The sequence below is a fragment of the Gambusia affinis genome, linkage group LG09 (assembly GCF_019740435.1).
Source record: "Gambusia affinis linkage group LG09, SWU_Gaff_1.0, whole genome shotgun sequence".
Classification (NCBI taxonomy): Eukaryota; Metazoa; Chordata; class Actinopteri; order Cyprinodontiformes; family Poeciliidae; genus Gambusia; species Gambusia affinis.
The window spans coordinates 19,650,524-19,888,897 of record NC_057876.1 but is presented as its reverse complement, the minus strand read 5'-3'; the positions used below and the strand labels follow the sequence as shown (position 1 = coordinate 19,888,897).

The window sequence follows — 238,374 nt, the reverse complement described above, 5'->3', positions numbered from 1 at the left end:
CATTTGTCACAAATGAGTGAAACTTTAATGATGTTGAATGTTTAAACATGTCCCAGATGAACATTATAGGGGTATTAGAATTGATGAAGCAGACTTGCATTCAACTTCTAGAATGGTTTTTACCCCGGCCCTGTTGATAGTTCCTGAACTACAGCTAAAAAAACTAAATGTATTGAAAGTATATTATTATAGTTAGTAAAAGAGGTCAAACAACCAGGTAAATTATTCCACAACCTTTGTTAGAAATAATTAAACTCCAATGAGCTTCTTTTCAAATTTCTAAAGGACTTTCATTTGAATATTTGAATATCAATGGGGGAATTAAAATTTTTACACTGTTTTTTTTTCTTTAAACTGTTTGTGGGTTTGAGAAAATCCAATGTAAATTTAAACTTGTGCACCTGATATTTCTTGTTAAAATGCAATAAAGATGTGTGTCATTAAAAGCCCATAATTAATCACACTTTGGTGCCGATGATGAGTCTATTAAGCTTCTGACTGGAGCTATATATATATCTGCACAAGCTAAAAGCAAAGGTTCCTTTTCACATTATCAGCAGTGAATAAGATGTAGAAAAACTCTGAACAGTCTAACATGAATGACTGTAAAATCTGAGGGATGTACTGATAGCCTTTACTCACCTCACAGGCTTCGTGTTTATTAAAAACTCCAGAGAAACGTGAGTGCTGATTTCAGTCAGCATGTTGTACAGAACATTTATTACTGGATCCCATGAAAAAATGGACTCCTGTTAGACAATGAGCTGTGTCCTAACACTGACCTGACCTGGACACTGTTACATTGATGTTGTCCACACAGGTCATATGTGTCCCCAGAGACAAAATAACCACAATTTGACTAATTAGAAGGCACAGTCTGGCAAGGACAAAGATCAAAATACAAACTGATGCTTTTCACAATGTTTCTTGTAAAATAAACAGCTGACCAGTAGTGTTATTTGTAGTAGTTTAGAATGAAAACACAATTACTTTGGCAGCACAGGTTTATCGTTTTTAATTCTTTCTTTAAAAAAAAGCCAGCACTCCTGGAACAAAGCTGAGGAGAGTTTCAGCACAGGCAGGTTTCTCATATAGATTTTTTTTATTTTTTGTTCATTCTGTCCCAGATCTTGTACTGCCATCACTGTCATTGCTACTGAAACAAGCTGAAGTAGTAATTTGCTTTGTGTCTTTATTTAATAGGCTTCAAAGTGAGCGACTGATCTCTAGAGTCAGTTTTGAGCAGAAAAATGAATTAATATTTTTAGAAAATTAGCCTCCTTTGGCAGTGCAGATGGGTGCAACGCTGAAAGTACACAAAGTCATTTTCAAGCTGTCCAAGTCCTTGTTGATGTGACAATGCTGTTTGTTGATACATGTCTAACGGGAATTAAGCAGCATTCCTGTTGAAGCCATAGGCACCTTATGAAAATGCATATGCCCTTGTTGCTATAATTTGTCATTAAATCAGCGCTATTACAATAACCAACATTTTTTTTATTTATCAGAATAATAATACTTTATAGATCTCTTTTTTTCTTCTTAAAACTCAGAAATGTACAACAAATATCTTTAATATTTGGTTAAATTGCTTTGCACAATGTATGAATTGGGGAAAACATTTCAGGAATCTTTACGTTTGGGAGACCCATTTGGGCCTAAATGACTTGGATAATCCATTGAGATGTTGCACCAATATTTGCACATAAATGTTTTGTTAATGTTTCCATTTATTTTATGTTGTACACTGTCCCTCCTGCAGCAAAATACCCACATAAAATGATGCTCCCACCTCAGTACTTCACAGTTGACACGGTGTTCTTACGATTTCTTGCTTTTCCTCTAAATGTCATGTTGGTTTTTATGAGCAAACATCTATTGAGTTTCATCAGACCATAGGGCATGTCTCAAAAATGCAGACCTTTGTCTCTAGGTGCATTGACAAGAAAAGATATAGATTGTGTGCTTTTGACAAAACCAAGAATGAATCAAACTAATGGAGACTGTCAATTGCCTGATTACTTTTGGTTTTCCCAAGAGGGACCATAGGAGTGTTTGATGAGCCATTTTAAGATACATCCATGGGATTGCCTCCATTTAACTGATTTATAAATCAGAAGCTTGTAAAGCCATGACATCATCATCTGAGCTTCCCCATTTCTTAAAAAATACGCAGTAACAGAAAAGTCTCTAACCCTGTAAGACCTAATACCAAACCAACTTAAACAGTTAGTTTAGTTTAATTAAATGCTGATAATGTGAGAACATTTTTCATTCAAAGCATTATAAGTTTTAACTATATATACCAATTAAATAACTGTATTTTTCTTACATATCAAATAATGTTGACCATGAGGTGGCCCCTTCAGATCGCCTGTGGATTTTGTCCTTCAGAGCCACAGCACAGATATTGGCCTTAAACCTTAGCAGTATATAGCTTTTTTTCATACAGTCTTGCATTTCTTATCCTTGCCTGAGGTCTTCATGAATATTGTACTACACTACGCTCTATAGTAAACTGAATGTTGTGAGGAATGTATCCAATTACTTTATGAATAATAGATAAGGATTGTGGAGGAGGAGTAACATTCATTCAGTGAGATTTTCTTGAACTAATTCAAGATTAAACTTTATATGTATTTGTAAAAATCAAAAAGCAATATTAATTCTTTGTTAAATAGAAATATGTCAATATTTATTTTCTTCCTTAGCATTGAACAAACCACAAATCTTTCAGGGTGAAGCTTCCTTTCAGCATAAAATTTGTACCAGATGTTGATGACAGCCCAGTGATTACATACAAAAAAATCAAAGCAAAGTAATCCACAAATTAAGTTACAGATAAAATATTGTAGCCACAAAGGAAAAAGTGACTGAACACACTTGTAAATGTGACAAATCCCTTTTTGTAATAACAACTTTAATATGTCTCCAGTAGGGAGAAAGTAGTCACATGAATTTCTCAGTGTAACTCTTACCCTTTCTTTCACATAAACCATCTTTAAAACTTGAAAGTTTTCCTGTTTCTTTTTACACAACCTGACCTTCAGTTCTTTTGGTTAATTTTCAATTCAATGCAAGGTGATCAACTGATCATTCAAGTGGTTTTACTCTATTGTTCTGAAATGAAATGTGCTTAGGACTATTGCCTTTGTTGGAAATTCTCATTCAATTCATGTTTAGATTCTTATCAAAAGTGTCCCAGTAATTTTATTCATTTTTTTCCTAATTGAAACACAATAGCAGTGCCAATAGCAGATGCTATTAGACAGATTAGGAAAAATGTGAGCTCAGGACCAAAAGTTGGTCAAGTAAGAGCAGCACTACTTCAACACACGTTTACATAAACTGTAGTTGTGCATTTGTGTCTTTTACATTTTTTGAAAAATATTTTTTTCCTTCATTCATTAAAGCTACTTGATTTGAATAGCATCTAGAAATTAGCTCAGTAGGAAACTTTTATTAAAATTCTCACTATGTCCTGCTTGCAACACTCATGTAAACATAAAAGCATAAGTAAAAAGTGAATCTTCTGCAGCTTTTTTATTTTTAAAGTTACTCTTGTAAGTAAGTCGATGTAAAAAAAAACTCCCGCCACCCGAAGGTGGGTCTCTACAAGACAATCCTCCAATCCTGAAGAAAGCTGCTGTTTTATTTGGTTTACCTGGATCCTGTTTGGTGAAAAAACACACAGTAAGACTCAAATCAAGGCTGAATGTAATGTAAAATTGCTAATCACTACAGGACCGTTTAGTCCTTAAAGAAAACCAATGAATCAATGAAGAACATAATTACAACAGCTAATGTTGTTTAGCAAAACCTCGACCCAAATGAAGGATAAACACTTGGCAGTGGGAAATTGGGATTAATTAATTTGTTTTCTTGAGGGCTCTTCAGCCTCGTTAAGTTTCAATCCAGACATTTTCCACAATGTAGAGCTGGCCAAACACAACATGTGGTTGCCTCATGTTAAATATTATCTTAACTTGGTTCTCTCTGGGTACATGAGTGCCTCAATATCTTATAAGGAAAAGCACAAATCCATTAAGAAATTACAGCATTATATGTATACGCATTTTTATTTGTTTTTGTCATAAGACAAACAAGACCAACTTTATAAATTCCCTGTCAATTTGTCTCAAACTACCACAAAACAAGTTTTCCCTTGACTTCAGCCGTCAGTCTTTTTTCTAAAATAATAGCATCACATAACACAAAATGCAGTAACATGTTACCTATGTAAAAATTATCTCTTTAAAAGGGATACACTGATCCACTGATAATGATACAGATTTCTGCAGTTTAGTATCGGCTGATACCGATACATAAAAAAAAACAGCAGCACAGAATTGATTTAAATTGATTGACAGAATTGATTGATTCTTTTATTAAAACACAGACTTAAATGTATTGAATAACAAATTTATCTGATAACTCTGCACCTGTGCAGCACATTTCAATAATAATAGCTATTAGCAATAAGCTTGGTCAAACATGTTAATTTGTTCAGTCAGGGGAATTAGGAGTATAAAAGTAAAATAAATTTAAAAAATGAAACTGACAAAAACTAACTGCAACAAGCATTATTTCAAATAGTTCATAAAGTTCATTTAGGAATTCTAAATATAATATGAAGTAAATAGTGAAGCAAGACGTCGCTCAGAGCATAATGCATAGAATTAGAATAAATAGATCTGCCCTAATGGATCGGCACATTGTTACCTGAGCTTCAAGCTTGGAAACAATTTAGATATTAATATTGCAGCACCTGCTACTGACAAAACGAACAAAACTCCCTCAGAAATACTTAAAAAAGTAATTTCAGAAAGATCATATTTCCCATTCATATCCCTTCTGTGCAAATTGAAAAAGCAAATTTCAATGCAGAAAGATTCCTTTATTCTAAACACAGTGAGTCACTGAGTTAAGTATTCAGTGTAAATACCATAAATCACTTGGAGAATCCTAAATAAATGACTTTTCAGTTAACAGCACATGAAAAGTCATGTCATGATTTCAACCCAGCTCTGCTTACAGCAGCGCCTCTCATAAGCTGCCATTGTAAAATGACTCACATAACTCGCAGCAAGCATTATAAATAATAAGGCAATTTGCTGTGGGTGCCATCCCGTCTCACTTTAATAAATAACCGCTTCAGCTCTGCAGTCTCAGTTCTTTTACTTTCATTCTTGCATTTCATTGGTATGTTGGAAATCATGACTATAGCAAACTGTTCCATTTGCATTTTTAAAGACATGAGAAAATGTTTGTTAGGACTTGTATAGAAGTATTTAATATGCAGTACAAACAATTCTTATTCATCTCTAGTCCAACTAAATAAAACTGTCTCCTTTGCTTAAAAAAGGAAGCTTTTTTTTAACAAATAAACTTAAACTTGTGGTGAACATTTGTATTGCCATCAAGTTTCACGAGGAGGAGGAAGATTTTTGGCCAAAAGCTCCATTTTAGATTCATCTGACAGGAGGTGTGGAAAGTTAGAAACATTTTTAAACATTTGCACGGCCTTCTGATAAACAAACAACCAAACATACAAGTAAATTGTATTTTTCAGCCACTTATGACGTTAATATGTTAGTTTGTCTCTGATAGAAAGATGTAAAATCTGTAAAACATCTTGAATGAGCAGAGTAAAAGTTTTGCATGGGTCTATTATTTTCAATAGCAGCATTTATTGTTTTGTGTGGAAGAACAACAAATGGAACCTGTTGTGAAATATTAAAAGTTCAAAGGATCCTCTTGCATTACACACTGCTCTTAGGATGGTTATGGGTTAAATTGACTGTTTCAATGAGCTCCTCTTTAATTGGAAATATTACCAGCAAAGCAAGACAAAGAAGATGGGAATGATTAAAGAAGACCCACTAAGCGAGACAAGTGGTGAAAAATGTGGGTTGTACTTGCTTTTCCGTCTGTTTGTTTTTATTTAAATTAATTACACAAGAATACCAATATAAAGCTGTAGGCACTGAATGTTTCATTAATCATTTAAAACACTAAACTCAAACTCTAAAAAGTCACCAGCTTTAATTGGCTATAATAATGTTACATTTACAAACCTCACACGGAGACACAATTGTCTATTACAATGTGTGCTTTTAAAGGGTTTTTGTGAAGTGGTTAGCTAGATTTCAGCAGAATAAAGCTTTTAAAAATTGTACAAAGAAAAAATTACGCATAATTTGAAGGTCTAATTTTTTCACTGAGCGGCTTGATAGTGGGCTTTTAAGTGATCAAAGCGATGTCTGTTAGCTTCAGGTCTAATTATTGTCATTATCTTGTTGAAAATTAAAACTAAACTGGTTTCCTCAAAGGGTGCTTGCTTGTGTGAATAATTAAAATGACAAAATCAAACTTAACCTTTCATTTACTTAAAAATGTTCAATATTTCTAAAAAATCTGCTTAGTTTATTTACTCTTAAATCAAGTGAAACATATCATCCATGTTGTGGTTTCATTGAGGGATATTTGACTAACGTCTTAGTTAATCTCAAGAAAACCACTACACTATGTTTGATCTGAGCATCGATCCAGATTCCCTCCATGCATAACTCAAGTGTAAATCTTCAAACAAAGGTGTAATGCTGTGGTCACATTCATATTCAAACAGGCAGTCACCATCTATCATGAGACAATGATAGAAGCATTAGAGGATTTCAGCGATACGAACATCAGACCGCATTTTACAGTGCGTGCACAGTTACTTAGATCCAGGAGGAACGTGCCCGGTCTCCTGGGGAGTGAGAGTGAATGGGAAGATTCAGGATCCGCTCAGCTAAAGAAGGATTACATCCCACAGAGTCTCATGGGGAGACAGACACAGATGCTTCATTGATCCTGCTGATAAACACTGAATGGCTGGAAGCTCCAGTAAGTGTCAGGTTCCCTGAACGGAAACACTGAGACAGTCAGGGATGAAGTTCACAACCCTGTATGTGGGATTTACAGATAAGCCTGTAGGATTTGGAATTAGCAGAACTAATTTTCACAATTTGTCTATAATTCACTTAACTTTGTCAATGGAATGTAATTCATGGAAACATGAACTTAATGAGTGACAGACCTGGATTGTATGTCCTTTTCTGTCCCTGTGTGGTCTGGTGTTTTTCAACAACAACATTTTGAGTTTTGAGCGTTTCTCCTTTTTTAAGTTAAAGTTACCAAAATATACTTTGAATTATGAATCAAAGATATTTTCAAAAAAAAATCTTTATTATGTATTTTTTACATGTTTACATAATATCACTGCTTATATAATCAAAACCTCACTTTATACTTTCACTTTTCAATCCGCATGCAGGTTTTAGGCTCTGCACACAATTTAGTATTGTTTCTATCAAATGTTGGAGAAAGAGCAAAGTTTGCTAAGACTATATGGATTCTTATTAAAGACTACCAAATTTTTTATCCTGATGAAAAGGTTTTTTGGTTGTTTTTTTTTTAAAGAACATATATTTCCAATAATATCCTGAGGCTCATTTAAACTGTGAAATCTCTGTTTTCCATTGTATATTTCTGTATTGCATCAAAGCAACTATATTATTGCCTTTTAAGTTGTATTTCAGTCATCACCAGTGTCAGTCAAGAGAAAATAAAATGTGAAAAGAAAGCTCCAAAAGTTAGATAGGGAGACAAACTTGTCTTATTTTTGAGTTTCACTTTTGTCACCAGGCATACCTTGGAATCCAACATCGCTGTCTTATACACTAAAAAATGATTTTCTGACTTTTAACTAGAACCTAGTAAAATGTCTGTGACTTTTTGGTATCTAAATTACACATGAGAGGCGATGAAGACTATATATACACCCTGTGCAGGTGATTACTGGGTGTTACAAATACGGCTAAGAATTTATATAAGATATAGGCATATTTTCCCCTACTTTAGTATTTAATTTGTAGGAGTAAATGATTTATTTCTTTTTATTTATAGCTAATGTGGCAAAGTAAAAACTCAAGTATTTCCAATTTTTGATAACTTAAAGTGTAGATTGGTAATCAAATTGTCCATTATATGTGAGAAGTCCAATGATAGTAATACATTTTGAACGTTTATTTAAAAATCACACTTAGATAATTGTGACATGAATATTTTCTGGGAGAAAAAAAACTTTAACATCTAAGGACATTTTATCACTTTATTACTTGTTTAAAAAGTTTAGAAAAGGTGAAGAGATCATACATTTGTCGCTAATGACACATTTCTTTTTTACTGTGGCACAGTTGTATATTTTCTTGTTTTCTTGTTGTAGGTAATAATTTATTAGTGATGCATTTACATTTAAAAGAGTAATAAAATCCTTCATTTTTAGGAACCTGTTAATATTTTCCAAACTTCAATAATGCTCATCCAAATAGTGAGGTGGTTTCATAACTCACCTCAAAGAAATAATAAAGTACCTGATTTATGACAATGGAGGAACATTTAGAAAGATCATCCAGTGAAACTGGACCCTCCTAACCACACACAATAGATTCTTCTATTTATCAGACAGGATCCTGAAGAGAAAAACACAGCAATCTCACCCTTACTGCTCTAATTTGCACAGTATGACACGACCGTAGAGTTTTCATGAAGCATAGCTGGGGCCACCCATCAGGTAAGGACTGTGGAGAGAGGTCTAACCGGACCTGATGAATTAAGGGTACATTTATTGGGCCTCCAGGGAGGTCTGCTGATTGCCCACAGCACTACTAATTGATTTAGTGCAAGGTCACAGTCTGAGTGACAGAGGGTGAAGAAAGGAATTTCCTGTTTCTACATCTATAATTCATTTGCTTCCTGTGTGTGTGTAATAGAGAGACTGTTTGTCCTTGTGTAGAAATACATTTCTTCATCAAAACGCACTATATATACACATCAGTATATACTGTTTACATGGAGAAATGTGAAAAAAGTCTTGAGTGATAAATTTTGCTCAAAAGAATCACACCATATTACCACATCTATATTCGTTGACACAAGGAATATTTATTAAGCCTTTCAAATATTTTTTTTTTAACTCTCCTATTTCTCCTATTGATTAAAGCAGTCATCAATATTCAGCACTTTATCATGGACAGTTTAGAGTATTTGTTTTTATGTGTGGGTCCAGAAGGAACCTTTTTTTTATGTGTTTATGAAAACTGTTTAACTGTCTTTATTCTTGTGTTTTTCATTTGTTGGAAAACTGTGTACTGACAAATTATTTTTCTCCGTAAATCACTTTTATCAATAAGCCACTTTATTGCTGCTTCTCATTAAAAAAGCCCTGGTCTAAACAAAAAGTCCAATCACATCAACAAGAATGCATTTTTCTTGTAATGAATCCTTGTCTAGGGTAGTACTGGATTAATGGGAGGATGATGCTATTGGGTCAGGTCAGAGTAAATCTGGCCACACACTAGATTATTATTTTTTTTTTTCTTTTTTTTTTTTTGCATGATTTCACCCCCTGTTCCCAGTTGGGAGAAGTCTCTGCCGGTCTTATGGTCAGTCAGTATAGTGGTCAGACAAAAATCTGTTAGTCTGAGAAAAGGTGATGATCCAAGTCTGCAAGTGTGAGAGGTGAAATGATCCGACCCAATTTCAGACTCTCAAACAAATCCTGCCATTTGTTGTACAGTTTTAAGCCATTCTGCCTGTGACAAATGAACACAACTCAAATGTGCCAGATGACATTTAGTCTTTAACAAATTGAACAATTGTCTCAATTTTTTAACATAGATACATGAAAACAGACATGTGTATAAACAAAAGAAATTGAAACATTTTGGACTTTTTTGTCATATTGCAACATGGTGTCTATAGAGCTAGGTAGTTATTCTGCTTTTGGAAAAGTGATTATGGGCCCCAAATTCAGTTGTACAGGAGCCAAATTCAGGTGCAAATCTGCACTCTTTAATGCTCTAAATTAAGCCAAAATGGTGGAAAACAGTGAAGAACAGCTGAACATGCAGGAAGCAGAAAGATCTGCCAAAGAACTGCGAAGTCTGTGGGGTATAAGCAGTGTTGGGTAGTAACGGATTACATGTAACGACGTTACGTAATTTAATTACAAAAAAAGAGTAACTGTAATTCGTTACAGTTACATTGAGAAAATATGTAATCCAGTTACAGTTACTTCCGAAAATATTAAAAATTACAAATTTAGTTACATTTTTAAAAAAATATAAACAAAAACCTTTGCGAAATATGTAATGATATTTTTATTGCTTTGCGCCCTTTATCGCCGTTTCCCGCTACGGCTCCTTGTCTCTATCATAGCCGCAATGCCACTCTGATGTTCCATCCTGTGCTGGCGGACCCTCCTGGAGGAACAGCAAGCGAGCGGACGGTTCCATTTCAGCTCAAGAAGCGCTTCAAAAATGACAACCTTCCAGCACTGGAAATATAAGGAGCATTTTATTTATGTAACCCAGGCTCTCCCTCTTCAGACCTGCAGCTGGTGGAAGACACCTTATGGGCTCTGCGTTGTGTTTCTTTTCGTGAAAGTGGGGTGTGTTCGGTGCAAAACAAGATGCAATCTGCAGCCAACTGGCACACTGAACAAACAGAAAAAAAGATCGGCATACCAACGCAACTATATATACACATCAGTATATACTGTTTACATGGAGAAACACACTGTGAACAAACATCTCGGAATTGATAAATTTTGCTCAATTACAGAAAACAATAGTACCCTCTTCTGTAACATTTATGCACTGCTTTACATTTACATCTGTGAAAATGGCTCAAATTTAACCGTGCAGTGCAATAAGTGTTTGCCAGCTATCAAGAACTTGTCCACGTCAAAGCAATCTATGTCAAACCTGAGGAAACATTTAGAGGTAATTGCAGCTCACTGATAAACGAAGCGTATTGTTTTACGAATATTTGACTGTTTGGTGTTGATGCATGACAAACGTAGGAATGTATTCTTTCCCATGAGACATTGTATGCAATGTGCTAGTGTTATGGTTTTCATGAACATAAAGTAAACTAGAAAATTCCTGAAGAAATTTAACTGGGCCCTGCCAAAGTGTGCTCGTTGGTTTGGACCCAGGGTTCTGATGCTAAAATTAGCATCAATGCTAAGCTTAGCTGAATAGTAGTCATTAGCTTGTGGAAAGTCACAAGTATGTTAAGTAAGCTGGACGTGCACCATTCAGTCTGTTAAAATGAGTCTATAAACTGAAATTAGCCAAAATGCTAATGTAAGCCTAAATACTTTCAGCAGCATGTGGGGTATCATCAGAATGTTCTCTATAATTTACTTAGTCCATTCAGTATACTAAACATGGCTATTAAGTCAGAAAAATAGGTAATATCTTATTTAAGCTAAAAGGCTAATGCTAATAAACTGCCTTGCTATGCAGTTCCCTAACCTGAGAGAACCAGATAATGCAGAATCATTTGCAGTGCACTAAGAAAAATAAAATGTTGAACATGGGTCAATACTCATTAAAATCTTAAAGTAATCAAAAAGTAATCAAAAGTAATTAGTTACATTACTTTTTAAAAGTAATCGAAAAAGTTACACTACAATTACATTTTAAACAAGGTAACTTGTAACTGTAACGGATTACATTTTTAAAGTAACTTACCCAACACTGGGTATAAGTACTGTCTGAGTGCAGTTTGACTGATTGCAAATAAACACTGCTTGTGGTAATTAGGATCCAAAACAACCTAGACAATGACTGAGAAAGACAAGATGTGATAAAAACAAAAATCCAGAAAAACTGATAAAAAAACACATATTTGAAATCTATTGATGTAGATGTACAAATCTGAACACAACTATCTGGTGGAGTACACACATTTGAGCCAGAGAATCAAACATTTGATTATGTGCAGAATTTAGGAAATATTTTTGCCCTTGCGAATGTGTAGGTCTACACTGCTACGATTCATGGAAAATGTACAGCTTGCTCATCCATACAAGCAAATGGGGATGTGTTATACAAATGCAAGCTGTCCAAATCAGTTGTCTGCCAAAACCCTCCACTGCACTGCTCCTTTGACGGTCTGATGGATTTCCCTCTGGTGTCTAAAGTATTTTCAACCAGCCACACAAACAGACCACCAGCTTCATGAGAGAAGTCTTTGTTTTGGCTCTCATCCACATTGCTGGAGCTCATTACAACATGGTTGCATAGGAAAATTTGCAACACAAATCAAATTAGCGAGTTAACTACGTATTCAATTAACTATTTTCCAGTCCCGGTATTCTAACAGTTTTAAAGTATCTTCTCAAATGTCAGAGGCAGAGAAAACTTAAAAGTCCATTTTAAAAAGCCCAAAGAAAATTGTAGATTTATTTCCTTTATATGTCAAATTCTATCATGTTTAAATCTCCAAAGGTAGGTAAAACAACAACCCTCATAACAACGACTTTTAACTGACAACTTGAGGAAAGCAGAGACTGTCTAGCACATTACTGGGTTTCACAGGGGCGTATTACAGTATGCAAGCTTCAACCAGAAAAAAAAAAGTCCAGATTCATCCCAAGACTTCAAACACCCCCAAAGCAACCGGAGTGTCTCAACCACACAATATCCTCTCCACCCACAAAAAAAGCAATTTCCCATCATATTTAAGAGAAACATCTGTCACTTCAGGGTCCTTCATTCCATGTCGCACTAAACAGGTTTATGCTAACAAAACGCCAAATGTCTTCAGAGGATCCACTGCTGAAATATGGCGCTGCTTATGGGATTTGTTGAGTGGCTTCGTTCCACTGAGGTTCAGGCCTTAATCACATTTCCAGCTTCTGCTTTAGATCTTGCTTCTTGTCCTGGTGGATTTAACTCTCAAAAAACTTTTGGAGTAAAGCTCAGAGCCAGAAAACACAGACTTTCAGAGGCACATCTGGCTAGAGAAGAAGACATTGACTGCATCGTGCTAAATAAAAGTTCATCTGATTCAGCAGTCGATTGACTCATTTATGGAAAATAGTGATTAAGATTCCTCATTCCTTTGGGGAAATTTTGTTATACTTAACTCCCATTGCAAGCCTTGAATGTGGTGAAAACATTTTGGGAAGGTATAAATGTGATGCACACCAGTGGTAAACATGATCTTTTCTCAACCGCATTAAAACACAGTGCTGGTATCAAAATAAATGAAGGCATATATAAAACATTTTCTACATTATAAAATAATGAGGCTACTTTAATTCTAAATAAATCATATAATGTATTAGCACTCTTGTTTTGTTTGCATTTACTGTTTGTAGTGCAATTAATTGTTGTTAACCTTGCAGAAAAGTGAGGAAAAAGTATTTTGTAAGGGATTCCCTGGCAAAAGAAACGGTAGCTGCTGAAGAAACTTGTTTTGGTGGAAGGTACACACCAGGTATAACGTGGCATCATTAAGAAAACCAAATATATACTCTTTAGAGTCTGCACAACTGTTGCCTGATCGATGCATGTATACATAGTCTTCTGTTTATCCAAGATTAGGTTGCAGAGGTAACAAGTCCAGGAGGGAAGCTATACATATTCCAATCGCAATTCTATCCAGGTTTTTCTGGGGGGTCTAGTGGCATTCTCAGTTGGAAATGGAAATAAGGGCCCCCCAGCAAGATCTTAGTTTGCCCAAGGGTGTCTTCCAATAGGGTGTGCCTAGAAACATTCATCAGGCATCTTAAACCAGTGTTTTCCGATTCTGTCTTGCACGGCGCACTGCCCTGCATGTTTTAGGTGTTTTCTTGAGTCAACACACAAATTTCAATTGATGGTAGATTACTGAGCTGTTGCTGAACTGTTATCTTGAATCAGGTGTGTTAAAGCAGAAAAACATCAAATGCATGCAGGGCAGTGTGCCTTTATTACCAGGATGGTGGAACACTGACCTAAACAGATGTTCAAACCAGCTCAGCTGACTCCAAATGATTCATACGAGCAGAAGTTCTACCTCAGGATATCCGTGCTGCAAGACAACAAGTGAGCAACTGTGCATCAATTTATTTATCCCTAATCCAAATAGTTTGACCAGGTAATGGTAGGAATGTGTTGAACAGGTATATGGAGAAAGTTGCTTTTTGGGTCGGCTTTCTCTCCAGCACAACAGACACGTCTTTGCCTCTCAAGTGTCCATCCCACCATAACTCAGTCTCTCCTGGCCACTTTGCAGTGGGCTGCAAAACACTGGAGTCCACGTTAAACATCATGGTGTCAATACGCCAGAAAACCCCCATCGTCTGCAGAAGCAATAGAGTGGCCAGGAGACTTCCCAGCTAGGCAGCATCATCTCTATGGCTACAGCCTGACAGCCTCTATTACCACAACAGAACCAGTGACAAAATCGTTTTAATCAAATTTTATTATAATCATCTGTAAAAGTAATATGCTTTTGATGCTGCACAATTGTTTGAGTGTAAAGATATATACCCATGGCAGTCCCAATGCTCATATATTAAAAGATATACTGGAAGTTACTTCAATACAATAAAAAGTGATACAAAAACAAAGATAAAAAATATATACATATTAAAAAAAATCTGTGATTTAACCCTGGTTCTCAGTATTTTTAAGTTTAAAAAAACACTGAGATACAATACGCTCAGTGTTTGTATCTCAGCCATGCTGTTAAAATCTTTAACATGGTTTTGCATGTTGTTTTCTTCATTTACAATGCCACATACATGAAGCAAATATTGATGTCCACCAACTATTACTCCTGTGAATTAGACTATTTGGCATGGTGCAATAAGTTTAACAAAAGATTAATTTACCCGTAATATTTAATAGGAAACCACCCTGAGGGAGCAAAACCCAAGCTCACCTTTACCTACCTTTTCTTACTAATTTGTTGTTTAGGTTCAAAATTAGTAGATATTTGTGGATGTAGCACTTTTATGAACAAAACAGTAACTGGGATTTGTCACGGTTAAATTATAAGGAAGGGGCCTTCTGAAACCGAGGCGCCTCTGTGGCCTTTTTATGTGTAATCAATGGAAATGGCAAGGTCCTCAAATAACCCCACACCCCTATACAAAGTCCCCTCCTCCCCCCAGTGGTAGTGTCCCCAGGCTTTATGGTGATGTGGGAGGAAGGGAACGTTGGCTCATTTTCACACGGAGGCCAATTCATTTGAGACTGACCAGAAAAATTTAGAAATGAAGGATTATTTTCTTTCAATTCAAATACAAAGATCATGAATCTTTAGAGGATTAGAGTAGATTCACAGTGGCTCCATTCTTATCAGAAACTGGGGGAAAGACAAATAATCTTAGAAACCTAGGGTTAATTTAATGACTGGTGTATAAAAGTCTAAAGAATGTGTTACTAGCATTACAACATAATTATCATAGTGCATTTTTCACAGTTTTCTTGAATGTTTTATTTGTATAATGTTTTAACATCCTAGAAAAGCTGCAAAGCTAAGATTGCAGCTTTTTACACACACGCGCGCACACGGGCACCCACTTATATATTTGCTGAATCAGAAAAGCTAAATGGCTCACTTTTATCACCAAAAATTCAATTTGATGTCTAAAAAAGCCTTTCAGTCAATACGGGAGCAATCTATATTATATATCTGTATGCTGTTTTATTAGGAAATGCTGTTGATCACAAACCTAAAAGTAGTTTGTGTCCACTTGTGAAGGCAGCACTTTTATCAGTCTGCTTTCACAGACCTAATTGAAGGAACTGGCCAAATAACAGAAATATCTTAGCACATTTACTTCTATCTTTGAACAGATAGACTCCTGTTGTAATTGGTTCACAGATGTGACCTTTTGTGTGATGAACAGTCCATTACGCAGCTGCCCACAAGATGTGAAAGAAGCCCTTGATATTGAAAAGTGTCTTATCTGGTTCAGCTATCTCGCCTGCATGCTCATGATTCTGACTGGTGAGAATAAGCTGCACATAATTGGACACTGTTGTTCCTTCTTGCATCTCAGATTTTGAAAGGCCATGATCCAAAAAAAGCATCAGTCTCATTCAGCAAAGATGTGTTGAATGTCCAGCAAGAGATATGAGAAAGAGATAGCAAGAGATAAAGCTGAATAGGGAGAGTGTTTCAAATGCCTCATTTGCACCACATGAGTCAGACCACGTTTGGTCTCAGTGGGAATATCTGCCATGACCTTAAAAAAAAAATCATACAGGCATTCACAGTTGATCACAGATGACCTCTTTCACATATCACACAGTGGTCTTATTTTAATTTTTAAGGCATCAAACTCAGAAAGTTAAAAGCGTTAACATCTCAAAACCCTTCAATTCTCGCTGAGCAAGAAAGAGAATAGGACATTTTCAAAATGTCAAAAACAATATTGAAAAAGTGATGCTGATTTGCAGTCAGGTTAAAAAAATATTCTACATGCGGCCAAATTTGAATAGCAGAACTCGTGAACCTGTGTTCAAATATGTTTGTACTTTAATTTGAAGTAATGTTTGTACAACCTTTTTATTGGTTGATTCATTGTTTCCTTAATTTATTTTACAATCCAAACAGTATAACTAGAATTTTAATTCATGTAGCACTGCATGTCCTACATAAAAAAAAAAATGCCAACCACAATGCAGGTGGAGAAAGCGCTACGTTCATGGTAACTGTGGAGGAACCGAAGAATCACAACTCAGTGGAGATAATTTGTTTGTAACATTCCATAATTATGGTGAGAAGGATTTTTTTTTTTTTAAAGCCTTAAGAAGCAACATTAAGGGGATTCAATAAGCATATGAAAGGTCAGATGAGACTAAATGACTCTTTTAGCCTACAGGTAACATGAGGAAAACTATCATTCATCACAATCCTAATTCTAAAACATATAGGTGGTTGTATCATGCTGAGGGAACATTTTTACTCAGCAGGGATAAGGAAGCTTATCTGAGATGAACAGAACCTGAGGGGTTTTTGCATCTGTGAACAGTAAAACCTGGTTGTTCATAATAGCAACTTCACTTATCATTTTTCTTTCTTGTCGCAATTTTGATCTCATTTGTGCTGGCTAACCAAATAACATCCCAATAACATTCAGGGCAAAATCAAGGTGTATGAATACTTTTCTGAGACACTGTCACTCTGTTTGAAAACTACTTGAGACAACCTGAATATTTCATCTAGAGTGCTGTATCTTTTGAGTTAAGAGTGTTGGCTGGTGGTTTATTTGAACATTTTTCTGTATGTAAAACAAAGTTGCCTAATGGGGAAAATCTGTCCAAGAGTGAAAGAACTGCTGAAACGTTCCTTCATCTTTCACCTCCTTGTTAGGTTGTTTTTACTCAAAATAAGGAATCTACCCACAAAGCCTCACTGTAGCAGCCTCAGTATGAATGATTAACGGCTCAATTCTTCATTTTTCATTCTTTAATCCCAGGCAGCCCAGCAAGATTTATACGATGCCAATGAGGCTTAAGCATTTTGTACTAAAGATGAATGTGAAATTACTGAGCTGCCCACAAACTTTTAAAAACTTTCCAGAGAACCACACAGCAGAAGCACTGCTGACAAGTTGTGATATTCTGAACTAAGAAAATGGCTTCAGCAGAAATAAACCGCAGACGTTTCAGCCATCAATCAACGCCATCAGGTCACTCAGTTGCCATGTTTGTGTTCCTGAAACTGTACTTCTTCTGTGTTTATTTAAATTCAGGGTGAGCTAAAGTGCAATAACTTCTCTGCAGGTCGGCTGATTTTACGTGAAGCAGTCATTTATCAGTTAATTCTGGAGCGTCGCTGCAAGGCAGCAGTGGTGTCTGTTGGGGTAACTGATGTGGACAGAGTTAATGTAGTCTGGAGATTGTTTCCATATGGGGCTTGTTTCATGCAGAGCTGCTTTGCTTGTGTCTTTAAAAAGAAAATCAGCTGTTATTTCACAGTTTGCTCCCTTCAAGCATCCAAAGAGACAACTTTTGCAGGAGCAGCAGCATCAGCCATAAACAAACAGTTCCCTTCTGACCTTGGTGGATAAATCAGCAGCGAGACACTGTGTGCTCTTAAGAAAGAATAACATCTATCCCGTGGGATTCAATTACCGTACCTGGCCTGTTATTTTTATTAGTGGTACATTATCAGGAATAATATGGAAAAAAATATCATGGGAAGTTAATTTGAGGATTACAAATACACTGCCAAGTGTGGAGCACATTTAGACATTAAGTTGTAAAAACACTTTGAAATTACAATAAGTCAAATATATATATATATATATAAACACAATATTAATATTGCAGTCTCTCTAGAGCATGTTTTGTTTCAAAGAGGCACATTATGAAGGGATTTCCAAGCACAAAACTAGCATGGTCTCTGTGAGTATGTAGCTAATACTCATCGCTATCTGCCGTCAGGTCGGCCTGGGGTTGCTAGGGACATCATAAAAGCAGTTCTGTGGGGTAAAGTTCACATCTGAAGGGTATATGCTTTGCTTCAAAGAGCAACCACTGCTTCCTCTAGGTCAGAGATCAGACTCTGCCTCAAGCAGCAGAGATGAAGTATCTTTCTGTCTTGTTCTGAGTAGATACTAGGATGTATTAAGAGAGGGGGGCCTGGTATGAAATAATACAGACACTGCTCAGGTCTGTAATGGTAAAAAAGAAAGAACTGAGTCAAAAAGAAAAGTAGTTAATTTGCCTCTTTGTCAATTATCCTATTGTGATATTTGGTTAAGAAATGTAGGTTTGTGATTAAAAGACACAGATCTTGGATAAAAGTGGCTCAACAGAGCTAAATGTTAGTGACGGGATTAAGCTGGTGATTGTTGGTGGGAAGAATTATGTGATTTGGCAAATAGGAGACCAGACTATTATGGAAGAATCGCCACATTAACTGTGCATTCAACAATCTTTTATTACATTTCAGATAAAAAAAAAAAAGTTTTTAGTTATTATTTTAGTTAATCAATGTTCCCTATCTGGGTATTTCAAAAATATACCAAATTTGATAAATATATCCTTGGTTATGTTATATTATGTTAGAAACATAAGATAAGATAGTTAATGTGCATCTTCTAGTTATAGGCTCAGCTGAAGACTTTAGAGGAAATAAAGAACATCAAGTTTTCCATCCTAGTTCCATCTTCTACATAATAGATATTACATGTTTCCTGATCCCACCATTAACTGTAACAGTTTGTAAATGCCGTCTTCTCTTTTGTGTAAAAAGTCAAGTACTCTTCTATCTTCCATCAGCATATTATGGTGATGACAGTAATGTGCCACTTCTAGTCTCTGAAATACATTTGAAGTGTTTGGTGCTTGATTTGCAAGAATAAAAGGCCCTTTCTTTTCATATTCATAATGGTTCTTCACAAAAGCCCACTCCCTCCTTCCGGTCTTCTTCCCCTCGCATGCGTCCCTCGCTTCTTACTCCTTCAATTTTTAACCAAACTTCTACATTTCAGAGAGAAAGGGAAAAACTCATTGACCTCTCAGCGTTTGCTACTTTAAGCAGATGGGCTGTGTTGTGTGGAGGTCTACTGGGTGTGGACGAATCTTACGGGCTCAACCCCGTAACCCCTGCAGAGTTCTGCTGTGGCAACGCTGCTGTTGAGCTCCTACAGAAAGTCTGGCAAAGCTTAAGTGCAAGATGAATAAGTGAGGGAACTTGAAGAGAAGGATCAGTCCAGAGGGTCCAAACTTCTGACACTCCAAGGTGGGCTTTATTTTATGTACATTGGATATTTTTTATCTGACAGTGATGTGATTGCAGAAAAAAAGGAAATCAATGAAAATGTAAGGAGCATTTTGAAAGAACAGTCATATGGATGCCTTTATTAAATGGTCCATACCTTTTAAAAAATATATTTTCCTATTTTTCCCATTCATCTATAAAAACATGTGCATTAAGTCTAATAAAAAAAATAAAAAAAAACATTTTTCAATTTTCTCCAATACTAATACTAAGATTGTTATTAAGTAAGCTAGTTAAGGTTTACTTAAGTAACTGCATATTTTTTTTTATTTTTAGGTTGAAAACAGAATACTTCAGCTGATGTATATGAAAGGATTTAAAGCCACAATTTTGAATATTGCCATTAACAAATATTATACTTTTGCTTTTTTTAATTGTGTGCATCCTTTGTGCCGATATAAACAAACTTAAGCTGTGGCAACAACTTTCAAGTGTTGGATATGGATCAATATAAATTGTAATGGTTTTTTAAAGACGATATCCCAACAGTTTTGGTCAAATACAGACTGTGGCAAATTCTTTTTTATTTCAGTGCTTCTATTGATAAAATGCCTATGCAGTTTGATAAATCATAACAGATGTCACAGATGACTGTGAAAGTGACGACACTGAAAATCCTACATGTTAGTGATCTTTGTGGCCGCAGGCTGCACTTTCTGAAGCGAACTCAACATAATCCGATCGCCTTCAGTCTCCAGATGTGCACAGCTGCAGCAGACATCGCCCTAAAGACCTACAGATGTAATTAGAAGGTTCTACAAAGTGTTGACTCAGATTGACTGGATACACATTTTCATTCACACTAATAATAGGTATGCAATATTTTATGCTGGTGTATCACAAAACCCCCAATAAATTGAAGTTTTCAGTTAAGTGGCAAAATGTGAAATGCTTTGCCACTTTTGCAATGCGCTGCACAAATTAGCATATTACTTCATTACTCAGAGCTTCCTGTTTCTCAGTTACTTTTTACAGCTCTTAGGTTTTAATTATTGACATTTAGACAGAAAACTCCAGGAGTGCGTTTAACTTTCACCTAATAAATGAAAATCACTTCAGTCTTTCAGTCAATATGACATTTAACTTGCTGACTTGTGTATGTGGGGAAAAAAAGCCAATTTGGAAACTGAACTGAATATGAACTTCTCAGCATCACATTTATACCCTCAATTTTTTCTAATAATCTATCAAAAAGAAACTCGACTCCCTCCAGACCTCGATTAAATCGGCACCCTGCACTGGTGGTAATTTGCAAGTAGCCTGTAGTGGAACTGGGTGAGCAACAGGTGCGTTAGTGAAATGAAACGCTGCAAATTAGTGAAATAGGTTTTTTAAAGCAGAAAAGCAGTTTTAAGCCTTTAGTCTCCCAACTCCCCACAGGGACTCTCAAAAACTCTTACGCATGTTATGTTTATCTACTTGTTCCTTTTGCCAAGTCTTAATCTGAAATTTGTAGTCAAAGTTTTACTGTCTGTTTGGGCCTACTCATGGATAAATTTCTAAGTAATGTAATAATATGCATCTTATGAGAAAGCTATTTTTTAAAGGGACATTTTAGAGATATGATTTATAGTTTAATTCAGGTTTCTGTTTCCTTTTATTCTAAATAAATGTTTCATTTCCTTTGCTTTATTTAATTTTTACTCTGTTATGAAACAGGATCAATACAAGCCTCCATTGGGAAAAAACAATTTCACTAAAGATTTAGATTTAATACGGATGGAGTTAAATATTTGCCTCTCGGTGTTCGGTGTAATGAAGGCAGATAAATGACTCAACAAACATCCAATTTCAGCGGCCTATGAAAGAGCAATAAAAACGACAACTGCTGGTTTGGTGCTGCAACACATTTTACATGGAACGCACACAACCAGCTGGAAGTGATAAATGCACATTGAGAAGAAGGGTTTAGTTATACATTTCAGATCTTTCCTCAGCAGCTGAAAATGTTGAGATTTGTGATTACAGTTGTTGAGATATTGCTTGATGTGAGGCGATAGCAGCCGTTTCGCTCATGTGCGACCGAGATATGCAGCTCTCAATAAAAGGCCAAACAGTAACTGACAAAGCAATTTTCCACTCAAGGTCTCCATAATACATTACATGAGCATTAACTGGAACCCATAGATCGTGGTATGAAAACCAAACCGCATTTCATTGTATGTCTTTTCAACTCACAAGGTTGTCATTGTGAAATAAAAACCATACTCTAAAGTCAGGTATGAAATGAGTTTAAAAGGGCAAAAGCTAAACATTCCTTGCTTTCCGTCAAGGTTGGATCAGGAGAAAAGTTTCTTTGGTAGAGCCTGCAGTTCTAATGGCACAGTCACACGTGTGGTAGGTTTTGGTTTTGGTTTTCTGTCCTGCTGATGAAGCGCTTTGAATCAGAAATAAATTCAGAAACAGACAACTCTGCTCTTCACAAAAGAGAATTAGAGTCACTGAAAAAAGAAAGAATTTTGACTTTAATCAGCCATGTAAAAATTCATATAAATCCAAAATGTTTCCCAAGATAATTTGTTCTTGTGTGTATCTCTGTCATCGAAGCTGCTTGCTCCCAGTTGGCCACCTGCCTTAAAGCCAGAAGTCTGAGATTAAACTAATATAAAAAAGTCTGAATTATTTTGGTTTTCAGTGGCCCTAATCCTCTTCCATAGCTTTCACCTGCTAGAATCTCTAGAAAAAATAACAGATGTGCTTTGCTCAGACAAGAAAACATAAAAACCTTGTAACAGTAACATCCACCTGTTCTCTTATGCACAGATGAAACCAGCAACCAGTTATAAACAACTAAACTATCAGGGTTCACTTATCCAACTTTTAACTGTGTTAGGTCTGTATAACATGAAGGCTTTTGCAGAATCAAAGCAGAACATGATGGGGAAAACAAACAATTGTTTCAAGCTGCAGGAGAACTGTGAGTTTTGACAATATAGCCATAATGAAGGTTTCAGATGAGCTTAATAATAACCGAGTAACGCATGCATGGACTGTAGTGAATAGAGCATCTGTCAAAATTTATGGAACATTATTTAGTATAAGGAAGTTCTAATACTGATTCTGTCACATAGTGAAAAAGAAGCAACACAAACCGTTTATCTCAAAGCACTTAATTATTAATGCTCAACCACTGCAGTTGGAAGGACATCTATCAACACTGACCACATGGCGTCTGCTGCTACACTGACCGTATTGTGATTTATACTGAAAGCAAAAGAGTTAAATAACTCTGAAGATGCAAATCTGTCAGATCTGCTGAAAAAAGGTTTACATTTCTCTTTGTTCTGATTTTTCCAACTGATAATTAAAACCCATAAGAAACTAATTGCTAATGTTGAGCATTTCTAAATATCAATTTAAAAATCACGGAAAACCAAATACGAATATATAGAGTGCAACCATTGATCTTATTGTTTTATTTCTCTTACAAAGACAACTAAAATATGAATTTTAGGTGAGATTTTCCTTCAAAAGCCGCAAAAATACTTGAGTAAAGCATGAAGCAGGAGAGCTTAATGAAGACTTTTGAACCCTACAACTTTTTATGCCCACCTGCTGACTGTGAGAAATTCATCTAGAATACTGATTTTGTTCACTGTTTGCTGGATTTATAAGCATGTCAATGTTTGATCAAATCATCCGCAGAAGATTTAACCAAACAAAGAAAAAAAAATTATAAATGCAGCATCAAGAGGTAAATTTCCAGCTATTTAAAAAATTTAATTTGGGTTAAAGCATCCAAGTGAAACCGTTTCCACTGCTCTCTTGTAGTTCTGTATAATCTGACAACGGATCTCTAAAATACAGAGTGAAATGTGTCACTTCACGCTTCTGGACATGCAGATCACAGTCTGAACTGGTCTTTATTCTTTCTGGCCTCGTGTTTCAGAGGGACGGGAAAAGCTGAGAACAATATGGCAGAGTCTTTCATCAAACATCTGTCATCTCATCTTCCATCTCGTCCCCTTCTGTTTCGCCCTCTGCTTCGCCCTCTTCCTCCTCAGATGTGACGTCCAGTTCGTCCATCTGGGACGTGCACTTTGAACACGAGCAGACAAACAGGTAGTTTTCCCTGCGAAGAAAACGGTCAAGATATTGCACCCACAGAAACAGCTGAGGATACTAACAGACAGACACCACAGCAAATGAATTCAACTATTTTAGTGAATACTTCCAGTAACTTAATCAACTAGCATGATATAAAAACTCACCAAGGGTAGAAATGCACTTTATTAAAACTGAAATAAGCAGGTTGCATTAAAACTTCAGGGGTTATTGAGACTGAACGTAATTTGAAGATGGATTGACATCATGCTGATCAATGAGCAGCAGCTATGCCATTTCTGCCTCAGCACTGCCCATCAGTGCCTGCTGGGGTTTTTTTTTTATTGATCCACATTTAATCCATAAGAGTGTGACCCGCCTTTAAATGATTTATCCTAAAGATTACGTGTGTTTACCTCAGAATCTTGTGCCTGCTGTGTCGGCTTCTGTCCCGCTGACAGAAATCCAAATAACTGATGCAGATCTCCTGAAAACAGAAGACGAAATTGAACTGAGGACCCCAGACCAGAAACCGCGCACTTGGAAAAAACACAAGATTCAAGTTTCACGCAGATTTTTTCCATGTAAAAATTTCAACTGCATGAATGGAAAGGAATAAATAGATGATGAGCAAACCGATGGATGTAAGGAAAATCCAACGTATTGATAGATGTAGAAAACAGATGAACAGATGGACGCATGGATAATTGGATGAACAGATATATGAACAGACTGATGCTTAGATGGAGGACTAAACAGAGAAAATGGACAGAGCAAATTGAATTATGAACAGATGACATCTACAACATCCTATAATTAAAGTGATTTATTTTGACACAGTCAGATGTTCTTTCAAATCTACACTTTCCTAAATGTTCCCAGATTGCATGGGAACCCCTGAAAAGTTGGGCTATTTTTCACCAAGAAGAAAAGGAAAATAATATGTTCCTCGCCTGTCTGTGCACAATGTAGCAGTAAGTTAAATCCCTGTTTCTTTGTATTTTCCCCCAACATCCACAGGAGAGATTTGCTGTGAAACTAGCACAGCTTCTGTGACATTATTGTGCCATGCAGATGCAAGCCTTCTCAATCTTTCTGACAGCTTGACAAACCCACTCCGATTCTGGATGTCTCAGCCTTCTAATACCGTCTGACAGGGGAGAACACCAAGCTAGACTACAGAGGGATGTTCTGTCCCCTCTTTGCCAAACTAAAATACATCACTGTGAATCCAGCAGTGTCAGCTGACCTCTCCTGGGCTGATGTCACTCAGGGCATTGAGGTGAAGCAGGAAATTGTTGTCGGGGAAGGACGCTTCTGCGTTTGGGATGCAGCTGTGGTTACCTGCAAGAATCAAACGTGGAAATCTTTCTGGTTTAACCTACTCTTACAACTACAACCTTTTAGTTGGAGATAAACAAAGAACATCGCCGGCGCTTACAGGAGCTTTGCAGCAGGTAAAGTCCAGATCCCTCGCAGTTCAGAAACTCTCCAGTCTCTGTACAGAAACACACAAGTTATGTTCATTTGACGTTCTGCTGGTATCTGCACACATATTTCATGAATGCACTGCTGTTCCTGCTGAAAACTGCAATACAGACTAGAACAAGCTCTCATTCAGACAGTATGACAACTGCAAATCTCCTCAGCAGAGAATAAATCTATTTACTTCAGAAATTACTGCAGTACTGAGATAAAACGGTGACCTTTGTCGATGTCCTTGTATAACTGGTCAATAAAAGAGTCGAGTTGCTCCCTCTGCTGGTCGGGAAGCTCCAGTGCATCACAGGCATGAACCCACTGACTCAGAGAGCTGCGTTGGACACAAAATGACATTTAAACAGAGATCCGGAAGAAAGCATATGGATAGTTAAAGGAAGGAGCAGAGGAAGGGCTCACCTAGTGCCGATGCCCTGGCCATTTGTTCCCACCAACGCAAACAGAGAGCGGAAACCCTCAGGAACAAACCACTGCAACACAGATACACAGCTACTACTTTCATTCAATTACAAATAACTGCTTGGTTGTATAAGAGTCGCATTGTGAGCTATTTTGCAATTTTTTATATAAGAGAAACAACATTTAGAAAGGCATACTGACTCCAACACCCAGACTAAAATGCACAGAAAAAAAAACTGGAAAAGTAATCCAATCTTCATTTTTTAGTAACAATAAAATCTACAATTGTTAACAAATCAGGAAAAAACAGCAACTTAAGGTCTTTAGAAACACACATACTTAAACACCAGCCTCCTTAAAATGCTGCATGCATGAGCTAACAGCAGTGAACTTAAAACATGTTGAACTATACATGTAGCACTAATAAAAATTTATTCAAATAAATAAATCTATTCATTTGAATCAGTCTTTCTTTAATGATGAAAGTTTCATACAAACAACTTCACAACCAAGTTGTGGATTTTTGTTTCACAGTTATAAAACAATGCATTAACCGTCACAGTTAGACAAATATCCCTTACCAGTTACACCTATTTAGTAAATTTGAAGATCCTGCCTTTAATTTGTTTTCAGCATACAAATATTTATATAAATAAATGTATGAAAGATAAATGAAAGACAAAATCTGTACCGTTTGTCACTGAGTTGCTGAGCTCTGAATGTTAAGCGTTTGAAGTGACAGATAGTAGAAGAAGAAACCTGTGATTGTTTTCTGTTCTGAAACTTCTCAGGTCCAGAGAAAATGTGGATCTTCATAATCTGAAGGGATCCACAGGAAGTGGAAAGTGAGGAAAGAGGGTTTTTGTGACACTCTGCCAAAGTCCACCTCCATCTCCACATTCTTACGCAAATTCAGGTCTGAGTGGTTTTAAATACTTCCTGCCCTGGATCAACCAAGTGATGGCAACGTTGTTGGCAGAATGAAGTAGTTTCACAAGTGTTTGTTTCAAGAGGGAAGAAAACACATCTCTGCTGTTTGCTAGCTGTGTGAAAAGATACTTCCCCGTTTCACCAGCTGCTGGTAATCCACTGAGTTTATTATACTGACTGGTTTCCTGGCTCAGCTTTAAAGTGTAGCTCATTAATTTTCAATGGTCTTAAGGTCCTGGCTTTGGTAATCCTGTTCACAAATCATATGTCAGCCCACTTAATCCTTCCCAGAAGCAGTTTTAATGCGTGAATAAGATCATTGTTTACAGGGACTCCCAATTCCCTTCAAGTTAAAACCATCCATGAGAGGCCTTCAAATCCAGTCCTCAAGGGCCGGCAACCTGCAACATTTACATGCGTCTCTGCTTCAACACACCTCAGTCAAATAATGAGATAATTAGCAGGACTATGGAGAGTATGACTGCAAACTGAGGAGGTAATTCAGAAAACAGATTCAGGTGGATTTGAAAACCTTTGATCTAAGTGTTGATTTAAGGTTGTCACACTTTTTTGTCATTCCATATAGTTTGTGCAATGACAGCAAAGCAATGATGCTGCCACCACCTTGAACTCTTGTACAGTGCTGTGAGGGTTGAAATCCCAAACTGCTCAATCTTTGTCTCATCTGATCACAAAACATTTCTCCAGACAGAATTCAGCTCATCCACATGGCAGCTGCGCATTTCATTTGAGTATTATGGTGACCATTTTATAGAAAGCATTTGTTAAAGGATATGAAAAATTGCCAAGGGATACTTAACTGAATATTACTGGAGGTTTAATGAACATATTTGATGATGTATGGTTTGAAAAAAATCCCCAACAAACATTTTTATTTAATGGTTCCATGTTGAAGAAAAAAAATGCTAATGCTTAATGCTAATTATTAGTGTATGTAAACTTCTGACCAGCACTGAAAAAGCCAAACAAATTCTTGCTTTTTTGTTGTTTTTTGCAGATTTTTTTTTGCTTATAAGAAATGAATGATTGCCAGACTGAAAAGATAAGGATGTGAGGAATACTTACCCGACTGAGATGCTCATCATAAAGTGCTTCCTTAAAAAGGCTGTGCAACAAGCCCAGCTGCCCCTACAAACACAACGAGACAGAAAAATTGGATCCCACTCAACAAACACCTTACATAAAGTAAACACAGCCACAGTGGGGGGGTCAAGTCAAAGAGCTCTGCTGCTTTGTCCGCTGAGCTGTGGACTGCTGTGATATTCTTTTTGAACTGACAGATTTTAAATAATTCTCGCCACCCTCCCCCCCCACGCCACAAACACACACACACACGCACACACACATTGTGACCTGAGGTCTCCAACAGGAAGCTAACTCACCCTGAACTGCTCTCCCAGGAGCTTATGGGCGATCTCCTCCTCCTCGTTCGCCGCCCGGCTGCAGAAGTGAGAAAACAGCTTCTGCCAGTGTGCTTTATCTTTGGCCTGAATAATATTCACATCATGGGGTCTATTAGTCATAATGGCAAACAACAGCGTAATTCATGTCTAATAAAAAAAAAAAAAAAAAAAAAGCTCAAACTGAAAATTAATTTTGCTTAAGTTAATATGTTGATTAAACTTTAATTCTGTAACCTGCCTGGCTGATTTCAAACATTTCATAAAGCAACTTTCTCATTAAGGCCATCTGTATCAATCTTAAAACTCATTTCATGGCTGATTTAACAATAAGGTTTGAATTATGAAACAATGCAGGGTGAAAATCTAATTACATCCATAGAAGGTACATTTTGTATTGCCATGTCTGATACTTGTCAAGTTAATTTTAACAGATTTTTGCAAGATTTCGGTTTCAGATCAACATGTCTGAGTCATTAGAGACTCACCTGTTTGACCACAGCGACCATTTTGGCCATCAGCATGATGCTGGACGTCTCTGGGGGATAATGCACGCTCCTAAAAGCAAACAATACCTTTTAATTACTAGCGAGCAAACATGTCTGAATGTAATCAGGACCCAAGAGGAGATAAAACGGTGAGTTAAACTCTGCGTCACCTCCATGCATCTTTAAGCTTGTTGATGGGGTGGTCTGGATCTTCCTCAGAGGGACCCAGACACAGAACCCGATGGTACTGATCTGCAGCTGCTTGCCGACACTCGCTGCTGCAGTACATCACCTGCAGAGCATCAGTAAAAAAAAAAAAAAAAAAAAAAAAAACGTGATAAAAACAGTTTTGCATCACCTGGCAACAATGTAATCAAGAAAGCGATTGTAAAGTTTATTGGTCTCGTCTTCTCCCAGGCTGAAAATACAAGTACAAGATATTCAAGCATGCAAAGGAAAGTGAGTTTTAAGTCCATCTAATAAATTCTTAGGTAACCAAATTCTATTATTTAAAATATTTGCAAATATTTGTAAAAGGTCAAATGAATCTAATACTAAAAAATACTGAAACATTTCTGGAACATCAGCTATTCCACAACCTGTGTAAAAAGATACGTGGAGTTTTTCTTGTTTAAATACAAAAGAAAAAAATGTGGAAATGAGAAATGTATAATCTAGCAACTGACCAGCAGGGGGCAAGCAATTTGGTTGCAACAAAAAAGTAGCTTTTACTGAATATTTAAAAGATGTTGTGTTTATGTTGAAATTGCATTGTGTTACACTCCACATTTAAATTATCAAGATGATGATGTTAAAATATTTAACTCCAGGCTTTAGATCCAGAGAAATTAATAAAACAGACAATAGCTCTATGTCTCAGTTAGGTGCATGTTTATTTTTTGTTGTTTTATTTACTGTGACACCCATGTAATACCCATGTATTTAAAACTGCTATAAAGGAAATCTGCAAATCTAACTGTAAATCTGCAGCTGGAGAAATGTTTCAGTTTATTATCATTAGAAAAACCAATCAATTGTCCAGAGATCAGATTTGCCCAATTTTAGCTTCATGGCCTCTAATCTGATTTACTAAATGCATCAAAACTGGAAAATCCCACCACTGTTAGTGCATAAATTATTAATTACATTTATAAAATAATTAAATTATGAAATTGTAGTACATACTTTTCAAATAAACAGTTCCATCCATTCAACTGATGAAGATGCTTAACCTCATCAATTTGGTACCATATTTTATACCGACATGTCAGCATTTTTTCCCTCCTGCTTTTATTTTGTAGTAATTTACTAAAACCATGCTATATCAGTTAATTTTTTTAGTAGTGGAGCATTTTCATGAATTAAGGCACTAAACTGACACAAAAAATTATCATTTAATTTGATTTTGAATGTTATTTGAATTAACTTTATATTAATCCCTGTTTCTACTTCTATCTTTTAGAGTTCCAATTTCCATTTTGAGATGGCTGATTCTTGTGAAATACAACACATTGTGTGCTGTATTACAAATTAAATAACTTGAGGTGCTGATATGTAATATGTTACTGTGGAAGATAAAACCGCATCTCACTTCAGTCTTTCAGCACACCAAGAGTAGAAAATAATTAATTTAAATCATCAGTTATCAAAACGGGAACAAAATATGCTTCTTAACAAAGAAAACAAAATAACTAACTATTTCTAAAGTTGATGCATTTTAGATTAGAATGATTAAAACATACAGTGTACGTAACTAGCAGGTAGCTTGTTTTTATTTACCGATAAAAAACTAAAAATGCAATATTGCAAAATAGCAAAACACTAAGGCTTGTGATGTGGAGCAGCAGAGGGACAGTGAGTGGACCTACCTGGCACTGAGGGCAGGCCTGATGGAGCTCAGGCCGGACGTGGCAGAGCTCGGGATGGGGAAGGCTGAGAGCGGGATTGCAACAAAGTCTTCGGGCATTTTCTTCTGCAGTCTCCAGAGCGCGTAAGCAGTACTCACAGGCTGGGAAAAGGCAAAAAACAGAGGGGAAACTATGAGGCTTTTAAAATATTTAAGTACAATTTTATGCACAACTTCCACAAAAATTTCAGACCTACTTTAGTTCTGAAGAGTATGCATCTTGATGTTTTTTTTGGTTTGTTTTTAGTTTTTATGTTTGAGAACTTCACTACAATGAACAGCACTTTATACCTTTATATTTATACAAGAAATTCCACAGGAACTGCGAAGAAACCAGAGGCCGCTCAATCAAAATGGTTTCTCCCTTCTTGATGCTTCTTTTCGCAAAGAGACCTTTACCCTGCAAACATTTAAACAAGTAGCTTGAGAAAAAAAGGAATGTAGCAATACTGAATAAAGCAAAATACACTGCAGCCCTTACTCTAATGATTTATTAGGATAGATAAAAAATGGCAATAAAAATAAAACTAATTAGACTAACATGCCACAAGTTATGCCTGCAATGTTTAATAAGCTGTAATTATTATCAAATTCATTAAATAACTCAACAGTTTGAACTTCATGACATCATACCTATTCCAATTTAATTAAAAGACAATATGTTGATGACTTGACTAGAAACAAAGATGTTTTAATACTCCAGTTGTTCACCTCTGTACTGCTACACTAAAGGGTCTTAGTGAATCGTAGAAGGAAAAACAAATAAAAACCAATGAGTTTGCATTGCATGCAACAATATCCAACATTATAGATAACATTTAAGCTAAAATGTGATCTCGCCGCATTCTTACTTTATTTTCTGTTCTGTGTATAATGTCATGTCATGCAGCAGTGAGCTGCAGTGAGCTGCAGCCGACATGCGGCTAGCAGCACCGCTCCTCTGAGGCGCCACTAAACCACAGAACAACTTCAGTCTGTTTAAATGTGACACAGCAAGAACGTCTCACCTTTATGTTGTCTATAAACTGGACCTCCACGCTGCTGGTGACTTTACACGGGTCCACACAGAAAGAAAACATGTCATCCACGGGAGCAGCCATGTTTGACAACACATTTGCCCTTTCAACCCTTTAAGATAAACATAAAGAAAAATAGGCAGCTCCCCCTAGTGGTGGGATGATGAATAGCACCTTTTCTTTCTTTTTCTTCCTTCTTTATTGGATTATTCCTTCCTTCTTTCCTTTTTTCTTTCCTTTACTTATAAATCTAAACTGAAATGATAAAACTTCTATAAGCAATCAAACATGTTATATGAGTCCTTCAGATATAAAATAGCCCCAAAATTCAAAGGATGTAAGAAGAATGTCTGTGAACTCCTTTGAAATTCAGATCCAATGAAATTCTAAAGAAATTAAGAAACGGGATAACTTTAATACAATTTTTGAGTATGTTAAACAAAAAAGTAAAACGAAAACATAGAAGCTGCTGCCCAAGAGCACACGCCTTACCAACCCACTCAGAGATATATAATGTAAAATAATACAAACAGATATTACATTTTTGACAAGCAAACATTTAATAAGAATGAATTTATAAACAATACATTTTATCTCCTGTATGTTATACATACATTTAAAATAATGTACAGAAAAGAAATCTAATGTAACTGCAGTTAAAATTGAATAACAGTCAGTAGTGTAAAAATATTAAAACGAAAACTTCATACAGTGTCTGTAATTATGAATGCTAATTCACATTACGTGGGTTAAAAAAAAGGTGCTCTGTTAATATTTATCAGCTTATATATCAGTATATATCTGCAGCAGAGGTTCATTAAGCACCAGTAAACAGAGACCAATGTAACAGCTAAAACAAATCCAAACTGGTCTAGTAATATGTGACCATTTTAAATTTTTATAGACCACTCCAACATATAGATGTACAACACAAAGTCTGATTCATTTCAATGGTTTCAGATAGTACCCTTCAGAAACTACTATTTTATATCACAACCTTACCTTATGTTACAACAAAACAGTCTTGTGACTTGTGACTGAATAAAGGTACTCATGGTACCATTCACCTTTATTAGCACAAATAGTTTAGACAAAATATTTTATTTCAACATATCCACAATTAGTAAAGATCAATTAATTGGAATTGTGTGCTTTGGACAAACAAGCCAAACACTACATCTGATTTTGCATGTTTGTGACAGTAAAATATTTTAAGTTAAGAAATATTTTATGACCTTTTTGTATTTTTAACTAATTAGAAATAACTGATATATTTCTGTACGTTCCAAATAACATAAACTAAATTTCTTTGTACGTTTTTATGTCCCTTTGCTCCAAGTATGCCTCTGAAAAAGAAATATGTTTTAATTTCTCTACCTTCCTCTCACACCACAGAAATAATGACAAAGTATGAGGGTCAAGGGATGAAATGAAATCAGCATAAAACGGTGTTATTGGCAACAAACCCTAATGTAGGACTAGTAAAAAAACACTGGAGGACAAATCTCTAAGTCATGTCTACAAGTAGCAATGATGGAGGATCTTCAATGCTGTGATCCTGTTTTAAATAAATACCTGTAGGACTTTACTACTGAACATAAAATGGGTCACCAATGAGGTCTTCCTGCCCTATTTGCCATAACAGGTTGTTCAAAGTATCGACAGCAGGGAAGAAGAAGAAGGAGAAAAAAAATTTACTGAAAGAATGACTAGCAAATTAAAAGGTTGGAACATTTCTTAGTGTTTACGTATGCTGCTGCAATAAAAGAGATTTAATCTGAGGCATTTATACATTTCTACTAGGGTGCCTATAAATGTGCAGGGCACTGTTCAGAAAGTGTATTTTGAGAGGTGCCTTCAGTAATATTAATGCACAGGGAAGAATCCCCACACTGTGCAGCTGCCCTCTGCTCTACAAAAACTCAATAACCTCTTTCATCCTGCTGTTTCCATCCCAATTCACAGACTTTCCTTCTGTTGCTTCACAGGCAGCTGTTCGCAGTGAAAATCTGATAGAAAAACAAACATAACACCAGCTGCCAGAGCTCAACACTTGGGGACAAACAAATATGAAGAAACGTGAGGAAAAACGCAATACATATCAGACTCAAAAGCAGTCCAGGAAAGATGTATTTAAACGATCTCATAATCAGAATTTAATGGATCACCATTTAGGTTGATTGTGCTACAGAAAGTCCAGAAAACAATATTCTGTAAATATCAGAAACACATTATTGATAAAAACTGATGTTCTAGTAAAAATTGAGAGTTTCCTGGACAGGTGTAGTAAAGGCAACAATCTCTGGGCTGTCCAGAGGATTCACCGTGGCTCAGTGAATGCAGCATGTTCTGTATGAGAACAGGTCTAGGAATGTTGGGTAAATACAACTCTAATAATAGTTATGTGTCAGATACCCAGAAAACCCTGCAGGAGGGTTGCAGTTACAGTCATTCATAAAGCAGCCTCAGTTTGTGTCCCATCTTCATCATAAACCTTTGTTGTAGGTCAACACTTTGCAATCCGTTGCCATGGCAATCTCCGGCTCAAGGCGAGATACCTCAATCTGACAAAAAAAAAGACAAGAAAAAAAATTATACTGAATTGATTAAGCTGTGTACCTCTGGGTTTCACCTTGAAAGTCATTTTTAGAGAGCTGAGTGGAGAACAAAAGCCTGCAGGGGCTTGTGGGAGTTAAGTGGAGTATGTTTAATGTGAATATCTTCCCAGCTGCTCCATGAGCCATCTGGCCTTGAGAGCAGCTGAACATGCCGTACCTGAGACATCTGAGGGAAGAGGCTGATGGCCACGGGCAGCGAGAGGCCGAACGTAACCAGGCATACAACGCTGTGGATGGGCAGCAGAAGTCTGCGGTTTCTCTGCAGGAATCGCAGCCTGTGTGAGTCAGGACAAGGATAAAAGGGAACGTGAGCCTGCAGCGTGGATTGATCCAGGCTGACTACTGCAACGCCTGGAGTTATTTTAGGATTGTTTGCAGATCTGGGGGAGCTGTTTCACACAATTAGAGGGTGGGAAATTCAGAAGGATGGAACTTAATTAACCAGATGGCACATTTCTTCTGTTATTCAAATTTTAAATAAAAACCTTAGGTTTATTTTTCCCCCTTTTTGTATTTCTGTCTTCTTCTGTTAAATTTCCCCCCACTCTAGCGACCTCAGGGCACAACATATGCTGGCTCTCATTCGGTACATGCACAATTATATGGACTAGATTCAAACCTTCTGATAAGAGTGTCTAACAATAAGATATCTGTTACATAACATAAATATAAAAGTAAAATTAAAACAATTCACTGAGTTTTTAAATGGTGTTGAACTAAAGCTGATGAATGTTTTTCATAAATTACAAGAGGTTCATTTGATTCAGCAGGTCTAAAAAGTGTAGCTGCAGATCCTGTTAAAATGTCAGGCGTGATGTGAAAAGTCAGACAATAATAAATTATAGCAAATATCCAAGGTCAAATATTCAAATCATTGAGGATATTCTTACCTGGAGTCCTCTTCCGATGTCACCCCACAATTTTTCTTTCAAATTTAGCACCAGTCTTTAGCCAGACTATTTCAAAACTCTGAATATCTTCTCCCTAGGTCATTTTTCTGTTGGCTTTGATGTATTCTGTGATTCAATTATTAAAATCTAATGAATAAAAATAGAGCAATAAAATATTCAATAGAAGGAAAATCTTGCATTAATGTTAAATGAACATAAATCCTCCTATATATGGGATATTTAAAAAGTAAACCTTTGATGCCGGTGAATTATTTTTTTCTGTTCTTAACTTTTAAATGGATGGACAGTGAGTTACTTTTTTTCTTTTTATAGCAGCATCTGCTACAGGTTTATACAGCGCCCTCCACATTTATCAGCAGACGGAGTAAAAATGTGAATGGTGGCTTTAAAATAAATTTTAAAAAGCATTTTTCTTGAAAACCTCCCAGAAAAAATTGTATATTATTGTATTTATTAAAGTGGTTGTTATAGAGAATTGACGAGCAAAGATTATACTCCTTGACAAGAATACAACATATTTGTTGTTTTATTTGATTTCTCAAATGCAGTGATTGTTGTTTTTTTCTCATCTCTTTTCTAGAATATTAAAAACAAAAAAGATCAGTAGTTCTATAGATAGGAGTGTGCTGGAAGAGTATAACGTAGCTCCTCAGCATCTTATTTCTACAGGTAAACACTTTTTGTATTATGTTAACTATATGGATTTTAAGCGTGATGTTTTTGGTTATTTAAAAAAATAATTACAGGGTCAAACGTTTTTCCATAAGCAAAAACCAGCAATGTGTTTCTGCACAAACCTTTCGAGATAGGACATGATGATGGGTGGCAGCACGAATATTGGCATAGGAAGGACCACACGTGTGAAGGCGGTCTCCATTATTGCCTGGGAATATACAACAAAGATCATGGACAGGTGATTACATCTGAGAGAGTCGAGCGAAGCAGGAAATGAAAAGTCACCAGTTAGTCACCATGAAATTAAACATAAAAAAGAAGCTTACATGTCGAGCAGCGATTTTGGAGGATCCCACCACGCTGCCGTTGTTGTCCAGAACATCAATACCTTCAGACAGCTCGTTGTGTCTCATCAGGGCTACGTTACAGATGTTTGCACTTGCTAAAAAGGAGCAAAGGAGGCATTATAAAACATAAAACACCGACAAGAAAACAAGAAAATTTTGCTAAAAATAAACAGCAGGATTTTAAATTAGGCATACTATGACCTTCCTACTTATTTGGATAATACAAAGAATGTATCTTCTATGAGTTTGCAGCTCTAACTGGCAGAGGGATACATAATAAAAGTCTCATTATGATAGAGGGTCTTTTGAAAACCCACCTACAGCTGGGAAGGGGACAAATCTCTGGATGATCATTCTGGTGCCAGGGCTCAGCTTGTTGGCCTTCTGAATCAGCACATTCAGTCCCACCTTTAAAGAAAAAAATCCAAATTAGAAAAAGTAAAAATCTGCAACTGATGCAGTTGTATTAAACTAAATCTTGTATTTTTTTAGTGTACTGAATTTAATTAATTTTAACTTACAAACTGCAACTAGTAATACACCAAGATTTCTGAGAATTACAGAATATTACAAGTAATGACATCAACTTCAGTGAAGAAGAAAGCTAAATTACTGCAATAGAGACAGCACTGGTCACAGCTCCAACATAACCTTCAAGAAACTTAGATGTAGGAGTAGGCTGCAGACAAAAATAAAAAATGAAAGCTCTCAGTATTATTTATTCAATTTCTACAAAAAAAAAAAAACAGGAATATGAAGTTGTTTTTACCTTTGTGGCATTCCGGTTGGCATAGTTCACGCAGGCATTGTGACTCTGGTTCAGCCACTGAAAGAAAACACAAAATACAAAACACAAAATGATCCATAATCTATGAGGAAGGAGCGAGAAAAGAGGTAAGTCTCTCAGAGTGGCAAAGCTGACCAGATGATCAAAATGGATAATAGATGCTGTGATATGATGGTGCTAAAAAGTATGGCTTTTCTGCCTTTAAGTATTTCCTATAAATATGCATCAATATGATGCAACCGATGTAATATTGTGACTCAGATTTTAACAAGCAGACTATATAAATTTTTAGCAATGCAACAAGGATTGCAATGTCTTATCTTGTGATAATTGCCTTCACTGGATGAGTTCTGTTTGAATTTAAAAGTTACAAACTTGATTGTTTTTACAGTGGCCTGGTGGAAATATATTTTATTTTTAACATGTTACCTGAACACAAACTGAATTAAATTGTATTTTTGTTGTAATTGTTATTATTGTTTATTTCACTCTACAGACCCTTGCAAAGGAAATTCTACTTTTAGAACTTTCTATTTCTTCACCGTTGCAACTCTTCATACAAACTTTACTGTATTTTACTGGGATTTTATATGATGGATCAAAATAAGGCAGTGCATTATTGCAGACCAGAAAAAAATATATATTCATGGTTTTCACTCTTTTACAAATAAAAATCTGAAAATATCAATTTACATTGAGCCCTCTTTCATTAACGTTTTGTAAAAAAAAAATAAAAATAAAAAATACAATTACAGTTGCAAGTATTTAAAAATATGTCTCTACCTCAGTTTCAATAGGGATGTTCACTATTAGTTTTCTGGCTCAAAGATTTGCATGCAGGACAAGAAGTTTGGTTTTGATCAGGGCACCGTTTCTCACTACTTCACCAAATTGTAAAAATACTTATTCATACACAAATATAAATGACTGTAAAGGTTTTGGATACTTTAAAGCACCACAGTGGTTAGTTATTTCCAGTACCTGCCAGATAATGGTAGACATCACAGTCTGATTTGGGAGGAGAAGGCCAATGACCTAAATGAAACCAGGAAATAAGAGCTTATTTTTGAACAAAATAAGTCTTAAGTTTCATTTTTATTTTGTCTCCAAACATGTTTACATTCAAAATGTATGGGTTGTATGTTTGACTTACAATTGGTGTTCCAAATGGCACATAACCTGCATAGTGGAAATATGATTTTCAGCATAAAAGCAATGGGAAAAATGATTTGGTTAGAGGAAATCTGGACAAAGATCTTCATCTGAGGACATACCTGACATTCGAAATGGCATGAAGATCTTCTCTCCTGTATCAGGGTGAATGATGGCCTGTGACACAAAGCATGAGAGCTTCCTCATGCTGCCACCAACTCAGGGATGAATGGATGAAAGTGGGGTAAAGATGAAGAAACATAGTCTTACCTGTTTAATCTTCTGGGCTTCCCACAACTACACAGCAAAACCAGAATGTCATTAAAGGAGGAATGTCATCTTTGTCTTCCATTTTCACATTTTGCACTGTAAATTGCATCATATTTCATGATGCAATTGACTTTATAAATTAATTATTCAAGAAAATGCTTTAAAAAACTCTCACAGACTTCCAAAGACAAATGCACCTAATTTTTAGTTTTGAAATAAAGGAACCAAATGCGTAATTTTGCATGTGTTTCATTTAATTCATCAGCTCTGAATCTTTCAGAAAAGGGGAATGACTCATTGCATTACTTATACTTTTCCAAGTTTTCTGAACAAATTTTGAAACACAGTTTGCATCAACTCTGGCAAACGCTCACCTGATCTGCAGACACTCCAGGAGGAAGTGTGTTGTGTTTGTAGTCATCAAGGAGTTTGATGCATTCTTTTAACTTTTTCTGAAAAAATAAAATAAGTCATAAACACACTAACCTACGGTTAAGGGTGTACAGAAAATGGATGGATGGACATGCTAACCTATTACTTGATTAGGTACACTGGTATAATTGTTTGTTAGCATGAATAGTGAATCAACCTGAATGTGATGAAGATTCAAGCATCAGAATGGGGATGCAAAAAGACCTTTAAGTTTTGGTGCCAGATGGGCTGATTTATCTGGAAGTGAAGATACCTTGGGTTTACAGAGCATGGGGTAAAAAGAAAAACAAATGTGTAGCAGCGGTGTGGGTAAAAATATTGAGAAGTTAACCAAAACTGTGCAGTAACAGATTAGAAAAGTGTCTGCTATGATGAGTCTTGATTTCAGATGCAAAATCCAGATAGCAGGTTTAGAATTTTATGAAGAATCTTCATCTTGTCTTCAGTCAACTTTTCAGGCTAGTGTTTTTTATATAATGGTAAAAGAAATATTTTCTTGGCATATTTTGGGCCTTTTGGTACCAATTGGGATTAATATAAACCAAGACATGAATGTTCTTGCCCACCGTGTTCATCCCCTTATGACCACCTTGAACAAGTTTCTTGATGCCTATTTCCAGCAAAAAAAGACATCCCATCAGAAAGCTTAAGTTATCCCAGACTGGTTACAGGACAACTGGCTGATTGTATTCTAAAGATCACCGCAGTCTTTTTCTGGTAGAGCATCTATGGGATATGTTGGCAGAAATTATTTCATTGGATATGCAGCTGAGAAATCAATTTCAACTATGAGATGTTTTTATGACAAAATGGGCCAAATACAGGAGCAATGTTTCTCACTTCTGACTCTGAGAAGTGAGAATGGTTAGAAATGACTAAAAACTCTAAAATTACAGTTTACATTTCTAAAAATGCATCATGCTGACTAAAGCTTCATATGTTTCCTTTATTATCCAAGAGTAAGATGTGCTATTATTCAGTTATGAAAAGAGAACACAAATGTTTAAAATTAGTGGAGACCAAATCTGTCATTTGAATCAGATAACAGATTGTTTCAATAAAAGAGAATAACATAGAACTTTGCACACAAAAGACAAGCCAAACATACAAAATACTTGCAAAACAAGCATTTTAACAGGAAGCTTTACCTCTGAGACAAACAGGGTGCTGGGATCAATGATGTCAACAAAGTGTCTCAGACGTCCAAGGAATGAAGTCTGAGAAAACATCATATCATAGGTGAATTTTACTCTCTTTTAAAAGAAGACATTAATGAATATCTTTAGGAGATTTTATGTTTGGAAATATTTGTCTGAACTAAAAGTGTAAAAGTCAAAACAATGACACTAATGTTAAATTATTACACAGCTTTTTGTGCAAATGTTTCTGCAATTTCCTACAGGAAACATCATACAGTTGTGAGATTAAAGTTATTTCGATGAAAAGCTCAAGGTTCAAGCTTTTTAATTAAAATCAATATGTGAAATGTCTGGAAGATTAACAATATTTTCAAAAGACTTGAAAAACAATCTGTGATGGAGAACTGAAGACACTATTGTCTCAAAACGCCCCCATCCAAGTAAACACATTACAGTATAAATTGTCTTTTGTTGACAATTATTGCACTAATGATTAAGTAAAAAAAACTCCACATTATTCAGTATCAAAAAATACATTTAATAAATCTGAAACTGGTAAAAATGTTCTTCATGGAAATGATATACACACACACACTTCATAAATTAGATACTCTCGATGCCCAGTGGCTACATACTGAAACTCATCCTAATAATTATTAGTATCAATCTTTGGGGAAAGCAGGAACAAAATATAACAGCACACTTCAGTGGAAGACTCTAAACTGCTGTGGTCAAGCATTCTGTTTTTCTCCATTTGCATCAACACGCCAATTGCTGAGTGTGTGTGCCAGCTCTTTGAAAAGACCCACTAACAGTTTGTGCCAGGAGCCTCTTTGGCAACCTCATTGGACAAAAACAAGGCACAAGACTCAGTCAGATTCCCTCTGAGATATTTATTAGTTATGAAGAGCAGAAAACACAGCGGAAACAGAGTGTCTTTTTATAATTAACTCCTTAGGAGCATATCCAAATTGAAATGACTGGAACATTATTTCAGTCTTCACTATAAACCATCATTCCCTGCTCTGGGTTTTCTATCACTGCCTTTCTGTCACTGCACATCTCCTGTTCTGACAGGCCATATGTGCTGCAGTGCTGTTTTGTAAGAGAGGTGGAGAGAGCGCGGAGCCATGTGAGGAGCTGGCTTTAATTATGCATGAGCTTCAGCTCCCATGAGAGAACACAACTAGGCTAGCAAAGATGGAATCCGGCTCGAAGCGCAGACAAAACAGCAAGCAAGATTTATGCTGATTCAAGAGCTGGCCTGATTTCCTGCCCTTTGATGTGAGACCCAAGAAGTGTTACAACTTTATCAAGGCGTTATAAACTGAAGGTGGATGATTAAAGCAGTTTTGTATTGATGCTCTTCAACTGGTTTTGAACAAAGAAATGCACACAGGAGCAGAAAGAAGCACAAAAGCAGTGAACCATGAAAGAAATAACATTATTGTGACCCATAGATAAATTTGTGATCAATGAACTAACTGTAGATAAGTGAACAGAGACCAGTTCTTATAAATATGATATAAACATCCTGAATAAAACAGGATAATTAGTGAATTGTTTTTACTTAACTTTGAGCTTGATTTTGACTTCTCTTTATGAAAGAATTGAAGCATGGAACCTTAAATCTACTACGCAACCAAATGCTGCATCTACACAAGCCTTAGCAATTATGATATGGAAAGAATTTATATATTGATCAATATTACTGATATACAACTGCAAATTGATATGTTGTTCAGTTACAAAAAAAAAAAAAAGAACTGATCTCAAGAATGAGCCAAGAGGAATGCCTCTGTAATATATTCACCTGTAAAGGTATAAGCCTGTAGTTATGAAACAAACAATGTTTTCACATTAATCAATTGTGGACACTGAGTTTTGTTTAATTAAGCCTTAAATAAGTACAATTGTAAATGCCACTTTAAACTTTCACAGAGGTAAGATCTTTACCAAAATTGCATTGCAGAAGTTTTGTGGATAAACATACTAGTTAGTTATATAATCTAAACATAACTTTAGATATCCATTTACTCAATTTTGCATTATGCATTCCCATGTGTTAAATGATTTGCTTAAAGTTGCTGTTTTACGAATTGCTCTGACGCTTCTAAGGTTAATAAGCAACCTGAGTTGACGTGCAGGTTGCACTATTAGTGATGACCAACATAAGATAATTTCATAACAGTAAATTATCACGAAGCTTCAGATCACCAGGTGCAGGCTGACCTGAAGCATGCACTGTGTAAAACTTTCGGTTTACACAGAAACTTCAGTTTGAACTGGTCTGGGCTTATTTTTTTAAAAACTTGCAGAAATGAGGAGAAAATCACCAATTTGTGCGTTTTCAAATAAAACACAAGCACACCCCCTGCATTGTGATACCTGATCGAATAAACAGTAGATGTAGACAATAGAGCAATATTTCGCTTTAGTGCAACAAACTCCTAACTAATCTGATCGCATTCAGAAGTTTCAGAGTTTTTGCATGAATACAATCACTAATGCACGTCGGCGGCAACTTTTGCAGCAAAGAGTCAACATCCAGAGCGAAGCGATGAGGGCGGAGGAACAGGATGTTTTTTCTCTCAACCGAAAGCCTTAAAAAACAAAATGTCAAGAAACCGGGTGGTTACCGGAGGACACGGAGCTCCTACCTGATCATAGCGGGGTCTCCCGAGCTGGAAAGCGGGACACGCTGCAGATTCCGCCATAACACCCAACTCTTTTTATTTATTCACGAACTGAATCATTAGAAGGGATTTTTACAGTCGAGCGAACTACAGTCAGATTGAGCAACTCGGGCGAAGCGACGCGCCCCTACACCAGCCGGGAGTTGTAGTTTTTTCCTTTGCCGTAACACTGGCAAAGTTGATGCGCATGACTACACATCCCAAATAATCGATAAGCTGAAAGTCATTGCATAACTGTTCGGATTGATCTTGGAAGAGATAACGACTGATGCGCCCATATAGGTGTCAGGTTGGTCCCATCATTACTGTGTGAGGAGGATTGGTGTCACGGAGAAGCGATAATTAGACCTGGACTCCATTCAGTGAAATGAATCACCAGGATTTTCATTTTCATTTAGTTTAATGTCAGCCCAATCGCAAAGTTGATTGAATTCTGTTGGAGTGATACAAATATAATACCACTTGAATGGTGTCATGTTACAAAAACCAACCTAACTGTAGTAGTGAAATGGGGAAAAAAACGAAACATGATTTTAAAGGTTTAATACAAATAAAATCTGAAAAGTGTGTTGTGCCTTTGTGTCTGGTTTCCTTTTGTTTTACAACCCTAAATAAGATGCAGTGCAACCAATAAGTCAACTAATAGTTTTGTTAAAGTCTATGAAGTTTATTGGAGCGAATTAGTGAAAAATGTTATGTTAAAATAGTATCACAAACTCTGAACATGTAGCCTAATAAAGCACTGTTCTAACCATCATCCAAAAGCAGAGTGGGTGTGGCCCAAATACAAACCCACAAATACACAAATATCCTCCTAATGATTCCAGGAGCAACTTCTGAGATTTATACTGATTAGTTAAACTTTAAACATTAAGTTTAAAGTTTTACATTAAGTTTAATGCAAAGATTATTGCAAAACATGCTTTTAAAAAAAGTTTTGCATTAAGACAGGATCGCCTGTGTAGTCTATTCTGTCTGTGTAGAATAGTCTACATTTTTACTACAATTACACAGATATTTTTATTTTTGAGAGCACCCTTTCTTAATTATTATTTGAATGTAGTGATGTACATTCACAATCCATTGAAATCTGTATGATTGTAGTCTAATTAAATATGTGGTATCTTAAAAATTCTCATGGAAAAGGCAGTGCTCAAATGGAAATTTGAGTAATGGGAATTTCAGTGTCTCAAATCTCACGTCAAAGAAGTCATGACCTTCTGTTGACCCAGTGTAGAGCATGAGCAGATATGTAAATATGATGCCATTTAAATTAAACAAAAATCCATATGCCCAGCACCAGCATCTGCATGATAGTTTTATGACAATCACATAAAGCAATTATTTAATTCTTTCTCTGTTTTTTCAGGACCATTCAATTCATTGAAGCTACATTCCAAAGCCTGTGAAGGTCTTCCATTAGATTATGTAACCTGTGTTGGAAGTGCTACACGGGATCTTTGCAGTCCAAGTTATTTTTCAATCAATTACATAACCAGGTTTCAAAACAGAGGCGCTGATCGAGCAGGTCCTTGATTAAAACAGTCAGGGGCGCCCCCTGGTGGACAAAATTGACCACGTAAGCTGCAAAGTACACCCAGTCAAACAGTGTGGTCTCTGCACCAGCGTTGATGTCATGTACTGTTCATTTTTTAGATAACCTATTAAAAAACAGTACCCCTGTGGGATGATCATACTCTTTTGCTGAATAGAATGTAAGACACACATTTGAATTAAAAGGTAATTTTCTCTAGTCTACATAGACTCACATATAAATACATTTAGCTTCATTTAAACATCCCATTGGCTTACACATTGTCCATAGTTATCAGAAAGGTTCTGGCATAATTCTGGTAATACATCTAACCACATTTTATTAGTGATGGCAAAGCTCAGTAAAATTGGTTTGGCCCCTGACATAGAGACTTATTTTAATCAAAGTTCATACAGTAGTAAGATTAAAGTCAGTGATTTGGGAAGACCATAAATAAAAACTTTCCAAATTTTGTTTGGCATAATTTAGAACAAACAAACAAAAAACTACAACCATCTGCCCCAAAATGTTGATTAGATGAAAGGAAATCAGTTGTAATTTTCAGAAGCAACATTGGGATAAACAAGTCTCAAACTGGAGGATGCTGGAAAAAAGATACTGTCCACAAGTTGTGCATCAAGTTGTCTGAGGGAGGGCTTAACAAGAAAGAAAGAAGCCATAACTAAAAATTATAGTTGGATGCTCTGAAGAGAAATGTTATAGTCTATAAAGTTAGACTATAAGAAGCAAGTTTAGTTTGGATGAGTACATTTGTTTTCAAACTCAAGCATGGTGATGGAAGAATCATTCTAAGGATCTGTTTTTCTTTATTTCAAGCTTGTTGTGAATTTGTTATGTTTAAATGTTAGATTCATGCCCAGAAACCAAATAATGTAAAGCCAAAGAGACCTGTGTGGTAGCTCTGCTGCCTGTAGAAAGACAGAAAAGGCAGGTGGTAACCTAACTCTTGCTTCTGAAATTGCTGTTGTGTGTTGAATAAGCAGAATTAAAAAATGTATAATTAAAAATACCACAAAACAAATGAATATGCATGATGAAACACTGCATATGGGACTTCATCAGGGACAAAAAACTAACTATATAAACTTCTGATCATGTGCACTTTATTTTCTTACAGTTTTGCGGTCATATAAAGCATTGCAGCTAGCTACAGTGGTGCTTCAGAGTGGCATCAGAATACATTATCATGAAAAAAGAAAAGTAACTTACAATACCATTATATAGTTGTTTACAGTAAAATATTACTGTTTCTATATGTACATAATGCGATAAAAACTTAAACATTGTCATTAGTTCAGTTCAAGTGTGAAAAACAAGTTCAGGGAAAACTTGAACAAAACATTTTTAAGAGTTTTCAACTCTTAAAAATGCATAAACTAAGGCTTTGTCCTCAACAGTCTTAAGATGTACTAAGTGTTGTTTGGACATTTGTGAGATTGCAAAGCAGTTTTTCCTCCTTTTTGTTGTTTTAATTTTTCTTTCAGAAGAAGTAATAAGCTTCAATTGACTCTTTAATTTACTCTTTATGGCATGAAATAATCTGAAATTAGATTGTTTTGCCAGAAATCAAACTTTTTATTTCAAAGACAAATTGAGTCAAATTGTAAATTCTATAAGAGCTAATTCAAAGCACTAGAAAAATACATTTTTTCAGTCTGCATTTATTTTAAACACATGCAAAAGCCCCCATTTTTAAGATAAAGTGGCAAAAGCTGACTACTTTAAGTTATTCTACTACAGAGAGCTGTGTGAAATAATCATCTGCGTCAGCTTTTATGGAAGCTTTAATTATGGCATATCTTCAGTTTTTTGTTTGTGCCAAACTGGGAAAAAGTAACCAGCATGCATGAAAGTTAATATTACGTCTACATCAACAAGGCAGTAGTATTAGCAGTGAGACCATCTGGATGGTTGTGAGTCCAAATTAATGGAGCTTTTCTCCAGAATAATACCTCCTATCTGAATGAAAGAATCCTTGCACACTTTGCTAATCTCCAAAACAACACTGACTCAGTCGTTACTTGTGCCTTGAGCGTACTTGAAGCAGTGTGGGAGTCTGCTCCATGATCCGCAGTAACAGATTATCAATGTAGTCCTCCAGGTCTCGAACCTGCGCCTTCACTTTCTTCAGCTCTGCCTCAACCTTCTGCAGGTGCGCCCCCTGCTGGTCAGATGCTGCCTGCTGCTTCTCCATGTCCATTTCCTGCTGCAGTAGCAGGGAGATCAGTTCCATGTTGGTAAGGTGCTGATACTGAGCCACTCTGTCTGCGGTAACCTCCTGCAGAGAGAGAAGATTCATGTAATTATGTTTACTCGCCAACTTTTTGCATTTTATTCTAAGCAAAAGATTTTCTTCTGTAAACCCCTCTGTTCTGTAAATGCGACATTTTTCTGTCTTTTTAGATTCTTTTTAGATAAGTGACTGAAAATTAACATTTGTCAACTATTTATGTAAATTATAATATAAAAAAAAATACCAAGCAGTGATTTAAAAATAAAATAAAATATTTATGGTTATAATAACAGTGTTTTTGACCTGCTAATTATACATTATCCATGCGACTTTTTACTAACCTAACTTGGCAACTTGCAGGTTTTATTGTATTGCACTTTAAAATGCTTGAAGGTTTTGAACATATACAAAAAGGTGCTTCTTTTATTCTTGTTTCAGTGGAAATGTAAATTAAGGTCTTAACAGCAATATGTTAGAAATGTCTCTGTTTCTTGACTGACACACTGAAAAAGTGAGTGGGGTTGTCTGGCCAAATTGTAAACTTGTTCAGATTTTATTTGGTGAAACAAGACCACTTTGTGTCATTGGGCAGTTATAAATCTGAGCAAATGAAGTGGAGTCCCTCAGGGCTCCAATCCTGCACCAGTTGTTTTTTACATCTACATAATCCCCTTAACTCAGACATGGCATTTGTATCGTATTAGCGTGCCACCATCTGGCCATAGTTCACCATAGTCACTGAGGCAGTGTTTCCAAGATAGCCATGGACACACTGCCATCTTACATGGGCAGAATTTGAGCTTAAGGCATAAATCAATGTTTTCGGTCACAAAATTGAAGCTCTGAAATCAGAACTCAACTGTTTCTTTAAAAATCTGAAAGACTTTAAAACTTTTGTATGAAAGCTAAAAACAAATGTATCTTTTTATCTGTACCGGACTCTTCTCAGGTTCAGGTGTGGCCTGATGGATGGATCGTCCTGGATTTATGGTAGATTTTAGCTTCTCAAGAACTGAGCGACCCTCTTTCTTCTCAGGCTGGCTGGATGTCAACGGTTTCACTGGATGAGACCTGAAAAGGGAAGAATTTGGGACCAGCATTCCAACACTCACATGCTGCAAATTCTACAAAAACGCAAAATGTATTTTGACAGTATGTGGTTTCTGAGTGACTCAGTTTTGAAATTTAAACTTAAGGAACAACAGAGAATGTTTTAATAAGTACATATTAAGTAAAAGCAGAATGTATAAAGGCCATCAGTAAATAAAGCACTTCTCTTTATGAAAGAATTGAAGTCAAAAATGAGGAAAATTATATACACTTCATCCATTTAGTCAATAACAATGAGTAATTATTTACAAAACTAAATACTGAATTTGAACATAGAGGCGTACAGAAGTCACAATGTTTTTAGCTTGATGGTAAATAATATGCTCCCACTGTGAAGTCATTGCCCTTTCCATTTTCACTTGTTGGAACTGAGCCTTAGAATAAGAAAAATAAATCAAGTCTTCAATGTTTAAATAAATTACCTATGGAGAATAACCACCTGTCTAGTATCTCCTTGCTATAAACAAATGTGCATTAAGAAAAAAAAAAACAGCAATCGCCAGTGGCCAGCTAGTGAGAAACACAAACATCAGATGATTTACCAATTTGTGAAACCACATAATTAACCACTATCAGGCTCCACTGACAACTACTCTTTTCAGTGTGGATGTTTTTACTGAGGGAAAGACTCAAAGTTATTATTTTTCAGTATTAGTGAAGTGCTTAAAATGTCACAGGAAGCATTAAGATATAAAAAGTTTTTAAAAATAAACTGTTTTCAACAGATGCCAAAACACATTCGTCTGGAAAAAAAACAAAACATTTGTTTTTGTAAAGCCAGCAGTGCTAACAGCTCTCATATCTAATAATGGATTATACATTTTATATATATAATATTATTCTTTTAAATCCTCAGCCCAAATATTTACCCTGAATTGTATCATCCTTATTAATTTGTACACATTAGTGTACAAATTAATTACAAATTGTCATTTCTTTCTTTTGTATGTATAGAAAACTTGAATCTGGAACAGCAGTGGTTCTACTATGGTGTCATTAGTCTTTTAGGAAAACACTCATTTGTTCTCTATAGTAGCTTCTAGCCAGCATAAGTAGCAGCAAAACAAGCAAAATAAATGCAGTGCAATGTTTTAAGCAAGCAACAGAATATCTTTTAGCCAAAAAAAAATCAAAACATGAGATGATTTACATAAATGTAAAGCAAAACACAGAAGCAATGCAGCTGCTGCCATCCAATCAAATTGGATGTGAATGCAAACCTTAACATGAATGTGATCAAATCAAACAAACCATCACAGCAGAAAACAATATTAACAACGATTTAAGCAAAAAAAGACATCCCATTTTTATGTCTTGTCTAGATTTTACAAAAGGTCATGTCCTAGTGTGAGGAGTCTCACCTGCTCTCCTGAAGGGGCAGGCTGCCAGCAGGCTGTGTCTCCTCAGGTAAAAGTGAGTGCCGTGCATCAGTCAGGGGCTGGTCAGTGGTGAAGGTGGCAGACAGCGAGGGGGTGGAGGAGGCCACAGCCAGAGAAGTGCTGACTTTAGCAATAGGGCCTGTGCTTGACGCTTGTATGGGGGTGCAAAAGACCAGGGTGTCAGCTGACAGGGGAAGTGTAGAAGGGATGGAGGGAGAACAGGGTTCATGTTCTTCCAAAGATTTCCTAATCTTTGTATTGGAAGGGGTTCTGCAGTATGGTGCAACTTTTGCATGAAGATCTTCAAAGCTGATTGGAGTCGTTTTTTCTTTGTCCAATGAAGGTATTGGGGATATTGTTTTAGACATAAATTGGTGTGTTTGGTCACTGACAGAGGTCAATTTAGACTTGTTGGGGTGTTCAAGAACTTGTAAAGAAGACAGCACTGATTTAGTTGGTTGATAAGACAATGGTCCTTCACTAACTTCTGAAATGTTCTGGACGAGGGATAGAAACTGCACAAACTCCCTGTCTCCATATTTACTTTGGCTGCTTGGGCTGTCACTGCTGTTCTGTCTAGAAACTCCTTTTGGTCTGATTCGTGCACTAACAACTCCTGAAAATGACTCGGTCTGCTTACGTTTGTCCAAGTTGTCTTCTGGGTTCCCATTATCATCACAGTCTTTCTTTATCTTTTCAAAATCGTCATCACATCTTATTTGTTCACCTCTATGTTCAGCTTCAACATCTGGTGAGTTAGATGCAGGATTTTGTTGCAATGGAGCAACAATCCCTTGGCTCTTTGACATACAGGGACCACACAATGTTTCACTTGCTAGTTCGCATAGACAGTCATGGCAGTTGTCTTGGCAAACTGGTGGTACTTTGCAAAGTTTTTTAGAAGATGCAGATACTTCAAAAGAAGAGTTCAAAGTGGTTATATAGGTGTCCTTTAATGTGAATATGTCCCCAGATGTGGTCTCCTTCTGGTAAATGTCTAATTGTGAACCTTGGGGTAGAAAGTTCTCTCCTAGATTGCTTTTGGAGTTATCGTCTGCTTCAGATTGAGAAGATCCATCTGAGTCAATGAAACCAAAATCTGAATTGGTCACATTCATGTTAAGGTCTCCTAGTGTTAGTGAAAAAGATATGTTATTGTTGAGGCATGTAGATTCACATGGGTTGGGTTCTTCTGTCTCCTCTGCTGTAGTATATGATATATTTGGTACATCAGGGGGAACACTGGACAATATGCTGAAATGGTCACTATCAACAAGCCCTTCAGACCCTGAGTTCTTGAATGAGATTTTATCCCCTGCATTTTCCTCAGTGCTCATTGATAAATGATGACTGTTTAGTCTTTGTTGTCCATAATTTCCCCTGCAAGCACGTCTGTACAAGTCTTGCTCAAACAATGTTCCACCCCAACAGTCAGCTACATCTTCCAAAGGTTCATATTTGAACCTTTTGGAGTTCTCTTCAGATATACGTCCAAATGAGGTGTTGTTTGTATATAGTTGGGTGTGGACGCCTACAGACTCTGACGTTCCGCTGCTTGAACTTGTGTTGGGAGAAGGGATCTCTTTTTTGGATTCACCCTCCCTGCCATGCTGCAAAGATGCCACACCAGTCTGAGAGAGGAGATAGGCTTCTTTATGGACAGCTAATTCCTGGCCTCTGTGTAGCCAGCCATCTGAGAAAATTTCATTCACCGAAGTCCTTATAAGTCTCCTTGGAGGTAAAGGTGGAGGCTCGTCATTGCATCTTTGCAGTTCTTGTATGTAGTTACAGCCAATGTTTTCCACTGGAGAAAAGCTACGTTTACAAGATAAGGTTGGACTGGTTCTGGGCTGTTCTGGAGGGAGTCTACCTTTAGGGGAGTTGAGTCTACTACAGGCAAAGGCATCAAAGGACTTCTCCCATTCTCCTGGATGCTCAGACATGGAGGAAGGAGGGGAGTGGATAGGGGAGCCAGGCGTGGTTCCTTTGGGCACTAAAGCAGGTAGTGATATCTGCTTAGCAACTGGCCGGGGGCGCTCACGTTTTATTGAAACCCTATTTTTACAGCTGACTTCAAGATTAGAGTCTGCTGGCAAAGTGTTGTAATGAAAGGGAGGTGAGTCTGATAAGGAGCACGGTGCAACAGAAGGCAACTTCTCTAGCTCTTCTGCCACAAGCTCCTCAAAAAAGGGGTTGCGCTGCATACATGGCAGAAAAGGGTTGGAAGGGGAGAGAGGATTTGAGGAAGGAGAAGAGGAAGGGGTGAAGAGGTTGATGTGACTGTGATTGTCAGGTGAAACATGACCAGAGGGGGAAGCAGAAGGAGAGGAGCACGGAGGAGGTACTGGGGAGCAAGGAGAGAGGGAAGGGGGTACATCTGAGCTGCTTTCTACCATAGTAGAAACTTCCAGCCTGTAGAGGAAAATAGGGCACAATATTCCTCTTGGTTAATGATGTGCCAGATTACCAGCTGGGGAAAATCAGTTTACAAAAACAGAATACTAGCTCATTGACTAGGATAAACCTTCTCAGCTAAGTTCAGTTTGACGATATCAGATCATAAAAGCAGAATTGTGGAAACATAAATAAGAAAAAGCAAAGCCCATTTGCAAAATAATCAAGCAAAGAAAAAAACAAGTGATGTACAGTAGCAATTCAAGCTCTGCCTACACTTTCAGGTACAGTGTTGGTGAGTGCTGGGTGAGCAACTGTGTGCATGTGATGCAGTTTGGAGAGAAAAACACACTGAAAAAAAAATGGCAATGCTGAAGTGCCAAATATGAAAATACGGATAGGGATGATGATACCATGTAATTCTCAAAAGGCCAAAAATAAGTAATTCTGTTTTCAAATGAGCACATAGCAGAACAAATACTTACTTTTGACACCCATTTTATTCAGTATGGCCCAAATGGAAACCAAATATATTCAAAACTGTGGAAAACCTATGATGATTCCTGACTCACCTTGGTTTGTTCTGGGAGTCTCCGGAGCCAAACCAGCCTCTGAGCCTTCCCTCCGATGAAGCACCAGCCTGGTTTAGGTCTGACTTAGCAGGCAGAGAATCGCTCCTCCCTGCAGAGAACAATGTCTTTCTCAGTTTCCTTCCTTTTTCAGGTGAACAACCTGCTGAAGATACAATTGGCATTGCTGCCTGAACAGGGCGATCTCCAGTCTGAGCCTCTTGAGCTAATGATTCTTTCTCTTCCTCCTTTTCCTCTTTCTTCAGCTTATCGAAGGACCAGCGCCGTCCCTCGGTAAAGGAACTTTTCTCCTCTCCTCTTTTTGTGAGATTCTGTAGAGACCGAGACAGTGGTGAACATTTCTCCAGCAGAACCAGTTTGGACGGGAGTGCTCCAGAGATTTTTGGAGACAATGGCTCTGAATCGTAGACATGGCTTCCATTTATACAGAGAGATGATTTGGATTGAGTCATGGTCTGACCCTTGAGAGACTCCACTGCGACATTTGATCGAGGGAGTGCTGTGGTGATCTTACTAGCTTCATCGCTGAAGGCTCGCTTGTGTGTAAGAATCTTGGTGGTGTGCTGGGTGGTGAGCACTGTCAGAAAGAAATAAAAAGAGATATAATCACTTTTTAAATTGTAAAATATGAAGGATTATGTTAACAGCAGCTGAAAAGAATATTCAAGTTTACTCTTGGAGTTTCCAGGCAGGTCTGCTTCTCTCTTGCAGGGAAAGTTGTGCAGATTTGACCTTTTCTCTACTGTAGGATGTTTTTCCTGGTCATCTCAAAGTTTCTTTACCAAACCTTTAGGTGTCGTCTACATGTATTGCTAAAAGTATTAGGTCTTTCCTTAAAAATAAAAAAAACATTTGTGGTGTTTCGGCCATATGTGTAGCCAGCACCTAGGCATGCAGACTGCTCCTACAGGCATTTCTGAAAGAATGGATCACTTTGAAGAGTTCACTGAATTTCAATGAACAACAGTAAAAGAATGCCACCTGTGCATTATCTGATCTACACAGAGTCCAAATCTCAGCCTAATAAAGTACATTTTATATTAATTGGAGCAGACTTTGCCTTTAATCCCACATCAGTGTCTGGCCTCTCAAACATACTTCTGAAAGAATTGTTATATGCTCCTCTAAATTCACGCCTCGCTTGCTTTAAAAAAAGATTTGAAACTGATACAGGTGCAAATGTAAGACTAACATCTTATTACATCCTATGCTGTGGGTTAGGATGGAAATGTCTGTTAGATTCAGAAAGGCAAGTGACTCAGTAGTATTGACAATACAGTATATTCTGACTTTTTTAATTACCTAAACAGCCGTAAACTTGGAAGAATCATTTTCTGTGTGCCTGTTAATATATGTCAAAATATTTCTTTCATAAATTGAGAAAACGTCTTGATTCTTAATTTTTGCTTAATTATAATACTAATTCATTAAAGAACATTAATGTTGATTGCAGAAGCTTACTCAGGCTACAGTTGTGTAACTTTTTTACAGAAGTGGAGCTTTGTTGGGTGTAGTTTCTTTGCCTTAAGCATGGAAACATAACCAACCATCCAAAATAACATGTTTCCAAAAGCAATTACCAAGGAATGTATTTACTTTTCAAAAACAGGGAAACTGTTGAATTCCTTGTACCAACCAATGAACCTGAATAGACAATATTCAAAGCAGCAAGCAAAGACAGAAGCCTTATTCTACAGAACAATGAGTACAATTTATATTTGTCTATTTATTTTGAAATGTATTTATGTGATCAGGTTCACCACAACTTTTCAAACTATAAAGATACTTTCAGAAACTTCTGTATCTATGAGTTTGGTAGCTTTATACATAGCTATATAGCTACCACATAAAGAAGATCTAAATAAATTTATTTTATTTAACATTATTGTAAAATTTATATCATTTTGTTGCTTTTCAGCCTAACTTATCTTTGAGAAGTGGCAAACATCTGCAGTTTAACTAAAAACATTGATTAATAATTTCAGACCTACCTTTTTTTGCGAGGTCTGTTTCTCCATAGTGTGCATCAATTCTCACTTTGCTTGTGTAAATGGGGGAGCTGGGAGGGTCTGACAGCAGATCCAGGCTGGGCGGAGGGCCAAGGTTATCACTGGCCATGGAAGACAAGCTGCTCTCTGAGGCCAGAGATGAGCACGACCTCGTGTCAGATGACTTTCGCAGTCTTCCCTTGAAGAAATCTTTCATCTTGCTCCTCTTCTCCTCTGTTATCTCCACCTCTTTTGACTCTACCCCAAGCCCTCCCTCCTCTCCAAATGGTTGCCCCAGGGACCCTGACAACGCAGCGTAGCGGCCCGGCACAATGGCTGAGGAAGACTCCACATCACCCCTTTTCCTCCCAGTGACGCGATCCTTGAGCTTGCCGAATGCAGACCGGGGCTTGTCCTTCATGGTGAGGTCGAACATGCTGGCTGTCATGTTGTTGCGGGTGAACTGGACCGTCACCTGAAGTTCACCACGTTCCTTCTCTTTTCTACCCGCCTTGGAGTTCAGCTTGAACCATCTACAGAAAAAAAGAGATAATGTCCAATGCATATTTGTTTAAAATGGGTATTATTTTGTATTTTCCAACCACATAGCACCATTTTAGTTACTCAATAAAGTAACGGTATGTTAACTTTAGTTGTCATAAAAAAGCTGAACATATCACTGACAACTTAAAAGAAGTGAGACTTTGTAATCTGACCACTTTTAAATGGACCTCTGTCTCTTTAAAAGGTTTCTACTCTTTCCAACCCTCCGCCTTCAGCAGGTCATAATAACAATGCTCCTCAATTATGACAGTTCTACCAGCTGTTTTCTAACTGCTGCTGCCACTAGTCTGGAGGAGTTTTGTGGGGAATGCATGAGGGAATTGGTGCTCTGTGGCGCGGAAGCTCAATTGGAGTCTGCAGCTCCGAGGAGGAGCTTTGGGTAAGTAGGTTTTGTTTGGGCAAGCTTTTAGGCACCCCTAAATGACTGCTATGTGAGAGTCAGTGATTCCTCAAAGATCTATGATAGAAAACAATACTCCAAGTACGTTTTTGATGAGGGAATGAAATTATAATATAAAGCTCAAAAAAGTGAATTTTACGTAATACTCCCCTTTGAGAGCTTAAATAAGAACTTGTGCAATAAAAATAATAGTTTCTCTGAGTAAAAATGTCCCAGTTATTACAAAACGTTTAGATAAAGCTCAGCGGTGTGTGCTTTAGTTCTACATTTGGCAAAATTATTTGAAGGTGTCACAGCTACAAAGGAAAACTCACATTTCTCAAAGTGCACAGAAAAGGTCAGCAGAAAAAAAAGCATTAGCAGATAAACTGGGTCAACCAATGAATTCAGTCCTTGCTCTGTTCCTCCCTCTCAGGTCCACTGAGCGTACCCCAGAAAATGCTACAAACCCAGAAGGAATTCAGTGAGCATAAAGGGAGCAGGATCCTCAATTAAAGCCAGATGTTTCTGTTTTACTCTATTCCAGTGTTTCAAATAACAGAAAGGCCAGTTACGTCACCTGTTGTTGTATTAAACATGGGTAATTCACTATCATTCACAGTTAATCATTTAGACTGATAATAACCAAAAACTGACATTATTTTTATTGACATTCCATTGAAAGTGATCATTTTCATGTTGTCCGATCTCCTGTTTCTAAATATGACACTTTAATTTTCTTCACTGAATGTAAACGATGGAGACATCACAGAAGACCTGCATGATAGGAAAAAGGTTTCTTGACCCAGAAAAGTGGATACTTACTTCTGCCTAACTGTACCTCTTGACTTGTGAGCCAAGAAGGTAATGAGTGAAGACATGAGTTTGGAGGGAAAACAACCACTAGTGGTGTGTAGACTGAACTGGTGACTCAGCCACATTTAATACTCTGCAAAAACCATTACAAAGGAACAATGTTGAATCTTTCCAAGACTTGACAGCCAATAAGTAATCTAAAGCAGAACTCCAATAAAAAGAAACTGACCGTATCCACAGGCTTTTATATAATCTGTCAGTTGGGTAATGTTCATCATCGATTTTCCAGAAATATTTTTATTTTTTCATTCAGTGTGTTTGTAGGTAGTAAATAGATGCAAAGAGGAAGAAAAGTATCAATAATAATAAAAAAATTCTTTTTAAAAGAAAAATAGGAAATTGTGGCATACGTTTGTTTTCATCCCCCTTTACCCTGATGGCCTTTAATAAAATCCAATGTAACCACAACCAGTTTATCAAAGGACCAAGCAGACAAAGTTGTGGAGTATGTAGAAGGGTTAGTTCATAAACAATATCACAAGCTTTTGACATTTCACAGAGCACTGTTTAATCCTTTTTACATAAACAGAAATATTTTGGCACAGCAGTAAACATATCAATACATGACTGTCGGCCTAAACTAAAACAGCCAGGAACTGTTGACAGCATAAATGTTATACACCTCACAATTATAGTTTCAATGGAGGAGTGAAGCAGGAAAGACATTTTTGAAATAAAGCAACAAAAAATAAGTTACATTACCAGTCTAACACAATGTGTTAAACTGTTTAATCAGCAAGGCGGTGTTCAGGTCATGTGAGATCAAACCATCCCCAGAGTAAAACATGTTGTTGGTGGAATCAAAGTTGAACAGGGATGGACAGTGAAATTCTGTAAGAAAACATGTTGGAGGCTACAGAGCCTTGAGGTTCACCTTCTATTAAGACTGTAAACTCATGTTCATTCACAGAAATATTTGTTTTTATGTCCTAATCTTCAGCTGATGCTCAGTTCAATCACAGGGCTTAAGGGCCATTTAATGCAAAATGTTCTCTAAAGCCATCTGACTCACATAATCAGCTATCAAAATCTATTCCCAACTACTAACTGTATTTTTTCTGTCACAGCCTTGGACTATTTATATAACAGCATCATAAGAAAGTTAGATGTGTTTCAATCTCAGCAGCCACATGCAAAATGATTACCATTTTATGTGATGGCTATTAATAGAAAATTACAGACACAATGGCTGCTGTTGTCAGACATGTTTTCTCTGAAATTGTACAAGATTGTCGGGAAATGTTACTTTTGCATGAAGACTGACTTTATGGTCACAATGAAGACTTGTGCAACAGTGAAAAGTGCAACTCATCTTGTTTACTTGCGGTGCATTATGGGAACCTCTGCTACATCAGTCCATAGGTCAGGTCTTTCTGAGGATGTTGCTTCTGCAGCTTGCATCCCTGTCCTCTCTGCAGAACAGTTCTGGTTCCTTCTTAAACTAACTCATTGAGGATAACCGGTTAGCTCAGCTGATGCACATGACTGATCATCACAAACTAAAAATACCAGAGTGTTCCTTGACTATATAAAACACTGTCTAAAAGTGAGAGGATAGTTAACTAAAATGAAAATGTGAACTTACTCATCTCTCGGACACATTCCGTCCTGGAATATCTTATCCAGAGGGATGATAGTTTGACCCAGAAACACGTCCAGCCCGATGAGGACCCGGTGCATGACGGTGAGAACCAGGTCTCCGCTCCCTGGGGGGAACGCGCTGCGGCCGCCCTCCTCCAGGATCCCGGGGAGCAGCTCGAAGCAGCACTCCTCGTTCCACACGGGTACCTCCGCCTTCTCCACCAGCCCGGTGGTGTACTTCTCCTTCCCCACCTGGATGATGGTGTAGAGGTAGCGGCTGCCGTGCTTGCCCTTGGTTCGCAGCCCCCTGGCGCGGAGCACGGTGACATTAACATGAGTAGGCACCCACCGCTGATCATCGTCCAGATCTATCAAGGACATCATCTTGTACCGCTTTCCCCCCTTAACTCGACACACGCAGTTTCACTCACTGATGTGTCTGATCAGCTGATCGAGAGGTCATACCCCCCCCCCCCCCCTTTTTTTTTCTCAGTGCTGCGCAAAAAATACTGCTGCAGAGGGGGGAAAAATCTCCCAAAATTCCGACGAGCCTCAGTTTTCAATCTTCAGTTTCAGCCGCTTCTTGCTGCTTAAACTCAGTCAATGCAAATCACGTTATAGTGGAGCAGAAATCATCTGCTCCCGTTCATGTTGCATCATCAACGAGTTGACGGTCCGGAATCTGCTCATTGTGTCCACGGCCCGCCCTCCTCCACCACAGCAGACCCGCATTGAGAGGAGAGAGATGCCGCAGAATTAAAGAGAAACACCCAAAGCTCCAGCGAGACACAGAAAAGCTATGTGAAGGTACAAAGGAAGCAGCCTGCCTGCGCTGCGTTTTGATAGGTGATAAGTGCAATATTCAGTTTAATAACTGTTAATTCATTTCTTGCAACTACACTGCAAATCTTACAAAGTATTTTTGGACTACTTTCCAGGGAAAATATGTTAGAATACTTGAAAAAAGACAAGACTGACTGTAAGTAAATGTTCAGCAAGATATATGAGCTTGTTTTTTAAGTAAATAATTTCTTAATATTGTCATAATCTGCCAATTGAACTAATACTTTTTCATCAATATTGTTATTAATGACTTAAAACAATGTCATATATCTTACTGAACATTTACTTGTAAGTTAGTTTCGTCTTGTTTCAAGTTTACCAAGATGGTAGCATTAGAAACTAGACCTAAAAACACAAAATTCTACCAAGAAGATGTTCTTGTTAATGTTAATCATCTTGAAAAGACAGTAATCTTTATGGTTAAATGACATTATTGTCTTGCACCAATGAGGTCTTGCGTTCAAATCCCTGACATATGTCCTTCTTTTTATGTTGCAGCTTCCTCCAACAAGCCAATAACATCACTGTGAGGTAAATTGGTTACATAGGCAATGAATGGATGCAAAATGTCTCTCAAAAGTTCCATGTTTTTGAAAAGTAAACAAAATAAATACCTGAACAACAAGCAAATCTATTTGTGGGAAATGCACACGCTTAGAGTAATACTATTTTGAGGCAAGTGCTGATTTATTTTCAGCAATCAGCCTTTTGGAGTTCATACCTAACTGCATTAATTATGCAGGAACCCCGTGTTCACCTGGACAACAGACTGAACTGCACTGTACAGCAAAACTATGTAAAAGACACAGCAAACTTTACTCTTAAAGGAAAGCTCACTGTTTGGAGAAAACGCTGCAGACTTTCCATAAGTCTGTTGTGGAGAGTGCAATCTTTCCAATAACCATCTGCACAGATGCCATCATGACAATATTTTTACTAGTAAGTTACATCTTTCTTGAAACTGCAGAGCCACCTTGTGGATTTTTTTTAGCTCGGACTATAAAAACGTCACAATCACCTCCTGAAAACCTCCAGATGGAGGAGCTGCTGTCCCATCTTGACTCTAACACCAACATGAACTCATTTCAGGGAATTTCTACAAATTATTTAGGAGTTTTGACTGAGTTATGGATAAAATGAAGCAGCAACATTTCTCCACTGTACAACTATGGAAAAATATTCAACTAAAACTCGTCACTGATATTCTCACATTTAAAAAAAAACCCTTGATACTATGCATCAAATATACGGTAAGTGAAATGAGATGAGGGAAACAGTGACAGTTCAAGGTTAGGATTAATGATCTGTTTATAAAGACATTTTGAACAGAGAAGACTTTTCAACTTCATCTTTCATTTTATTCACTGGAAATAAAAAAAAAAAACCTTTTACTGAATATTTGTAAAAATCGAATGTTTCACAGTGTTGATTACAGCCACTTTGAGTAAAGAAGTACATGGGAACAAACGCACACATTCAGAACAGCAACACAACAACACAGTCCAACAGTTTTAAGGTTTCTCTGGCACTTATCTACTTGGCTTTTTATAGAGGGGGACATTGTATTTTCTGAAAGAAAAAAAAACTTTAACAATAACCATACTTTATTTTACACAATTTACACAGCACGTTTTATGGGTGACTTGGCCTCTTGATCAGCTACATTCAGATGAAGAAAACAATGTGACATATTAACGCAAAGAAAGTTGTTCAGCATGAAATCTTTTTTGAGGTGAGTATTCAGCTCTTTACATCTGTTTGTCCCCAGTGAGACCATGAAAAGTGCAAATAACAGCTTCAGAAATAAACAAGTGCTTCATGCTTTCTCTCTCAGAGGAAGTAGATACTTTCAGTCATTGTCAGGGAACAACACACATCACATGATGACACAAAGCTTTAACATTTTACTATGTGAATGTCTTCTTACTCATTTAAGGCTTCATAAAGTGGCAACTGCCTTAAACTAAAGATCTTTACTGTTGCCTGTGTTTTGCTCCTAATTTAGGTTTTAAATACAAGTATTTATTGCACACTGTTGCCCATGAAGTTGGATAAATTACAGTATACAACAAGGTTTCATTTGTCTGACTTAATCAATAGTATTTAGTAGGATGTTGGCTCTTCTGTTGCAGGTATGACAGGTAGAAATCTTCTGGTCAAACCTTCCACCAGGTTAAGAAGTGTGTTTATGTGCATTTTTGTTTCCTATTCTTCTAATAGTGCATTTGTAAGGTCAGATACTGATGTTGGACGAGAAGGAATATTTATAAGAGAGGAAACAGTCTGCAGCCGTAGGTTCTAAATTGTATACACCTGTAAATATAGAGGAAATTGGAGCACCTGAATTTAATCATTTCCATGGGTGATCCAATAAATTTGGCAAAATAGTGTATTTTCTACCAATTTTAATACAATTATTGTGACAATGTGGTCTATTCATGACATGCTGTGCATATCTTCTGAAAACTGCTTTGATCAACCTTTGTCAAAAATAGCACGGTAAAAATTAAACTAACAACAAAACAAGGAAAAGTGTGTAAAAAGAGAATTATTCAAACCTGGTAGGCAACAGTGTGTTTGAGCAAAAAGTAGCGGTATTGTTGCAAATTCAGACAAACTAAAGTCATATTTCTAATAATAATATTTCTAATTACTGGACTGTAAACAGGTTAAAGACGCAGAAAACTTTGGTTAAAGTTGTGCTGTAAGGTTGCCCTGAAGTCCAAAACAATTGAACAAAAATGTTTTTGATATTTAATTTAACTATTTCTTTTCAATGTTTTTGAAATTTATGTTTGTCTTAATTGCAGAGTTTTCTAAAAACAAATTTCAAGAATGAAATTTCTGTTTTGTTGCTTTACGTTGAAATGTTTTTAGTAATCTTGACTTTGATGTTTTATATCTAGCACCTACTGTGAAACTTAGAAGCAGTCCACTGAATTAAAAGAGACGTCTCCTTTAAAACTGCCAAAAGTCGAATTTTGACCGAAAAAATTCAAGTATGAAACAACCGTTTTTGCTAATGCGCTCATGGAAAAACATTTGTGTCTCTCCTGTCTGAGGATGCTAAAATTGAACCATGATCACCATTGTTATTTTTGGAGGGAAAATGTGAAGCTTGCAAATTCGTGAACAGCGATCCCAACTATAAAGTACGGCGGTGGCTGCAGCATCGTGTTTTGTGTGTGGTTTGTTGCAGAAAGGACTGGAGGCTTTTTAAAAAATAAATATGTGATTTCAACTGCATGAAACTACCTCCAAAATATAACAAGATAACTTTTACATTTGGTTGTGACTTGGAATAAATGTCTAGTGTTGGCCTACATATTTCTGTTTAAATTAAATGAAGATTAAATCAAAGTCAAAGCGCAGCAGAGCGAACAAGCGGATGTGACGATGTCAGAGGCACTCCTGTTAAAATTTTCAGGTAAAGGTGCTTTCTCTACATACAGATGCAAACAGATTAAATGCTACTTTTAGCTATGAATATTATGAAGGTGCAGCTTCTAACACAACTATGCTATAAATTTAACACAAAATATTCTCTGAAACTGACTTAGCCCTAAACATAACCCACTGACAGTTAAATAAACTCAAGTCATATTTAAAGTAGCAAAAAGGAAGACTCAAATTCTTTTAAAATTGAAAACTGGCAAAAGTCAAATTTTGACTCACAAAATGCAAGTATAAAACAACCAAAAAGGTTATAAAATTATTTAAAGCAAGGGCTGGAGTTGTATCCTGTATATCACGCTTTCTCTGGAATGTTTTTAGATAAAGGTTAGTGTTTCTGGATATGTTGTTGTACAGCTACATATTAAGGTTCATCATTTTTGTATAGCCTCAGTCCAACTGGCCGTTCTGGCAACCTTTCAGAAACAGCTCATCCTGCGACAGATGTCCGTCAAAGCCGTCCATGTAGAGGCTGCTGGTGCTGCTGCCGCTGCTACCCAGGAACGTACCCACCGCCCGGCCCTGGCGGGCGTGGCCAACGGCGTCACTGAACACTTTGTTGATCTGCTCCTCTGAGGGCATCCACCAGTCTGGGTTTGAGGCACAGTGCATCCGGATAAACTCTGAAAGGTAAATAAAAGTTATTCTCTTCACTGGAAAAATCAAAGCACAGTTAAGATTTGAGTCAGGATTTGAAAGTGAGATGGCTAAGATTCATGTCTGGTGGAGGAAGACGAGAACAGAATGACCAAAAACACAAGAGTCCAACGTAAAAACGTTTATTTTACTATAGTCGAGTTACAAAAATATATAGCAGCTTGACAAAGTTTTAGTTTTGTTTTTCAATTTCTGATTGCTTGGCATTTTTATCTCTCACTCTGAAAGCTTGATGTTAAAAAGAAATCTGAGAAGTACTTCTGTTTAATAATCATAATGATTACATTACTATGGTATTGTTTAATCCTAAAAATACTATTTGTTGTAATTTACAAAAAAGGATTTAAATGATGTGAAAAGCATTAAATACTCTCAACTGACATTAAATACTTTTAAAAATGAAATGCCATAATTAAAAAGTGCTTTTAAATATGTTGAGAATAATGTTGAATTAAAACAATTGCTCTTAGGCTTTGCTGGGTATACTCTGAAGCTTTCTTTTTGCATCTTTCATTTGAGAACTTAAAAATGTCCCAATAACAAACTGCCTAATACACAGTTTCTTGTTGTGTGTGCTTCTCTGCAGCTGGGAGCACGATAATCAGGTGCATAGAGTGTGGATTGCTTATTTTATCTGCTTGTTGCCATGCATAAAAGTCACCAAAAGATTTACAATTATTTACTGCAAGACCGTTAATTTTAGTTCAAAGATGGTATATTTGTAAGAAATCAAGATCACTATTATCACTGGCAAATAAAAGTTTAAAAATTCTGACATGTTACTCCTTAAGACAAAAGTAGTCTCTTAAACCTTAATGGTGAACCATTGAATAAAACATTGATGTAAAAGCAGATAAACTTGCTTGATTAACAATCTAAAATCACACGGCTTTAAAACAAAGTTGTCACACTTCAGTGCTTTAAATCTGATGGTGAGTGCATACTCTCCCAAATCAGAGGAGACTGAGGTGACGCACCTCTGAGGCAGCTGACTTTGACTGGGTTGAGTGGGCGTCTCTCCAGGCCAGGGTCTCCCGAGTGCACCGAACGCTTCCTCTTCCCCAAACCGCAGGAGAACTTGAGCTCATCCGTGGTGAAAACGTAGCGGATCAGGTATCGCAGGAGCCGTCGGCCATCTTTCTTGGAGGAGTTGACGGCTTCGTCCCACTGCTTGTTGGTGATGAAGAGCGGGTAGTTCTCCAGCAGCTGTTTGCTCCCCTGAAGGGAAGAGGAGCTAAACTTAGGAGTTTGGGTGAAACAAAGAAAACACACTTGTATGTATGATCCAATGATTAAACGACAAACCTCAAAGACTGTTTGTTCTTCCTCCTGCAGAGATACATCTTTTAATTCCATATTGTCACACTGCTTGAAGATGGATAGGATGTTATATTTTTCTCTTTATCAAATTGATAATCCTTTATAAAGCAAAACACAAGCCTGTTTCTCACCTCGGTGAGCTGCTCCTCTGGCATTTGCTGGGCCAGCTGGTTGTGAAATTCAAGAACAGCCTTGAAGTAGTCCAGAGTATTTTGGCAGGGAACTGGGGGGGAAAAAACAGGTGTTAAAGTGAATAGTAGTAGAAAAAAATCCCTGAAGCAAAAAAATTTATTTTGTAAACCTACAACCATATCCTTAGATTACTTTCTTTACTTTTCCTATAAATCTGAGAAAGAGCTTTCAACATATATTTATTTTATTCTTAACTTACTCACAATTGCAATATATTACTATTTAAAGCAACTTAGCAGAATTATATTTTATGTGAGAATGTGTAAACATTTTTCTTGTTGCTACAATTCCTGTTTGTAGAGGTGAATTTTAATTTATTTTCAATGTAATTTAAAAATAAATTTCTTTCAAGTAATAGAAACTCAATCGCAGAGTCAAATATACTACAGTGAAAAAAATAAATAAATTTCATACCTCATAGATTTTTTTTGTCACAACTAAATGTCTGCTTTACTATGATTGTGAAGGTCATAACATGGAAATCACAGAACATATCTGTGTTAGAAATATTTTGGGGAATTTTATTAGATGTACATTATGAGAATCAAATTACATCCCTCTGCCTGCAATGAATTTATAAGACACTTCTCTTTTTAAATTGTATTACTCAATTAAATTAACTTTATGATGACATTTCTGCCCGTCGTGTAAAGTTCAATGCTGTATCATGATCTATAATCCGATTCACATGTGACTTTCCCCAAGGTTTACTAGAAGAATGGGTAGTGACTTTCATATCAATGGTCCATCTGCCTGGACCCTCAGGCTCAATCTGGTCCCATAAAGGTCATTCTTACTTAAACATACTTTTACTTACCAACGCTTTAAATGTGAGAGCTTACAACTGTCTAATATTTAACTAAATATTTTAAACCAGGTCTTATTTTCATGCTTTGTCTTAAATGAAAATGCGTGGACGGACAGATAGAAAGAAGAAAAAGAAAAGATTCTCATTAATGATCCATAGAGACAATCAACTCAAACTTATTTATAAAGTTCTAAATTATTTAAAACAAACATAGTACCTCTGATACCAGATAATCTGAAAAACATCCAGCTCATTCATTTGGAAATAATATTTAATTCTTACTCTAACCATACTCTTAAAAAGCTTAGCAAAATCAGTATTTTATCCATTATTAGTCTTACATTTTATGTTCAAATAAATTGCCAACTTTGCCTGAGGAAGGCAGAATTTCAACAATCGTACTATTTCCTTCTCTCTTTTGTCATATAAAATCCAAAAATAAAAAACCGTTCTGTGAAACTTTCTCCAAATTAATCCAAAATATCACAAAGAAAACAAACGCAAACGAGCGCAAGCAAGACGCAAACCAACACAGAGAAAGAAATAGGATTTAACAACAAACTGAGGTTGTGGTTTTTGGATTACTGCACCTGGAATGTTCTCCAGTTTGTTACGCAGCTCCTCGTTCTCCTGCTGCAGACACAGCACCTCCTGCTCCAGCTCCAGGCAGCGGGGGCAGCAGCTCTCCTCCTCTTCCTCCTCCTCCGGCAGAGTGGACGACGGGTGTCCGTACGACTCTGACGGAGTCGGGGACCCCCATCCTCCCAGGTTGTGTCTCGACGGAGACATGTCTGAACCACGCTCGGCGGGAGCACACTGCTCCCCTTCGAGACCTGGAGCCAGGTGCTGCTGAGGCCCAGAGAGCAGGTAGCTCTGCAGGGAGTCCGTGAAGATGCGGAGGACCGCAGAGGTCTGGTGCTGGTTGGAATGGCTTTGCTGGGCCTCATCCTCGGGGTCAGTGGTGGAGGAGCTCTCTGGGGGTTTCAGCTTCCCCTGAGAGGAGCAGTGGAGACCCTGAGCGTCCCCTCGCCCGTCTTCCAGCTTGATGTTAGAGCTGAGGGAGGAAGACGGAGGCTCTAGGAGACGGCCATTGTTGAGAAGGTTGAGGACTCGGCTGCATTGCTGGGCGAAGGCATCTAGGATGAGACGGTTCTCTGTGGCACAGGAGGAGGACAGGAAGTCAGAGAACTGGTGTTTGTTTTTTTTGGTCAGTTCTTATCTGCTTATCTGAAGGATCAAATTATAAATTTCATCTCAAAAGATGCAAAACAAGTGACTTCTGGATGGATTTCAACATGTTCAGTACAACTGGATTTGCAGGTCAATTGAGTAACACAGTAGAGCAGTAAAAAATAAAGTTTTGGAGACACTTAATGCAGGGATAGATAACAGAACTGTAGTCCAGACTTTGGACGTGTCACACTGCATTTTTTAATCTGTTATTTTAAAAGAGAAAGAGTATTGTATATACTTTTTCTCTTAGGATTAGAAATCTTAGGTCAAAAGTCCTTTGGAGGAGGTGCAGTGTCCCACAACTCAGGTGGGAGAATCTGGATAGAACTATAATTAGTTGTGAGCTCAGCAAATCTGGCCTTAGAGAAAGACCAGAAAGAAAAGAAGCCATTAGGAGTTTGGTTTTCCTAGTTTGGAAAATGAGTGTTCTGGTAACATAAAAAAGAAATGAAAATTTTAATTTCTGGCTATGTTTAAACCACTGTGTGTGGAGGAAAAGACTGTGCATCAATCCTAAGCACAACATCCACAGTAAAATGTAATAATGGAGGTATAATGCTGAGGGAATGATTTTTCCTCAGTGATTTTCCAAACCATAGAGTTTATGGTAAGATGAATAAAGCTGAATAAAAGTTGGTCCCGACAGAAATCCTTTTGAAATCTGAAAAACCAACTTCAAACTGTGATGGAGATTTGCCTTCCTACAAAACAACAACCACAGGCATAACAACATAATATTATGCTATAATAACACAATGAATACTTCAGATCAAAGCACAAACATCTGTCAGAATGTCTCAAAGTCCAGCTCTAAATCCAAAAGAAAATCAGTGGCAAGGCCTGAAAACTGCTGTTCAGAGATTTTCCCCATCCACTCTGACGTACAAAGGCTCGCCACGCTTTGAAAATAACTCAGAACGGTGTAAAATGTTCCTTCCTTTTAACTACATGCACTGTTTTGAGTTGATTTATGACATAAAACTCCAATCAAGGAATTGGACGTTTGAGACTATAACATAGCCTTGAGTGTAAATATTTTTGCAGAGCAGTTGGTATTACAAATTTAGATGAGTTGTAAGCATTTTTATTTTCTTACAATTCATTGTGCTGATGTTCTTAGACTGTAAGTACTCATTTGAAAACTTAACAGTTACTCAAGCTGACAATTATTTGATCTTCAAATAAAGGCTACAGAAAGAAACAACCTGCTCACATACTAAATAAGATGCTGACTATTTTCACTTCTCTTTTTGAGCTAAAGTGGTCCACAAAAAGCCTTGTGTGAGCTGCTTTGTTCATAGAAATGTCAGCTTTATTATGGTGATTTATTCAGATGTCAATAAACTCTAAGGTCGTCGTATCTGCTGTGACCAAGACAATCAGCACATAGTTATAAACCAGATTCAGGCCTCAGTGCGCATATTTCCCCCGTAGTCTGGACACGTCTCGGTGAAACGATCCCACACACCTCCACGTAATGATTATGAGTCTACTGTAGCTGCAAACAAAACACACAAACAGACCCGATGAGTTCTGGGCTGCCGCTGCGGCGACGGTGCCACTCGCTCGGACGTGTCTATCAGCCTGGCGCAGATGTGTCGCATTTATTAATATGCGCGCTGTCTCTGTTTACCCGTGGAGATGTGTCTGATATCATTCACCCTCACCCCTGCTCCCACCTCCCTCTGCTCTCCCGGTCTGTGGCACTGAGAGCTGAGAGCCTCATAAAATTTCATTAAAAACAACACGGTCGGCAGAAGCAAATTTATGAGGCCCATTTGTTTTAATCATGACTCTTTGGGAAAGGCTTTTCAATGCAATTTGGGTTATTGTGTGTTGAACTGATTGCAGGTTCCAGGTTCTCTGCTGCTGCGCTTCACAGAAAAAGGGACACCCAGTTTCTCCCCTACAGGAAGGAGAAAGACAATAACCTGTCTCATTTGTGCAGATAAAACCACTTTGATGTACTATTATCACCTGAGGAGAGGCGCATCCTGCATGGCGTGTGTAGATTCAATTTGGCATGAAAAGTGCTTGTCGAAACATATGCAAACAATAGAGCCGGGTTAAACTGATCTTTCGACATGCTATCACGCATTTGCAATAAAACAATTTAATATGCAGCAGTTTATGTCACCAAGTCTGTCTAAAAACTTGACTGTGAAGCTGCAAAAAAAAAAAAAAAAAACGCAACAGCACGAAGAGCCTCTGCTGCCTGCAGAGATAACCAGATTAAAATCTGATTAAAGGATGCTGTGTCTAATATTTAATTTTGAAACTGCCAGGATAAGGTTCATCGCTTTCATCTAAATGTTGGCTCCCACGGACCAGCCCTCCACATGGGGAACACATTTCTTGCCTGTATGCAGCCTGCTAATGAACAGCAGCTGAGGGGGAAACAAAAAAAAAAAGAAAACATGAGGAGGGAACAATGTGTTTCAACAGGATGACGGCAAGGACCCGTAATGGTCCACAGAGAAAAAGGGAGAGATGCAAAGAGTGTAATTTTGTGCACATGAAGAGGAGATTCGATCACGATTGCTCCCACTACACAAGTAAATCAATCACTGCTGATAGGAGGAACAAAGGAAGAAATGGAAAATATGAGGATTTGGAAATGCTGTTTTTTTTTTCTATCAGCTTATTGACTCTGCTTACAGTTTAGGAGTGTATATCTAGGAAGTAAATGCAAAACATACACAATGAATCAACCCCTCAAGGCCGTTAGTTGTCTTGTAGCAAGCAGGTCCTGGGTTCAAATCCCTGGAGTCTTTCTGTTTGTTCTCCTACAAACAGAGAACAACATGCATCCTACATGCATCCAAATGTTATATTAATGAACATCCTCCCAGAGTTTAAAGACATGTTAAGTTCAGACTGACTTATGTGCTTAAAGGGCCGGTATTATTTATTTTCTAGCCATATAATGCCATTTTATAGCATAAGCTTTTTTTGTTAGAAAAATGCTGCATACATCAAACACAATTGAAAACAGATTTGACTTTGTATTTTAACATCTGAAAATTGGCCTTTGTCTCTTTAAGAAGCTCCTGTTTTTTCCGACGCTGAGCCTGGAGAACGTCGTCACAACAACACTCCTTTATTTCACTGTTTAAAATTGTTCTCAGGAATGTTGCACTGACAAGTAGTTTGTCTGACAAGCTCAGCAAATTCATAGTCCTACCAGGTGTTTATTTACTTCTGCCGCTAGTCTGGAGGAGCAGAATAGCGAAAAAGTGGGAAAGAGGTGCTCTGTGAGGTAGAAGCTCAGCTTGCAGACTGTAGCTCCAAGAAGGAGCTTTGAGTAAACAGGAAATGGCTGCCAGAAGAGATTTAAAGAATCAAGGTGACACTCCAGGTATGTGTTTGCTGAGGGAATTAAATTATAACATGATATAAAGCTATAAAAAAACCACTCCTTTTAATATTTTATGGATAAATTTAGGACAGGTGAAGACACATTTTATGAGTTTCAACATTTACTGACTTATGTGTTTCATGTACCTTCATTTTATGTCTTTATTAGAACTACTTTGTGAATTTATGTCACTTTGCCATGGTCCCGGATTGAAAATAGTACCAGGATCTTATTGTTTAGGTGAATGAATTTGGATAGTTACAGAATTGTAGAATTATAGGGCAATTTTATGAAAAAAACAACAACACACATTTCAACAAGTATAGCTTCTATAGTTATTTCAATGCACAAACTAAAAGATCCTCAGATTGTTTTAAGAAAGGAATCTTTTTCTTTGGTGTGATCTACACGTTGGGTTCCCACATGACAACACGCTTCTGGCAGCCGCAGCTCTTGATTGGTGTGAGATGCTCTTTCACACATCCAAACACACTTCCCTAATGGAGACCATTTGACCAAAAAGCTTATTATTAGATTACTTAATAGAAACATTAAGAACTAATTTAAAAAATATATAAATATCATGCTAACTGAAATACATAACAATCAAGAGAAATTGATTGGACAGATTAAAATAATATTTTTGAGAAAACTGAGAACCCAATGTTTTTCACGTACGGTGTTGAAAAACACTATCAGTTGTAAAGCATATGTAATCACTGCAAAATAACTTAGTCTATAGCAATCTAACAGTCAAAGAGGTGCAAAATATAAAAGTACACTAAAAAGGCTCTTTCATGTGTTCACACTCAGATTTATAAACCTTAAATTTAGTTTTAAACAACCTCTGTTGAGAGAGCAACTATTCAACTTTAAATGTAGTCCTGATTTCTTATAAAAAGACCGTTAAGTTAAATGCTAAATCACAATTGCCAACATTGTGTGCACCACAGGGAGGAGTTCACTCCCATCAAATGGACATAAATAAGCAATAAGAAAATAACAGGAAAACAGGCAGATGTTTGTTGTCCTCATGGTGTCCCCATTTCTTATCGCCCTGGGCTGAAAGCCATATTGTCATAACCAAAACCTCCACTGGCTTCTGGTTTTTATGTGCAACCCCAAAATTACTACCATCTGGCTACCGATTTTACCACCTTCTGGAGGTGCCTTTTGGTAGAGCATAAGGCATAAACACTTGAATATGGTTGATACAAAGGGAATATTTCACGCTCCCATAAGAATATTTAGTTTAAGGAAAACACGAAGACTGGTGAAGTATCATTATTTAAATTAAAGACACTATTGCATGTAAGAAGGAGGGGAACTAACAGACCTCACTCCGGACAAGTTTCACACCCACCTGTGCTGATTCCGTAGGTGCAGTCCGGGGAGAACCGGGGCTCCGAACCGCTGCCGGAGCGCCGCTGGGAGCCAAGGGATGCCGTGGCCGCTGAGGTGGATGTCGGGACCCTGCTGCTGGGCCTGGCCTCACATGGGAGACGGTGGTGCTGCTGCTGAGGCAGCGTGTGATGCTGCTGGCTGCTGCTGATAGCGACGCTGCTTTGGTGGAGGTGCTGCAGGCGCTGCTGCTGCTGCTGCTGGAAAGGATGAGGCTGCTCGGGATGGAAAGTGAAGGGATGCCCGTCGCCAAACACAGGCAGCTCCAAAGCAGCGGACCGGTCAAAGCGCGACTTCCCCGCGGAGCGCTTGCTCTGGAAGGGCTTCAGGGTGCTGTACGGAGCCCGCTGCTGTCGGCACATCTTCGGGGCGCAGGGCCCTTCATCCGCGGGCTGCATCTCTCCCTCCATACCGGCCGGGTGTCAAGCTGCTCTTTGTGGCGTGCTGGCCTGACAGACAGCTGATGAGTGAGCGATCCGACCGTCACTGTCTGGCTCGGTTTCCCTCCACACACACACACACACACACACACACATGCACGGCGTGAAGCTGGCTTACTGACAAGTGGCCGCTCCAATCCCCAGTCGGGAGCGGAGGCTGAGACTCCCTCCAGTGGGAAATACAGGCGGGACTTCTGTGTAGTCAACATCCCCACCGAGAACAGCGGGGCGCTGTAGCAGCTGTAGCTGCGACGTGAAATTATACTGAATAAATAAATAAATAAAAATCCTGCAAAAAAAAGAAAAAAAAAAAGGGGGGAAGCAGAGGCCATTTTGGTTTAAGAATCGACATAAATTAGGTCAAATATTTTATATATACTAAAAAAGCTAAAAAGTTGCTGCTACAATAGAAATGAAAAAAAAAGATTTAAAAAGAATAAGGGAAAATTTGTCTAATGAACAAATGAAATAATCTTAAAAATATACTGCAGCTTCGTGGTCTGATTTATTTCATCTTAAGTAACAGCCTACAGACGAGCGCCTAAAACACACGTGTTTACATCTTTAGTCTGTTGTAAGTTTATGTTTGACATCAGCTGTTAGAAACACCTAACAGCTGCCCAAAACACCCCTGGCTTAAAAGTTTTTGCGGCCACGAGGGGGCGCCGCCTCAATAGGTTTCAAACAAGAGGTTAGATTCAGTACCACAGTCTTTTCCGTTCAATAAGACCAAACAAATCAGCGGGCTTTACGGCTTTTTTAATATAGATTATAGGTTTTATAGGCATTTTTACAGCATTTATAGGTTATTGGTTAAATTAAAATTCAGACAGAATTAAGCAGAAAATCTAAACTTTCATATAAATTAAATGTAAATTGCATTTTTGTAACTGTGAAGGAGCCAACAAGATGTACATTTTAAAAGCAAAATGAATCTCAGAAATTTTACAACATAGTAAAAAAATCTAAAATTAATGTAAAACTACCAATAAATATTGAAAAGTGACACCAGAAACATCTCCAAACATAGCTTGACCTCAAGTGAATAGCATCAATCATCACAGAGACAACAAAATCACTACCTGTCAGACTTTGTGCCTTGCAAATTTATTCATACCGCTTGAGATTTTCATATTTGATAACATTAGAGCCACAAATGTTGGTGTATTTTTATTTGGTTAACATGACACCTCAACCAAGACTTTTGCATAAAGTCTTACGCTTTCTTCCAGCACATCACGGTGAACAAACCATCCATCCCTGAGGAGAAAAGTTATAATGGCAGCATCATGCTGTAGGGGAGCTCTTTTTTAGAGGGGGTGAAGAAAGTGGACAGAGTTAATGGGAAAATGGACTGAGCTATGCTGCAAGAAAACCATCTGAAGGCTGCAAAATACATGCAACTGGACAATAAAATGCACTGAAGGTTGCAGTTGACCAAAAAACAATGAAAACATTTAAGAAGCATGAAGACTTAAATACTGTAGGTAGAGTAACATTTAAAGTCCCACAAAATCTGGAAAGAAAGAGAATTTACAATTCAAAAATGGGTAAATATATGACCGCAGAAAAATGGCCTAAACCAGGGGTGCCCAAAATTGGTCCTCGAGGGCCGGCAACCTACATGTTTTATTTCTCTCCCTGGTGGTAGTAACAACCTTTTCAGCAAGTCAATGTGCTTCTTAGGCCTCTAATGAGCCATCATTTGATCCAGGTGCGTTAAACCAGGGAGAGAACTAAAACGTGCAGGATGCCGGCCCTCAAGGACCGACTTTGGGCACCCCTGGCCTAAACAAAGCAAAATAAAAAACACAAAGGATGAGCAGTAAAAACTACCACAAAAACATAATTTCCCAAATTAGAAAGGAAAATAAAGGTATGATTCTTGTTTAGACACAATGGACTGATGTTTATCCTCTAATTTTTAACAAATTCACACAAACCAGGTCAGAAATTGTAGTCAGGTTTTGTTTTACCTACTTATAGTTGCTGAAGTGAAGCCCATCTCATCTTTATAACAAGTTAAAATAAGAACTTTAGTGTCAGTCTTTAGGCATCAATATTTTTTGTTGTTGAACAACGTGAACGCGCACGTCCGGATGAAGTGGGGTGCCGTGCGCGCGCCCCAAAGCCCAGATTCACAAAAGCAGCAGATCTGCAGAGAGGTGAACATACACACAGCCCCTTCTCAGCCTGCTGCACCAAAGCGGAGAAGAAACCGGAGCAATTTGGTTCAGCTGGGTCTGGTTCCGTCTGGACCAGAACTCGCCACGGAGATGAGACTTTTAAAAGTAACTTAAAGCCATCATTTGGATCCTGTTCACTTCAAACGCCGCTGATGTCCCACCGCGCTTCGGATGTAGCAAGAATGGCATAACTTTACATGCATTGGGTCCAGTTTCGCGTGGGGACATTCATCCCAGCTCGGACCCCGTGTCCAGGCAGCTGAAGCCGAACAAGAGGCGAGGCGGCGGGAGAACCGTGAACCCGGAGCGGCCGGGCGGGATGGTGCGCCTCTGGAACTGCCTGCTGCTGGGATATCTGACCTGGAACCTGCGCATATCGGACGCTCAAGGGGAGTACTGCCACGGCTGGTTGGACTCTAACGGGAATTACCATGAGGGCTTTCAGTGTCCGGAAGACTTTGACACCACGGACGCGACCGTGTGCTGCGGCTCCTGCGCGCTGCGCTACTGCTGCGCGGCCGCGGACGCACGCCTGGACCAGGGGGTCTGCACCAACGACCGGGAGGTGGACAACACGGAGTTTGCCCCGCGTAAGTTTAGAGAGTTTTTATTGTTTTAAAACTGAAAGCAAATTCAGCAGCAATAACTATATATCACTAATATGTAACTAGTTTTTAAAATTTACAAAGTTTGCTTAGATGCTTGAACTGTTTACAATTAGTTGTGGCAGATCTTTCAGTAGAGGTCAGAGGTCAGCTGGAGAATCTGGACGAGGAAGAACAGGTTAAGTTTCAGAGACTTGGTCAGAAATACCTCATGTCTTTAAGAGGAGGGGGGAGTCTCCAACAAAAAGACCACAATGCAATCTTTTTAAATCATGGCCAAAATAGAAATATTGCAAAATAATATTAAAAAATGTAGCTGCAGAATCTCAGCCCAAGCTTTGCTTTCAGCTTTGAACTTTTAGAGAGCTGCTTAGATTCAATAAAATCATGCTGTTTCAAAGTTGTATTCTCAGCATTATTTTGGCAAACGAGTCTAGTTTCCAAACCACCTGCTTTCATCTTAGCTCCAGATGCTTCCTTTTACCTCCGCACCCTTCAGTTTATTTGTGGAAAAACTGGATAAGTTATGATGCAGCATATCTCTGCCTCTCTCCCGATGTTCATAAAACACACAGTTTTAATATATTTTTCCTAAGAAATGGAGATGAAACCTGAAGAAGTCGAGGTTGAAGGTTTTCCAGAATCAAAACCAGTTTTTGCACAAGTTGGCAATGTACTGCTGCCAAACATAACTTGTTTTAAACTGAGCTAATCACATCATTATTGCTTGGAAATGCGTTTTTACAGCTTGTACAAACCATGCAAAGTAAGCTGTGTAGGTTTTAATCTTCTGCTGCCTAAATTTAGAGGTTTTATCAGTTTTCTTTCAATTTCCAGAAGGGAAACGGGGTAAATCTTGAACTGATTTCGCTGTGTCTCATAAAATAAATAAATGCTCACAGATTTCCTTCCTGAGCGCAACCAGGCTTCATGAAGAGCAACTTGAGATGTTTGTGTGTTCAGCAGGAATGTGTCCCTGTTTAGATCAGAACATTTCATGGGTTTTAAAAGAAAAGCATGATTTAAAGTGTTTGATAATGATCCGTTTGTCTGGAAAAAAGTTTGTTTTTTTTGAGCACATCCTTGGAAAAGCATTCATATTCTTTGGACATTTTTCATGTCAAAACCACAAATCTTAATGCATGTTTCCCAGATTGAATGCAATAGATCTCATAGTAGCATATTATTTGAAATAGATGCAATGCATTGCACAGTTTTAAGAATTTTTAACATAAAAATCTGAAAAGTAAAGCTGGCGTTCATATTCAGTCTTCTGTAGTCTCAAGTCCATGTGTGAAATCCAATGCTGTGGTGTGTTATTTTTTGTTTTTTTTTGATAGGGGCATTTGCTCAGGGTGTCATTAGATAAGGGGATGAATGATATAATGGCCAGGATATAAATAAAGGGTAAAATCTGGAGAATTCGTTAGAGGCTCAAAAAGGCATGTTTCTCTTTCCAGCAGGAAAACAAACCCAAGACTACAGAACTAGAGATCTAACTGAATGGTTTGACTCAAATCCGTTTTTAGAATTTAAAATGGATCAGATAATTGAGAATCTCAGACATTGCTGATCTATTCGGAGAGGTTAAAGCTACAGAAATATATATTTTTTTTGCTGTGTGAAGCTGGTGGAGATGTATGCAAAAAATAAACAAATACAACATGCAGCTCTAATCACAACAACCAGAGGTCCTAAAAAGTACTGTAGATTGGTTGTACTGGACTTTATTTAGGAGAATCAGAGTAAGGGGTGGACAGCAGAATATGAATAGTAATATTCAGATTTTTATTAGTAAAATATTGAAGATGATTTTTTTGTGAAATACAGTACATTGAAGTTTGTGGAAAAGTATATGAGTAGTTGTGCTAAGGTCTGTTTTTATGAAGTGCATGTCACTAAAGTCTAAATTCTGGTGGTGAATTCACTTCTAAAACTTGATAATGAACTTTAGATCCAGAACATTTTCACTAGAGGTTCACCAATAAATTGACCACGACCTCTTTCATTTTTGGAGATCAGGGATCGGCCGATACTTATCCTCTGATCTTATCTACCTCCACAAAGGTCTAAAAAGTATCCACGGTCCTATTTTTGCTCTGCTGTGACAGGTTTGACTGGCAGACCCGCTCAGCAGGTCAGGTCTGCAAGTTCGGAGTCAACAATAGTCACCACACTATTACCTACTCAGCGACTTTCTTTCTATATTTAGAAAGATTTCAGATAAAAAAAAATCAGTATCGGCCAAACTCTGAATTGGCGTTCAGCCAGAAAAATGCAATCAGTGTACCTCTAATTTTCACAAAGTTTCAAGTGACAGAAGAATTTTTTTCATATATATAATATTTTCCAGATATGTAGCTTTACTATCATGGCTGTGGATCTTATTTGCATCTACTCCTCCTCTCCCTCAGAGCCCATCTATGTTCCCTTCCTCATGGTGGGAAGCATCTTCATAGCCTTCGTCATCGTCGGCTCCCTGGTGGCGGTCTACTGTTGCACCTGCCTGCGGCCCAAGCAGCCCACCCAGCAGCCCATCCGCTTCTCTCTGCGCAGCTGCCAAGGAGAGACCATCCCCATGATCCTGACCACAGCCCCGCCCAGCCTGCGCGCCCCGTCTCGGCAGTCCAGCACGGCCACCACCAGCTCCAGCTCAGCGGGCGGGGGCAGCTCCACGCGGAGGTTTTCTCTGGGGGCTCCGGCCCAGCAGCAGCAAGGCTGCCTTGTGACTGCCACTGTCTCCTCCTCAGCCTCCACTCCAACTCAGACCCCACAGACTCTACTACCTCCTCCACCGCCTCCGCCCTACACATCGCCGCCCATAACAGGAGCGCTCCAGCACCCACAGCTGCAGCTCCACCAACCCTCTCACCCCGTTCAGAGCACCAGCTTCCTGCTTCCCCAGCAGTACTTCTTCCCCCTGCAGCCCGACGCCTTCACAGCAACCAAGGGCTTTGCTGACTTTGGACAGAGCTGACAGGGGTCACCAGAGGCTTACAGGAACTCCTGGATGGCGGAGCATGAGTCAGTGAGAACAAACATGGCTGCCCAGGTTGTGATGTTAAGGACTGATTGAGTGAACTGGACACAACAATAGGCCTGTTTGGGGACCATTTCTACATTTTATGCACTTTTATAAAGTCAGCAGATCCCTGTGGTCTAACTAAACTCCTGTCCAACTTCCTCCAAACACATCTAAATGTCTCAAAATGTTGATTTTTTTCTTTCTTTTTTTTTTTTATAGAAGTATATTATACAGAGAATGTAGGAAGTTTAAAATGTAAAAATTGACACCTGGAAGTGAAGAGACGCTTTCTTTGTGTGGAAATGTGGGCTTTTATGAAATGATTTCCTAATGTACGCTAATTAAAAGTTGTTTTATTGCCAGTTCTGTGAAGCATATCTGAGATCTACACAAAAACAACTCCAGTCCCCTTGGGTCAGACATATGGTCATGGGAAATAATGAAAAAAATCCTTCAGCAGCTTGTGTAATTTTGTGACATATTGATATATGGATATTTAAAACAATCTAACAATACCTAAAAATGCAAATATTATATAGAAATACTAAAAATGAAGAAAATACATTTCTAGCTTTTTTTTGTAAACTGTTAAAAAAAACACTGCAGCTTCCTTATGGGTAATAGAAAAAGGGCACCTGCATGCTTACATCAACTAAAATTAAACATTATCTCATCAGATAAAGGTAAGAACGTCTTTGCTCTGTATTATGATGGAAGTTTAGACCTCAGATATCCAGCTTGGTGTCCCAATAACCTTTGAGAGTAAACACCATGAAGAGATCCAAAAAGCTCACAGAAGAAGATTGATGCGGTTTGCGAGTCTGTTAAAGGATTTATGAAGGTCTTAAAACAATTTTAAATCATTATCGTGTACAAGAGGATAACAGAGGGAGCAACTGGATCTTGCTCCCTCATAAAACACCAGAAAATGAGCAGGAAGTGGCCAAGAATAAAGAAATTAAATGTTATTGGAGAGAGTCGAAGCCCAAACATTCATATTGTTTTGAGAGCAATACAGACTAGAAAAACACCCCAAACATCTCAGTGACTGAATGATGGCTACAAAATGTGCAGTTAGCTTTTAGAGTTCATATTTTCTTCCTTTCCTGAGTGTCTAACCCTGATCTATTAGACATGAATGTGTGAGGGTGTCCTATTAAAGCAGCTAGATAAGTGAGTACTTAATGGGGGGCGGCTGGTGGACTGGTCGGACCAACACAGTAGCTCCCTACCTGTAGCTTCTTCTTGCGGCAGACTTCACGGCAGGAATGCAGAGCTGAGATCCGTCATTGTCAGTGCTCAATGAGCATGGCATGGTCGCAGTGTTAAAAACAACTCCTTCCAGAAACAGGTTTATGTTGCAGCAGGAGCTATAAGGGAGCCTCCACAAAGACCTTTCTGTTCCCCGGTTACCTGACTGTGAAACTGATCTGGTGATCAGCATCTCCTGAAACCTGCCGCGGATGTTTGCTGCTGCGTGGAGAGGATACACAAAATTACAGCTTTTATCACAAGAATGCATCTTACAGGATGAGTTTCAGGGTGAACATCTGCAACACATTCAACGTCTGTCCTCTCAAAGGAAAGTACAAGTTGGCAACAGATTTAGAACATAATTTGGAGAGATACTTTAATGCATTTGGAAAGTTAAATAAAGCTACACTCCTTACAGGAGCACTCAGACTATTTTTTGCCAAAAGTGTTTTATGAACTTTGCCTTTTTTCTCAGTTGTGAGCTCATGAAAACATTTCAGAAAAACCACACAACCTCTGTTTGCCACAATAACAAGAACGCATTAGTTAGAATTCTTTAGATTTTCATATAATCAAGCCCTGTTGTTGGGATTTGTGGTCATTTTTCCGAGCGAAACAATGTATTCACCACCATGATTAACAGCAGCCACAATCATTCATCTAAATTATGTCAAATAAAAAAAGAACCAGCTTAATGTCGCTTTGTTTGGGTCAACTTTAAACATCAGATACAATCAGAAACATTAGGAGATCTTTTATTCCTTTCTGAAAATCTGGCTGTTTTCAAAACAAGTTTCTTGTGGATGTAAATCTGTCTCCCTTACCAAATAAAAATAAAATCTACAAAAATGGATTAGTGCCTCTGAAAAAACCCCAAATAAAAATCTGACTTTAATCCGAGAGTTTTGATTGTGGGTTAATTAGAGAACCTCACTCCTGGATGAAGATCCATTTTTCTCTTACAGTGAGCAGGACAGTCTATAAGAACCACTAGATGTCGGCTGGTTGTTTTTGGGGGCTTGGCAGAAATAAACATCTCTTCTGTTCTATAGTCACAAACATTAGGTGGATTTTTAACTGGAACCATGCACTTCAGGTCTCACAAAGTGGAGCACTAGAAGAGGAACTGTGACACTTTGGGCTTGTTTTTCTTTCAAACACCCTGAAAAACATTTTGGGGTGAATGGCATCAGGAATTATTTTTTAAACACTATTAAGGTCTTAAGAATCGTATTTTTCGGACTATAAGCCCCTACTTTTTTCCTACACTTTGAACCATGCGGCTTATATCCCGGTGCGGTTTCTCTGAAGATTTTTCTTGAACCGCCAGGGGGCTCTTTAGCAGAAAGTGAATCATTGGAAGTCAACATTGGAAATCAAAGAAAGCGCTAATTTTCATTTAGAACATGCACATGATAGCAGCAGGCACAACAGAGAAATTTATTCAAACTCATACCCCCTCATCATAGAAACAACACGAAGAAAAAGATGCCGCTTTAAAGTTGAACACTATTGATCTGGCAGTACACATCGCCAGCTGTGAACAAGTTCATGGTTCGGCGTTGGAGACGCAGGGGTGCGCCTTAATAAATCCAGCGCATTTATTAAGGACACAACCCTCTGCTGCGTCGTTGTGGAAAACCGAGCGGCGGAGATACCAGCCCCTTATATGTACGTTTCCAGTTTTTTTTTTTTTTTTTGTGTGTGTTTTTTTTCTTAAATTGTTCGTGCGGCTTATTGCGAGTCCGGAAAATACGGTAAGTATCCTTCTGGAAAGTAAAATACTGAAAATACAGTGGTTCATCAGGATAATGATGCACAACATAAGAGAAATGATTCCTCAACACAGAGAAGTCAACCTTCTTTCACAGCAGTCTGCAGTCCTAAGGAATGGTAAAGATCTGTCACGGTATGCTCCCACTTTGTAAAATGTTTAGAAAGTTTAAATGCCGTCATTTTAGCAAACAGGTTTGACAAGTCACTAGTGATTTAGTTCATAAACTCAAATTAAGGGTTGCATTCTTTCAAAGTTTTAATGTCAAACTGAAGGCCTGCAGAAAAAATCCAGCTAAATCTAAAGGACCAGAGAAACAGATGTTCAAGATCACTTAAATATTATTTAAATCAGTTTTATTTGTATGGTGCAAAATTTCTTCAGTGTGAAAGGATGATATTTATTTTTAAAAGTACTAATTAAATGCAAAGAAATACTTTAACAATTTGTTAATAGGTAGTTTAATCAATATATTCTACTTCTGGCAGTCCTCTGAGGTCATTTATTATTCACTCATTTAAGGTTTTTCACACAGAGGCGCAAATAAATCCAGACAGCATAAACCACAACCAAATTTATGGCGCACAGAACCAATTTAAAAATTCTGATGATGGTTCTAGGGGTTCAAAAAGCAGTGAAATTACCCTTTTCATAACTTAAACACCAAAATGTTCAATGAGTAAGAATAACTTAACTGTGATGTTGACACAAAGATATAAATCACAATTTTTCAAAGTATTCATTTTAGAGTAAAAAATTAAGTTTCATACTGCAGACATTTTTCCATTCTTAGTTTGATCCTTTTCCACACCCGTTCACAATTTGAGAAGGATCAGTGTACTAAACTCTATTCTCCTCCACACTTTTCATTTCCAGGAACATAAATATAACTTGATGAATGCTACATCCATTTTAGTCAGTGCATTACCCCGCAGCCTCTCCTGTTAATTTGCTATCCTTGGATTACTTCAAAAGATGGCGTCCGTTTTGTTTTTACAGTGAATTCTGCAGAGGCCAACACAGGGGCCCCTAGTGTGAAACAAGAAAATTAGTCTGGAGGTTTGTCTGTTACAGTCAGACAATTAAGACTACAGCAAAAACCACACACTGATTAATCAAAAATCTGTATTTGGCTCATATTTCCTGGTGATGTTTTTGTCATTTCTTTCCCCGTTTCCCTGATGCTGTTGCTTTTAGAAACACAGAATCAATCAAAAATCTGAGTCAGCCACTTTTCACTTGATTTTGCTCAAATCCTGCAAAATATGATTAGTTTCTATATTAATTAAATGCATTAAAATTGAACTTAATTAAGTTTAATGAAAATGAGATAAAGGCTAGGGACATTTCTATAAACACAATTTTTTTTCCTCTTATGTGCTACAGTGGCAGAAAAAAATTTATTGGCAGATTGTGCCTAAAAAAAAAAAAGCCCCACAAATTGGGAATAGACTAGGAAGATCCTAATCTGAGCATCACTGGTTGTTGTCTATACATGCACAAAAATCAGCCAGTGTGTTTACACTGTTCTTTCATGGTTGTAAAGTTTATTTCAGTAGTCCTTCATGGCAGTAAAAGACGACATTTATTAGGTTTGCAGTCCCAACATGCAGAACAATCATTGAACAAAAGAAGAGAACAGAATCGGACATTAAAAAGAAATTGTTGAAAGGTGCATTTTTTCCAACTTTTGCAAAGTGATCAACACTCCAGGGAGATTCAGAGTAGTACAGTTAACACGTCGGAGAACAGTTTGTGTTATTCATTCATGCAGCCCACGACATTCACAGACGACAAAGTTTTATGTTCTCTGCAGAAAAGAAAAAGCGACAGTCCAAGCCTTCCACGACGACGGCGGCGACGACATCCACATTCAGCAGCTTGGAAATTTCCGACAACCAATTAAGTTTTTTTTATGCTATTAACGAGCAAAAAACAAGAAAAGTATCTGAAACTTAAAACACAAAAAGAAAACATTCCTGTAGAGCAGAGGTACATCGTATGAAGTAAAACAAGTTACAAACATATACACTCTTTAGAAATTAAAAACTATATCATACCAGATATTAACAACTGGAAAGGTACATTGAGTGCATTGTGCAACACTTTGTGTAAAAGCAAGCTGAACACACACGCATACACGCCCACGCACGCAGTCATCCTGCACACACACACCCTCCCTTGTATGGGCCATGCAGCAGCACACACAGATAAATTAGAACTATACCTGAAGTCGTGCAGACGGACAACTGGAGCAAGCACCAACACACACACACACACGCACACACACACACATAGATAATAAAAGAGACACACCAGGACTCCCAGTCACACACATGCAGTCCATCCACCCACACATACATACAGCACATGCACATGCAGGCTATGAAGTGACACACACAGTCAGAAATCTGATCTCCCATAGGGAGAAAAAAAGCAATCACACAAAACACTGACCAGTCAAATATAAATAAAACAAGCCGGAATAATAATATTCATATTAATCGTTACGAGACATTTAAGAAAGCTCAGTTTCCACGTCGGATCTATTCTATCTTGCCAAAAATGAAAAGCTATAGACAATTCATTACAAAGCCAATCAATGCAAAAGTCATAGATCTCCAATATAAAAATACAAATTCACAAAGAACTACAGAGAGAAAGTGGTTTTGATACTGTCATGGAGTTTCCTGGCTAATATTTCTCTCCCTTAAGCTAATGGCACTTATGTTTGAAGGGATAAAATCTCCATTTTTAGGGGAAACACTACCGCTACTGTGAGCTTGCCTTCAGCTCAGCTCTGCAGGAGCAGATCTGTAGTTTTAAACACTGCAGGAGTGCAATACTCTGGAGTTCAGACAGTGCTGTTGTCTTCAGGTGTGTGCATGTGAGAGAGAGAAAGGGAGAGAGCTTCCAAGTAGCACTAAATTATTCTTGGCAATCTTTTTCTTCTGAGAGGGAAAAGTTTCAGGTAGGCACCGCTGTGATTGTTGAGAGAGGAGTGATGTGTGGAATGCGATTTTAGGTCGAGAGCTGAGCTCCGGCTGTTAAAAACAAGAGGAAACGGGACTACTGTCAGCTCTAAAAGAAAAAAGAATAAAGCTACAAAAAGGATTAACCAGGCACGGCATCTACATGTTTAAAAGCAGCAACTAAAAACCTAAATGAACACAAGGTAAAAGAACAAACGGGGACGAAGGCATGAGCAGATGTAAGGCGTCACACAAGAGATGCTCACTTAAGTGCAAAAACAAACTAAACCGTTACAAACATTTGCTCTGAAGTGGTCTGGAGAACATTTACCTGCATTTGGTAGAAAATTGTCCGAATTCACTAGTACTTGGACGATTGTATACACGACTGCTCTTTGGCAATCTTTAACAAGTTCGATTCCTCTGAACTAGCTCCTCTCCAGTGGCGTTTACCTCGGTACTAACAGTGTTTAGGAGTGGTTTAATAGAATGATTTTAGGCTTTGTGGCTAAGTGCTAAAAAGCTGTCATTCAACAGGAAGGAGAGGTTCGCTTGGACAAAACTGAGCGCGAACAGTGAAGAACTTCAGACCACAGAATGCCAAAAAATGCACAGTGCTCATCAATTCTGCTGGACACACAAACACAGCCGGTAGTGAACACGGTTTGTTTCCGTCCTGGTGTTTTTTGTTGTCTTTTTTTCTTTTCTTTTTTTTTTATGTCCACAATTTTCAAAGACTTTTCATTGTTCCTCAGTCCGTCTATCTGTCCGTAGCTTCCTTTGTGTGCTGGAAGTTTACGCTCCCACCAACGCTTTTCTGTCCATTAAATAACCTCGGCGGAGGCAGCAGCAATGGCTCCAGGCAGTCCGACCGGGAACAAGAAGGACGACGGCGCACCTCTAGTTGCTTCTCTGTTTGGTGGTGTCGTACGCTCTGATGACCTCGGACTGAGACACCACTCCGTTCTCATCTTGAGAAAAGGCATAGCCGTCTGAAAACAAAGCGACACCGTTAAAATTAACCCCAAACAGAACGTAAAACATAGAGGACACGAAATAAACAAACATCCAAAGTAAATACTAGAGCTGGCGTGATATTGTGACATTGCTGTTGAATATTTCAACAACATTCATTGTGAGGTTTAGCATCTTGATCACCAAATTGAAACCACATTCACTTACTATCGGACATTAAATCAGACTACAGGTAGGCCTTTTCTGTTTTAGGCCACTCAGACTTGCCAAAATTATTATTCTTCACTAAATACCAGATTCTTTCCATGCAGTTTAAACTATTTGACTTTAAACTGCATAAGTTTGATGAAATTGAATCACTAGCAACCCTCAGTAGTTTGCTGGAGTTTTGGTCCATTCCTCCTGACAGATCACGTATAAATGAGTCTGAATGATAGTACGCCATTTTTTTTAGCTCTGCACACACATTCGCCATAAAACATTTAAAATGGCTGCTCCAAAAACAACATTTCTTCCTTTAAGTTACTCTGTAATGAACTTGGGATCGTTCCTCATTTAGAAGTCCCACCTGTGCTCAAGTTTAAAGTTTTTAGTTGATGTCTTGAGCTGTTGCTTTAATATTAACATATAATATTATCTTTTGATGAAATCTATTTTCAAGAGCACAAATTGATATTGAAATGATGATTTTGATATATGTTGTGCAGCTTCAGCAAATATGACTATAACAGATCCAAATGGATCCATTTTTTAAATAAAAAACTGAAAAAAAATAACTTTTCAATGATTTTCTAGATTAGCAAGTACCTGTACGTTTTCAAATTTTTTTTAGCTCGATGCAAATAATGACCTAAAGGAGATTTTCAAAGGACAGGGTAGAATGAACACAACAGTTGCTCTCAGTTATTTCTTTCTAACTCTTAATACAATTCTATAACTAGAGGAGAAACAAACATTTCTGGCAGTGACAAATGCTCAGTTTTGTTTGTTTTCTTATCAGGACTACAACAATAATGCTAGATGAAAGTAATATTGGTTTTCTTAACATACAAATGAATAAATGAATAAATATTTCAAACAAACATTTCTGTTAAATGAAATAATGCGACGAGTCTGAAAAACACACAATCCCCCCACCCACACGGTATATCTGTATTGTAAAGATACACTATAATCTACACCTTCACTCTCCTAACAGGGTCTCACTTGACCTTTGGCCCCTGACTCACCTTCAGGTGTCAAATGACTCGCTCAGTGCCTGGCGGCCAGCAGGGCAGTTCAAAGGAGCCCGCTGAGTCGAGTGCAATGTGAGGGAATAACAGCGCAACATTTCATCATTATCTGGCTCTACTGAGCTTATCTCAGGACACACTGAGGCACACGGCAAGGAAGGAGCGAGAAATAAAGCTACAAGGAGAGATAGAGGCGTCTATCTGGGAGCTACAGAGGGCTGAGACTTAAATAGGGATGAGGTGTAAATAATGAATCAAAAATGAATCACACAACAACGATTTCATCCCCACCTAAAGGACAAACAAAAAACAAGCTGATCAGACAAAAGACACAAAAGAACCAAGAAACACACAAAACAGAAAATAAACCCCATGCCTGAGAGGATATTGGATGTTGGATAGTTGTGTGAACTTTTAAATATTAAACATAGACGTTCATTCTGATTGATTTCAGGCTCAACTGGGATCAGATTTCTGCCTGGTTTGAGAGAAGAAATGTTTCAACAACATCTGAGATTATTATTAAAAACAAAGAAAAAGGAACATTGGCTTTTCTTTTGGCAAACTCATTAAGCCTGCTGGGAATTGAACACAGTTTGAGCTGATTACTATATATATCAGCAGTTAGCAGTGTGACAAGACAGGGCTGAGAAAGCCTTGTAAGATAATACACAGCATTAATGATGCTGTTTGACATCGCCAACATGAATATATATATCAATCATTTAGATCTTCTGTCTGAGTGAAGATGGATTCTTTTCACACAGACCAAATGATGAATAGTAAAACTATTCATCAGGTAGAATCAGTCCAGAAATTATAAGTTTAAGTTTTCCACTTTGTTTTCCAAAATCTGGTGGTGCTGATGAAAACATTGTTTGGTGTGAAGGTTGTTACTGAGCGAAGAAAACTCAAAAGTTAGCTGTTGCTTAGATTTGGTGAAATGTTTCAAAGTTTCACAATTATCAAATTAAATTATCTCTTTTGTATTCTTTAGAAGAGTCCAATCTCGGCGTTACAGATCACAGGTGTAAAAAATGTTGGCAGGCTCGCTGAGACTGATTTTTACAGTTAGCAATGCTGACCGTTTACAGCTTGAATGAATTTTGTAAAATAAAATGAATAACTTGTATTGAAGCAAACATCTACATTATTACTTGTCCACAAAATAAGTTGGTTAATCTGTCTTACAGAAGACCAAAGGACATACCCTGGTAACATGGAGGATTTTATGTAATTTTAGGCCATTTTACTCCAAATTAGTTATGGATAAAATGAGCTATGTATAGATACCCAATCTATACATAGCTGCTTCAAGAATATATCTGTCTTGAACAAGTAAATAAAAAGGAAAACATGATGAGAAAAAAATAAAGAAAAAGAAAAAGTTGGTAAATGGTGAAAAACTCTGATCCAGAGGTTTCTAGCAGTTTTTTTTCCACTCCATGCTTCTCATTGCAGTTTTAATAACCATTTCAAATTCATTGAGCTACGCTGTCTATTTTTACCCAAACAATTACGGACACTACCTGAACAAAAAACAAAGAAACCAGAGAGAGAAGACGGATGTGTGAGCAACTTACGGAGCAGGTTATGCTGCATGGACTCGGAGCGGTACAGACTGACCGTGCTCTTCTTGAAGACGTTCTTCAGGAGCTGGGCCCTCTCCGTCAAACTGCACACACAGAAACATTGAGAGTGTTGGCTGTCTGCAGAGCATCACGGCCAGACTTAATGACCCATACATCAACCTCCAGAGTGCCTCGACCTGCCAGCCGCTCTACCTGGTGGTTCAAACAACGAGCATGGAGACTAAACTGTGGAGAGGCTAGAGGAAGGGCCAAACGAGAGCGTGGGGAAGGATGGGAAACAGCGGGGCGGCCAGGAGGAATTCATGTACATGTGTGGGACAGGATGTATCTGCATGTGCGTGCAGGTGTGTCTGAAGATAGTCATTCGTGTGTTTGTATGTGTATTTGTTGCGTGTGTGTGCTCTTGCTGGCTCTTGGACAGCAGCCAGTCAGGAGGATCACTTTCAGCCTGCAGGAGATCTCACACTGATGTGCTGCATGTTGATGTGTGCAGCAGACCTCAGACCCCAAACAGCAGAGGAGACCTGCCTCGGCTAAAACACTACAGCACTGTATGGCTTTAATTAGCCGAAGAGCTTTTGCTCAAAAATCCGACGTTTCGTATTTTTATGGGGAAAAAAAGGGAGAAAACCACCATTATGGCATGATTACTGATATTACAGTCAGACTCCTGCAATTTAGCAACAATTTTGAGATTTCTTTCCTCCACACAGGGCTGGTTGCTGGCAGAGTAGCTGTGAGTGTTCGTGACATGTTCGTGACAAAAAGATGATTCTTCCTCCTAATTGACGTTGAAAAAAAAAGATTCATATTTTATCAAAAAAGGCGAGAACAACAGCTAAACTTTAAATCATGTGGTCGTGAAAAGGTCAGGAGAGAAAACACACCCTCAGACGACACAAATGAAATTCAACAAATGATGAGGAAAAAACATTTTTAGATGTAGCTTTTTATGAGTGAAGATTTAAGTACTTTAAAATTTTTATATTCCTTACTTTTAAGATATTTTAGGCTAAACAAGGTAGGATAACTCTTTTGCCCAAATATTGTTCATTTAAAATATGGTTGTTGAAGAACCACTGCAACTCAAATTATGTGAAAATTTCAGATTTTTAACTGTAAGTTTATCTAATAAAGTAAAAGGAAGCTCAACATTTATTCCTTTTTGCTATTGTACCACTGAAACATGTTTTGAACTTTGACATGTATGTAGAGTTACATCTCGAGAAAACGGGTGCAAAACAGTGCCTTTTTTTTAACACTTGAAACAACCTGACAGTATAAGAGCACAGGAGGTGTTCTGAAAATGAAAAACCAGGCTCATTTTCAAACATGTTCAGTAATCTTCTGTAGTCACCTGGTGATGTCACTAAAACCTCGCAGGTCGAGATTAAACAGTGAACACACAGGAATAGTGGACTGGTGTGTACCTGTACCTCTTTCCTTGCACTACTGCTCCAGGGTCTTTAGATAAAGCCTCCAGTTCCTGCACCTCATCCACCAGGGTCTTGAAGCACACTTTCTTCACACTGTAAATCAAACATGCAGTAAACAGCGTGTTGAACATAGTTTACCATGACGAGGTGTTTGGAGACTGATGATATAAAATGCAGAAAAGGAAAATGAAGCTTTTAAGTTGGCAAATTGCTCCAGACGCAGCGAATCTGCTGATGGATGATGCCGACCCGACATTTCCTGCTGAGAATTCACAAAGCGGAAACACCAGAGTTTCTTGGGAGTTTGTTGAAAAAGCAAACTTCCAAATTTAAACTTAAATTTCTGCTGGCGATAGGAGAGATACTGGAGAAAATTCCTGAACTGCGAGCACGTGAGAGAGAGAGCGGAGAGAAAACTCACACTTTGTAGGTTACATCAAAGATCAGCGACGTGACCGGGATGAAGAACAGGCCCATCCAGAAGACCCCTGAGCTGAACATCATTCTCGCCTGCAGGGAACAAACACACACAGGCACACACACGCCCACGCACATTTAATCTCAGGTCACTGTGGATAATGCAGAGTTCAACAGCTGGGAGATGTTAAAGAGGAGAAACACCTGAAAAACCAGAACAATCCCTATCCTCTGCAGTATCACACAACAAACAGCCCAAAACAAACTGTTTTTGTGCTGAAATGGAGAATATAGGTTCAGATAACTTGCTCTAGGCAGGTTGATCAACCATGACTGAAGGATCCCATTATTTTGTTTTTGTTTGGAGCCCCTTCACCTCTGTGGCCCTGTGGGAGGAGGAAGTACCTGTGGCATATTAAGATAGTTGAATCATTTTCAAAGAAAAACAACTATGTAATCCGTTGTGTGGAGAGTTTCTGTCAAAGCAGCATAAATACACTAATTTAGTCAAAGATAACTCAGCTTCTAAATGTTTATTTTCCATTTACAGGTGTCAATTTGCCTTCTCCCGCCCCCATCAAAAACATTTTAATAGTCATTTATTAAACATTTTCTGGCATAAACAATTATAGAGCCTTCTAAAGATATTTAAACCATTTATTTTTATATTTGTCAGTTTGTCTCAAACTTCAGTGCATGTTATTGGGCTTTAAATGTAAAGCATAATTGTGAAGTAAAAGGAAAATAATACATTGACAATCAATGTCTATTGATTTTTTAAATTAATGGGTAATAATTTAGATATACAAACCTGGTTGGGGGTTGTACAAGGTTTGTACATCCTTGTACAGTTTAAGTCAAGACTTAAACTGGAACTGATGCCAAAAGAAAGTTCTACAAAGTATTAACTCTGTGAACGAAATATAAATGCACATCACAGTTTACACTCTTATCTGTTCTAAAACAATGAAAACAATGTGCCATTTTCCCTCTACTTCTCTGCTTTGTGTTGGTTTAGCACAAAGTCCCAATAAAATACATCAACAATTGTGGTTATAAAGTGAAAAAAAATACAGAAAAGGTCGGCAGGTAGAACTTTTGAAAAACGCCATAATGGAATTTCCCACCCTTGTTTCCAGATCTAATCGCCTCTCAAACAGCTCCCTAGGGTTGCCCAAGTCTTTAGTAATAAAAGTAGTTTATCATTTAAGTACTCCAAGTAACATATATTTACTTTATGACTTATTAGTTTTAGCTTCAGTGAGGTTGTGAACCACTATGGTGGGGTTACAAAACTTCAAGATTGCCCTGTTTTCTTTGGCCCACTGTACTGAAACTATCCGTCATTACACGCCTGAGTTACGACTCGTGTTCCTTGCATTGTAATATGCCACTTATTTAAAGTGCCATAACCCCTTGACAGTACTTTTCCTGAAACGTGACAGCGTGACCCGTGGGATGGACGCACACATGGATCGGTGTCAAAACTACCAAGGCACTCAGGTTGACCTAAATTACCTAATCTGTTTGCAAACTGACTTTGATATCTGACATAAAACCAAAGGAGGAAGCCCCCCGAAATAGCAAGAAATAACAAAAAATACTTTCTCCAACAGGAATGAATAAAGGTTTTTCTGTGACACCCAGAGGCTAAAAACGTGAGGGAAAATTGCGATGTAGCACAAGATATTTTCGCAGCGGTTTTGAAATTGTGCAGTCCCAATGGGGACATTTACCAATGCGTTTCTTATTACTATTTTTACAGCTTGAGTGAGTTTAATTATTACAATTTTTATTAAGGTTATTAAACATTTTCAAGGGGGTGTTTAAACTGTCTACAGAGCCCTTTTCAAAATAAACCAGAGTGTACACTCAGCAAATCATAGCAAAGCAGAATGAAAAATAAATTATATTGTTCACGAGTTCAATCTACGACCCCTATTTATTTATGCAACTGTGTGATTCAGCTACAAATTATGTATACATAAGCTTTACACATCAGACATAAAGCTACTTAGGTAACCAAGTCTAATTCATAAATGTATACAACTCAGAAAGCTAAACTGTAAGTAAGAAAGTTGAGCTAATAGAGGGTTATTTTTCATTTTGACGTCAGTTTCAAAATCCAAACAAATCGGAGCAGTTACAAACAACAAATGTTTGTCCGCAGGCATCTGGAAAGGCTCCCTGACTTTGAGCGGGCCAAGCAGTGGCGATGCATGCAAGTATGTCTCATATCATGGAGGCCCCTGGGTGCTGGAGGGGCAGGAGGTCCTTGGAACTGAGCTGTATTTTTAGGACAAACTAATAAACTTGTCTGGCCGGACAGACGGTAGTGTCCTCTAGCAGGGAGGGGGCGGGGGGGTGTTTTGACAACCTCCTCCGTCCCACCCTCTCATGGCTGTAGAAAGTCACAGACACACTGAGTTCAAAGCTCCCCCTCACACACACTCCCACTCACACACTGGACACATGTTGGAGGCTCATTGTCTAAAACAGAGAACCCCAACAGATGGATTGGATGCATAACAATAAAAATTTGGATCAGTGGCCAAAAAACAGTATCATTGGTCCAATGCAGTCTTTACAAGTTTAACACAAGTTTTTGATTGAAAAAATAAAACACAACAATTCAGAATTAATCACTATTTAACATTACTTTCTTTAGTAGGTAATGAAAGGGTATATTCAACTAATCACAGCTATGTTTAATTGGTTATCAATGTCTTAAAATTAAATTGAGAGCATTTGTGAACTTGGACTAATCTGAAAATTGACTCTGCAGGTGTATTTAAGAAAGGACAAACTAAGTAAACAAAGCAGGGATCTAATTTTCACCATCACTGATTTTGATACAACTGAAACAGGCCGATTTAGAAAGTAGCTAATTAGAGCGAGTGGACAAGCAACGTCCAATAAGAATGTCATAGGACACCTAGAGATTTTAGGGTTTTAGGAAACATCTTGTGATCTGCTTACTGTGTGAATTTGTCAGAAAGGCAAAATGATAGCAATAGTTTTGAATGTCCTTAAATTGCAGAAAATAGACTCTTTGTTACAGAAGAACGGCTGATTTCAAATTCTTTTAAGACCTCTTTAAGTCTCTTCGTAAACTCATTAGCTACTACCACCTTCTTTCTAGTCGCCTCAGGCATCTCTTTTCATCTCATCACGGTGTGCACTATCACATCAACAATCAGGAAACCACCCAACTAACTTTGAGGTTTAAACATGGCAGAATTCTTTCAAAATGCTGAGTATTGATGTTCTAATTATGTGCACCTGATGGGGTACGCCTGTGGGTAATTTTAGCCGTTTTAGGCAGGAATGTTTTTCCTCATCTGAAATTGCTTTTGTCTTTTTGGTTTTACAAAAGCGGTCATAAAAAACTCAATTTAAACATTCTGTGACTGAGTATAAATATGTGGTATTTACTTCACCCAGATTGTTCCACTAACTTTGTGTCGTGGTGTTTATCAATCATTAGTTAGAGAAGAGAAAATGTAAAATAAACAGCTAAAAAGTCACGTAACCAGGAGCATTCAGGGAGAAGATAAAACCTTTAAATACAGCATGAGGGGAAAGTCCACTGGTGATGAAAGGATTTAAATGGGGCCATTTTAGTCTGAACAAATAAGAAAGAGATTTCTCAACGTCTAACATTACACACAAAAACATGCCACCAGTCTTTGAACAGCCTTTGCAAAGAGAGTCCGCGATTAATCAAACATGTCATCGCTCCTCGTCTGTCGGCTGGTTAGAAATTGTATTTGTGAAGAATTGCTCAGCCTGCTCCAAGAAAAATTGACAAAAAGGGGAAATTTATCGCGTTTGCATTCATGACTTTTATACATGACAGACAACTGCATTCATCACTGTGAAGGCTGTTTCGCTGATCTGGGAAATGTTGGCAGCTTTCTCTCAAGCTTTCCTCAAATGGCCTTCCAGTTATCTTGCACACACCAATAAACACTTAACAGAAAACCCAAAAGATGGATAATTTGTCTAAAGCAAGATTCAACCTTCTCCAAGTAAACTTAAATAAAAGGATAAATATGGAGAAAGGAGAAGGAAATGTAAATAAAACCATAAATGTTGATGCACTTTGAAAAACAATTAACTAAATAAATCAAATATGCAAATTCCTAGCATCTTTCTTTATGAAAAATGCATGCCAAAGCTGTGCTTTTAGAAGCAGCTTCAGATTGTTGAAAAACACACTGAATGGTTAACTTTACTTCACTATAGTTGATACTACGGATCATAACTGAAACTATAGCGAGGAGAGGCGTGGCTTGCAACTCGAAGAATTCAACATTCACCTGAGGGAGATTTCTTAGCGTCATGGTCCTCATGCTATTGTACAAATGCATTCAAGTCTTTATATACAAAGTTCCATGCACCACCTTTGGCATGTTATCTTCGGTCGACTCATCAACGTATTTCTTTGATTAGACAGACTGGAGGATGGTACATCTTTAGTCTGTGTGAACCCAAAGACTGGAAAGCTGTTGTCTTTGCTTTCTACCTTTTCAAATTTGTACCATAACCCCTAATAGCCTTTTACAATTCATAGTGGCTATGGGTTTGTGACCACATAAAGCACATTGTAAATTGTTCAAAGTTTGGGAAACTGTTTTAAAACCTGAATTTTCTTTAAATTTCACCACTTTATCTCTGACCTATTTGCGGTGTTTCTTGATTTCTATGATGCAGTTTGTTCACCAAAACTCAAACAAACCTCAGAGCTTCTCAGAACATTCATATGATTTTTTTTTTTAGGTGTTTCAGAGGAAGTTACGCTGAATACAGATCCATGACACACTTCTGGAACTATTATTAGAAAGAAAATGACAAATTCTGTCCTCTCCACTTCACAATTATATATTTTATGGTCTATAACAAAATTTAAATGAAAATTATTTAAGACATATAAATAGTAAATACTTCTGCAACACACTGAAAACAACATTAAAATTGCATAATGTAATTTTGCTTGTCTGAGCTCATTCAGAGATTAGCTTTAGGTCTTTATTATTGTCAATTTGCAGAAGAATGTGCATATATAAATCAATTCTGAGTAACATGATTGCTTCCAAAGAAAATCCTTCTCCTACTAACGGACGGTATAATTCATCAGCTAAAGAAAAACTTTAGTCTAGTGTGAGAGGTACTTTGCTACAGCATTGATAAATGGCAAAATTATGTGCAAGACGAAAGACGGAAGACTTGTATTAGAAACAGATGTATCAATATCCGTCATTGTAGCACAGAGCAGGTCAGTGTAACAGACGTCTCTAGACTCCAAGCCTCTCGGTGAAGCATTTTGCCCTGCCTGGACAAAATGATCAGAGATGTTTTTCCCTTCATCCCTCTGTCATATGCTTGTCAGGAGAAGACACGGTGAGATGGAGCCAATACAGTAGCCCAAGTGGCGCGCTTCATGGATGGATCCTGCACCTGTCCTGCTCGCTATCCAGAGTATGTATGTTTTGACTAAAGCTGATTAATGCGACTGCGAGGATCAGAGCGCTGCTTAGCATCTCTTGTTGAGGGCAGTGTGAGGAAGAAAAAACAGGAGGAGAATGAGTTCGCCCTGAGGTCCTAGTTCAATCAGCAGAGGTGAAGAGGAGCAAATAAGAGAAAGAGAAAGAAGTTTCAGGGGGAAAAAGGAAAACAGAACGAACAGAGGGCAAAGAAGATTCATGTAAACACTGTGGAGGTTCTGGTGAAGTATGCGGTCGGTGTGTTTCTGCTCCTCAGAGGCTAAAAGGAAACTAAAGCTCACGTCTCTGATGTCCTCTCAATTTTCACAGGGATGTGTCATTGTTTGATGATATAGTGGTATCCCCCAGTTAGTTCTGGGCATAGAGTTACCATCTGCCCACAGGACACCATTACAATCTTCAGTCAACTGCTGTGGGGCATGGATGAAAGCATCTGGATTCGCAGACAGAAGATGGGGTGAAGTTTACATGCCTAATGTTAGTGTAGGCGTGTGTGTGGGTGTGTGTGTGAGGGGTGTGACAGGTTGAAATAAAAAAACAAAAACTAACGAAGTTATACTCTTCGAAGACTGTATCTGTCCGTCAATCTTTCTACTAACAAAGGAACGTATCTGATATGAAACTGGAGTTCTTCACAGAATTACCTCACATTTTTCCATGAACACTCCTACAGACTTAAATTTCAAAATTTCTTAGTTCTTCTCTGCCAACTCTTTAAGTATAAATGTCAGACTTCATTATCGATTGTTAACCTTCAAATTGCAGCTAAAAAAAAAAAGAAAGGAACAAGCAAACAAAAAGAACAGATTAATGTGTTAACTGACAGATCACTGAATAACAAAAGGAAGGATGGACACTGGCCCAGTGTTTCTTGGATACACTGGGCCAGACATCCAGTGTATCCAAGAAAAACCTATTTTCTTACACCCAAAATTAATAACAAAAATATTATAAACTGTTATCTGTTTTTACACGTCTTTGTTTTCCCTATGTTTTTTTTTCTTTTTTGCTTGTTTAATTTACCTTCTAATCATGTAAAACACTTTTAATTGCCTTGTATAAAACTCATTGTAAAACTGTTTTCTCTAATACATTTTCTTCAAAAACCTTCTCTTTGCCTCCTAAACAAATGAGGTGGCACAAAACCAAGTAATGAAAAAGTATGAATGATTAAAAGTAAGCTTGTGCCTTCTTGACCTAGGAATATCAAGGCAAAAATCGTCAGAAAAAAATGCTAAGGGTTTATTCCCACAGGGAAACTTACTGAAACCATGATATATTTTCACGGCAGGCGGTTGTTTTCCTCTGCTACAGACTGTGGAATACCAGCCTTTTTTTCCTAAAATAACCTCCTCCTGAGTTCTTGTTCTCTGATGAAAGGACGCCCCAGCACCCCTCTCCCAGAATGCACTGGGAAATGTCAAATGTTTATTAGCTTCCCATTAAACACCAGGGGTGATTCAGAGAATTAGCTACATTCACATGTAAATCAAAGCCTGCAAGGAAAAACTAAATTTTTAACGATTATTGTGTTGGGTGAACTCAAAAGATCAACTTGAACTTTTTTGTTGTGGCGATTGTAGATTTTTGTTTTTAGGACGTCAGTTTCTTAGCTTAGCTGGCACACAATTTCACTACTCCAGCATCACCTATGGCTACTCTGAGCTGAAGGAAAGAAATGTAACACAAACAGTCTGCTAATTGGCTCAATTAAGTCATTATGCAACATAAGCCAGAAGTCTGACAGTTTGCACCCCTCTGGCTCTGTTTCTAAAGATCAGGGCTCGGTTTTACTCAGAACTTTCCCACCAACGTTCTTCTATGGGAAATGAAGCAGAAGGTGCTCAGCATCTGCACAGCTCAGACGAACACAGCGTGTGGATTTGCACGTTTACCTGTCCTGACATGTCGGGTGCCAGGGTAATGATGGGCCACAGGGAGGCGTAGATGATGAAAAACACAACCCACAGGCCGATGCTTCCCCAGATGGCAATGTGACTGAACTGTGAGAAAACGGGAACACGGCCAAATAATTAGACTTACTTACTGAGGTTGAGTTTCTCTGACTTGCTTATAAAAATGTACAGTAAAATTTTTGGGTTTTTTCTTCAGTGTGTAAGAGTTCGTAGAAAGTGCACTCAGAGTGAATTTCCAGTCATTTCGATAAGAGGTGCATGTAAAATGTGTCACAGGTACCTGAGGTAATATAAACAGCCAGAGAGCCTTTGACCTACCATAGTCCAGGATGAAGTCTCCAGACCAGCTTTAAGACAGACTGTGATGACGACAAACTGTTAATGAAGAGAAAAAAACAAACAAAACAAAAAACATATTGAACATTTTAACTTATTTTGACCAAATCCACATTTTTATTCTTCCACAATAAATGGAAATACTGAATAGTGTGATGGTGTGACTGTGACACAGTACTTTCAGGAGAAAATATACATGTAAATGGATACTAGAAATACTCAACTACAAAAAAAATAAATAAATAAACTGATATGAACTGGTTTAAGTATAAATCAAATTGAAAGGAGGATGAAATGTACAGAAATAATGTAGGTTGACTAAATGGGGTCTAATCAACTCGGAACTAATCAACAACAGTTTTAGTATTATACTAATATTAAAAAAAAAAACAAAAAAAAAACAAAGACCACAAAATGTATGTGATGTTTATTATCATCACAGGACAGAAAACTTTGAGTCAAAAAGACTGATGCACTTACTGTGTAGACCATATTTCCTAAGAGGAGATAGTCTGGAGTTTTTCCACTACCAAGCACCGTATCTGTGAAAGACGTAGAGACAAGAGAAGCTTTCAGGAACATCACATTTCTCCTCAGGGTTTCAAACTCCACATAGACTACATGTCCTTTTAAAAGCCCCAGCTGCTGCTGGAGTCAGTTAACTGGTTCTAAAAAACAAACTAATTTGGTTTTCCACAACCACAGAGCCATCTTGGTTCTGTCATTACCTCACTTAACATCTCATCCAGTAAATCCTCACCTGAATATTTATTGCCTCCAGGTCAGGGAGACATTTTAACTACAATGTTAGTAATATTCAACTCTATCTCTGCAAACTGATATCTTGATATCATCAGCTTAATTTATATATGCCCATTTCAAACAGGGGGGATTTAATGAATGCTTAACTATTCTGATCATCCGATTCCTGATCTGACCAGTACAGGAAGCACTCGTATCAAAAGAGTCAGATAGGCCATTTGTGGATTCTGTGGAAAATTTAGCAAATGCAGTTCCTGATTCATATAAACTGCACAATAGGAAACATAAAAAAAGAAAGCAGATGAAAGACAGTGAGCTGGTGTTTTCCAGTGGTAATCCAACATTTCTACAGTTAAATAGATAAATAAAGTTAACTAACTTAGGAGAAAAAGGCATTGTTCTTACTACATGTTTAGTTATTAGAGACAAATGTTACAGCAGACGGCAAAACAAAGACAGGTGCCAAGAAGAGCAACACAATATATTTAACTGCAATCATCATTGCAATTAAATGTGTCTAATTTTGTGACCATAAAAAACTGCAGTTTTTTTTATTTCAACTGCAAGGAATGAAAATTCTGCACACCCATAACATATTTGGTCGGTATGATGGATTTTCCTGCCGTTTATGTTGACACTGGATGTATATTTAGTGGTGGGGACATTGTGCAGACATAGTTCTTAGTAAACACTACCTGGAAACTGTGTGGTGGAGCCCTAAGCTAATTTCCTCAAACTTTGAGGCTTAAATAATAATTCTGTACGTTCAGCTTTGTGGAAATGCGATTGACATTACAGTCCATTAGGGTGAACTATAGCCTACATGCCTTCCTAGTGGTGAAACATCCAACTTTCCTGGTAACTCATTACTACATCAGATTTAAAAGGCTGGTTTCTAAGGCAAGATAGTCATTTAGTTATTATATGTGACCTGAATTTCAAAATAAGATTAGAACAAACAGAGTCGCACTGATAAGACTGCTTCAAAACACAAGTGAGTTTGGGATGTAGCCAAAGTTAAAATATCAATGCTATGTGACTGCCAGTGGAAAAAGCAGCAGAGGTTCTCTTTACTTCCGGCTGGTAACATGCCTTGTGCTGACAGCCTGTCAGTCAGAGTGAGGCTTTGTGTGGAAAGCAGGCCCAAGCTTGTGTGGTCCTCAGCTCTGGTCAGCCAAGACTTAAAGGCTTAAGGATTGCCATTTTCTTTGTACACGGAAAAAAATTCAGTTTTAAAATGCACACTTTTAAAGTTTTATACAAAATCCAACTAAAGATATTTGCTCAAGCGACATAAAATGTTAGTTTCCTACTAAATTGATCAGTGTGATAGGTTTTTGTCAACGACTGCACATCAGATTTCGCTTAGTGATGCAAATATGAACACATGTTTGTTGCTGCATGTCCCTCAGACCAAAGATGCCACATGTTTGCAATTCATGACTGGAACAGCTAGAGAGAGAAGTAATTAAGACAAAGTATGTGAGCTTGACTGTTTTCTCTTTTCATCCAGTCCATTGAGAGCCAAGGAGGAGTCGCTGGGAGCCACTAACCATGCTGGAAGGCTTTCAGGGGGAACCAGAAGAGGATGACGGAGTGGAAGAGGCCGTTCAGACAATGGGCCCAGAAGACCTGCAAAACAGAGGCAAGAGGAGTGGAGGAGGAGGAGGAAAGAGGGAGGGTGAAGGGTGGAGGGGATGTTGAGTGAGAAACAGAAAGAGTGAGAGAAAAGAGAAAAAAAGCATGTGAAAAGGGTGTGGGGAGCTCCAGGTGACCCCTGACCTGAGCCCTTTGTGCCATCCCAGCACTGGGCTAAGTGGCGGTTTTGTCGGGGCCTCCTCAGTGAATGGCCACCCCGCTGACAGACATGTTGTATATCCTCCAAATGTTATGGGGGGAGAGCGAGGCTACGCGGGATATGTATTAGCAGTGAAAAGCAAGTGGATGACATCAATGTTCGGGTTTTAATCATTTTCTCCCATTACAACCAATTAGCACAAAGGAATTGACCTGAAAAATAGTCAAATCAAAATACTTGCACTGGCTCTATGAACATTAAACATTATACAAAGAGGTGCAGAGGAAAGGTTTCCACTCATTTAATGTTGTTAGACCTGAGCTCATTCATGAGAGAATTTAAACCGGAGTAGCAATACATCACAGAAGAGTTTAAATAAGTAAAACAAATCAGTCTAGAAACACACACAGAGTCCGACAGGCTGGACAGAGATTAAACTGTTTTCTGGGTAATTATCAAGAGCCTGGAAAATCTAGGTATGGAACACCGTCTGCGCAGACGTATACACCTTGGAAGAGTTGGCTAAACCAATACACCCACTCCAAAACCACCTTGTTTTAAAATTTATATTAATGCAGCCACTCGGCCAAACAAAACACTAATGGGCCATGTAGCATGAAACAGCCGTGAAATCTGTGAGGCCAAAAAGAAGAAGAAAAAAAAACATCTCCTCACTTGTGCCCTCTTTCTCCCTCCTCACCCAGACGCTGGTGTTTGTTCTGAGACATGAAAATTGCTCCAGCTTAGAAATTAGAGAAACTGTTTAGGATTTTTCAATTGAGGTTCTGGTAAACGTTTCTAAGCAGTTACTGTCACACCTGTCAGAAAACGTTCTTGGCACCTTAATTTATCGTTTTCTATCATTTTATAACAACTCCAATATCAAAACAGACATTTGGATGATACTCTATGGGTACAAACAAAAACGATTTTGTTTTAGTAGGTTCACACAAGACATAAAGACAGGGGGTCATGTGCCAAACTTAAATTTCCTGCGTTAAACACGTACCAAGAACAAAAAAGGTGAAACGCCTTTAGTTAATCTGGTATAAGTACAGCGATTTCTAAAACCAAACATAATAGCAATTTCAGAAAATACCATGTCGTTGATTTATCCAAATAAGGTGCAGTGCCTGTATTTATCCCCTTTAAAATTTCCACTTTTACCGCCATATGTTAAAGGATTTTATGACACAGGACAAATCAGGATAACACATAACAGTAAATAAAATTTGAAAGGTTTTGCACACCCATGTATTTAGATAAAAGTAGTTGCCTAACTAGTAAACAGAGTCCACCTATGTGTAATTTATTCTCAGTGCAACTACAGGAGCTCTGTCGAGTTCCCTTGTTTTGTATGAGAAAATAAAAGAACATAGATGTTCATGAACACCAAGGAACACAAAGCCAGAGCTACAATGGAACGGTTTAAAAATCAAAGCATAGTTAGATGTTTTAATGCCATATGTTGGAATGGCTTTGAGTTAAATATAGATAATAGTTTTTGGTAAGACTTGAAATTCTACATCCAAACTGAGTTGGAATTATTTTTTGAAGAAACAACAGGGAACCATTTTAGCTTTAAGATGCACAAAGCTAAGAGAAACACTGGCATTCTGCAAGTCACAAAGGTTTACAGCAATGACTGAGTGAAATTTGAGTGAAAGGTGATTCTATTACACATGCATGTACACATGCATGCCACACTTCTCCGATTTTCATTCTTTTCAATTTAACCATTTCTCGATGTCCTTCCAAGTCAGAATTCTGCATTATGGTACCTTATGATGTTGTAATACAAAAAGACAAACGAAAACAAAAGCAACTTAAGCTCGACAGCTATTATTCTTGCAAGGTGAAAAAAGGCATACATTTATGACCTGACTATTTAATCAATTATCTCATACTAAAAGAACAGTTGAAAGCATAAAAAAAAATAAAAATCGCAACTATGTCTTGAAAACTTAACATGACATTTTTATTTCATGAAAAGTGAATATTTTATGGTTTTCTAGAAATATTTAATGTTCTAACACTTAATATGATCTTTGTTAATATACTGTGACCTCAGTGGCACAACCTCATCACCTTCCCGCCAGCCAAACAAAGTCTCATGACAGCTACCCCCACCCTGGATTAGCTCGCACTCCCACTGTGTACACAAAACCCAATCCACAGAGCGAGGGTGGCCAAAAGCAAACCCCCCCCGTTCCTCTGGCTCCTCGCTGAAATGCGTATGAAATTATCACTAATGTTACAATCACATGTTTTACTCAATTAGTAAACACTGACAGGCTCAGCTCTCCATCAGTTTCCCCCTCTGTTATCCCATCATAGTCACTGCAGGAGGGAGGACAAGCCTCCAGGTTTCCGTCTACAATAATGAATGCTAATGAAATCAATAAATTCTCATAATCATTTGTCACAGTGGGATCCTTTCCTTTAAGCCATCAATCCACCTGGGTATCTCTTTGCTCTTGTTTTCTCTTTGAGTTGGTTAGGATCCACTCTGAATGAATGGCTGCTCTGTCTTGGGAAAATTTGGCCCTTTGTAGAAGCCTTAATGGCCAAAAAAAGCAAAACACATGAAAGGCAGTAATTAATATGGAGCCAAATATTTGCAGAGTAGCCTTCTCTTTTCCGTTTCTTTATGAACAAATGAGGTAAGGAGGCAAGAGAGAAAGAAAAGCTCTGTAAACGAGGTAGTAGTTGTTGTTAAACTGCAGTGGTTATTAGGGCTGCAAAGTGATTTAATAGTTTGCATGGGAACCTACTACGTCCTTAAAAGTAAATGAGTGACAAAGTTGAAACCCCCAGCGTGAACCTCTCCCTGCTCACACCTCAACACAAACAACTTTAATTCACAGAGACAGTATCTGTTGTGTACAAAAGAGCCGGGGCCCGCAGAAAGACAGGTTTCGGAGGGGCCAAATTCCTGATGGATTTTCTCGCCGCAGGCCAGCTGCAAGGAAAATATCTCTGGAAGAGAATGGACAAGCCAGCAAAAACAACTTGCTGACCTGACCGAGTCATCATTTATGGGTCTTGGAAAATGTGGCCCAAACAAAATGTAGGTTCGTTTGCCTCAATGTATCAAGATGAATACTTCTGGGATTCTTTTCTGGCATAAGAAAACTTCATGAAACATCCCAAAAGGTTTAATCAAGGGAAAATCCATCTGAGAGCAGGATTCATATGAAAAACCCTTTAACTGTGTGGCAACGTAGCTCTGCCCAGTGTTGTATTAAGCATGTGTGCTTTCATTCAAGATGGTCACAAACTGATTATTTTAAGGGGGCTTTATTGACCCATGTCATTTTTTACTGTGACATTTTATATTGTTAACAGTTTAGGTTTATTTAAATGCAACAAAACAAAAAAACAAAACAAAAATCCATACATAGAATTTAATATTTAGAAAAAATTATAATAAAATTTAATTTAAAAAAAACTAATTAGAATAAAATTTTATGAAAACTTAAATGGTAAATGCATTAAAAACATCAGAATAGGCAAAATCTAAAACAATATATATAATGTGATACCTCAAAAAATGAATTCAATTAACTAAAATGCAATACTTTTTATTAATGGATAACAAATAAGCAGATTAACAAATATCAATGTTAGTAACATATTTATATAACAATTCCTGGCCATTAAGAAAGGGTCAAATAAACAAATTTGACACGGAAGCAGGTGAAATATGATTAAAATGTTTATAAACAACTAATTAAATTATTTACTTTAGTCCTTCCAATGAAAGAGAAGTTTTGTACTGAAACTGATGCATATTGTTCACTCCTGTCTGGTTTAAATGTGATTTGATAGGCCTGGCCTCCAAACATACGACTCTTTTCCTTAAGCAAATTGCTTAATTTTCCGCAACAAATCCTTGTAATATAATGACAACATGCTCCCAATTTTCTTCCTTGCTCTCCCTTTCAGTTCCATCCCAAAACTCATCTGACCTTCCCTGCCCCAGACCACCATGGCCAATCCTCCTTTTAATCTACCTCCATGTGCAGCTAACCAGGTCACCACGCCTGTGAGGAAGGTCCAGCGGTCTGTTGCTGGGCATGAAGAAAAGAGGAGACAACTTTATTACCCAGCAGGGGAAAGCTAACGGACAGGCCCCCCCATACCGCCCACAACCAGACAGAATAGGTCAAGCCTCGCCAAACCAGACACTGAGTGGAGATCCACGAGCTACAGCTGCCAGGTCACTGAGAGAGGCGATAAATCCTTCAGAGCAACAACAGAAACATCGCCTTTCATTAATGTGATGACAGCTGGTTTTAAGATCAGGGACGTTTGGCTTTTGCATGTGTGTAACAGAACATTTGTTTTCAACCTTGGCAAATTAAATGTGTATTTTTTTCTCAGCATAGGTTTGGTTTCAAAGAATATTACAAATAAACATCCTCCAATATCTGGGGAGATCTGGTCATTTCCTATCAAGTAGGCAGGTTGTGAAAAAGAATGATGGACATAAGAGATAATGCAAATTCTATAAACATTCACAACCAAATAATTTGTTCGAGTTTTGACTTACCTTGGTGTTGAATCCCATTGCATTCTGGGAGGTTTTGTAGAGCTCTGGGTATTTTAGCATATTCTCTTTCCTGCAGGAGCGCTCAAATATTCCCAAAGTAAGAGGGGGTAAGGCAGTAAAGAGCTACATAAAGAAAAAAGCAACACACACAGAAAAATATCAAGTTTCAGCTACACCAGCGTAGAACATTAACCAAAGTGATGAAACATCTGATATAAAATGTTAAAAAGACAAAAACAACAAATTAATAATTTTGTGTTTGATGTACCGTGATTGCTCTCACACATGTGGTACAAAACTGCCTCTGCTCCTAAAGTCAAAATTTTATTTAAAAAATATCCTCAGTGCTGGGGGTTTTTTAATAACATTTTGCAGTTCAGGTGACTGCACAAAGTTCTGATTGGTGCATTTCTGTTGTAAATCTCATGTCTGTTTTTAACTAATCACAGATGCCTATTCTGATCATTCGCAATACCTCCATATGCTTTAATTTGCTGGAAATTTGTTTCAGTCTGTTCTCCAATTGCGCTACACTTAAGTCTGATTATTGAGGACCACTGACCTTGAACCCTTTCGGGGTTGGTTTTGATTGGTCACACTTTCAGTCCGTTCATATGCAAAACCCATCTCCCAATAAACATCTGCCAGGTTCTGGACCAGGAGGCAGGTATTTAAGTCTGGCTTAAGTGTAATTTCTTAGAGATGTTGTAATGTTGCATGTAGCAGCTGCTGAGAGAGAAGCACTGGTATTGTGTGTAGCCGAGAGGGCTCAGTGGCCAGTTGGTGTGCACTCCCTGCAGGCCCATCTGGAGTGGGAGTTAGCTGGACTGGCAGGACACAAGACATGCTCCATTGGGTTCTCTTTCTTATTCACAGCCAAGCCCTAAAGGACTTCTCTATTGAAGGGTGGATTCAGACCACTGCCTCCAACAGACTCCCACACAGCCAAAAGAATTCCCCAAGTCTTTAAGAATGAAAAACTTTCCATATTACACCACTGGTAATATGGAATGGTGGTTTATTATATAACTGATTAAAGAGGCAGCACTGCTGAGCTGTCCTCGTCAACTGACAGTTCATACTGCAAATTGTTTCCATATTTGAGGAATATTTCTAATTTTGAATGGAGCTAAGTTGGAGTTTTATTGTAGTTAATAAGCACACTCTTTTCCCTCCGCTTAATTTATGACAGATATGATATATGAGCTCATTAGGAGTGGTCCTGTTATTGTGCCCTGTGGGATTCCCAAAATCAGCTCACTTGCCGTTCCACTCTTCCTATTCTTTTTATCATTCAAACGTGGCCACTCTAAATAACTACCCTCTGTGGCGCAAGCAAAGCTGTTATTCTTTCACATTCAGTGCATAGCTTGGGGCACAGAGGGAGTATAGGCTTGACATCTGGTCATAAATAACAAAGAAATTTTTCAGGAAGTAAATGCCACATTCTGGCAAAAAAAGAATCACTTGTGGGGTACCAGAGCTAAACTGTTTGGTGTCAAAGAGGGGATCGGGTGGAGGTGCAAAGTGGTCTCTTCAGAGAATAAATATTCCCAACACTCACCACGTTATACAAGCCGATACACCAGCGTTCAAAGAGAATCTGTCCAGAGAAGCCATTGACGAATGCAAACCAGATCTGTAATTAAAAAGAATAGATAATATAAAAAAAGATTTGCATCAAAAGGCAGGAAAGTTAAACAACAATAGGTGAAATGTATGTTCTGCTCTCCAAAAACATCCACAAAACTCTCTACTGGTGCTGTCCTTTAAAGCCATAAAACTAATAATTTATGAACAAGATTATAAATGAATGTTTTCCATTAGTAACAGAATAAACCCCAATTTATACCTTTAAGTCGGGTCTACTGTCTGCTCAACTGTGAAGCCTGCCTATGTGATGTAATGTGATTTTCTGACTGTGCTCACTGTCGGCACCAACAGGGAAATAACACTCTAAAAGGTGGTGTCAAGCATTCAGGAGTTAATAAAAATGAGTTAGATCACAAGCAAAAAAAATAAAATAAAATAAAAAAAATAAAAATAAAAAAAACCCAAAAAGACAAAACAAAAACAAATCTACAAGAAAATACGGTATGGAGAAATTGACTGTTGTGCGCTAAAAAATGTATAAAAAAGAGTGTGTGCCAAACTTCTTCTGACTTTCGCTTTAGGAATTAAACCTAGCAAAAGCTCAATAAATAAGTAAGTTAAGGTGGGGTAGTTTGAACTGCTGACCTGGAATCAGCATATCATTGGTTGGACTTGCCAAATTTCTTAATTAGGTAAAATGGGGTCAATGAGAGGAAAAAAACCCTTCATCCCTTCAATGGAAATGGTTCGCTATATTCACCGCAGGTTTACCTCTAAACCCACTGCTCTACCTGACAACATGTGGGTGACAGATGAGGTTTGCTGCGCTGCTTAAGCCACTTAGGTAATCTGAATGAAGTAGACAAATGCAATGCAAACCATCTGTTTTGCAAAAATAAAACTCGTAACCTCTGAAAAAGTTAAAAAATAAGGTGTAGAAAACTAGGACAAAAATTATGTATTCTGAATATAAATCTATTGGTACAAAGCTGATGTATCAGAAACACCGTGAAGTGAAACTGACAACCCATGGAAGCTATGATCAGAAACTGCACCTCAGTGTTGAAGTTTGACAATTGGTGATCCAGGACAGGCTTTAGCTGCTGCCAAAACTGTCAAGAGAACATAAGGGAAGCTGTGTTTTGGCCATGGCCTACCAGGAATTTCCTCGCTTCATTTAACGTCATTATGAAGGCATGAACTGCTACAAATTCTCACATCGGGACAAAGCTTGCTTGACGGCTCCACCCGCCGCTGCTGCCAGTGTCTACATGACCAATACCAGTCTGCCTGCTGGTTTTTCCCATTACATCGGGTTAGCATATGCATGACAACAAATAGTGGGGGGCCAGCCGATAAATCCCAACTTTCCCTGTGTGCCCACATCCTGCCCCTCACCTTTCAGCTTCAGTCACACCCACCAATGACCGATCCACTGTCAAGTCCACTCTATCATGATGATTATAATTTTTTTTTTTTTTACATGAGCGGCCGGTTAAATCTCGTGGGATGTTCAGATGAAAATGGAACCAGATGGCTTTGAATGCAAAGACAATAGGACCACAGCCTCAGATGTTTTGGATCTCGGCTTGTTTAGAATTGCATTCAGATGCCATTGCTAGGAGTTATGCAGTGTATGGATGAAGCTCAAGACATGAGGCAGGTTCAGCTATTAGGAAGGCTCAAGGGTTGGTACGGAGCGGCTTGTGGGTAGGTCAAACTGCTGAATTAATTACAGATCTGCTCAATAAGAGCCTCTGGGCCGATACATTGTTGTGCTAAGTTAAAAAAGCCTCCTATTCACATGGTGGGGTTACTGCTTCTGTGTGAGTGTTTCGGCCTCGTCCTCCAACGTTCCAATGGCTTCGCTCTCTTTCTCATTCTCCCCATCTCTTGAGGGACAGATGCATTGATTTGCTCATTAGGGGAAGTACCAGGCAGGATTTTACTTCCCTTTTTTCTTCCCCTCATTGAGTACCACTCAGTGAAGGGGTGTGGTTGGCTTCTCTCCCTCACTGCACATCATGAAAACATTGTTGGGGCAAAGCAGGAGCTGGAGGAGGAACAAAAAAAGGGGTAGACGAGAGACTAAAGAGACTTGCATATTCATCAGCAAATGAAAAATCACTGATTCCAAGGTTGCTCCACAGCATTGCAGAGTTGTATAAGAGCCTCAGTCAGGAAAAGGCTGGGTGGGAGTGACATTTGTCCCCAATAGTCCGAGTCTGGATACTCTTAAGTTTGGCTCTGCGGGATTGCTAATTGAATTCATTCACAAAGCAAGCAAAGTATAAAGCAGATGACAAAAAGGGAGCTGATTAATATGCTGGAAATATGTGAAGCTTCAAACAGAGGCTGTATTACAATGCCAAGCTCGGCCTTTAAGTATTAATTCAGTCCAAATGGTGGGTAAGATTTTACTCTTTTACTTTGAGCATTCCTGAACCACAGTGAGCATGATCTAATGAGAGTTTTATAATTGCCTCATATGTATCACTCCTCCATCATGTCCCCAAGTAGCGCCCAACGTTATGTCAATCAAACACGAGAAGCTACAAAGATTGCGCATTTCAATAGAGTTGCTATGGATTCTTTCACAAAGGATTCCCTGCCTTAAAGTGAATAAATTCAAGTCTTTTTATTGCTGTTCTTTATCCAATTGTAACTTGTTCCAAAGTCAAACTTGGGAATTAAACTAAAGGTTTCTTGAAACCATTTTGTTTAAGAAAAGCAAGGCCTTGCAAAAAGATATTCAGATTCACTGAACTTTTTTTTGGTCATCCTACAACTATAGACTTTAATGTGATCTCTCAGGATTTTATGTGCAAGAACAACCAAGTAATGCATAATTATGAAATGGAAAGAAAATGTGTTTTTAAAGATTATTTCACAAACAAAAATCTAATAACCGAGGTTTGCATTTTTATTCTACCCATTTTACTTTGACACACCAAATAAAAAACAGCGTAACCAATTGTCCCAGTAAATAGAATTTACTTCTGTTTATTTTAATCTCATTACAGATGATCTGTGAGGTTTGTTAGAGGACATTAGTGGAGAAATGGCATCAAGGAGACTAAGGAACATACCAGACAGGTCAGGGAGAATGTGGTACAGATGTTTAACAAAACAATAAAATACAAAGCTATTTACCTAAGACTGAATAAGCAGTCTTGGGTAAATAGACTGAAGAAGCTTAAGCCATTAAGCAAGAAAAGAATGGGGAAATATTTCAGTGTTCAGATCAGCAAAGCCAGGAGACCTAACCACAAAGACTTGTAAGTGTATTGAATGGTGCTTCTACATATAGGCTCAGTTGAGGAAGTAAAAATGCCCTTCATAGATTAAAAAAAAATTACAAAGTTGATTTGTAAAAAAAACCCCAAAACAAACAAACAAAAAAAAGAGAACAAAAACAACAGAATCATTGAAACCAAAAGAAACTTTGAGGTAGTTGCACTGGTCAACCAAATAGTTAAGAGACAGTCTTATGCACTTATAACAAACCCCATAATGACTGACAAAATCATTAACTGCTCCAAGCGTTTGCACCCATAGTCAAATCTCTCACAACAGCCCATGAGGCAACAGAAGGGCTTTTCTAAAGAATCAAAGCGTTTGGGGATGGAGAGGCAGATGAAAGAGACCTAACCATTGGGTCTCTAGTATTCATATTGTACTAATTGGTGTATAGGACAATGATGTGGAGAACAGAATTTCTATTAACAGCCAATTCTCTTCTTGCAAACCAGCCTTAAAGTTGAACAGGAAAAAGATGAGTACTCAAACGCAAACCCACTAGTGCAACAAACGTAGCTTTTAATCATACCCTGGAGCTGAAGGTGGGTTTTATGTTTGGATACTACAAATACTGAACCAGTGAAAGACTGGATAAATTATCTGCTTCAGACCCCTAAACACATGAGTGGGGGGAAGGAACTAGAGGGCCACAAAAGGTACGCTCAAATTCTAGATGGTATAGTCAAGTTTTGGTAAAATCACTGACATGCAGCCTGATGAATTAAAAACAGCAAACACAAAAAAAGAACAATGATATTGTCTTGCTTATACATCCTTCATCAATGGAAAGCATCCTACTTTTAGTCCCTTACAATAGAATGTGAAACACTTCATGATAAAAAGCAACAGATGAAAGTAATTCAATTTTTAGGAAAGAATGAAATGTAAGGGTTCGCTGTCATATAATCAAGTTAGTCTAAAATTTAATTTTCCCTTGGATTTGTGTGTACAACTTCAACTTAACCTGATCTTGAAAAGGGCAGTGTGGTTGAGCAGATGTAATGGAAACAAAAATGCACTAACAGTCTCTTTCTTCATGTCACATTGACTATGAAGAACACACATATTGAAATATCTAAGGTAGCTGACTGATTTTTCATGGCAGATAAACTTGAAAGTCATCCGAGGTCAAACTGTCTCAGAAAATGTCAACGAAAGAAAAACAGTGCTCATATTTTAAACACTGTTTGATGTCTGCTTTTCATCCACGACAGCAGAAAATGTTGCAACACACTATGTTTAAATGTTTTCCACTGACTATATTTCAAATGGAGAAGAATCATTTTTTGGCTCCAAACTAGAAGTTAAATATATTTTTTTATATATGGGATCTTATTTTTCAGGTGTCAGCCAGCCGGTTTAAAGGGAATAGACGTGCAGTTGGATAGATTGTTATTTTGTGAGTCACACTGAAACACAGATTAGAGAAAGCCAAGGCAAGAGATATCTGAGGAGCACAAATAGAATGAAAACTGTTTCCACTATTATCCAAAAACAATATGTTTTATAGGAATGTGCACAACATAACATGATGTAGATACAAGAGAAAATGCAACCTGAGGTTGGTAGAAAAAGAGCCCAGATGACCAGCCCAACCATTCAAGCTGAACCCCAAAGTCATCAATGTGCATAATTCTCTGGTTGTACTTTTGTGGAAGTGTGAAGCATCATGAAGTCCATCAGACAAGACCTAGGGGGTTCCAATATAGACAACTGCCTTTCCATAAAAGGGCCAAACTCTCTCATAAAATGAATGCTGACAGAAAATCTCTTGGACTGATTTATTTTGGCCAGCTACATCAACGCTGCAGTGTGTTTATAGAAACTGAAATTAAGCTTTCAAAGACCCTCAAATGTGGAATCATGGAGGCGGCTCAGGTTTTGTTTTGGGGCTGATTTTCTGCATCTGGTAAAAGTAAGTTATTTTTTTATATGGAAAATAAAAAAATAAGGTATGTCATAACTGTCGCATTTTAAATTGCGTCAAGGATAGTTATGTTTATATCTATCTATTTTGGAAGGTTATCAAAACATTTGTAATGAGTGTAGTGCTCCAATAAGAACAGTAAAAGATAGAATTAACATTGGTAACCATTTGGCTAAACCTGTAAGTAACAAGCAATAAATCAATTAATTACATGATAAATTAAAATAAGCCAGATGATTTCCATTTGGACAACAGTGATTAAGAGATGTTCTCATTTAATATTGCTGGAAAACTGCCATTTGGAGAAACGCTGCAAACATTTGACACACAGTACAAAGTAGTTAGTTTGAACTACCTGCCAATTTTGCCTGTTTTCTCAGTCTAAGCTCAAAGACTGTTTTTTATGACATTTTGTTTACAGAGACCTCATAATCCATTTTAATTATAGTTGTGTTGGCTTTTTTTTTCATATTAAAATGTTTTTAAGTTTCAGAGTTACACATTCTTCAGAAAATGTTTTTTGCTCTTTAAAAGCATGTACTTGCATTAATATGGAATTTATATTCTTATATTAGTTGAAAATAGTCTCAGGATAATATTGTAACAATTTCTGGGACAATTTACCGTCCTGCAGAGTTCTTTAATGTAACTGACCTACATTGGGTATTAATAAGCAATGTAAGTGTAAAAATAGAAGAATTCAGTCGACCTCTAACTGTTATGTAGGATAAAGGATCATTGAGACTGTGATGAAACTCTCAGTAGTGTCCAGGTTTGAATCTCTGAAAAGACGCAATGAATTAAAAAATGGATAAGAACATCTGAACACTGGTGGCAATAAGGACTGCTACTGCTGATAGCAGCTACTTAGCCAGTCTGGTAACCGTTAGTGATAGCTCTGAAGCAGCTATCTGCACTGAGTCTGGTTTCTGTCAAATGCAATCAAACCCATCATGCACAGAATAACAGAGGCAGGGACTAACATGAAAATCTATCTAAAGCCCATCTACTGACAACATGGTGGTCAGCCTGTGGTAACTACTGATGAAGTGAGCAGGTTCACAAACTGGTCGCTGATTGTAGTAACTCAGATCTAGCTTGAACACCAGATAAAACTACAGTAGGTGCCATCAGTGATATCTTGAAGAGTTTATGCATTCTCTTAGCTCAAGATATTAATTTATCACTGAAAATAACAGGGAACATTTTCTTTTATGTTATTTGGTCAATATTTCTTTTATATCCATCTGATTCTTTGCATTATTTTTAGTATGGAGAGACTTTGTTCGGCTTACCTCAATAATGTAGAGTACAATGTTCTTGTAGAAGCAGTACAGGATGCATTTGGCTACACGGTTGTAATTCCAGGCTCCATGGACGAGCAGCAGATTCTTCAAGTATTTGAACTGTGTGGGAGGGAGTAAATGGAGGGCAACGACATGATGAATGAAGAGCGGAAGCCTGAGTGCAGCACAGCTTTAATCGTTCTTCATAATTAGAGATCATAGCTGGAACACTAAAGCAGCTAAATGTACTTTAAGATTAAAGCAAGTGTTTAGTCTTTTTTTCCCTGCAGAAATCTGAAGGACCAGTATAAGATTTTGGCCAAATCCCTAACTAACACATTCCAGAAATGACCAGTCACAGGCTGCAGGGCCAAGCTTTAAATTGCAGCAATTAGCGAGGTTCGTATAGGGGTATTGGTCTCCAAAAGCTGTGCATTATACTTCAGTGGCTTTTGTGGTTATGCTATTATTTAGAGCTTATGTTAAATTTTCAAATTATGGATTTATCTTCACAATAAAACAAGTAAATAATGGAAGGCAAATATTTATTAAAACCCAGTGAAAACTGGACTGAAGGTAAATTAAGATTATTAGATAGAGAGTAGGCCTTAATCCAGATATAAAGTAGCACTGATTTACAAAGCAACTGCATCAACAACAGAAACTGTAAGGAAAGTAGAACTTTAAATTGTGGTTGCTGTGGACTTTCCATTTAAGAATTTTATTCGTTACGAGAATAAACTTTTGATTTTTTTAAAAAGATTTTTTCTTAACATTTGAGACAATTTACAATTCAACAAAAAATAAATAAAAAAAATTTAAAATTCCCTGAAAGTGCTTGTGCAGTTGACAGGTTTTATTCTATGCATCTTTTACAAATTGGGCAATAATAGCTTTGAAGTTGACTGCATCATACCCTTTTAGGCATTTAAACTAAATTACATCAGTCCCAATAACATATATATATATATATATATATATATATATATATATGAAGCTTAGATTTCCTAAGATCAGGACAAATTCTTAAGTTTGTGAACTTTGCACCATCTCCCTGGCCATTCCAATACTTTGTTCTGTATCCGAACCATCTTAGAACTTGCTTATTGTCAGGACCACAGGGTCCAGTAAACCCTGATTAAAGTGGACAAGAAGTTAAAAGGGCTTGGAAACGTTCCTTTTTTCTGGGTTTTTCTGTAAGTCATCAGGCAGAAACCAAAAAAACAAAATACTGGTGGCCAAAATGCCAGTGTTTAACTTCACAAAATTGTAAAGTTAGATTGTGATGTGGCAAATCAAAGATAAAGAATAGTCTAAATAAAAAAATACAATGCAAATAAAGTTAATGTGGCACCAGATCTATTTGTCTTTGCCATATTTATGTATCCTAAGGCAATAGAAAATTTTTCTCTGAAAAAAAAAATAGTGAATCACTTCCTTCCTTACCTGTTGCTGCCCAGTGTTGGTAAGCTAGCTGAAAGAAGGCTACTTGAGGATATAACCTGATTGATTTACCGACTTCTACTTACTTATTGTAATTTAGTTACTCTATAAAGAGCAGAACAACATAAAAATGTAATATTCTGCTGCATTAGCACCTCAAAAGCACTACTAAATTTATTGTTTCATGTGTAAATGATTACTATAAGAATCCATATGTGCATCTTTTACCATAAGGAAGGAATTACTCTTTTCTGTTTAAAATGAAAGCAATTATGTCATGTTATGTCTTTGATTAAAGTTTTTTTTCATATGGAAAATTTGTGGTACTTTTACTCAAGGTTCCCAAACATATTTCTCTGGGGGTCTGCTGACCTCTTTTTTAGCATCAAAGAACTATCTTTAAAATAGCAGTGGGCTCCAGCTACCATGACCAACCCTCATGTTGGTCATATTCATAAAAAAAAAAAAAAAGAAAAAAAGTTGAATCCACAATAGATGGACAGCAGAAGTGCCATGACCCTAATATTTTTAATCCTGAAACTAACTCAGAATGCAAACCTGACTTCTATGGGAGCAAGAAACTGAATCTCCAGCAAAAATGAGCTCATCCAATTCCCTTCATGATCATTTAATTCATGTAGAGGGACATATAAAAAAACAAAAAAACAAGCTGTGTAATTTTCTAAGACTGATTCTGGTTTGAACTCAGCAAATTACAGTTAATGTGCTGTAGCGGTAAAATACCAGTTGAGATCTGGATGTGCAATTTAATTTAAAGCGGCAGCAAAACCTAAATGGATTATTAGACCACTGGGTTTTGAAGGACACAAACTCTCCACATGTCATGTGGATCAAAGGCCTTCAAGTCTCTTGAAATGTAATTGCATGCTGAAGTACAGAGGATGTACTGTTGGTTTCTCATCCTCAAAAGCCTCTTAGAGTTAATAGAAACACGATGCTCCGTACATCGAGGCGGTGAATCAGGAGCTCCCCGGCTTTTGTCGCTTACACATATCGCATATCGACAAAGTGTTCCTGACGAGCTGGTTACCAGGATGCAAGCAGGTATTTACACAACATTTTGCCAGAATCCATTTTTGTGGAGCTTTGTTGGGAATTAGATGTCATCAAGCGCCTGTTTTACAGGTGTTTCTACTTCAATTTTAAGCCCCAGCTCATTCAGATAGATCACCTATTGTCATTCAGAACAATGTGCAATCCTATCACTTACACAAAACACATGAGAAGGCAGTGACAGGAACGACAGAAATGTATCACTATAACCTGATGATAAACTAACAAAACAAAGTAGATGTTTATGTTTATTTTGTATTCCTAGGTGTTTGCCATTCAGGCACAAAAACATTTTAAAGATTCAGCATCACTGTTTGCGTCACACTATTCAGGTCTTAAACGCGTCTTATCCTTCAGTTTATACACTTTTTATATGAAGAAAACTTGAAAACACTTCCTCTTTCCTCATGAAAGTCCATGCTATTGCGCTCACCTGGGCAATAGAGTAGTCAGAGGAGTTTGCTGCCTGCAAACCTTCGTTGCCAGAGATTCCCACTCCGACATGAGCTGTCTGGATCATTCCTACATCGTTAGCTCCGTCCCCGATGGCCAATGTGATCACCTTCACTTGTTTCTTCACCATTTCAACCACCTCCGACTTCTGAAGAGGAGAAACTCTGAAAGAAACCAGCGAAGCTTGTGTTACGCAATACATGATTTAGCAAGTTTAAAAGAAGTAATGTTTTTATTATACAACATTCACCTTAAGTACATAAAGTGTTTGCTGTATTTTTATTAAATTAATTAATCATTTATCATGTCAATAACAATTTTACATAAATGAATAAAAATAGCTCAATAAGTTGTAGTTTTTAAAGATTCTACCCGACTTCTTGATGTCCTTCTAAAACCGTTGCAGTAAACAACAAGCATCAAATATAGTACTGGTATGAAGAATCTGGACGCACTGTACTTATATAATATTCATTGCAGCCCAAGAAAAGATCTTTAATATTCCTTTATAGTTACAATAAATTATTGAGTTCAGGAATCAGATTTTTCAATTTCAAGGTGTACATAGTTGCTTTTTATTTTGAGGTGGACACTTTGAGCAGTGCAAAAAAATAAAAAAAAGGACAACCATATATGTTTGGGTAAAAGACTAACTGGCATTATGTGTTTAATCAGGAAGTAATTAAGAGAAACACACTCGTAGCTATTCATAGCTTTTGCGGAGGAACTGGAATTAGCTAAAATTTGTCTTGGTTGGATGCAGCATTGCAAATTCTGTGATATTTTCAGCTTATATCCAATCAGCTTGATACATTTCCATCAGCAAAGAACTTAAAAACCAAACTCGGGCAATAAATCTCTTCTCCAGACACAGAAAAGGATAAAGAGCACACGTTAAGTGGTAAAGCAAATTTCTGCAAAGGGAAATGTGCAAGTTCAAAGAATTCACATTGTAACAAGAAATCAAATAGCACATGCCTTTCTAGCAGTTAAAGTCAGCGGAGAACGTTATTTATTGACTTGGTGCTCAGACAGTTATTACCTGTTGCATGTTTAGTGTGAAGAACGTGAGGACGTCAGGGAGCAAACCTGCAAGCGTATTTTTCCATTTGCGCTCCACCGTGCCAGGCGAGCTGGCTGCTGACACTTCATGCACCGAGGGAAGCAAAGATCTGTCCACAGCTCCATATGAAGTAATATACTCCACCCAGTAGAGATTTTTATGTTATTTGACTGGAGTCCAAGTAGAAGGAGTCAGAGTATATTTACTGTTGCTGTGTTGACACCTGACCTCTAGTAAAAATCTATCCAATACAAGAGTGTGCAGTTTCCTTCAACCCGTTAAAAGCATAATCAGCACAGCCAACTTTGATTTTGACATATTTCACACATATTTTGTATTTACCTTCAACTCGGATCATTCTCTAGATGTAATTTCCTATTTTATTTTTCAATTAATAACTAGGTCATAAAAGCAAACTAAATTAAAACAAAGATATAAACTGCTCACATCTGAAAAATTTTCCATTTGCCTGCCTAAAATGGTAAAACACGGAAGATCCCTCTTTGTGAACAAATCGCAGAGCAAATAAACGTTATATCTGTCTTTAAAGGGTTAAGCTGTGAAAGCTTATTTTTTGAGGTTTATGAAGAATTTTTCTTTCCCTGGTGTATCTTTGTGTGTACCCAAGGCAAACACAGTTGGAGGGGGAAGAAAAATAAAAATCTGAGATCATGTGCACAGTGCAAAGGTAATAAGGTACTCTGAGAACATGCTGCTGATTTCTGGCCTGGTAGCCCGTCACAGGCGCTTAAGCACATAAGTACTTCCTACAGTTTATGTGGCAAAGGAGGTCACTGGAGTATCTTCTCATTGCCAATTTTATTTATTAGTGCTATAGAGTTTTGATAATAATAGAGAAGAAGAATTATTAGTACTTCAAGTTTAATTTGTCTTTATGTTTGCTGGTTCTGCTGTCATCAATTTGGAAATTGTGATTTCATTTAGACAAATACTTTAGTATCCTGTGTCTGACTCAATCAAAACTGATTGCTTGTTGGAATGTTTCAAATGTTCACTTGGATTTCAGGTTTATTTTATTCACTTAGGAGTAAATTTTACCTGCAACAAATGACTGCTTTACAGGATAAGGCCAGATCCAGGAAGTACTGACGCACTCCGAACGTTAGAGCGTATTTAAGAGTCTTTCCGTCAATAATGAGAGCAAAGTCATTTTCCTTGTAGATGGCTTCTCCCAGAAGTCCACAGTGGTGGCTAAGTGTTTCCCTTGTTGCCTGAAAGATACAAAATATAAAAATCACAAATATTAGTTATATACAGCTATATTTGTTTAGAAGCAATAATATAACCTCTATTCTTTGGCTTTGATACAGTTTTTAGAAAATGCACATGTAGTAGAACAATGAAGCAAAATAAAAGTTTCACACAGTAGCTCAAATAGACTCCACACAGGCCTTCATACAGATGATCTCTGTGTAGATTCATGTATATTGCAATGCTCTACACTTGGTATTACAAACATATATGTACTTTTGACTTGGTCCTACTCCAACCTATTTGTAGAAATTATAATAAGTCATATTTCATAAATTTATCCCACAAATTTTCTTCAAAAACTGGACTGAATTCTTTAATCAACTCTCTCTCCGTGAGGTGTGTAAATTTAAGGTGCATTTGTTTGAATATGCAGACTTCTTTTGTATTGTAGTAGGTAAGAAAAACTGTCCCTGAATCAGAGTTTTGAATAAATAATAAATAAACAAGTCCACAAGTTTTGTCTGAAACATTTGTTCAGAGAAAGCTTGAACAAATGTACGATGTAGAGAACATAATGTTCTTCACCCTACAGTCATTCCCACTAGGGTCTAAATTTCAAAGTTCCTTTTTTCATTTTTAAAATGAAAGATTTTGTTACATTATGATAAAACTTCACATGTGAGGGTTATTTTGACATGTACCATCTACCAAAGTTTGTCAAATATTGCACCACACCTTCAGGTATTGGTGCAGTTCATGGTATGGCAAATCAGGGATGCTTTAGTGGCAACTCTCCATCAGGCAGGTGGTCATACTGCCAGGTCTGATCAGCTTACATCTTAACACAAAACTGCTGAGGAACATCTGCTTCTCATCCTGGATGTTTATTATCATCTTTCATATTTATTACACTTAGACTCAGGCTATGAGGCGATACCTTTGATAAATTGAGGACGGATTCTGATATCTTTACAGTAGATCAATGATGACTGATAAGAGATGATGGGAAAAAATAAACGATTCTGACAAGAGGATCAACTGTCTTGGAATACAGGCATGTCTGAAAGGACGGAGCGGTGAGATCACTGTTTTTATCTTCTGTCCTCTCCACAGATGGTGAAGAGAGTTTCTTATTATCAGACAGGTAGGGAGTCACTTTATTTAACTTAAAACATAAATAATATCTTTGGATTTATGTGTCATAGTGAAAATTGTTCATTTATAAACACGCTTTAACTTAGAACATAAAATAAAAGAGAAAGTGTTGAATATGTGGTGCCAAGCAGATGCACAAACAGCTGAACTCATAAAGAAATAATGGAGACCGTTTTCAGAACTGAAGGAGGAAGGTGCCTGGCCTGGTGTGGAGGTCAGATATGTCAAAGCATTCAGACTGCACCATGGGGACCGCGCAATTTTCGCCTGGCATAACAGAACTCTGAAACCTCAGCTTAAGGGAAATATTTGGAGAGGGAGACTTTACGTTTCACAAAGTGAGCAATGCAGACTGAGAGACACGCACGGAGAGAGATGATGGATTAACAGGAGAGAAGCTGAGCAAGAGGATACAAGCTGAGAGCAGCTGGGAGGACTTTACCATCCTGATGGGATCTATAAAACAGCTTGAGATGGTGAACAGCGGACAAGCGCATGTGTATCCATGAATGTGTTGGGGTCAAGGTACCCACAAGCTGGAATATCTAAATTTAAGTACAACAGTTAGATCTGAGTTGGCCCTGGGTAGTTTTAGATTACATCTCAGTGCATTAGCAATGCATGAAATGCTCTCTGCACAGACCACTGGAATGAGAAAGAATCCACTTTGTTTGGAACATCAACAATCCATCACAAAGTCTGATAAGCAAAGTTTACAATTTCCTCAAGTACTTTGCTCATTTCCCCCCTTATTTCCACTGAGGAATTTTAGCGCTAATGCTATGAGTCTCCGGCTAAAGCCTCTTTGTTATGGCTATAATCACCAGTAGAGCCTATGTGACGAGCACCACATACATGGGTATGTGGTGGCCATTCAGAAATCCATGGGAGCTTCCCATAAAGACTGAGCTCCATTGTTGATAAAGTTCTTGACTGATGTAACCAAAAGGACGTGACCATCATGATGTGGAATCTGGACATTTGTATGGATCAAATGTCATCATCTGTTCAGACTCAGAGGCTTACAACAAGGGGACCCTCAAACTTTATAAAAAAAGCAGATATGGATTTACACATTTATTTGTAAAGGTGAGGATAGTCCTATACAAAACATGCTGGTTACATTTTTTGAAAAACAATTATTAGATTTACATTTTACTCTGCTCAGTTCTGCATATTTGGATCTATTTTCAGAATGATCTCCTTTAGAGCCTCTATTTGAATCAACATAAGCTGCTGCTGGCCACGCCCCCAACTGAACATTTACACTCGCACTTGAAAATGGCTACAAAGAGATGCACAATTACACAACTGCGAATATTTGAAAAGTAGAATTAGAGCTTACACAACCAAGCAGAATGCAGCAAAAATGTTTCTGGATGGTAAGTCAATAATGAAACACTTCTGTTTTCTAGCAGCGATTGTACAGTGCATGTAGAAATAAAACCTGCTAATTAAGCATTCTGGAGCTCTGCTTTGGATGCTTGGTGTTGGGCTCGGCAGGGGTTCCTAGGTGGGGTTCATCAAATATGACTTATCGAAAGGTTTTTGAAATGGCTTGCTTTCCAGATACCAAAAAAACCTTTACTTATTACCAAGAAAAGCCTGGGTGGGTTTTTTAAGTGCTTGAACTTTTTTTTTTCTTTTCTTTTTTTTTAAGAAGTCTAGATGTAAAGAGAAGCATAAAAATGTACAAAGAGTAAATTTTGCATAATAGGCCCCCTTTAAATTAGAAACTAATGCTAGTTCAGGCATATTTGGAACCGAAAACAGGCAAAAAGAGATTCATGTTTGAATAAGTGCTCTCATATCTGCTGACCCCACAGCCTGGCTCTGTCTTGGTGGACAGCTTTCTGTTTCTGAGTTTTAACAAACTGCCTTATGTAAGCATCTGCTCAACCACAGCAGAATGGGAGCTGACATTTCAAAGCACTGGCCTGTGGGCTGTATGAATGCACCAACCTAACATTCTACCTCGGCTCCATTTATCACGTTTAACAAACGTCTGACAGAGTGAAGGCCGTCCGTCATCACAGAGAACCACCCCCTCCAGCCGCTTCATTCACAGCTTTTCGTCTTTTTCCTGTCTTTCTGTCTGACAAAGGCGGACCTGGTGGAGTCTTGGCTTCAGTTGACATATGTAGCTTTTCCTCTGCTGAAACTGCAGGGACTTGCCCTTTTCAATTGCAGGAACAACAGACATGGCTCTCCTGCAAGGGGGTTAACAGACTTCCCTGTTGGGTGTCGTCATGTTAAATGCGGATTTCAGGATGTGGGCTGGGTTTTTATGGAAGGCGCCCTGTGGCCTCATCGTTTAATACAGAAAGACTAAGTGAGGATAGTTAAGAGTTACTTTCATAGCAAGGAATGAATTGTTATTAATCAACATAAAATGTGTGTAGCCCTATTTAGATTTTCCAATTAGACATGTAGAAATACATGCCCAAAGCAAAAGGTTTCTTTAAAAAGCAGAATCTTAAGTTTCTTTAACATCTTGAAATAATAGTTCTTCAGAGCAGATGTAGAAACCACAGATGTAAGTTCTGCAGAAAGGTGTTTACACTACATATGTGCAGAAGAATTGGCTGGTGTTCCCAAAATTGGCAAAATTTCAGTTCAATCAACTTTAACAACACTCTTTAGTATGGATGTAGTTATTGAGTTAAGAAAGCTAACTTAGTTTAAAAAGTTTAATCAGTATTAGTAAGGTAAACATTAGGAGGATGACAACAATGTAAAAAGATATTTAGAGGAAACTGTTTTCTCCAACATGCAATTCATTCAGGTGAGACAGAGCAAGATTTGCAGGTAACAGGAATGCTGAACATAGTACAGTAACAGTTTCATCTTTTTTTAAGCTTTTAACTTCTGTCATCCAACAACACTGGGTTTGTAAATCTTGACAGGGTCTTCAAAATCTTAGCATTAAAGTTACACTAGCTGGGCTGACTGTGCAAATTGCTAAAATTAAATGTTAGTCAGTTTGACGTTCTGGTCTCCAAGTCAATGAATGTCTAATTCTCTGCAGAACTTGGTGGCAAAGTGAGCTTATAATTTAACCACTTAATGTAGGTGTTTGAGCAAAAATATATCTTAAACGTGTAGAATAAAAACTCTTGAGGACAGGAATCTGAGGCCTAATGTTTGAATCATTAACTCTATTTATCCTTTAAAATAATAGTAAAATGCTGTTTTACAGTGCAGTATTAAATATGCACCATACAGTAGTTGTTAAAGAGAGATCATATGACCATTTTACAAAAACCTGAAAGTGGAAATGTAGTTTAAAAGAGCAGATAAATATACAGATATACAAATTAAAAGAAAAGTAATCATTTCACATTTACTTTTGCACATTTTTACATCATTATTTTTATACAGATCATTTTTCATTATTACCAAAGAAATCCAAAAATACTTACATTCAGACTGTCTTCATTAATCACCAGCATGCCCATGTTCTTTGTAAGAAGTTTGCAGGAATGTCCTGTAAGATCACAGAAAGAAAAAAAAAAATGCTGAAGCTTTTTGATATATTACAAAAAACAGAAGCAAAATCATTGCATAGGTCATCCAATACATGAAAGGCATAATACTACAAAAAGGAGAAACTTAAACGGGCTGTAAAAATCAAAATGTTACAGCTAACTGAGAACTCCAGTCTTAGGACATGACTAATGAGTTTGGTTTACAAGAGTTTGTCAGCTTCCTGTTTTAACAGGCAGTTACAACTTTGGGTTACCCAACATGGCTCTCTGGGGAATGATCTCCACAGTGCTTGGCCGGGACACACACTCAGGGTCACCAGCAAGTGGTGGATGGAGCCTCTCATTGGGGGGAAAACAGAAATATTTCATGAACCAAGACTAAAGCTTCACTTTAGTGCTGGGGCTGCATGAGAAAGCTGCCATCTGTGGCATAACCACATACATATTTGAGGGCTTCAACACTTTGCTTCTGTGTGGAAACAGATTTCAGTAATTTTTTTAAAGAAATTACCACATAACCTGTCTTGTGAACACATGGGTGGCATTTTCTGAGAGTGAAAATGAAATAAGCATATGACTAAACAACAGTGCGCACACACAGAGGAAATGATGTTTCAGAGTTAAGCTCAAACTGGCTCGGGTCTGGGGTCTAGCAGATTGTTTTCTTAAGAGCAAAAGTGCAAACGTCCAGAAATTTGCCAGTGTGGAAAATGTCTCCCATCTCAACACCATCTCTGTTCCCTTCCCCCTCTCGTCAATTCTTGACACAACCCTTCCGCCTAATGTGTTTACCTTGTAACTCATTTCACTAACTTTTTTTTGTCATTGTTAAAATTCTTAAGCCTTTTCAATTCCAGGAGGAACTAAAAACTGTTCCGGCAGACCTCGAGGAATGCATAACGACACTCATGTCACAGCAATCTCAGCTGCACAAAGGAAGCAAGATATAATTCTTCACACAGAACTTTAACAAAATAATATCCTTTGAACTTTTTCACATTTCATTAGTTAACAACCTCAAACCTCCATGTACTTTACAGGTATTTTATGTGACAGACCAACACAAACTTATTCACCATTATATAATTATCATTGTAAAGTGGAAAGAATACAAAAACTGGAGATCTCCCCAAACGACCCAGACTTTCAAGTCAATCAGATGAGAGTTTGATCAAAGCGGACTAAACAGGGTTGATATGAATGCACCCAGAAAGGCATTTCAATTTGCGTCTCTCAAATTGATGTGACTGATCAAACCAAGGGTTAAAAACCTGCACCGTATTTACAGAGAAAGCAGTAAAGGGCTGTATTTCTGGAGGAAGAAACATTGCTCGTTTATAAAACTAGGCCAGAGTTGCAGAAAAGCTCTCTTATGTTAGGTCCAGATACATGAACTCTGCAGGAGTTATTTGTAATAAATCAGCCGCTTGGGTGGTGTAGGCTTCATCCAACTGTTAACACAAATCTTGAGCTGCATCATCAGTTTAATTTGGGATATTGTACGGAATGCCATTTCACTGGCAATGGGAATAATGTTTCAGTGAGGAAAACAGTAAAAAATAACAAAAATACTGAGCAGAATTTTTACAGAGCAGCTCAGCCAAAAGGTGGAGCTGTGAAAATACTTCCACCAGTGAGCATTAGCCTCAGCAGAGCCCCCTCACATCTGGGCACTGTGGGCACAAAAGGCTGATTCAGTCAGGCCTCAGTGGTAGGTGCAGCCGCAAAAACGAACCCACTTTTAAAACCTATTTTTCTAAACTTTATGCTACCGAGTTGGCTGTATTCAAGGTTGATGCACTTTTGGTAGTCATCCACTTCTGTGATCGCAGGGCAAACAAGGACATGAACTACAAACTGAAACGGCCAGGCAGCATTGGGCTGTTTACCTTCCAGATAACATCTACAACTATAAAATCTCTGAGGAAGTGAGATGTAGAAGAGGGGCCTGCCTGAGTACATATGCATGGCATTTATTTCACCTCAACGTAGGGAGCTCATATATCATCCTGCAACAGATGCTTTCATTAAATGTGTGTGACACAGCAACATTGAGCTCATCCAGCGTTTATCATGCTGGGTTAAAAATGTGCATCTTTATTTAGCCCTTTTAATCTGATACTGCTGAACAATCAGCAGAAGCACAATAGCGTTAGAGGTTTTTAATATAGCATTAGTGTAAAAAAAAAGTAATTGTTTAAAGAAAACTTCTTTGCACTTTGGCACAATCCATGACAGGACACAAAAAAACATGTGGAAGAGGCTCATCTGATCAAATAAAACCAAGTTGACCTTTTTGCCTCCATACAAAACACTCATTGTTTGTAAAACTAACAGCACATTACCCCAAATACAATGTCTCCTCCTTGCAGCATAATGCCATGGGCTTTGACAGAAAAACTGGTCAGATATGATGGAAAGATGGTTGGAGAAATGCTACTCAATTCTGGAATAAAATCCTAAGCATAACGCAAGAGCTACAATGGAAAGACTGACAATTTTTATGTATTGGAATGGCACAGTCAAAGTCCAGGCATAAATCTATTAAATTTATGGCAAGACTTGAAAATTGATTTTCACATATATTCTCCATCCAACCTGACAGAATTTAATAAAAAATAGGCTAACATTTCAGTCTCTAGATGCGTTAAGCTGCTCTAATACACAAAAAGACTTAAAGCTGCAATTAAATGTGAATACGTATTTATGTTACACATTTCACATTTGCTCTTTCACAAATATTCACTACAGTGTGTTGGTCCACTTGTTAAAACCCCAATAAAATACATTAAAACAAGTTAAGAAACATTCAAAAGGAAGGAATTCTTTTGCAGGGCACTGTAAATGTTTTTACTGTACATGTGTTAACAATTCAAGCAGCAGTTAGTCATTATGCAGCTGGTAGCAGAGCTTAGTTTGTATGAAGCTTAAGTAGTGGCTTCCCTCTGCGTACAAGTAGTTGTTTTCAGTGAAAGGGAGAATTAAAACAAACTCTGCTGCAAAGAATGTTTACAAACTCCACCACTGATGATTTTAGAGGCAGACAGCATGCCTTACTACGTAACGGAGAACAGAGAGTAGCATTCACATGAAACACAAAGCCTTACCCAGTATGTTTACTCGTTTCTAGTGCAAATATCTTTGTACATGTGGAATAAGGCAAAAAGTAGAAGTGACTTTTCAGCACGATCAGAGCTTGTTTTCAGTAAATAATTCTTAAATATTGATGAAAAAGTACTAGTTAGATTGGCAAATTATTTCACTTTTATCACGACATTTTTCCCATGTTATAAGTGAAATTATTTCAAATGTACTAAGATATTTGCACTAAAAACTAGACTTATAAGTTTGCTGTTGTTGCTCACCAATGTTGATGGCTGTTTCCTGTTTGTCCCCCGTCAGGATCCAGATCTTAATGTCAGCCTTCATTAACGTCTCAATCGTTTCAGGGACTTTATCTTGGAGCTTGTCTTCTATGGCTGTGGCCCCCAGGAGCTGCAGGTTCTACCACAGAGAAGGTCAGAATATATTTGAGTAAGCGCTAACGTGGGTCAAAAAGAGATCTACCAACTGCTTTTGTTTACCACCCAGAAAAACCACCAAGGGATTTTTAGAAGGTTGTGGATCAATTTTTAAGCTCCTCTATGTGCGCATTTCTTCACATGATTTCACCCTACGCACACACAAGTAGACACATAAACACTTTTGGTCAGTTTCTCAGGAAGCTGGGGCTCTTTAGGGTTGGTTGTGGACTTGTAAGGGTTCATCACAAGACCAAGAATTTGACAAGAGCCAGTGGCAGCAGGAAGACAGAAGCCAGCAGGCGAGGAATAACCAGAGAAGCTCTTTAAATTGAGACCTGAGCCCTAATGCCAGTTTGTGTGTAGCTCTGGGCTGCTTGTTTACTAGGAACAGGAAGCCTGCGGAAGAGGCTTATACTTATGTGCTCTGACATAATTAACTTTTTATATCTGAAATATTTACTTTTTACCTCAGTTTATGGAAAAGAAGAATTAAAGCATCTACTTCATAAATGAGTTAAAAACAGTCTGCTGTTTAGGTAAAAAGTCACATTTTTAGTGAAGCACTGAGGCAACAAGATGATGCCTTCATGTACTCCTGTTCTGTAGAAAAAGAACTGCACATTGTAAATGAACAAACTGATCTCCTACCTGAGGGACCAGTCTACTGATTGTCTTCTTACAAAGTACCTCCACTTAACTGGTATTTTATTTAACATAACTGTAAGAAAGTGGTCCAAAATAATGGCTTTAAGCTTTTTGGCATATATCAATCTGCAAGGTCTAAAACAGACTTCAGTGTCAGGTGCAGTTTAGCTGAGTCCAGGCGTTGCTGTTAGTGGATTGTGCAGCAAAGACCACTGAAGAGTTGGGGGAGATTCGGAAGATGTGAGCTGCAGATGAAGTCAGAGAGAGATGAAGTAAAAGTCACCACCACAAAGACGTACAGGAAATGCGGTACAACTGTTGCATTCCTTATTTTATGCATCACAAGGATGGCAGAAGCACCTTTCCTGGGTTCAGGGGGAAAGAAGTGAACTCATTTAGTCAGATGAAAGTAATGTGACATCCACAGATATTACCAGGAGATTTTAGGAGCACTGCATGCTTCCCTCCACTGATTTATTGAGATACTGATTTCAGTTTCCTTAGTACTTGCCCACACCACCAAAAGTATCAATACTTGCTTCTACGATCACTGACTAGCCAGCAAAATCACCTGACCTGAATCGTGCAAAGCTGCAATGATGCAGTCATTCATGCACAAGGAGGCCTAACCAAGTAGTGGGTGTATAAAATGTAGGGTAGACATACATACTTCTCAATATGCTGCATTTCTCTATTAAAATCCATTCTGTTGTTGGTTTTGCGCAGTATTCAAATTTTACTGGAAACTAAGTTTTTCATTTTTCTTCTATTTTTCAGATTTTATTAGCTGTCAGCCTTAAACATAATAATTAAGATAAATGAACACTTTAAAAAAAATCGCTGTGAATTAAATCTATTTGTGCTTAGCTATTTTTCAGTGAAGTAAATTTTTTTGACTGGAATAAAATAACTTTAAAATGACACTAATTGACTTTGTTTTAAAGCAGATCTCTGTAAAAGTTTATACATTGTGGAACTCTTGCGATCTATAAAATTTGACTGTGGCTCTATTCTGCCCCCTTGTGGAGCTGATTTGTATAAAGTCGAGGTGTGGGTGGCCCAGAGCAGCAGTGAACCCCAAACCGTGGGCAGCCGCAGTGCCACACTCGGCTCATTAGGCAGCGCACATTACATTTTCCTTTTTGAAAGCTTTTATGTTTGGCTCATGATTGATTGCCTCCATTTGTTTTTGGCGGCCCCAAGCAGCCATGAAGACGAGCCAAAAGGTTGATTTACAACTGCGGCTTCCTGTGTTTGAGAAACTCTTTCACACACACCAGCCGCATAGTAAACCAACAATTCCTGCTGCAGAAACACTTAGGTTCAAACCAAAAGGACACATTTCAGAACATGTGAATCTCTGTACGTACAGGTACACCTGCCTTTCTAGTTACACGTATAATCACCTCCCTATTTATCAGCACCACAAGTAGAAATGAGTGAAATGCCTTACGATAAATGTATTTATTTTTTTTACAGGAGAAGCATATTCTTGCACAAAAAAAAAGGTAAAACTTAACTTTTTATCCCGAGCTAGTATATCCTCTGGATGTATTTTTTTTTAACAATATTTTTATAAACTAAACCAGTGCTGGAATTATTAATACCTTCAACAGTTTCTATGGAATAAATGTAATAAAGCATTTTTTTTTTGCAATTTATGCTTTACACCTTAATTAAGACTTCCAAAGAGCCAAATAATTGACAGTTTCTCTTTGACAGAGAGTAATTTCATTAGGCTGGTCTTGAAAACAGGAAAGACAAGAGTACTGAAGATTATCTCTGCATCACCTCTTCTATTCCTACATTCAGAGAGACAAAAACTGGATCTGAGACCAACAAGACTGGTAAAGGTCCCAGGTTTATCTCTCCACCTCAATCAGTGAGAAGGGTGACACAACATCAACTTAAACTGGATCTGTGAGCCAAATTACAGCTCTCTGACAATCATCCATGGTGTGCTTGGTCTGAAACAAAGTATGAATGTGTTTTCAATCTCCTTATATTCACTGTTCATTGCGTATTGAATGATCGATTATGCTGTGGGCCAGCTTCCCTATTCCTTAACATGTTTAAATAAAACTCTGGTGGCCACTGCCAAAAAACTAAAAATGAGACATCATTGGTTCATCCAACATGGTGGAATGTTGAAAAATGACTGACCACTGTACTCTCAACAAATAGGGATGCCAATAACTGTGGCATAGTTGGGTTTGTGATAAACTCAAATTAAATTGAATTGAATGGGTATTAACAGAAAATCAGAGCATTTCCCATTACAAACCTTCTCTATGAGCTCGTAGCTCTCCTCTAGTTTCAGAGCTCTGTTCTGGATGGCGGTACAGGCTCGTTGGTGCAGTTCCTGCCAGTGCTGATAGGACGACTCGCTGATGTCTGTCACCGCAAAGCACAGAGTGCGCAGGCCTGGAGGAGTGAACGCAGAATCACAACTTCAAGCGTCAAACATCATGACTTCTTAAATGGAGATCCAGTCAGTCTCCAATACTCATTCAGATTTTGTCTCCTGACAAACAACTACTCAAAAAGAGAAATTATCCACATTACTGAAGTGTACCATTTGTGAATTTTTGTGTATACCAGTGTTTTCCGTTTCTCTACCAGACCAATGGAGATCTTAACATTTTTTCCAGATACATTGTTGTTTTTTCTTTTTATTTTCACGTGACTTCACAAAAGATGGCAGTGTTTGAAATACTTGATGCCTTAGAAAACAACTCAAAGTGTCACAGGTTGTTAATTAACCTGAGAATCCTTCATTCTGGCATTTACTAAAATGAAACAATTTAGGCAGACATAAAAAACTTAAAGCTGCAAAATGTTAGACCCATTAAAAGTCGGACCATGAGGGAAAAGTAAATAAATTGTGTCTTTTTATACAGTTTATGAAAATAGTTTCAACTGAATCTCTCCCAAAAAGGGAATTGTGTTGATCTGTAGAAAAATTACCTCTTTTTTGCTTGCTTTCTTTTTTTAAAAAAACTGATATGCCTTTTTTGATAACTCCTTACAGGCCTCAGACAAACAGGTACATTTCTGTAGAATGGAGATGGCAAAGAAAACAATACTTTCTGTTTGAACAATATGGAAACTTGTTGAAAAGTGAAAACGCGTAAAGACATTTCCTGATGTCTAAATGCCTTTGGGTCTCTTGAATCTCCATGTTCACTAATGTTCTCTAACAGACCTTTGGGACCTTCACAGAAGAGATGGATGTATACGGAGATTAGACCGTACACACATGCTCTCCATTTACTAATTAGATTAATTCAAACTCACATTGATGTAATGGCACCAAGTTTATGCATATTATTCACCAAAACAATTCACAGTAATTTGTAATTTGTTTCTAGACATTTCCAGTTCTTTCTAACTGACAGATCAAGGATCTTCACAATCCAGCCAGAATGCTATATTTACCCTACATCAAATATTCCAGTGACATCATTTTGCTGCTGTTTCACCAGGGGGCAGTATGAACATAGCACATGAGGGGCTCCTTCTACTGCAGTTTTCAACCAGTTTACAGTTTTATGTTGTTACTCCTCCTAATGCTCATCTAAATCAATTACCCAAAAAAGATTAGTGGGAGTGAAACCACTTGGGGAGAAAAAACCCCTCAGTGGGCTGCTAGAATAAAACCTCTGATCACGGCCAGGATGAGAGGTTTCTGTGCATTACAGGCTAGCTGAGACAGAGGGCAGTATTTCTCCACTCACCCTCAGTGGCAAACTGCTCCAGGTGCTTTAATGTGATCTCTTTGTACCTTGAGCTGTCGGCCAGACGGTCGTAGATCACAGTGTCCTGAAGGGAAATAAAACCCCATTGGTTACCAACAACCAGAGGGTAGAGACAGTAACCGGCTGAAATTGTTTGCGTTGTTAAATGGAATCCATTTCCATTTCTTATCATATGCGTGGATTTTTGTAATCTTCCTGATTATGAGTTCCAGTTATCACAACTAATTTCAAAATATAGAACATAAAATATTTTAAGTGTAATGTACCAAAATATTTACAAGGTTCTGCTGACTTTTACCACTGCAAACCAAACATTTCTGTCCGTCACACTGCACATGTGTAATATGATGCAGCCTTTATCCTGCTGCTAAAAAAAAAAAAAAAAAAAAAAAAGGCTTCCTAATGTGAGGGAGAGGGAGAGGGGAGAGTGGCGATGGTGGTGTTGGGCTGTCATGCGTTGCCATGGAGAGAGACAGACTCACAGCTCCTTTGCAGTAGAGGCGAATCTTGCCAGATGGGGTGCGCATGATGACAGACATCCTCTTCCTTGTGCTGCACAACAAAAAGCCCAAACAGGATGATGAAAGTGAAGAAAACAGGGGAAAAAAGAATCTCAGTGTGAAATAACAGAAGCATTTAAAAGAAATGAAATACCTTGTAAACTCCAGCACATGAAGCAGTTCATACTTTTCTTCGCTTCCAGGCTAAAAAATAAATAAAAGAAAATGGAAAAAATGAAAAAAATGTAATCAAAATGCGAGTTTAGCAAATCAATCCAATGGAGGCTCCTCCATCTTCATTTTCTGTCTGAGCTTTCATTAAATAGCACAAGCCAACCCTTTCTCTTCATCTAAATCAGCCGTAACTGTAGTTTAAAACTGTTTATCAGTTGCTTTCTGATGGCAGAAGAACAAGGTAAAATTCAATTAGCCTCCTTAATTGTGAAGACTGCAAGGTGAAATATTATGAGACCTTTAGAAGCTCCAACGATGATTAGGAAATGGAACAAACATATACGCCCCAAGAGGATTAAAAAAAAAGAAAACTGTTCTGGCTTTTGAGCCTCAGGGCCCATTAGTGCAATTATCATGTTTGCCACTTAAGCTAACAATTTCAAATCCACAGTATTAATTATGGTAAAACAAACTGGAGGGTTTTACACTTGCTAGATATTCTTGAAACAATTTAAGACTGATAGAAACATTCCTTTTAGAAACATTCCTTTTACCCCCCCAATGTTTATGTGGCATTTGGACCACTCTTACGAGGCAAACATGAAAAGCACAGGTATGGTCTGGTTATCCATGAAATTAGCATTGAACATATCCTTAATATTTATTATATTTTAAACAGCAAAAATTATTGTTATTTGCAGATGGGTGTTTATCGGCAAGGTGAGTGTTTATAGGGGCTTATTAAGGGTCACTTTACACCACCACCGGCTGAACAACTTAGAAACCATTTCTTTCAACAAAAAACATGCTCCAAATGTGTCACGTTTCCTATTTAGCATTTAACATAAACTGTGCTGATTAGTTCCTGAGTCCCACAGTTTGGTGTTCATGTTTACCATCACACCAGCGAATTATGAAAACTGTGTTATATACATTCCATGTTCCATCTATCAACACAACAGCCTGCTTTACTTTCCTCAGCTCAGTCTCGACTTACCATTTCCACAATCACGCTGTCAGGGGTTCGTCCAGAAAACACAAAGCCGAGGTTTCGAGCGGCTCTCACCAGAGCGCCTTCATCTTAAAAGAAAATAAAGACGAGAAAAACGTTCAACGAACAGACCTGTTGACATATTGTTGCTCTTAGATAACTTGGAATTTGAGCTTGAAATTCTAAAGAACTAACAGCTTGCACATAAATCTTCTCCCCTTGTAAAAAAACAACAATATAGACAGAAATTTAATACGGGGAATGGGTAATTAATGCTTAAGAAACTGCAGTGTAATACAGTCCATTATAGAACCATTTGTACTAACGCTGCACAACATATAAACCTATTGATATTCAATAGCACAGTTGCAAAGACACTTAGAATGCATTCATTGTTGGTTATTATATTCCAAGGGTAATGAATTAAGACAAAACAATGTTATATTTTCTCAGTTGGACGTCTTGCTGCAATTACTGCTGACATCTGACATAGATAATGGCCCCCAAGGGGCTTAAAGGTCACAGAGAGAGTTTGAAGCATCACATTAATAAATCAGAAAGACAGGAAAATGTGGATCTATCCCAACTGAAGTCATTATTGCCATATTCACTAAAAACAGAGTAGAAGAGGAGAATAGAAACAGCCTTTATTCACACAAAATATCAAAAGAGCTAAAAAATACATTATATAAAAAAATATTATAATAGTACAAATATTGGTATTACTTGATGTTCCTGTTTTGTCACACAAATCGATAAACATCAATGTATTTCAATGGATTCTATGTGGTAGAACAATACAAAGTGGTGCAGAATTGTGGATCAGTGGGAGGGAAACAGAAACATTTTTTAAAAATTGAACTCAATTTTTGTGTATTGATATTCAGCCCCCCTCGATCAATATTCCAGTTTACCTGGAGAGCCATTTGTTGATAGATTTGTAGTTGTGCTATACTTGTGTGTTGGTCCAAAATGTGAACATTTAAAGGGATTGCATTTTTGTTGCCAAATTTCAACTATACTTAACATATCTCAGTTTGTAGGTTTAAGCATGCAGAGGTCTTTATGAGTCACTCATTTCCTGAAATTTATATTCAACTGTAGAGACAGAATACTGTTACACTGAAAAAATAATGCAGATGTAGACTTGTTTTGCTTGTCTATTTCATTGTAAATACTTTAAGGTTTTCCTCTTTCTCTAGTGTTCGTCATGGTAGCAGTTCTGTGGAGTTAAAAGAAGAGCTGAAGGGCATGTTTTCCTGACTGACAGCTGTCTTTATTCATTAGACTGAACTGTGAATGTGTGAGACTGAGGGATCATGCTGAGGCTAAAGAAATCAAAAGTGACATACACCATGCTTTTTGTAAACAGGAGACTGCATTTTATAGCGTGATCTTGTGCTCTTAGGATTATATAAATGCACTATTACATTCATATGAGATACTGGGGCCAGAAGGCTGCAACAGAGCATTCCTGTTGCCCAGGCTCATAGGTCGCTACACGGAGAATTAAACATCAGAGAAACGCTTCAAGGACATTATTTTTATTCGAGCCACCTAAAAGCAGGTTCAGTATTGTTTGTTATGTAATTTCAGAGGGTGCATACAGAAGCAGATTGGGATTATAAATAGAAAAAATGTGTCCTAAACAGTGTTTTGAATGTGGACATGGTTTTTTTTATTATAAACTTGTAAAATGTTGCAGGAAAAATTCTTGAATGTTTACAACAAATATCAATTCTGAGTTTATAAGTCAATTTAACAACAGAACAGAGCCATTTTGCACACACAACATGCTGGGATAATATACCAGAAGAGAACAGTAAGCTGTAATACCTGGAGAAGCAGCTTGGTAGATGATTTTTCCATCCACGCGCTCAGGGACTGCAGTGTGACAGATGGCCATCATGGTCATGAAGTCCAGAATAACAGCAGCTGTAGGCTAAAGACAGAAGAAAAGACCGCTTTGACTTTTAATCTTCTTAAATAAAACATGTTAAAAGAAGCCAAACAACCATGTTTTGAGGTGGAAGAGAGGCACAGAGCTCTCCGATTGAAAGACACATCAATATGAAGGAGACATTTTAGACATATAGCTGATTCTTAATCGTAAAATCCAGCAAAAGCGGCCATAGTACGAGCAAGACATGGATATTTGCTGCAGATCAGGATGAACTGTGAGTTGACATTTTGACATTTAAACAACGCACGGTCAGAGAACTGCTTCACTGGTAAAGAAAAACAGAAATGTTACTTAAAATCTGAACTGGAAAATAACAAAAGTTCAAAAATACTATTTATAGTGCCTTGTGTTTGCATTGAGTCTACTAAAGACAATATTGCAGTACAAACAAAGTGTTTCATATTGTTTTTTGACATAATTTGAAAAAGTTTCAGTTACTTCAAAGTTGAAGCATGAATACTTTTGCAAAATAATGCAACACCTTTCTGTTTTGCAGATTTAACCCAAAAAAATCTATTCATCCTAATAAATCTATTCATCTTAAATCAAACCTAGAACCAGTTTTCAGTTTGCAAACTAAAATAATTCAGTATTTCTTTTACATTATGCTCTTTCATTTTTTATACATTGGCCATCAAGTCTATTATGAATAAAACCGCTCCAATTTGCTAGAATGTTACCATTTCCCTTATTCCCTTGAAAAGCCAGCCTAAGGTGTGTGTACCATCTTAAAAATATGTGGTGTAAGATCTGAAGTGTCAGATCTGATCGGACAGATGACAGCTGGTAAGAAACCCATAGGCTCACAGAACTCGCCTGCCGGATTCAAGCTACTGACACACATTTAGTCATGCTTTTCTAACCAATATAAACTTGTCTCAGTTCATGGGAGAAAAAAAGAGCCCAACCTACGTACTCAGGGCATTTACATTAATGAGAAGACCAGTATGACTAAGCTGCCGTGGGGTGGACTCAGACAGGCATCTGCTGAGGCTCCAACTAATGCCGAAGGACTACCAGTGTGGAGTCAGTGACTACAACTGAGCCAGGGATATTAGCAGCCTCTAGGGCCACAGAAGGCCTTCCTATTACAGCATGGGTAAACCAATAAATGAAAAAAATATATATATATACTGGTGTATATATATATATATATATATATATATATATTTACTAACAAAGGACTAATATTAGCTCACCCTGCTGCTTTACCATCTCCACGAGAAATGAATGCAGCTTTCATAAGGCTGCTGTAACGGAATACAAAGCCGCTGTTAAACATGCACTATTCACTAACCTTTAATTATGTTTTTTAAGTGTATGAATCTGTGAAGTGATTATTTTAAAAAGTGCTTCTTTCACTCTCTTACTTAAACACAAAGCTGTGTACTTGACATTGTTAGTAGATTTGTTCTACTGGCCTTGAGAACTATGATAAAAGGAGCAAAGGAGAAAATAAATGATAGGGACACAAAGGGCAAATCAAAGGGCCTCTTGTGAGTGAAAATACACAGAGTCTATTACAGTCCAGGTGGTGCTGAGAGTCCCCTCTGCCTCCTGGCAGCATGCTAATCTGGTCTGGGTTGACAGGTATCCTCTGAAGGACATGTGGGCGTGGATGTGTGTGTAAGAGAGAGAGAGAGAGAATTTGTGTGTACTAGTTTAAGAGTTCAAGGATGATGAATGAAGAAATCCATCCTGGAACTCAGTCAGAATTAAAAAAAGGAAAAATAAGGTCTTCGTTTAAGAATCTGCATTATTTAACTGTAAAAACCTGAATTTACACAAAATTGTTGGTTATGCTTGGATAAATAGTAACAAAACATCCCAACACATCTGTGCATTACATTTGATCAACTCTCAAACTGAATTCTGGGTAACTTGTCCCACAGCAGTAGAGAAAGACTCATCACTTCAGACTTGACGAAATGTGCAAAGAGGCTGAAGGGTCAGGAGAAAGTGAAGAAGAGAGCTAGTAAGTAAACACCCAAGATGGTGAAGCCCAGCAGATAGAAAGTCCAACATAAATATTGCTACAAGGTGTTTCATTTTTTCAGAACTGTTAATCTCCCCTTCTCCTAACCTCCTCACCACGGTGTTAACATTATGACTCCAAACAGCCTCCAGACATGTAAAACTGTGAGCAATGTCCTAGCAACAATCCTCATCACAGCCTATAAGTGTTTGCAGAGTGAAAGTTCTAGGCGTGAAGTGAAATCAGTACTGCCATGCAAGCGCCAGTGATATTTTAGTAAAGTGCTGAATGAGCTTTAGTGTCAAAATATATTTAAAATAAAAGTTGACCTTTTCTTGGTTTATAAATGTATGTAAAAGTCAGTAAGGACTAGGAATCACTACATATAAAAAACAATCAGAAACAGCCATCTTTACTAGAGGCACAACCAGAAATCAACAATTTTCAGTTGAATCACCCCTGATCAGTAAGTGTTCAGTTCTAAACAAATTAAACTATTAAAAAAATAAATAAAAAATAATTTATTTTCCAATTTGAGAATGAGCCATACATAAACACTACCAGGTTTCCCTGACATCACTTTTCGGTGAAGATGGTATTATAGATAGAAAAAAGAATAATCAATGTTGGCTGTGAGGTGAGTAAAAATTATGCTCATCTTGCCTTTATCTGGTGCATGAGGTAGATTTAATACCAACAAAAACATATCAAAAAATGCTATTTTGTGTCTCCACTATTGGTTACTCCAAACCAATCTGCAGCTTCAGTTTCTATTCCAAATTAACAGGAGTGACACATAGTGGTCTTCTGCTGCTGTAGCCTATATGCTTCAAACTCTGACATTTTGTGCAATCAGATTGTGTTTTATATATCATGGTTACAGACTGTGATTATTTGATTGCTCTTTTCTCATCAGAAACCAGTCTTTCCATTATATTCCAACACCCATAAGGCCCTTTTGTTTACACAACTACCTCTTCTTTTCTATTTGGGACCACTCTGTAGCCCTGAAAGATATTTTTTTTTCATTCTGAAGCTCAATTTGCACCATAAAACATAAACTTAACCACTTCTTATGCTTGAGCTGCTACCATCTGATTGGCTCATTTGCCATTGGTGCTCACAGGTAGTAGAGCAGGTGTACCTAATAAAGCAACTGGTGAGTTTCGGAATTGTATTTAACAAATAAATAAATATTAGGTGTGAAAATAATGAACCTCAAAAGTGTTAAGATGTTAAACACCATTCACTGTTAATCACCTAATAAGAATTCCTGTTTCAGCACAACAGAGTAATCATGAGCAGAATTAATACCAAAGCCGCAGAGAGACTGTGGTTTTAAAACAGCGGTCGGTAATTAGCAGTGGGCGAGGGCCTATCAACACGGAGCTGAAGCAGACCTTAGACAAACCCAATGTGTGAACAGATTCTGCTGTCATAACAAAGCAAACATCACAGTAGGATTACCATTTTCCCTGAGCAGAGATACTGTACATAATTAGATCTGACATTCTGCCTCCTCAACTCTGCTCTGCAGCTGAGTGACTCACAAGCAACACAACCACAGTCTTCACCCAACCTACTGTATGTCTGCAGATGGTCATGAAGGCTTCCCTTATTTCACATCTAGAGTGTCTGGAGTGAATTTTAGGATACATTTTTATTTTGCTTATTTCCTGGACGATGTTGAATATTTACAGTAACTTTAAATATAGTCTAAAAAAGGTGTAATTATACTAATATTAAATAGTTTTGTTCCAAATATAAAGAACTGTAAGCAGGGTTTGTACATTCCCCCCCACAGCATGTCTAAGGTAAGTTTTCAGCAGCACACCAAGGAGATAATACAACTGATATGAAACAGGTAGTATTATTCTACTATAATATGATACATTTTATTATTATTATGAAATTCTTGTGCTAGTATTCTAGATTTTAGAGCAAGAATAAGGAAAACTAAAATATAACAAAATTTTATGTTTGAAATGTGCCTCTCATACACATCCTAAATATCTGACAAAAACAAAACACTAACAAAAAAATTCCCCAATTTTAGAAACATTTAAGAAAAAAAATTAAAGTCAACCTTTACTTCAATACAAATCAGTAAATCATTGAGAATTTATGAATAATAAAGACTCATTACATTGAAACAATAATAATAATAAAAAAAATCATGCTAATGTGAATGACATACCTGTTCAAATTAAACACAACACAATACGTCAGTCCAAAAAAAAAAAAATCTCTGTAAAATGTTCATTGCAAGTTTTCTGGCATTTAACAAATGCAAAATATTTTGGCAATACTAACTGCCTTAAAAAAAGAAAAGATTAGTTTGTAAATAATGTTCTCCAAAATTAGGCTTTTAATCCAACTTTACACCAAATTACACAAACACACATGACAAAACAGCCTACTCAAAAAGGCAAGGAACAAATCACACAACATCTAAGAGTTGGACTCAAAATCCCTTTTAATTTGTCCTAAGCAGCAGCAGTCAGTGAAGGCAGGCGACGGGGATCCCTGGCATTACTTACGTGATTGTTTTGGAGGTTTTCCAGTAAGCTCTGGTCATTAAATCCAGCCTCCTCTGATGAGTGTGTGCTGTGCCTGGAGAGAGGCAAAGGGGAAATGTCGGCTCACTAGAACACAATTTGATAGAGCAACTGAACAACACTAAAAGCGGACTAGAAAGTTACCAAACAATAGACTTGGCTGGTAAGTAACAGATAAGCGGTATACATTACAATCAAGGTGCAATTTGACAGCGATGGAGATGACGACAAAAAAATAAAGACATTAACAACGAGAAATTATCTCTTCTGGTGGAACACAAGAACTTATGGATTTTTCCAAAATTTAAGTTATTTTATTTCCTGCCATTGCAGCATCAGAGAAAATTATTTTAATGGCAGATCAAGCTCTTGTCCACATTTTATTTATGAAAACCTAGAAATTATACAAATATCTCCATCAACTTTAAGTCCAAACATTAATCTACCTGCATAATGTGGAAAAACTTAAATATCATTCATAACTTAGTTTCCCAGAAACTACAGTGTCTTAGATTTAAAAACTAAAGAGTGCTTCTAAAGAACAATATATGTAAAGGCAAACATACACACGTATGTATACATGTATAAGAAACGTATGTAGGACAGGTGTTTCTTATAACACCTGTCATAAGAAACAGGCGTCTCTTCTGACACCTGTGGTTGCAAAAGAAACGTCTTCTCCACAAGTCTAAGAGAAAAATGACCCTGCTTCTCACTTGATTTATTACCTAAGAGCTGACAGATCTCTAAGAGTTAATAGGGCAGTCGGTGCTGTGTGCCAGCAGTATTGACATAAACTGAATCAACTACATTGCAGGCAGAATGCAAATGTCGGGTTCTTGGGCTTCAAAAAAAAAGCAATGTTTAGAGCGAATATTTGGAATTGTATCCTCTTTGCCAGAAGCGGATAATTCCGAAAACAAAGACATGATATGAAAGATTATTATTTTATAAAGAGTCCACCCTCAAACATTAATCTCTGTTTTCATGTAAATGGCTAATTACTTCTTGACCTGGCTTATTCTGGTGTTTTAGATAAATCAGAATATGAGAAAATGATTTCTGTAATTCAAGTCAAGCTCATTTTATAGATTAATTACACACAGAGTGATACATTTCAACCACTTATTCCAATTAATTTAGATGATTAGCGCTTACGTGGCTAATGCAGATTACATGAGACCAAAGGAAGGATTTTTAATGTAAAAGTGTTACATGATCAGTGACAGTCAAGCGAAGGATTGCTGTTGAAGTTATACTAAGAAGCTGGTTGCTCAGAGTGTTGCATCCAAGAATACTTCTGGGAAGTTGAGTGGAAGGAGAATGTTTGGTCTGTGTACAAGCAACAAGGATTTTATTTTTTGATCTAAACGGAAATCTGGTTTCTAAAGTCTCATGACTGAACTTTTGGTTTATGTTCATTCTTTATTTCAGTTATGCTTATGAGCTGTGTGTGTAAGACAGCTCATCAGTAACTGTCAGAGTTACTGATGAACAAAAGTCAGTTGAGAAGATAGTTTTTAGTCTGTCTTGTAAATATTTTTTTTGCTTTTCTTCTGTCATTGGGGAAAAAAATACCTGTTTGACTTCTGTAAGATAGAGCTGGCACTCCAAAATTTTGTGACACTATGTCTGCTCCCATTTTGTTCAAGATACTAAATAAACACCAGACCCAACACTCTCCAGTGTAAAAGCACAGTTATGGTAAAATTCACAGTCATACTTGTTAAGGTTATTTCCGATATTTGAACTGAAAAAAGTTACATGCCCTTCTTCTCATTGTGCCAAGAAAATCTAAAAAGCTAAAAGTCCTCACTGTTCCCCAGTAAACCCAAACAAAGACACTTGGTAATCTTTTTTTTACAGTAATTAAATTATATGTCTTGTGTTAATTTACTTGTTTAAGATTTAAAACAGAAAGCCAAGGACTTGAGGCTTGACTAAATATGTTTATGGAAAGATTTGACACTAACTTGTGGCAAATCGATCTTTAGATCAACGTAATATTCTACTCATCTGAGAAAAGAAAATAGCAAATTAAGGGTTGCTGATTTCATATTATTATTAGAAACAAAATATATTCTTTCATCCTAGTCTCCCACTAGGCCTCCATGAGGGATCAATCTGACTCTAGGATAAATAGAGTCCTATAGATCAGGCAGACAGCAGTGCTGCCCATGGCACTGAGTTTGACAGTTTACAGAGGCTGCTGTTACGCTTTCTAATCCAACAAGATGAGAAGTACAGAACCACAAAAGACAACCTGATAGCCAGCTTAAAAATGATACAAATTCGTAGGAGACAAATTTAGGGAAAGGATAATGATATATGAAAAAGTAAGACTCCTTATGCATCATAAACTAGTGTTTGGAAAAGCTATCTATGCTCAGGTCACTGAATAAAGGTTTTTCCTTAATAAAAAAGTCAAAATGTGGAATTTCTTTACTCACATGTTTTCTATCATTATGTGATATAAATAGAGCAGCTTGTCATGTATTTTGTCTCAATGAAATTTGCTAGAAGCTAGACTGGGTGAGAACAGATTGAGATATTAATTATCCGCCAGAATGCTCAGGTCCTGTTGCTATGGGAACAAGGGTGAAGGCAGTTCATGGTCAATAATCAGGGATCCAATATAGATCACAACTTTCACACACCCTGCTGTCCTGTTTCAGCTATGAGAGGAAAATACTTATAAGCGAGCCTACTGACTCACTTGCCTTTTGAATGTTTCAATTTTAAGAAAAAGATCAGTCAAGAAATTGTCTTTGGAGGAAGCCTGTAGCAAGTATATTTAACAGATTTAAATCCTCCTTAGAATGGATAAGGCAAACCCCATGCTGCAAATATGTGTAAGAGGAAGCAATACATATAAGTTGCAGCCATTGCCAAAGTCAAACAAATGTTAATATGCCAAATGAAAATCACAGTTTCAGCCTCAATAGCTACCAGTGGATGTTTTTTCTGATAATTATTTTATCAAATTGGGCTTGTAGATGTTTGCATGCATTAAACAAAATTACACAATTTGTTCTTAAAGAATTGGCACAAATATTAACCATAATCATCTGTGTCACAACAGATACACATGGTGTCAAGAGCCACAGTCACACACAACACGTCTAGAGAGTACTGCACGGCCACAGAGAGGAATCACACACTGAGGTACAGTTTTCAAAGTCACCATTTCAACAAGGCAATGCAGCACTAATACGTCACAAAGGCAGGGAGAATAGCCATTTTTTTTTTTTCAGTTTTTTTTTTTTCTTACACCAATCTTCTTACCAGTCTTCTTCTGCAAAACTACCCTCCTCAGCTTCAGGGACATGGCTGCTGGAGCGAAGGTGGAAAAAAAAAATAAAGCATCTTGATGACAAAGTGTTTGGTTAATGTGTGTGAATGTTCAGGCGCCAGGACTGGAGTTAAAATGAGGCTGTTAAAGTATCAGAGGTCAGATAACTTACTATGCTCTCTAATTAAGTATTCAGATGCACATTGATTTATCTGCAAGGAGCTACATGCAAGCAGCACTACATTTAAACAGCAGCTGGGAGTAAAGAAGAAGAAGAAATGCAGGAATGGTGGCCTGTTTTAGAGGGGAGTTCTATAAACCAGAAATCTTCTCTATGCCTCAATTGGATGCTTTGATGCCTCAAACAACAATAAATCTGTCTGTGCCTTTGTGGCATCAAATGTTTTTTTATCAAAAAATATTAAAGACAATTTTAACCTTATGTTTGGTGAGTTGAAATTTTAATTCATATACATGCTTTCACTAAAGTCCAGACATCCCAAAGGGTTCAGAGAGACATTTTCTTTCAAACTAAGACTTGAACTCCAATCCAGTGGAATTAATTAATGTCTACACCCGTGGGCATGGCTTTATTAAATACAGCAGTACTTAATTTGTGGTGAGGCGCACACGCAGGCAGTGGTGTCAGTGGGGGTTTTGTATGTGCGCTGAGACAAAAATTACAAGTCACGCTACTCAGTAGGAGCTAAGCACATGATTTCACATTTATTTTTGATTAAGTATGCATTTTTTTTGTCTTTGCATTTCCTAAAATGTTTCCCCATTTTCCCTTAATTTAGTGCAACACTCTAAGGTGGAGTCAAATGCTTAATATTTGCTGGTATGCTAATCTGTCGATTTTATAATTATTTCCAGATTGATAGATTTATTAAATCTATTACGAGAACACAAAGGAGCTACTCTGTGGTTTTCTTTGTTTTTCAAACTACAATGACTCAACATTTTATCATTCTGTTTTAGATTGAGAGTCTAAAAGGGTGAATAAAACCAAACATCAGCAGTTGTGCCCGCTGATCCTCAATTGTTCATAGCTGCACAAATGAGTCCTTACTTAAGAGATACCTATGTCAGACATTTATAAAAAAAAAAAAATTATAAAAAAAACAGGAGGAAAGGTGAAGAAAAACAGCCAGGTGTTGAAACTTGCCTATTTTCAGCTTGACCTGCTGCGACTTGCTGGTTAGAAACTCAAATATCCAATCACAAAAACACTCTATTGTGTAGGAGCTGTCACTTAGGGAAGAGGGCTGAAAGTTACGTACTGTCAACATCACTGGGCAGTTTAAAATGACGACCGAGGCGACACAGAAATGGAAAAAGCTACTTAAAGAGAAATTGTATTTTCGACATGTCAAGACCTCAGTGAAAGCCCTGCCACTCAACCTCCACATTCTTCAAATATAAGAAAAATGGAGTTAGACATTCGTGCTAGTTTGGTCAGGAAAATGTTTGTTTTTTTTACACCAGTGTAGTTATAAAACGTTAAAGTTTATAGAAAACAAAAGCTCAACCAGCCTCCCCAACATTACATAAATCAAACATACAAGTATCTATCCGAGGTTCTACAATAGGGTTGCTAAGCTTTTTTTCTGTTTATTAACCCTAATTTTTTACCTTTTATGGCTAAATTTTAAATTGGTGCATCTTTTCACTGCTGCCTATAATACAGTGTTAAAGGAAATAGAACGTTTCAATCAAAACACGACAAAATCACACAAAAAAGGAGAAAAAAATATAAGATAAAGATATAAAGGAAAAAAAATCTATATCTGTCTTTCCTCTGTATCTACAGTTTTTAAATTGAAATACGAGCATACATTTTTGGGTGGCAGCACGTCAACATCTTTTCTACTCTGACCCTCTAGAGGGATATTGTTGAGCTTGCCTTGTTCATTCCAACACTGGGAATGAGCAAGGCGTCTTTACAGTGGTTCTAATCACAGCCTAATGGGAGCGGAGACAACCAGATAAAATAATGTCTTTTGTCCTTCAGTATGAACTTCATCAATCACACGTTTTAATTGAATCCTAATGGGATTAATCATGTACTGTCACGCCTGCACTTGCTTTGCTTCTCTGAAGACACTGAGCTCGCCCACTTGTTTTGCATTTGTTGAAGATAATCATTGAGGCAGAGAATTGAAATCAGAGTAGAAAAAAAATCCAAGAACTGATTTAATGAAATGTTAAAAATGTTGCTAGAAATATTTTATATCTGGTTAAACAAAAAAAAAAAAATTATATGAGGATAATTAGCTTTTACATCAGCATCTATAACAGGATACAGTACAAACAGGGGGAAAAAAATAAATAAATAAAGTTTTTGCAAACACCAAAGGGCTGCGAAGACGATGGTACGAAGAGCCTTGGCTTGCAAATTTCTGTCCAGGTTTTATTTATAGTTAACATTCAGAGGCAGAAGAGCACCGATGCAGCTGCTAATGAGAAGGTGAGGAAGAACAGAGAAATGCCAGATGCACACTGATGCATACCCAGCATTTAATAAAAGTCTACGGGGGAGGCAAAGGTATGGGATGTGGGGCGGAAAGAAGAAAAAGAGAAAGCAGGACATACCCATAGGCCACACCGGCGATGGTGCACTTCTTAAACTGCATCACATTACAGGTCAGTGTTCCTGTCTTGTCAGAGAAAATGTATTTTACCTGTATGTGTAGAAAAAACACTGGTGGGTGCACAGCGGATTCCAAAATTCACATGCAAAACTCCTGAAGTCTTCCGTAAGAGAAAATAATTTAAACAGTCATTTACCTGGCCTAGTTCCTCATTCAGATTGGACGTGCGGGCCATAGCCGGTGTGTTCGTGGCCTCATACAGCATGTCGGTGTCCTGAAAGGGATCAAAGTCAGCCATTAAAGCAAAAACTCAAAATGCATCTGAAAGATAACTCTGAGCTGCAAGGAAGAAAAAAAATAAAATAAAGTTCCCAGAACTTATTTGGTGGAGTTTTATTAAGAATATGAAAAATGAATAAGTATTTGCAGGTTAGCTTAAAAAAGTGCTTCCACAGAGGGAATACTTAGTGGGTTGACCTAGTTAGGAAGATTAGCATAAGACTATTTTACATCTTCAGTCATGTACTTCAGATCATGTAGGATTGAGATGCACATATTCTGAGCATTTTTTCCTCAGTGTGCATTACAAGCATACAGCCGAAAATCTTTTTGTTGAGAAAAACATTTCGATGAACGAAAGTAGTCTGACAAATTCATTTAAGTTCACTGTACTCTGTTTACCATCTGCTTGCTGATTATCCTGTTGAATTGAGCCAGAAGTTGTTTTTACTAGTGAACAACTTAAAAGTTTTCATTTCTAAATGTTCTTTCTACAAGAAACCAAATAAAATATAAGAAAACCTGAGTAGAAATGTGTTTTCAATATTTAATTGAAGAAATAGTGAGAGCTTTCAATGATTTGATTTGTGTAGTCATGTCAACCTGCACTGTTGACATGACTACAAGATGAAAATTAACAGTATTGACTCACCCAGTTGATGAAAAAGGCTTGGATGAATTTGATAACCTCCAGAGTGACCAGGAGACTTATTGGTATCAGGTTATTGAAAAGGATAATGAAGGTGAGGAAGTTGAGGCCAAAGTTGGCAGCTCCGCCATCTGTCAGGGGAAATGTTTTGGACAAAAAGCAATGAAACAGGAGAAAACTCATCAGTCTTTCCTTGATAATACCAGTTAGTCAAATCAAAATGCCAAAAGGCTACTTCAAGCTGAGGGTCAACATTCAGCCAATCCACAAAGTGCTTTTGGACCAATGTTGAGCATTAGCTGGAAGTGGTCTTTTCTTCCACCCAACTTCATCCTTTTTTTTCTCCACTGATTAGCAATCCAATTCAAAGTCCCAAAGATTTAAGCCTTGGCATCCAGCATGATCCAGGCAATGAATTCTACAAAGCACTATGCAAGAAATGATACTGGTTCCAGCAAAAAGCCCCCAAACAACTGGTAATGACCAACATGTAATCCCACTGACACGAAATATGAAACAGGAGGGATGTGATTTACCTTTCCTCAGCTTGCAGGAGATGCAAATGTTACCTTCCTCAACCCAAGCCTTGAGCTTAGCTTTGCGATTGAGAGGGCCAGCCCTTCCCCATGACAGAATGATTTCATAAGCAAAGAAAACTACACAACACAAAGGAAGTGGCACAATGGAAAGCTACAGCTACAACACGAAAACAAGGGAATAATGCTTTGTTTTTTGAAAAAGTGAGGAGGCAGACAGACATTTCAGATGCTCTCAAGACAAAGGAGGGAGATTCAGTCCACAGCACATTCTCAACTGGCAAAAAGTGGAAAAGAGAGGGTGGATTGTATTAGTAAATGTGATCGTCATTTCAGTTATTTCAAGTAGCAGGCTGAGTACTATAGAGAGGAATGTTGGCAATAAGTTGGTATTAGACAAAGTAATAATGGGCTGAAAGTTGATAGATCAAACTATCAATTCAGGACGGGCAAAGTCAAAAGATGCAAAAAGACCCAGACACTGCAACCACTATCTACAGATGCGTTTCCACTGCAGGGATCATTTCTGGGACTTTGTACGTTTTTCTGGGTCAAAATCTTCCCCCAAAATGACCCTCATAAAAGAGGAAGGTTTTTTTTTTTTGAAAGGTGGAGCTTCGTAGTACAACGAGAACATACGTCATTCTTTGGCTGAACATCTCCAGCAATTTATTTCAGTTATCTAATTCTCTGCCGGTGATATTTTCTATTAACTTTGAATTTCATAAATGAAGTTGTGTATTTTTGCTTGTGAACAACCTTAGCTGCCAATCCAGCAACTTTAATAGAAATCACTAAGCTTTTTTTTTATTTTTTTTTTTAAGATTTTATTCATAAAGTTAAAATATTTTTTTAGTCAATATATTCTTAAATACAAATTAAAATGATAAAAACTCCCCAGGATTGTTGGTCTTTCACATATTTAGAGCTTGAACAGAGCAGACTTTCCGCTGCAGTGTTCCTATGTGTCCATGGTTATTCTTCCTACAAAATCAGCAGTTCTTTTGAAATCCAGTCTAACTTCACATCATCTCAAAGCTTGGAGAGGCAGAGTGTGGTTTTACAGTATAATCACTATCAAATGTTTAACACTAAATTCCTAGTTTTTTTTATTGAGTACTGGACTGAGATGTTGCATCTCTGTCCCACAGAAGCTAAAGGAGTTACTGCTCTGAATCACATGAAAAGCCCAGGTTCCAGTCCCAACGACAAAAACACACAAAAAGAAACCTAGGTAGTTAAAAGTTCCACTAAGTAAACTTTTAGGAACCTACAGAGGAAACATGACTTGAGATACGAGGAAAAGTTCTTGTTTGGAAAGGTCTTTCAGCTGTTAGTTACAAAAGAAATAATTGCAGCAATTTTAAGAAGTAAAATATGTAATTTTATTTTTTATTTTCAATTATACTTGCTACTTTAAATTATAACTTTAAAAAGGTCTTTTTTATTTATTTTAGGGATCAAGATCTATTGATTGTGTAAATTTTATGATTATAAATTACATCATCTTCCATGTTAACTACCCAAAGCAGAAAGAAAGGTTATACATATTTATAATAGGAAGCTGCACAAGTTGTCACAATGCATTAACCCAATCAAATGCAATCACCAGTGTCAGCACTTTTGAATAAAGTCAAATTTATCCATTTAATCAATCAAAATGCATATGCTGGGGTTAGAGTAAGCACTACATTGACTACTTTTGTCTGCATTTATTAGAGCGATGTTGATTAACTGATGGATTTATATAAAAAGTGTCCACATAGTAAATGACAATCTCCGCACCTCTCTTATCACAGGTTGGATAATATGCACTGGACAGAGCCTCAACAGCTCCTTATGGAAGTAAAAGTATTTCAACATGGATACTTGCTTTACAACTCACACTTCCTTGACCTCTGACATACAATCCTTTAGATGAAGGTTTTAATGTTGGTGGGGACAGTGATAAAGCCTTTTAGAGCCGACAGAAACTAAACTAACTTCATGGAGGAATAAAAGGGGACCATGTAAGTTGTAATGCAAGCTTGAATTGGCCAGAGGAACAACCTGTCCTAAAAAGGCCTATCAAGGTTGAGAGAAATGGCAGAAGTCACGATAAGCACTTTGCATACCAGGTTCAGAGCTTCATCAAGATAGACCAACAACTCATTCAACAAAGAAAAGAGGAAAAAAACACATACACGTACATACAGAGCTCTGCAAAAGTATTCATAACCATCGAGCATTTTAATATTTGGTAACATTACAACCACAAACTTCACTCTGTTGTACCGAAACAAAAATAAAGCAGCATATTGATGGACTATCAATATGGGTAAAAATGTTGTGTAACTATATTTATTCATTTATTTTTTCATGACAGATTTGTAGAACGCATGAACAATAGTTGTCCTGTGGAGAGATAGTCCCACCTGAGCTTTCAATCTCTGCAGCTCATCCAGGGTAATCTGGCATCACTCGACTGATTCTCTTCAGGTTTTGCCATCCTTCTACCTTTTCAGGTTAATTTTATCTTTCAAGGAAGTTTACTCTTTTTATAGTATCTTAAAATAACTATATCAAACCAAATAATATTGAGATTTATATTGAACCATTATTTTTTTTTCATATAACTGAGCAGTTAAAATTAATAAAGATATTTGTAAGCCATGTCTGATATCCCTTCTTCAAAACTGCACATATAATAGGCCTTGGCCATTAACTGAAAATTATCCAACTCCAAAATATGTGACAATGACCAACATCATTTTGCACATTTCTGTATTTAAAAAAAATGAAAAGGACTTTTTTGGCTGTGCATTGGTAGACAATATATTTGTCCCTTTAAGACACTGAGCTACATGTAAAGTTTGATATGATTTTAGGCAATATCTGCCAACCCTAACATATAATATTCTAATAGATGGAAGATTGTGGTTGTAATGTGACAAAAAGTGAGAAAGTTCAATGAGTGTGGATACTTCTACAGTGCACTGAACTAAGCCGCCTTCCACCAACCATCCTTCCTCTTTTATTCGTCTTGGAAAAACTCCAATGCGAGTGAGAGGCCAGCAGAGGCATTTAGAAAATGTCAGCCCTTGCCCCTTGGGTTGCAACACGTTACGTTCAAGCTGCAAACACATAAGCTTCCTGTCATGAAAAACCAGAGCACAATCTCATCTGCCTTTCTCTTCTTGCAGGAAAAATTAGAGAGTAAAAAAAAAGAAGAAAAAAGGTCTGAAGCTGGAAACTGCAAAGAGTTTAACGTGAAAAATCAAAAAACAAGGAAGAGAAGTGAAACAGTTTGCATCAGGCACTGAAAATAACTGGAAGAAGGTATAAGAGAGCTGGAGGGGAGAAACCTATTGTTGGATCCCTGGTCTGTGCTTGTCCATGGCATGGGCCCATACAAAGTGGGGCAACGATATAGGGGGCGAGGGTAGGGGGCTTCATTTGCTTAGCAAAGGCAGAGCTTCAGTAAGGGGTTAGTAAGGGAGGGTCATTCACGGATGGCCAAGGCTTTTAAATGGTTGTTACCTGGAGCTGTTAAAAAACGACAACAAAGAAAACAAAAATCAAACAGAACATTAGAAAAGAACCAAAAAGTACAGCAGCGCAGTGATATTCAACCATTTCTGTTTCAATGACATTCATCCACATCACAAACAATGTTTTTGAATTTACTTATTCCCACATTGCCACATATTTCACTTGTTGTACAAAATGTAAATTAACTAAAGCAACAGAAAAACACAATGCGTACTAGCTGTTAAGGAACTTAAAATGGCAAAAGGAAAAAAGCCGATATGAACAAGTGAGACACAATATGTGGAAATAAGATGCGCAGCCGCGGCTGCCGGGATTCTTACAGTTGAGATCCATGTACCAGGCGTCATCGCCGTACTGGTACTTCCAGATGGTTTGGCCGACAGAGCAGATGAGAGAGATGGCCAGGAGACAGCCGAAAAGCACGAGAATCTGAAAGTTGGTGATCCGCTCCACATTGGAGAGCTTCAGAGGAGGCCGGGTGGAATTCTGACCAACATGTGAGCAGATGGGAAACAAACAAACAAAAAAAGTCCAATAAAACTGCAGTGTCCCTTCGCTACCAAGTGGGAGTAAAAACATTTGGTATATGGGTGTCTTTGTTACAAAATATCTTCAGAGAATTAAATACATTAAAGCTAAAACAGTAGTGGCTAGTTCAACCCTTTTAGCCTTTGATCAGCTACAACATCCTCTACAAATGCACAAGAATATTTCTCTACAGAACAAATGTTGGTGCACAGTACAATAAAGGAGAAATTGCAAAAAATGATTTTACCTGCATGAGTTTGGTGTCGTGTCCCGTATAGACAACCACTCCATGGATCCACTGTGTGTTCCTCAGCTGGGCTCCTCTCAGTAAGATCTGGTCTGGACCCAGAGGAACGGTGCTGAGGTATGGAGCAACACAACTGTTAGGGCTTTCAAACTTCACCTCTGTTTCACTCAGAAATCATTCCCCAAACTGATAAAAAAAAGATTAGGGCTGACACAAAAAAAAAAAATCTAAAATATTTGCGTCTGTAGGGACCTGTTGCTAATTCTCGCCTCACTTTAAACTTCACATAAATTTAATTTAAGTACATTTTTAATTCATTTAAATTTATGCAGATTTTTTTCTCTCCACTTTGATTTGTCATTGTGTGAGAGCCTGCTGCAGGCAGTTAGAAAGATAGAATCTGCCAATTCTAACTTTCCTCTCTGACCATGGTAGAGGTGGCTGCAGCTGAAAAATCACAAATGTCTTTAAATTATACAAGTGACACCTTTAAAAGATGTAGCACTTTATTAAAGAGAAACGCCAGTTTCAAGGGTGGCCGCTATTAAAAACTTAACTACAGAGAAGCTTTTTATAAAAGTGCCAATTCATTATGTGTTTGACAAACAAAAACATTGAAGTATGTGGATTTTTAAAAGGTTTATTGAGAATATACAATTTATATGACCAAAGAGAGAAGGAGACAATTAATCAGCCATAAATAAGCTGGCAAAGGCCCTATGATTATAAGGTTATTTTTTGGTCAAAAGCGATTTTTTTTTTTCCCCCAAAATCACCTTTAGCAAAAATGAGCAGCGTGAATGTCATTAAGAACTTTTTTTTTTTAAAGCAATACTAAAAAGGGTTATCAATGTTTTTTTACTGCAGACATTTGAAATCATTCCATCATGTCTTAAAAAGACCAAAGAGCTTCAATTTAAAAACATCCAAAAGAAATTAATATGACTGCAGCTGGAAATTTTTATTTATTCCCTCACACCATAAAATGCAACACTTTCTGACAAATGAGCTCCTGAGATGGAAAGTGAGACAGATAATTTGATACACAGGGCTGAAACTGAGCTCACCTGTGGCCAACCAAGCGGATGTTTCCAACAAACTCATACAGGTGCCGGTTTGGGCTTTCACATTCCATCCGCCCTGACAGCCGCATCAGGTTGTCAATGTCCTTTATGTCTGCAGTCACTTGGAGACCCTGTAGTGAGCAAAACACAGCTTTACTTCCTTCTATGCTATAAACCTATGTGCTGCAACTAAAAAAGAACTAGAGAATATACACCAACCTGTCTGATTTTAAGGTTTGTTTCTCCATCCAAATTAGATGTTTCAATGTAGCACATACCCTGTGGTTCACTGTTATGGAGGAAGAGGATACAGAATCTTAGAGCAGAAAAGCAACAGCAATTTGATGTTCTATATTCAGTGATATTCTATATCAGCGTAAATGAAATTTTGATTTGGTTAGAATGTTTCCATATCAAACTGTTAGCAGGAAATCAATGAGTAAAAAGCTACAGTAACAGATTAAGAGGCTACAGCAGAGAAACAGCAAGACTTAAGTGCAACAAACAAAGATATTGAAGCCAGCAAAAACTGACACCGATGTTTAACTTATGCCATCTGTTTAATATACAGCAAACATCTAGAGGCCAGACAACATTTTTGTTTGGGGTTGCTGTTTCCCATGGGTTAAACTGTCTTTCCAGAGCAGCAAGAATAAAGTCCAAAAGGAACAGAGAGAGGAAACATAAGAGCAGGGTGACAGGAGCAAGCAGGCATACCAAGCACAAACAATGCAAACAAATGGGTCTCAGACAGACTCTTGGCAAAGAGACAGCGGGTTAGCGCATGCCTGAGGTTAAATGTTGAGTTGGGTCACTGGTTAGCAGCCCTGCTAACAGATTAATCTTCTCACACAAAAGGCTTGATTGCTAAAAATGAACAGGAGGATGTTCCAGCGATGACAAAGTGAATTAGAACTGAACTGAAAAAGAACTAATGCGTTGCAGTAAATTAGCACAAAATAGAAATCCAAGATGGCTTCCAGATTTCATCTTGAAACATGACTGCATGCAAATTGTTCAAGTCAAGCTGATACATTCAGGCAGCCTCCCATGCAAAGATATGAATGTGAAAGAAAATATATTCACACTCAAAAGAGAGCATGATACAGAGGGAGTCTGCTTTTGAGCAGTTAGTAGTGTTAGGTTTAAAGGACATTACAAAATCATAGTGAAAGAGTTAACAGAAATTTTTAAAGCAAAATCACAATTTGAAAGTTTTTGAAAGATTTTTTTGTACAGTGCCTTTTAAAAGTATTCAAACCACATTTTGTCAAGTTACAAGCACAAAACCAACACAAAGTAGAGAATAATTGTACACCATTTAACAAATAAAGTGTGGAGTGAACTTGTATCCGCTAAAGTTACATATGTTATGTTGCTTTACTTTATTTTTCACTGAAAAATAGTCTGAGTTCAGACAAATTGGATAGAGAGCTTCTTAAAGCTTTCATACATTAAAAATGTATAAAAAATGGTTTTCATGCATTTTCAGTTGCCTTTAGGTCTGGTTGTATCTGCTTTCTTCTAACTAAAGAATATGCTTTGATGCAAACTTTTCACTGTAGCTCTGGCTGAATATCTGCCCTCCTGAATTGTGACCCTCTGCCAATTTCAATTCTCCAGCAGACTCTGAAAAGTTTTCTTCCAGACATCAACAGAACTTGATTATTTTTAAGCTGCAGAAGCTACATTTTCCTACAAGTAATCAAATGTACATTACAGGTATGCTGTTATTGCATTTAAGGCAATACAATATTTTCTTATTTAAAAAAGGAATTAAATTATGTTTATCCACAATCGTTTGTATTTTGAATATGGCGTAAAATAAGCTTAAAGTGATCAAATTAAAAATCTGCAGAATATGTTAAATTCCAGCCCTATTTGGAGTTATACTGAGATTAAATTACACAAAGGTGGAAAACTGTCTATTAGATGACTCCAGAAGGTTCTTGGTTACATTAGTATCAGCACTAAACACAAATGCACACCACATATTTCAGATTTTTAATTCCTTCCACAGTTTTGCATTTCTTTGTTTTTGTGTTGCACACAAACACAAAGAAAATTATATTCTCAAATTACATTCAAGGTCTATAGTTGTGACATGGCAAAATGTGGAAAGTGAAAGTGGTATGTAAGACTTTACAAAGGCAGTGCAATCAATTTAACAAAGTTTTTGATGACAAAAAAAAATAAGTCACAGGCCCCTTCCTTCCTGCAGAGTGGAAATAGTCTGATCCCAGTTGTAACAAAGCCCCACCCCCATCTCTCCCACCGCTGTTTCAGTTGGTTATGTTGCTGGTTTGCTGACCTGGATGACAGAAGGACGAGGTCAGCCGGGAGATGATCTCCATTTGCAGCTCTGACTACTTCCCCAACAGCCACCTGTTATTACCAACCACACACCAGCAGGGGGCGAGACGGAGGCATTGTGGCAGTAGTTTGCACAGGAGGCAAAAAAGGATGGAGGTTCAAAAAAAAAAAAAAAAAAGAGGAAGAATAGGAGAAGAAAAGAAAGAAAAAACAAGACAACTGGTTCAGTCTTAGGGAAGAGCATGATGATCAGTCCTGTGTGACCACAGGTATGCTTCTCCATGTGTTCTCCTTTTCACAAAACCATCTAGAAAAAAAATGCTGAACAGTGAAACTGCTACTCCAGAAAAGGGTCTTAGCTTTATATATTACAGAGGAGTCAAATTATGCTTTTAAAAGTCAAATCTAGACCAAATCCAAACCGTTTCTGAAGAGGAGAAGGAGATCAGTAGGATTATGAAGACATGATGGCTCAAATCTAGTTCAAAGATCACATTACTTACAACCCACCAAAGGAAATGATGGTCATTACCTCACACAAAGGTTTATGTATTTCGAATTGTGCATCAGATTAATTGTTGAAAATCTTGACTCAAAGAGTTAATAAACCATCACTTCTTTAATATGAGCTGAAAGTGCCAGAAGAAAAAGGGAAACGGGGAAAGAGATTCCTAAAAAGTCTTGCATCAGGGCTGAATCCTATACCTGGATGATAAAATGACAGCATCCGCAGGAACGAAATCACTGCCATTTACTTTAATAATATCACCCACTTCGACCTGTGAAAAATAAACTGGTTACTGCTGCGTGCTGCCTATAAAACAGCACAGGAAACGGAAAATCAGCAGTGGGAATAAAAATTCACGGCTGGGATGATAAAAAAAAAAACAGGGAGAACATTAAACCACAGAAACATCTAATAGTGATGAGAAGACACTGAGGAGCAGCTGAAGTCGTCTTCCATTACCACTGAACCCTGAACACAGTTCATCAGGCAGCAAATAAAACAGAAACATTTACATAGTTTCTAATTAACATTTTTACTGTGAGATACCAGGTTTTGACAAGTATCTGCATGGGAGCATGAGCTAAAGTATGCAACATTCATACAATTCTGTCCTTTCCTGATGAAAAAAAACAAGGAATTATATAAATGCATTAAATACAATTCTCTTCTGCACATAAAAATGACAAGAAGTGACAAAAACTTAAAATAAAATAAAAATGAATAAAAAAATACAAGTTTGTCACTTTGGCTTCATTCAAGATGCTCTAAAGAGCAAACACCACTGAACAAAAATATGGAACAGAGCATGCTTTTGTAAAATGCATGCTGTAGAGGGAAAAACTCATCAATTATTTAAACTTTGGCTTTTTAGAGAATCCCAAGTCTATAACTGGATGAGACATTAGCATGGAACCAAAGGGAAGAGGCACAGATTTCAATCCAATGGGAACTAAATTTAAAGCAAACATGATCAACACTACTTCACAAACTCCTACTTTGGGAAGATTTGTTTGCAATGATTTCAGCCTAATCTCAAATTGCATCTGTAAGGCAGAAGGAGGAAAAAACTAAGTAATTCTCACACAGGCCATGAACTGTTTCAAAATCACGGTTTCAAAATCTGTTAAAATGTGCTTTTGGACTTTTTTTTAGTGGCATAGAGCGTAGATTGCGTTGACGCTCCCCCCTCTTTCAGTTGTTGCGGCACAGACTTTTTCAGATTGCATTTGAACTCTTAGACAACCGGAAGCCCTCAATACAAGATGGCACTCTCGTTACAGGTGTTATGCACATCGTTCTGCTCTTCAGACAAATCTGCATACACAAGTTTTACTGCAGAGCAGCAATGAGAAAGACTGCAGCATGATTACATTGAGTCTGCTGATGCTTCGGAAGAAATCTACAAATACATCATGAAATAAATCACAGCCGTATTCCCTGAAAAATGTTCAAAAACATGAGCCAAGATGTTCTTACTGAGCAGCAATTGCCAAGCAGTTCTGTTTTACCTAATCACAGTCTGCTTACAGCTGGCCTGATTTTGCAGCAGAAATTAAAGAACTGGATCATGAGGGGAAACCTCCACTTTGTCCTCTGGTTTCACTTCCCAAAGGCCACCCCCATAGGGGGCATGCTGTATAATCATTTTAGAATGCATATTAAAGTGAATCGGAATATAAAAGTGTCTCAACTCCTATTAGTGAAATGAGAAATGGCGACAAACTGTGGGCGCATACCTTCTCCCAGTGCACAATCTCCCAGGCCCCGTTCCTTAACACTGCGGTGATTCATGAGTTACGGTGAGGAAGATGGAGTCAAAGACAAAAGAGTAAGTCAGTACAGGAATAAAATAGAGACAAAGAGAATTGTTTGTAGAAAACAATACTGACACTGATGTTCTGTATACATGTAGCAAAACAAATTCTATGGTTTTCAACAAAGCAGGAGAGTGTTTTCAGTACCTTGACATTCCTTTTTGTTGACAACATTGTCAGCTTTGTGGCGTTTCTGTAAAGAACAAACATTTACCTTGAGCACACTTTATGTTGGGACATAAAATAAAGGCAATTAGAAAAACAAAAACAAAATTACAAATATGTTATTTTATTAAATAAATAAAACATCTTTCAGTGTAAGAAGTTACTTTTTATACTGAAAGAAAGAGCTGCAGATACATAAATTAGCACCATAGAGCTGAAGTGAGATTAGACCATCACTATTAATCCAGAGTGATTTTCCCACCAAGCCTGTGTAACCTTTTCAACAGCCACATCATTCAGCATTTTATCCACCAGTACAGTGGTGGATAAAACCACTGCAGCGTTTTTCTCCTTTGTGGTCCCAATAGGGGTTCTAAATCTACAGCTTAACTTTCCTCAGTTATCCCTGCAGGGTCACCTGACAGATGGAGAAAAGTCAGGAGGGATTAAAGTGTTGATCTAAAAACAGTCACATAATGGGTTTAACAGAAGCATTTGCATCTCAGTCATGTTTGCTTTACTTAAAAAGAATGGAAACATTTTTCAATTTATTAAGGAGAATTTAAACATTTGCTCATTACCATGTGATTTGTTTTCTACTATGTGGTGTATCTTAGTTGTCCTGCCAACAAATTCTCCCCACCTGAGCTATATGAATCTGCAGCTCCTTCAGAGTCAGACTAACATTTTTATCTCCGTCACTGTCAAGCCGAGGAGGACAGTTATGTTTTGGTAGGTAGTGAAGATGAAGTTTATGGTAGTTACATAAAATGTGAAAAAGTTGAAGGGGTTTGAACAGATTTGTGTGACCAGGACAATGAGCTACACTTCTTCCCCTTGTGCCGCTTGTTTGCTCAACAATCACACAATCAGCTGTGATTTCTGAAGTTGACTCCAAGGGACAGCTTGTCAACCAGCATCACGCTGAGTAATAACGAGTTGCTGCACCCATCTCATTAAAATGATTACTGTGCATTAAAACTGAGCTCCTGAGAGCAACGTGTGCTCTAGTTGATTAACAAGGAGAGGACACATCCACCTACATCTCCGCTAACTACCTGTTTCACAATATTAGGTTGGATTTTAGTAATTATTTTTTATGAAGCTTTTACCCTTCAAAAAAAAGCATTTTATTTTGATGTGGGATCATAAATTCCCACCAGTAAAGTTGATGATGAACCTGTATCATCTATCAAATGATACATGAAGGAATGAAAGGCAAACCTGGACAAAAACACATCGACATTCAGAATTTCAGAAGAAAAAAAAAAACAAACAAACAAAAAAAAAACAGTCTCTGTAGAAATGTTCAAACCAGGACACCTCAAGTTTCATAGTTTTACCTTCACATGGTGTAAATTATGTAATTCTGTAAAAACATCAGATGTTTTTACAGTTACTATTTAGTCAAAAAACACTCAGCAAGAAGTCCTACACTGCACTGATATAGTAAATTGATTAGAAAAGTATTTTTTTAGCTACAGATGCAGCTTTTGTTAAAATAGTCAGGTGTACACTGAATGAATCTTGTTATTCCATTATAGGTAAAAATGTGTTTTTCATTTAATTTCTAATTAATATATTGAACCTTTTAATGTATTGTACTGTGTAAAATAGGCTTAATTTAAATAAAAGTGGTACAGAGTGCCATTTTTTTTATCTGATTAATCATTACAATAATCCCTAGATTAATCCATTATTAAAATAATTATTAGTTGTAGCCCTAATGCTTAGGGCCTTAACATGTAAACAACAGCAAACCCACAGTGATAAATTAGTATTATACTGCTGGAAAGAAACTTGGAAATTGATTTCATGTCTCGTTCATCTACATGGCTGTTTTATTCAAGGTCGACATATCGACACGGCAGGAAACGAGGATTCACGCTGGCTGCGTTTCAAAAGGACACTGAATGGAGTTATTTCCTAACCGCACAGCTTTCTCTAAGTGGGACAGTCTGTCAGCTCAAATATAAAGACAAAAACTCAGGTTTTTGTGCTGTTCCCTTCTCCATTTTCTGCTGTTTGCTGGTGAGCTCCAAACACCTGAAATTCAAGTTGCAGCAGTCTCTGCAATGCAGTGTAGTACCTTAAAGCAGCTACCTATACATTTTTCATGTCATTTGATGCATGAATAGACTTTAAAATACTGTTGCTAGTTTATAAATCACTGAACGGTTTAGCACCACAATACATTAAAGATCTGCTGTTGTTGTATCAACCTTCCAGACCTCTCAGGTCTTCTGCTTCTAGAAGACCTTAGAAAAGCAGCATTCAGCATCTATGCCCCACAAATTTGGAACAAACTTCCAGAAAATTGTAAAACAGCTGAAACACTGACTTCTTTAAATCTCAACTAAAAACCCACCTATTTAGTATTGTATTTGAAACGTAATCAATTACAAATTTAATGATGGAACTTGACTTAATGTATGTTTTTATTGTTGATTCTTTGTTGCATTATGTTTCTGTGTTTGATATGATGTACTTTGAAATGCCTTGCTGCTGAAATGTGCTATACAAATAAAATTTGATTGAGTGATGTTGAGTTAGTAGGTGTAGAATTACATGTATTTTTTTTATCAAGTTATATAACATACTGTGTCTGAGTGTGTGTGTGTGTGTGTGTGTGTGTGTGTGGTTGTGTGTACATATGAAATTACAGACATAACCTTCCAGGAAGTGGTGTCTAGGTCAATGCAAAGGGTGGTTGGGAAAAAAAAAGTAATTAACCAAATAGCTAAAATTGGATCTCTGTACAGACAAATATAGTGTTTTTATTTATATTTTTGCATCACAGAAATACAAAACTACTAAATCTTACCTGCAGGAGTGCAATGAAGAGAAAGAAAGAGTTGGCTGCCCTCCTGAACTGCGAGTAGAGGAACCGAGGGAGAAAGGTGAGAACATTATATTTGGCCGTGCTGAAGAGCCGAGTCAGGCACGATGCAACGAGGTGATGGTGGGGAGCAAGATGAGACAAGAAGGGGAGAAAACAAAATACGTTAGATTGCAAAGTGTAATCTACAGTGGAAACATTGCTTAAACAAGAGTCGTTCAGATGAGACTGTAATTTTAGCATTCTGACAACAGTCTCCAGAGTTAGTTTTACAGAAACATATTTATTTGTGTCATACAATGACAAACTGCAAACACTGGCAAACTAATAATAAAGAATAATTAGAGGCTAGGAGGTGGCAGAGGGGGCATAAAGACATCCTGGCAGAGATGAGCGATGTTGAGTGTGCTGCTGTGGGGCTGGTCATCATGGTTGAATATTGAAACTAGAGGCGCTTTCAGCACTCCCACAGCCGAGCCTCCAGCAGGCTGATTTACAGCCAAGTTAAAGAGGGCAGTCAGAGGAGCCACTTTAGGAGAAGATGTATATACTGCTGCAAGCCAAGCCAGTAGCAATGCTTTGCATACCCCTACAGACAAATACAAACCAAGTATAGTGCCTCTAACTCGCAAAGGTGACCAAAAGAATGCAGTTCAACAAGAATGATATTGCTATTTTAAACCTACCAGAAATACAATATATATTTTTTACAAACAAAAATATGGAATCTGTTAACTTAGCACACCGGAGGCTGCAAAGTTTGCCTTGCGAGAGGTTCTCAATTGCATTTAGGTCTGGACGTTGACTAAGTGGTTCAAACACATGTATATTCTTTGATTAATATAATTATGTTGTAACTCTGGTTATAGATTTTCTAATCAATCTCCAGTTTCAGAAGATTGGCAACTTCCAAAATTTTCAACCCTTTTCTCTATTCTTATTAAAAAGAAGAATCACACAGCATGATCCTCCCACCACCAACTTTAGTTGTGGTTTAGAAATTTTTTAACCTATGTATCCTTTATTTTAAACTTAATGATGCACAAATATTTGTACAACTCTAGCACTTGAGGTCGTAATAAAATATACTGATGTTTGTGGTTGTTTTAATAAAGCAAAAAAACAAAAAAACAATCACAAAACAAACATGTAACTATGTAGTTTGGTTTTGTAAGTCTGACAATTTGTATCGAACAAAATTGAGAACATGTATGCAAATGACCCTTGATCTAAAACCTTACACGTTCCAAGACAGATATAACTGTTGCTTTGTAACAGTCACATGAGTCATGGTCATAAGAGGAAGCTCAGCATTATCAAAGTGACTGGAATGATCAAGCAAACCAACAGGCGGAGAGAGATATGAAAATAAGAGGAAGTTTCTTTGTGAGAGTGACGTTTACACACAAGTACAGTAGTTGATATTGTGATCAGATCAGAGTTTTATTCAATCTTTAGTCTAAACTCATATGAGATCCCAGTGGGAAGTAAAAGCACACAACAGTGGCTAGAAAGTTTTGATGCCAAAAAAATGGGCCCATTGATTTCATTCACTATAATTGTTGTGCTTACAAAGACATCTATGACTGCCTTCTTACACATTGATTTCCATAATAGAGTAATAAACTAAAGAGGGCAGTTTCAATAGCCTACTAGTTGAAATAAAAGTACAGCCACAGTGACAAATAAAATATATATATAAACATATTTTCCAGAACATAACTAGCACCCACACTGCTTAGCTGGCACTGTTCTGCTAACAAAACACAAAGCTGAAGAGTCATAATTGTTATTGGCAATGACAGCACACTATGTTGTGTATAGCAATGTTAAGCTGTTGGAGGCAAAGTCGGCCTTCGATCACCTGAAGAACATTTCCGGGATTAAAGGACTAATGTCTCAGCCAGATCTAGAGAAACTCATCTATCCGTTTATCTTCAGTCGCATTGATTACTGCAACAGCGTCTTCACAGGTCTGTCCAAGAAATCAATCAAACAGCTGCAGCTGATCCAGAATGCTGCTGCTCATGTTCTCACTAAAACCAGGAAGATGGAGCCCATAACACCAGTTTTAAAGTCCCTCAACTGGCTCCCCATAGCTCAAAGAATAGACTTTAAAATACTGTTAGTTTATAAATCACTGAATGGTTTAGCACCACAACAGATTAAAGATCTGGTGTTGTTGTATCAACCTTCCAGAACTCTCAAGTCTTCCGGTTCTGGTCTGTTCTGCATCCCCAGAACCAGAACCAAACGAGGAAAAGCAGCATTCATCATCTATGCACCACAAATTAGGAACAAACTTCCAGAAAGCTGTAAAACAGCTGAAACACCGACTTCCTTTAAATCTCAACTAAAAACCCACCTGTTTAAGATTGTATTTGAAACATAATCAATTACAATTTTATCGATGTAACTTGATTTAATGTCATGTTTTGATTATTGATCCTATGTTGTATTTTTTTCTTTGTTTGATATGATGTAAAGCACTTTGAAATGCCTTGCTACTGAAATGTGCTATACAAATAAAATTTGATTGGTTGATTGATTGAAAGGTTTTACAGATGACTGCTGACATTAAATAGATTTAAAAGCAAAACTCAAGGCATGTACTTGGGTACTTCCTTTAAAAGGCATTACTCACCTGCATCCATAATCATTATTTGAGAGTGTTTATTTTGCAACACAGTGTTGGAATTATACCAGTATTGGGAGTAAACTTTCAAGCCTGACCTAAGCAGGTCGTGTACCTGGGAGGCTTACGTCCAAGTCTCCCACAGGTCAGGGAAGCTTTCCAATAAATTCTTTGAAACAAATTAGAGTTTAATGATGCAAACTGGGGCCATTTTCAGGCCATTTGGTAAATAGCAACCTGTCTTTCAGTAAGTATCTCTTTAGTAACAAAAAAAATTGTATTTCAGTGTTGGAAATATGTGGCAAGTTGATATAAATTGCAAACTGCTACAGCAAAAGCCAAAATTAGTCATGTATATGCCAGACCGGAATTGCAGTCTGTTGCATGGAAACTACGGTATGTACAGTAGCATAAAAATGCACATATTTGACCACAAAGCAACATTTCCTTTAATTTTATTGCCTTTCCACCTGACAAAGATTAGGTGTAAGTTGCCAATTAAACAATGAAATCAGTGAGAATCTGCATAACTTATACTGGAGATGAGAATGATCTAAATGAGATGGCAATTACATAAGTTATACAATTATATAACTTATGTGATGTGTCACACTAATATTTGCAATGGTATTCATCAGTGAAATGCATTATAGGACATACACTGTATTGCCAAGACTGGTGATACAATACCAACATAAGCATAATTTATCCTTACACGTTACAGTCCCATCGCATATACAACATTTAACATTAAGCTATGTTTCTCATTAACTTGACAGTAGTGTCTTTGATATGGTGACATGGAGCTTAGCTTTATACACAGAAGCTCACATGGATGCTTATAAAATCAGTAAAATGCATTGCTGATTTGCTTTGGAAACTCGTGATGATTAAAAAAACATTTTCCACATTATCTGGCTATTTAGTGCTTTGTGTGTTCATATCAACTGTACCATGCGTTTCACACAATAGATGGCCAACAAGGAAAAAGGCACTCTCATCGTTTCACAACACAAACTGTCAACATTAGAGATTAATTAGTCTGTCAGCAGGAAGTACAGGTGTGTAAACAATCCACAATAACATGAGCTACAGCTCCTTCACTTTGGATTTAATCCAGGTGGAGACTGAGACTGAGATGTATTTAAGTTAGTAAAATTAGTTTCACTATAGTACACTGATTTGAGAACCTAAACTGTTGAAGAAATGTTAGTAAAAGTATGCAGCCTGAATATATAGAAAAATTTTATATGAAGGTAACGTAGTTACTTGACTGTGCTATAAAATGGCACTATGTACATGGACTATGCATAATACTGGCCCCCTTTAAAGCTAACGGAGAGTTCCTAATTTGAGTCTCATTTAGTTCTTCTTTGCTTTGTTAATATGTAAATTTCTTTACCCGGCGGAGTAAATAACCTAAATGACCATCAAGGTGTAGACTACAAGTATTCTGATGATTAAGCTAATATAAAACGATGATGACGTTTTAAAGCTAACGGAGAGTTCCTAATTTGAGTCTCATTTAGTTCTTCTTTGCTTTGTTAATATGTAAATTTCTTTACCCGGCGGAGTAAATAACCTAAATGACCATCAAGGTGTAGACTACAAGTATTCTGATGATTAAACTAATATAAAACGATGATGACGATGACGAATACTTTATTGATCCCAACAGGGGAAATTCAAATCCAGGTGGAGATGTAATGTAATGTAGAAATATTAAAGCACAGGATAACTGATTACAGTATCTCACCATGCCATCCTAATTAATACTTTCTAATCCTGATCCCTGAGGCACGCTGGCACCGGACTCCAGGAGGCTTATCTGGGCTAGAGTGAAAAAGAACCTACAGCAGATGCCAGCAAGTCTCTGCAGTTAATGTTTTATACATCTTAGATCCACTAAAAATATGTTATCACTTCTTCGGAGTTGCCAATTGAACAATAAAATCAGTGAGAATCTGCATAGCTTGTGCATGTTTCCATTCAAAATCTTCTGTTACTACACCTGTTCAGCTTACAGTCATCTCTGCGTGTACATATACAGTACATATCAAGTTCCTCATGCAGGAATGCTAGCTGACGGCATTTTCCGAACAGTTCTGACCTTCAAGGCAAAAACCCTGTACTCCCTGGAGAAGAGCAACAAAGTAGAAAGGTCAGGCTGAAACATCTGCTCTAATCCATTTCTAGTGGCAACAACACTTTAACGCTACCTGTGCAGCTCATAATGTATCAGTAAAAAGGCTCCCTATCAACTACACAAGAAAACATTATGAATGTACTTATTTACAGCTTGGAAAGCCTTAATACATGGCCATATTATCCAAGTAGTAAACGCTATTTATTTCATAGTACATTTAATTCATAATTTAATGATGCATTTATTTAATTTTGTCCCTTTTACCTTCCATAAAGTAGAAGAACAAAAACAAAAATGAGAAACGGATAGAAATGTTATTGGATTGATGGATGTAGGAACAAAGCCTAAAAATACAAAATATTTTTCTGTACCATTCACAGAAAGCAGGAAAGTAGCAATTTACTCAAAAATAAAAGTTATTAGAAAAGTAAAATTTTGGGACTGAAACCATGAAGAAAAAAAAACTTTGAAAGGAAACCAAGTCTTCAGTTTGTGTTATAAAATTTCAAAAAATAAATAAATATATCCAGTTTCCTTGAGAGGACATTGCTACTGGGTCCTGAGTTTAGCGAACAACAAATCTGTGTAAAATTGTTTTTGTGATCATTTCTTGGCCACCATTGTATTGTAACAGCACTGTTTGATAGAAAAGGAGCAGTAAATAACCCCACTTAAGCTTAAACTGACCACCTGATGAAGTGGACCAGTGAGCTGCCCAACACAACATTAACTCAGCTCTTAAATATAGAGACTCCTTTGTACCTCACAGATCTGTCACTAGATATAATGCACACATAGTTATTGTCTTTGCCACATTTCAATGAATAACCCTCTTACCTAACACGATTGCTGCAAAACTTTGTGAACTGCGGCTGATTGAGGTATATAAGCCGGGCATCTTCTTGGTCAGCCAGTGACGTCTTCTCTGATGTGTCCTCAGTCTTTTCATATCCTGCATCAGGCAAGAAAGGAGGTTTTAGTCTAAAGAACAAATAAAACATCAAAAGAACCTAAAGACGTAAGAAGAAAAGCTGTTTTGAAGTCTTTGAGTTGTCCAGTGCGAATAACATCAAAGACCTTGGTAGGAGACCAGGAGTCAGGGGAAGTCTATGGAGACTTTAGATGTTTTACTGCTTATATTATTTCACTGTTTATATAGTGATGTTGTAGATGATACTGAAAAACATGGTAACTCTAGTCTTGAATTATTTGCAACATTTCCTATCAATCTATTATCTGAAAGAGTGGGTGTGGCTAAACCAAGTGTCAACTGTCACTGAATTGGTCATGAAGCAGACAATGAATTAGCAAAGACAAAGAAACATTTAGAGTTACATTCACAGAACACTCACCTAAACTTTGCAGCAATAATCTGACAGCAGTAAAAAGTTTAAAACATCAGAGACGTGGGAAGAGGAATTAGAAAATATTACAGAGTTGCCAAGCTAATTTCTTGTAATCACTACAGCAAAAGTTTGCAGTAGGAAATCATCCTGTCATATTAGATGTGACTTTTATACTAATGAAGAATGAACAACAACACTGTTAACTCCAACCGAAGGGGATGCATTTGTATTGTATAAATGAAGTGATAAAAACTCTATCTAAAAAGATAAACAAGAACATTGTCCATCTATTTTGTGCAGCTAAATAAGACAAACAGTGAAAGACTGGGAATCTCAGAGTGTTTAAGTCACCCAAAGGCATCGTGAAACACCATGGAGAGAATGTGGTCTGTCTCAATGATCATTCCTTTCTCCTACAGGAAGTTTGAGCACAGACCACCCACTCATTAAACCAGTAGATAAAAGAAAAGTATGCGAAAGTAAATGTTTGTGGTCTGATTACTTAAAACATGGTAACAAAGTCTACATTTCAATTGCTATTTTACAGTCAGGGGGCTGTTTTGTTGCTGGATATGTCTGATTATCTCTTTGAATTTCCTGTCCAGTGTGACATCCTGCTGCAGAGACTGCACAGCTCTTATGCGAGAAGATTAGCTAATGCAGTCTGATGATTTGAAACACCACCACCAAAGTGCCTTTATCAATGTGTAGTTTAACTATTTTACTGAAAATTTGTTTTACGGCTAAAGTTTCAAAAATACTCTGTTTTAATCCTGTAAAGAAAAATAACGACTTTATTGTTTTCACCCACCAACACTTTCTTTCTTCCAAATAAAGCAGTTTTAAAACAAGGAAGCAACTCTTCTGTCCTTTAAAAGCCTCTCGTTGATTGGATAAAATTCTCCTTCCATTTCTGAAATCACAAGGCGCTGGTCGGCTCCCAGCCTCCCACCGAGGTCAACAAAGTGGGATGCAAGGACAACACTACTGAGGCGCAACGGGGGCTGCATGTGGGTTGCAGAGACACTCATGAAGGTAGTGTGAAGCAATTTTTTTTATTGGCAAGGAGCCAATCCAAAACTGGCAAGGGTATCACTTTGTAAGCAAGGCTAACACAAGATGAGCAGGCTCTGTTCTGCAGGCGCCTCATGAAAAAGCCTCCTTGGTGCAGAACAGGATGATCAATGAAATTTATAAAAAGCAAGCCAAGTTTGAACTAGCAAGGTCTGACACTTATTTTTAAAAGTACAGCAAAACTAATTGTTGCCGTGTTACAACCAAAAACTTTACTGTAGTTCTGAAGGAACATAATGTGACAGACAAAGACAAAGCAAAGCATAATTGAGAAGGTGAAAGAAAATGTCCTTGTTTACTGAATGTTTTAAAGATAAAAAAAAACCCCAAAAAAACCCAATACATATATTTTCTTTTCAACCCCCTTTTTTCCAGCAGTCCTAAATTAAAATCCAGTTCCTCCAATAACCGACTAAGGTTTTACTCAGTGTAAATTCAGCTTTGTTAGAAAACACTGGTGATGAAATAGCTTTGTGAAGCTTGGAATAAAGCAAAGAGGTTCAGGGATAAATAGGGGGAGGAGGGGATTTAAAGCAGGGTTAAATTATAAAACTATATTCCAAGCTTTGAGAATCTCAAAAAGTCCAGTTCACACCATCTCTCATACAATAGAAAGAGTATAAAACATCTGCAAACATACTGGGACATGGCTGTCCACCTAAACTGACAGGCTGTGGAGGAGAGCATTTATCACCAAACAGCAAAAAGGCTTACAACTCTGGAGGAGCTGCAGAGAAGCACAACTATAAAAATCATAAGAAAACCTAAACCCTGTCCTTAAGGAAAAACAGGCAGGAAGAAATCATTGTTAATAGACAATAACACAAGAAGACGCTGTGGTGGTAAGATGAGATAGAAAATGAACTTTTCACCACCTCTTGCATACCTTCCCCAAGATGAAATAGCAGAGGGGGTGGCATAATGTTATGGGAATACTTTCCAGAAGGCAGAGGAAAGATGCTGAGAGTTAATGGGAAGACACAATGAGCTAAATACTGAGAAATCCTGGAAGAAAATATGTTAGTGGCTGCAAAAGACTAGAAACTGGGGTGAAGGTCCATCTTCAAATCACCATAATGTGTCGGAAAGACCCAGTCAAAGTTCAGGAACAAATCCATGACAACCCCTGATAAGCTCAGTCAGACTATTTTGTAAAGATGAAAAGTTTTAAGTTTGTAGATGTCTGAAGTTGGCAGAGGCAGACCCGAAATATGGTCAGTTGTAATGGCAGTGAAAGATGATTGTACACGGTGTTCACTCAGGAGAACTGAATACATATTTATGCTCTACATTTAATATTTGGAATTCAATTTTTTTTCCCATGTTAATTGTGTTTGTCTGTATACCAGTAAAATATATTAAAGTGTGAGGTTGTAATATAAACATCCAAGTCCTTCAGTAATTTAGGTCTCCATAGTTGCCATATTCTTTTCTCTTTCCACATGTCTGAATTCTTAATAAAAATTAGCTAATTACCAAAATGATCAAATGCTTGAATCAATCGATGCGTAACATTTAAACTTGTTTTTTATGCTTCTTTATAGTCACAGGAGATAAGTTGTAACTGAGCTCCAATGTATAAGCATTGGAACTGAAAGGCAGACAGCCTAGATCACACTAAAACCTGAAAAATATAAATTCTGAGAAAAATTGTATCACCTTTTTCCTTATTTTCATTTAAATGTTTGGAGTGATACCAAGAGCAGACCAGGAAAGTACCACTCAAACTTTCAGGAACACAGAGAGAATTCCCTGACTATAGACTTGGTATAGACTCAGGTTGGTCCTGATCACATGCTACTTATTGCATTAGAACAGACCTGGGCATTTTAAGGCCCGCGGGCCAGATATGGCCCGTTGGGCATGCCTGTCCGGCCCGCGTCCCCCCAGTCAAAACAAAACACCGTATTTTCGTGTGCATGCGACACAGCTGTCTTTTATTTTGAAAGGGCTTGACGCACCGTTTATGAATGCACGTACGTAAATGCTAACGCACAGCAACAGGTGATGCTAGCAGCCGAATACACGATCCCCACAAAATGTCATCTCACGGTAAAAAAAGAAAAGTTGATTCCGAATTCTGCATTTTTAACAAGGCATGGACAGCGAAATATTTCTTTATTGAAGTCAAAGGCAAGGCCGTGTGTTTAGTTTGTGGTGCGCAGGTGGCTGTGTTAAAGGAATATAATATCCACCGTCACTATGTGACCAAACACGAGAAAGAGATACAAGAACTTTTCAGAGAAAGAGCACGTCACTGAGTCGTCTGTACTCGTAGCCAAGTTGCAAGCTCAACAAACACTTTTACAAAACGCCTGGCATCTAGAGGAGCTGCAGTCAAGGCAAGTTTTGTCATATCCCACAAGATTGCTAGGAAGAGCAAACCTTTCTCTGACGGAGAGTATATTAAGCAGTGCTAATATGTCCTGAGAATAAAGACGCTTTTGAGAACATCTCCCTCTCCCGCCGCAAACGTAACGAGAAGGATTGAGGACATCGCGACGAACCTGGTGCTGCAACTGAAAGACAGCGTGAATGATTTTGAGTACCGGTATTTTTCCCTGGCTTTGGATGAGAGCTGTGACATACGGGACACTGCCCATGCTCATCTTCGCGGGATCAATGCAGAATTTAGCATCACGGAGGAGCTGGCAGGCATGCGGTCAATGAAAGGGACAACAACAGGGAGTGAGCTCTTAGTAGAGGTAAATGCGTGTCTGGAAAGCTTGGGTCTGAACTGGGACAAACTGGTGGGCGTGACAACAGATGGGTGTCCAAATCTCACAGGAAAAAAAGTTGGTTTATTAAAGAGAATCCAGGACAAAGATACTTGAAGCTGTCTATTCCTTGTAGTATTTCAGTTTTGGTTCTTACAAGTTTTCAAGTCATTACAGTTTCATTTTGTAATTACATTTTGTAATGAGTTATTTTAATGTTACCTAAAGTGATATTAGTTTTACTGCTTTGGAGCACAATGTCAGACACCAAAGACAACAATTTATTTTAACCATCAAAGCCAGAACACACACCACAGCATGTAATCTAATGGTTAACGTCGCTGTCCTACTAAGGACTCAGTGGGAAGTAGCGACTTAGCTTCCAAAACTAACCAAACTCAGCTAATAAACATAACTGGTACGGTCACTTTGTGAGAACTTTATAAAATGAAACATAGCACCATAAAACATCACTGAACCTATTATACACAGTCTGTATGTTTAACCTCACCTGTGACACAAAAAAAGTTTTTGATAGATATAAGTACACAAAAACAGCTTGTGACGCTGATCATTTTTTTCTAACCGTTAACCTACTACTTCTGCTGTAAAATGCAGAGAAGCGACAGTCAGTCGCGCTCAAAGCTAAATCACTACTGCCATCTACTGGCGCAAATAAGTATTGGCTGATTTTATGTCCAAAGTAGCTGAGGATTGAAAAATCCTGTGTATAACAACACAACAAACTGAGATTTATCTATGAAAGATTCATAAGAAGAACAAACTATTGAAAATTAAGGGTGCTGCACTTAAAAATAATAATAAAAAAACAATAGAAATTAATCCCACACTGATCTTTACTGGAGCATCTCCTGTGTGGTGGAAGGCCTCTAATCGACAGCTATAAGAGTATAACTAAATCAAGTGCCACTATAGCAAGCAGTCTGAGGTTGTGAGGAAGAACAAGGACTAACTTCAGCAAATCACTGTGCAATACTGTGGAGGTGGAGTCAATCTGCAGGAAGGCTGGACTAATGGTCTAAACAGCAAAATTCATCACAACGCACAAGTTTTCAATATAGTTTCCCAAGTATAACTTAAATTCCAATGGCTTAATAACTTCCCAACATGATGTCTACCTCTATTGAGTTGTTTTATACCACTTATTCGCCTAAGACCCTCATCAAGTTTCTGTTGCAGCAACTATTCTTATACATCTGATCCAATTTAAGGCTTTGAGTTGAACACTTTAATTGGATTGGGGAGGAGAAACAGGGTGGAAGCCGGAAAGTGGTCTAATACTGCAAATACTGATCTAACATTCAACATTAATCCTATAGTTTAAATGTGTGTGTAATTGTTCATCTCATCATCAGCAAAAACCGATGAGATGAAAATGTTTACAGTTTCAATAAATAAAGTTTTCACAGAGCCCTTTTAAAGAGCTTTTCTGAAATCTTCTCTGTTAAGAGAAGATTTCTACAACTGGTTCTACAACAGCCTGTGTAAAACATATCGAGGCCAGTGCTATTAAAGTCTTAGTGGAAGTTCTGCTTTTTATTTCCAGAAGCTACATTAGCTCTGACATTTTAGCATGATCTATATTTATGCTAAAATTTACTCTGACATCATAACTGTGCGTCATGATGTCAATCCCACTCATAATAATGATAACAAGAAGAGAAACCAGACAAAAACTTCCTGTGAGCTTTATTATTATCGTCCTGTACTATATTAAGCAAGTTAGAACACCACAGACGCTCAACAAGGCTAAATAAAGCTCAGTTGGAGTAGTGAGGAGTGGCAGACAGCTCTGAAGGGAAAGCCTCTTGGGGAAGGATCAATGCCACTGAGAGTTGTAATATGTTTGGATGCCGGCCAGATGTCAGGATTATTGCTTGTGTCAGCCAAGATGTGGACTGGTGGAACAATAGTCACGAGAAGGGACATATTTTGGACAGGGCGCCCAGTGGGAAAAACTGTCCAGAAGACTCAACTATGACATGCTGGTCTTCCCCCGTCAGTCTAGAAAGGCTGGGTGACTATTGTACGTAGCAGAGAAAATGTCAAGCAAGACAAATTCCTATTAAAAAAACAAATTCTGTCCAATATAAAGATGCTTCATTTGTCTGATTATTATTACATATAGTTTATGCACACATTATTAGAATATTTTTTCCCCATCTATGATCATCTCTCATTCATAAGCTCTGGCCACAATTTATTTCAAGATTTACATATAAATAAATTAACCAAACCTTAAAATTTTTAAGCAGACTTGGTATGTTGCCTTGCCTTTGTATTTTTATTTTTTCTCTTTTTTTTTGTAGATCAAAGGTTTACAGTTAGTCGCATAAGTGCATACCCAAAGTTCCAAACATCAAGTCAAATATGGTAGAAGACATAAACCACGCAAGTATGAAACTGCGCAACTCCGGGCATCTTACTATAATGTGCATTGCTATGAATACCTTTCATTTTATTCCAACTAAAATCTAAAGTTAGCCAAAAAAAACGTACAATTTTCAACAAAAATTGAATCTATCAGTAACCAAAGATTGTACATTTTGTTTTATTAAATTTAAAAACCAGTCAGCCTACTTGGATTTAACTATTCCATCAACAATGTTGTCTCAAATATTTATTTGAGCTGTAAAGACAAGTTATTGCTTACTAGACTTTTAGTTTTATTTCAAATGTATCAACACTAAACCTTGTAGGATGCCATATTTGACATCTTTGTACTCTGATGTTTTCATAAAGTATCTCAATTGGATTTTGTTTGTCAAATAACTACATAACCACTTATCTCTTAGGTCTGTAATTTTTAAAGTACACAGTCAAGTATGGCATTTAAAACTAAATTTTTCAAATAGGAGCAGCTATACATTTCTCAGAATACAACACATCCTGTCTAGTCTCCCTCAGAGACAAAGCTAGAACCGATAAGCCTGAAAGGTCAGTAAAGTGTGATTCAAACCGTCTGCCTGGACAGAATCAGGCTCACTCAAAGCTTATTCAATAATAAAGGAAATGGGGATATGAAGCAGGGAGGTAGTAACACTTATCCAACACCAGGAAGTGAACAACAGTCAATCCAGCTGAAAGAAAAACATCAGAGCTCATTGTTGAATGGCACTTAAACATGGGCTCCTTACCATCATTAAGAGTTCAAATTAGTTCAGAAGTGATGTCATTTGTGATCTCTTAATGGGTTTTCAAAGTTGGCTTAATATACCACATCCCTTTATATCTTTATAGCGGCACCAACTCTCTACATGATGCATTCAACCCAGATAAATATTTTAGTGGACAGAGCAGCCTATTCAAGGCTGCAGTCTATTCATAGCCACCAAAGTCCCAGAGATAAAATCATCCCTTTCTATCTTTTCACTGTTTGTGAATGGAAGGAAGGGCTGTTGGAGACTATAGGTACTGACCCAATCTAAGCTACATCCATAAGTCTCTTATCAGACCTCAGTGCTGTAACCAGCACCCACATCAACAACAACAGGGCAGCTGCAGAATTAATCCCTCCGCCCTGTTTGACTCCATCTGGATCCTCATAGGCTCAGGCAGACTGTAGCGGGACGGAAAGTCCGGGGACAACGCAGGCAGCTCGGTCTAGCAGTGACATCACGGGGATGGCTTGGCTGAGCTTAGTGAGGGATCTGCCAAGAGACAAGCCTTTCCACTCAGAGCGACTTTATGAATGATCAAACACAAGAGCATATGCTATACACTTTGTAGATCCCTGAAAACGCTTTGAATGTCAGCAACATTGATGTTATCAAGGCATCAAAACTGTTTCAAATGAGGGGCCTGAAAGATTTCTTAGGTTAAAATGGCTGCTTCCAGCATCCTAAATATAGATCATGCTAAAATGCTGATGTTATGCAAATCTTAGCATAGCTTGTTGGAATACTAATAAAGGCCAATTAGCACCTTGCATGAAAAAAAACATTGCAGGAACCGAAGACCATTATGTGCTCTGTTAGTGTTCAGCTATAAACAAAGAAAACGATGTGATGTAAAAAAAAATAAAAATTTTAAATGCCATTCTGTTGGCAGAGATTCATGAAAAGTTAATCAGGCCAAAACTAATTAGACACATCTTCTCTGGATCAGAGATAACGCCTACACTGAAAATTGAAAAGCAACCCCACTCCAAATATGTTTCTTTAAATATTTTCAAAAATATTTATGAAAATATTTTTGAAAATACATCACATTAATTGCCTCCTTTTGTTTCAAATAGGGCAATAGGAATCAGCTTTAAAACAATTTCAAATTTCTGTGTTCTACATTACAATTAGAAAATGAAAATTAGGAATAATCACACAAATAATTTAGAAAATACTTTCAACCAAAACAGAGCAGATATTGCTATCAAGACATAAGTTTTAAGGAATTTTAACTTCAAAACTAAAATTTTGCATCACATTGTTCTTATGTTTAAAAGTGCTATTAATGAGATGCCAGAAAAAGAACCCAAGCTGTAACTCAATGTTTCCCCACCCATGCCTTTTGCTGCACACCATCTGTCAGCAGGATGAATGAAGGCTGCTAAACATTTCCTTTTTGTACAAGAATAAATGTCTCTTTGGAAATATTTCCAGTCACTGTGTGAAAACGTAATTAAGCTAATAATGTTATTAATAATGTGGTTGTCAAGCTTTTAAGGGTGACCGCAGGCTCAACCTGAATAACTGACCAGCTAATACTCTTCATGTTACTCTAAAAAAAGCAGAATGGAATAAAGAGCTAATGTTTGGCATAACATCAAAATTTATTAAATTTACTTAAGTAAATTTGGAATTTACTTATGTTAATCCTAAATTAAAACCTATTTGATCAATTGTCTTGTTTACTTATATGTATCAAAATCAAAACTAAATACATTTTAGTTGTAGTGGTATGAATCAATTACTATTTTGCATAACAAGAAATAATTATTTTTTAAAAAGCAATTGCATCATGTTAAGCTTTTTTGTGGAAATACCAGTATGACTGTTTTTACTAAAGGTCATCATTCAACAAAAACCTCATAACACCCCATGCCTACAACAGACCAAACTTGTTTTTATGTTACTATTGCAGGGTTAGACTTATTAGGCATAACAACCAGGACGTTGTCTGTCTGACCGGTTTAGTAGGACTCAAACTTACAGACAAACAAGTACATCTGTTTATTCATGCTTCATAAAAAGAAGATAACCTGCACAAACTACCATAGCTCAGAGATCACGTGAAAGGAATGAATATACAACATATACGTTTCTGTCCATATATTATTATGCAATGTGCATTTTCATTTTCAAAAACCCTTAGAGTGTAATTTAAAAAATTTTACTTGGCATTTACCAAAAACCGACAAGAAAATTAATTTTTTATTAGAAAAAGACTGAGATGAAAAAAGGATAAAATGACAGACAACCAGGCTCATTTCCATCAAATAGCATCTATAAATAGCTGCAATAATGAAATAGCAGATGATAACAATTAAATTCCTAGTCAGTGTTTTAAATGATGTCAATTAACCTGATGTGTCGCATCTGATGAGACCATTTGCCAGAAACATCTGTAAATTATATTGCATGTCTGCAGAGAACAAGTCCTTTTCTTAAGTGCATTGAGGAAACATTTATGTGGACCTCATACCTCTAACTGATTCAGGCCTAAATCTTCAAAGCAGGTCATCTGTTAATATTAGTTTTGGCACTTCTATTGCAGGAGCACAGACTCTCATGAAGGCGATCACTTCATGTGCCATTAACATCACCATCTACAGAACATGACCTACATATGTCAAATATTGCAGGACTATAAATTAAAGAAAAATGTAGATTAGGTTAGAGTTTCTTTTAACCCAGATATTGCCTTAGATATCTAAACTCAGAACTATGAGCTAGTATCACAAATGCACATAGATATATGTGATACAATATTAAAAAGAAAAAGGCTTCTATACATGGATAGTTCAAACTATCCATTTATAGATAGATAGTTTGAATCTATCTATAGTTGATGGTATAGAATCAACTATACTATCTATGTATAGTTGATTCTATACATATAAAGTATAGAATCAAGTATCTATGTATAGATACTTGATTCTATACATGGATAGTTAGAATTATCCATGTATAGAAGAGGCACTATGACCTTGTTAAGCCAAAATCTAAATTAGACACAATCAGGCTCATAAAATCCACAAGCTCTGGGAGGATGGAGGTGCACAGGGAGGTGAAGGACAGCAGGAGTTTCATCTTACCCACCATTGTTGGTGCTGCTTTCCTGTGGAGAGCCTGCCAACACTTCTTCATCCGACCTCATCATCCCACAGCCTTATTGGCTGTATTCTTGCACATAACCTTGTTGCATTTTTTTGCTGTGTCAGAGACACACCCTGATCAAAAAAACAACAGACAACTGCTAGGATTGTTTGGAGTTTGATAAACTCACAAACAGGTTTGCGAGACTCTAAAGTCTCTAGTCTTTAGAAAGACTAGAGTTTGATTTTTTTTATTTTTATTTTTTGTCCACATAAGTTTAATTGCATATTTACACCTCCCCGGACATTCTAGTCAAAATACTAGATTTTGATTGAAGCGGACTTAACAGGGCTGGTGTGAATACACCCTCAAACATCTTAACTAAAATGAAAATACTTTTTACCTAGTATCAGTGCCCAGACCAAAGATTATTGTTGTCAGCATGACCTGGTACCACTTTGCACGGTGTGATCACTGACTGGGAAAAGAAGAATCATTTTTGAGTTTCCAACTGGCTGATCAGTCAGGTCCAATCAAGATGAATCTGGTTTCATGGTGCAGGAAAGCATGCATCTATGCTTTTTTTATGTTGAATTTTGTGTTGACAACAGTTGTTATAGTTTTTCTCACTCTTATTTCTTTTCAATCACCAAGATTTTCCCATCACTTTCCATGAGCTTCAGCATCACCAAACTTAAAAATCCGAGAGGACATCAACGGGTGAAAATGTTAATGCAGCTGCCCAAACATTGGCGCGCGAATGCATAGCTCTTACCAAACATTGCATCTTTGCACAATCCAGATATAATCTCTAGCCAAAACACCGATTTCAAACAAACACAAAGATGCAATTCTATTGCTTTTATCAGAAAACACTAAAATATCTAAAGAGCAAATACAACTAAGACTGGTCATACGATGTTGTGCAAAAGTTTAAAAAGTTTAACTGTGTAAATGATACACAGTTGATCATTTACCTAATTAGTATTTTATTATGCATTCTAAAAGATGTACTTTTGGCTTTCACAACACAAGGAATTTCCAAACTAGAACGCTGTAAAATTAGCAATCAGTAAGTTCAAAAAGGGCGTTATAGGCAAAACTGGGATTAAAGTAAACACTGTTAAAAACATACTGGTCTGAAGTTGCCTTTGCGTTCTCCACATTTAAGAAACTGTACCTCCTTTTTGTCTGCAATTGCACAATAGTTCTTATACCTAATGCAGCAGTTTGCTATGCACAGAGGAGAGTTATTGAAGTGAGCGCAGTCGAGTGTCTGAAGAGTAACAAGGTTAGAATGGCTGCAGGTAACCGATGAAGGCAAGACGTTAAACAGAAAGCAGAGAAGCGGAGACGTCCCATGGCAGCACATAGAGAAGGAAAGCCTGAGGGGACTTGATATATCACATTGGCAGCTCAAGACGAGGGATTTAGTGGTGTGTTGGGCTTCAGTGGTGTGTTGGGCTTCTGTGCCACATTATTATCAGCCGGTGATCCACAGGGCACACAGGTAGCTCTGGATCCCTTCAGAAGAGAGAAGTCTGTCCCCCTCCAGTCTCTCCCTTCATGCTGATACCACAATTCAGACAGACTGAGTCTTAGCTGGTGTTATTGAAATGCTACAGGGGGAACATCCCGCTTCACTTACACTTGGGAATAAAACCTTAAGACAGACAGGCAGGCAGAGAGAGAGGTATAGGGCTTAAAGAAACAGCAGATTATTTTGTGTCTCACAGAAAAAGCATGTTGGCAGTGGAACTAAGCAACAGCTTCCTGTCAGGACAGGTTTTACCAGCCTGTTCTCATCATTAGAGTAAACTACACGAAGGGATTTCACCCACATGCAGATAAGCATGCAAGCTAAGATAGCAAACTCGACGCTTGTCCCTTTCTGCATGTCATTTTAACTGTTGGTGGCATTTGTCAGCTTCTCCTTCTAGACCAAGGAAGAAGTTATCAATCACCTTCTATTGTCCATGGAAATTTGTGTTCAAGAGATCAGAATCTAAAGGTGCCTGCTTTTTGTTGCTGATTTACACATTAAATGTGCCGATCGCTTCGTGTGTCACATGTGTGCCAAGTGTACTTGATAGGGTTATTTTGGCAACACATTCCAACAGATTGGCCGAGATGCTTGATGTTTCCACCACACAGTAAAGAACAGTGACACAGAGTGAAGTAACACGTGGAGGCCAAGACCGAGGAGTGTGCGCAGCATGCAGAGCTGACGGACGGGCCGCTGATGGATTAGGTGGTAAGCCTGGCAGAGGGTTGCCCTTGCTAGATGGATGTCTGCCCCGTGTGCTGGGGTGATTAAAATAAAAATAAAAAAACTGGTTGGGGAGTTTGGTTTGACTCTCATAAAAACACCAAGAATAATTACAGCCAGGCCTGTCACAATAACTAATTTTGCTGGAAGATAAATTGCTGGAAATAACTATTGCGATAAATTAGAATATTGTTTTATTGAGATCATTTTCATGGCATAATAATGTCAGAATGTCATCTCAAACACCCATAAACTTTCATTTTTGTAAAAATCACTTGACACTGGAACTGGAAAATATTTTAAATATTCAAAATGAGCCACAACAGGCAAAACCAATAAATAAAATGGATTATGACGTCTCTGTAAACACAATGTTCCTTTACAAAAAATTTATCAAAATGGAAGTTATTTAGCTCATTTTGATTTATCATGCTACTAATTATGACTTATACACTGGCCTGTCCATTCAAATGGAAAAATTCAAAGCCATGAGGCTGCTTCATAGCTTATCAAGCTCACAGATAGGAAAAGAGCTCAACTCTTTCCTCTTTGTAAAACTAAAAAGTAGTGTAAGCATGAAAGCAATAGCTGCTGCATAATTAATGTTTTTATTCTTGAGACTCCAGTATCTACATTGTCAACAGTTTTGGAGAAAATCTATATTTTGTATTAAATTATTTAGGATTCTACCAGCAAAGTGTTTAAGAGCACCTAAAGAATAGCAACAATCTGTGATGAGACGTTGGCACAAAGTAAGGATGTACCAATCAGAAATTTATTAAGGGCCAATCTATGGTTTCTGAAAAGCTTTGCCCTGCAGATTATAGCTGATTCTAATTTCTCTTCAAATACTTTGACATAAAAGGATACAAGAACAGCATTCAAAATATTCCTATACAATCATCCTGTTATGAGTAGTCAATTACTAATATTAGAAATTGAGAAAGCAAAATGAAAAAGAAAATAAATAAATTGAGAAAGCACTACAGTATTGCCTTATATATAAGTCACTGTAAAACAGGACTTTCCTACAACTGTGCAGTTTGTCCTACAACTGTAGTTTGTCCTCATTATTTTAGAACAAGGACATGAGATTTTAAACTGACTTTAGTATTAGCATGATTAGTGCACTAAGTTTTATTAAGTTTCCGTTGATATTATAGATAGCACAATATATCCTCTGAGAATTCTACTAAAATTCTATTAACTACTAAAATTACTAAATCCAGAATGCTCTATCGGGTGAAAATGGGAAAAGTTTCCAGCAAATGATCCGAGACCGGGAATCATACCAAGATCAACTGTGATGTTGAGCAAGTTTTACCAACAAACCACCAAAAACCCCAAAGTTTCCTTTTTAAAATTGATTGTTACATTCTTGGACGTCCTGAAACTTCCTTTTTAACACCCTGCTAATTTAAACAAAACGGGAAACCTTTGGTCTGATTCCCCTAGTAACCGTAGCAACACCAAAGGCAATTGTAGCCTGGAAGAGCTCAGTGTGGCTTGGAAAAAAAAAAATTCTATTTTTTCCAACTCAAAACAGCAGGTCATCACTATGACACAAACTGAAAATTGTCCAATTTCGAGGTCATCTTCCAATTTCACTGTCCATGTACAATGATGTTAACAGTTCTAAAGAAACCATTTCATCCGTTTCTTTCAGCAAGACCTAAATTTCTTCTTTCAGCAAATAGTTTTTGCTTTTTTATGTTGTTCTGTAGCCATCTGTTAAGAATGTTTTTTGGAAAAAAAAAAAATAGTTTTGTATTTTTTCAAAACTCAAATACAGAAATAGACAGAGGTGAGAAAAGTGCCACTTGATATGAGCCTGGCAATCGTCAAGCTGTGAACTGTTTCTCTTCTGAATTATCTGTTGATAGGCGGGTGAACAGACTTCAACACCAATATCAAGTACTGCTGGCAGCTAGTTCTACTTTGCTCTGCAAAGTCAATGCATAGAAATTCACCGTTAGTCAATAACTATGAGTTGTCCATGTTTTTAGGTTCATCCACAACATTTTAGGAGGTAGATAAGCAAAAAGAAAACCCTCAATGAATTTGCTTCATTTCACTTCTACAGGGCGAGCTAGTTGTAATGCAGCCAAATAATATAGTAGGCAGCCATAATTCAGAATGGGGAATTAGCCAGTGTATAAATCAAACTTGGGCTTAATCAAATCACATCAGCACAGACTCTACATTTGGTGTAAAGAAAAACAGAAACTGCAGGAAGGGTCATAAATCACAAGATATAATATTGATCACTGCAGATATATTCAGCCCCTGTCCTGAGAGGTCTGAGGTCAGCGCCAGCATCAAATCAGGGATGTGAAGGGTCGAACACTTCAAAACTGACTGCACCTGCACCCTGTGGTGAGCATGGATGTGCTGGGCTATGCGGTAAGCTCCTGAAAAAAAGAAATGCACCCAAAAACTCAAATCTACTGAGCAACTTTCATAAACAAAAGGTAAACAAGTTTTCTCATAACTATAAAATCTTGAAGAGTTTATGTTGTACTTCACAAACAAACAAAAGAACTGGAGTGGAAACCTACTGATAAATCCCAACTGAATGTATTTTTCAGTAGAACTATACATCTGGAGAAGCCATAAGAAGTCCTGTTCAACGTTTGTCATGTAGTGAACATGGCGAGTGTGTGGGTGAAGGTACTCTGGTCAAATGAGACCAAAATAATTTTTTTATATATGCCAAAAAGCTATGAATGATGGAAGACAAACATAGCACAAAAAATCCTCAGTGACACTTTGTGGAGATTGCATCATGCTCTGGGACAGGGACGCTGGTCATAGTTGATGGGAAGATCGATGGAGCAAAAGCCAGAGCAGTCTAAGAGGAAAGTATTTTGTAAAAGATTTGACACTGGAGGGAGGTTCGCCTTCCAGCAGCAACATACAGCCTGCACATTCATTCATCCAGCTTTCTGATTTGCAAAATGAAAATGGCTTCTGTCCCTGAGTTTTGGTTTAGCATGCAAGCATTTTTGCTGAGTCAAATTAAAAGTGGTCCAAGGGCAACACATTTAGCCAATATAGTCACCATTATGTTGCTTTTATTTATTTAAGCCCGGTTTTAATATCGTTTCCTGTATTTACAAAATTGATCTGCTTTCTCATGACTATTTTTGGTATTTAGGTTATTTTCTCAAGAGGATCCTAAGCCTCCATGTTTACATATGTGACCAGTTACTAATTAAGATTGCTGCCTGTGTGTTAGAAAGGCCTAACCCTAAACTAATGTTCACTGACCGTCTCCATTAAACCTGACTGAGCTTGAACTAGTTTTAAAATGAGCAACGAATAAAAATCTTGATCTCTAGATGGAACATCATGTAGTTCCCTGTAGCTTTCAGGGAACTACATCCTGAAAGCAATGTAGTTCCCTTTACTTTACGAATATGCACTAAAATATCTCAGTCTGTCATAACAATACAATAACAATAAGTTAGTTTGCCTTATAAGTGAAAGAGTTACATTAGTATGGATAATCTTACAAAATTTCAAGTGTCAAAAAGCACTTTTTTAAAGGATGATTTTTATTTTCATTTCCGGATTTGTTTTGACACGAGACATGCCTCGTTTCTGAAACTTATATCCTTGACGCCAGTTTGCACAGCTTTAACTAAGAAGTTTCTACACTTACCCTCAGCTCATACCAGAAGGCCTTCTTGCAGCTATATTAAATAAATATTCATAAACTGCTATATATGCTCTCCAGCGGCTTCTCATTTACATAAAGCTGATTACAACTGCATTTACATACCCTCCGCTCGAGTACGAAGATCGGACATCGTTCTCTGGACGGGAGGCATCTCTCCAAGCACAGCCGAGCGACGGCACCTGTCAAGCGGCCGAAGCTCGTGGGTTCTGCACCCCGCGGCGGCGGCTGGTGCGGCTGCTGCTCGACCGTCAAGGAATGTCGAAACCCCGTCTGAAATGCAGCGGAGGAGCCGCTCTCATGCGGACTGCACTTTCTATGTGCTAATGAGAGAGGTGGGCGAATTGAAAGCAGCCTCCGTTAAATTTCGCCGTAGCTGAAGGGGACATGGTTAAGCAGCCCAGCGGTTCACAAGCCCTCCAGCATCCCAGTGTCACACGGCCAGAATTAAACCTTTACACGCCTTCATTTCCTAGGGAGTGGACGCGGACTTAACCCAAACTGAAGCGAGGGAAGACGGTGCCGCTTCACAATATGGACCGTACCACATGAGCTCACCGGGGGGGAATGGAAAAGGTCGAACCAAAATAACTGCCAGTACTCTACGTGTATTAGTTAAATAATTCAGTTAACCTATGAATATAAAAAACATCCGGAGTTTGATTAATCATTATGGCTCATAAAGTTTGACGTAAAAATTTTTCGTTTTCTTTAAAAATCTGCCAGTCGGAGTGAAGACCTCCCCCCTCTGCAGTAGATGTTTACAAAAGGGGAGTTGGCGCATCACTGATTATTAATTTTGTGTTTTTATTGGGAATAAAGCCGGAAATAAAATTAATTGATGGATTTACATGGCACTGGTGGTGAATACTGTAGACCAAGCCTTAAAGTAAATCTGAAGACATTAAAAATAATAGTTGTTTTTTTATTATTTTTTTGCTCACTGTTTGCAGTTTTTTTTACTGTATACTGTAACAATCTCTCAAAAAAGTTATTTTTATTTAGTGTTTTTATATTTCTTTGATAATCTACATTATAAGAGTTAACTAGACCCGCAAGTATTCTGTGATTTTTTTTGTTTGTTTGTTTGTTTCTTGTATATAACTTGGACATTGCACATAGTTCAATTTCTTTTTGACAGTAGTCACTAATTTGCAAGAGACTCCAGGTTTAAATTATGCGCACAGAGAGCAGTATGTTTGAGGAGCAAATGCAAAACCAAAGTTCACTTATGAAGAACTGCAGCAAAAATTTCATCTTAAGGTCATCGAGTCTGAATAATATCCATTATACACTATCTAAATACCAATCAATTGTTTGGGAGTGATGTCGGAAAATAGCCTTTTCGTTTCTGACTATTCATCAAAGATATAATCAATCTCCTTCTACAGCCTTCTCATTCTCCAGACCTAATGTCTGTAGAAAACCTGTGTGGTGAACTAGAGAAGACAACATAAGACAAACCAGAACCCTGAACAACAAAGGAAAAACATAACACCATAGTGTCATGGTTCATTTATGCATTATATAACATTATGGATATCCAAGTTCTGATTAAAATATGTACAAATAAAGCATGTATATTTCATTATGTCTTAAAATATGTACTCATTTAAACTTCTCTATTTAGCTGTGCTTTAGGGGGCACTATGGTGATTTGCACTTAGGCCTGTGTTGGTTATCTAATCTCTAATGAAGATAAGTAAGCTAAATAATCTTGGACTGCATACATTTCTATGAGCTCCTATAAATCTTTAATGAATAAATTGTTGGTTAAGCTTTGTTTCAACTAGGACATAAGGCCTAGAAGGACCTTGCTGTTTTTTCCATGTGAGTGAGTTTAAGATGCTTTAAAGCAAAAATAAAGAACCGATCTACTAACAAGGTTCTAAAAAAATCTCTATGATTTGCATTCTCTCTACTTCATATTTCCCTTTTCCTAGCAACAAGTATCTATTTTTTACCTGTACTCAGGCAGGTGAAGGTTGTTGCTTATACATTAAACATACATTTTTGGAGAAAATGTTGCTTAGTCAACCCCTTTTATGGATGATGATGCAAAACCCATAAATAAACCAGTTGAACTAACTTTCCCATAATATAACTCACAAAGTAGTGCATGTGGATCCAGACCTGGATACAGACCACAGCATCAACACTAAGCAGCTGTAAGCAGACACTGCTATCAGTCATTGTGTTGAGACGAGCTCAGCAAAAGATGTAATCCACAGGTGATTTACTCTGGCCCACAGTTTCCTTTATATCCCCCGTCAATGTGTCACGCTCTTGTCATGAATCGGCTGGATGCTCAGTGATCTGAAACTAGACACTTAAAAGATCTGCATGCAAAAACAGAGGGAGTGAGCAGCAACTACCCCATCTCTGCTGCCTATCTGCTGTGCATTGCTTTCTGTACTCATTCACATTGCGGTTAAAATGTTAATCACAGCTCCAACGCCATTTGTGCAGCAGCAGCTCCACTGCTGTTGCTTGAGAGAACTGCAGATACAGTACAGATGGATTTTTTTTTTTTTTTTTTTTGTAATAATGCTTACAGTAACCATTGTAAAACTCTGAATTTAAGCTGTTCAACATCTATTTTTGGAAAGCATTTAAGATATTCTACTTTCTTTCTTGAAATGCTCTTAGAAATGTTAAAGATTTGCATGAAACATCCAGAAAATCCAAAGCAGTCGTGTTTTCTAAGAGAAGGTCAAGCTTCATCCCATCTAAAAATAATTAGCAAACACCAAAAACATCCATGCTTTCCCATTTGCCTGCTACAGAAACATCTCCTCTGCAGATTTCCTTTCTTTCCCTCCCCTCCACCTAATTCAACATCAGCCCACCACCACGGGGATTTGGCTCTTTAGTTCCCACCGTTGCTAAGAAACAGTGACAGGAAGCCTGCCTTTTTGACTATGTGCGAGTTGCTCTGGTTTTCTGTCTTATAGCATTCCCAGTCCAAACAATGACGCATTCAGCCAGCTATCCTGATTCCTACTGCTGCTAATATCTGTGTCAGCTGTAAACAGCAGGAGTGATTTCTTGTTTTACAGCTTTTATGAGTCTGCTTTCTGAAAATTATTTATTTTCATAGAGTAAGTAAATAGACAAGGCTGTCTATTTACTTAGATAATAAGTAAATTCAAATTCAAACCTGTGACCTATTTTGTTTCCTTTTAAGCTGTCAGAAGAAAATAAATCAGCTGTAAATCTATTGATAAATGCCACATTTAGGTTCATGGTTAGGGATCTTCAGATTTTCTACAGAGGTTTCCAGAAGTAGGTTTTTTATCTAATCCTAGCAGTTTCTAAATTATATATCCAAGTTCAAATATTTTCACCCCCCACAATTATTTGGATATATTTTCTTTGAAGCAAACCATTTTTGTAGCCATTAACAAGACACTTTTCTGAGCAGAGGTCATCTAAAAGTCTGGAGCTCTCTAGAGGTCATCTAAAAGTCTAGTGGCACATTTCCACTTTTTAAAAACATGGTTCACATTTGAGAAGCATCCTGCTTTGTCCATTCTTAAATCCATTTTAATGTGTTTTTTGATCACTGATGGCATGATGCTACCATTATGCTTGACACCTTGACATGTAGCTATTGTGATGGCCATTGACCTTTCGAGTATCTGTATTAATTTTTATGTGCAGTACTTTTAGAGATGAAAATACACCGATCAAATCCTAAAACAGACAAGTGGTGGTGACGTGTACAGTCTTAATAGGTCAAGGAAATGTTTAAGGAGAAATCCTCCCATCAATAAATAAATCAGAGTTATGCAGAAAAATAAATTTAACTGTCTGAGTCTCTGAGAACTGTCAGAGAATACTTCACAACTCTCTTTTAACCTCGCTTTTAAATCCCTGCATCAAACAGCGATATATTTTCAATGTCCCTAATTGATGTTGTGTCTCATCCTTCTTTTAGCCTTTCTTTCATCTCTGTAGTTCACCCCCTGTGCCACTTTACTGCTGTTTAGAGAGGCTGCATTAGGAGGAGACCGTAGAATAAAACCTGCAACAAATTTACCGGATCCATACTTAGATGGATTTTCAATCTGCTTTCAGAGAATTACGCACAAGGTTTTTTTTTTTTCTTTAGTGGCATGAAATAGAACTGAGAGCTTACTTAAAGTAAAGACTGAACTACCAATCACAAGGATGAAACTCAGCTTCTAAAAATGTACATGACATGTCACCATTTCTGTTCCCTTTTGCTTCTGAGTGTGTTTCTAAACTGAAAGATTCTTCTAAGATGCTGAGAGAGGATATGCAACCCCTTAGAAATAGACTTCTTTTGCAAGGGACCATTTGGGATATTTTCTTTGTAAAAACAAACTAACAGATACACCATATTACTGGTTTATTCAACAGTTAAAATTATACCAGAGCTTTTGGTTTATGCTTGAGCTACAGCACCTTTATGCCACTTGAACTATTTCACATTGTTGGTCAAATCACAAACTATATTGTATTTTATGGATTGTGTTTTCAGGGTGATGTGCAATCATAAGTGCACACAGTATTTTATGCAATCAAATTTTTAATTTTAGCTTCATCTGACCCAAACATCTTCCACGTGTTTGGTATGTCTCCTATGTAACCAGGGGCAACAGCAAAAGAGGCTTAATATAGCTTTCTTTCAACAATGCCTTTCATTCAGGCACTACAAGAAAAACAGATAATTGTCCAGTCAACACCTTCTCCAAAAACCTGAGCTGTTCTTGTCTGCAGGTCCTCTGGGATTTTTTATTTTTTTTCAAATGTTTATGTATGTGCATACAAGGGAGCCATTTGTCTTGATTCTCTTTTCTTTAAAACACTCTTGATGGTTTGTAAATCAGTGAATGGCTTGGTACCACAGCACAATAACATTCTGTTGTCACTGGATCAACCTTCCACAGTACTCAGGTCTTCTGGTTCGAGTCTCTGCATCCCCAGAATCCGAACCAAATACAGAGAAGCAGCTTTCAGTTTATGTGCTCCTCTAATCTGGAACAAACGTTCAGAAAACTGTGAAACTGTTGAAACACAGAGTTCCTCTAAATCATGCTAAAAGCACATTTGTTTAGAGTTTTCTTCAATTAATGATAAATTAACATAAATTAATTTAAGTGTGGATTGCATTTCTCTTATTACTTTTCTTTGTTTTGTAATGTAGTGTTTATTCTTTTGTTTTACGCTTTATGCATTTTGAAATATTTGAAATGCTGAAATGTGTTATGCAAATAAACTTGATTTTACGTGGTGATTTTGACTACTTCTCTCATTCATTCTTTTGCCCAACCTGTCAATCAGTGAGGACCAGAATGTTTGCAGTTGTGCCATGATCTCATTTTGGGAGTAAAGAAAGCTGAATAAATACACCTGACACACTTTTCAGATCTTCATTTGAAATCAATAAATTTCAATAAGGTTTGTGTTAAAATGGGACAAGATGTGAAAGTTTTCAAGAGGTAGCCTATAAGTATATTTGTCAGGCGCTATATGAAAATACTGGCAATGTTTTTATTTACTGATTATTGATGAATCACTGATTTTAGTTATTAATTAATTGTTGACTACCTGTCAAATAATTATTTCATTTTTTTAAAAATGGATTGATTGTACCTTCAGGTAAAAATCCTATGATGGTAAGTTTGGAGGTCTTGAAATAGAATTTCTTTTTTCCCTTTTTGTTTCTGTGGAGGCATGTTGTTCTCTTGAATAACCTTGCCCTTCATTTTGCCATGAATTACAGTTTCCCTCAAGCCTGATTAAACTAAGACGATGATCCAGCCTTCTGGCCTGCAGCTGCATCTTGCACTCGTTTCCTATAGCTCTGCAGGGAGTGGCCGCTGGTGTAACGTTCAGCTTTGATTGAATTGTATTCTGCCCCCTTGTGGACGCTGGCCTGATGTCAGGGGAGGGTTGAGGAGGTTTAATGGGCAGCTTACTCATAAACACGAAGTCATTACATCGCATCTTATGCATTTGATTAAGTTATTGTTCAGTTTAAGGGCTTTTCATTTCTTTTTAAGATCTAATTTATTACAACTTATATTTACATAATTATAATTTTCCTTCTGATGGGTCCAAATCCAAATCCTCCATCTCGTCGCTCTGTTTACAGTCAAGCTGTCAGTCAGCACTAAAATTAAAGAGCGTTGCTGCATTAACCCCTGTCCTCTAAATTACTTCTTAAAGCACAGCTGTGGTGGTCTCAGAGGCCACATTAGCCTCACTTATGGGAAGGACAGGCAGATAAGCTCTTCAGGTTGCTCTCTTGTCTAAATGTGTTAAAGCGAGATAAAATGGCTGCTGGATGCAATGTGTACCTGGTACATTTCCCTGAACTCCAGATAAGAAACTCTTTCTGTCTGCAGGAGGCCAAACGAGATGGTGAGCCTGCCTCAGTGTTTTCATTTTTGCCCATAGCTGCATGGTGGCTTGACTGCTTCTGAAACATGTCATGAAGAGAAAACATTCTTAATGGAAAGACCATAATTAGAAAGGCCATAATTATTTTTGCTGTCATGTATTAATCTATTCTACATGTAACAACTTTAGAAAATGTGCTTTATTTTTTTATTATTATAATATTTGAAATTTCACCAAATCCTGACTAACAATGAAGAATCTTATTTCTTTGTCATATTTTAAGAATTTTATTATTTTACTTATTTAGATAAGCACTATTACCTGTACTGTCACTTTAAGAGAGCATCTTATGGCATCAGTACTGTACTACCTTCACTTGGCGCTAGGCTGCCTGAGAAGAGGTAGGAAATTCTCTTTGCTTTTGGTTATGCTAGAGTTTTATGAAGTATATAAAATAATTGTAAATACATGCAGCTGTGATTTGTTTTAATACATACAAAGGAGTATTCTTTTTGACAAGTTAAGACGATTTTTCTTAAATGTTAGAGAAGATATTGTTATTAGTTAGTCACAGGGTTTCTCCATGTGCTTGTCTGCTAGGGGAATTCCGACTCCTGTGAATGGAAGAGCTGCATGTTAAAGGGCATTTTTATTTCTATTTGTGCAGGTATGTGTATTTGGTTCTGTTCTGTTCTACAATGTTTAAGCTGGTTGTATTTAGGGCACAAAACATCTGATTCAGAGGTTTTTATTTTTATTTTACAAGAAATCTACCTTTTTTATTGTGGATTTATTTACAAGCAAAATAGCACTGTGCTACTTGCAGTTGGCGCTAGGCTGCCTGAGAAGAGGGGAATTCAGACTCCTGTGAATGGAAGAGCTGCATGTTAAAGGGCATTTTTATTTCTATTTGTGCAGGCCTCTGCAATAAAGAACAACCAGCAACTCCTATGGTCTGACTCCCTTCTTCATCTGAACACAACGCAGAACACATCAAGGTTAACCGACTGTATAAGACTAGGTTATCAGTGAAGAACACTAGTAGTATACACCGGTTACATACAGACTGATAAATAAGTAAATAACTTCCACATTAACAAGAAAATGTCATTAGAGTGATTTCGTCATAGCAGTGAACTGGTGGCGACCCAGAGTCACACTTACACTAAATGTTGACTCATTTCAGAGAGAACAACAGCCATTCAGTCTCAAAGAATGAAGCAAAAGAAGCTCAAAACACATTCCCAGTGAGGAATATGACTCTTTGTCCTTCTGTTTGGGTCCATAATGCTGAAATCTCACTGTCCAATCATCAGCTGTCACCGCTCTAAGATGACAAGTCACATCTCCAGGGAGTCGCTTCATCACCTGTTGAGCAGAGCATGGGCTCTCATGCTGATGCTCTCCTGTATTGTGCTTGTGTGACACCTTATATGGCCCAGTCCTGTTTGCTCTCCCCCAGTAACCTCAGTGAACAGCTGCACGCTCCCTTTGGTTGTATACTATTGAGGAATATCACCTTACTGTGAGTTATAACTTCAGACACAAGGAAAAGCTTCCTTCACTTTAGTTTTCACATGAAAATGGAAACTTCCTAATTAAAATGTAAAAATTCACAAAAAGTTAAATAATTTTTTTTAACAAACGATAATAATAATAATAATACCTCATCAGCAAATTAAATGTACTTGTTTTTGGAAAAACTGTTACAGGTAAAAACGTTAATTATACTCAGAAAAAAAGGAACATTACATCATTGGTTCCAGCTTCTGAACACTCAAACAGGCCCACACCATCACACTACCACTGCCATGTTTGACTGCTAGTATCATGTTATTTTTCTAAAATGTTGTTAGTTTTTCAACATTTTGTAAAATGTTGTAAATTTTACAACATTTTACATCTGGGACATCTGGGACAGAAACATTTCACAAAAGTTTTGGGGGTCATCAATATATATATCTATATATATGTATATTTAATTAAATCTGTTCAACTTATTTGATTTTAAATGTCTTCAATAAATAATTGAACATGAAATTAACATGTTATTTTTGTTAAGTGACTTAAGATCAGATTCTTTGTGAACTAGTACTTTATTGAATTTAGATAGGAAATGTTGGTAGAACAATTGCCTTGCAACAACACTGCCCTGGGTTCAAATCCCATACTGATGACGTAACCTTCCAGCCTTACCTCATATACAGTGATCTATACCACTAGTGTTTTTGTGCATGGTTGTTTGTCTTCTCTCACCCAATGACCTTTGGAGACAAATACCAGCACCCCCACGACCCTGCAAGCATAAGTGGGTATAGACAATGGATGGATGAATTCTAATAAACTTTCAGTTTAAACATATTATATAGTAACCACTTTACAACAAAACTGTGCTCAAATTCAACAAGTAAATAATTGCAATAAAGTAAGATAAATACCTCAATTTTATTGCAATGTCAAATTAAAGGTGTCTGTCATGCAGCAGGAAATAGAAGTTGGCTTCATATTGGTGAAAGATTTAAAATTGCTGCATTCAAACCACAAAATTATCTAAGATCGTTTTATAATGTTCTTTCAAGACAGCTAATTATTTGTTCTATTGATTTAAGAACATAAAGTTTCGTTCAAAGCTTCAGTGAAAACTCCGTAAACTGTGATAAATAATTCAACGAACACTATCACTTTACTTGAGATAAACCTGCTGGGTTACCATGGTAGGAATGCATATATTATTTACTGGCTGAGTCAATGTGACTGCAAGGCAGCTTACTGGCTCCCAGTCGTGTTTAGATCCCTTCACACAGCAAGGATTAAACGTGGTATTAATCCATGGCAAACAAAATACCGTGTCTGGGCTGAATGTTTACCTCCGAATGATAGGGAAGGAGCTGAACTGCAGTGTGCTGGACCATGTAACGTGGCAGAGAGGTTGCAATGGAGGGGACAGTTGTGACAGCAGGACCAGAGAAGCCACAGAGGCGGGTGAGGTTTCGTGTGGCTTCAGGGAACAGTGGCCGGGTCCTGAAGGAAATGTTCAAGGATGAGGGGCCCTCAGACTCCCTGGATTCAGATTGCACCTGCAGTTCAGACGCCGAGCGGGCCAGCACCCCTTCTACAGCCGGAGATGTTCAAGGAAACCTGTACGGATTCCTGGGCTCGGAGCTGGACGACAGCGAGAGTGAGCCTGATGAGCTGCTCATGTACGCCGGGGCCACCAAGGACTGGATGTTCACCACCAAGAGGGTCAACATTCTCAGCAAAAACGGGACAGTTCGAGGGGTCAAACACAAAGTCAGCGCAGGTCAGACGCTCTTTGAGAACCTTCCTGACGGTGTAAGTACCGGTTGGCCATAATCACATTATTGCCTTAGCAGTCTTAAGACTATTTTCTTTCTGCGTTCCAAATAGAAGTTGCAGTGCCTGATCAAGTCTGATTTAGAATATATAGTTAAACCTGGGGCGTGCTGTGGTGGCGCAGGGGGTTAGTACGCCCCACCTTTGGAGGCCCTAGTCCTCAACGCGGACGTCGCGGGTTCGACACCCGGCTCCGGCGACCCTTGCCGCATGTCTTCTCCCATCTCCTCGCTCTCTTTCCTGTCTGCCTACTGTTGCAAAAATACGAGCCACTAGAGTCGCAAAAACCCTTTGGAGAAAAGGAAAAAAAAAGGAATATATATTTAAACCTAAAAGATGATGTAAATAGATGATCTTCATGAAACCTCTCTGATTTGAGCTTTGTTACAACAAAAAGTGGGCATAAACTAATCTATATGAGACTAAAGCTTCATACCCTACAGACCAGCAACTTATTTTTATTTTTTTTTTAAACTTTGACTTAGTCATGTTTAATACAAGTATTAGTTAAATGTTGTTGTTTGTCATAATACAGGTAACTCTGTTTATCGGTCACAAAAAATTCCAATAAAAGTATTGATGTTTGTGGTTGTAAAGTGACAAATTTGAAGTTGTAGCTGTATAAATACTGTTAAAAAGTGGAACCAGAATAAACACTCCCAAGCGAGGATGAGCTCATACAACAATTAAAGATTAATGATCCATTTCATTAAGTGTTTCAGGAGAAACTAATCAGGTTAATGAATTCAGCACTGCTTTCTAGTATCACTGCACCGTCTGCTGCGTGTCACTCCAATGTAACACTGAGCCTGTGCGCTTTCTAACTGAATGATGTCATATGGATGTAAAAGTTATTCAGGGTTTTGAAACTCTTCAGCGAAGTCAAATTATGTACTTCAAACACATATTTATTTTTTTAAAAAGGGAGAAAACCCTATTCTAAAAAGATGGTAGATATAAAATTATCATAAATCCAGTTAGAAAATCAGTTCATTTGGGTCAAATCATAGCCAAGGACCTCAAAACAGGGATAATGACATTCAATCAACTTTGTTAAACTCACTTGTAAATGCTTTTGAGGGCACAGACAGGGTCAGATTTAAACAGCTATTGAATTCCAATAATTGAATATTACATTACATAAATAAACTAATTTGCATAAAGAAAGTGATTTTACAATCTACATCTATCTGTCATCTGTCAATGTCTGTTTAAAGAACAGCTGTCAAGCTAAACGTCCTTGACTTCCACAAGAAAGGTAAACCATATTGTAAAAGAAGCTGCCCATTGTGTCCATTTGCTTTTGTGTAACAATTTTGAGATGATATTGAAGTAAAGCCATCCCAAGGGCTAAAACCAGTTAAAGCTGCTGTGTTTTCCACATTTCTTAAAATTGTCACCATGTTGTGAAGCTGTCTGAAGTAATGCACAGCTCCCAGTCAAAAACAACCAATCACAGCTGGAAGGAAGGTCTTGTGTACATGTGAATGGTAAATGTGCTAATGGCAGAGAAACAACTTACTGCTGCAGGAAAACCATTTATCCTCCACTTCATTGGCTATGCTAAGTAGCCTAAGCAGCCATGGCAGCCTGTGTTATGATGAACCAACTGCAGCGTTGCAGAGAACATGTTTTTTGGGGGGATAAAATTAAATATTGTATTTCATTTTGGAAATCAAGATCAAAAAGTAACAGAATACAAGTTTCTTGAGGTCCAGTGAGAAGTTGTTTACCCCCTCTGTTGACAAGGAGAAAAGGGGATGAACTCTAAAGATCTTTGACAGGAGTTGAGGGAGTTTTTTATGTAAATTAGGCAAACCTGGACTTCCTTCTGCTGCAGGACTAGGATTTAATGAAGGTGACAGTGGAGGTGAAGCGTGTATGGATTTGACATGCTGCTCTGTTGGAATAAGGTGCATTTATTCTGTGACACAGTGAGTGAGATAATATACTTATTTTAAATCCAAAAACTTATTCATATGAAGATCATTATACCTTTTAACAAATTGATAAAGCCAGATGATGACATTATAGCTTTATAAGCCTCTGATAGGTTAGTTCACAACTTATACATGTATTTGAGACACAGCTATGGAGTTCTGAGTTTAAATAGGGTTAAAAACAATTCTTCAAAAAAAGCATATTGTTCACTCTTCAGGCAAATATAAATAATTTCATCAATTCCAAACAACCTAAAGCAGCAATCATGACTAGATTCAGGACAGCAAAGGAAGCATTTTATTTTTGACATACCACAACATTTTTACTTGTATTTTAATTAGCTGGGGGAATGAAGGACAACAATAACTCAATCCGCTATGCAGTGCAGCTAAGAAGCAAAGTTTCAACTTTACTCATGATGTAACATTCTCACCTTTCATTTTTGACTTTTCTCAGGTGCATTTACCACTCGAGTTTGGACGCATAGTGATCTACACCACAAGTTTCCGTGTGGTGAGGACCACTTTTGAGCGCTGCGAGCTGGTCAGGAAGATCTTCCAAAACCACAGGGTCAAGTTTGTGGAGAAGAACATCGCCTTGGACATCGAGTACGGGAAAGTTTTGGAGGAGCGGTGCAGACGTGTCGGTGAAGCCCCCTCCCTGCCAGTCGTGTTCATTGATGGACACTACCTTGGGGTCAGTCCCGCACACTGCTTCGTAGCAGCTCCAGGCGTCAGTCTCATGCACTTCTGATGGTTTGGAACTTGTTTTGCAGGGTGCTGAGAAAATACTTGGCATGAACGAATCAGGAGAGCTGCAAGATCTACTGACAAAAATCGAGGTTAGGTTTCCCCTGCAGCCAGATTTGAAAATTGTATTATTAATTATAGACTGTGGCCAAATAGATGAACTAGCTAGAAGTGTGTTCCCCTCAGCTTCAGTTTGATGCAGACAAACAATAAATAATTCAGTTGTTTGCTTTGAGATTTATTGGCATAATCAATATACCAGCAAAATTTGAATGTCCCAAAGCAATGAGGTGGATTGAGTGCAGACAGGAACAATCAGCTCCTCCCACTCACTGTGTCATCAATAAAGTATGTGGAAAGGAGCTAAAAATTTCATGCACATCAATATCCAGGCATCTGTAATACAGGGGCCCTTATTTGCTTGATTTTACACAATCCAATTGGCTCCATAGTGTCAACTATAATCCCTAAAAATAAATATTTCAGCTTCCCCCTCAGCTGTGGTTGGCCTTTCTCATCCTTTGCTTTAATTTTGAATTCAGATTCCCTCCAAAAAGAAGCCAAAACTAGATCCAAAGCTACAATGACATTTAAGACATAGTTTTTTTTAAGCCCCCGAGGGCAATTAGAAGGGTGCCGCCCTGAAAGGTCATGCATGCAAAAATTAGCCTGAAACTGTCCAAAAACATTGGTGATTGTGTGTTTACAAGCACGAACACCAAACTATTTTGAATGTTAATTCTGCGAAACAATAGGAGACTGGCATTTTGGGAAATGCACTCATTTTCTGTGGTGGATGAGGAGAAGATCACAGTGTACTCTGTCTTTTAAATGTTAAACTAAGAAGAGATTAAAACAATTAATTTGAGGGCCTTGAAAATAATAATCTCCTTTCAACTCATTTGGTCACATATACTTGTTTGATAAACTTAAGTGGTTCATAATTGTGAAATGGATGAAAGGGATACTTTGCTTTGAATAAAACAAACAAAAAATAATACTCTGAAGATTCCAAAATGTATTTCATCTTCTGAGTGTATTTTGATTACTTGTGCCTGTTAAAGAAAATCATTCCCCACAGGATGATACAGCCACTACCTGTATTTACAGTGGGGACAGTATGTTCAGAGCAATGCAAAGTGCTAGCTTTGTGACCACATTGAGCGGATAGAAAAGTCTACACACCTCTGATAAGAGAAAAATGTATTTGTTCAATTCAAATGAAAAACAAATTACAAACAGGCAATGAGAACATGCCCTACCTTTTTCCTTAAACCTTTATGTTGTTCTATCAAATGAAATCCCAATAAAGTACTCCTTGAAGTTAGAGTATGCGATGTAACAAAATGTGAAAAAAAATTACAGTTTGAATACTTTCGAACAAGTAAAAATGAAAGCCAAACTTGATAGTCCAGTTTGCAAAATCTGCATGAATTTATAAACAATGAGCATTGAAAGAAATCACTGTGGCCTGCGAAAAGATATGTAAAGTCTCCCTTTGAAATAGTAACATGATAATTAAAAAAAAAAAATTCATAGACTTGATTACGTCTTGTTAAAAAGTTGTTCCATTTTTTTCTTTTATCTGGACATAATTTGCACATGGAACATAGGCACTGTTGGCATTTGAAGCCTTTATCCTGAAACTAAAACTACATTTTCTCCGTCTCTCAGAGGGTTCAGCATCCCCAGACGTGCCAGACCTGCGGAGGCTTCGCCTTCATCCCGTGCTCAATGTGCCATGGCAGCAAGATGTCCGTGTTCCGCAACTGCTTTACGGACTCCTTCAAAGCCCTAAAGTGCACTTCCTGCAACGAGAACGGCCTGCAGCCCTGTGCTAGCTGCAGCAAGTGAGGACGGTGTGATGCCTGGACCAAACATCCCACTTCAGGACAAAAAACAGGAACCTGAAATGGACAGCAACACGGCCAGTAAAACACAACACAGCAGGATTCTTTCTCCATGGCCATTATTATTGTGAAAACTGGAATTTCTAATAAAATCTGCAAACTTTCTGATTGTCTCCGTGTCAGTTGGATTTCCCTGAAGCATATTTGATTTGTAAGAAAAAAACATCCACTGAAGGGTTGTGAACTAGCTTGCCCTCTGGGAAACATAAGCTTGTTAGTCAGGAGGCGTCGTAATGAACAAATCTCTCGTCACTAATCCTATATCAGACACTGTTGGATAACAGACACTCAGGACAGTGAAAGTCGAGGGCTCAATTTCCAGACAGTCGAAGGCAGCAAACTGGAACTTTGCTCACAGGGAAGCACAGAAATTATTCAAACAGTAACATTAAAACCCCTTCAAAAAGCTACCTGTCGATGCAATGATTAACCATCAAAAACAATATATGAGCCCAAATTTTGTTGATATAATCTCTGTTGCCCAAGGTGTGCTTGGGCATACTTGAGCAATTCAATTAAAATAAGAAGCTCATATTTCATACAAATCCCTGAATTTAGTCTTGTTTTATGACAAACAAAAAACAAAAAAAAACTTAATTTAGTCTAAAATCATTCTAATAATCTTTAGGCTCAATATTTGTGTTTTTAAATGCCAAAAATAAGAATGCTTTTAAAAAATATATTTTCTCTAACTTGTTTTTTCAGGCCTTGCAAGATCTTGTGTCTTTGTGAATGACTGTAGCTCTACTCTCTTGAGCTGAATTCTTGATCCAGGTATTATTTGAAGATGCGGGAAGAATGAATGACAATCAAAAATAAAGAAAATTTAAATGCATAATGTTTAATTTTATGAACTGTTTTATATTTTTGCTGAACATATCATGCATAAAAGTCTCAAAACTAAGGGATACACAAAGTCTACATTTTCGCACTGTGGACTTTGTGAAGAATGCAGGAAAAGAAATACAGTTTTAGCCATCAAAGAAAGTTTACAGACATTAAGATACTTTGTTTACAAAGGGACAACTATCGCCTGAATGTCCAGCAGACTCACTTTTTTTTAACAAATAAACTGATTCTTATCATCTGTATTACAAGAAAAACGGTTTTAGGGGTGGAAGCGGCAGATTTCGCTTCTGCTCCTGGCCGGCTCTGGTTGGCAGCAACTATTGGGTCTATTGAGGAAGCGCAGCGCAGCTCTCTATGCTGTCATAGCCCTGTACAATGCTGCTTGAACATTATTAGACAAGGCAGCACCGTAAAGAGGCTAAAAGCGTAGAGCAGGGTGATGGTGATCAGCAAAATGATTCTCCTTCAAGATGCTCCTCTTCCACCTGCGATTCAACCCAAATAAGCGACCATTATTAGAACAGTATAATTACTGAAGGCTGGTTCTCTTCATTGACAATAAAAGATGATTACAAAAAGCTCACAGCTTTAGTTTTGTTAGGTGTTATGAGATTCTGGGCTTTGTGATCACAGGCTTGACGTGATGGAGAAAATCTGAAGCTCCAACTGTGTGGATTCAGTGCGCCCCCATCTGTGGGGTGATTGAGATGAAAAGACAGGAGAGGGGGTTGAAACACAAATGGAAGATGCATCGAGGATTTTTACCCTTCCCCCCACCCCCAATCACATTTCTAAAAGCCTAAAACAAAATGTATTTATAAGGGATAATAAAAGCGTCATTGTTTGCGCTCAGTTGCCGGAGATGGGATGATGTATGAGGCGATCAGCAGACACGTCTCGACGCTCGTCTAATTTATGATGAACCTGGTGATCCGGTTGCTTTTTTTTTTTTTTTCTCAATGAGCATGTATTGTGTGAAGATGGGGCGATATGAACGGAAACGAGATGGGCAGTGGCGGAGCTGATCTGGGAATGGGAAGACGAGACATGACACTGATGATGCGCGCAACACCCAGAAATGTTCACACAACATTCAATGGTTAAAAACCTGCAATGGTGGGATCGTCCGCACTGCGTCCGCTCTCCAAGGATGTGCGAAAAAAGAGGTTATTTCAGTCGAGTAATCGAGCGTGGTCCGGCCGCGGTGCTGTGCGTAATGTTTTTGAATGGTCGGTCAATGCGCAGACTGGTTGGAAATGACTGTTTTTATTGACGTCAGCGTACAGGCTAGTGCCCCCCTCTCTCATCCCCACAACTGCACCATCTAATGGCTTTACATTCCAGTCAACCATCTGGGGTTCAAACAGGAAGCAGGCCCCCGATCTGCTAAGAGAAGCTTGAATTTGACTTAAAGGGCCCCAATATGTAAACATCTGCAGAGCACAATGTCACGCAAACAACCAAAGATATAATTGATAATCTGCAGGTGCAGAGTTAACATAAATTTGAGTCCCATATTAATTTTTCTCAGAGACATTAGGCACAAAATAAGCCTGGACCTCTTGAAAGGATCCGATAAATACAATCCATATTGGTAAAAGCTGAGTGCTCTAAAAAAAAACAACTTACTTGGCTAAAAAGGTGTTGCGTTTTGTGTTTGTACTGCTGATATGGGTTGAATTTAATAAACCCGATTAGGACCCCCTACAGAAAACCCGCTGTGAACCCAAAACCATGAGAAAACTCATCTTGGGGATCTCAATCACATTAAAGTTGGGTATAAACAGCTTAAACCAAACATTTAATATTTAATATAATGTGTGTACATTTCTGAACTTTAATAAATTCTTGCATATTATGTGATGTTCTCCACAGGTTGCATTAGAGCCACATCTTAACTTCCTGTATAGGTTTCATTCCCTTCAGAGTGGGCCCACATGGGCCCTAGATGCCATTTACATCCAACCTGTGGTGACAATGTCATGATCACAGCTTTTTTTTTTGTTTCAAAGTCCCAAAAGACTCATACATGAAGCAAATGACTGTCTTGCATACTTTTACTAAGCTAAAGCATATATGTGGGACCCAAATTAATTTTACTCTGGTTTAATAAGCATTAAATGGTCCTGGGCAGATGATGGATTTCTTTTATGGGTCTCACTTTTTGGTTTAATATAATTTATATCAGAAAACCCAGTTAAGTACTATGTAAACAATGTAACAACTTCAAATTACACAATCAATCTAGGGCCCATATGGGTCCCTCCTTGTACCCAAAGTTGTTTTGAATCAAATTATCGGCGATTAAAAAGGGCCCAACTTACAAGATTCAACCACAGTTTGGTTCAAAGTTCAAAATTACATTAAAAAGCGGACAATGAGTTACACAGGTAGAACCTGTCAACATGTGCATCGGTAGGGGACTTGGTGAACCTGAAGACACATTTGGGTTTATTACATTTAATTCATATCAGCAAACTCAGTCGTACAAAATCTTTGTAGATATAAATAGTAAATTGCCCTGTCATTCCGCTCACATACATCCCAATGTACTCCCTTAGATTTCTTGAATCAAGTTGGCAGTTTACATAAGTTAAATATGTTATCCTGTGGACAATCAATGCACATATGGGTCCTCTATGCAAGTGCTGATTAATCACACAACTTGCATGAGAAATGTTATCAATAGTAACAGAATAAAACACCATGATTCAATAAATTATTTCAAATTTATTCTAAGTCCTCCAGCAGTGGCAATGTCAGTAAAATATCTAACTATTGACACCTTCAAAAAAATATATATAAACCCATCGTCCATGAACAGAGCCATACGACTATGGCCCACCTCCTGAAGCAGAGACGCTTGTTGCAGGTGTTTCTGAGCTGCAGGTGCAACTGTGTGCTGACAAAGAACTTAAAAAAGAAAAAAAAATGTGAATTTATGCTGAATTGTTTTCTTTTTTAAGAATAATCAGCAGAAATACTAGGATGGGGATTGATTCTTTTGATAATTTACTGTAGAAACAGAAATGAACTGTTGTCAGGAAACCTGTTGGGAGGTTTGCTTTTGATGAAATCTGGAAAACATGAAGCAGTTTTGTGCTTTTTGCTGAAAAAGACAAGAAAGGGGCAAAGTGATTCCACCCCCTCTTAGGGATTCATCTATGGAGCAATACATTCACTTGCTGATCAGTTTAAAGCAAAAAGGAAACCTATGTAATAATTTCTGGGGATCAAATTGTCATCTTCACATTTTCATCTCCACCCATCTTTTTGTTTTTCAATAAAATGTCACAAAGACATGATAAATTACTGCTGATTTTTTTGGTCTTTCTGGTTCATTTTTCACTCTCTAGAAATCAGATGAGAAACTTTACACCCATTTAATCAGATATTTTTTTCTTCAAGCATTAAAATTATCTTGTTCACATTAACCTGCAACACTGAGCCATTTTCAAAAAGGCTTTAAATAAAAAAACAAAACAATGACTAGTCTTTAAATATGTTCTATTTAAATATGCAGAGCTCCAGTTTCCTTTGCGCTTGTGAAGGAAACACTATCACTGTGGTTCACACGTAAGATTAATGAACAAGCGTAGTAATTGATACTGGTCCTGTTCCCAGTTTTGACCTTGCTAAAATCCAGACACAAACACTGAGGAATGTAAGCCAAAGCAAACAGTGGCTGGTTGGAAGGACGTCTGTTTAGATTCAAGAAGATGTTTGACACTCTTGCTCTTTGCTGATGAACTGAGCATCTCCAACAATTACTGATCAAACATGCAGTGTTTATGCCCCGGGAAGTGAACAGGTGTAAGACTTCAGGTTTATCTGTGGTGGAGATGGTCAGAGTGGGAGGTGGGCTTGGCTTTCTCTATTCCTTCTGCTAAAGTTCTTTGTGCAGTGGGATGTTTCCCCAGCAGTCACTATAGTATCTCCAAGTCTACGTGGCGAACCTCTGGGTTACGTTGCTGCAAAAGAAAATAAAGACAGTTACAAATCTCCCCGTGATATATTTTCTAATGCACACATCAACAAAAAAACAACTTCAACAACTTTCTCCCTCACTACCTTCAGCTCCTTCTCCAGGCGATCCACCTCAGCTCCCAACGTGTCAATGATGTTCTCGCCATGTTTCAGCATGAAGTTCTCCAACTCTTCAGGTGTTTTCACCTGCTGAATTTCCTGAAGAGACAGAATATAAACAATGCCATGGCTGAGCAATCCATTTCACACCCTGATGTCTGCAGTAAACAATGCAAACATTGTGACATCAGGCAGTCTTGAGATAGATTGAAGAGTCCCAGATCTTAGCAGAGACATCTATCTAGTTAGGACAGATGACGGACGATGGTAGACAAGTGGTGGTTGAGTGAAAATCACTGATCTTTGCTTGGTAACTAAGAATGACAGTTAACTAAGTTTTTTCCCCCCATTATCAAGAGTAATGGCTGCCTAAAATGTGAGCATCCCTTAAACTGATCACCAGCACCAGGGCAGCCAGGAACTAATTGATTATATTGCCAATGACATATGACCTCCTAAATGCTTTTTAAAATCAATAAAGTTGCTGAATTTTTGGTGCTTTTTATTTCACAAAAGTGTTAAAAGCTTTCCTCCAAACTAATTTTATTTCATCCTGTTTTAAATTGCATTATGGTTTGTACATGAGCATGATGTTTAAACAAATCAGATTTAAAAACAGAAAAACTCAAATAAAAGTTGCAGTTAAACACAAGCCGTTCTAAAGTCATTGTTAGTTTTTATGTTGAGTCCTATAGGAACAGGTTCTTCTTTCAAACTCATGACTGAACTGAAGTCTATTTTTGTTTTGTTTTTTCCCCTCTCAGTCTCATCTGACATTCTAATTATTCAGGCTTTTTTTGTTTGAAAATTTATAAGAGCTTCCCTCTAATTTTACTTACAATAAATTCAGATATTGTCATCTGAATACAAGCACTTTAAACTTGACTTATTAAAATGGACATCTCAGTTATTCAGGCAAGTTAAGCCAATTGGTCAACCACTGGCCGGAGACAAAAATCACCATAAATGTTTACCAAACATGTTTAGCTATCTACTAACAGAAGGAAAGGCCATCAAAATCTGAGTCAAACAGGAAATGAAAAAATATGAAAAAGTACAATCTTTTTTTAATAACCACAAAGTTATCTACTGCAAATAGAAAGAGAAAGCTTACGTTAAGGATTTGGTCAATGTCTTGTTTCTCCAGATAAGACCGTGTCACCACTCGGCCATCGAAGTCAACTTCAGCCTTGAAGCGCACTTTACTCAGTCCCATATCTGTGGCCTTCACATCATGGATGGCTCTGTGTGCAAAAAATATGGCTGTAAAACTTCAGTACATGCAGGATTTCTGCCACGCAAGTCACAATCACATGCTGAAAATATCTGATAACCTTTACTTCCTAATGCAAAGGGCTACAAGGGCTGAATCACACAGCAAAGACAAGCAACAAACAAACTGAGGCTCAGGCGTTGTACAGAAGCCTTCCAAGAAGTCTGGCAATGCTGCACATATTCAACTAATGTTACGAAGTGCAAAAGACTTCTCCGAGTTCAGTTCACTGAACCATCACCATACAGCAGATACCTGCCTAGAAATACAGTATCTGAGGGTATTTCTTATTACTTTTTAGGCCAAAAATGTTTGCCTTTGGTATATATATATATATAAATAAAACTGTAGTTGGTAGCAGGTTTAAGGTTCATGTGAGTGAGGTAATAAACTGGGTGACTGTGATTTTATGAAGTTGAGCAGAAGGTACCTTTTATGTCCACTCCTCTAAACAGAGTGGTATATTTGAAGCCTCATTACACACCACAGCTTGATGTCTTTGACCAGAGGGGGGTAGCAGCTAATTACATTTGCTTTATGACATCATTATAACATTTTAATCAAATCAGATGTTATGATCAGTTTTTCCAACACTTGAGAAACCTTTTTACAGAATACCATTCTATTTGACTAACTTCTTAGATGGCTGCTTTTTATTTCTACTTGAGTAAAAATGTGTAGAAGTTGTGTGACTCTTACTTCAGAACGACTTTTTGGGTACTCTACCCACCTCTGCTCTTACCTCACAGCCGGGTCGTTCTCCAGGAACTCTGTGAGCTTCTGGACTTGCTCTGGCTGGATGGAGCGGCCCAGCAGGGCCTCGGTGTTGGTGTAGATCAGGAACGCCGAGACAGCGCCCAGCAACGTTCCCACGCCGAGGGAGCCCAGACTGTCATAGTATGGGTTACCTGGGACAAGGACAATTCCATGCTGAAGTTTTTTTGAACAACAGGAATTCAAACAATGACCAAATGCCTGAGGATGTTTTATGTCCAATATGAAAATCACAATTTGGGAGATCGCATATTTGTGTTCACCTGTGAGTGAGGTGAGTCCCATACAGCTAGAAGCGATGATGACTCCCAACACGGCAGCAGCATCTTCCAATAGCACCACGTTGGTGCTGGGGTCTCGACTCTGCATGACTTTACACAGGAAACATAAGGATTTTTATAAAACAAGGTTTTACACAGCAGCTCATAATTCATATCATGTTTTTACCAATAACAGCTTTTGGTAACACAGAGATTTAGATAATTGTGGGAATCTGACAGAACCTCACTTTCTTTCACAAAGATAGTTGGCTATATTTTCTGTGTGTACTGACCAGAAATCACAACAACAAACTCTTTGTCACATAATTAAATGCAAAATGTGCATACCATATTCATAGAAAGACATCCCGTGCTTGTGGGCACTCTTCTTTAGCTCATTAAATGCAACTAGTAAGGTGGCTGAGAAAGAAAAACAAACATGTTTCAATTCAAACTGCAAAACGTCAGCTAAAAATAATAAAATCTTTTATTTTATCAAAGCAACCAACCTCCTTCAGACACCAGAGAGCCCGCTAAAATACAGTAAGCCTGTAAAATTAATATGTGAAATGCTTACTTTAGTCTATAAATTCTGACTTTACAGAGTAAAGTTAGTATTAAGTTAATATTAGTATTCAGAGCAGACACTCACCCAGAGCAGAGACTCAATTGGTTCTGGGTGTAGTAATCCCATAATGCCATGGTACCAAGAGAGACCTGCTCCCATCATAAAAATACCCACGCCACTGATGAGGGAGGCGATGTAGCGCATATTTGAAAAGCCGTACCTGAAACATGGAGTCGAGACTTAGACTAGTAATGTCTACTCAGTTACAAACACCAGGTCTGTCTGTACATACAGACTGTAAAGCAAAGTTCATACAGATCACTCATTTCAAAATTCAACACATTTTCAGACCCAATTAATTTTGAAGATTAATGATCTGCAATAAGTACTGAAACACCAAGCAGCTGGACAGCTGCATTAAAAAGTTCAGGGAAGGTCTAATAACGCTCATCCGTAATGTTTATAATGCATTTTAGGTACATGCTCAAATTTTCATCAGAAAGTCCAATATTCCTAACTTCTTGTGAAAGTTTTTTTTTTTCACCGTCACTCATTCAGAAAATATTCCAATAGAATATATTTTCTAGGGTGCAGACAGAGCATGCTTAGTGATTCAAGGAATAAAACTCCTACAAAGTATTTGTTCTTTATTAACATGACAACTTAAAATTCTTTAATGGCAGATAAGGAACCAGGTTTTTTAGTTTGTTTTCGGGGAGGTGTACTGCTTACGGGTGAATGGCGTCTGGGTTTCGGACAGACTGGCTGATTCCCAGGGCGAGCAGAGCCTGGTTGCAGGTGTCGGCCAGAGAGTGGATGGCCTCGGAGAACATGCTGGCTGATCCGGTGTAGACCCAGGCCAGAAGCTTAAAGAAGAAGTTCAAGCCATTGCTGAGGACATAAAATGGAGATTCATGAAGCCAAACACTCAAGTTTTACATATATTTTGCTAAATGACATATATGTACATGTTTTGTAGAAGAACGCTTTGGAAACCAATCTGACACATCACTGGACCTCTGATGAATTTACTGGTTAAATCTTTAGGTCTCGTGCTTCATGTGACTCCACATGTCCTCTAACACAATCTCACTGATCTAATAGGCAGCAGAAGCTCATGTGATGGCAAGTTTAAAAACAACCAGATATATTGTTCTTATTAAACAGGAATTTCCTTCCACTTCACAAATATTAAATTCTATATACAAAGTTTTCAAAAAGTCTGGGCTTTAACATAAAAAATGTTTTCAAAGTCACAACAAAGGCCTCATTGTAATTTACATTATATATATGATTTTCATTAGTAAAATACTCAAACAATGAGTCTGTGATTATGGAAGGAGAAAAATAAAAGCTTAGCGCTACTTTGGGATATAGATATTCTTAGGAATCCCCAATAAAGTCTGGAGACTTTCAGCACAACAGGTAGGCTTTTTATGCATCATTTTAAAACATTTGCTTACATCAGACTTCTGCACCCATATTCTACCATAATGCTTTCTAAGGATTCTGAGTGACCCTGCAGACTGTAATTCAGAAATTGCCACTGCGTGTGCTGCAGCTCAGACGATTCAGTAAATATGAGACAAATGTTCAATAAAAACTGTACAAAATTCAGAAACAAGGCAATCTGGTAGGACAATAGAAATAAGACAAAACAACAAAAAGAAAAAACTTACATGCAGATGGCCACCATTACCACCTTCCCTGGACCTTGCAGAAATGTCGCCCTCTTGCCGGATCGGGGCTTAAGAAAGAGAAAAATAATAAAAATACAAATGGTTTTTTTCAAGGGATGATCTCGACATACCTGATAGTTATTTTTAGCAATCAGAATGCCTATTATAATAACAACAATATCAATAATAACAATATTAGAAATTTTAAATAATATTTTGTCATTTTGTCTCTATTGTTCTCTCAAAGGGCAGCAGGTTAGATGGCTCCCCCGGCCAAACAAACCAGCAGAATGTAGAACATACCACCACATACCAGCCAGGTACAGAGCAGTCACTGAAATAACATCAGCACCATACAGCAAAGACAGGGGCCAACATGAATGTCACTGTGTGTAAAAGATGCTGGTGACCTCAGTTATTGGGACAAAGGTCACTCAAACACAACTAATAGTAATTAACTATGGTACGGTGGCACAAATGTTAATGTTACACATTACCATATCAATATTAATATAGTTACTAATAACAGTACAGTGTCACGTTGCAACATTTCAAAGGTATCAATCCATTGGTTCATTTTTAATGTAGAAATGCAACAGTTCAATGAGAATTTACAGCAGATGTATCTACAGAAGCCAGCCTTTAAATACAAAACATAACACATGACGGAGAAACAAATGGATGGAAAAACAAAGGGAGAGATGGATGGATGAACATATGATGACAAATGAACAAAGTGATAAACAAATGACAGATAAACAACTGATTGATGGATTAAAAATTAACAAAAATGGATTAAAGGATATACAGAAAAACAAGTTGACAGATGGATAAATGAATAGTCGAGCAAACAAATGGAAACACAGATGGATGGCTGGAGCATTTAGATAATAAGATTGGGAATGAAGTCAGGAAATTCACAACAAAATACCCCAAAAAAGTGGGACAAAAAAAGCTTTTACCTTAGTGTTTCCCCAAAAGTCTTTGTACTCCTTTATCAGCTGCTGGTTCCGAAAAATGTCTGCAGATAAACAGACAACGGGTCAAACAAAAGCCAAAGTTAAGCTTATTTTACAACCCCAAAGCAAAACAGGGGATAGATAACTATACCAGCTGAGAGATGTTCTGGTTAGTAATATTTATGATGTAAATGAGAAAACAACATTTTTACCAATTTTTCAAACATGTAGCCTAATATGGGAACTTCAATTAAAATTTTTTTTTAAATCATTTCTGCTTTTTCGACAGTTTTGCTGCTGTAAATTGTGTGTAATAGTGTGGCTATGACAGGCATGGTTCTGGCAGTTTACCTAAAAATTTAAGTACTATTCCAACAAACGTTTAAATCCTATCTGAAAAGTTATTGAAAACATTTCCAGTTGGGACTTTGAATTGTTTTTCTACCTACATTACAAAATAGACATATTTTGAGTATTTTTATGCAGCCTCTATTACTAGAGAAAACTTTGTGCTTTTAATTTATTCACAAAGACACAAGTGTTCAACCTACTCTCTTGGTACTCTCTCTCCACTTCTTTCCTGAGATTCCTCTCTCGGTCTAGAGCTTCACTGCTTCCCCACACATCTAATGCTCTGATAGCAAGAAAAAAAGAATATAATCATAAACCAACATAAGAGAAATATGCATGTGAATGCTGGTTTAATAAATGACTTGTTTGAAGAGATTTGGTATCATGTTTTGGAGGCTCAACTGAAGAATTTTGCACTAACTTGGCCTCCACGTCTGACCGCAAAAACACAGTGAAAGCCTCTGTGTCGTCATGGGGGCTGCGCCTTCTGATCTTCCGGAGCTGCTCCAGATCACTTCAAGTACAAAAAGAGTAGGGCAAGAAAATTTGAAACAGACTAACAGAAATCCGTTCAAGTGAACTGCAAAAGCATGCTCAATTGTTAACACCAGAGGAATTTGTACAATTATTGTGGCACACAGAAATAGAACAGTTTCCCATTTTCTATAATATTTCTGTAAAAATACAAGACAAAGGAATCACCTTGGTTTGAGACAGAACTCATTCATCGCTCTGACAGCAGTGATAAAGTTGTTCTTAGTGTATTTGGCTCCATACTCCCTTTTTTTGAGGACAGCTCGAACTGTGTGCAAAGTCAAAGAGCAATGAAATAACAAAATGATTTCAATCTGAATTGGCTATCAAGGGAAACTATTCAAAATTTGACAGGAAGACACAAATGTGACCTCTTACCTTTAACTTGAATTCCCTCAGCTTTCATCAGTCCTTGAAGTGCTTTATTTATGGAAGTAAAGATATTAATAGAAATAATAATTAAGCTTAACCTTCCATAATTCTTGAACATGTAATCAGGCAGATATATATATATATATATATATATATATATAATATATATATATATATATATATATATATATATATATAAAATAAATAAAATCAAGCAGTTTGTATATGGAAAAGTTTACCTGATAAATTAGTGGTGACTTTTGCAGCACCAGTTGCCACTCTCTCTGCTGAAGGGGAATCAGTTGATTTAGATTTTGGAGGCCCATCTTTACGATCACCAGAGGTAGAGTAGTACTGCACCGATGTGAGCCCCAAAGAGGCCACACGGGAGTCAGGAAGGCTGAGCCAAAAGCTGTGTGTGCCTCCAATCTGCCAACCTGTGCACCACAGTGGCTCATTAAAGATAGTATGCAATCGTGTGTTTTCTTTTCATGAAAAAATACAACAACAGTAAAAAATAAAGACAGGCAATTAAGTATAGATATCCACAGCAGGTCTTTTACAATATATATGTAGTATAAAGAGCCTACTTAGGTAAACTCTCATTATACTTTGTGTATATTTGTATCAATGACATCATAAGAAGTACAATAAGCTTTTGGTGTAGTTTCTGAAGGTTTTGGGTAAGAGGTTGAGCTAAGACAAAGTCTGGTCTGAACATGTAATATGGCTCAAACTACATCTAACATGAAGTTTTAAACATTGTGACAACCCTCTGTAAAAATATCCGGTTTTTATGTTAAAGAATTTACACAAAACTTACTGAAAAAAATTATATTGCAACAAAATTAATAATGCAAATTTATAATAACCACAATTTTGGAAAACGATGCAGTTGTGATAATGTCCATATTCTTGTCACTTCTCTCTTTGTTAACAATGTTCCCAACTGTCATTGGAAGTATTTTTGTCACAACATGCCAGGTGAGAAGTGAGACTGTGTAGTACCAGCATGCAAAGTGTAAGTATGACTGCATAACTGTGATATATTACGTTGCCCAAACATATGTACAACAGTTTGGATAATTTGACTATTGCTAAATCATTTAAATATACACACAATAGTCTTGGTACTCATTTTGTCATTCTGCCCTTTGTAAAGTACTGCAACAAAAGCAAATGTCTAAAAATTATATTTTTTCTTTCCTGTAAGACAGAAAAAACAACTAGAATTTCATTAAAAACATGTACAATGCGAGAGGAAAAAAAAAATCTGAAATACGACAAAGGTTAACACAAAAGAACTGATTAGTTGTCATGTTGGTTGCCAAGGAGGATAAATCTTGACTCAAGATCAACTGACAACAATAAAGCAAGTAGAAAGAGTGATCGTGAAGTCTCCTAGATGTGACATAAATGATCTGAAATTAGTTGGTTTACGTAGTAATAACAATAAAAAGTCTGGCTAGGCTCCAGTTGTTTATTCCCGACAGTAAAAAACAGATTTAAAGTAGATATAACAGTAACAGGCAACTCATCCAGAAGCTCACCTCGGGGAAACCTACAAGACCACTGGGACAGCGAGGACCTGTGCTGCAGGGACACTCTGCAGAAGACATGCCATGGTCTGTGGGCCAGGCTGGGGAACATCCTCTCTGCAGCGGGGCTTGGTGTTGAAGTGCAGGAATGTGCTTTGTAAATTCACAGATATCCCAGTCACAGTTGTGTTAGCATTACCAGCCTGCCAACTTAACCCAACCACCTTTCAAACAGATTAAGGTTGAGAAATATCCTCTCAGGTTCAGACAGTGTCATTAGTTAGCAACGTTAGCGTGGCTAAAAACAAACTGACAGTTATGGTAAAACTGAATATTTTTCATTTAACAAGAAAGTACAGCTTCTGCTTGTTAGCTAGCTCTATTCTGCTTCGTTAAGCAAACCCGGTGGAAAGAGCTACATACCTAACTAGCATGATCAGCTAACGTCATTAGCCTTGGAAATAACAGGTACTCTTTAACATTTAAATTTCAGACTAAATTCAAGCAACTGAGCAACGGGTGTGTTTATAAAATAATGTCTTAAAAATGAAATACCTTTTTACGTTGAAGTTTGCTCTGCATAGTATGAATCCATTTTACAAATTGATCGTAACGCCGCTTCAGACATACGATGGAACAAAAACTACAAACATCGAATCACATGACCTATGACATTTCAGTGAACAGATCCCGCGAGAGTGATTGAGTTTGATGTCGCGATATTTTGAATTTTTTGACATTAAATTTAAAGACAGATTAACTTTACATATTGCGTATCACAAGAAAAGGAAAACGACTATCAGAAAACAGGATGACCTTCTTTTTCATTATCTAAAATAAGCATATATTTTTATAAACTTAAAGAACATGGAGATAGTTCCCTGAAAAGGTCACAATATCATGCTTACCTAGTATAGAAAGTTTTAAATGCGATGCAAAAAAGAAGCTTCTTTTTAAACCCACTTTCTTTGTAGTAGCATAATTTCACACTTAAAATTAGATTTTCTTTTACCCCACTGAGTAAATGGACGGAAAATTACAGGTGTGAGGTTATGCTACTGCAATAAAGGGTTAATTTCTTTTAAGTCTTCCAACATTAGATGTTTGTGAACATGCATGGTCATGTTTATTTTACATGCAACTTAATATAAGATTCAGTTAAATGCAATCTGCTTTAATGAATAACTACAGCATATTTGCATGAGAAGTTGCTCCTCCTTCAGTGCAATATGTAAAAAAAAAAAAAAAAAAAAAAAAGGAATGAATATTATATCTTTATAGCATTTATACTTTACGTAATTGTATATATTTAACTGAAACTGTCAAACTTTTTGACAGGATTTCAGCAATATGCACACCACAAAAAAAAGGAAGTTTTTGCAGGAAGTCTGTTAACATATATTCTGACAGAAGAAAAATGTGTTAAAGCACTAATACAGCTCATTGGTCAGGATGAAGGGAGTGCTTCTGTTATTACCCAACCCAAAATCAGTTGTAAATACAAAAGGGAAGGGCTTCTTAACAATGTAATAATAGAAAAGGGTGTTGTCACCAAGCGGCAAGATAATCTTAAGAAAGAAATATGCAGGTTTATTGCATCTGTAGAATACTACAAAGGATACAGATCCTGACTTTGCATTAAAATGGTGCTCCAAAGGGGAGCAGTGGCTTTATTATAAATTACATAAATGACCAATAAGTCAAACACAAACACAAGGAGGTGTTATTATTTGGTTATTCAGGCGGTTTCTTGACAACAATCTTTGCACATTCATTACTTTCACCGTCATTGTACTGTATTCAGAGTATTTAATCAGTAGTCAAGACTCACCACATAATTCAATAGAGTCAAAACTGAATTTAGCGTTGTTTAGGTAAAATATATAATCTGTGAAAAATATGAACACTGTTTACAATTAAGGTCACTTAAATGCAAAAAATATAAGATTATAATCAATTTTGTGAAACAAGTCATCACTCTGATAAGAGAATATTCTGGTTCTGGTGTTTTTGGTCATATAGAGAAACAAATGGGTTGGGGACAATGTCTGCATCAACGCATTGTGACAAACTCCTCGGACGAGGTGGGGTGGATGGCGACAGTGTTGTCAAAGTCTGCTTTGGTCGCACCCATTTTGATGGCAACAGCAAATCCCTGTAGCATTTCATCACAGCCAAGGCCCTGCATATGCAGTCCAACCACCTGCAAAGATGAGATGGTTGAAGTTAAAACACACAAACAACCAAACAAAAAAAATAAATAAACAGAACTTTGTGCCTGAAAAGCAATAAAAAAAACAAAACGTGGTCAACAAAAACAGACAATTCGTACCTTCTCCTCCTTGCCCACACACACCAGCTTCATGATGCATGGGCTCCTCCTGCTCGTGATGGCGTGATACATCGGCGTGAAAGACGTCTTATAGATCTTTACATTCTCCTTTCCATGGGATTTAACAGCCTCCTCTGAGAGAAGAACATGAACAAGGAAGCATTTGTCATGCTGGTTTGCTTAGTGAAGCTGGGAATGCTGGGATATTTACCAAAATATTAGATAATAGAGAATGCTGGAAGTGAAATCATTTAGGATACAGGTGTAGTCACCTTCTGTGAGGCCCACAGTACCAATGGGTGGGTGGCTGAACACCACTGTGGGGATGCTGGAGTAGTCCAACTTGGAGTCCTTCTTGCCCTCAAACAATCTGTGGGCAAGCTTTCTGCCTGCAGCAATGGCAACTGCCCCACAAGTAAAATAACAGTGAGCTTTAAATAACTTGGCCACAAAGCAACTTGTGTCGTTTTTGTTGTCTCCTACCAGGTGTGAGAAGAGCTTTGCCACAAACATCCCCAACAGCATAGATTCCTGGCCGAGAGGTGTTCTGGAATTCATCCACGATGATGTGGCCTCTTTCATCAGTGTCCAGACCCTGGTAGACAAAAGGAAGAGCACACTTACAGGAGGCAATCTTTAACAAAAAAATGTAAATAAAAAAAGAATCATTTATGCTTTTTCTAGCCAAATTCTTTGGCCAATAGATCCAATTATTTGACCTGTTTTTTGTAGAAAACTGGCTATGAAAAGTGATGGAGCGACTGAGACAATGTGGATCACTGGAACATAGCTAGACATTGTATCTTTACAGAGCAGAAAATACATTTATTTATATAGTGAAGTAAAAATTCCATATTAAGAAATAATAGAAATAATTTCTAAGCAAACCACCAATTGTACAGTTATGGACACCTCTACCAGTCCCTCTGTTAACTGTAGGATATTTTAATTTTAAGTTTACTTTTCATAGTTTATTAGAGTTTCTAGGAACTTCTAATTTGTTCAAAACAAAAGACAAGAGGATTTTCAGCCTGCTCCACATTACTTTGACACACGTCAAAAGCAAAACTGTACTAACACAAAACTACATGACTACAGACAGGAAGTGCTGGCAGTGCAACATGAGAAACCACCACAAGGAGTTATGTTGAGCCCTTTACTGTTCACACTGCTGACACACCAATGCTAAGTCAGCTTTAGAAGTAATCTTGTGATTAAGTTTGCTGATGATACCACTGTTGTCAGGCTCAATTCAATCAATGATGAGGCAGCTTATAGAAAAGGGACAGCAACTCACAGCCTGGTGCCTTATGCACAATCCAACCTTCAATACCAGAACACCATGAGTCTCACTGACACTGCCCTCAACTGGTCAAAATCTAAATCTCACTTACAGAACAGACCATGTTTCTATTGGCAATACGAAGTCAAACTCACAGTGGGGTTCCACAGGGGTCATTCCTTGTACCCACTCTATTTATTTTGGTCATGTCATCCTTCAATAAGGAATTTCATTTCAATGCTATGTAGATAACATGCATGCAAAAACTGTAACAGATGCTCCACTTTCATCATCCATTGGATCAGCACTGATCATCTGTATGGATAGGACAACTTGGACCTCCGACACAGAATTCCCTCTCATCATTATTCACCAAATTTGAGATAGGTTTGATCCTTATCTCACTTTTGAAGACCATATAAAACACTGTTGTAAGATTCACTTTCCCTATTCACAAGAAAGGTCGAGATTTGTCCCATGCTAAAGAGAAGAAATGCCTCAGTGCCTTATCAGAGCACTAACTAAAAACCAGAGGGTATTTAAATAAAATTACACACTCTTGTCATGGTTTGCTTACTTTCTGCCATTTGGTAGAAAATACCAAACCTTAAGATCAAGGAATGCATGGTTATTAAGCTGTTTTCCCTCTATAATCAAACTTCTGGATCAAAGCATGTAGAATGCACATTTAGTATTGATTTATCATTTTTAAGCCCAGTTTCAACTTACCAATGCACACTTTTCAGTGATTGTTTCTGTTCTTATTAAACTAAATACTAAGAAGAAGATATGTGAAATATATCTTCTGTTGTATTCTTATGAAACATTGCTGTTTCATAAGAACTTTGTGATAACCAGGGATGACAAAGTTAATTCATTAATCTATCAACTCCCTATATGTTAACATGATATTTCCCCCCAATAATTAAATGCACTTTATGTAAAGTGTGTACTTTTCAAAAAAAAAAAAAAAAAAAAAGTAAGGCCTTCTTGAAATCTTTACCAGAGCTGCCTATAAATGTGGCCAGCACTGCTTGTGTAAATTGTTACCATGCTGCCGATGTTCAGCCCAGATGTGTTGGGCTGCCTTCCTATGGCCCACAAAAGGCACTCCACTTCCTCAATGGTGCTGATCTTCTCATCGTTCTTCTTCTCTGGGTCTTTGGTAACAATCGTCACCTCAAGACCCTTGTCGGTCTTGCTCACAGATTTCACCTGAGAGTTCTTCCACAGGTCGATGCCGTTGTTTTGGAGTTCTTTGGTGCAATTTGCGCTTATGAATGCATCAAAGTTTCTCAAAACCTACAGAGAGAGCATTCACAACTTGTAGCATGGTCATAGATTGAGGAAACATCATTGTTTCACAAGTTTGGTCTGTTTCTTACCCCTGTTTGTCGAATAACAAGGGACGTTTTGGACCCCAGGGTGGCTAGGATGCCGGCCATTTCTACAGCAATATAGCCAGCGCCTACAATCACACTGCGCCTAAGAAGAAAAAAGATTTTTATTTACAGATAACTATTGAGGCCTAAAATCTCTTTAAAACATATAACACCTTACTTTGGAAGGGTTTCAAGTTCAAAAAAGCCATCACTAGTAATGCCAAGACTTGCACCTAAAATTAGAACACAAAAATGTTTAAATGTGAAATTCCACATCTTCAAAATAAGTTCTTGTCACTATTCCAACCTGGAACTTCTTCATCACTCTGAACAGAAGGCTGCCCCCCGGTGGCTATGAGGATGTGAGGCGCCGTCAGTTTTCTACCATTGACCTCCACGGTGGGCTCAGGGTCATCTGTGAACCTGGCGTAGCCTTGAATAGTTTCAATTTTAGCCTGGAAAACATCAGACAGAACTACAACATGAGGCCATGTTACATTTATTCATCTTTTTATTATGGGGAAAAAATAAAAAATAAACAACAGATGAAATAATTCTAACTTGCCACAAAATTGTAGCCTAAACATTGACAGAAGGTAAACTTACTTTGTCCAGGTTGCTGCGATAAATCTGGTTCAGGCGAGAAACGTAAGCGTCCCTCTTGGCCTTAAGAGTCCTGCAAACACAAATAAATAAGTTAGAGTGATTTTTATCTAAGCAGTCCTTTGCAATTACTCCTTTTTTTACAACAAAAGCAAATTGTGCAAATCACCAGAAACTATTGATTAACCTTTTTTTAAAAAATGGGGTGTGAAATGGTTTGATTACAGCGATAAAATGGAAAAAGAAAAACTATGGTTTAAAGTGACCTGGAACCTGTCAGATATGAAGTTATGTGACAGGTTCCAAATGAGGGGTACATATTATTCTCTCTGAAAACGTCTGGTTTAATTTATTAAACCTCTGTTAGTGTTGCATGTTTCCTTAGAGCTAGGAAGGATTTTTATTGTAAGGCACTAGAACAGTAGCTTATAATCCAAATGGAGGTTTGTGTTCATGAAATTCTTTTAGAACCTGTTGCAATTACATTTTTGCACAAATGTTGCCATTTCCTTTCCTTATGTTGGAGAATAAAGAATCAGTGATAGATTTCTGATTTATATTTCTCATGCAATTTTTTTTACTTTTCTCCATTCTTCAATGTAAATTACATAAACAGCAGTGGAGTTGAAATGGAAGCATATGGAGGGAAACACACCTTAAGTTTGCTCATGTCGGATAATAACACTCCTTACATACAGAAGACCTTTCTTAAACAGTCATGATGACTCAACTAAGCTCTGCTCAAACAGAGAAGTGGGCAAAAGAGACAAAAAACAAAAAAAGCATTTGAGGGAGGAATTGTGCCTGTGAAAGAACACTGATTTCTTTCAAGAACTTCCCTCCAAGCTTTCAAAAGAGCTCATTGCAGCTGACCACAAACGTTGATGCAGAGAGAGAACAGTCAAACTTACTCCCAACTGAAATGAACTTTTTCAGTTGCAAAGCCGTAATCGCTGTGATCGTGCAGATACTCAGCATGAACTGCTGCATTCCACATAACCTGTGAAAACACAGAAAGATGGTCTGATTTAAAATTCTTCGGACTATTAGTCCAAACATGACCAATCACATGAGTAAGGGAAAGTAACTACCTTTTTAGGAACACATCCAACGTTGACCTGGGAAAATATTAAAACACAGCATATAAATGTAGTGCAATCTGAGTAGACAATTTCTAAATGTATGTGAAATGTAAAAGACAATATCTTTAAGCAATGTAAATTTATTTCCACTATGATGTACTTTAGAGTTTAAAGAACAAGGATTCTGTGTTGGCTTAAAGCAAAACTGGACAGAAAAAAGGGAATTATATTATGCTATAAATCCAAACCCGCAAACAAAGGAATCTATCAACTATGTGGAAATCACTTTAAAAAGTATAGCGAAAACTATGTAACATCCATTAATTATACAAAACAAACAGACAAAAAAAAAAAAGAATTAATGCAACCTCTCTTAGTTACAGAATTAGTAAGTTGTTTAAGAGCTTTTAAATACATTAGCAGATGCACTTCTAAACCTAAAAGCAAAGTAAACAAATAATCTAAAGCAGGAGTCTGGACTTTTTGACTTTTTCAATTTTAAATAAATGTACATATAGCTGAATAACTGGCATCCCTTATGAAATATTAAAGTTAATAAATTGCTACGCTATTTACTAATGATGACAAACCTACAACTTTCACATTGCAAAAAGGACTACTCTACCCACTGCTACAGTCGAGCCTTAATGTTAATTAATTAAACTTTAATTAAACAGTTGGATTGGGGTGATGAAATAAAATAAACCGAATAAGAACAGGGAGGAAAAAAGTCTATTTAAGTAATTACGATTTTAAAATAATAAGCAAAAGAAACAACAAGCAGCAAAATAATAGTTCAACTTGTTTACTTAGAAACAAAAACAGCTTCCACACTATCATTTCCAGTTCTCACAGTTAACTTGTTATAGTAATTTACTTAATGGCAGAAAATATAAGCAAATTCCCTCAGGTTAATTAAGATATCATGTTTTATGGTGGGTTAGAGAGACACGCGGCATGCCAGAATGCTAGATAAAAAAAAGACAGAAAGGAGAATAACTTCTTATTACAAGTAACATTCTTAATCGCTGTGTTTGGATTGTCAGCAGTCAACAAAAATGAGTCCGGAGAGTTCACAATGACCCTGGTGTATGTGTGTTTGTTTGTTTGTTTGTTTGGTTTTCGTTTTTACTCACGCAGGTACCTCCGAGTTTGTGGCTCTCGATCACTGCGGTGTTCGCTCCGAGTTCCGCCGCTCTCCGAGCCCCAGCCAGACCTCCAGACCCGCCGCCGATCACCAGGAAGTCGAAGCGGGTCGTCTCCGCTGCTGATGCCCGGTTCGATGCCATGCTGCGGCGGATAAGTTCGTGTCTGCGAGGAGTGGAGACGATTAGCTTTCGGGCTGTGAACCAAGTCGAAGCTTTGATAACTGCTAGCTTGCTCAAGAATTTTGCCATAACCAGGAAGCTGTTTCAGGGAAACAAGGTAGGGGCAGAATGGGAGGGTCAAGTGAAAGCCTCTGCTGTGTCATTGTGACTTGCAACAATGATGTGCAAATCCCAGAAACAGTTTCCACAATACACATGGTGAGCCTGACATGGGCAACTGTACGGGGGCTACTATAACAAAGCAGGTATTATCTGCTGCAACTGTTCGATTAAATATACAGGTGTCGTGGAAATATGCTAAAACCATTGAATATTCATTAACCAGGCCTACAAACTATCAGAAACGTATAGCTAAACTTACCTTCGTAAAGACACACACAGTAACCTGCGAATTTTTAAAACCCCCATGCTCCCATATGTTTACAAGGGATTTTGATCCATGTAAGTGAAAGTCACAATGGGAACGTCAAAGTCTGAAACCGCACACAGTAAGGTAACTGTCTGCCTCTATAAATCTTTACAACCTCATAGATAACGGTGTATTCGCGTTAATTTCGGTTGAAGCTGCCGACAGTAAAACCTTCCTCTTAACAGCACGTTGTGCTGTCGTATAGTTAGGTCCCTACGTAAATTCTACGCTGATTTGTGAATTGCCAATCTTGAGGAATCGCACTAGCGCAAGTCAGCCTGTTGTCAAGGTGACACAATTCAGACAAAAGAGAACCGTCAAAGTAAAAGACACTTCCCGCAAACACACTAAAATGTTTGTCTTTAAACTCACAATAAATATGATTTCTGTCAACTTTATAAACATTTATGATCTCAACCATAAATATTCAATTTTCTCAGTTATACATTTTAGATCACGGTGCAATTGAAAAACATGTTATTCAAAAACTCCCAAAGGAGATTAAATGTAAAATTTTTATTTTAGTTTTTTAAAATACCAGAACTTGCACGTTTTCAGAGATTTTTATCTGTCTGGCTACCTGAGTTCTAAATATCAAATCAGATATAGTGACGATCACTTACTTGCTATTAAATCTCGTAAAATAAAATATTTTTATTTTTATTTACGTACTTTGTACATTTACTTGATTAGAAATTTATCACCACACTTATCTGAGTACAATAAAAATGCATAAATAAATACAAATAAAACGCTTCCCACTTCTGAGACAAAAACTTCAAATATAAAGTTAACATTCCATGCTCTTAATTTGAAAAGAAGACAAAATTGTTTCCGGAATTGTTTCCAATGGCTAGCTTTTGACAGCTAATGACAAGCTAACTCCGGGGGGGGATCCATTTGCTGCGGTGAAATGCGTTAAATTCACCCCGATCGAAGGTATTTTCACTGCTTTTACGATCTCTAAAACTATGTGACAGACCATAAACTGTTTCACTACAGTCAAATTAGAGGCATGCTAGACGCTTGACTCATTTGAAAACATAAACATTGGGGAAATCGGAGCGTCGTCCGGGAGAAGCTCCTGTTTGTTAGGGAGGGCCTTTTCCTTACGTTCAAAGCAGGCTAGCTCCTGGGTGCAGATAGAGAATGCTAATAGGAATATATGCTTTCAGTCTCATTAACTTCCCGATTACTGTAAGGATGTAATGATTTCTAATTTTGTGGATAAATAGCTGCAGAAATGCTGCAATAGCTGTATGTGAGGGGGAGGGGCTTTATGGGCCTCCTCTTCAAAGAGGCAGTCGTGTCTGTAAGGTTCAATGAGTGCTGGAGGTGTTCAAGCTCTCTTTTTTCATCTGCTCCATACAGGCAGGGACTCCCCACTCATTTCTACATGACTGCATTAGTGTGAACCTTCCTGTGGACCAAACCCTGGATGTCAGGTGAACATCAATCAACTTTATGGAGTGAAGAACTTCAGTTGTTATCGGCGAGACCAAATGACCAGTGGAGTTCACCATGAAACCTGTGACCTATCAAAGCATACCGTCATCTGTGAATGGTGTGCATCCAAACATGGCGCTAGAGCGTCTCTTGGGCACCTCCAAGGTGATGTACTGTGAGAAATGTGGATTTACATCCACAGACCCTGTGGCGTTCAAGACGCACATGATCGAGCATGGGACGAGGTTTTACTGTTTTTATTGCAACGCCGTGTCCTTCAGTGAGGCGGAGCTGAACGAGCACTTGAAGCAGCACACGTCAAAGTATCCATTCAAATGTCTCCACTGTGGGCAGGGCTACATGAGGAAGAGGTGTATGATGAAGCACATTGACCGTTTCCATAGTAACAGCCTAAATCAAGGACCTGCTAAGTCTGGCATGACAAAAGCTTTGCCCATTGCTGTCTCCAGTGCCTTAAGAAGTGCGCCCACTGCTGATTCGTTGCTGCCGCCTCCTCCTCGACCTGTCATCCGAGTGGCTGTGCCGACCCCAACTGCACCTGCTGCCAAATTGGGAAAAACACTGGACACAAACTTAACCAATACCACTAATGGCAACACAGAACGCTTGCCTCATTTAAATGGACTCATTCAGCCCAATAGGGCCCTTACAGTGTCTCTACCAGAGGAGGTGAACATCCCCGCTGGCTGCTTGGTGGAACTTGTTGAGGTGAAAACTGTTAATGGGACTAAGGAACTGAAACTGCGGCTCATCTCACAACAAGAAAATGAGTCTGTGATAAAGAACACAAAACCCGCAGTTCTCCAAGACCCTGGTCCGGAGAAGCCGTTGTCTTCCACACTACATCACCCAAACACAATGAGGTCAGTAAGCGCTAGCATGTGCACAGGCAGCAGGAAGCAAAGTGAAATAAAAACAATGGCAAACGTCGGCGTGAACCCTCCGAACAATCCAACGAATGTGGTAACTAAAGAGAAGGTTGTGCTGAAGAGGCCTTCGACGGAAATTATCAACCTGGAGTGTGACACGGTCATCCCAAACAAAGTTTCCAAAACCATTCTCACTCCTATGCGGGATGCAAATACTGGGATTAGAGTTACGCAAGCGGCACCTGTAAACCACCTCTCGTCGTCTTCAGGTGTCGTGTCTGGCAGAGGTCCTATCAGGTTGAATACTGGCCTGCATCCTGTCACTGTGGCAGCTAAAGTTTCTCAGAGGATTGTGGTTGAGAGGAATAATGCAACTGTGGATCTCTCTAAGAGCATTCCACCCAGGAGGTTGTCTGACACAAAAGATGTTCAAGAAGTGTCAGCACCTGTGAAGCTGGGAGCTAGGGAAGTCCACCTCAAGAGCAACTCTGCTTCTAAAGAAGACGTAGATGTAGTGTGCTTGGATCAGCAAAGCACACCAGCTTCAAAGTCCTTAAGATCTCCTGTTTCTCAAGCTTTCAAAGTGAGATCTCCTGCTGTTCTAGTCAATAAAGACAATCTTGCAAATCAAAATTTTCCAATAAAAAGCAGTCTGATGAAACCCTTACCAATAAACACCCCTGTCCTATCTAATCACACAACCCCTACAATATCGACCTGTATCCAGGACGTTGAATCTAAAAACATAGTAAAACATGGAGATGTCTTAGAGCCTCAGAGCTTTCCAGTCATCTCCTCTGTTTTTTCATTAAGCGAGCAACCAGAGGAAAACCAAGGTCCAATTGAACCTCTGGTAATGGCTCTGAGAGGAATAGTGATGCATAAAAAACAGAGCGCAAGTCAAGATCAGATCAGAAACGGCACAGATGAAAAGCTTAAGGCGCCAGCATCAGGCCGGTCCGTCCAGCAGGCTGAAAAAAACGGGGTCTTCACCTGTGATGTGTTACTCACAGAGAAGTCAACTGAGGGTGTGAAAGTAAAAAAGGAGGTTAGCCTGCAGTCACCAGCATTGACACAAAACAATATTCACATCAAGAAGGAAGAAAATGGAGCAAAGATAGGAGACACTAACAAATGCAGCCACAGTCCTGATTTAACGCCTTCCACATGTGAAGATTCTAAGCCTGCTTCACCTGTGGAGAAAGCAAACTCTGTGGATAAAGTACAGCAAGCAGGAAAAGGCAAGGTGGCCGAATCCTCCAGGTTCTTGACCATCTCTCTTAAACGGGTTCAGGTTGGCATCTGGAAAAAAAGCAAGAAAGGACTTAAGGTTCAAATATCCAGAGACAAGCCTCAGCTACCGGCAGGCAGCCTCGATGACTGTACAGTTATCTACCCCATGCCACTGAAGGAGGACCAGCTTGTCAAACGGCCAGGTCCGAACCAGCCGGTGGTGGTGCTTAATCATCCGAAGCCCCGGGCTTGTGTGCAGAGAACAAGGGCGGACTCTTTTTCAGACATGGGAGTCTCTGACGCGACTCCAAAGTGCCAAATTTTAAAAATGAGGCTAAGCAAAGGGATCGGACAGAGCTATGAAGTGATGGGATGTACTGTTAGAGACTTTCCCTGAATGTAGTGTTCCATCTGTGGACAGGAGTGTACATTTATTATAAAAGTAGTGTTATCTTTGAAGTCTTGCAAAATATTAAGGCGGTTATTTTCTTAACGCAAAAAATATGTACACCAATGTTGTAAATTGTGTTATTCTGAATATTCAAGTGCAATGCTGGTTGATGCTTTTATGCCCAGGAATTGGACTGTGTGCCACTGTAGATCCCTTCAATTAATACAGAGTTCTAAATACTGTTCAAGAAGCCTGAACGTTCGTTTGAAGTATTATTAAATGTATTTTACTTAAAACCAGTTTTTATCAGTGATGTTCATCTGACACAGACATGCAGCAACATGAAAATGGTTGAATTACAGGAGTTCATGTTACCTTTCACACAGAATATTGTGGAATATTCACGTTTGTTATTCAGCATTGATAAAATACAAAACAACCTTAATCCAAATATTCAAATCAACAGAGAAGTTATAAATATATCTAATCAATGTTTTTATTTTTCATTGATGATGTTTGAAATTGCTACCACTAGAGTCTGTGAATTTTGTCCAAAAAGTCAACATTTTAGGTGACATGTTTTTACCATTCAGGCACTCCATGATAATCTCTGTGTTTGGAAAATATTCTGTGCTTTTCAAAAGGTCATAGGTCACTGGTAAGTCCATCAAATGAAAAGCCTCAACAAGACCACTGCTGTAAGGTGTGAAAAGTAAAATTTAGACGTAGACTCCGTTGTGCGTTCGTTTTGATGCTTGTTTGGTTAAGTTAATCATCACTGGGCGTTACAGGTGGAAGCGTTTAAGAAGTATTCTTAAACGTATGAAAAGTGTGACAAGAAGTGTAATAGTTGTGTTTTATAACTTAAGTGTTTACTACTCTGTCATCCATTCATTGATGGTAGCATTTTGGGCATCACCAGATGACATGAGGTGATTGAAGGCCTTCATGACTTTAGGGGAAAGTAATAATTTAGACTTAACACTAGTTAGGATGGAGGTAGATGTGGTAGAGAAGGAAATGACTAGTTTGCTTTTTTCCTCTAAACTACCAGGTTAAAAGTCTCAATCATAGTGCATTACTTTATCTTACCATGTGTGAATTACCATAAAGGCTCTTGATTTTTGTGGACACGAACTAAACAAATCTCTTACTGTTTTAAGTTTCCCATCTTATCTCAAGCAAAAGATGTAAAGTATGACAGAGAAACAGATTAACTGTATGAGGAATAAATAGACCCACAGGTTTATTTTTTAAAAAGCTTTTTCTGTCTTGATGATGATAAATGTAATTACTCTTGAGTATTCCAAACCCTGTTGTATATATTTTCTCAACGTTTTAACTTGCATAATCTTTTCTTATGGCAGCACTATGACACCTGTTGGTTATATAATCCTGTCCTACAAGGTGCTAGACCAATGATTACATTCATAGTTTTTGGTTGCCCACGGACGATATTTATGGATGTTTTCTATTTCTTTTTTTTTTTCTTTTTTTTTGTTATGTTTTTGTAAATAGACTTGAATATATAGACCCTATATGTATGTAAAATCAAATGACGGTGTTCATACTAAATGGAGAATGGTCACCACCTCATATCCCTCCTTACGCTGCAGTATCTGAAGCTGCTGTGCAGTCACTGTTATAAATTATTTCAAAGAGTCAGAAACATTTGACCTTGCCTTTACAATACTTCTTATTTGTGCTAGAGTTAGTCATCATGTAGTCCAAATGTGTTTTTGGTTTTCATACATGCTCAGTGTTCATTATTATTGTGTTTCATCCTTTTATAACAGTTGTGTAACTCCATCTTTTCTAATAAAACATAAGAAATATATTAATAACTGACATGTTCTGTTTCCTCTGCAAAAATGTGTAACATCAGCTTTTAATTCACATTGTTTGCCCCCTCCAACACACTCATCTGTTTGCAAACATCAGACATGAGCTCTAGAAATATCACAGTTAATGATGTACAGAAAGCTTGCACAGACTGGTGAATCAGTGTTCATTAATACACTTAATGGTTTTTACTTGCTCTTGGAAAATAACAATTTTAAAATGTAAATTTAATCCCTTTTAATTTACACGGGTGTGGTGATTAGTGCAGATGATGTCAAAATACGGTTGCGAAAATGTAAATCTAGAAAGATTCCAGTTTCTGAAAAACCTTTGAAGACATGAATAGATTAACTCTCTGACTTTTTTTCTGACATTTTGTGCAAGGTCCCTCAACTGTGGGAGGTCTCGATTGCAGTTAGCAAAACAACTACTGTTCCACATTGCACAGGAACAGTAATGTTCCTGTGTAATGTGCACAGGGACATTACTTCAACATTCCTTTATTAGAGATGAAACCCGACAACAGTGAACCAAAAGCAAGATCAACTGACCTGTAAAATGGGAAACTGAATCTTGTGATACGTTAGTACTCCATTTTATCATGTTGTAGATAGACGTTGAAAGTAGGATTTAACAGTTGCCCTCACTGAACAGATTGTTAGCCAGACAAGCTAAAAGTGATGTAATTCCTTATATTTATGTATTTAAACATTGATAAAACTTTTTTATATTCAGGTTTGTGCATGTGTTTGAATATTTATTGGAATTTAAATTGCCTGAAGGGCAAATAACCTGCTCGTTACTGCAGCTGTCACAGGATTTCAAGTGTTTGGCAGCCATTTTGGATTTTGAGTTCCAGGTTAGAGCAAAGATTGTATTTCCCAACTTCAATCTTGGCAAACATTACACAAAAATTGGAGGCAAATGAATAAGAATAATTTTTATTATCATTATTAACAACAAATCATATACCAATTTCAATGTCATCATAATTAACAATAGACATAAATTGTGCAACTGAAGATAACCAGGTCCCAGCACTCCACCCTGAACACCTATGTGCAATATTTTTCTCAGAAATTTAAAAGTATTGTGGGAAATAGCTTGAGATGAAAGCATTTTCTTGGCTGGAAGATGCAGATGTTACTGCAGGAGCTGTATAACATCACTTTTGGTTATTGGACATGTCAGCACACAGTTCTCTGGGCATTTGCTGCTCGCTGCGTTTCTCCCGCTGACGAGTGTTATTGGAAAAATGGAATGGAATTTGATGATTCCTGCTACGGAGTCAAACATCTAGAGAAAAACAAGATGTGAGTTACAATAAATTTAAGGCTTTCATGAGTACAATGTCTAGATGTTATTTTCTGAATTATTATACTTACATCATTTGATCGTTGGCCTGTTCCAAGTGCGTACTTCCTGAGGGACTCAATATACCGGATTTTTACATTATAGACTTTCTTCTCATGATACACGACCAATACCAAGGGTTCACTGTTGGTGTTATTGGAGCAGTCTCGAACTAAATATGCCCCATCCTATTATCAGAGTTAGTAAAATAAGAAAGTAAGTTCAAGTTTAAAAACATTTAATTGAAAACACAGTTAAAGTATTGTTTTTCTTTTACTCTGCTGTTTGTGGAATGTGTTCCTCTTATGTTTCTGGAGAATGTATATTTTTATATATAAAAAGTTAGGACCTTCTAAATTTTCCACAAATAATAATATAAATAGTGTGGTGTGCATTTGTATTTAGCCCCTTTTGCTTTGATTCCCCTAAATAAAATCCAATAGAAATTGTTTTCAGAAGTCACCTAATTGATAAATTGTGCTGACTGAATACAAATGTTCATCACATTTGCAGATTTTCATTTGTAAACCTTTCTATAGACCATAGATCAGTTTCTTAAATAACAATGATCACATAAATTCCCAATAAAATGCACTGTTTGTGGTTGTAGCATGACAAAATGTAATAAAATATAATAGGGCCATGAATATTCTCACGTATTGATATATTGAGATACCTTGTTCACCAGGTGTAAGGCGTGCTCAGCATCTGTGCGATTACAATGTCCAACATACCAGTCTTCCTCACAGTAGGTCTGCAATAACAAATGAACTCATACTTCACTTATCAGCTGTTATTATTAAATGTAGGACAAATTCTTAGTATAAAATGTATGTACAGGATGGCTTACATTAGGCTTGTCCATTGGAACAAAATCATTTTGATCAATGTCTTCTTTGGTTTGAGGCCACTCATGGTGATGACGTCTGGATGCCATCCCTTCTTTGAATAGATGTAACGTGTGACTTATTTGACCAATTTTTAATAATGATTAAGATGATTTCTAATATAAATACTCACCTACATGTTGATGTGACCTGTAGAGAAACATAAAGCTATTTAGAAATTACATTCAGCATCACTTTTAGTCAGAAATCTGATAGTTAAAAGTCCCACCTATTTTCTAAGTCATGAGTTTCCAAATCCAAAGAATGTCGTTGATGGTTCTGCATGCCTGGAACATCTTTAGTGGACTGTGGACCTAAAGGATATTTAGGATAATTACAACAACCCAAATGCTGCATTCATGATTGTCTGAGATTATTTTTAAGCCTTACTTCTGGCATGTGATCTGAAGTCTGCCTGGGAAAATAAAAGAAATAGAAAACAAATGATGCAGGTTAAAGTGAAGTCTTAATTTATCTCTGAGTTTATTTTTTACATGTTTCTCTTAGCAATGGCCCTTTGATTTATCTGAAGACCATTTTATTTATTTGCCTTGAACGTTGGAGGATTTCTTATTACTTTATTAGAGTAACTAAACTGTTTTACTTAAAAACCTTAACTGAATTTATTTTTATTCTTGATATGGATCCAAAAAATAATTAAAGCAAAAATAAATAAATAAATAAATAAATAAATAAATAAATAAATAAATAAATAAATACATTGTTTGCTGTTTTTATTTCTCTCAAAAACCCAATGTAAAAAACCTAAACAAAACCAAGAAAATATTTTGGACACACTTTCTAATTGAACTCAATTAGAAAGTGTGTCCAAACTTTTGGTCTGTACTGTATATTAGTCAGTTTGAAAAAAATAATGAGCTGAGAAGTCTGACTCTTTGAAAGTAAACTTCAGATAAAAGAGGGCTGGCTCATGACTTTTGCCCAGTAATAAAGAAACCATTGGTAAAACTGGCTATGATTATAAAAATAAAGTAGGGTGCACTTACTTTTTCGGTGTTTCTCATTCGTCTACTGAAACCAAAAGACATCAAGAGAAAGTATTATTCCACATTAGCTGAGATTTTACCAACCAGCAGATGGCGACATTGCTATACTTTACAATCAGTATCAAACTGCATAAAGCAGTGGTGCTGACATCCTGCATGCTGTAGTTCTCTCACTGGTTTAACGCACCTGGATCAAATAATGGCTTATTAGAAGACAAAAGAATAACATCAACATGCTGAAAAGGTTGTAACTATCACCAGCGAGAGAACTAAAACACTCAGGATGCCGGCCCTTATGGACCGAGTTTGGGCACCACTGGCACAAGATTTTGATCAAGTAATGGCATCGCGGACTGTACTTACTCACTCCTGAAGGTTTCATGCACAGCCAGCCCAGCAAGGTTGTCGGATACGTCCAAGGCAGAAGGTGGGTGTGGCGAAGAACTTCTGGAAAGCATAGAGTCTTTATGAATCTGCTCAGCTGAAGTTAAGGAGTAAGACTTCAAGTAAATATTTATATGTAATTACCTGCGAGAATTCTGTCAAATTTGAAAAAAAAAAAAATGGAGAAGAATCATGTATTTAACAAGTCAAAATCAAAACTTTAAGCACCAATAAAAAAAAAAAAATATTACACAGACGTTTACTTGCTCTTCTGACTCCAAAGGTGGGGGCCTCCTATCTGTGAAAGCAGCATGTAATTATTTTTGATTATTTGAGTTTCCTATATTAACCAGAGTGATAACTTGCTTTGTTAGGTATTGAATGGTCTTACCCATTTTAATTTTTTGCCGTCCTGGCTTTATGTCTCTATTTACAACTGGAACTGAAGTGCAAAAACAGAAACAACAGAAATTAAAATCAGATGTTAAAGCACAAATCATAGTAATTAGTTTAAGAATGAATTTACAATAATACTACAGGATCTACTTGTATTTTTTGGAAGTACATTAATGAAGGGTTTTTGAATATTTGTTGTAGGAACAGGATTGTTAACTATGTATGTAGTTTTACTTTCAACTGTACAACCAGAGTTAAAAAAAAGGGTTTCGATCAAAGCACACCATGTGTTGAAATGTCATATTCAAATCAAACTAAGAGTTCATGGCAAGACTTTAAAGGCAGTATCCATCTTAAACTGGATAAGCATGGGGCAAATATTTCTGTGTTTAGACATTCACAGCTGGTGAAGACATGTCTGAGAGATCTATGAACTTTTGACTCAGGAGGCCTGAAAACACACTTAAAAAAACAAGTGTTATTCAGCGATATACAATCCCAATAAAATACATTGAATTCTGTTTCTGTAACATGAAAGAATTTTAAAAAGCACAGCATGTAAAGTAAGAAACATGTTCTATATTTCCCAAAGCATAAGAATGTCTAGTTTACCTTTATATTCAGGGCTCTCTCTGGGTGGACATCTAGGAAGGGGTCTACGCTGATTGATTGAAGAGCAGAACAGAGCATTTAAAAGCAGTATAGTGGCACAATTGAAGTAATTTACAAGCAGTGAAAACCAGGCTTACAGTAGAGATTGATGATGCAGATGATGACCACTGAACATCCCTGTCTTGAAGGCAAATAAAAATATCATCATCATATTTGTATTAGTAATGGCAAAAGTTTTGTTTGAATTTTAGTTCTTATCAAAACACTGCAACTTGGTCAGCGCCATACCCGGTTTTGCACAGAAATAAAAAATAAAAAAATCACTCTGATTGCCAACAGAGACTGCTGCAAGTGTAAACATTTAAGAGATGCATTGGGTACATGGTTGGAAACATGCAGCTGTGAAGCCCCTGGCTGATAGCCACATCCAGGCAGGAGAGAAAAGCCTGTCTGTTCCCATTACTCTTTCCCCCTCCTCGGCTCCTGGATAATTGTAATCTCCCGCAGTCTGACTCAGCCAACAGATGGCCCTGGAGACCCACTAGCAGATCATGCTCACTCAGCATGAGCTCTCAGTCAGAGCCACACTCCTCCCTGTCTCACCATACATTTAGCCAAGCTGTTTTTACTTCTTTTTGCAAGAACTTCTTTCACACTCATTCTAATTATATGCACAAGCGCATACTCAGCCCCTGAGTCTTGGCTAAAGTGTAAAGTACAACTTTAAGCTTCTGTCATACTGTTTCTTATCTTGCCATGTGTATTGGCTTTTTAAAAACCTGTGTAATATTGGTATAGCAGAAAATGTCCCCCATAATACAATGGATTTTTTTGGAAGATGAAGTCAGCATCTTGGAGAACATGAGTTGGTTTGATGTGAGATTTTGGATGTGCGAGGATTAATTGTGAGAAATTCAGATATTTTATTTCTTTTTTATTTATTTATTGTTTTAATATTAAAGAATTAACTGACCATCTGGGAATGAAACTGCAATGCTTCCCAACTTTCCCCAAACAGTTTGATAATTATTAGCCAAATGAATGTTCATATCAAGCTTCTGTTAGGTTCATTCATAACATTTGAGTTGAAATGAGGGACATCTGTTAAAGTACTCTTTGGCTACACATAAAGCACACCGTTTTCTTGTATGCCATCGAGAAATCAAAAGACATTTGCCAAGATATGAAAACGACAACTGTGGACCTTCAGATGTCTGATTCATCCTGATGCCTTAAGATGTAAGTATGAACAGGATGGAAATGTCCAGTCTAAAAACTGATCAGGAAGGAGACAAATCCTGTGTCTGAGAGAAAAACTGTATCAAAGGTAAAAATAAAAGACCTTGTGAGCTGCGTTATTCACAGTGAAATGAGTCCTTCCCCATATTGGTGAACTTCCCAAAACACACGCCATCATGAAGAAAGGACATCCTCAAAAATCCCAAGACAACAGACAGGATGTTAAAGAACAGGAAGTTTGGGCAATAAGTGTGTCCAAAATGGACAATGAACCAAAACATACTAAGAAGTTATTGACAGTAAGCCAAATTTTTTTAAGTGTCCATCAAAGAACTCATGATCTCAGTTCCACGGAAAATTTGTGAACACAGTTGAAAAAGTGTTTGAGCGAAAGATGATGTGCAAACCTGACCCAGTTAACTTAAATTACAGCATGCTATGGTAATGTGATGTCATGTAAGTCATGAGGTTTAAAAAACAAGGCTACTCAATTCTAAGGAAATTAGTGCATATTTCTAACAAGTGGAAATTCTTTTTGTAATCGAATGAAAAGCGTAGTTGAATATAAAGTCTTGCAGTGTTTTATCTGTTGATATAGTGCATAGAAATGTCTTTCAACTGTATCTGCCTTGATTTATTTAGTTTATCTCATTACTAGTCATAAATAGACATCATATATTTAATATATACAATTTTAGTACAATTTTAGTACTTGCATTTTTAACGGTCTTTTTTTATGTTGATTTGTTCAACAAATATAGACAATAAAATCTATGACAACATATTCATCTTTCTTAAATTGAAGTTTCACTCTCCCTGGAAATATCAAGAATTCATCTTCAGACTTGTACATTTTTATTTGAGAAGATATAAGGTGGCGGGATGCACAGTGGTGCAGTTGGTAGAGCTGTTGCCTTGCAGCAAGAAGGTCCTGGGTTCGATTCCCAGCCCGGGGTCTTTCTGCATGGAGTTTGCATGTTTTCCCTGTGCATGCATGGGTTCTCTCCGGGTTCTCCGGCTTCCTCCCACAGTCCAGAAGCATGACTGTCAGGTTAGTTGGTCTCTAAATTCTCCCGAGGTGTGAGTGTGTGTGTGTGAATGGTTGTGTGTCCTGTATGTCTCTGTGTTGCCCTGCAACAGACTGGCGACCTGTCCAGGGTGAACCCCGCCTCTTGCCCGGAACATAGCTGGAGATAGGCACCAGCAACCCTCCCGATCTCCCTCCCAATCTCTCTAAGGCACAAGGGTGAACAGAAAATGGATGGATGGAAGATATAAGGTGGACTGCATGTTAATAAGCAGGGAGAGCCACTGAGTTATGGACTTTATAGTCAAGCTAACTCATAGTTACAAAAAAAGAAGAGTACCCCAGACATACACTTGTATTTTAGAGAGATTTAAGTGAAAGTGAAACAATGGGTGCTAAATGTACATCTTTGTTCTTACCTGCGTACTCTCTCTCATCATTTATAGGCCTAGCAGGAAATATGCGCACATTGTGCACTTCCTCCTGGTCATCCACCACATCATACTCAGACTCCATCTTGCCGTCAGTGTCACCACATATCTGAGCTTTGTTCCGGTCTTCTTTGATGCGATCCTGCAAACACAGAATTGCAACTACTTTATACAACACTTATTTCCAGAAATGGTAGCCTGTGGTCTTAGTACGCTTAAATTCTTCTTATTACAGTACATGTACAGTAGAATATTCTGAGCCATTGCTTTTTAAAATCTAAATCCGTACTTATTGAAAAGCACAGGAAGTTGTGAAGTCTTGCAACACAACCTGCTTGTCCGCCAGAGATTTCCTTTTTTAAGCTTTTGATTCACACTGACGCACTCTTGCATTCAGCCTCAGAGAGGTAACAGCATTATGCTTCACAGTTTTAAATAATGAGCACATTGTTTCAGTCAGAAAATAGATTATGTCTCAGACTTTAAGACTAAACAACGATGGTAAAGCTGGATAAATGCATTTGATTATGACAACTGCAACAATGGTCCCAGAAAGAAAAATCAAAGTAGTTTATCCTAGTTGATATTCTTTGTGCTTTCACATGAAAAACTACGTTGACACATCAGACAAGATTGATTTCTCTCTCTTGTTTTTTTTTTTTTTTTGGTAAAATTTAACACTTTCTTCCAGGCGTGAACAACATTAGGTGTGAAGAAACGATCACACATGATGAACTCATCCTTTAGGATATTGCTTTACAAATAAAGATATCTACTTCTTTTTGTTTATATTTACCACATTTGTTATCACAGCTGTAGTTAATTAATTACTTTTCAAACCATCCAGAAAAAAACATCTACTGTTGCAATAAACAAAGGTACTGAAATTCATTATCTTGGCAGTTTTAGATTTTAAATTATTTTCACTCAGCCAATAGATTTGGTTTTGATTGAAAACATGAGAAATACATCTCAAAATATCTTAAAAAAGTCAGATGAATATGTTTTGAAAAAAGTGTTTTATTTTTTTTTCATATTTTATTAAAACATTAAAATTTCACTTAAACCCCTGATGTAAGTGAAATTGAAAACTCTATACTGCTGTCACAGGAGTCGAGCAATTCTTGACCAGCTTTTCAAATGTTTACACAGGTATTTTGACAATTCATCTTTATTATTGATGATTTCCAAGTATTTACCCTCACCCTAATTTTTTCAGGTTCTGAATTAGATTTAATTCAAGTCTTTGGTTGGGCAACTAATTTACTTTCAGAAACAAGAAACATATTGGTAAAATGAAAAGATTACATGAAACCTAATTATTACATGGGTATTAATAACAGGTAATTGCAGAATATAGGTATAGACTGTTGTACATAAAGTTTAAAATGACAAAATTCTGTACTGCTCACAGAAATCTAAAGTTTTTGTTATGTGAGTTAAGATAACTAACTTACATTTGTGATAAAAATGACATGAAAGCATAATCTGTAAATAGATGTGTTAAGGGGAAAAAGTCTGATGCAGAAACGTCTCACAGCCTGACTAAAAGTAACCTTGTATAGTAAAGTATATTAGTTATTTTGAAAATGTGAGACTGCATATATCCTGATGAGAGATGTGACTATTTATGAAGCAGGTGTCATCACCAGCTCTAGGTTAAATCACCCCTTTCCAAATTTGCATGAACAAAATTGTCATTTTGTTTGTTCCTAATAAACCATTTTGGCCTCATGTACTTAGACGATGGTCATTCAGTTTATTTATTTTTTTATTAGATATTTTTGCTAATCCTTTTAGGGCTGGGCAACTCCAGGTCTCAAGGGCCAGTCTCCTGCAACTTTTAGATGTGTCTCTACTTCAACACACTTGAATCAAATGATGAGGTCATTAGCAGGACTCTGGAGAACCTGACTGCACTTAGGAGGTGATTCAGCTGTTGGATTCAAGTGTGTTGGACCAGGAGTTGGAGCTGTGATAATGGTGAGTGTGTTGGACATATCTAAAAGTTGCAGGACACCGGCCCTCGAGGACCAGGATTGCCCATCCCTGCCATAAATAGCTATACAAGCATCAAAATCTCATTTTAAATTAATTTATGTATAATTTATATTTTTATTTAAAAAAAATCTGCTTTTACATTTCATTCTAATTAATGTCCAGTTGGATCCCTGCTGGGCACATTAATGCAAAAATAACTGGTAATGAATCAAAACCCATGTACTTTATTGCAAAAAATCTTGTGCAAGCGTAAGCCCTATGATTTTCTATGGAGTGATTAGCTTTGATTATACCTTGCCAAATGCACAGTGGCTTACCTATGCAGTTTCCAACATGCTGACCAGGGATATAAAACATGCTCTTTGAAGAGATGTTGGAATAACTAGAGGGATATAAAAATGAGGCAATTCTAGAGTTTTTCAGACATTGCGAGCTTCGTGTGTCAGAGTTTTGTGGCGTTGTTGGAGGCAAAGAAGCACCGAGACTTGATTTTTATATTGTAAATGGCAGAGACTTCACAGCTTAATTAGTTTCTTTTCTTAGTGTCTTTTGCTGCTGTCAGCTGTTAAATGAAAGTAGTCCCCTCTACAATGAGTGTTCTGGTATTTGAAACTCCAACTAATTACTTATCCTCTATTTATGCAATAGAATGTCATCATGTTATGTAATAAATTTAGTTTGTTTTGAAGCTTGTCCTAACCTAGCAAGATATTACTACTAATTAGCCTGGTAATGCTAACATCCCTGGGTGCTTTCCTCGTTGATGGATAAACTATTATCCATATATTAAATAAATATTTTTTCTTTTGTGGGATTTTTATTCATGACCTTCAAATTTTTTTTTAAATAAATGGCATTTTGGTATTAAGAAAGTGTTACTCATTATGAGCGCCACTCTGTCCATACAATTTGTTTTCAGAATGCCAGTCTTAGAAACTTTAGGCTGAAAATATTAAAATGTTCCCTAATATTACAATAATTTGGAAAGTTGTATAGTCTTCTTCACATGAGTCAATTTTAAATCAATGGCTACAAAAGCTGCTGTAATGTATAATTGATTTTTATTGATTGTGGAAATAGATAAACGATTTGCCAATTTGGTTATTTTCAACCTGCAATGGGAATATTATCAAAATGAATTAAATAAAAATGTTATCAGAACATTCTAATATATGGGTTCTAACCTATCAAGCAAACTGAGCTGCATAAGTAATTTTCCAATCATCAGAAACATCTTCATTGACCACAAGAATCAAAACATAGCAGAACAAGAACAAAGTTAATTCAGGCCAGAGTACTTCTTGCTTTGGAAAAGACAAGTCCAGAACTCTCTTCAAGTCCATGCCATCGGAAATGTGCCAATGAAGTTATTTTTAATCTTCTATTGTGTGTTTTTCTAAATTAAAATACAGAAAGCCATAAACAACCTTAGGCTCTAAATGCTCTGTGATGTTCTGTATTTGTTGATCCCAAACATTACGTATATATATAAACTGCTTTTAATGAACTCAAGCATACTTTAAATTTCTGATTAATTTACAATGGGATTTAAACATGCCATGAGATAAAAACTGACCCTAGAAGTAGATGAACCAATAAGAACTCTCAAACCAGGGCTTCAAGATGAGACGCTTGTTCAGGCCGTGTCATAATCTGATTTTCTAACTAACAGAAAACTTTTTTATTTTTAAAATCACAATATTAAAGTTTTGTTTTTTCATATTGAGGTTGCATCGTGGCAAATTTGTTTGTGCGGTTGCCTTACAACAAGAAGGGCCACGTTCTGCGTACTGGCATATGCTCTTTCTGTCGACGAGTTTATATGGGTTCACTTTATCTTCCTCCCAACTTCCAAATAATTCTTGTTAGATTAACTGGTCCCTCTAATTTACCCTTTGAAGTTGGCTCTTTGCCCTGTATGTTGCCCAGTAATTTAGACCTATGCAGTGTATACTCTGTTTGCAGTGTATGCTCTAAATGAGCATAGAGACTGAATGGATGGATGGATTTTCACATAATTCAAACGAGTGCTCGCTTCTCAAGTGTTTGAACTAACAGATAATGGTCAATGTGCCTTTTCAGCAAAAATTATTAGATCCTGCTGCCCATCATCACCATTATCTGTTCCTCAGCTCATTGAAGCAACACATTATTACAGGTACTCAACACAAAATTATAAAGAATTGCTACTCCAGCTCCATATATTGCACAATTTAAGTGTTTCAATAACTGAGAATTGTGTACACATCTCCAAACAAATAGAAAGAAGCCAGAAACACGTGACTGTGGATATAAAACAAGTTTACAAAATGTAAATTAAACAACAACAAAACAAAAATCCCCAATACAGCTGCTGTAATTTTCAGTCAAAACATCAAAAAATAATCCCTGTGCTTTCCGTGTTATATTTACAGAAGATCAATAATTTTAAAAACTTTCAGCTGACTCCAAACGATCCCCCTTGGGAACATTCATGTGGAACCAGAGTTACTGGAGCACCATAACTCTCCATTATCACAGCGAACTCATAGCTGCTCCTTTTCTCGGCGGCTAACGAGGGAGAAAAACAGAAATGAAAAACATCATTAGTTGGGTGTTCTGCTAAAGAATGTGTCCTTCCAACTCAGTTTGTTCTTGGATTTGTCTTCCTCAACAGTCAGACATGCAGAGGAATAGGGTCTTTAGTAGCAGCACGCTGTGCTGGTTGTGGTTCCCTGCTGCTTTCAACAAGGGTGCAAGTCTTTGCTCTTCACATCAGGAAGAGTCTGAATTACATTTTTTAATTCAATATTTTTTTTTCATACTCAAACATTGAACAGCTTCATTACATAATTTGTCTTGTGAAAAGTATATAATCTTTATCTCTTTTTTAATTATAAGTTAACATAAATTCACACATATTTTCTTGGTGTTATATACATCACAAGATGGAACTATTAACAATTTCATCCTCATGTTTTTTAAATGAATTTAGCACACAAAATGATCTTGTAAGCTTTCAAGTATGATGCAATGTCCATGTTAATTTCACCGCACTCTACTTTAGATTTTTTTAGAGCATTACTTCATCGAATGTAACCAGTTGCTGATGTTTTTTTCTTTTTAAACTTCAGAAAGATATTTCCTTTTAAACATACACGTTTCAACTTTCGTATCTGTTCAGAGGCTTTTCTTGTAAATTTAGAGCGATTTCAAAAGAGGCTTGAATAGAGTTGCGGCCCAGTAAAGGTCACAAATCATTTCTCAAAACATCACAGTTTATTTCAGCACTAAGCATTAATTTCACCTGGCAGTGAAATGAAAATATGAAAATATGTATGTGAAAATATATATTCTTACATTTGTCAATACTTAGAGTAATCAGACACATCACAGATTCAAGAAAACATCTTGTGCACAAAGAAGAAGAATGACGACTCACAGAGTAGCAAACGTTTTCCTAGCTTTCTTATTCATTACTATATGTCAAATAATTTAATCTTAAGATAGGAAAAAGTTATTTGACCCTGATGAAACAAAACACGTATTTATGCTTTAAAACATTTGTGGATAAAATCCTTAAGATTTTAAGATTTGTTTTAGAGACCGGCTGTTTGTAAAGAATGAACAAAGTCTTTACCTTAAAATTAGCTACATTGTGGTGGTAAACAAAAATGTCTAATTTGGCTTTCAAGTTTTATAATGCTTTATTTATTAATCACTCAAATAATCACAATAAAGTAATTTGAACTAAGCATCAACTGGCTATATTTGGGGACACTACCATTTTAAAAATTTATGGTTTTAAAGCACAGCAATGTTATATCATACGTTTCTTATGGCTTAAAAAGATTTACTGAAATGCCAGAAAATTAACCAGAGTTTTCTCCAACTGGTTGACTCATACTAAAAAGCACAACTTCCCCTTCCTCAAATGTTGCTGTGCACTGCAGATCAGCTGACCAAAAAAGGGTTCTACAGTTTTTTTTTTCTTTGTTTTGGTAATTTAGACAAGATTGACTGTAGGGAAATACTTTTCTTATATCTTAGTTCAATCCATTCTGTTGCCTTTTAATTATTTAATTTATATTCTAATTCCATTGTACAATTTCACACAAAAATAATAACTTGTAAAATTTCTTAAGTTTTATATATTTTGATCATTTTCAATGGTCTTGTTTTACAAATTATCATTTTAATAAATTATATTTTTCCACAGCACTGCGCTTTATTTTTGTATGAGACGTGTAAAAAAACAAGCAGATTTGGTTGTATTAAAATAATGTCAAATAAGTACTATGAATAATATTTTCATTACCATATTAATATTATCTTAGCAGCATTATAAACAATTCTTCTTGTTCTTCTTTCAAAAGATAGCTAACAAATATTTATATATTTTAACATTTGTCTTAAAGTTTTAGTCACAGGCCCCAGCTTTGTTTAGTTTTACTGAACCAAAGTCAGTCTTGTCAGCAAAGCACCTCGATTCTTCAGGTAGGATTTAAACCCGTGTGGATTGTCGGATTGAAAGACATTCTTTTTCAAATAAATTATATTGTTCTCTTACTGGAGTTTTTAACTCTCTAAGTGATACATAGAAGAATTCGCTCATTATTAAAACTCCCCTTCTCTGCATTTGCCAGGTTTTAAATTCACTTAGCTGTGTGGACAAGTGAAACAGAAATAAGGAAAGAAAACCAACCCAAAATAGATGCTAGGACAATTTAGCAAAAAAGGAAAAAAAAAGAAAATGCCAGCAGACAGTAAAGAACACCAGCTCGCATTTCTAAAGGAAAACTGTGTCTCCGTAGTCTCAGATTTGGCACTGAGGTACAAAGCTCAGTGGGAGCCGCCTGGCTTCTTCACAGAGCTTACTGAGACATGGAGAGTGGGGTGAGATGAGGTGTATGAAAAGAAGGAGGGATTAAATAGAAGGAGTTAGCATCTGAGGATGAGGACTTACTCTGGAAAACGAACTCTGGCCTTGTGGGAATGGGTGCAGGGGATTTTGTTGGATCATAACGCCCTGACTTCTCAAGGATTTGTGACCTGGCTTTGCTTTGTGTACCAAGAAAGCATCAGCTGTAGAGATCCAATAAAGGTTTGGTCTCAGAAATTATAGAAAGGGTATTCAAAAAGGATGTGGATAGAAGGAATATTAATAATACTATGTTGGTATAACATGTCTGTATATGCATTAGGAGAGCTACAGTTAAGCCTAAGTTTATTTAAATCCATTTAGGCTTTAAGGCAATCTTTTTAATCTAGCCAACTTCCCTTTGGTTACTGGAAATTATAATGATGTTTTGAAGTTTTACAGCAACTTGAATCTGATAGAAAATCTCTAAGCCATTTAAGATTAGGGTGATGGCCAGAGGGCTTCCAAATTTAAAGATTTGTCACAAGCTCATTGCCTGTGACAAATCATCAAATTACCAGTGAAAATGCAAAATGCTGGTCAGCAGTTGTAGAAATAGTTTCCATTACATTAATGACTTCCAACAAACATACCTTTCTTAAAATGTAAATAAAACTAGTTTATTTTTTCAAAACAATTCTCCTTTTACATTGCTTTAATACCATTCGAGAGATGCTAGTCTCATCTAAGGAAAAATCTTTTCAAAAATAAATGCCAGGGTGTGCTGTGGTGGCGTAGGGGATAGTGCAACCCATCTTTGGAGGCCTTGAGTCCTTGATGCGGCTGTCGCGGGTTCGATTCCCAGACCCGACTGACATTTGCCGCATGTGTTCCCCCCTCTCCGTTCCCCTTTCCTGTCAGCCTACTGTCATATAAGGGACACTAGAGCCCACAAAAAGACCCCCTGGTGGGAAAAAATATATATATAAATGCCAGAGTTTAATGACTAGTTTAATCCTGAACGAGTAGGAGATTTGTTTTAAATAATCACAATTTGCTTTGGTTTAATATAGTTATATTATAAAGCTTTAAATGCAACATATTTGCATTTTGCTTTGTTATTTAACAACATTTCCATATAAAATAAAATTACCATGATGCACATATGTGAGATTCTAAACTTCTGTAGGAAATCTTTAAAGTGTTTCCCATCTCTCCAATCTTTTTCATCCATTTTTAACCAAGACAAGCCTCTCTTTCCTTACTTTAGTTTATAATTTTGCAGAAATACACAATTCAAAGAGTAGGAATAAAAATTCAGTCTACCTACCTTTCTGAAGACTTGAACAAAAGTGCACACCTGTGTCAGCGGGTATCCAGCAAACTCTATGTCTTTGGTTTGTATTCGGCTACAGAAATAAAACGTCTGCAGTTTTTCTTCTTTTGCCGTACACCGAACAGCAACACTCGAGTGGTTTCAACTTTTCTGTGAGTGACGAGCAGCCCACTGCAACCTAAAATGACTTCCTGTGTGGTGACTTACTGCCATATTACTTGAGGTGTGTGTTTTAGACAATGTGTACGACTTCTTGAGTTGTGTTCTATGATAACTTGGCATTTCTCGCTGTGTTAAATGCTAGCAGTGAAAAGAATGAACAAAATATTCATCAGAAGCATTGCTTTTCAAATCGGCATTTCTCTATGATAATCATCTTCTTTAATAAGAATCAGTAATGTTTCCTATGTTCTGTTTTTGACACCTTGTTCTTGCTTTATGTGCATCATTACTTTTGCCCAACAACCAATCACAAAATCTATATGTTAATCAGAACATTACTTCTTTAAATTAGGGTCATAGCAGTATGTCACAGCATCGGTTATTTCTGTTGAGGTGACATTTCAGCTTCTGCTTTACTGGCTACAAAAGGAAGCGGGGTGACATTTGCTCTTCTCATTTCCATCTGCTTTTATTTCTGCATCAAACAAGAAGGTGAGCCCAAATTTAAATGTGTGACTACTTTTAATTAAAGGTTAACCTTTCAAAGCAACATTACTCTTCAGTGCCATAATTTTATTTCGGAAAATAAACACCAAGTTAGGTTGTAAACGGCTCCAAATAGGTTTTCTTGTAGAGATTTGTAACTTCAGAAGGGAGCTGGCAGTGTAGTAGAGACTAAAACCTGGCATAAAAAGCAGCTTTGAGTTGCGTTGTGCATATTTTACTGAAGTTGGATTTTATGTCTGAGCATAAAAAAAGCTAACAAATTGATATAAAGGATGAAAGGGCAGGCATTAGACAGGAGACGTAAACAACAAATGAACATAGTTCAATTTGTAATGTTTGGCTCAGTTTTAAAAATGTGGTTCATTCACTTCTTAATTCACCCATTCATCATCCATACCTGCCTAACATTTCAGGGTGGGCTAGTTATTATCTGCAGGGATCATTGAGCTCCACATTGAACAGGTCACTAGTCCAACACAAGGCAACACAAAGACACACAGGACAAACAACCGATGTGTCTCTGTGAACAACAACACTAAGTTTTTGCACTGATTCTGAAATACTCAGCTACGTTAAATTGAATTTGGATTACTTATGAAGCATTCATTGCATTACGTTATTGATTTTGCAGCAACACCATTTTCTGAGCAAATGTGGCAACAGTGTGAAAGAAATGCTTTCCTTTAAAGGAGAGCCTCATTATGAGCAACAGCAGTCTATTGTAAATCACTGGGAATAGAGAGAGTGGACAGTTCTACTGTG

At 37.5% G+C, this 238,374-nt stretch overlaps 11 protein-coding genes and 1 long non-coding RNA gene across 19 annotated transcripts; 4 read left to right on the top strand and 8 right to left on the bottom strand.

Annotated features, from left to right (window-relative positions):
- Positions 1-22,625: 22,625 nt before the first annotated feature.
- Positions 22,626-31,463, bottom strand: smyd5 (SMYD family member 5). Its single transcript, XM_044127263.1, has 13 exons — positions 31,325-31,463; positions 30,609-30,717; positions 30,280-30,419; positions 28,582-28,703; positions 28,412-28,481; positions 27,906-28,010; positions 27,589-27,651; positions 25,573-25,643; positions 25,380-25,486; positions 25,115-25,171; positions 24,923-25,017; positions 24,090-24,160; positions 22,626-23,701 (listed from the first exon to the last, which is right to left on the bottom strand). Exons 1-13 carry the CDS (start codon positions 31,415-31,417, stop codon positions 23,560-23,562), a joined length of 1,245 nt encoding a protein of 414 aa, XP_043983198.1. The 5' UTR covers positions 31,418-31,463; the 3' UTR covers positions 22,626-23,559.
- Positions 31,464-33,082: 1,619 nt separating this feature from the next.
- sfxn5b (sideroflexin 5b) lies at positions 33,083-42,516 on the bottom strand. Its single transcript, XM_044127262.1, has 14 exons — positions 42,325-42,516; positions 39,674-39,742; positions 38,468-38,545; positions 38,094-38,120; positions 37,946-38,000; positions 37,825-37,850; positions 37,653-37,706; positions 36,654-36,710; positions 36,498-36,563; positions 36,202-36,292; positions 35,864-35,979; positions 35,660-35,745; positions 34,109-34,226; positions 33,083-33,897 (listed from the first exon to the last, which is right to left on the bottom strand). Exons 1-14 carry the CDS (start codon positions 42,379-42,381, stop codon positions 33,820-33,822), a joined length of 978 nt encoding a protein of 325 aa, XP_043983197.1. The 5' UTR covers positions 42,382-42,516; the 3' UTR covers positions 33,083-33,819.
- A 2,480-nt stretch (positions 42,517-44,996) lies between these two features.
- LOC122837133 (rab11 family-interacting protein 5) lies at positions 44,997-57,459 on the bottom strand. 2 transcript variants are annotated; one of them, XM_044127260.1, is made up of 6 exons: positions 57,014-57,459; positions 53,613-54,142; positions 51,604-52,198; positions 48,620-51,049; positions 47,084-47,219; positions 44,997-46,193 (listed from the first exon to the last, which is right to left on the bottom strand). In XM_044127260.1, exons 1-6 carry the CDS (start codon positions 57,391-57,393, stop codon positions 45,933-45,935), a joined length of 4,332 nt encoding a protein of 1,443 aa, XP_043983195.1. In that variant the 5' UTR covers positions 57,394-57,459; the 3' UTR covers positions 44,997-45,932. The 2 variants fall into 2 exon arrangements, with proteins under 2 accessions (XP_043983195.1, XP_043983196.1); XM_044127261.1 differs by lacking the exon at positions 48,620-51,049.
- Positions 57,460-59,188: 1,729 nt separating this feature from the next.
- LOC122837132 (BEN domain-containing protein 4) lies at positions 59,189-70,983 on the bottom strand. Of its 5 annotated transcripts, none has more exons than XM_044127255.1 (6): positions 70,237-70,983; positions 64,873-65,436; positions 63,414-63,505; positions 63,268-63,327; positions 62,940-63,180; positions 59,189-61,928 (listed from the first exon to the last, which is right to left on the bottom strand). In XM_044127255.1, exons 1-6 carry the CDS (start codon positions 70,682-70,684, stop codon positions 61,696-61,698), a joined length of 1,638 nt encoding a protein of 545 aa, XP_043983190.1. In that variant the 5' UTR covers positions 70,685-70,983; the 3' UTR covers positions 59,189-61,695. The 5 variants fall into 5 exon arrangements, with proteins under 5 accessions (XP_043983190.1, XP_043983189.1, XP_043983191.1 ...); XM_044127254.1 differs by having other exon boundaries at positions 59,232-61,928; positions 63,268-63,330; XM_044127256.1 differs by having other exon boundaries at positions 59,232-61,928; positions 62,940-63,168; positions 63,268-63,330.
- Positions 70,984-72,812: 1,829 nt separating this feature from the next.
- shisa3 (shisa family member 3) lies at positions 72,813-76,892 on the top strand. The gene is made up of 2 exons (XM_044127253.1): positions 72,813-73,490; positions 75,920-76,892. The coding sequence occupies exons 1-2, from the start codon at positions 73,220-73,222 to the stop codon at positions 76,480-76,482; spliced, it is 834 nt and encodes a 277-aa protein (XP_043983188.1). The 5' UTR covers positions 72,813-73,219; the 3' UTR covers positions 76,483-76,892.
- Positions 76,893-81,085: 4,193 nt separating this feature from the next.
- Positions 81,086-180,170, bottom strand: atp8a1 (ATPase phospholipid transporting 8A1). The gene is made up of 36 exons (XM_044127822.1): positions 179,747-180,170; positions 163,119-163,233; positions 157,486-157,585; positions 154,644-154,689; positions 154,419-154,459; positions 152,173-152,246; positions 150,081-150,150; positions 149,865-149,992; positions 148,798-148,909; positions 148,343-148,508; positions 143,959-144,086; positions 143,224-143,301; positions 143,029-143,117; positions 140,427-140,471; positions 137,124-137,196; positions 132,482-132,587; positions 130,652-130,734; positions 129,635-129,684; positions 129,463-129,532; positions 128,960-129,044; positions 127,507-127,646; positions 124,419-124,557; positions 120,988-121,052; positions 116,255-116,427; positions 114,113-114,296; positions 111,172-111,282; positions 104,621-104,695; positions 103,057-103,179; positions 98,257-98,335; positions 96,422-96,483; positions 95,924-95,980; positions 95,585-95,692; positions 88,187-88,275; positions 87,766-87,858; positions 86,321-86,412; positions 81,086-83,522 (listed from the first exon to the last, which is right to left on the bottom strand). The coding sequence occupies exons 1-36, from the start codon at positions 179,793-179,795 to the stop codon at positions 83,431-83,433; spliced, it is 3,390 nt and encodes a 1,129-aa protein (XP_043983757.1). The 5' UTR covers positions 179,796-180,170; the 3' UTR covers positions 81,086-83,430.
- A 6,219-nt stretch (positions 180,171-186,389) lies between these two features.
- On the top strand, positions 186,390-187,167 carry LOC122837129. The gene is made up of 3 exons (XR_006371695.1): positions 186,390-186,414; positions 186,614-186,680; positions 186,932-187,167. It is a non-coding gene; the product is annotated as an uncharacterized LOC122837129 (long non-coding RNA).
- Positions 187,168-188,947: 1,780 nt separating this feature from the next.
- grxcr1a (glutaredoxin and cysteine rich domain containing 1 a) lies at positions 188,948-197,450 on the top strand. Its single transcript, XM_044127252.1, has 4 exons — positions 188,948-189,346; positions 191,765-192,004; positions 192,084-192,149; positions 193,732-197,450. Exons 1-4 carry the CDS (start codon positions 188,948-188,950, stop codon positions 193,909-193,911), a joined length of 885 nt encoding a protein of 294 aa, XP_043983187.1. The 3' UTR covers positions 193,912-197,450.
- A 76-nt stretch (positions 197,451-197,526) lies between these two features.
- On the bottom strand, positions 197,527-207,889 carry slc30a9 (solute carrier family 30 member 9). The gene is made up of 18 exons (XM_044127251.1): positions 207,766-207,889; positions 207,223-207,363; positions 205,912-206,109; positions 205,679-205,720; positions 205,469-205,568; positions 205,188-205,280; positions 204,967-205,049; positions 204,419-204,477; positions 203,457-203,524; positions 202,510-202,668; positions 201,862-201,997; positions 201,719-201,758; positions 201,558-201,629; positions 201,213-201,320; positions 200,918-201,083; positions 200,017-200,146; positions 198,888-199,001; positions 197,527-198,787 (listed from the first exon to the last, which is right to left on the bottom strand). The coding sequence occupies exons 2-18, from the start codon at positions 207,320-207,322 to the stop codon at positions 198,743-198,745; spliced, it is 1,713 nt and encodes a 570-aa protein (XP_043983186.1). The 5' UTR covers positions 207,323-207,363; positions 207,766-207,889; the 3' UTR covers positions 197,527-198,742.
- Positions 207,890-208,319: 430 nt separating this feature from the next.
- gsr (glutathione reductase) lies at positions 208,320-215,869 on the bottom strand. 3 transcript variants are annotated; one of them, XM_044127214.1, is made up of 13 exons: positions 215,581-215,869; positions 215,028-215,202; positions 213,901-213,927; positions 213,721-213,809; positions 212,813-212,882; positions 212,514-212,661; positions 212,385-212,439; positions 212,210-212,309; positions 211,875-212,126; positions 210,026-210,137; positions 209,815-209,946; positions 209,543-209,676; positions 208,320-209,413 (listed from the first exon to the last, which is right to left on the bottom strand). In XM_044127214.1, exons 1-13 carry the CDS (start codon positions 215,625-215,627, stop codon positions 209,264-209,266), a joined length of 1,491 nt encoding a protein of 496 aa, XP_043983149.1. In that variant the 5' UTR covers positions 215,628-215,869; the 3' UTR covers positions 208,320-209,263. The 3 variants fall into 3 exon arrangements, with proteins under 3 accessions (XP_043983149.1, XP_043983148.1, XP_043983151.1); XM_044127213.1 differs by lacking the exon at positions 215,581-215,869 and having other exon boundaries at positions 215,028-215,323; XM_044127216.1 differs by lacking the exon at positions 215,581-215,869 and having other exon boundaries at positions 215,036-215,169.
- A 601-nt stretch (positions 215,870-216,470) lies between these two features.
- LOC122837042 lies at positions 216,471-219,884 on the top strand. Its single transcript, XM_044127109.1, has 2 exons — positions 216,471-216,567; positions 217,000-219,884. The coding sequence occupies exon 2, from the start codon at positions 217,150-217,152 to the stop codon at positions 219,592-219,594; it is 2,445 nt and encodes an 814-aa protein (XP_043983044.1). The 5' UTR covers positions 216,471-216,567; positions 217,000-217,149; the 3' UTR covers positions 219,595-219,884.
- A 1,169-nt stretch (positions 219,885-221,053) lies between these two features.
- Positions 221,054-237,084, bottom strand: LOC122837467 (cytokine-dependent hematopoietic cell linker; the record flags this gene model as incomplete). Its single annotated transcript, XM_044127821.1, has 16 exons — positions 221,054-222,726; positions 222,816-222,971; positions 223,460-223,537; positions 223,634-223,725; positions 223,804-223,820; positions 223,900-223,984; positions 224,061-224,085; positions 224,678-224,702; positions 225,041-225,124; positions 225,206-225,216; positions 225,313-225,359; positions 225,453-225,503; positions 226,070-226,118; positions 226,207-226,250; positions 228,755-228,908; positions 236,938-237,084. Coding segments are annotated over 16 exons (1,218 nt in total), but the record flags the coding sequence as incomplete, so codon positions are not given.
- Positions 237,085-238,374: the final 1,290 nt, after the last annotated feature.

Excerpts from the sequence above, each read along its gene's own strand:
- atp8a1 (XM_044127822.1), bottom strand. The coding sequence starts at position 179,795 with ATGCCTCCCGTCCAGAGAACGATGTCCGATCTTCGTACTCGAGCGGAG. Across the intron at positions 130,735-132,481 it reads CTACCAAGCTGCTTCTCCAG|ATGAAGGCGCTCTGGTGAGA; the intron begins GTATTACAGCTT and ends TTTTCTTTTAAG. Across the intron at positions 95,981-96,421 it reads TAGGAAATATGGTCTACACA|TTTGTCGTCATCACAGTCTG; the intron begins GTAAGTGCATCA and ends CTTCATTAACAG.
- smyd5 (XM_044127263.1), bottom strand. The coding sequence starts at position 31,417 with ATGGCTGCTCCCGTGGATGACATGTTTTCTTTCTGTGTGGACCCGTGT. Across the intron at positions 25,172-25,379 it reads ATACAAGGACATCGACAAAG|AGACTGGAGAGTTTCTGAAC; the intron begins GTCACCGTTTTA and ends GTTTCTGTACAG. Across the intron at positions 24,161-24,922 it reads GTGACATCAGCCCAGGAGAG|GAGATCTGCATCAGTTATTT; the intron begins GTCAGCTGACAC and ends TTCTGTTTTCAG.
- LOC122837133 (XM_044127260.1), bottom strand. The coding sequence starts at position 57,393 with ATGATGTCCTTGATAGATCTGGACGATGATCAGCGGTGGGTGCCTACT. Across the intron at positions 52,199-53,612 it reads AACAGACCTCGCAAAAAAAG|TGCTCACCACCCAGCACACC; the intron begins GTAGGTCTGAAA and ends TCTTTCTGACAG. Across the intron at positions 46,194-47,083 it reads CTGAACCTGAGAAGAGTCCG|GAGGTTACCGCAGACAGAGT; the intron begins GTACAGATAAAA and ends CTCTCTCTGCAG.
- slc30a9 (XM_044127251.1), bottom strand. The coding sequence starts at position 207,322 with ATGTTCCCCAGCCTGGCCCACAGACCATGGCATGTCTTCTGCAGAGTG. Across the intron at positions 205,721-205,911 it reads AGTCACCACTAATTTATCAG|CACTTCAAGGACTGATGAAA; the intron begins GTAAACTTTTCC and ends CCATAAATAAAG. Across the intron at positions 205,281-205,468 it reads GAGTTCTGTCTCAAACCAAG|TGATCTGGAGCAGCTCCGGA; the intron begins GTGATTCCTTTG and ends TTGTACTTGAAG.
- shisa3 (XM_044127253.1), top strand. The coding sequence starts at position 73,220 with ATGGTGCGCCTCTGGAACTGCCTGCTGCTGGGATATCTGACCTGGAAC. Across the intron at positions 73,491-75,919 it reads CAACACGGAGTTTGCCCCGC|AGCCCATCTATGTTCCCTTC; the intron begins GTAAGTTTAGAG and ends CCTCTCCCTCAG.
- sfxn5b (XM_044127262.1), bottom strand. The coding sequence starts at position 42,381 with ATGGCGGAATCTGCAGCGTGTCCCGCTTTCCAGCTCGGGAGACCCCGC. Across the intron at positions 37,851-37,945 it reads CATGCCATTTCGAATGTCAG|GTTATGTGCCATTTGGAACA; the intron begins GTATGTCCTCAG and ends TCCACTATGCAG. Across the intron at positions 36,293-36,497 it reads CCAGTGCTGTCTCTATTGCA|GTGGGACTGAATGTGCTGAT; the intron begins GTAATTTAGCTT and ends TTTTCTTTAAAG.
- LOC122837132 (XM_044127254.1), bottom strand. The coding sequence starts at position 70,684 with ATGGAGGGAGAGATGCAGCCCGCGGATGAAGGGCCCTGCGCCCCGAAG. Across the intron at positions 65,437-70,236 it reads CACCTACGGAATCAGCACAG|AGAACCGTCTCATCCTAGAT; the intron begins GTGGGTGTGAAA and ends CCTGTGCCACAG. Across the intron at positions 63,506-64,872 it reads CAAACTGGAGAACATTCCAG|TTCCCTGCCAAAATACTCTG; the intron begins GTGCAGTAATCC and ends TTTCCCCCCCAG.
- LOC122837042 (XM_044127109.1), top strand. The coding sequence starts at position 217,150 with ATGAAACCTGTGACCTATCAAAGCATACCGTCATCTGTGAATGGTGTG.
- gsr (XM_044127213.1), bottom strand. The coding sequence starts at position 215,288 with ATGGCAAAATTCTTGAGCAAGCTAGCAGTTATCAAAGCTTCGACTTGG. Across the intron at positions 212,440-212,513 it reads GAGTGATGAAGAAGTTCCAG|GTGCAAGTCTTGGCATTACT; the intron begins GTTGGAATAGTG and ends TTCTAATTTTAG. Across the intron at positions 210,138-211,874 it reads GGCTGAACATCGGCAGCATG|GGTCTGGACACTGATGAAAG; the intron begins GTAACAATTTAC and ends TTTGTCTACCAG.
- grxcr1a (XM_044127252.1), top strand. The coding sequence starts at position 188,948 with ATGGAGGGGACAGTTGTGACAGCAGGACCAGAGAAGCCACAGAGGCGG. Across the intron at positions 189,347-191,764 it reads TTGAGAACCTTCCTGACGGT|GTGCATTTACCACTCGAGTT; the intron begins GTAAGTACCGGT and ends GACTTTTCTCAG. Across the intron at positions 192,150-193,731 it reads ATCTACTGACAAAAATCGAG|AGGGTTCAGCATCCCCAGAC; the intron begins GTTAGGTTTCCC and ends TCCGTCTCTCAG.